Here is a 288358-nt window from a genome sequence, read left to right on the forward strand (position 1 = left end):
TTTCTTTCCCCTATTAAAACTATATAAGTAGGGCCAGAGAACCTCGGGATCAGAGGCCAAATGTGGCCCTCATATCTGGCTCTTAGGACAGGTTGTCCTCTGAAGCATTTTAAGGTGAAATAGTGAGAAGAAAGCAGGCTGTATTTTTCCAGGTCAGCTGACCTGCCCCTCCCACCCTCAACCAACAGTATTTCCATCTCATCTAGATTAAATCTTGTTTGTTGGACTCTGATCCACTGCTACCCTAAGTTCAGGACGTACAAGGCCTCCATTGGATTTGACAAAAATGAGTTACTCTTGGCTATCTATATTGGTGACCCCCCAAACCAAAAATTCTATACCACCTCTTCTAGCAATTTCATGAAGATCAGGAGTGAGGAATCTCTGGCCCTAAAGTTTTTGCTGGACTCCCCCTTCTACCATCCCTGAGCGTTGGCCATGCTGGCTGGGGCTGATGGGAATTATAATACAACAGTATCCAGTGACTCATCCAATGCCAATGGTGAAAAGCAACAGGCTCCATTCCATAGCCTACACACACCCAAGTGCTTGTCTGCAATGTGTATACACATGCAATGTTCTACATTGGGATGGGGAACCTAGATGTTGTGGAATCCAACTGTCATCAGCTTCACCTTGCATGGCCAGGTCAGGGATGATGGGAGCTATAGTCTGACCATAGGTTTCCTGCTCCTGATCTACCTGAAACCATTGGGTGACATTGCCCAGATCAACTGTACCATCAGTGCTTGGAGGAATCCATGTGAGGTCCTATGCCCAGCAGGTGCTCCTGATCAGCTGACCAGGAGTGACCAGCACAGCCTCCTGGCTTGGGCTGGGCAATATCTGGTTTTCAACATCACAATATATCACCAGCTAAATATCACGATATCTCGATATATCACAATATATGTCTGCGGCAGCGGAGGGCCTTGCTGGGCCTCCCCATGGCAGCAGTGGGTCCTGCCATACCTCCCTGCAGTAAACATCTGAGCTCAGGTTAACCTAGGTGTAACAAGAGATGAAGGTGCCTGGGCTAAGATATCAGTGAAGACTCCTATAAAGACAATTTTGGCCAGGGGACAGGGAATGTTTCACTGGCACCAGGCTCCAGTCAAGCAATCTTTCATTCCCTCTGCAACTTCATGCCGGACGGCGGACCTTAAGGTCCATAAATAGCAACACCCTAGTGGTCCCGGGCCCTAAGGAATTCAGATTAAGCTCAACCAGAGCCAGGGCCTTTTCAACACTGGTGGAACGCTCTGTTTCATGAGACCAGGGCTCTGCAGGATCTGATTTCTTTCCGCAGGGCCTGCAAGACAGAGTTGTTCCGCCTGGCCTTTGGCTTGGAATCAATTTGATTCCCTTCCCCTCTTTCCTGTCTCCTTTCTCCTTCTGTAATGGAACTCCCATTTGGGGACTTCCCTGGCTTTTTTCTGGCCCATGTAGGACCAGTCGGGAAAATTAGCCTTGGTGAAGACTTGACGTTTTCATCCCCAAAAAAGTTTTTGATTTGAGTTTCCATTGAAATGAGGGTGTATTTTAATGCTTTAATGTTTCAATGTTGTATTTTAATCTTGTTTTTAAGTTGCATTTCAATCAATTTGTTTTATATCGGGTGTTGTTATTATTATTATTATTATTATTATTATTATTATTATTATTATTATTACTACTACTACTACTACTACTACTACTATTATTATTATTATTATCCCACTGCTGGTGGGGCTGTAACAAGAGATGGACCCTTATACATTGATGATGGGAGCATAACAAGCTCCCTGGGCTTTGGCAAAGCCTTTTTAGAATCATAGAATCATAGAGTTGGAAGAGACCACAAGGGCCATCGAGTCCAACCCCCTGCCAAGCAGGAAACACCATCAGAGCACTCCTGACATATGGTTGTCAAGCCTCTGCTTAAAGACCTCCAAAGAAGGAGACTCCACCACACTCCTTGGCAGTAAATTCCACTGTTGAACAGCTCTTACTGTCAGGAAGTTCTTCCTAATGTTTTGATGTTGTAATATTATTGCTCAAACAATGAACCCCAAACCTACGCTGGTCACTTGTCACTAGATGCCAAATATATAAAGACCTAACTGTCATGCTGTTTACTGATACCTATTTAGAGATCATTTCCCATTTGAAAAACCTGCAAAGGTCCATCTCTAATGGGATGGCAAAGTAGAGTTTGGATCTGGCTAGTTGGTGGCCAAACTGAACATGATCTTTTTGATGAGGTATGTTCCCCATATATCGGTCATGTAAATACAAATGACATTAATGGTAAACCTGCAACCACTCATGCTTACTGATGGAGAGGCCATGTCATGGACAGTTAAAGCCATGGCAATGGATTCAATGATTCAGTTATCTGAGTGTCTCTACTCAGTTTTTCTTCTTACATGTGCCTGCAGCAAGCATGCAGCACTCTAAAAGCTTAGTTGGAATTGATCAATGCTATTTTACTAAGAAGTTAATATTACACTCTACATAAAAAAGTCCGAGCCACTCTTCTTTGCCTCCTCATTGGTTCAGTGGGCTTTGCACGGGAGAACATCTTGATGGAGCGTGTCCAAAATTCACCATCAAACAGCCATGCAAACCATCCAATATCAGCCTTTCACCTTGTAACAAGCTGGTTTTTATTACCATACATCTGTAAGAACCTTGCATATTGAATGTACTACTACTTCTTTTTGACTTTATATACCATAGATTAATGGACACCCCCTGAACGGTGGTCTGTTAACACACCTCATTAAGCTTCAAGGATACTGACTCCTTATTCGGAAATAATTGGGTTTATACAGCAGAAATATTATTACAAGGCATAGGTATTTATATATTTAATGGGATTCGGATTATAAACTCTTGTTCTTGAACCTAATCACTCCTTATATGGAGAAACAGATGGATTTCAGAAATAGACCCTGCAACTGGATAGATCTTCAAATTTCGATCTCACCCATATTATGATTCAACATTGAGCTGGGCTGAATCTTTCAATCCGTTATTTTTTTCAAGGCTTCATGGGGTGGAGCAACAAGAGAAGGCCCCAGAAGAATGGGGCTATGCAAAAGAACCCATCCCACTCCTTTTTGTGGTATTTAATGCATTGTGGCTTGCAGCTATTTTTATTGATCACGGTTTAGTAATTATTTATTGTAATTGTTAAGAGTGAATTTCTCTTTATTATTTCATAGAATCATATTTGCTGATGTTTTGAGAGTTAATTTGATTGTGTATTATATTCTTATAGATGATTGAATAGCACTTCATTTGATATAAGTCGTTCCATTTTAAAGTTATCTTTTATTATGACTTGTATTGGATCAGGTTATTGTAAGTAGTTCTCTGTTGTATATTTTGTTGCTGCAAACCACCTTTTGTTGTTGTTTAGTCATTTAGTCATGTCCGACTCTTCATGACCCCATGGACCAGAGCACGCCAGGCACTCCTGTCTTCCACTGCCTTCCGCAGTTTGGTCATGCTGGTAGCTTCAAAAACACTGTCCAACCATCTCGTCCTCTTTCATCCCCTTCTCCTTGTGCCCTCAATCTTTCCCAGCATCAGGATATTTTCCAGGGAGTCTTCTCTTCTCATGAGGTGGCCAAAGTCTTGGAGCCTCAGCTTCAGGATCTATCCTTCCAGTGAGCACACAGGGCTGATTTCTTTAAGAATGGAGAGGTCTGATCTTCTTGCAGTCCATGGGACTCTCAAGAGTCTCCTCCAGCACCATAAATCAAAAGCATCAATTCTTCGGCAATCAGCCTTCTTTTTACTCCAGCTTTCACTTCCATACATCACTACGTCTCTGCTTTTTAGGATGCTGTCTAGGTTTGCCATTGCTAAACCACCTTTAAAAAAGGTAAAGGGACCCCTGACCATTAGGTCCAGTCGTGACTGACTCTGGGGTTGTGGCACTCATCTCGCTTTACAGACCAAGGGAGCCGGCGTGCAGCTTCCGTGTCATGTGGCCAGCATGACTAAGCCACTTCTGGCGAACCAGAGCAGTGCACAGAAACGCCGTTTACCTTCCTGCCGGTAAAAGGTAAAGGTAAAGGTACCCCTGCCCATATGGGCCAGTCTTGACAGACTCTGGGGTTGTGCGCTCATCTCACTCTATAAGCCGGGAGCCAGCGCTGTCCGCAGACACTTCCGGGTCACGTGGCCAGCGTGACAAGCTGCATCTGGCGAGCCAGTGCAGCACACGGAACACCATTTACCTTCCTGCTGGTAAGCGGTCCCTATTTATCTACTTGCACTTTGACGTGCTTTCGAACTGCTAGGTTGGCAGGTGCTGGGACCGAGCAACGGGAGCTCACCCCATCAGTGGCGTAGCGTGGGGGGTGCAGGGGGGGCCGGCCGCACCAGGCGCAACATCTGGGGGTTAGGGTTAGGGGGCGCAAATCCACGGGTTAGGGGGTGCAAATTACTTGCCTTGCCCCGGGTGCTGACAACCCACGCTACGCCACTGCACCCCATCACGGGGATTCAAACTGCCGACCTTCTGATCGGCAAGTCCTAGGCTCTGTGGTTTAACCCACAGCACCACCCGCGTCCCTAAACCACCTTTACTATATATTAGTAAAGAAAAGCGGTATACAAATTAAGTGATTCAGCTTCTCATGTTTTCATGTTCTTTTCTTCTCATGTTCTTAAGCTTCCATAGAAGAGACTAGGTGAGCCCTCAATCTCTGGCTAGGAAAATGGGCTTTTGAAAACCTGGCTTTCCTCTGCCTTGTGGCTGTGAGAGCCATGCTCATCACCTAGGCAGCTTTGTGTTTGTTCAGGATGTGCTGTGTTTTGCAAGCTGTCAACACGCAAGTCAGCATTTCCCAAAGAATGATGCATGCAATATTTTAAACCCTTCCTCTCATGCTCTTGAAGCAGTGGATGATTACATTTATAAATTGCCTTCTGTGTCTCCATGTGTTGTTCTTGCTGCGGGCGAGAGATATTTTGAGGGTTTCCGGAGCACCCAGCGAAAAATGAATGATAACTCTTTTGTCCTTCTGGTAGAGTTCAGCATGTGTGGTTTCCCCCGTTTGTTAACATAAACCCTCCGTTAAAATCTCTCTCTTATATCCAGGTACTTTTCGTACACGAACGCTTCACCACCACCTTGAATTCTAAGGCCACGTGTCCAGAAATGTGCAGTTATGTTTAGCCACATGGATTAAGCAATATGGTCTTACTTTAAAGTGTCACCTGATGGGGCGCAGGGGTTTAAGAAGAGAATGTGAATGTTCCTTGACAGCTGGTGATGAGCAAGACCTGTAGAAGGCACATAACCAATGCTGGATTTACGTATAAGCTAAACAAGCTATAGCTTAGGGCCCCACTCTCTTGGGCCCCCCAAAAAAAATTAAAGGGAAAAAACTGGATGTACATTTCCAAAATATAAGATAAAAAAACAACCTAAATACAGCAGCAGTGTTTTGTGCTGTGTAGGCTCCTATGGTGTAAGTCATGGACCCCGCCTCCCTAAAATATTGTGCCCCCATCCCCTTCCATGTACAGTGGTGCCTCAGGTTACAGAAACTTCAGGTTACATGCGCTTCACGTTACAGACTCCGCTAACCCAAAAATAGTGCTTCAGGTTAAGAACTTTGCTTCAGGATGAGAACAGAAATCGTGCTCTGGTGGTGCGGCGGCAGCAGGAGGCCCCATTAGCTAAAGTGGTGCTTCAGGCTAAGAACAGTTTCAGGTTAAGAACAGACCTCTGGAACAAATTAATTAAGTACTTAACCCAAGGTACCACTGTATATGCGGTGCCGGGGTGCAAAAAACTGCCCAGCACCCCCATTTGTGGAGGGCAAGCCAAATTTGTTGAGCTTTCTTTTAGGGGGGGACAGCTCAGAGTTGAGGGGGGCACGGAACTCTCCCCCATGCAGAGGCTTGGGAGGGAACCTGTGCACCTTGTGTGAGCAGCACGTGTGCGCTGTGCCAATCCCAGGCACACAGGAGGATGGAGCCGGCTGCCTGTCTCAGTGCCTGCAGGAGGGCAGAGCCTGCGGAGCTCCGAAAGGCTCTACTCTGCTCGGCAGCGGCTGTCGGCTGGCCTGGCTCTTCAGTCCTTCAATTCAATCCTGAGAGATCTGCATTGGCTCCCAGTACATTTCCGAGCACAATTCAAAGTGTTGTTGCTGACCTTTAAAGCCCTAAACGGCCTCGGACCAGTATACCTGAAGGAGCGTCTCCGCCTCCATCGTTCAGCCCAGACACTGAGATCCAGCGCCGAGGGCCTTCTGGAAGTTCCCCCACTGTGAGAAGTGAGGTTACAGGGAACTGACAGAAGGCCTTCTCGGTAGTGGCACCCACCCTGTGGAACGCCCTCCCATCAGATGTCAAGGAAATAAGCAGCTATCTTATTTTTAAAAGACATCTTAAGGCAGCCCTGTTTAGGGAAGTTTTGAATATTTAATGCTGTATTGTTTTTAACACTCGATTGGGAGCCGCCGAGAGTGGCTGGGGAAACTCAGCCAGATGGGCGGGGTATAAATAAATTTTTATCATCATCATCATCATCATCATCATCCCCGGACTCCAAATCTAGGCCCCAGACTCTTGGCCTGGCGCCCCTGAGAACCCAGGGCCCGGGTTCCCCACACCCATAGTGCCTATGGGTAAGCCGGCCCTATCTACATGCACAGCCATGCATCCATCTCAGTCTTCCAGCTAAACAAGCAAGATGCATTATCAGAAGTCAAGGACATATTCCAGACAGGCAATAACACTTGAGGTGTGAAGGGCATGGGGAGTATTTGGCCCTAGGTCTGAGGTTCCCTACCCCAGTATAAATCACAGAGGGGGTGAAGTGTACATGGGTTTCTGTAAGGCGAGGCATACTGATTACAGCAAGGGACTTTATTGAACTAACAGAACAGAACAGTCAAACAGGGGCAAAGCAACTGCTTATATCTATTTCTGATGGCCTCGGCCACTCCCACTCTCAACGTGATTGGTTGTCTAAACCCCCCAAGCTGCGAATCGTAACTCAGAGCTTAAGAGCCTATGCCAGAAGCCCAAACCCTAACAATACTACGTGATTGGATATCATGCATTGAATCAAAATGCAGGGTTCAGAATCCTATTCCAAATTCAAGCTCAGGCAAACACAGACCACTGCACACATAACAGAGGGAACTAGGCAGAATGCTTTCTCGGTGGTGGCACCCGCCCTGTGGAACGCCCTCCCACCAGATGTCAAAGAGAAAAACAACTACCAGACTTTGAGAAGACATCTGAAGGCAGCCCTGTTTAGGGAAGCTTTTAATGTTTAATAGGTTATTGTATTTTAGTGTTCTGTTGGAAGCTGCCCAGAGTGGCTGGGGAAACCCAGCCAGATGGGCGGGGTATAAATAATAAATTGTTGTTGTTGTTGTTGTTGAAGAAGAACTATAATTCCCATCATCCCCTATCCAACATTTCTCCGATGAAAATAGGGACATTGTTATCATCATTTACTATTTATACCCTGCCCATCTGACTGGGTGACCCCAGCCACTCTGGGCAGCTTCCAACATATATAAAAACATAATAAAACATTAAACTTTTTTAAAGCTTCTCTATACAGGGCTGCCTTCAGATGTCTTCTAGAGGCTGTATAATTCCTTATCTTCTTGGCTCGGGGGTTGCATAACTCCACACCCTCCAGCATTTCTCCAATGAAAATAGGGACGTCCTAAGGAAAAGTGGGACATTCTGGGATCAAATCAGAAACCAGGATGGGTTTTGTAAATCTGGGACAGTCCCTGGAAAACAGGAACACTAGGAGGGTCTGTGATGAGAATTGGGACCACAGGTTCCTCATCCCTGATATACCTGAACAATGATTTCTAGTTTATGTATTAAAATTCTATCCCACCCTTGCTCCTAATGGAGCCCAGGGCAGCAAACACACAAATGAGAAAACCATTAAGACATCTAAAAACAATCCCAGTACAGATGAAGACCAGGAAAGTATTGTTGGAAGAGGAGGAAAGACAACTCCTTGCTGCCAAGGAGTGTGGTGGAGTCTCCTATTTTGGAGGTCTTTAAGCAGAGGCTTGACAACCATATGTCAGGAGTGCTCTGATGGTGTTTCCTGCTTGGCAGGGGGTTGGACTCGATGGCCCTTGTGGTCTCTTCCAACTGTATGATTCTATGATTCTATGAACAGGAATGGTGCCTGTCTGATATTTAATGGGCAGGAATTGCGAAGGGCAGGGGCCAACACACAAAAGGACCAATTGCCATGTTGCGCGGAAGAGACCTCCTGATATAATGGTATCTGCACTAACCTGAAGAGTGTGGCATATAAGGGATAAGAGTATCTTTCAGGTATTATGGCTCTCAACCGTCTGACAAAAATCTCTGGGGAGGCGGGGAAACAACAGGCTTCTTTCACCTGGGCATTGCTACCCCTCCATCCAAGGTCAGAGAAGTGAGAGAAGATTGTAGCTTTTAGACATAAAGCTGTTCAGCCCTCCGAAAGATGACTAACATTACGGAGTGCCTTTTATCGGCGCAGTACAGTTCCGCATAGTTAAAAGAATGATGAGAGCAGAAGTTATTAGGATTTTGTGGGCTGGCTATTCACACTTTGCGCTCCTTAAAAATCAGGTGGCGGGTGGTTTCCCCCCCCCCCTTAGTTCAGCATATTCTTAATTGATTCCACTGAGAAGCAGCAGGAGGAGGAGGAGGAGGAGAAAGAATCTACCCAAACTTCTCTTTCAAATCTAATAATTTAGGAGCAGCCTTGCTAGTTTAGACCAGAGGCCCAACTAATTCAGCTTCTTGTTCAGGCAGATGCTAATAATAATAATAATAATAATAATAATAATAATAATAATAATAATAGAATAGGACATCCCTATTTTCATCAGAGAAATGTTGGAGGGTATGCCCTTGAGGTATTCTCTCTGCTGCCACCTGCCTGCACACTTCAGTATCACAACTGTCTGGAACTTAGCCCTGGTTGAAATTACCGTATTTTCCACTCTATAAGACGCACCAGACCACAAGACGCACCTAGTTTTTGGAGGAGGAAAACAGGAAAAAAAAATATTCTGAATCTCAGAAGCCAGAACAGCAAGAGGGATCGCTGTGCAGTGAAAGCAGCAATCCCTCTTGCTGTTCTGGCTTCTGGGATAGCTGCGCAGCCTGCATTCGCTCCATAAGACGCACATACATTTCCCCTTACTTTTTAGGAGGGAAAAAGTGAGTCTTATAGAGCAAAAAATACGGTAACTGATGGCTCTGAGTCTTAAAAACCAGTATCAGTGATTATGGCATATACTCTCTCTCTCTCTCTCTCTCTCTCTCTCTCTCTCTCTGTGTGTGTGTGTGTGTGTATTCAAGCTCTCGGATGAGAATCGGTTTTCTTTCTTTCTTTTTTTGACTGGGTCCCTTAATGATCAGTGAGGTTGAAAAGTAGCGAGAATGCATAAAGTCCACCAAGCCAATTACAGAACAGCGATAAAGTCAGTGGAATACACGTTGCTGTTATCTTTCCCTGGCTGCATGATACCTCATTCTCTCTGGCAGAGAGGAACGGAGCAGGAAACGAACCCAGCATAAAGCCATTGTCACTGAAAGGTAATGGGAACCAGGATCGGTAACAAATGCCAGTCTATTGTTTCTTCCATATTCAAGGCAATGGGATGGGCACCTGGGTCATGGTTTGTCCACAGAAAGAGCTCATTAAAAAGGGACATTATGTAAGGTAAAAGGTAAGATAAAGGACCCCAGGACGGTTAAGTCCAGTCAAAGGTGACTATGGAATTGCGGTGCTCATCTCGCTTCAGGCCGAGGGAGCCGGCGTTTGTCAACTGACAGCTTTCTGGGTTGTATGGCAGCATGACTAAACCGCTTCTGGCGCATGGAACACCGTGACGGAAACCAGAATGCAAGGAAATGCCGTTTAGCTTCCCGCCGCAGTGGTACCTATTTATCTACTTGCACTGGTATGCTTTCAAACTGCTAGGTTGGCAGAAGCTGGGACAAGCATATGTCCCGTGGTGATACACGTTTAAAGAGGCTGCAAAAGGTAAACGTAAAGGTAAAGGACCCCTGGACGGTTAAGTCCAGTCAAAGGTGCGGCGCTCATCTCGCTTTCAGGCCGAGGGAGCTGGCGTTTGTCCACAGACAGCTTTCCAGGTCATGTGGCCAGGAGGACTCAATTGCTTCTGGCACAACAGAACACCGTGATGGAAACCAGAGTGCATGGTTTCAAACTGCTAGGTTGGCAGGAGCTGGGACAGAGCAATGGGAGCTCACCCCGTCACGGGGATTCGAACCACTGACCTTCTGATCGGCAAGCTCAAGAGGCTCAGTGGTTTAGACCACAGCAGCAGATCGGTATTGTTGTGTATTCCCCACCCACATTTCAGGTTGTGTTGTGGCTAATCCTCAGGCGAATGGATGGCTGGTACCCACAGATATAGATGACCATTAGTCACAGTGGTTATGCTCTGCCTTCACAGTTGGAGGCAGCAATGCTTCTGAATACACAGGAGGGGAGAGTGGGATCTTGTGAGAGCCAGTGTGGTGTAGTGGTTAAGAGCGGTGGACTCGTAATCTGGTGAACCGGGTTCGCTTCCCCGCTCCTCCACATGCAGCTGCTGGGTGACCTTGGGCTAGTTACACTTCTCTGAAGTCTCTCAGCCCCACTCACCTCACAGAGTGTTTGTTGTGGGGGAGGAAGGGAAAGGAGAATGTTAGCCGCTTTGAGACTCCTGAAGGGGAGTGAAAGGCAGGATATCAAATCCAAACTCTTCTTCTTCTTCTTGTGATCGGATCCTGCTTGTGGGTTTCCCACAGGCTGGCCGCTGTGAGAACAGGATAGTCTTATGTCCAACTCAGAGTCGTTCCAAGGAAGTCTACTTAACTCAATGGGCCAACTCTAAGTACAGCTTAGTTGGACAGCCACCAATATTTCTACCCAACTCAGCGTTCTACGCATGGCATTTTCTTTATTTTAGTTCAGGAAGAATCCTGGATATCTTAGAGATTTAGCGAGGAGGGAGAACGGGAAAGATTGCACCTTCTACCTTGGAAATGCACCCCACTCTCATGCAGGAAAAATGGGGGAGCAACTACAGTGGTACCTCTGGTTGTGAACGGGATCCGTTCTGGAGGCCTGTTTGCAACCTGAAAAGAAAACAACCCGCGTCTGTGCACGCGTGGGTCATGATTCGCCGCTTCTGCGCATGCACGTGCCATCATTTTGCGCGTCTGCGCATGCGCGAGCGGCAAAACCTGGAAGTAACCCGTTCCGGTACTTCCGTGTCACCACAAGACGCAACCTGAAAACGCTCAACCTGAAGCAAACGTAACATGAGGTATGACTGTATACTCTCCCTTTTTGCTACTCCCCATTGTGGCTGAAACTCTTGGGGTACCAAAAATTGATCCCTGTCCTGTTTTATACCGTTTGCCGTCATTCATTGCTGAATGAATCACCAAGAAGGTGGAATTAGGCTGCAACCGTACACATGCTTCCTTGGAAGTAAGTGTCATGCACTCATGTTCTGGATAGACATCCTTTGCTGGATGAATCTAACCATTTTGGATTTCTCTCAGTTCCTCATTTTTCCAATTCTTAAGTACAGCTGTGCACATTTCCACATGTTTGCATCTTTTTGGGGAATCGGGAGAGAGGCTTCTTGAAAATTCATCAGGATTTAGTGATTTTTTTCCCTAATACTGTATACACATTTTTGTATGCAATTTTGCCTAATATACACATTTTTGCACCTTTAGCCAAGTATGTACATTTTTGAACATGCTACTTGGTTGAAGAAATGTGCTGCAAAATTCAGAGACGCGAAATTCTGAAGGATGGCTGCATTTCAGTTTCCCAATGGTTTTGGAATGTGAAAATTTGGTAGGTTTCCCTTCAAATTGAACTGAATTGAATTTCTGCCCAAACCCTAGTTAGCAGGCATGCCTATTTGGTTTGTAATTATTTTTATTTAAGGTAAGGCAGGTCCTACATGATGGATTTCTGCTTTTTCTGTACAAAATTCGCCTAATCAATCAGAGGACAATTCATCACTTGCTGCTGCTGTTAGTAATTGTGATTTAGTGATTTGTTAAGAGTTGCTGTCCTGTTGTTTTAAGGGATTGCGCTATTTTCTGGATTTTATGCCTTCTTTCCATCTCAACTGATTTTGCCGCGAACCTCCTTGTGGCTTGTGCAATGGGTGGTGCGTATATCACCTAAAGAAATAAGCAGTGTTAAGTGTGTGATCCAGGGGGTACTGTCCGACAGGTGCTTGCGGGATTCAAGGCTGCTGTCACCCAACTCAGAGTGACGGTGCAAACCTCTGCATGCTTACCTTGGAGAGTAGTGGCTCACCCAGTGGGGTGGAACCGCCATGCTAGCTTCCAGTCCGGCTTTGGGGACACAGCCCCCCCTTTAGCCGTAGATAAGCAGGACTAAGCAAAAAGAGTCGCTTACCATTTAAAGAGTCTTTAATGATCACAGCAAAAGAACAAAGCAGCCATTCTCGAAATGAAGGTATTCCCAATTAAGGTTTCCACCCACTTCCCCCCTAGTCACTTCCATTCTTTGCAACCTGACCTCACAACCACTGTGCTTTTTGTGTAGCCAACTTATCTGCTCTATGTCTCCTTGCACTGATAGGCTGGAGACTTTACAGCGAGCGAGAGAGTGTCTGTTAGCTCTCTCTCTCTCCCAGTTCTTCTTCACTTTGCTGTTTACTCCCCAGTTCCTCCCAACTTTTGTCTTCAGAACTATTTGTTGTTGTTGTTTAGTCGTGTCCGACGCTTCGTGACCCCACGGACCAGAGCACACCAGGCACTCCTGTCTTCCACTGCCTCCCACAGTTTGGTCAAACTCATGTTCATAGCTTCAAGAACTCTGTCCAACCATCTCATCCTCTGTCGTCCCCTTCTCCTTGTGCCCTCCATCTTTCCCATCATCAGGGTCTTTTCCAGGGAGTCTTCGCTTCTCATGATGTACACAAAGTATTGGAGCCTTGGCTTCAGGATCTGTCCTTCCAGTGAGCACTCCGGGCTGATTTCCTTAAGAATGGATAGGTTTGAACTTCTTGCAGTCCATGGGACTCTCAAGAGTCTCCTCCAGCACCATAATTCAAAAGCATCAATTCTTCGGCGATCAGCCTTCTTTATGGTCCAGCTCTCACTTCCATACATCACTACTGGGAAAACCATAGCTTTCACTAGATGGACCTTTGTTGGCAAGGTGATGTCTCTGCTTTTTAAGATGCTATCTGGGTTTGTCATTGCTTTTCTCCCAAGAAGCAGGCATCTTTTAATTTTGTGACTGCTGTCACCATCTGCAGTGATCATGGAGCCTAAGAAACTAAACCCCTCTGCAATCCTCTGTTCCAAATCTATACTGCTCCACTGCTCCTGGGCAGCTTCATGATCCTAGCCAACAGGGGGAGGGGAAGGCTCCTACCATTCCTCATCAGAGCAGTACTCCTCAGCCTGGTCTCTGACACTTCCCGGAATATTGCTTCCTGGGGTGGAGATGGCAGGGAAGTTGGCGTGGTGCAGACGCGATTGGCAGCACCAGTCCTGGTAGTGTGTTTGCACCAAACCAACCTCCCTGCCGCCTCACCCAGCCTGATAAGCAACAGTGCCTCACCTTCTGGGAAGGTGACATAGCAGCTCCACCTCAACCGGTCTTCTGCTTCTGCTTGGGAATAAGCCTCACTGAATACAGTGGGACTCCCTTCTGAGTATCCCTTCATAAGCTTTGGCTGTCGATCCCCGTCGACAAAGGACCCTTGTTCTGCCGTTCCCCTGTGGCATTGCATATAAACCCCACTGAAAGCGCAGGAATAAAGTCATTGTTAAACAAGGAAGTGACAGATCCATCAAAGGAGGCCTTTTCGCTCCCTCCCCTCCTCCCCCCACACCCGCGTTCTTGATAGGTGTCAGTAGACTTTGATGAGTGCGGAGGCGAGGACTCTTCTCCAGAAGGATTTTAAAATCATCGTATTGACATTCTCTGAAGCAAGATGACTCTCTAAGTAAGGCTGCCAGAGGAGGCTTTTCTTGACAAAGGATAGGGAATTATGCCGTGCCTCTCAACAGCATTATTTACAGCTGTTCGGTGTGCAGTGAGCAATGCCACCAGGCCTTCGAGAATGTCAGGAACTGGGTGTTAAATATCAAAGAAGCCCCGGATTCGGGAAAGGAGCAGGACGTGTTTCCTTCTCCACGTTCATTTTTTTTTTAAGTACAAATCTGTCTGGAGGCCTTCTTCTCCCCCTTGACTGTGCCTCACTATGTCACAGAAACATAGGGAGCTGCCTTATACCGACCATTGCTCAGAACTGCCAACACTGACTGGCAGCTTTGTTTAATTGTGTCTGACTCTTCATGACCCCATGGACCAGAGCACGCCAGGCACTCCTGTCTTCCACTGCCTCCCGCACTTTAGTCAAACTCATGCTGGTAGCTTCGAGAACACTGTCCAGCCATCTCGTCCTCTGTCGTCCCCTTCTTCTTGTGTCCTCCATCTTTCCCAACATCAGGGTCTTTTCCAGGGAGTCTTCTCTTCTCATGATGTACACAAAGTATTGGAGCCTCAGCTTCAGGATCTGTCCTTCCAGTGAGCACTCCGGGCTGATTTCCTTCAGAATGGATAGGTTTGATCTTCTTGCAGTCCATGGGACTCTCAAGAGTCTCCTGCAGCACCATAATTCAAAAGCATCAATTCTTCGGCGATCAGCCTTCTTTATGGTCCAGCTCTCACTTCCATACATCACTACTGGGAAAACCATAGCTTTAACTATATGGACCTTTGTCGGCAAGGTGATGTCTCTGCTTTTTAAGATGCTGTCTACAGTGCTCCATAATTTTCTGGAGAGCTGCTAACAGGCACCATTTCCCCCATATGTATGCCAGATCCTGACATCCCCAGTCTACTAAAATTACTAAATATTACAGAAGCAGGAGTTGGTGAAATGCTGCCTTATCCCAAAGACTGGAATGACAGAGGTAGGGTGTACAAATCTGTTAATTTATATTTCTTTCTGTTTCCCAGTCTTACGTTCAGTTCTTCCAATCTGCCCATCCATTTATGATTTTCTAAAAATCCAGCCCATAGTTCCCATGCAGCTTCACAAGTACAGTGGTACCTCGGGATAAGAACTTAATTCATTCTGGAGGTCCGTTCTTAACCTGAAGTACCACTTTAGCTAATGGGGCCTCCCGCTGCTGCTGCACCACCGGAGCACGATTTCTGTTCTCATCCTGAAGCAAAGTTCTTAACTCGAGGTACTATTTCTGGGTTAGCGGAGTCTTTAACCTGAAGTGTCTGTAACCTGAAGCGTCTGTAACCCGAGGTACCACTGTATTTTATTTAAGATGCACATAGTTGGGGCAATTTTGTTGTATTTCTGCATACCTTACCAGATAATACAATGCATTTCTGTACATTGTTCTTTACCTAATGTGGTGCATATATCTACATTATTTTCAGTGACATTCCTGCATTGCAGGAAGTTGGCCAAATGACCCTCTGTAATTCTACGATTCTAACATATGCAGTTTTATGCACATTTTCCCCTTGTGTGTGCATTTTTGTAAGCTTTTTCTGTTGGGGGAAGGGGTGGATAACAGCATCACAAAATACAGAAAAGTACACATTTTAATGGGACGCGGGTGGCGCTGTGGGTTAAACCACAGAGCCTAGGACTTGCCGATCAGAAGGTCGGCAGTTCGAATCCCTGCGACGGGGTGAGCTCCCATTGCTCGGTCCCAGCTCCTACCAACCTAGCAGTTTGAAAGCACGTCAAAGTGCAAGTAGATAAATAGGTACCGCCATGGCAGGAAGGTAAACGGCGTTTCCATGCGCTGCTCTGGTTCGCCAGAAGTGGCTTAGTCAAGCTGGCCACATGACCCGGAAGCTGTACGCCGGCTTCCTTGGCCAATAAAGCGAGATGGGCGCCACAACCCCAGAGTCGGTCACGACTGGCCCTAATGGTCAGGAGTCCCTCTACCTTACACATTTTGAAGCACACATAGATGCATTCTGGTTTGTGTATTGGCTTGATGTGCCTGAGTCAAACTGAACCAGATGTGTCCCTCATCCTTACCTGCACCAGGGAGTCGAGGTTTCGCCCCCACTCCAAATGGAGACCCTGAATGTATTCTGGTACTTCATAGGTAGTCAATATGGTGCCTTCTTGAGGTTGATGGACTCCAACTCCCATCATTCTCAGCCATTGTGCCCAGTCACCGAGAAGCTGGGAGATGGAATTCAGCAACATCTGGTGGGCACTGCTTTGGCTACACCTGCTTTGATTATCCCTAGGCCTCATTCACAGCCTACATTGAAAGCACTACGATACTCCTTTAAACTGTCATGGCTTCCCACAAAGAATTATGGGAAACGAAGTTTGTTCAAGGTGCTGAGAGTTATTAGGAGATTCCCCCATTCCCCTATTCCCCTCACAGAGCGATAATTCCCAGAGCTCCCTGGGAACATTGGTGTCAACTCTATGGGACTGAGGACACCTCAGCCCTACTCCCAGTATGTGGAGATGGGGCTGAGCCCCCCAATCTTGAGGGGCTGGGCCTTATTGGGCTTCCCCACGGTGGCAGTGGGCCTCATTGGGTCTCGCAGCCTTTTCTGACACGTGTGATGTCATGTGTGTCATACGTGTGATGAGATCCTCCAATGTCAGGCAGAACTTGGCGCCTGTGCCTGGGAAGGGGGGTTGAATGTTAAATTGCAACTCTGTTAGGAGATAGGGGGCCTCCTGACAACTCTCTCCCTTTTAAATAAATTTTAAAACTGCTGGCAGTACTGAGCTAAGCACCATTCAAGCAAACAACGATCTGAGGTTTCTCCCATGTCAGACACATATATATATATTTCCTCTTTTTTTCTTCCAGGAGTCTACCAGTGATATTCATTTTATGGCAGAAGCAGCAGCTTGTTCCCCTTTGACAATAACTAGGCAAAGGAACCCTCCAGTGGTTCTGAAAGCAAGGGCAGTAAAACCAAAGCCGTTGTGGTGGTGTATGTTGCAACTAAAAAACCGTAAAATATTATGGAATCTCTAAAATTCAACTTCTGGAAGGGCGATGTGCAAGGTGACCTCAGAAGGTGCCGATTATACCTCAGTAAACTTGTCTAGCTTTCAGTTCCAGTGTTGGAGCTTCATCAGCAACCACAGACTAATTATTACTGCTGGAGAAAATAATATAGATCTGGAAATGCAACTTGGGTTTTTAACTTCCAAAAATCTAGCTGGCTTTTCAATTTTTTAAACTTCTGGCCACTTCAACCTGAAACAGAGGAAGAATTAGTTGCTATGAACCACAGGATTTAGTAGTATATATTAGGGGCATGCACAGACCCGAAGATTCATTTTGTACCCGTGTGCTTTTAAAAATGGAGGTCTATTTCTGAATGGGTCTGTGCTCTCTCTGCTTTGATGGGTAGTTTTGCTTCTGAGCCTCACCCCCTGAAACAGAGCTCTGTGTTTCTCCATTCATGATAAGGGGACATCTAAAAACTCATAACTCCCCCCCCCCTTTGGGCTAAAACAAATAAAAATTACAGGCACTTCTGAGTGGATTAAGCCTGCCAGATTGCAGACAAATAGGTTTGGGAGTTTTTAATTGGGGGGGGGGATAAAGTTGGGCACTTTCCTCCATAATCCCTTATGAGCAGGGCAGGGGCTTGTGTCTTAAACCTTAAAATAATTAAGCGGTAGCCGAGTTGTGTGTGCTCCTGCTTATTTATTTTCAAAAACATTTCGAAGCTCCACACTGGTTGTTCTTTCAGGTGGTTGTCTGCATACTTGAGAGGCCTTCCACTAAACAGTTACAGGTCTCCAATAGTTCTTACACTGAGAGGCTGTCAAGAAAGGCAGCTTAATCAATTATAGCTGATAAGTTGGTGGGGTTGTAGAATGAAGTCGTGTTTGTTCATTAGGTGGGAGCTACTTTCAGAGTGGGACGCGGGTGGCGCTGTGGGTTAAACCACAGAGCCTAGGACAGGGGTCTGCAACCCGCAGCTCCGGAGCTGCATGTGGCTCCTTTACACCTTTGCCGCGGCTCCGGGGCGGATACTAGCAAGGGGAGGAGGCGCATTGTGCGCCCCAACACTCCCCACTGTGGCGGGCGCTGTACTGGCTGTGACGTCGCATGGGGGTGGTGCGTGCGTTAGTCACGCACCGTCCCGACGTCACCTTCCCGCCCGCCCACCCGCTACATTCTAAGGGGCATGTACGCTGGTCACTGCATTGAAAGGGGGCATGTAAACTGGTCACTGTTTTGATGGGGAGTGAAGAACACACACACACACACACAAAGGTAACTTGTTAATTTAACGTTTATTTCTATGAGGAGGAGTAATTCTGAGGGGTCAAACAAAGAAATAATAAAAAGTGACAAAAAAGTTATTTTTATAATGACGAGTTTTGCGGCTCCCAGTTTTTTTTTCTTCAGAAACGGGTCCAAGTGGCTCTTTTTGTATTAAAGGTTGCAGACCCCTGGCCTAGGACTTGCCGATCTGAAGGTCGGCAGTTCGAATCCCCGCGACGGGGTGAGCTCCCATTGCTCAGTCCCTGCTCCTGCCAACCTAGCAGTTCGAAAGCACGTCAAAGTGCAAGTAGATAAATAGGTACCGCTCCGGCGGAAAGGTAAACGGCGTTTCCGTGCGCTGCTCTGGTTTGCCAGAAGTGGCTTAGTCATGCTGGCCACAGGACCCGGAAGCTGTACGCTGGCTCCCTCGGCCAGTAAAGCGAGATGAGTGCCGCAACCCCAGAGTCGGCCACGACTGGACCTAATGGTCAGGGGTCCCTTTACCTTTACCTTACTTTCAGCGCAGTCTTTAGCATATGCGCTGCTGGGGTGCAAAGATATCCCCGGTGCCCCCAAATTTATTTTAGCCCCCAAATTAAATTTTATGATGATGTAAGAGTTAATTTCGCATGCACGCGCCATTGTGAATGACAGGCACCACCGCTGGCGCGGCGCGTCTTTGGTAAATGAGCGCACAAAGTCGAAAGCCCTTTAGTGAAATAGTAGGTATACATTTCGGTAATACCTAGGTATATATGTACAGTGGTGCCCCGCAAGACGAATGCCTTGCAAGACGGAAAACTCGCTAGACGAAAGAGTTTTCTGTTTTGGAGGTGCTTCGCAAAACGAATCTCCTATGGGCTTGCTTCGCAAGACAAAAATGTCTTGCGAGTTCCTGTGGGTTTTTCCCCCCTCCACCCCCTTTTTCTAAGCTGCTAAGCCGCTTATCAGCTGATCCGATAAGCTGATAAGCCGCTAAAAGCCGCTAATAGCGCTAATAGCACTAATCCTCTAATCCGTCAATGGGGTTGCTTCGCAAGACAAAAAAACCGCTAGACGAAGAGAATTACAGAACGGATTCTTTTCGTCTTGCGAGGCACCACTGTATTTTGTTTTTCCAGCTTGATAAAAATTATTTATTCTTTCATAACAGGCAGATAAGAGCTTAAGCGGCTTCAGCGGCGGGCGCCCCCCCCCAATTTGGCGCCCGGGTGCCCTGCACCCCTTGCACCCCCAAGTAAAGACAGCCTTGGCTACTTTGTTCTCGGTGTGTTACTGTCATAAAATGTGGCAAATACAATATGAACAATAGCCATGCTTTTAAGTAGCAAGTGGTAGTGTTTATGTCACAACTCACAGCAAATTCAGCTTCACAAAGCCACCTTTGTTTCTTTATAAAAGTATATACCACCTGCTCATAAAATATTAGATTTCTGCTGAGTAATATAAAAACATTTATTCAAGAGATTCCTGAAAATCAGCAGTGTGGATGCCTGCTGATTTTTTGTGGGAAGCAAAAGATCAGGCAGTCCTTAAGGTATCCATAGGGAGAACTTGGATGCTTTGGGTGAGATTCCTTCCTTACAGGGGGTTGGACTAGATGACTTTGGGGGTACCTTCCCACCAAAGGGGAACGCGGGTGGCGCTGTGGGTTAAACCACAGAGCCTAGGACTTGCCGATCAGAAGGTTGGTGGTTTGAATCTCCACGATGGGGTGAGCTCCCGTTGCTCGGTCCCTGCTCCTGCCAACCTAGCAGTTTGAAAGCATGTCAAAGTGCAAGTAGATAAATAGGTACCACTCCAGCGGGAAGGTAAACGGTGTTTCCGTGTGCTGCTCTGGTTCGCCAGAAGCGGTTTAGTCATGCTGGCCACATGACCCGGAAGCTATACGCCGGCTCCCTCGGCCAATAAAGCGAGATGAGCACTGCAACCCCAGTCACGACTGGACCTAATGGTCAGGGGTCCCTTTACCTTTACCTTTCCTACCAAAGGATCTGGATCCAAGTTGTTCTGGGTGTTGTTTATAAACACAAGAGCCTTGAACTGGGCCCAATAACATATGAGCAACCAGGTTAAAGTGCTGATATTTCACTAACATACCTAATTTGCTCAGAAGTAGTGCATTAAGAGTTTGGAAACAGAACCCTGGACAGAATGGACTCTCCGCCTAAGCCATCAAGGAAACGGTGCATTCTTACTTGAAACAGCTTACTGGGTTGAGTGGTTTGACCACACTAGATTCCCAACAGGTGGATCATCTGTTTTTTAGTGGGAGGGAAGTACAGCATGTTGCTAACCAATTGGCAGGAGCGCCTGACTGGCTCTGCTGATGCCTTTGCACTGCACCAACCTCCCTGCCACCTGTCCTGGGAAGCAACAGTGACCCATCTGCTGGGAAACTAGCAGAGCATCTGCCCCACTCTGCAACCCTGTTCTGATTTTTTTCACTTTTACTTCCCCATCCCCAATCAAACTGTGACAGCTTTTTCTTGGACCAGCCAAGATTTGCGTGTCAATCATCCCTCTCCCCCCCCCCCCGTGCACAGGAATTAGTTACCCGGTCTATCTGTGGAAATTCTCCGTCGTAAGAGGCGAATCTTCACACATTGCGATCAGTTATCAGAATTGCCAAGTGACAAGATACATTAGCGGCAGTGTAATTTTAGGTCGTATGCTAATCTCCCATTGCCTTGGTAACAGAAAGATACATGGATGGTTTTTGTTGATGTATGAAGCTATTCCTCCCGGATAACGATGCGAGCTTGGAGATTCCTTCTCTCCCCCCCCCCGCCACCCCCAATTAAATTGCTGACATAACAGTGAGCCTGAAACTCTTAGGCCCTAGGTCATTCCTTGAATGTGTGGGATGAGTCGAATCTCACCCCTCCCGAGGTAAGCTGCAGCAGCTGGAAGGAAAGTGGAAGGCCACTGTGGGGGCTGATTGCAGATAATTAAGTGCTTCTCCAAAGTGCCATGTGTGTAGGAGTTTATGAGAAAAGGGAATGTAGATGAGAGTTGTCCTGGGAAGGTGCAATTATGGAAAGTTTGATTTCTGTAATGGAGCCGGAGTGGATAACCCCTATCACAGACTATCGTAGGCTTGTTTGGGGGGAATACTCTACTTGACTGTAAAGGACCCATCTACCATGGGAATTTCCCATCTTGTCTATCAAAACAAATGCAACTTCTCTGCAGCTCTAATTAAACAGTAATCACTTATTTTAACAGTGTCAATGGATAATCCACCTCCTGTCTGAAATTAGGGGAGTAGAAACGTCCTTAGGAAAAATTCTCCTTCCCTTATTCACCAGGAGTACCTAATTTTTCGGCCAGCTTCCTTGATCATGGAGTCACACATTTGTGTCTTTTTTCTTCTGTTATTTTATAATAATACTTCATAATAATAATAATAATAATAATAATAATTATTATTATTATTATTATTATTATTATTATTTATACCCCGCCCATCTGGCTGGGTTTCCCCAGCCACTCTGGGCGGCTTCCAACAAAACACTAAAATGCAATAATCTATTAAACATTAAAAGCTTCCCTAAACAGGGCTGCCTTCAGATGTCTTCTAAAAGTTTGGTTATTCTTCTTTTTGACATCTGGTGGCAGGGTGTTCCACAGGGAAGGCGCCACTACCGAGAAAGCCCTCTGTCTGGTTCCCTGTAACTTGGCTTCTCATAGTGAGGGACCTGCCAGAAGGCCCTCGGTGCTGGACCTCACTTTCTTCTGCCTGCCCTGTATCTTCCAACATTCAGCTTTGTCGGTGTTGGGAGTAAAGCAAAAATGCTTGCAATAAGTTGTCCAAACCAGTAGGGCGGCGATAGGCAGAAGGTCAACCTGTTCTTCCTCCTCTATGATTTCCTCTCTTTGCAGGAAGTACTTGTTGGTAATGTAGATTACTTCCTTTCAGGTTTTATTTCCTTCCTGCTTCTTCCTGGAATTCAGCCACTATGAGTTAGCAGGTGCTAGTATGAACTTGGCTCCATCTTGCCCACATTTAAAACTTATGCTTTGATTGCCACAAGCAATAAACATTGCATTTTCTTTATCCCTTCAACCAGCAGTTTTACCACACTGTTTCTATCTGCATTCTGCTACAATATATTAACTCCAACAACTCAATGGATTTTTAAAAAATTATATATTGTTGTTACCCACCTTGGACACAAAACACAGACACACAATATTCAAAGTTGCTTAATATATGAAATCATATAATTGTACAGTTGCAAAGGACCCTGAGGATCATCTAGTCCAACTCCTTGCAGTGTAGGAACCACAGCTGAAGCATCTGTGACAGGTGGCCATCAAACCTCCGCTTAGAAACCTCCAAGGAAGGAGAGTCCAAAACCTTCTGTGGAAGTCCGTTCCACTGTTGAACACCTCTTGCCATCAGAAAGTTCTTCCTGATGCTTAGTTGGAATCTCCTTCCTTGTAATTTGAACCCATTGGATTTGGTCCTAACCTCTGGAGCTGCAGAAGACGATGAATGAATGAATGAATGAATGAATGAATAGGATGGGGATGGTAAGAGATGCTCCCCAAACTGGCCATAATTATGAATCATAGAATCATAGAGTTGGAAGAGACCACAAGGGCCATCAAATCCAACCCCCTGCCAAGCAGGAAACACCATCAGAGCACTCCTGACATCTGGTCGTCAAGCCTCTGCTTAAAGACCTCCAAAGAAGGAGACACCACCACACTCCTTGGCAGCAAATTCCACTGTCGAACAGCTCTTACTGTCAGGAAGTTCTTCCTAATGTTTAGGTGGAATCTTCTTTCTTGTAGTTTGGATCCATTGCTCCGTGTCCGCTTCTCTGGAGCAGCAGAAAACAACCTTTCTCCCTCCTCTATGTGACATCCTTTTATATATTTGAACATGGCTATCATATCACCCCTTAACCTCCTCTTCTCCAGGCTAAACATGCCCAGCTCCCTTAGCCGTTCCTCATAAGGCATTGTTTCCAGGCCTTTGACCATTTTGGTTGCCCTCCTCTGGACATGTTCCAGTTTGTCAGTGTCCTTCTTGAACTGTGGTGCCCAGAACTGGACACAGTACTCCAGGTGTGGTCTGACCAGAGCAGAATACAGTGGCACTATTACTTCCCTTGATCTAGATGCTATACTCCTATTGATGCAGCCCAGAATTGCAGTGGCTTTTTTAGCTGCCGCGTCACACTGTTGGCTCATGTCAAGTTTGTGGTCAACCAAGACTCCTAGATCCTTTTCACATGTACTGCTCTCAAGCCAGGTGTCACCCATCTTGTATTTGTGCCTCTCATTTTTTTTGCCCAAGTGCAATACTTTACATTTCTCCCTGTTAAAGTTCATCTTGTTTGTTTTGGCCCAGTTCTCTAATCTGTCAAGGTTGTTTTGAAGTGTGATCCTGTCCTCTGGGGTGTTAGCCACCCCTCCCAGTTTGGTGTCATCTGCAAATTTGATCAGGATGCCCTTGGGTCCATCATCCAAGTCATTGATAAAGATGTTGAATAAGACCGGGCCCAAGACAGAACCCTGTGGCACCCCACTAGTCACTCTTCTCCAGGATGAAGAGGAACCATTGATGAGCACCCTTTGGGTTCGGTCAGTCAGCCAGTTACAAATCCACTGAGTGGTAGCATAGTCAAGACCGCATTTTACCAGCTTCTTTACAAGAATATCATGGGGCACCTTGTCAAATGCCTTGCTGAAATCAAGGTAGGCTACATCCACTGCGTTCCCTTCATCTACCAGGCTTGTAATTCTGTCAAAAAACGAGATCAGGTTAGTCTGACATGACTTATTTTTCAGAAATCTATGCTGACTATTGGTGATCACGGCATTCCTTTCTAGGTGCTCACAGACTGTTTGCTTAATGATCTGCTCCAGAATCTTCCCTGCTATTGATGTCAGACTGACTGGGCGATAATTATTTGGGTCCTCTCTTTTCCCCTTTTTGAAAATAGGGACAACATTTGCCCTCCTCCAGTCTGCCGGGACTTCGCCTGTTCTCCAGCAATTCTCAAAGATGACTGCCAGTGGTTCTGAGATCACATCTGCCAGTTCTTTTAATACTCTTGGATGCAGTTCGTCTGGCCCTGGATCGTTGGTTCATCACACTGTCAAGATTTTTTGGAGCCTAAGCTTGATCTTATGAGGCTAACAAAGGAGACCACAAGTAATTGGGCATCACAGTGACCCACAGACAGAACTCCTCCCTGAACAAGCACTTATCAAATTACAGAACCAGTCGCTGCCATTTTCTGTGAAGGGTCAGGCCCTTCCCTTGTCCCTGACAAAGAAGATGGCGACAGGTGCAATTGATGCCCCAGTTAACCAAACAGCTGGCTAATAGCAGGGTTTGTGGCCGACAAAGCTTTGGCTGAAGATAATGGAATGAAAGCTCCTTTCTCAGAGATCTTGTTCCTCTATGACTGTTTGTTTTCATTATGTTCAGCAGCTGGGTCTTGCTTGACACAGCTTTCCAGGCCCTCCCCATCTCCATTTCCAACACACTGTTGCATTAGAAGACATTGATTTCACACCCTCTGTTATTTTACAGATGAAAACAGGGCTACTCTTGGGCATTCATGTCTACAGTGGAGACAAGTTCTTTTCAGCTGCGCTCAGACCCACAAACAAACAAACTTTTCACAAAACCCTTCCCTGCCCCTCAACACCTGAAAAGAACATAAGCTTTAGATGGCTGAAAATAATTCTGTTTTCCAGAAATGCAGTTTGGTTTCCCGAATTTTGTTTTGAAAGCTGTAGTTTTGTTTTTGTTTTTAACCATGACAGTTCTACGTATATTTGTTTTGGGGACGTTGGCTATGCATCACCTTTCTGTTTTATTTGCATGCTGCCTGGAGGACTTTAAAAAACAAATCAAGCAGCTGGCAGAATCCGAGACCAGGGAGAAGAGTTGGTGGAAGAAGATTGGAGGAAGTTTAAAACTTATTTGCAGAAATATTGTAAAATTTTTGAATGCTGATGACATTGAAATGAATTGAAGGGGTTCTAGCAACAAGGTAAAATGTAAGATGGGATTAATAATAGATAAACTAATAGGACATGAATTTGCTGAACCAATTTCTAAAAGGGATACAAAAATGGGAGACGTGAGGAAGTCAGGAAAATAAGTTAACTAAAGATGAGAAACTAAGAAAGAGGGAATTTTTGTGGTTTTTTTATATGTGTTTTTTCTTTTTCTATCTTTGTGTTTAATGTCTGTATTTTTGTATTTTGTAATTTTGTATCTTTTTCGTTTTTTGTATTTTTCTAAACTTTTTTATTGATAAAACCTAATAAAATATTATAAAAAAACAAAAAACAAAAAACAAATCAAGCAGGTTATAAATTTTCTAAATAAATAAGAGGCCTGCTGGACCAGAATGAAGACTCACCTAGTTCAGCATCCTGATAGACCAGCCAGCTGCCTTATGTGAAGTGTACAAGCAGGACATGAGCACAATAGCAGAAGGTCCCAGGTTCTGTCCCTCACATCTCTAGGTAGAGGTGGGAATATCCCCCTGTCTATAACCCTGGAGAGAGCCACTGCCAGACAATACTGAGCTAGATGCACTAATGGTCTAAGGCAGGCATGGGCAAACTCGGCTCTCCAGATGTTTTGGGACTACAATTCCCATCATCCCTGACCACTGGCCCTGTTAGCTAGGGATCATGGGAGTTGTAGTCCCAAAACATCTGGAGGGCCGAGTTTGCCTATGCCTGGTCTAAGGTAGCTTTCCATGTTCCTATGTCCCAGCAATAGCAGGAATTTTGGGTCCAGGCAGTGTTTATGTTCCCCCCTCGCTCCAGTAACATTTAACAGAGGGGTCATGTCAGAGAGCAATTTGCTGATCTCTCCGAAGCACCTCCCACCCTCCTTTAAATGCTACCCTTCCACCAACAACTCATCTGGCCTGCCTGCTAACCATGACGCTTGCCTGACTGCTGGTCTGTTATCACGTTGCAGTGGCTGTAGCCACCTACTGGCGGCCATTGAAACTACAGTGTGATGCCTACAACAATATTATATCACACACACACACGTATGTATGTATGTATGTATGTGGCAAATTTATTTCAGTTCTTGGAAAAGCTGCATTAAAAAAAATCCTTTGAAAAGATTATGTCCATAACAGTAACTTAAGGTAAAGGTAAAGTTACCCCTGCCCGTACGGGCCAGTCTTGTCAGACTCTAGGGTTGTGTGCTCATCTCACTCTAGAGGCCGTGAGCCGGCGCCGTCCGCAGACACTTCCGGGTCACGTGGCCAGTGTGACATCGCTGCTCTGGCGAGCCAGCACCAGCGCAGCACATGGAATGCCGTTTACCTTCCCGCTATAAAGCGGTACCTATTTATCTACTTGCACTTTAAGGGTGCTTTTGAACTGCTAAGTGGGCAGGAGCTGGGACCGAAAGACGGGAGCTCACCCCACCACGGGGATTCGAACCGCCAACCATATGATCGGCAAGTCCTAGGCACTGTGGTTTTACCCACAACGCCACCCACGTCCCTCCAAGAGTAACTTAACTGAGCATAAATGTAAAGGTAAAGGGACCCCTGACCATTAGGTCCAGCCGTGGCTGACTCTGGGGTTGCGGTGCTCATCTCGCTTTATTGGCTGAGGGAACCGGCGTACAGCTTCCGGGTCATGTGGCCAGCATGACTAAGCCACTTCTGGCAAACCAGAGCAGCGCACGGAAACGCCGTTTGCATTCCCGCTGGAGCAGTACCTATTTATCTACCTGCATTTTGATGTGCTTTTGATGTGCTCCTGCTAGGTTGGCAACTGAGCAACGGGAGCTCACCCTGTCACAGGGATTCGAACTGCCAACCTTCTGATTGGCAAGTCCTAGGCTCTGTGGTTTAACCCACAGTGCCACCTGCGTCCCTTAACTGAGCATAGGTCTCATTGAAATCAGTAGGAGTAGTTAGCTATGACATGAACACAGGTCTCATGTAAATAAATACAAAGGAACTAGAACAAAATTAAGCTGGATGCAAACCCAATGTCTTTTGGACATTGCAGTCTGATCCTATAGGTCTGCTCAGAATTTAGCCCAACTGTCCAGTGGGGATTATTCACAGCTAAGTGTACATAGATATTTATTGTTGTTATTTGGTGCATGTGTATTCTTCTAAATAACTCAGAATACAGTGGTGCCTCGCAAGACAAAATTAATTCGTTCTGCGAGGTTTTTTGTCTTGCGAATTTTTTGTCTTGCGAAGCACGGTCAAGTCGCAACTGCACCTCTTCAAGCGGTTTTAAGAAAAAGGAAACAAACTTGCAAGACGTTTTCGTCTTGCAAAGCAAGCCCATAGGGAAATTCGTCTTGTGAAGCAACTCAAAAAACGAAAAACTCTTTCGTCTTGCGAGTTTTTCGTCTTCCGAGGCATTCGTCTTGCCAGGTACCACTGTATTATACAGTGGTACCTCAGGTTACATACGCTTCAGGTTACATACGCTTCCAGTTACAGACTCCACTAACCCAGAAATTGTGCTTCAGGTTAAGAACTTTGCTTCAGGATGAGAACGGAAATTGGGCTCCGGCGGCGCAGCAGCAGCAGGAGGCCCCATTAGGTAAAGTGGTGCTTCAGGTTAAGAACAGCTTCAGGTTAAGTACAGACCTCCGAAACAAATTAAGTACTTAACCTGAGATACCACTGTAGATGCAGTTCTTTTCTTTTACCCACAGAACAAACCTGAGCTGTGGATTAGGGTGCAAGATAGTAACTGGCCCAATGTCATCCAGTGAGGAGGGGCTTGAACACAAGTCTTCCCAGTACAATCTGTTTTGCCACACTGTTGTTAAACAGGTGGGTTGCAAGGCTTGTGGCATCATTAGAACTCCAGTTCCATAGAAGCTCGACTGATGCTAACTTTAGGCAAGGATAAAAATAAAAGCAAGGCCAGACCAGCTTACATAAAATAGTAAAAATAGGTGACAGTATGAATCATCTTTCTCTGTGTTATGAGGATTTTTCATTTTTTGCTCACTAACGGACATGTACAGATGAATATAGCACACAGCTTGAATGAACATAGGATGCACTGAAAGTTCTTGGGTCTGTCCCATTTTCTGTAACTAAAAAAAAAGATGAAAATTCACATTTAAAGGGTAGAAATTTCTAGGCTTTCTGTATGCTTTGCCATTCAGCACAGTGAGGTGAGAAATGGACAGAAGGATTTTGCTGGACTGGTCAGAAAGGTTTCTTTGTAAGACAGTGGCCTTAGCTGGCCACTTAAGTGTACTCATAGCATCCCAAAAGAATTGGCTAGGTTGCAAGAGCTACAACTAAGTGATGGTGCCCTCTGGGTAAATGGGTGGGACTTACCCCCCAACCCCCACCCCACCCCAGGATGGTGGTTGGAGGATTGATGGTGGCTAACAGATTGAGGTTGAATCCTGACAAGACAGAAGTACTGTTTTGGGGGGACAGGAGGCAGGCAGGTATGGAGGACTCCCTGGTCCTGAAAGGGGTAACTGTGCCCCTGAAGAACCAGGTGCGCAGCCTGGGAGTCATTTTGGACTCACAGCTGTCCATGGAGGTGCAGGTCACTTCTGTGTTCAGGGCAGCTGTTTATCAGCTCCATCTGGAACACAGGCTGAGACCCTTCCTGCCTGCAGACTGTCTCGCCAGAGTGGTGCATGTTCTAGTTATCTCCCGCTTGGACTACTGCAATGCGCTCTATGTGGGGTTACCTTTGAAGGTGATGTGGAAACTACAACTAATCCAGAATGCAGCAGCTAGACTGGTGACTGGGAGTGGCCGCCGGGACCACATAAGACCAGTCTTGAAAGACCTACATTGACTCCCAGTACGTTTCCGAGCACAATTCAAAGTGTTGGTGCTGACCTTTAAAGCCCTAAATGGCCTCGGTCCAGTATATCTGAAGGAGCGTCTCCTCAGTGCCGAAGGCCTTCTGGCGGTTCCCTCAGTGTGAGAAGCCAAGTTACAGGGAACCAGGCAGAGGGCCTTCTCGGTAGTGGCACCCGCCCTGTGGAATGCCCTCCTACCAGATGTCAAAGAGGAAAACAACTGCCAGACTTTTAGAAGGCATCTGAAGGCAGCCCTGTTTAGGGAAGCTTTTAATGTTTAATAGACTACTGTATTTTAATATTTTGTTGGAAGCTGCCCAGAGTGGCTGGGGAAACCCAGCCACATGGGTGCGGTATAAATAGTAAATTGTTGTTGTTGTTGTTATTTAGCTGTTAAGTAAAAGAACAATAGAGGCAGTGTTCCTATGTGAGCTGGGGAGGAAGCAGGCTGGAATCTGGAGACACCAAGCCATGACTGTTCTGTGCTGGAACCAAGATTGTGGCTAATGGAGAAGTTACATCTGTTGGGGTGTTGATGCTGTGAGCCATTCCATCTTATGTGTGTAAATACAAACACATGTCCTGAAGGCACCACAGTCTCCCTTGACCTTCATTCCAAGGAAACCAAATCCCAAGGAATTGCCTGGAACCCCTACATTCTCATAGCTTAGAGATTGCGGTTGTGTGCAACAGTTTGGACCATTGCAGGGGGTTGAACCAAACGGCTATTGGGGTCACTTCCTTCTCCCATGATTCTGTGGCATTGGAACCGGGAACATGCATAACTGCCAGTCGCTCTTCAGGGTTAACACAATGCAGACCAAAGCCTGGAGCTACACGGATGGTAATTGCCCTCTGAGCTCTCATTTTGCAAACGGTTTCCCTTAACAGCAGCCCCTTCCTTACCTATCAGCACTTGATCTTTGCTGGGTCACAGTCAGATTTACAGAGCAGAGCGAGAGCTCCCGCCTGTCTCGCAGTGCATAAAGAATTCTGAAAAGGGATTATATTGCAGATTTGGCCTTCTGTAGAGTCATAACATTTAAAATGCCATTAAACCTGCGCTTTCACTTCTCTGTGGGCTCCCGTGTCCCACGGCTTGCAAAATTTCAGTATCTGCAGGGGTCCCCATTGTACTCAGAGCTCTTTGCAAAGCGACATGGGCTTTTCCACAAAGCCATTACGGAGGGAAATGGGGGAACGGCGCAGGCCTCGATTTGTGTTCCTTTATAAGAATTTGGCGTGACACTTATTTATATACCTTATTATGCGTTGTAGTCCCCGGTGATCACTTTTCGCAGCGCCTTCGCTAGCTTTGTATTCTTAACCGCCTGACGTCCCAAAGCACGGCGGTTTCAAACTATTTAAAAAAATAGCAGGAAAATTAAATAAATCCTCACGTGGTTTTAAGGATTCCAGGACAGGTTTCGGAGGCTCTCTGAAGTAGTTAAAGCAGGGCTGCATTTCCTTCATTGCAGAAAATGGGTGGGGCAATGAATGCAAAATCCAGCTTTGTCCAGTAGTCTGGCTTTTATGTATACTCACATGCCCCTCTTGTTATCCTCTGCCCAGGTAAGCTTCTGTATCACTTTGGAACCCAGAAGTGGGAGTGTTCATTCAGAAACTGCATTCACATGGCAGACAATTCCATTTTTTGTGACGTTCCCTTCTTTCCAGCAACTGGTATTGTTGCCTGGTATGCCCCGCTGGGGACGCGGGTGGCACTGTGGGTTAAACCACAGAGCCTAGGACTTGTCGATCAGAAGGTCGGCAGTTCAAATCCCCATGACGGGGTGAGCTCCCATTGCTCGGTCCCTGCTCCTGCCAACCTAGCAGTTCGAAAGCACGTCAAAGTGCAAGTAGATAAATAGGTACCGCTCCGGTGGGAAGGTAAATGGCATTTCCGTGTGCTGCTCTGGTTCGCCAGAAGCAGCTTAGTCCTGCTGGCCACATGACCCGGAAGCTGTATGCCGGCTCCCTCGGCCAATAAAGCGAGATGAGTGCCGCAACCCCAGAGTCGGTCACGGCTGGACCTAGTGGTCAGGGGACCCTTTACCTTTATGCCCCACTGAGGACCTTAAGGTCCACAAATGACAACATTTTGGAGGTCCCAAGTCACAAGGTGGTTAGACTGGTCTCAACTAGGGCCAGGGCCTTTTCGGTACTGGCCCCAACTTGGTGGAATGCTCTGTCACAAGAGACTAGGGCCCTGCGGGACTTGACATCTTTCCGCAGGACCTGCAAGACAGAGCTGTTCTGCTTGGCCTTTGGTTTGGACTCAGTCTGACCCTTATGTTCCCTCCCCTTATGGTTTTGATCTATGGGCTACTTTTAAAATGAGGCTGCATTTTAAATTGCATTTTAACCTGTATTTTAAATTGTGGTGGTTTTTTCCCCTATTATGTTTTTACTGTAATTTTACTGGTGTTAGCTGCCCGGAGGGGAGGTGAGGGTATAAATAAAATTTATTTTTATTTTTATTTTTTATTATTTATTGCCTCCGAACATGGAGACAGAGCATAGTCATCATGGCTGGTAGCCATCGATAACCCTACCCTCCATGAATTTGTCGGATCCTCTTGACCACAAACTTGACATGAGCCAACAGTGTGACGCGGCACCTAAAAAAGCCAATGGAATTCTGGGCTGCATCAATAGGAGTATAGCATCTAGATCAAGGGAAGTAATAGTGCCACTGTATTCTGCTCTGGTCAGACCTCACCTGGAGTACTGTGTCCAGTTCTGGGCACCACAGTTCAAGAAGGACACTGACAAACTGGAACGTGTCCAGAGGAGGGCAACCAAAATGGTCAAAGGCCTGGAAACGATGCCTTATGAGGAACGGCTAAGGGAGCTGGGCATGTTTAGCCTGGAGAAGAGGAGGTTAAGGGGTGATATGATAGCCATGTTCAAATATATAAAAGGATGTCACATAGAGGAGGGAGAAAGGTTGTTTTCTGCTGCTCCAGAGAAGCGGACACGGAGCAATGGATCCAAACTACAAGAAAGAAGATTCCACCTAAACATTAGGAAGAACTTCCTGACAGTAAGAGCTGTTTGACAGTGGAATTTGCTGCCAAGGAGTGTGGTGGAGTCTCCTTCTTTGGAGGTCTTTAAGCAGAGGCTTGACAACCATATGTCAGGAGTGCTCTGATGGTGTTTCCTGCTTGGCAGGGGGTTGGACTCGATGGCCCTTGTGGTCTATTCCAACTTTATGATTCTATGATTCTATGATTTAAAGCCATCTGAGCTTGTGTCCAACACCACATCTAGTGGGAGTAAGTTCCATAGGTTAACGAGGCACAAAGGTATTTCTTTGGTCTGCCTGAATGTGCGAACATTCAGTTTCCCTTCCCGACTTCCAGGGACTTCCTGAACTTCCATGTCATTTTCTCATGGCGTTCTCTTTAACTTAGATCAGCATCCCGCACCCCTCTTTAAGAAACAAAACCCCAAAATGACTCTTTTGCATTGCTCTAGAAAACACACACACACAAAGAGCTACATAAATGCTTTATTCTCTTAGGAACAACACAGCAGACTCGCGCAGGGTTTCTCAAACTATTTACATTTCTCTCTGCGTGTCCCCAAATCACCCAGCCGCTGCAATGTCTCTTTTATTATTGCTTCTGGGAGCGATTTATGAGTTCTTAGAAGAAGAGGAAAATCTCGATCCTGTGTTTCCACTATTTAGGAACATAAATAGTGCGAGGAGACTAGGCCTGGCGTTATTAAGGCCTCGCCCGAGGCACCGAGTAAAACCTACGAGACGGCGAAGGGGGAAAAGAGAGGCAACAAATGGAAGTGGCTAGGAAACAAGGACTCTTTCTCACACATACCTGGGGAGACTGCTCAGGGAGAATGCTTTGTTCAAGGATCACACGGGAAATGCCCATGATAGAAAAGCTTTTGAGGAAGCCCAAGGATTTTTTTTTAATGAGGGGCTAATTGGGGGCCTCTCAACATTAGGGATGGAAAACCTTTCAGGGTCACATTCCCTTGTGGGCTGCTGAGGCAGAAATTCTGCAATATCCATTATCAGGAAAGCCAGCTTCATGAACGCTCGGGTACAGCAGGACCACAAAACTAGTAATAATGAGTTTTAAGAGGAGACTAATGCTGATTGCTGTAGGGAAAAACAACTAACAGGTAAAAACTACATGGCTTTTAGAAGACATCTGCAGACCCACCAAGTGTCCCTATTTTCCAAGGACAGTCCCAGATTTACAGAAGCCGTCCTGGTTTCTGATTTGATCCTGGAATATCTTGCTTTTCCTTAGCACATCCTTATTTTCATCAGAGAAATGTTGGAGGGGAGGGAGTTAGGCAACCCAGAACCAAGGAGATAAGGAACTATACTGTATAATGTTTAATGTTTTATTATGTTTTTTATATGTTGGGAGCTGCCCAGAGTGTCTGGGGCAACCCAGTCAGGTGGATGGGGCAACATTATTATTATTATTATTATTATTATTATTATTATTATTATTATTATTAAATAGGATGTCCCTATTTTCATCGGAGAAATGTTGGAGGGTATGCGTATGAAGGCAGTCCTGTACAGATAAGATTTTAATATTGGTCTTACTGGGCTTTTATGTTTTGTTGGAAGCTGCCCAGAGTGGCTGCTGCAACCCAGTAAGATGGACAAGGTACATATAATGAAACGACTACTAATGAGGCCTCTATGCACAGCAAAAACTCGGGTTCAACCAGTGTTTTCAAAGATTGTGGTTGCATGAGGAGGTGATGAGGCGCTGAGGTGTCAGGAGGTATCAGGCTGGAGAATAAGCAGCTGAGAGGACATGTTTTTCCTGTGCTGAATGAAAAGGCTGACTATCTAAGAATCTGGTTTAAGCCTCTGCACTGAAGCCACGGAGGGAATTTTCCCCCATATGGCAGTGATGGGCGGGGCAAGAGGCAAAAGTGGGTGGAGCAAGGGGTGGGGCTCACTTACAGCCATGCAGAAGTTGGACCAATCACAGTCTCCTGCCAGCCTTCTTTCTTCAAACTAGTCCTGGAATTGGCAGCAGATGGCTTTCTGCTTCTTCCCCCTCAGCCTTAGTGCTGCCCTTGGAGAACTCTGCAGGGAGGAGGATGGAGACAAAACCAGAATAGGCTCTGGCGCCACCTACAGTTGGGCTCCCTGCCTTTTGCCCTACTAGTCTCAATGGGCATCAGCCACCAGTGAGTGGAATTGCTTCCTGGTAGCAATGACAAACCTAGACAGCATCTTAGAAAGCACCTTACAGTGAGAGCTGGACCATAAAGAAGGCTGATCGCCAAAGAATTGATGCTTTTGATTTATGGTGCTGGAGGAGACTCTAGAGAGTCCCATGGACTGCAAGAAGATCAAACCTATCCATTCTTAAGGAAATCAGTCCTGAGTGCTCACTGGAAGGACAGATCCTGAAGCTGAGGCTCATGAGGCCACCTCATGAGAAGAGAAGACTCCCTGGAAAAGACCCAGACGTTGGGAAAGATGGAGGGCGCAAGGAGAAGGGGACGACAGAGGACGAGATGGTTGGACAGTGTCCTCGAAGCTACCAGCATGAGTTTGACCAAGCTGCGGGAGGCAGTGGAAGACAGGAGTGCCTGGCGTGCTCTGGTCCCTGGGGTCACGAAGAGTCAGACATGACTAAATGACTAAACACCACCAACAAAACCACCTTACAGGGAAAAGGCCGGAAGGTTGGCCCTTAAGCATCTAAGTTCTTCACATGGGGTAGGAGAATGGGAGAGGTAGGCTAAGGCCAAACTTTGAAAAGGCTCTGTTGCTTCCCACCATTGCTGCAGCAAATCCCACACCTGGAGCTATCCGTTGTCCTGAAACGCCTGTCCTAACTTTCCCCCATGGGCTTTGGGATAGTGGAGGGCACTTTGCAGGGAGGCTACACAAATGACTTATGCACACACAGAGAATTTGCCCAGCTCTAACATTAAGTGAATTCTCACGCAGACGATTACGAATGAGCGGCGCTGGAAGCGGAATGAAGACAAAGCTGCCTTCTCTTTCAAACATTCACTGTTTGCTTTCCTCCCCATCAGATCAGTTTGTCTTAGACTATCAGAAGGCCTATCAGAAAGAAAGAAAAGGTGGAAACCCAAATGTGTGTGTGCGCGCGCAAGCTCTTCCCTTTGCACGGCTGCCGACTCGGTTCGCGTGGCATTAAAAGGTGTCATGTCGCATCAGGCCGTACATCAGCGATATGATAATGCAATAAGACGTGCCAGATGTAGATAGCAGGAATCCAATCTGAATTCATTTGCATACCCTGATCAGAGATATTAAATGGCTGGGAGTGCAGCACAAATCCAGGGTGAGCCATTTGGAGAACAAGGCCATCGCTAGGAGAGAAGAAGTAAGTGGAAGTCACTCTGCGAAGTAAAACGACAGGTTGTGGGGAGCGGTGAACACAAAAGCAAAGGAGGAGAATGAAGGGGAGTGCTAAGGTAGTACTTTACAACTTTAGAATAGAAAAGAATAGAATCATATACCATTAGTTGGAAGAGATGCTGAGGATCATCTCGTCCAGGCATCCCCAAACTCAGCCCTCCAGCTGTTTTAGGACTACAATTCCTATCATCCCTGACCACTGGTCCTGTTAGCTAGGGATGATGGGAGTTGTAGTCCCAAAACAGCTGGAGGGCTGAGTTTGGGGTTGCCTGATCAACTCTTTGAAAGGAAGGCGTATGCAGCTGTCCAGGATCGAACCTGCAACCTTGGCATTATGTAACCAACCATTCTGTAACCAACTGAGCTATCCAGCTTATACAGTTATGCTCTACTTTTTAGAATGAGTTGGAGAACCTCTGGCCCACGAGCTAATAATAATAATAATAATATACGGTAAAGTACCCCTGGGCAGTTAAGTCCCGTACAGTGGTACCTCGGGTTAAGTACTTAATTCGTTCTGGAGGTCTGTTCTTAACCTGAAACTGTTCTTAACCTGAAGCACCACTTTAGGTAATGGGGCCTCCTGCTGCTGCCTTGCCGCCACTGCACGATTTCTGTTCTCATCCTGAAGCACTATTTCTGGGTTAGCGGAGTCTGAACCTGAAGTGTATGTAACCTGAAGCGTATGTAACCTGAAGTACCACTGTACTTTTTTCTGCAGGGGTATGCATACTCCTAAACATTTTGTGAATCTAACGGGAGAAGAAACTTAGGGGGGGGGAGTTTATTCTCTAGCACAGTGAATCTGTCAGTTCCATTGCTACCCCCGATGGTGACCCCATTTCCTAGCATGGTGTTTCCTGAGTCTCAGACAGAAGCAAGTGTTCAATGTGTGAAGTAGGAGTTGGAATCTAGCACGGTGACTGGTCAGTTTTGTTGTTACCACCTCTAATGGCAGTTTCCTTTCCTTTCCCGGTGTTTCCTGAGTCTCAGACAGAAGCGTGCGTTTAATGTGTGAAACAGTGTGGAATGTGGATGTGTGATAATATGAGGTAATGAATGCTCTTTGTACTTTTGTCCATTTACTGTCTTTATTTTCCCCAATTTGAACTATAATATGGTGATTTTATTGAGTCAAAATGAGAGTACCCCCTAAACATTTTTTTAAAAGAAAAAAAGCACTGGTTAAGTCCAGTCAAAAGTGACTATGGGTTGCGGCACTCATCTCGCTTCACAGTAAAACATTAAACATAATAAAACTATCCTGTACAGGGCTGCCTTCAGATGTCTTCTAAAAGTCAGATAGTTTTTTATTCCCTTGAAATCTGACAGGAGGCATTTCACAGGGTGTGCATAACTACCAAGAAGGCCCTCTGCCTGCAAGAAGACCCTCTACCCATCTTGGCTCACCAGGGTTTCCCCCCAAACCACAACCACTAACCCATTAGCTGACATCTTGCATTGGTTGCACCTGGGAACAGGGCCGCACAGCCCGGGGAGCAGGATTTAATCCTCTTTTCACCGTGCCCACCCAGATAACCGCAAGCAGGAAGTAAGTGGAAAATCGGAAGAACAATGTCAATCAACATTTGATGATCTCCTTCTACCGGTCAACAATAGAAAGTGTCCTTTCAAACTGCATCACGGTATGGTACGGTGGTTTGGCATCATCTGATAGGCAGTGCCTACAGAGGGTGGTGAATACAGCACCAGATATTATGGGCTGTCCCGTGAATCCACTGGATGAAATAGCAGAAGAATCATAGAATCATAGAGTTGGAAGAGACCACAAGGGCCATCGAGTCCAACCCCCTGTTGCCTCAGGAGAGTGAGGAAAATCCTCAGGGATGATTCACACCCAGGCTAGCACTTTCTTGATCTCCTGCCCTTGGGCAGAAGATATAGAAGCATGACTAGTCGCACCAACAGGGTAAAGAACAGCTTCTATCTGTGGGCTCTTAGGCTGCTGAATGAAAAGATAACAACAGGGCAATTGACTTTCAGGTTTGGTGGGTCAGTAAACGATGGGAATTAAGACTAAGAGAGCTGAGTGGGGGGTGTGCTCATGTAATCTCACTGTATACAAGTTGCACAAGTGACAATAAAGTATTTCAATTTCAACCCACAATTCCCATCCATGGGTGTTCAGGGACATGCTTCCTTTGATTTAAACAGCAGTCACCAAATGCATCTGGACACTCAGGAGAAAAGCTTTCCCTAAGTACACAGGAAGAGTGTGCTGGATCAGGCCATGGCCCATCTATTCCAGCATCCTGTTCTCACAAGGTCCAGAAAGATGCCAGTTGGGAACCCTCTGGCAGGATCTGGGCACAGAAGCTCTTTTCCCTTCTGTGGTACCCAGCGACTGGCATTCAGAAGCATCACTGCCTCCAGCTGTGGAGCTGTTATGACGGCTTTCTCTTGTGGTTTGTCTTCAGCTGCTGGTCATCAGAGGTGTGCTACGTATCAAAATGGAGGTTCAATTTAGCTATCGTTGCTTAAGGCCATCGAAAACGCCTAACCCCTTCTGCATGGATGAAACCATTTCAAAAACATCACCTAAGCTGGTTCCCAGATTTTACGTTAGAAAATCCTGTCCATTAAATTATGTGCCGCATGAAGCAGTATTTCCCCCCTTTTTCTTTTGCCGCCAGTATTATGAGAACAGGAGGGTGTGTGGTGGATCCATCTCTCAACACCATAAATAGTTTTATAAACACAGGCCTTCCCTGGGCCCCATCACTTTCTGCTGAAATAAAACATCCCCAAACACTTCAGCGCTTTTCTTTTTTCCGTGAGGGAAAGGTGAGGCAGCCCCTTGATCATTTTACCAGTATAATCACACTCACAAATATTTATATATCATATAGATCAGACTCCCCTTGTAATTGCCAGATCTGACAAACTCTTAATGTGAATGGTGCTGTGCTTTGATTTGACTTCCATGGTGTACATTCACAATAGGTGCATTTGAAATGCCTCCCCCCCCCATCTGCCATCCCCATGGAATTTTTTTATTTTATTCTTCCATTTAGGCTGAGGTCTTTTTCTCACAAACCTTGGAATCAGTGCTACTGAACTTCGTGGGTCTTCTGAGTAGGTGTACAATGGTTAAATAGCTGTTAATTATTTAATATTCATTCATTTATTTAACAAGATTTATAGACCGCTTAATCAAAAATAACAGCCTCCAATCCGTATGCATGAAATAGTAGTTTGAATGCAAGCTATTGTGGAACACATGAAATTGCTAACGTCCATAACGCATACCTCCTTTGCATGCAAAAGGTCTCTAGTTCACAATCAAGAAAGACATCAGACTAAAGGTAGGTGGATTGGGAGGGAGGAGGAAATAAGCAAGGTCAGACGTGAGTTGATAGTTACATCAGGCTTCCTCAACCTCAGCCCTCCAGATCTTTTTGGCCTACAACTCCCATGATCCCTAGCTAGCAGGGCCAGTGGTCAGGGATGATGGGAATTGTAGTCTCAAAACATCTGGAGGAAGCCTGAGTTACATCTTTTGAACTACTATATTCCATCCCCCAGAGACATCACCTTGCCAACAAAGGTCCGTATAGTAAAAGCTATGGTTTTCCCAGTAATGATGTATGGAAGTGAAAGCTGGACCATAAAGAAAGCTGATTGCCGAAGAATTGATGCTTTTGAATTATGGTGCTGGAGGAGACTCTTGAAAGTCCCATGGACTTCAAGAAGATCAAACCTATTCATTCTGAAGGAAATCAGCCCTGAGTGCTCACTGGAAGGACAGATCCTGAAGCTGAGGCTCCAATACTTTGGCCACCTCATGAGAAGAGAAGACTCGCTGGAAAAGACCCTGATGTTGGGAAAGATGGAGGGCACAAGGAGAAGGGGACGAGAGAGGACGAGATGGTTGGACAGTGTTCTCGAAGCTACCAGCATGAGTTTGACCAAACTGCGGGAGGCAGTGGAAGACAGGAGTGCCTGGCGTGCTCTGGTCCATGGGGTCACGAAGAGTCGGACACGACTAAACGACTAAACAATAAGAACATTCCATCCCCCTCCCTGATCATTTTCCATTTCCCTGCCACCAATTTTGCACACATCCTCCACACAAGTTGGCATTTCGTTGACCACTGAGCAAGCCTGGACATCATTGGGCTGTCTGGGAATATTCCTCCCGCCTCACAGGCATTTAATTTGTGTACTTGCATACTGACCAGCCTCCAAGCACACAATGCTGCGATTGCAGAAGTTAAATGTGCGCCAGTTATGCGCCGACTGTATGCATATAAAATAGAAGCGCATCTATGCTTCTGTACCATTCCAATTGGGGGTCATGGTGTGCCTTTTCCCACCATGAGGAATTGTTTTGCCAGCTGCTGCAGGCCCTGAGTCAAAGTTTACACTGGAGGCAGGAAGGGCGGCACCAGGGCTCATCATCCCACTTGCACAACTTGCACCGTGACTCACGAGCTTGCACGCCCGTCTTTGAGGGACAGCGTCAAATCAGTTCAGCTGCTAATTTGTCAGAACCAATCACCCTTCTGAGTCATAATGAAAACTCGTTTTATTTTTAGTCTAATTTAATCAAACACGGCAGCCAGGTCTGGGGGCGTTGCATGCGTGCCGGAGTTTCAAAGAATACACAGCGCTCCTGTGTGGGCAGAGAGAAAATGTGCCCCCCCAAAAAATGTACACAAAACTCTCCTGTGTCTAAACGGGCTTCTCACATTTATTTCAGAACTGTACCCCTGTACCTGGTTTATATTAGCCAGCTTATGTGCAGAGAAGCATTGTCATTTCAAGAAAATAGACCTTGAAAGTATATCATTGCAAGATCTTGTGATGGTTTTATTTTTTGTTCCCAAAGCCACCTGCAATCTACAAAAAACCTTAATCATAGCCCAGAGGCTCAAACTCTGGACAGCTTGCTTTTCTTAATGCAGTGTTGTGTCTGTACCAGTCAGTGGAGCAGATAGACTACGCATCCCATAAGGGGGAAACACATTCCACAAGACTAAAGCTGCAGTCATACATGGAGCGAAGCATATTAAAGCCCATTGAAATCAGTGGGCTGCCTCATGTTTAGCTCAGTTTTGGATTGTGGCCAACATAACGATGTACGACGAAATGCTTATTATAGCATACGCAGATTGGAGAACGTTCATGTGAAATCATGCATCTGCTGCAATTTATGCCTTCTCAGTAATAACAGCAACAACAATAATTACTACTATGGTCTGTCACTCTCAAAAAGTTGGAATGGTCAGCTGATAAGTGCCTACTAAGTTTTTTTAAAAAATATATTTTGTTGAATTTTACAATTTTCTAGTGAACATAGTTGTCAGCATCACAAGAAGAAATATGTAAATCCAAATCTCTCTCCTCCCTTGACTTCCCTCAATTTCCTCTTCTGGTTTGTTTTGACATTAGCTTCTCCTTCTTATTTTATATTACCTTAACTCTGAAATCTTTTACCTAAATGTTCTTATATTCTTACACCATATCTTTTCAAATTGCATCTTACACTTTTTATTTTATTTTCCCTGTTATTGCTCCTTAACTTTAACATTAGTTTTCTTAATTGTAAGTCTTTACTCAAACGCTGCTGGTGAGTTCACTTCTCTACAGTATTTTTGTAAGTACATCATAAAAAATTCCCAGTCTTTTTTAAAGTCTCGGTTGTCCTTGTCTCTGAGTTTTCCCATAAGCTTCGCCATTTCGGCGTGTGCCTACTAAGTTTTCTAACCAGTTCCACTCCAGTACCAAGGGCTGGTGAACAAACTTTTAATCTACCAGTCCTCCATATAATAATCAGATAAAAGGCTGGTGTATCACTCCATGGACGCAAAAGGATAATTATTTCAAAATGGGTTGGTGCACCATGCACTCAGCAATATGCTTCTAACATTCTCTCACATAACCCTCCCCATGAAAACCCACCAGCCTTTTAGTGCAAATTTCTACCCATGTATAAAAGGTAAAGGGACCCCTGACCATTAGGTCCAGTCGTGACCGACTCTGGGGTTGCGGCGCTCATCTCGCTTTATTGGCCGAGGGAGTCGGCGTACAGCTTCCAGGTCATGTGGCCAGCATGACTAAGCTGCTTCTGGCGAACCAGAGCAGCACACGGAAACACCGTTTATCTTCCCGCCAGAGTGGTTCCTAATTATCTACTTGGACTTGTGACATGCTTTCAAACTGCTAGGTTTGAACTGCTAGGGACCGAGCAACGGGAGCTTACCCCGTCGTGGGGGTTCAAACCACCGACCTTCTGATCAGCAAGTCCTAGGCTCTGTGGTTTAACCCACAGCACCACCTGTGTCCCTTCTGCCCATATATACACAATTTTAAATGCAATTTTGCCTAATACCTGATTGATGCAATTTTGCAAAGGAGAATAGAATGTATTTTTGTATGCATGCACATTGCTTGGCCAGAGCAGTGTGAATTGTGAAATTAAGGGAACTGTGAATTTTGAAGGACGGCTGTGTTTCAGTTTCTATATTGTTTTGAAAAATTCCAGTTAGGTATGTTCACTTGTTAAAGGCAAACTGAACTGATTTTTCTTCCAGCCCCTACTCAGAAGTTAAGTCCCAGTGTCTTCAACACATCTTACTCCCAAGTAAGTGTGTGAGGATTTCAGCCTCAGATTAAACATTACGCAAAATAACATTCTTGTCCCACAGGGATAGCCTTTGATTGCTTAACTCGGATAGAAGTCCTGCTGTATTCAATGGGACTTAACTCCACTTCTTCTTCTGTGATGCCATGCTATGTTGAAGGAAGATAAAATGAGGCCGCCCGCCTTCTCATTTTCTTCCCTACGTCTCTCTGGGCCCCCCCCAAAGTCCACGCCGGCCTGCTGTGCAGAGATTAAAAGAAGCAAATATCTCCTAATAGCAAGAACGGAGAGTTGGGGGTTGGGGTTGGAATAATATATGCTGCAGCACAAATGTGCCAGAGGCTTTTATACATATATATATATATAAAAAGAACTACCAAGGGCATCTCAGAACGTGATAATTAGTGATCTTTACAGCGCACATTAACCGACTTTGCAGAGAAATGTGTGACAGAGAAGTTAACACTTTAGCCCCGAAAACATCAGTTCAGGTTTGAGCATGACTGTTTTCTGAGAAGGTGGGACAGTGACAAACATCCCTGAGAAGGTGATGCAGTGACAAACAAGTCTTAGACGTGCTGGAGTTGTACAGGCAAAAACCAATTCAGGTAGTGAAGCAAATTCCGTTTGATGATGATGATGATGTTCTCATGATAAACAGTCATTGACAGCCCTAAGAACAATGGTGATGATATCCCATTGAGCTCTGTAAATCTGGAACCATCTTCTTCTTCATCATCATCATCATCATCATGATCATAATTTTTTATTTATACCCCGCCTATCTGGCTGGGTTTCCCCAGCCACTCTGGGCGGCACCAAATAGAATATTAAAAACACGATAAATACATAATAAAAAATTCCTTCCAGTAGCACCTTAGAGATCAACTAAGTTTGTTATTGCTATGAGCTTTTGTGTGCATGCACACTTCTTCAGATATGATAAATACACGGAACATTAAAAAATTCCCTAAACAGGGCTACCTGCAGATGTCTTCTAAAAGTCAGATAATTCCTTGACATCTGAAGAGAGGGTGTTCCACAGGGCGGGCGCCACTACTGAGAAGGCCCTCTGCCTGGTTCCCTGTAACCTCACTTCTCATTGTGAGGGAACCGCCAGAAGGCCCTCAGAGCTGGACCTCAGTGTCCGGGCTGAACGATGCGGGTGGAGACGCTCCTTTAGGTATACTGGGCCGAGGCCGTTTAGGGCTTTCAAGGTCAGCACCAACACTTTGAATTGTGATCGGAAACGTACTGGGAGCCAATGTAGGTCTTTCAGGACCGGTGTTATGTGGTCTCAGTGGCCGCTGCCAATCACCAGTCTAGCTGCCATATTCTGGTTTCACAAAAAGCAGGTGCTGCACCTCTGAGCAAGGCTTTGTCCAGCAATACAGATTTACAGTCTGATCCAATCCATGTGTACTCACTGAGCCTCTTGGGCTTGCTGATCGGAAGGTTGGCAGTTCGAATCCGCATGACAGGGTGAGCTCCCATTGCTCTGTCCCAGCTCCTGCCAACCTAGCAGTTCAAAAGCACACCAGTGCAAGTAGATAAATAGGTACCGCTGCGGCGGGAAGGTAAACGGCGTTTCCGTGCACCCTGGCACTCGTCACGGTCCTCCGTGTGCCAGTAGTGGTTCAGTCATGCTGGCCACATGACCCAGAAAACTGTCTGTGGACAAACGCTGGCTCCCTGAGGCTGATAAGTGAGATGAGCACCACAACCCCATAGTCACTTTTGACTGGACTTAACCATCCAGGGGTCCTTTACCTTTTACCTTTTTACTCGGGAGTCCTACAGAGTCACCTTGGAACAGTCATCAAAGAAAGGGGGGGGGGAATGTCATCTCTTTTTCATGTAAAATGAGAGCCATCATAGTGATCCATAGTTAAAAGTAAAAGGTAAAGGGATCCCTGAACATTAGGACCAGTTGCAGACAACTCTGGGGTTGTGGCGCTCATCTTGCTTTATTGGCCGAGGGAACCGGCATACAGCTTCCGGGTCATGTGGCCAGCAGTAGAAGTCGGCAAATGTGTTCTGTTTTCTGCTCTTCAAAATATGGCAACCCTAGAAAACGTTAATGTTTTCATATAGCCTTTAACTCCCCCTGCCCCATCCTTAAGGGAAAGGACTCCTGTATCAGCTTCCACTATGATCAAAATGGATGGGGAACGGATGTCCAATGAAATGTAGCAACCAATGAAATGTGGGTACATTTAAGGGGCTGTGTGTATGGTGGTAATAATAATAATAATAATAATAATAATAATAATAATAATAATAATAATGTTATTATTTTTACCTCACACATCTGGCTGGGTATCCCAGGCAACTCTGGGTGACTTCTACCATATATGAAAACATAATAAAACATAATAAAACTTCCCAATACATGGCTGCCTTCAGATGTCTTCTAAAAGTTGTCTACAGTCATACCTTGGGTTACAGATGCTTCAGGTTGCGTTTTTTTGGGTTACAGACTGCCGAAACCCGGAAGTACCGGAAGGGGTTACTTCTGGGTTTTGGCGGTCGTGCATGCGCAGAAGTGCTAAAACATGCTTTGTGCATGCAAGAAGCACCGAATCACAACCCACTCGTGCACAGACGTGCAGACGCGGGTTGCGAGTGCTGCGGGTTGTGAACGTGCATCCCTCACAGATCACGTTTGCAACCCGAGCGTCCACTGTAGTTCTTTATCAAACAGGAACTGCAGTATATTTTTGAGGGGATATATATATTGAAACCTTCCACAGGTCTCGTCGGAAGTATTGGTGGGCAGAGTGTTGAGGTGGGCACCACCTTGGCGACCCATGTTGTACTAGCTCAGGCACCCCCAAACCCGGCCCTCCAGATGTTTTGGGACTACAACTCCCATCATCCCTGACCACTGGTCCTCTTAGCTAGGGATGATGGGAGTTGTAGTCCCAAAACATCTGGAGGGCCGAGTTTGGGGATGCCTATACTAGCTAAAGGAGTAATGCAACTCATATTAATGCACTTTTTAAAAAAGCAACTACTGCTCTCTCTCTCTCTCTCCATTAATATTCTGGAATATTTATCAATTGAATATGCATGGAATGTGTTTCCTAATGTGTTGAGTCTATTAACTCGCTCTTTGATAAAGAAAGAAGAAGAAAATCAGTGCTATCTCTCAAGGAAAAAACACACATGTATTTGCAACTCAGCCAGCCTATTAAAAGAAGCATTTTGATTTCCGCAAACCCTTCTGCAACACGGAAAAGCGAAGCGGGGTTATCTGATCGTGCATTCATGTCTGAAAAGATCAGTTCTTGCTTTACCGCGACCGGCTGTCTTTGTAGTAAACGGTGTTTTCGTAGTTTTACATCACTTCATACTCCACGCTCTTTTGATTTACTTTCAAAGCAGCCTTAATAAGGTAAAGGAAGCTGATGGTTTTGCAGTAGCTCTGAACGTTCGCTGAGGATGAGAGGGAAGAACAGATAAATACACCCCCTCCCCACTTCTTAAAAAGGTAAAGGTACCCCTGCCCGTACGGGCCAGTCTTGACAGACTCTAGGGTTGTGCGCTCATCTCACTCTAGAGGCCGGGAGCCAGCACTGTCCGCAGACACTTCCGGGTCACGTGGCTAGCGTGGCGACGCTGCTCCGGCGAACTGGCACCAGAGCAGCACATGGAAACGCCGTTTACCTTCCCGCTATAAAGCGGTACCTATTTATCTACTTGCACTTAGGGGTGCTTTCGAACTGCTAGGTGGGCAGGAGCTGGGACTGAATGACGGGAGCTCACCCCGCCGCGGGGATTCGAACCGCCGACCATGCGATCGGCAAGTCCTAGGCGCAGAGGTTTTACCCACAGCCCCACTTCTTAGTACTGTGCAAAAAACAAAAAGCTAGTTGTAAGTGCTGCCCCCCTGACCCTCATTCCACTCCAGTTGGCTGGGCATTGCAGAGGCAGGCAAAACTCGACACACAGTGATGTCATGATGATGTCATACCACACAGTAAGTTTGAGGGAGAGAGCGTGGACCTCATCTCAGCCATACTGCTAAGCTTCAGCCAGGGAGAGAAGGGATTGGGGCTCAGCCAACACCATCAGAAAAAGGCAACCAAAAAATGATCAATAAGATAAAGTGACTTTCCTGTTAAGAAAGATTGCAGCATTTAGTTTAGAGAAGCGATGAGAAGTGTCCGATCTTTATAAAACTCTGCATGGCTCCCGCTCCCACAACGCCAGAATTCACTGGCATATCTGATTATTGTTTTAGACAGAATAAGCTCTCTCCCACATACATATGCTTAGGAATTTGTGGTTTTTTGTGTATTTTTGTGAATTTGAATTTTGGTCTTATATGCCCCCACCAGACTAGTGTGCAGATGAGGACTTAGTTATTTCTCCTGTTTCACACTTCCTGAAGGGACGCAGGTGGCGCTGTGGGTTGAACCACAGAGCCTAGGGCTTGCCGATTGGAAGGTCGCGGTTTCAATCCCAGTGACGGGGTGAGCTCCTGTTGCTCGGTCCCTGCTCCTGCCAACCTAGCAGTTCGAAAGCATGTCAAGCGCAAGTAGATAAATAGGTACCACTCTGGTGGGAAGGTAAACAGTGTTTCCATGCGCTGCTCTGGTTCGCAGAAGCGGCTTAGTCATGCTGGCCACATGACCTGAAAGCTGTACGCCGGCTCCCTTGGCCAATAAAGCGAGATGAGCGCCGCAACCCCAGAGTCGGTCACGACTGGACCTAATGGTCAGGGGACCCTTTACTTTACACTTCCTGAAAGCTTTTTTCTTTCTTTTTAAAGCAGAGAGTGAGATGTGGAAAGAAGACACATTTTCAACTCTGTATTTAACTACATATTTATCAGCAAATTTCCATGCAGAATTCATCTATTCATTTATTTTTGCAGTTTGAGGTTGAAAAAGGACCTTTGTGAGCATGTGTGAAAGGGAGGCAGACTAGAAACAGACTGATTTCGTTCAACCCTACCTTTTTTGTGGCTATAACTACAATTTAGAGAGAGATGGAAAATGTGCATCCGTGTTTACTCTTGTGACTCTTCCCTTTGTCCTTTTGAGGAAACGATTTCTGGGCAAGTTTCTCCTCCAGAAAAGATTTAACTGCTTCCTACAAGTTCGTTTTAGGAACAAAATGATGGATTTCCTAGAGTGCTTTGCCTCCCATAAATAATCTTCTGTTCCATAGACAGAAATTATTAGCTGGGCACATTTGATTTACAGAGCTATTAAAAAACACAACCTCTGTGCTAGGTAGAAGACAGAAGAGTCTATGTGTTGCAGGGGACAGAATACTGGAGCTGGGTGTTACAGATATATGCCAATAGCCCCTGTTCAACAGAAACGCCATGGATTTCCTGATAGCGTTGTACGTTTGTTTTGGTAAGAAAGAAAGAAACTTAACCAAAGTTGCCAAAGGTGCCGTTGTTCTTCATTCTGGAAGTCATGTCCAGAGCAATAAATGTGTAGAAATGAGATTACATAACCGAGTACCAGTGAAATTGGCATGGAATGGAATTAAGGTGGTCCATACATCTTTATCTGCTGATGGGATGAGCCATGGAACTCCTTGCCACAAGGAAAATGCAGCAGCAAATAATTTAGGCAATTCCATAGATGGATTAGAAAGTGATGTCAGGACTTGCCAGCTGATTATGCCAAACTCCACTCCATCTGCTGCCATTTTGTGGCTGGTTCTGCCCCTGTTCCCCCCATTTTACTGTTGGTGGGCCTGAGTAATTCTCAACCATCTCAAGTACGCATAAGGAGTGGAAAGTCTGAAAACCCCAGCTCTATAGGATGTCCGTAAGAAAGATAGGAATGCAAAGATCAGCTGAAGCTCAATTCTCTGTCAGTTTCACTAGGCATCGATCTATTCCAACTTGATTTTGGCAGGTTTCCACAGGACAAATTTCCATGCAAACTGTATCCATTTTGTGTACACCGTTTCCATAAAAGAGGCATTTTTTAATGCTTTTCAAGGCAAGGGAAGCTTCCACAAGACCCGACAGATAAAGTGCCACAAGAACATTCAACAGCCTTTTTCACGTGCTGTAATTAGAATCTCATATACTATAATTTCTTTCTGGTGAGCTATGAAATGCTTCGCCACCTCCTCCTGAGGGAATTTCTGAATATGTATATTGCTCTTGCGAGCCAAAAAGAAGAAGAGAAGAAATAGTAACATATAATGGTTTTCTCAACCTCTGATCTAACAACGTGAATCTGAACATTTCTGGGTATTTTTTTTTTTTAGAAAGGCTTTCATTGCATTTTGAGAGTTTAGCGACATTATAACTGAACGTGCACTCAAATAAGAAACCTTTGCTCCTGTTGGTATTTCTCTCCCTCTGTGTTCCACTCGTCAAAGCCTTCCTTAAATCTGGCTGGATTTATACACAAAATCCTATTTCCGTGACTTACTGGGTGATCTTGTCTATCATAATTGAACTCGTGTGATGCTCTCGGTTCCGTGGCAGCACTTGGGGGAAGGAAAAGGAAGCCAAGCCACCTTCTCTTACGACTGGACAATGATAAGAAACATAGGGCTAAACTAGGTGTCACACGGAAGATGTGCAAACAGCCTCCTGACCAGTGGAGGTCAGCCTGTGGGGGAAATGGGGGCATTGCCCTAACAACTACAGCCTGCCTTGATCACCCAGCCTTCTTTCTTGCAACCTGTTTGGGGTGTGGGGGAGCACTGCCTGTCAGCTTGTCCCTTCTTAAGTTTCCATGTTGCCTCAGCAAGGAGAAGGATGGGGTCAAAACTGGAATTAATTGGTTTCACCAGTCATGGGCTCTGTTTCAGTCTGTCGGTGGCTCTGGCGCCACCTAATGGTGGGCTCCCTGCCTCCTGTGTGAAGATGTGCTTCCTTTTATCTGTCTTGAATCTTCCGCTGTTCAACAAGGATGGAGGCTGACCTGACCTGAGAACACCATTCACACAAACAAATTTCAAATATCTGGAATTCTAACTGTATAGGTCCAAATTCCCTTTTTGGATCAGGGTGGTCAACTTCCCTCAATTTCTACCACAAGAGCTATATCTGCAAAAGGAAAATAAGGGGAGGAAGCCACTTGACAAATGTCAACAAGAAATGAAATAACAATGGAACTTTTCAGAGAAACTCCTGTTTGACAGGCTCTAGGATGTTTCCCAGTCAAGCGAAAGTACAGAGTATGTTCACTGATTTTTAAACTATTACCCCAATAAAATGTAATTATAGTGATTAATTGCATAATGATGACTGTAATCACAGCCTATTCTTAGTTGATTAAGAAAGACAGAAGAAGCTTGTTAAAGAAAAGGGAAAAAAAGCCTTCCAGGAAAAAAGACCTGTCTATTTTTATGTTATTCGACATTTGCAATTATTAAGTCTCTCCTGAAGATCTTTTTTAAAGTGTGTGCTTGAAAGGTGAAGGTACAACACTCTCTCTTCGTTGTTCCCAATGATGGCTGAAATATGAGTCCATCCGGATATATATTTATTTTAAATAGAAAGAGAGGGAGCTGTCTTGGACCAAGCCACACCATTTAGCTAGCTCAGAATTATCTACACTGGTGATGGAGAAAGTTTGGTCTGCCATATGTTGCTGGACTCTAGCACTCATCATTCCCAACCAGCATTTCTATTGGACAGGGATGGGTCAATGTTGTCATCCTACAACATCTAGAGCAGGGGTCGGCAAACTACGGGCTGCGGGCCAGATCTGGCCCAATTGCCCTGTGGATCCGACCCAGGAACAGTTCCGCAGTCACCACTTGGATCAGCACAATCGCCATTTTTTTTCTGGTGCCATTTTTTGCAATTTCCCCCTGCAGACTACATCTCCCAGCATGCTCCAAGGTTGCTCAGACCTGGCCAATCTGAAGCCTTAGCAGCCTCAGGCCTCCCCTCCATTGGCCGGTTTGACGCAAGCTGGCGGCCAATGGCGACCCTTCCTGAGATCCGCTGCTCCAATTGCCTTGTTGGGCGCCTGGTTGACGTCTAGCTCCAAGAAGGGAGGAGGGGAAGCAAAGAAGTGAGAAGCAGAGAGTGGGAGCCGAGAGCCTGCAAGGAGGAGGAGGAGGAAGAGGAGAAGGACTCTTCTGTGCTGATTGGTGGTGGCACATTAGCAGCACGGTCATGGGAACCCCGGGGTAGAGGCCCTTCCCAGCAGGGTGGCTGCAGCCCCTCCGCGCAAGCAGAGACCCAGCACTGGCGGGAAACCCCTCCCCAGCCCAGCCCAGCCCACTCCATCTGAACGCAGTGAGTGGAGGTATCTCAGCCACTCTGTCTCTGAGGGAAGGAGGAACACGTGTGTGCGTGCGGTCAGGCCCACCACAAGTTCTAAGGGACAGTGAACAAGCACCCTGCAGAAAAAGTTTGCTGACCCCTGATCTAGAGCAGGATATGGGTAAAAGCAATGCCTATAATCAGTGCAAGTAAGAAAAAGAATAATTTTAATTTTTATCATCTACAATACTGTCTTATTTATTTTATAGTACAGCACATAATAATAATAATAATAATAATAATAATAATAATAATAATAATAATAATTTATTATTTATACCCCGCCCATCTGGCTGGGCCTCCCCAGCCACTCTGGGCGGCTTCCATAAAAACCAAAAATACAATAAAATATCACACGTTAAAAACTTCCCTGAACAGGGCTGCCTTAAGATGTCTCCTGAATGTCAGGTAGTTGTTTATCGCCTTGACATCTGCTGGAAGGGTGTTCCACAGGGCGGGCGCCACTACCGAGAAGGCCCTCTGCCTGGTTCCCTGTAGCTTTGCTTCTCGCAATGAGGGAACCGCCAGAAGGCCCTCGGCGCTGGACCTCAGCGTCCGGGCAGAATGATGGGGGTGGAGACGCTCCTTCAGGTATACTGAAGTACATTGATTATTGCTTTCATTTTATGGATCAGTGGTCTTGTTAGATAGTAAAATTCATGTTAGATAGTAAGATTCATGTTAAATTGCTGTTTCAGGGGTTGTTTTTAAAAGTCTGGAACGGATTAATCCGTTTTGCATTACTTTCTATGGGAAAGCGTGCCTTGGTTATGGAATGCTTTGGTTTTGGAATGGACTTCCGGAACGGATTAAGTTTGACAACCAAGGCACCACTGTATTATATAGGAAATTCTCTGTCCAAAATTCAGGAGGAGGAGGAGGAGGAGGAGGAGAAGAAGAGGAGGAGGAGGAGGAGGAGGAGAAGAAGAAGAAGAAGAAGAAGAAGAAGAAGAAGAAGAAGAAGAGGAGGAGGAGGAGGAGCTTTGGTTCCACTTTGGAAACAACCAACACTCCCCCAAAATGCCTGAAACATGGAGAGAAATTCGAGTGAGGATACAGAAAAAGTCGAAGTTTTGGAGGAACGACCTGCAGGAGAAAAGGCTTACATGCATTCATGTCCAGGAAGTGAGCTTCCCTATGTGAAATAATGCTTTGCACAAATAAAGATTGAGTAGCAGTGCCTTCTCTACATTATGCTGTTTTATAGGCCCCTTGAGTTAAGAGCAAATACAATTATTGCAGCAGTAGCTGCTTGTTATTATAAACGCGCACAAGCATTAGAGATGAGCAATTCTCCGACTCTCTAAGTCCCGTTCCCCCCCACTTTTTCTTCCTTTCCCTCTCTCTCTCTCTCTCTTCCCCAGCTGAAGACCTTCAGTTTACTCCCTTTTACTTATGATCCTGCCAAATATATCCTTTCGTAGGAAGGATATATTGAACCTGTCAACTTTATTTAAAGTAAAGCTAAAGCGGCAAAAAATGCAGAAGTGTGTCAGCCAGCCCAGGTACATGGTAAGGAATTTCAGAAGAGGCCGTGCTCCACTTAGCCGTCTACAAATCCTGCAGATGTCGAGGAAGGCACCGGGGGGGGGGGGAGGAGAGAGAGAGGCAGATGATGTATGGCAAGCGAGAAACGATGCAATGATAGATGAGGCTTGCAAAAGGCAGCCTGCGAGCCCCTTCCCTTGTTTCCCACGACTGCTTTGGAATTGCAAAGTGCTATTTATATAATCAAAACTGCCAGCAGTCTGTCAACGTGGAAGGGTGGCCTTATATCAGAGGTCAGCAAACTTTTTCAGCAGGGGGCCGGTCCACTGTCCCTCAGACCTTGTGGGGGGCCAGACTATATTTTCAAAGAAGAAGAGGAACGTATTCCTATGTCCTACAAATAACCCAGAGATGCGTTTTAAATAAAAGTACAGTGGTACCTCGGGTTACAGACGCTTCAGGTTACAGATGCTTCAGGTTACAGACTCCGCTAACCCAGAAATAGTACCTCGGGTTAAGAACATTGCTTCAGGGTGAGAATAGAAATTGTGCAGCGGCGGCGCAATAGCAGCAGGAGGCCCCATTAGCTAAAGTGGTGCTTCAGGTTAAGAACAGACCTCCAGAACGAATTAAGTTCTTAACCCGAGGTACCACTGTACTTTGATCGCTGGTGTAACACTTTTCAGGGAATGGGGCCCAGGGAGATAGGCAGACAGAGAAGCATTTAATTTTATTTGAGCTTTCCCCCCACCCCTGTTGAGGTGAGCCATTGCCATAGCTATTTTACCTATACAGTGGTACCTCGGGTTACAGACGCTTCAGGTTACAGACTCCACTAACCCAGAAATAGTACCTCGGGTTAAGAACATTGCTTCAGGATGAGAACAGAAATCGTGCAGCGGCGGTGCAGTGGCAATGGGAGGCCCCATTAGCTAAAGTGGTACCTCAGGTTAAGAACAGTTTCAGGTTAAGAACGGACCTCCAGAACGAATTAAGTTCTTAACCCGAGGTACCACTGTATACATTCTACTTATTTAAAAACACCAGGCAGGCCCCACAAATAACCCAGAGATGCATTTTCAATAAAAGGACACATTCTACTCATGTAAAAACACACTGATTCTGTGTGCTCTGGTTTCTGTCATAGTGTCCCGTTGCGCCAGAAGCGGGTTTAGTCCTGCTGGCCACATGACCCGGATAGCTGTCTGTGGACAAATCCCGGCTCCCTCGGCCTGAAAGCGAGATGAGCACTGCAGCCTCATAGTTGCCTTTGACTGGACTTAACCATCCAGTGGTCCTTTACCTTTTACCTTTATTGTGCTAAAGGTAAAGGGACCCCTGACCATTAGGTCCAGTTGTGACTGACTCTGGGGTTGCAGCGCTCATCTCGCTTTATTGGCCGAGGGAGCCGGCGTACAGCTTCCAGGTCATGTGGCCAGCATGACCAAGCCGCTTCTGGCAAACCAGAGCAGCACACAGGAACTCTGTTTACCTTCTCGCTGAAGTGGTACCTATTTATCTACTTGCACTTTGACGTGCTTTCAAACTGCTAGGTTGGCAGGAGCAGGGACCAAGCAACTGGAGCTCACCCTGTTGCGGGGATTCGAACCGCCGACCTTCTGATCGGCAAGTCGTAGGCTCTGTGGTTTAACCTACAGCGCCACCCGTGTCCCAGGTGGTATGTATTATTGTGCTATGTATGTGATAAAGCGGAACCACACTGGGGTGAAGGCACTACTCTTGTGTAGGAACAGATTCATGCATGAAGCAAGCAAGCATTGGGTGTGTGCATCAGGCACAAATAGCAAGACATGAAAACGCATTGATTTACATAGCATCTGCTTCATAAGTGCTGATAATAGGAAACACACATCTTCGTAAGTGCTCCTTTTGATTGGCAAGAGACTCATAACCTGGTTCTGAATAAGTCATTACAGTGCTCGGGCGAGGCTCAACATTTCCCACTTACAGCGATTGGATCAAAAGACTCGGTGAAACGAGCGACAGCTCGACGCAACACTTTGTTTCGAAACCGTGTATCATGTAATCACTAATGCAACGAGGAAAGGAGTACTGAAGAATGTGAAAGAAAGCCATGAGCTAAAAATTATAGTGTTCTGTCTCTGATGATTACAGCCTCTTCTGAATACATTGACGAAAGCTCCATTGTACTGAGACATCGCCGACCACTTTGGGCTGGGGCAATCACAAACGCTAAGAAAGAGCGCCGCGAAACTGCTATTTGTCTTGAAGATGGGGACAAAAGAAGCAGTTTTGTACGGCATCAGACCACTGGTCCATTGCACCTGGTGGAGTCAACATGGACCAGCTGTGGGCTCTCTCAACTTCACGTGGAGACACCTGAGATTGAAACTCTGATGTTCTGCATGCGAGACTTTTGCTCTATTGCTAAGCTATGGCCTTTCCCTATTGGGAGTATAATACGGGATCAGGAATATTTTAGTTTAGTTTAGTTTATGAATCTCTTCCTACGAGGCATCTCGAAGCGATTTCACAGTACAAAAAAAAGCACACTTAAAACAAGGGCATCCATACAAGCCCCTTAAAACCATAGTATATCTAAAAACGATTCCAATGATTGCGTGAAATAAGAAAATTGCATAAACTAAGGCAATCCTTGAGGTTTTGTGGTCCTGAGCCACTGAAGGCTTTATAGGACAAAACCAGCACTCTGAATTGGTCCCAGAAACTAACTGGCAGCCAGCGGTTGAGGGCGACAATACCTCAAGGACCACCTCTCCCCATATGAACCCAATTCAAAGTGCTGGTTTTGACCTATAAAGCCTTAAACAGCTCAGGACCACAATACCTCAAGAACTGTCTCTTTCCATATGACCCTACCCTGAGATCATCTTCTGAGGCCCTTCTTTATGTGCCTCCTCCAGGATAGGTCCAGAAGGTGGAGACATTAGAATGGGGCCTTCTCTGCAGTGGCTCCCCATCTGTGGAATGATCTCCTCAGAGAAGTTCGCCTGGCGCCTTCATCATACACTTTTAGGCACCAGGCAAAAACGTTCCTTTTTAACCAAGCCTTTGGTTGATCTGATATATAACCTATGCGCTTTTAAAATGTGAGTTTTTTTAGAGAGGGGGGGCTTTTGGGTTGTTGTTTTTATTATTATCGTGTATTTTATTTATATCTTGATTTTATTCTGTGAACCACCCTGAGACCCCCGGGTATAGGGCGGTACATAAATTTAATAAATAATAATAACTGAGACGCGCCCCTTCCGTGGACGGTCCAGAGGGTGTCAACACAAGAAGAGGCCTTTTCGGTGGTGGCTCCCCACTTGAGGAATACTCTCTCTAAGGAGGTGCACCTGGCGTCATGATTGCATATCTTTAGGTGCCAGGTGAAAACATTTTATTTTTGCCTGACCTTTGGCTTTTAATTATCTGTGGGGTGGAATGTTTTAATTCTGCCTTTTAAAAAGAGTATGAATGTGTTTTAGATTTTTCTATGCTTTGATGTCTGGTTTTTTTAAAAATTATTGCTGTAAATCTCTTTGGGTTGCACTGGTAGGGGAAAAATTAATAACAACAACAACAACAACAACAACAACAATAATAATAATAATAATAATTTATTTGTACTCCGCCCATCTGGCCGGGTTTCCCCAGCCACTCTGGGTGGCTTCCAACACAAATAAATGTACATTTTCCCTTGCATAACATTGTGGCTTGGATCAGGGTGGGACTTATTCAAGAGACTTCCCCAGTGTGTGGATTCTCTTCTGGGGCCTGCCCCCTTCCTCTCTTCTGCACGGGTCTTTTTCTGATGACTTATTTAGCCTTCTCTTACCCCTTGATTTCTCATCTTTGGGGAAATGGGGCCTCCCAAAGATAGCTTTTTGAATAGCTCGCTGGAAGAAAAGGAAAAACGAGAAAAGGGGAGGGGGAATTTGAACAACCCTCTGTAGGCTTGGCCCGTCTGCCATTTTTAAAGCTTAGGACGTGTGTCTGAGCTACAGTAGCAATTCTCCTCTCCCCACGTTTCCTTGGCGGTAATTTATTCACAATTGTAGGATGAAGAAAAGGGGCTGGAATGCTTGGAGAGACTGCCTCTCAAACACACACAAACACACGCACACACACACACACACACTACTTATACCACTACCATCACCACTTGCTACATTTGTTTGTGTTTATGTAAGCAAAAAAAAAAAAAGCATGCATTATCTTTTTATGAGCCTTGCGATTTATTCTGTTTTTGTTGTCAGACCTCTGGGAATGCATCCTATAAACTTTATTGAGACAAGATATCTAGAGGCGTTTGCATATATGTGAGCTCAGCACAATATTACTTTTTAATGCACTTTCGACTTTGCAAGGAGGTAATACCGGTTTCTCCCCTCTCTTTCTTTTTTCAAAGCAGAGAGAGGAGTAAAATGGTAATATTTGATTATTTTTAGCATCTCTATTCATTTTGCTTCCCTAGTCTTTTTTTAAAAAAAAACACATCACACAAAAAATAATGACAGAAATGTTGCCGTATTAAGCTAATAAACATTAAAACGGATCACCGTAATGCCAAGGTGTAGCATTTGAGAGGTTTTCTGTACAGTTTAAAGTACTTCCATACTGAGCGCAGGCTAAGTTTGGATCATTGGATCATTGTAGACTTCAACACCCAAGTCAACATGGCCAATGGTCACAGATGATGGAAACTGGTCCAGCAACATTTGGAGGGCTGCAAGTTCCCCATCCCTGGAATAAACTGTGTGCGTGCACATGTGTGTATCAAGGATGAGAAACTGTGACCCTCCAGATATTGTTTGACTCCAATACCCATCTACCTCTGCTAGCATAGCCAGTGACCAGGGATGATGGGGGTTGTAGTCCAACAGCATTTGGAGGGCATCAGGTTGTGAAAATGGCTGATCTAGCTCATGTTACAGACTGGTCTGATCCAGCAGGTTCTTTCTATATCATCTATCTATCTATCTATCTATCTATCTATCTATCTATCCATCTATCCATCTATCTATCATCTATCTATCTATCATCTATCTATCTATCTATCTATCTATCTATCTATCTATCTATCATCTATCTATCATCTATCTATCTATCTATCTATCTATCTATCTATCTATCATCTATCTATCTATCATCTATCTATCTATATCTATCTATTGTGGTACCTTGGGTTACAGATGCTTCAGGTTACAGACGCTTCAGGTTACAGACTCCACTAACCCAGAACTAGTACCTCGGGTTAAGAACTATGCTTCAGGATGAGAACAGAAATCGTGTGGCAGCAGCGGGAGGCCCCATTAGCTAAAGTGGTATCTCAGGTTAACAGTTTCAGGTTAAGAACGGACCTCCAGAATGAATTAATTTCTTAACCCCAGGTACCACTCTATCTATCTATATCTATCTATCTATCTATCTATCTATCTATCTATCTATCTATCTATCATCTATCTATCATCTATCTATCATCTATCTATCTATATCATCTATCTATATCATCTATCTATCAATCTATCATCTATCTATCTATCATCTATCTATCTATCTATCTAATCTATCTATCATCTATCTATCATCTATCATCTATCTATCATCTATCTAAAATGTCCCTTTTATAGAAGAGTTTGGATTTGATATCCCGCTTTATCACTACCCGAAGGAGTTTCAAAGCAGCTAACACTCCCGTTTCCCTTCCTCCCCCACAACAAACACTCCGTGAGGTGAGTGAGGCTGAGAGACTACAGAGAAGTGTGACTAGCCCAAGGTCACCCAGCAGCTGCATGTGGAGGAGCGGGGAAGCAAACCCGGTTCCCCAGATTATGAGTCCACCGCTCTTAACCACTACACCACACTGGCTCTTATGTTTCTGGTACAACAGATTGTTAGTGTTTGTTGTTGTTTAGTCGTTTAGGCGTGTCCGACTCTTCGTGACCCCATGGACCAGAGCACACCAGGCACTCCTGTCTTCCACTGCCTCCCAAAGTTTGGTCAACTCATGTTGGTAGCTTCGAGAACACTGTCCAACCATCTCGTCCTCTGTCGTCCCCTTCTCCTTGTGCCCTCCATCTTTCCCAACATCAGGGACTTTTCCAGGGAGTCTTCTCTTCTTATAAGGTGGCCAAAGTATTGGAGCTTCAGCTTCAGGATCTGTCCTTCCAGTGAGCACTCAGGGCTGATTTCCTTCAGAATGGATGGGTTTGATCTTCTCGCAGTCCATGGGATTGTTACTTATGTGCTATATGCGGGGCTGCCTCTGAAAAGGGTTCAGTTGGTGCAAAATGCAATGGTCAGACTGCTCACCAGAACAAGACAGTTTGAGCACATTGTAACACCCATCCTGGCACAACCACATCGGCTGCTGATTAATGTTCGGACCCAATTCAAAGTGCTGGCGTTGACCTATAAAGCCTTACATGGCTCAGGACTGAATTACCTTAAGGATTGCCTCTCCCCATATGTACACCGGCCTGGGATCTTTTTATAGAGGGCAGTACATAAATTGAAATCATCATCGTTATCATCATCACTTCACATGTAAGAATATAATTCTTTGTTTTGGAAAAAGATTACCGTATTTTTCGCTCTATAACACGCACCAGCCCATAACACGCACGTAGTTTTTAGAGGAGGAAAACAAGAAAAAAAATATTCTAAACGAAATAGTGGATATATGATTTTTGTGGTTCATGCTGTGGCCACAGACATGTGATCTGACAGTGAGTTTGGAGTAGCCCAATGCAAAAATCCTGAGGATCCATGTGGATCCATGCTTTGTAACCACAGAGGAGGGAAGGAAGGGGAACCATGGATCCTCTCTTCACGACTGCAGCAGATCCCCCCTGCAACCCGCAGGCATTCACTCCATAATACGTACAGATATTTCCCCTTACTTTCTAGGAGGAAAAAAGTGAGTGTTATGGTGCAAAAAATACGGTATATTTTAAAATGAAACTTATGCCTCCATGATCTCTACTGGAGTTCTCTCCCCATTTTCTTCCTGCTCTGTTCCACAAACCTGTGCAACGTAGACTGCAAAGCACAGTTTGTGATCCTTGGTATCTCTTGGGCTGCCATACGTCCAGATTATCTCGGACATTATTAGGATTTCAAAGACAGAAGTGATGTCCAGGGGAATTTACAGAAGGCAATTGTTTGCCAACGATTTGGGGTTTGCCTAAGAAAAGCTCAACAACTTTCGGGGTGTCCTGGTTTTTACTTTTTGAAATATGGCAACCCAAAGTTTCTCTGATGTAACTTCATTTGCGAGCAGACAGCCTTGCGTACAAGCACATGCGTTTCGGCTCAGGATTCCAATGGAGAAAAACTGCTCAGAATTCCACCTGTTGGGTAACAGATGGAGCACCAGGCAGAGGACTCCACAACAACTGTGAGCAAGCAATCTGGGGGAAATACAATTCACGAGCCTCTTCAGGAGGATGGCAAGATGAAATTACAGCCCACAGATAGCCTGGCACACTCAGGAGTAACATGGCTCTGAGTCAACTAAGAGGATGCCCACCCCTTGTAACTTCTCCACATGTTCTCTGTAGGTGGGACTGCTCAATCGTCTCAGCAAACGCGAGGACTTGGCAGCTTACCGAATCTGATGGAAGGGTGCTGCGGCTTGTGGAATGAGACAATTGATTTTCTTGGAAACAGCATCCCAATTATTCATTTCAATGCTCATTTCTACATCTTGCTGTAGACTCAGTGTGGCATAGGTTGACTCACCTTCCTTGGTGGGCAGTGATGTGGCCAGGACTCAGAACATGCAGGTGATCCAGCAAATGGCAGGCCAGATGAACCTATTGCCATCTAATTGGCCTATGCCAGCAGGCTTTGCTTGGGTATTCCCCTGGCGGCAAGCCCAACCAACCAATCGGGACGTTTGGGACCACCCCCAGGGGTCATTAAGTTGCAACCTGTCCAGCACTCTGCCCTGTTTCCCCACCCAACAGATGACTATATATTACCTCAGGTATTAGAGACAGGGTGTCTCTGAATTCTAGTTGTTAAGAAACACAAGGAGGAGAGTTTGTGGACTGGTTGGCCACTGTGAGAATACAAATTAGAACTAGGCAGCTCTTTGGTCTATGAAAACAAGTTCTGGGTCACTTGCATGTCCCTAAGAAAGGCTTCCCTCTCCTCAGTCGGTGAGTGGGTGAGCTAAGGGGGCAGGTCCTGTCTGCAAAGCCATTATGGTTGCTTGATGCCATCATGCTTTGTTCGGCTGCTGAGTCTGTGCTGCTGCCTCGGCCTTGGAGAGGAGGAGAAGGTGAAGCAATGGGACGGTGGAAGGATGGCCAAAGCTCTGGGACCACCAGACTTCCAAGCTCTCAACCCTGCGAGAGAAAGTGGTTGTGCTGGAGATGGAGTTGGGTTTTTGTCAGAGCCATCTGGAGTGGAAGAAGAAGCTGTGCCTCAAAGCCCAGGCCAGTGTCCCTGTTTTTATCTGAGGAATGTTGGAGGGTGTGCAACAGGGATTAAGAACTTGTGGTCTACCAGGTGTTGCTGGACTGCAAATCCCATCAACCTTCACCACTGCCTGGCTTTGTCTGATGGGAGCTGGAGTTCCACCACATCTGGAGGGTCACAGGTTCCCCACTCCTGCGCAAGAGAGACACAGCCACTTTGTGTAGGCCGCGCTGAGGTAGAGGAACCAGGACTCAATATGAGGCAACTTCTTACGTTGCTAACCTTCCTTGTGCGAACTATGGGGCCAGGCAGAGATATGTTGTCCTTGTCCATTGCCTGGCTTGCAGTAGAATTCTGCTGGCAAATTAAGCATTCAGGGTGCTATGTTTGAAATATTTGTAGAGATTAGATTAGCGTTTATTTATTGAAAACACTCTTCCCGTCTCTCGCAAGCCATTGCGATATAATCTGGATAATGAAATTTACAGCTTCCAGTTCCACTTGTAGGAAGCCTGCTTACCAGCCAGGAGTGTGTGTGTGTGTGTGTGTGTGTGTGTGTGTGAATCAATTGATATTGAAAGGAACCTCTTCTCTCACATTTCACTCGAGAAATTGGCAGGCAAAACGAAGCCACTGGATGCACCAGGCCTGGAATGAATAAAAGCATTCTGGCTCCCTCCCTCCCTTTGCTTGGTCTACAGAGCAGTAATATTCAGACTTCTGTGCTTCAGACTCCAGATCTTCTTCATCTTCTGATGATGGCATCAAGTAAGTGACCTCAGTGGTCCATTTCCCCCATTCAGAAAGGCTACAGCTTGGAAAGAGAGATGTTGCTTGTTCTCAGCTAGGCCCTCATCCACAAGAGCCTCATTTCAGTGGGGTTAGCCCTGAATCTCATGCCTGGCTTGCTCTTCTTCTCTGCTCCTGTGGCTTTGGGGGAGTTGAGTAGGGTCTTGACAGCCAGCCAGGAGCCCAAGCAGCAGTGTAGGAGAGACTCCAGTGCTAGATCTATGGATCCAACATCTCTTTGAAGATGTGGTGATCTGCTTGGACCTCCTCCTCCTCTCTCTGCTCATCCTCCAAGGAGACCTCAAATTCCAGATATTGCCAGGGCTGAGCCCTGACACCAGGGGCTCTGTGTTGACAAGGAGGAGGCACCCTTGTTCAGTTGAACATGTGATGGCCTGGGACTCAGGCTCAGACTTGGAACCAGAGGAGTCTCAGTCTGCACCGGATTCTTTGCCTCAGGCATCATCTGAACCAAGTCTGGAGCCTGGTCCTGAAGAGTCCCAGTCTGCACAGGTTCCCCTGCAACAAGCACCAGTTGGGCTGAATCAGGGGCCTGAGCCTGCCCTGGCTCCAGATGCAGGGATCACCTCGTTGCCTTCAGCCGGGCCATCACTTACAGCTGCTCCACTACCGGTTTGGTCAGGGGAGGCTGAGGCGGCCCCTGGGTCTAGTAACCCACTGACGTCTCCCGAGCTGCAGAGAATGAGGTCTGAGAGAAGGAGAGACCTGAGTACTTGCAGGTCGAGTGCTCGACTTTGGGCGAAACAGGGAAGTGAGTCGCCGGGGAATCAGGACCGGCCATTACCCCAACAAAGATAAAAGGCTATCGGACCCTGTCCCAGGTTGTGGGAGCAACATTGCTGTATGGCAGATCATGTACCTGTCCTTGCCTGGTTTCCTGCCTCGTGTCCTGCCTTGGCCCTGTCGGACTGACTCCTAGTGGAACCTTTGGATTCTGGACTGGACCTTGACCGCGGTTCTTGGGTTACTCACGGGCCCAGCACAGTACAATACATGTTTTGTCTATAGATAGTCTCATATTCAATCTCTGGCATTTCGAATTTAACAGATTATGGGAAGCAAGTGATGGTAAGGACCTCTGTTTGAGATTCCAGGGGGACACTGCCGGTCATGGCAGGCTGTCTTGGGACAAGTGGATCAATGTTCCAACTGGCCATAAGGTAGCTTTATATGCTTCAAAGCAAGCCCTTGAGTTCCCAGCTGGAATGCAATTGCACCTAATGCAAGGTGGTCATGACTAGTGATGGGTGACGATCAAGGTGTCTCCCCTGCCAGGTAAGTATGTTTAAAATAACCTTTGTCAAAAAACCAGAAGCTTTCCTGTTAGGTATTACAGGAATGGAGTTACCAAGTTCGCAAAATAACTTGCTTATATACGCAACCATGGCTGCACGAATATTATTAGCGCAACATTGGAAAGAAGGAAGTGTCCCAGCTAAAGAAGATTGGCAAGTTAAATTAACAGAATATGCTGAAATGGCAAAATTGAAAATGAAATTAAGAGGAGATGACAATGAATTTAAGGAAGAATGGAAGGACTTCATTACATACATACAGAAGCAATGTACATTGGAAGGGTTTTAAGAAAATAATAATAATAATAATAATAATAATAATAATAATAATAATAATAGCAATAATAATAATAATAATAATAATAATAATAATAATAATTTATTATTTATACCCCGCCCATCTGGCTGGGTTTCCCCAGCCACTCTGGGCGGCTTCCAAAAGAATATTAAAATACTATGATACATCAAACATTAAAAGCTTCCCTAAACAGGGCTGCCTTCAGATGTCTTCTAAAAGTCTGGTAGTTGTTGTTCTCTTTGACATCTGGTGGGAGGGCGTTCCACAGGGAGGGCGCCACTACCGAGAAGGCCCTCTGCCTGGTTCCCTGTAGCTTGCTTCTCGCAATGAGGGAACCACCAGAAGGCCCTCGGTGCTGGACCTCAGTGTCCGGGTAGAACGATGGAGGTGGAGACGCTCCTTCAGGTATACTGGACCGAGGCCGTTTAGGGCTTTAAAGGTCAGCACCAACACTTTGAATTGTGCTCGGAAACGTACTGGGAGCCAATGTAGGTCTTTCAAGACCGGTGTTATATGGTCTCGGCGGCCGTTCCCAGTCACCAGTCTGGCTGCTGCATTCTGGATTAGTTGTAGTTTCCGGGTCACCTTCAAAGGTAGCCCCACGTAGAGCACATTGCAGTAGTCCAAGCGGGAGATAACCAGAGCATGCAGGGTTTTAAGAAAACTTTTAATTTTATTATGAATGGACAATAAGCAATTCAAAAGGTTAGAACTTTATAATGGATATGTAGTACATTGACATACAATGGAACCAAGGAAGGGAATAGGGGGAAGTCAATCTGTTTTGCTTTGTTTTTCTTTCTTATCTTTATTGTTGTTTGCTTTGTTTTTGTTATTGTTGGAAAATTAATAAAACATTAGGTAAAGGGACCCCTGACCGTTAGGTCCAGTCGCGGACAACTCTGGGGTTGCAGCACTCATCTCACTTTACTGGCCGAGGGAGCTGGCGTACAGCTTCCAGGTCATGTGGCCAGCATGACTAAGCTGCTTCTGGCGAACCAGAGCAGCACACAGAAACGCTATTTACCTTCCCACCAGAGCAGTACCTATTTATCTACTTGTACTTTGTGCTTTTAAACTGCTACATTGGCAGGAGCAGGGACTGAACAACGGGAGCTCACCCTGTCACGGGGATTCAAACCACCAACCTTCTGATCGGCAAGTCCTAGGCTCTGTGGTTTAACCCACAGCACCACCCACATCCCTTACAATAAAATGTTATGGGGGAATAAAAGACTAGTGATGGGTGAACTGGCACTGGAGTAGCTCAGAAATTTGCCACACCGCCCAGATCAGGAAATAGCTTGGCTCTTTGCCAAGGGAACCCAAAATTTGAATAATGGCACCATTCTCCGAGCCCCCTTCTTGATAAGCAGGGAGAAGGGAAGTCTCTCCCCTACCCAGCTCATAGTGCGCCAGTGCATTGACTAAGCCACAAATGATCCCTGGGAAAGCTTGTGAAGGAATGGATAATGTTAGGTGCTCCCTCAACACTTCTGCTGCCCTCCTACAATGGACATGATAAAGAGGACATCCCATCTGGAAGATGTCCCTCCATGCTTAAGTTTGGAACTAGAGGCATTGCAGAAATTCAGTTCACATTTTAGTGCAAACGTGCTGCTATGTATTATATGAACTATTGCCTTTGGGTAGTTATTGGTTTTTTTTAATTATTTCTTTGTTTTCACAATTTTAATTGTGCCTTTATATTCTGTAACCCAGAACCCGAGAACCTTCTGGTGATAAACAGTAACGCTCTGCAGTTCCTGATACGATTCACAAATGGAAACTCAAACCCTTCAAAAAAATTGCATTTCTCTGATTTTTTGCAGCGCAACCCCCCCTCCAATTAGAGGAAACTGCATAAAAATGCAGATATTAGTGAAAATAACATACTGCAATGGATTATAATAAGAGAAAACTGCTTGCAAAAAAGAGAGAGGAGAGCATTAGGAGACAAGCGGGCTAAAATGCTGACGAGGTTTCATGAGGGCCTTTAAAAAAATTGCAGACTGATGTGGAAATGGGTGGAAGTGAGCTTAAGAATGGGGAAAAGGAGAAACAGAGAGAAATGGAGATTTGCAGATTCACTCGTACCCTTCTTGGAGCAACAGCATAGCGTTCAGCGCCACAGGTGGAGCTACTAGGCAACTTTGGTAAGAATGAGACCCAAAGAAAGATTCATGGAATCAGAGAGTTGGAAGGGACCACAAGGGTCATCCAGTTCAACCCCCCCCCTGCAATGCAGGAAATGTTTACCCAGCATGAGATTCGAACACATGGCCCTGTGATTAAAAGTTTCATGCTGATGCTCTTTGGGCCTGCTGGGGGCAGAGGCAGGGAGCCCAACCACAGGTGATGCCACAGCCAACAGAGGGCAGAGCCAACTAATTCCAATTTTGTCTTGACCTTCCTAGGCGCTGAGTGTGGGAATGCTCAGGGATGCAGGAGAGCATATATTGTTTGATTATAGCCTTTCCAACTTGTGTTAACAAGTTCCACAATTTAGCAGAGTAACATTCCCCCTTTTAAACTCACAGTGGATGTGTTTGCTCAGGCTCACTAAAGCCTCTATAATAACTGTTCTGGTATTTCCCCCTTATTCCCTCATAAAAGATAAGACACGACACAGTCTTCTACAAAAGTATAAAAAGAGTTTACTCACATATCATTCTGTTCATAATCAGATCCCAGAAGGCAGACTTAGCTTAGAAAAGTAACATATACCTAGAAACTATCTCATAAGAAGACAGTCCCTTTGTCTTCTCTTGGGCTAAGCAGATGTTGCTTCTTCAATGCATGTAGTCAGAAAGAGAGAGATGGCTGCCCTGCCCTGTGCTTTTGTCGTTACCTGCACAGGTGAGGCCACGCCCCACCTCTAGTCACATGCAGAGGAAGTCCATCCCAGCCCAGAAGGAAACAGGAAGTTTACCTGCTGGCTGGACAAACATTCCCCATGTGTAAACATGTTCACTCTAGGAATGTTGCTCTTGTGTTTCACATCCCACACTGAGTTCTACAGTGGTGATGCAGAGGCGAAAGAGGAGGAATCTGGCTTCAAGATCCATTCCCTGGATGTTTCCCACCACCCCAGGTGTCTTGTTTTAAGCAGAAATGTTTTCAGGGGGAGATAAGCACAAATGATGCTATTTTGGGTGACAGCCCATATAGGAAATCAGAGGAAGGGCAATAGCTCAGGGGTTAACCAGCTGCCTTACATGGAAAAGACTCCAGGTTCAATCTCTGGCCTTTTTAGGGAGCTGTAGGATAGGGACGAAGATCAAACCTATCCATTCTTAAGGAAATCAGCCCTGAGTGCTCACTGGAAGGACAGATCATGAAGCTGAGGCGCCAATACTTTGGCCACCTCATGAGAAGAGAAGACTCCCTGGAAAAGACCCTGAAGTTGGGAAAGATGGAGGGCACAAGGAGAAGGGGACGACAGAGGACGAGATGGTTGGACAGTGTTCTTGAAGCTACCAGCATGAGTTTGACCAAACTGCAGGAGGCAGTGGAAGACAGGAGTGCCTGGCGTGCTCTGGTTCATGGGGTCATGAAGAGTCGGACACGACTAAACGACTAAACAACAACAACAGGATAGGGATGGATCCTTCTCTGAAACCCTGCAGAGGAACCAATTTAACTGAGCCCCTTCCTTTAGAGAGCACCAGTCACAATGGTTAATGCAGCCTTGCCTGGTACGTCTGCTTCCGATTGCCTGAGTTCATTTTCAAATGCAAAAACAGAGAGCCGAAGCAGAAGGTTACATTTACTTAGCTGCTAATTTAAATAAACCCTAGCGGGTAAAATCCCTTCCTGTTGACTTTTAACTCAAATCCTTGTAGTGTCAGCAGCCAGCTGTGGGGCTGATTTATTCGGAATAGTTCCCCCCCCTAATTCCATTTGAAAAATGAGCTGCACGTTTCTAAATCTCTATTTTTAATGATTATTTATTGGCTAATACCTGCTTGACAGGGACTGGTGGTTACGATCAGAACAGGGCCATTTTGCATTGTTTAAAACCCTGCAATTCTCTGGGACAAAGCGAGCATTGTGTTAAGTGTCTCATTTCCGTCAATAGTGGGGAAGGTAATGTCTGAGCAAAAGGTTAGATAATCAGGCCTCCTGGGCAATCTTCCTTGCCAGCTGAAATCTAGATTATTTTATGCAGGCCTTGGAACTGCTGAGATCATCTCTTTTTTCATTTACAAAGTTCATTAAACTTTAAGCAATCTGTTAGGCATTCTAATCATTGAACGTAGAAGGAACCGATATTGTAGGAAAAGCAACCAGGCAAGATCTCATGGATAGATTCCCAGACACAACATTTTTTGTCTTCTCCTTCTCCTCCTCTTTTATATCCTACTTTCCCCCCAGACTGGGACTCAAGGCAGTTTACACAAATTTAAATAAAACAGATACAGCAGTACCTTGGTTCTCAAATGCCTTGGTTCTCAAACACCGAAAACCTAGAAGTAAGTGTTCTGGTTTTTGAATGTTTTTTGGAAGCTGAACGTCCAGTGCGGTTGTCGGCTATTTTTTCCGGGGCACCTGCACCAATCAAAAGCCGCACCTTGGTTTTCGAACAGATTAATCTGGAACGTATTAAGTTTGGCTCTTTTGTTTTTGCTATTTATTTTGCGTTTTTGTTTTTGAGGCTTTTTCAGTTCATTTGTTTTTGTGACTGTGTGGAACCCAGTTCAGCTACTGATTGATTGATTGTGTGACTGTGGAAATAGGTAAAAGCCCCCCATCCAAACAATGATTATCATCAGTGCAGGTAAGGAGATTTTTAAAAATAATTTTTATCATCTACAATACTGTCTTAGAATCATAGAATCATAGAGTTGGAAGAGACCACAAGGGCCATCGAGTCCAACCCCCTGCCAAGCAGGAAACACCATCAGAGCACTCCTGACATATGGTTGTCAAGCCTCTGCTTAAAGACCTCCAAAGTAGGAGACTCCACCACACTCCTTGGCAGCAAATTCCACTGTCAAACAGCTCTTACTGTCAGGAAGTTCTTCCTAATGTTTAGGTGGAATCTTCTTTCTTGTAGTTTGGATCCATTGCTCCGTGTCCGCTTCTCTGGAGCAGCAGAAAACAACCTTTCTCCCTCCTCTATGTGACATCCTTTTATATATTTGAACATGGCTATCATATCACCCCTTAACCTCCTCTTCTCCAGGCTAAACATGCCCAGCTCCCTTAGCCGTTCCTCATAAGGCATCGTTTCCAGGCCTTTGACCATTTTGGTTGCCCTCCTCTGGACACGTTCCAGTTTGTCAGTGTCCTTCTTGAACTGTGGTGCCCAGAACTGGACACAGTACTCCAGGTGAGGTCTGACCAGAGCAGAATACAGTGGCACTATTACTTCCCTTGATCTAGATGCTATACTCCTATTGATGCAGCCCAGAATTGCATTGGCTTTTTTAGCTGCCACGTCACACTGTTGGCTCATGTCAATTTTATGGTCAACCAAGACTCCTAGATCCTTTTCACGTGTACTGCTCTCAAGCCAGGTGTCACCCATCTTGTATTTGTGCCTCTCATTTTTTTTGCCCAGTCTTATTTCTTTTATACTACAGTACATTGATTATTGCTTTCATTTTATGGATCAGTGGTCTCGTTAAATAGTAAAATTCATGTTTTTAAAAGTCTGGAATGGATTAATTCATTTTGCATTATTTTCTATGGGAAAGCAAGCCTTGGTTTTGGAACACTTTGGTTTTGGAACAGACTCCCAGAACGGATTAAGTTTGAGAACCAAGGTACCACTGTGCAATACAATTTACATGCAACACTTGTTAAGAGTTACATGCAACTGTTTTGTTTTTTGTTTTTTGAAGTGTTAAGTAGATTAATGGCATGAGACACAATTTTAACTTGTATACAAACAGAAATTATCATGCTAAAAGCATAATTATTAAATAGATGGCTAATAGTTAAAAAGTAATTAAACTATAATGGAATTAAAACAATATAAAAACCAATCTATGGAAATACAGATCGTAGAGACAGCACAGCACGATTAAAAATGCTTTCCTTAAAAGCACACACACACACACACACACACACACACACACACACACAACCCAAATCAGTTCCCCACAGCCTGTTGGAATAAAACATTCTTCACCTGTCAGTGCAAGTTTGACAACAGGAAGCCATTCGGGCTTCTCTAGGGAGGGAGTTCCAAAGTCTGGGAGCCACCACCAAGAAGACCCTCTCTTGCATCTCCACGAAGCATGCTTGTGGGGTGACAGGACTGAGAGAAGGGCCTCCCTTGAAGATTTCAGAGGCCAAGCAGGTTCGGATGGAAGAATATGGGCCTTCAGACTGCATTGGGCTTTGAATATTCTTGCAGTTTATAAAACTCCCAGAAAATGATCTCCCGCTCTAAATGATCTACCTTATTCTGAGTCAGACCACTGGGTCATCTGACGTAGCATACCCTCCAACATTCCTCCAATGAAAATAGAGATGTCTAGAGATGTCACATATTATTATTATTATTATTATTATTATTATTATTATTATTATTATTATACCCTGCCCATCTGAGTGGGTTGCCCCAGCCACTCTGAGCGGCTTCCAACATATATAAAAAATATTATTTATTTATTTAAAAAAACTTCCCTATACAGAGCTGCCTTCTAAAGATTGTATAATTATTTATCCCCTTGGCTCGGGTATTTGTGTGTCACATAACTCCATACACTCCAACTTTTCTCTGATGAAAATAGGGACATCCTACCATACCCCAACATTTCTCCAACAAAAATCGTGATTTTCTAAGGAAAAGTAAGGCTTTCTGGGATCAAATCAGAAACCAGGATGGCTTCTGTAAATCTGGGACTGTCCCTGGAAAACAGGGACACTTGGGCTATATCTAGACATATCAAAGAAGTGTTTCAGTGAAATACGTTGTAAACTTCGTAAAGGGAAATCGCATGGACGAAATATGGGGCTCCACAGCGCTATCTGGTGTCACGGCATCATAACGCATTTAAAGCGCTTTATCTTTAAGAATGTAGCTGAGTCCTTGGAGGGTCTGGGCTTAGCAGTGGAACTGAGCCTGGGAACTACCACTGAGCAGTGCAGAAGAGCTCTGCCTTTCCTTGATGCAATGTGCTCAACGGCAGAAAAGGCGGATTATAACAAGCAGTATGTTACAACAGCTGTGAAGGCGGATGAAGGCAGATAAGAATCTACCAGTCGTCGTGACTACTCATGCTATCAGAACAGAGACTTACTGCGAAGACTGTGCATTGATCAGCGTGCATTGATCTACACACATAAAACAAATTCACGCATGGGCATCTTCCAAAAACCCATGCCAAACCCCCTAAAGTCCCATGGAGATTGGCAAATGGTAACAGGGGCAGGATTGTGAAATCTGGAAGCCCCTAGTCATGAACCAGCACATGGGCGGTGGATACAGATTCAATCATTCTGACTCAAGGAACGAGGCAGTTGAGCAGCTCAGCAGCTGTATCCATGACTGAGCAGCCCTTTTTAGGATCCACTCTGCTCACCCCGAAAAGGGGGAGGGGCTAGAAAAGGTGCCCTAAACATAGTCTGCCTCCCTTTCCCCCTGACTGGATTACTACGCCCAGTGGGGCCACCACCCATAGGTCGTAGAAGACAATTGAGCTTTGGAACATGGTGTGGTGATCACACAGGGTCCCTGGACATTTCACCGTCTATTGATCCCTGTGCCACCACTTTATTTCTCGCTGCCACCACCCAGGCCCTGCCTGGTACAATACTGAGTCCAGTCAGGGTTAAATTGGAACATAAACTTCTGTTTATTTATTGCAGTTTAACAAGCGTGCGGTTTCATAAACGGTATCGGTCAATTACAATCATGGGGTGCCTATCCAGACCTATAACTTCCGCTACCTGCTCTCACTCACTAAACCACCTCTCAGATATTGACTTGTCTTCCTAGCTCCTAACTGTTCCTGACTCAGCTTATTTCGCTACACTAACTCAACCTACCTACATACTCTATCCCAGTTCACTCCCACTCCACCCAACTCCCAACGAACTCTTCCCTTCGCCCCTCCCAGAGCTGGTTTTATAGTCCCTCTGACTCCACCCCCTCGGGTTCTGATTGGGTAACCTGTTTAACTATTTCACCTCCAGCACTCTCATATGTTGACGTCACACATGGAATCCACACCGTGATCAACCCCCACCCAGAAGCCAATGTCCCCACTGTGGAAGGACATTTGGATCCAGAACTGGCCTCCACAGTCACTTACGGACTCATTGTTAAAACAGCATTTATAGAAGACCATCTATGAGTGATCGCCAAAGAAGAAGAAGGAAACTGCTGAGCTCCAGACCTCCCATGCTGATTCATCCCGGCTCTTCACTGCAGGCAGGTTCCTCAGAACCAATGCCGAATTGTGGCAGATCCCGTTGACTGCTCTTCATTGCCGCAAAAACAGCTGAATAAATAAGGGGCGTGGGGAGAGAATATAATTCTACATAGGGGCTAAATGGGTTGTAACTCTTCCTAAATAGAATAATGCATCTTCATTGCCTTTCTTTCGGATCTGTTGGATGATTAAACTTCCAGCAGGACTAGTAAATCTAAAACACATCTTTCTCCTTTCTTTGTGAAACCTGGAAGCTTTGCACAATAGAAAGGCATAAAGCGTGTTCTCACTAAAAGAGAGCACGTGTTGCGGATGGGGCCGAACAAAACTCCACTTGGTTGCCAGGCAGTATTAGATTCAAGGGGCCTGGAGCAGATTGGAGGATGGTGTTACTGGGGTAAATTTGATGTTGCCAATTTAGGGGTGGGATCAGTGGTTATTTAAGCAAGGTCCACAGCTTTCTCTTTCTCTTTCGCTGTGGACATCGGATCACATGGAGCACTTGGACTGTCTGGAGGACAGTGATGCAAACTTCTCATTGTCTGGTTACATTTCTTTATTTCCCCCTTCTTTTAATCCTCTTTAGTCCCTTAAATAATTTAATTCCCCTTTTTCCTGTTCAATTTCCCACCCCACCCCTTACCCTGCCCTGTGGGAAGATTCTCCCTGTATCTGTGGCTTGCCTTTCTTTCGCAAAAAGGTTTCCCCCATTTCTCCTGTTGTAAATTGTGGGGCTAGTCAGGGCTGTTCCCAGCTTAGCTGGAATCACTTTCGTTTATAGCACCCCGAAGGTTGGCTTTATTTGAGTGTGTGCAGCGCTGTTGGCCAAATTTTAATCTAGCCTTGGGCGGGAGCACTATTTTGAGTTCCTTTAATATTGCTATGAGACTAAGATTCTCAAGAGCAGAGGCATGGAGCCCTATTCGGCCTGGGCATAACTTCCGAGCCTAAGTATGCTACAGGTAGCAGTTAATTGTTAAGTCTCTGACCTCTCTATAAGAATGTACCTGCTTGCAGGCTCAGTTGCTGCTAATGTATATCAGAGGGCGGCAGAGGCTCTCTGTGCCTCCAATGACTATGAGCACTCTGTATATGCTCTTGAACTATGCTGTTTCTGAACAAGTTTATTTTCTTTAAGTTTGTTTTGCCCTGATAGTGGCGACTGCCATTTTAGAGGCGAGCCATTGTGGTTTAGTGGCTAAAGTGTAGGACTAGGACCTGGGAGACAGGGTTCATATCCCCCTCTTAGCCATTGTTATAACAAAACAAAACAAACTGCTCCTTTTGGGCTATTCTGTTGCTGGGTAGTTCGGTCCATAAAAGAACTTTGGGTTTCTTGAAGGGGTGCTTCCCTCTAAAAGGGCAAGCAGGGGTACCTGAACAAGCTGTGGGCTGCTTCAACTCTGCTATTTCACTGGAAACATTTATGCCTGGCCTGGCAGGTGATCCTAGGGCTTTGCCCTAGAATTCGATGGCCTGGAAGCGTTTCCGGCCTGAATAGTGTCCCCATGTGGTCCAGGAAGCATTGGTTTCACCAGTTCCTTACATTGTTTAGTTTTTGCGGACTATGACTGGGCTTTTGCAAATGCCTCAAGAGCTTGCCTCTCCTGCAGGGGATGACTTGTGGACGCCCCAGGTGTCTTCTTCCAGAAGAAAGCATCTTCGAAGGCTGCAATCCAGGAGGAGGGCAAAGAGGAGCAGGGATCATGATTCAGACATCACCTTGGACCTCTACAGGGGTCAGGGTGAGGCTGTCCCGGGTCTTTAGGGATCATCCTGGATAACTCAGCTGGTCAGCGCATAGTGCCGGTAATGCCTAGGTTGCAGGATTGGTCCCTATATGGGACAGCTGCATGCTCCCCCATTGCTCTACCTGGACACTTAGGTCCAGTGTCGAGGGCCTTTTGGTGGTTCCCTCACTGCGAGGGATGTAACAGGCGCCACGTTTGCAATATGCAAGCGGGAGAAAGCACCTTTGTGTGCCCGCACTGCAGTTTGCTCTGTGCGTTACAGGGCACAGCGCTGCACGGGCTGCATTTGCATTGCATTGCGTGAGAGATTTGCATTTGCATTGCACAGAGGTTGTGCGCATTGCACAGAGGGTGTGAGTGCATTGCACAGAGGGTGTGTGTGCATTGCACAGAGTGTGTATGCATTGCACGGAGGGTGTAGTGGCATTTGCACAGAGTGTGTGTGGTTTGGTGGTTTTTTTTTGCATTGCACAGAGAGTGCATTGCACGGAGTGTGTAGTTGCATTGAACAGAGGGTGTGTGCAGTGCACGGAGTGTGTAGTTGCATTGCATGGAGGGTAGTTGCATTGCACAGAGTGGGTAGTTGCATTGCATGGAGGGTAGTTGCATTGCATGGAGTGCGTTTTTGCATTGCACGGAGTGCGTTTTTGCATTGCACGGAGTGTGTAGTTGCATTGAACGGAGTGTGTAGTTGCATTGCATGAAGTGTGTAGTTGCATTGCATGGAGTGTGTAGTTGCATTGCACAGAGTGGGTAGTTGCATTGCATGGAGGGTAGTTGCATTGCATGGAGTGCGTTTTTGCATTGCACGGAGTGTTTTTTTGCACTGAGTGTGTAGTTGCATTGAACGGAGTGTGTAGCTGCATCGCACGGAGTATAGTTGCATTGCATGGATTGTGTGAGCACCGCACGGAGTGTGTTTTTGCATTGCACAGTGTGTGTCTGAAAAGGAAGCTGGCACGGCGGCAGTTTTGTCGGGACTTTTTTAGCGGTTCTGGCCAGCGTCGGCCCTGTAAATTTTCGTATTATGATGGCAGCACAAGATGCCCCCTGCCCAAGCAGGGCTGGAAGCTGGCAAGCAATACCTCAATACTTTTTGCCCATATTCCCATTTTATTTAGGGATCCAGTTGGATATCATTGCTAAAACATACCACTTGCCTATGGAGAAGCTGTCTGCCTTGAAGGAAGTTATTTTGTAATACTTCCTCTGTAGCAAGTGATGCTTCATCAGATCCGATCTTGCTGGGTCACTTAATTAATCTTGCATGCAGAGTGGTTGCCCCAGGCCGCCCCTTCCCTTCCCACTAGGCCAGGCTGCCTGCGGCCTGAGGTCCCCTTACCTTTCTCATGCAATGGGATCTCATGCAATGGTTGCAATTCCTATATGTATGCAATAGTAGTTGGCCATGGCAGGATACTTGCACAGGGATTTTTCAGGTTCATGCTGATGCTGCTGGATCTTTGCCCTTTGGTTTTTTATTTCAGGGGCTGCTGGTGTGCAAAGCCATGGCCTCAAGCCCGGTATGGTGAGGCAATCATGTGACCTAACTTTTGAGTTTTCCCCATTGTAGTAGCAGTTCACATGTGGCCCGAGGAGTTCAGTGACCATCGGATCTGCTTTTGGTCTGATAACCAGGTAGTGGTGAGCGTCTTGGCTAAACAGTTCTCACGCTCCAGCAGAGTCTCCGCCCCTCCGCTCATGCTTTTGAGCTGCACCGCTTAAGGTTTACTATTGTGCTTTCTGCTCTCCTGATTACGGGATCCTCTAATGATGTCTCTGACACTCTATCCCATTTTCAGATGGAGCGCTTCAGATCCTGGGCTCCAGACTCAGCTATTGCCAGACTTTTCCAGACCACCTGTGGCATTTTGACAACAATTAGTAATTACAGAGAGCAGCAGCTTCCATTTCCCCTTCTGCTTTTAGCTCTTATGGGAAGGCCTGGATGGATTTCTTAGCCTTAAGCTGGCAGTCCTCGGCCATTCAGATGAACTGGCCCCCATCCTCTGAGCAGATCCTGCAGTATTTGGTCCACCTGCCGCAGATTGGGCGTCCTGTTATAACTATAAGAATTCAGTCCGCTGCAATGTCTGTTATACTGAAGCTTTATTTTTCAGAGACCCTTGCATAAAGTTTGTAATGTGCAGGGCCTTGGAAGGTTGGAATAGGCTCCAACCTCATAGGACAGTGGGCAGGAAGTCGGTCAATTTTACCTAGGCAGGATCTGCAACAAGTTAAAACTTGTCTGCTGGTAAAAGATCAAGGCGAGACTCCTTTCAGTATTCCATTGCATTTTGGGCACTGAGGGTTGGGGAAATGGTTGTTGGAGCCAGCACAGGGCTGAGAGTCTGGAGGCTTATTGCTTCAGGACTTTTCCTTATCTGCTTTGGAGCTTGTCATTAGAGTTGGGAACTCTAAAACAGAGTTAGTGGGCAGGAGTGCCACAATCAGGCTTCCCATTACAGATGAGGAGGGCCCTTGCACGGTTATGGATACCAGAAAAAATTGGCTTTTCATTCCCCTGGGGGCTGGCCCACTCCTAGTGCATGAAAATGGGTTCCCGTTAGCCAGGCATTAATGTGCTTACGCCGTGCACCAGTTATTACAGCCTGCGGCTTGCTTACCGCTGAACACTCCTCATTCCTTCCGAATAGGGCTGCTGCAAAGGCTGCACACTGGGGGCCTGTCAGTAGACAGGATTGTGAATACGGGTCATTGGAAGTCTGACGCTGACAAGGGTTATATCAGGAAGTGTCACAATGATGTCTGTGCTGATGCTTGTCTGTTATTTCCTTTTCTCATAGGAGCAGTGGTGCACATTTGGGCCACAGCATTGTACACTGGGCTGGCAAGCGCGCTGACAAGTCTGGACTGGGGCGCCATCTCAGTCTTCCTGCCCATGTGGACATATACTGGATGTCCAGATGGGGAATGCTTTGGGAGGAGGTCCTTCCTTTGGTGCGGTCGAGTGTGACCTGTGCAGGTCCTCCCGCAGGGCTGGTGGTACAGCTGGGCAAGAATGATTTGCTGTCTTCCTCCAGCATAAGTTTGCATTCCTGCATGCAAGAGGGCTTGGATTGAGTTGATGGCAGCTCTCCCTGGACTCAAAATAATTTAAGGCATTTGGTTCAAGGTGGTCTGGAGGGGGGGTTGGAGCACCTGTCCCCTCCAATGCGCAAAGATATTCCATTAAAGGAAACCAAGGATTTGCCATGCTTTGTCAACCCCTTTCGAGGGGTAGGGCCACGCAAGAGTCCCTGGGAGCATTTGGGGTGAGCTTGAGTCTGATCCTGGTTCATTGCTCCCCCACGCTGTTTACTTGTACTGACGATATGGTGGGGCCCAGTCGTCAGTGCTGCCCTGCTGAGGTCAGGTGCAGCTAGTCGGGAACCAATGCCTAGACAAACTACCACCGAGCAGGCCAGAAAGCATGTTAATATGGCGGTGGAAAATAAAATAAATAAAGTAAATCAAATAAAATAAAATAACATATAAAATAAAATAACAAATAAAATAAAATAGGTCCTTGCTTTAGGTGGTTCTGTGATATTGCACCCTGCTATTTTCTTCAAGACTGTTCCCCTCTTTGGGGCAGATGGGGGGTGCATCTTTCCCCTATGGGGAACGACACCTGGCGGGATGCGATTGCCTTGGGATTCATTGCTCCCCCACAATGTTGCTGGTACTGACGATATGGTGGGGCCCAGTCGTCAGTGCTGCCCTGCTGAGGTCAGGTGCAGCTAATCAGGAACCAGTGCCTAGACAAACTACCACCAAAGAGGCCGGGAAGCATGTTAATAAGGAAGTGTAATATAAAATAAAATAAAATAAAATAAAATAATAATTAAAATAATAAAGTAAAATAGGCTTTGCTTCAGGTGGTTCCATGATTTTGCACCCTGTGATTACCTTCAAGGCTGCTGCCAGCTTTAGGGTGAATATTTCCCCTATAGGGAACGACACCTGGTTGGCTATGGTTGCTTTGGGATTGAAGGATGGGTTGCATTTGTGAGTGGTTTGGCGGTGAGCTAAGGCTCTGTGGCGGTTAGGCATTGGTTAAATTGGTTGGTGGAGGGGTATGGATTGGCTGTGCCTGCCCCTCCAATGCTGCTGCTGCTGGGAATTCCGTTAAAGGAATTCTGGGGCTTACCATCCCTTCGTCCAAACCCTTGGAGCAGGGTGCGGGCCGTGTAAGTTCCCAAGGAACAAGCAGGGAATAGCTGAGGGTCTGTGTCGCAGTCCCAGCTGTCCCTGGTCTTGTTCCTCCACACGCTGACTCACGGGAGTCAGCGCTGTCCCCAAGGCGGGGGGGACAGATAGTCATAACCAATGCCTAAGCAACCACTCTCAATTTGTATGAAAATAAAGTTGTGGCCAAAAGTATGCCAAAAACCTTAAACAAAAATTATGTGTGATGTGTGAGTTATTGGGGTAGGGGTTTTGGGGGACCTCAGCACGCAAAGCGTGTTCTCACTAAAAGAGAGCACGTGTTGCGGATGGGGCCGAACAAAACTCCACTTGGTTGCCAGGCAGTATTAGATTCAAGGGGCCTGGAGCAGATTGGAGGATGGTGTTACTGGGGTAAATTTGATGTTGCCAATTTAGGGGTGGGATCAGTGGTTATTTAAGCAAGGTCCACAGCTTTCTCTTTCTCTTTCGCTGTGGACATCGGATCTCCCGCCCGCCCTCCCTTGCTTGGGCTTGCGCCTTGACCTTGCTCTGCCTGTCATGGGGTCGTTCGCCTTGGTGCGGGGGCCCAGTAGGAATTTTTCCAATTGGCTGATTAGTGTGTGCCTTTTGGGTTTTGCCTACTGCTTAGCAAATCGTCACAACTTGTAAGGTTGGCGGTTAGGCATTGGTTAAATTGGTTGGTGGAGGGGTATGGATTGGCTGTGCCTGCCCCTCCAATGCTGCTGCTGCTGGGAATTCCGTTAAAGGAATTCTGGGGCTTACCATCCCTTCGTCCAAACCCTTGGAGCAGGGTGCGGGCCGTGTAAGTTCCCAAGGAACAAGCAGGGAATAGCTGAGGGTCTGTGTCGCAGTCCCAGCTGTCCCTGGTCTTGTTCCTCCACACGCTGACTCACGGGAGTCAGCGCTGTCCCCAAGGCGGGGGGGACAGATAGTCATAACCAATGCCTAAGCAACCACTCTCAATTTGTATGAAAATAAAGTTGTGGCCAAAAGTATGCCAAAAACCTTAAACAAAAATTATGTGTGATGTGTGAGTTATTGGGGTAGGGGTTTTGGGGGACCTCAGCACGCAAATAAGTTAAATTATTTCTGTTTGAAGCAAGAAATTATGTTACCTCGAGGGGAGGGGGGTGGGAGCCTACAGGAAAAAGAACTTGCCAGCAATAAATCTCATTGAAAGAAGCCGGCACTGTCAAGTTAGAAGAAAAGACAATTCTGTTCATGCCAGTCGGAAATCAAGGCGTTTTTAAAATGTAATTATTGCACGTGCCACTCCATCCTGATCAACCGACTTGCTCAAATGAGCTTTATTTGATATTAATCAAATTTGCCTCCTCTAAATTTAATGATCACATCCTGCTGAGCAAATCAGATGTCATTCAGATTTGCTCGGAAGATGGATACATGTCTTTTTGAGTTATGATTAACGCACAGAGCAGAAAGGAGTTTCTCCCTGAAATTAAAATATATATATAATTGTGATGACTTAAAATGGGTTATTAGAATGCAAGACAGCTCGCATCAATAAAACAATGGTACCACCTAGATTCCTGTGGGTCTTTATTTAGAAAATATGTCACTGTTTTTTGAAAGTAAACCATAGTGGTTTGGTGGTTGCTAGATCTGATTTTGTAATGCACCACAATTTGCTTGCTTGCTTGTTTATTTAAAATATTTCTAGATCTCGCTTTCATAAAAATACAGCAGGGCACTTTGAAACACACAAACAAAACTAAGAGAAAATGTTTTCTTTTTTTAAACCCCCAATAAGCACTGGTTGAGAAAAAGGAATGCATATTTCAAAGGCTTGTCTGAATCACACATTTTTCAGAAGATGTCTAAAAGAAAGGAGGAATGATTCCTGCTCAACCTCTAGCACAGGGAGTTCCACAGGGCAGGGCCTGCCACATTAAAATACTAAAAGGTTGTCAAAGTATTCCACACTGGGGTACAAAGAACCACAAAACAAGGCTTGGGATCCTGGAATTGCAGCATGTACTGTATTTCAGAAGCAACAGCCAACCCAGCCCCACTTAATTACTGTATTTTTCGCCCTATAAGATGCACTTTTTCCCCTCCAAAAATGAAGGGGGAAAGTGTGTGCGTCTTATGGGGCGAATGCAGGCTTTTGCTGAAGCCTGTAGAGTGAGGGGGGTCGGTACGCACCGACCCCTCTCGCTCTCCAGGCTTCAGGAAGTTATCCGCTAGCTGTGGGAGACCCAGCTCTCCCAGGGCTAGCAGAGAGCTTGCCTGCACCCAGAAGCTTGGGGCGCGCTGAGCTCCGCACGCCCCAAACTTCGGGATTAGCGCAGTGCTCCGCTAGCCGTGGGAGAGCCGCGCGGCTCTCCCAGGGCTAGCGGACTGCTTGCCGGCACCCAGAAGCTTGGGGCGCGCTGAACTCTGCACGCCCCAAGCTTTGGGATTAGCGCAGCGCACCTGGGGGGAAATAAAAAAATTTTTCCCTTTATTTCCCCCCAAAAAAACTAGGTGTGTCCTATGGGCCGGTGCGTCTTATGGGGCGACAAATACGGTACTAAAACAGAATTCCCAAACACTGATTTTGCTCTGTAAGTTGGACATGTAGCCAATTCCACTATGGAAGAGCAATGGGTGGACATGCCAATTTCAGTTTCTCTTCCTTTTTCATTTTGCCGTCTTAAATTCAGTTCTCCACATTTCTGCAGCAATTTGCATATTATTTTTTTTAAAAAAATCCTCATTAAAATTCACCAGCATTTTGGGTAGAATTTCTCCTAATGCACCCCCCCCCCATTTTCAACCCGTGTACACATTTTCATAAATAAATTCCCCCTGATATAATCTATCTCTGCCAGCTATGGTTGTGAATATATTCATTTTGAAGCACACTTTCCTCTAATGTATGCATTGATGGGGGGGTCTACAGTGTGAAATTCAGAGAAGTGTGAATTTCAAAGAACGGCTGTGCTTTCGAGCTCGTTCTGTTTCAGAAAGTGAAAATTTGATAAATTCACCTTTGACTGTCAACTGAAGAAAGTTTCTCACCCATCTCTAGTAGGCAGTATCAACATCTTGGGCTCTGTTGCCAAGAAGGCCCTTCCTTTCTTGAATTCCTATCAAAACAACCCAGCTATCTTCCACTAGTCTTACTTCAATGTCTCCTTCGCCGAGGAAAAACAGAGGCCCAAATAATTTTTTTCTTGTAGTCGAAGGAGAGCAACGCAAAAGACTTGGTTTTTGACAGGGCCTTGTCAAAATTTGAGGGGGACCTTGTCCATCGTTCCGAGTCCGCACTAATAAAATTTGGCTCATTAGCTCGACTGTCTGAAAGGTGACGATGAGCGGGTTTGACGTTAATGTCCTGCCTTTCTTGTCCTTGCCTCAAAGCGGTCTCTGGCCCCTTCAGAACCCAGCCGAGTAGAGAATCATCAAGGGAGAGAGATACTCAAGCTAATCAGTCTGTCAGCTTGCATTGTTTTGGTGCCTGCCCAAATGAAAAGCGAGCCAGACATGTACTAGAACAAGGGAGACATGCTTTCCCCTGTAATAAAGATGCAATCCAATAAGAATCTACTGAATGTCATCTCCTCTTGTGGTCAGAGTGACATCTCTATTCTGCACACTTTTAATCCAGCAGAAAATGTCAAGCTGGTGCTAATTCAAAAAAGGCCCTGGAGGTGAGACTGTTTCTGACAGCCTCTCGCAGCCAAGCGAGTAAAGAAAGCAAACTCCCTTCTCTACGTTGCTTCCTTGGAACAGCAAGCGTGCCAAGGAGAGAGAGAGAGAGAGAGAGAGAGAGAGAGGTGTTTAGGGAAGTTTTTAATGTTTAATGCTGTATTGTGTTTTTAATATTCGGTTTGGAGCCGCCCAGAGTGGCTGGAGACTGGGGAAACCCAGCCAGATGGGCAGGGTATAAATAATAAATTATTATCAAGAGAGAGAGAGAGAGAGATTGCTTTTTTCTATAAAAATATTTTGGGGTGCCCTCATTTTCCTACTCATATTGAAATATTGCCCCTCAATGAGGCCAAACTTAGATTCACAAAATCTTTAGGGGTATGCATCCCCCTGCATCCCCCCAGAACAAAAGCACTGGATAGATAGATAGATATAGATAGATGATAGATAGATATAGATATAGATATAGATATAGATATAGATATAGATATAGATATAGATATAGATATAGATATAGATATAGATGATATAGATATAGATATAGATATAGATATAGATATAGATATAGATATAGATATAGATATAGATATAGATATAGATAGATAATAGATAGATAGATGATAGATAGATAATAGATAGATAGATAGATGTATCTATCTATCTGTATATATACGCTTTTATTCTTCTTTGCATTTGTGCAAAACCTTTGAGAGTTGTGCATATATTATCCCAGTAATAGCAGAGGGTGTGACACAATATATGTCTATACCTAACATCATATTTAAACAAAACGAATTAAAACAGTATAGAAGAGTATAGAAATAAAAAAGATCTAATACAGATTCTCATAACATCAGTTATTGTCTACTCATGTCACTGCTGTATTTCTGGTTTGGTTGCTTCTCTTTTCGAATGTTGTTTGGGTTTTTTTGTTTAATTTTCAGTTATAGTTTAAAAAATGCAGTTGTATTAGGCATCTGTGTATATAACTATAGGGGCACCACACCTATTTAGAAGCATAGCGGCTCTGAGAGTGGAGGTAGTTCCTTGACCTTCCTATATTGAGCTGGGATGATCTGAACAGAGCTCATATCTGTTCTTAGAATCATAGAGTTGGAAGAGACCACAAGGGCCATCGAGTCCAACCCCCTGCCAAGCAGGAAACACCATCAGAGCACTCCTGACATATGGTTGTCAAGCCTCTGCTTAAAGACCTCCAAAGTAGGAGACTCCACCACACTCCTTGGCAGCAAATTCCACTGTCGAACAGCTCTTACTGTCAGGAAGTTCTTCCTAATGTTTAGGTGGAATCTTCTTTCTTGTAGTTTGGATCCATTGCTCCGTGTCCGCTTCTCCGGAGCAGCAGAAAACAACCTTTCTCCCTCCTCTATGTGACATCCTTTTATATATTTGAACATGGCTATCATATCACGCTTGAGCAACCTTGCTTTATCAGAGTTCCCAACTGGGCAGAGCAGTGTTCTTCAATCTCACATCGCCATATGTTGTCGGATTACAACTCCCATCATCCGTGACTAGCGACTCAGCTGACTGTGGACGATGGGAGTTGTAGTCTAACAACCTTTGCGCACCCAAGGTTGAGAAGCACTGGTGGTCTACTTGCGTTCAAGCACACTGAATTTAAGGGTGGAAGAAATGAGCATTTTTGGAGGGGGACGACGACTCGGGATTCCCCCATCTCTAGCTGTGGTTGGAAGAAGTGGCCTTTGAAAGTCAGAGCACATGCAGAAACGTATCCCATGGTGCTTTGCATCTCACCTTCGTGCAAGTCCCTGCAAGATCCTTAAGGGGAAAACTTTCCTTACCGCCTCCGTTCCTCAGAAGGAGAAGGGATGAAGCAAGTGCTGGAAATAATTGTGTATGCTAATTCAGCGCACTTAATTAGCATAATTAGTACAGCGATTTGCATAGAATGGAAATCACGCTGCTCAAGATTGTGGGAAGGGAGGCGGAGGGTTTAGTGACACTGTGCAGCTCCTGTTGCTGTGCCACATGCAACACAACAGCCTAGGAGCTCGTTGTAATAACTTACCTAAATGTAATTTGCTATCATACCCCCCTCTATTAGAATGTGCAGAACTTGCAACTTTAGTAAAGGGAAAAAAACCCAATTATATTTCTCAGGGATTCATTCCATATAACATTAACCGTTATGACGAGCTATTTTGGTGGGAACGTGGCTGCCGTATATGTCTTTGGGCTTCTGGGACTCAAGTTAACATTCTGTTACAATAAAGCATCGCTGGATTTTATTTCCCTTTAAAGCTTCAAAGTCCTCACATTAAACTCCACTTGAAGAAGTCGCCGTTTCTGAAGAAAGCTCCATCGTTGAGCAAAATCAGCACAACTTCCAAAGGAATTTGCTTGAGTTTGCATGTTGTGGAGGGTGAATTTGCATCTACTGGGGCTTTACATGGGCACCAAGATTCACCTTGTATTTGCACCTGGACATTTTTTGAAATGCTGATTTGTTTCCAAGTCACTCTGTGCTCTCTCTGCTTTGATTTGCATTGACCTGAGCCTATCTGCATAAAATGAAGGTCTGCGTGCCCCATTCAGTACAATGGGAAATCTAAAAACAGCTAACATTTCCCCCTTTTGTCCAAAGTGGATGAAATTTGCAGGCAGAAGAGTCCCTTCTAGGCGAGTTAAGCCTGTCGAACTGCAGAGAAATAGGTTCAGGGGCCTTTTCATTTTAGCACCCATCCTGTTCTCCTGACTGCAATCTACATAGCTTCATCCTTATTTCAAACATTGTGATGTATCAGTATATTGCGATGTTTAGCTGGTGACATAGGTTGATGTTGAAAACCAGATATCGCCCAGCCCTACTCCAAGTCACCTGAGTTTCCAGTGTCAAATCCAGGATCCCTATCCTTGTTGTCTTGTTCCCTGGCCAGGAAGGGACATCATATTTTGGTGGAAAGGAGCTGCAGGACTGGATCACACCCGTGCACCTGGTTCTGAGTGGCAAGCGTTTTCAGTGTGGCATGGAAGGAAGCCACTGGAAACATGACACCCTCTCTGCAAAGGCGAAATGTGAATCGCACCTCCTAGTTGATAGCGTTCTTGCCTTCTTCATCTATTCCTCTGCAGCTAGAACTGAACTTCTTTGAGAGTTTAAAACTTTCCCTCTTTGTTCCCCAAGCTACATTACTTAGTGTAACCTTATACTCCCATAACCTACATAAGTTTCCCCCCTCTAGTGTATTTTCAGATTGCAACTCTATTCCCTCCTCAAATTCAAATTCTGTAATATATTTTGGTTTTGGTTTTTTAGGTCTACCATGTGTGAATGTGTGTGTTTATCTCATGAGAAAGCTAATCAGATTCCTTTGATACCCTCCAGTAAGGATTTAAGAGTTTTACCATGTAGAAAACTATTACAGCAAATAATTAATTATCCCCACTCTTTATTATAACACATATCCCCAGATATTTTAAGCTTTGCTTTGAGGGCTTTCATTTCAGGTTTTTTATAATAAAAAAATCTGTGTCAATAATACTATTCTGGAGGCAACAGATTTAAGCTGCAATACAGATTTAGGCATAATGTTACAGAAGAATTCTTCTAAGTATAATAACGGTTTAGCAACTGAACAAATGGTCCAGTTGAGAATTGCATCCCCCAACACGAGCTTCTGTTGCACCACAGAATTTAAATCCGTTCCAGGATTTAAGCCCAAAGGGTACAATCCAACAAAAAGTTAGATGTTGCTGGTATTTGTTTATTATTTAAAGAATTTTGATGGCATTTGTCAGCCTCCAAAGGCTCCCAGAACAGCTTTGAGCAATAAGGAAGCTCTTCTCCTCATGATAACAATCTAAAATACACCACATGAAAAGTTAAGGAGTAGGAGGGAAGAGGAAGAAAGCAGACACCAGCAACAATTCTTAGTTGCAAGGTTATTGCAAGTCTTCTTTCAAGCAGTGATGTCGGCTCCTTGTAGCTGATCCTTCTCTGGTTGATGCACAGTGGTACCTCAGGTTACATATGCTTCAGGTTACATACGCTTCAGGTTACAGACTCCGCTAACCCAGAAATAGTACCTCGGGTTAAGAACTTTGCTTCGGGATGAGAACAGAAATCGTGCTCCAGCGGCGCGGCAGCAGCAGGAGGCTGTTGGGATTCGCAGGATACTGGATAAGTCTGCAGGCTTCAATAGGATGATGCAATACTCTGCTGGGTCAGAGTGACTCAGCAGGAGTGTGATTAGTGTAATTGGCTATCACCTGTTTTAAAAAGGAAAGCCTGTTTAACAGGGGGTGTGGTGGTTGTGCTGTAGTGTGGTGGTGCTGTGGTGGAGAGTATTCGTTTGTAAGTACTCTGTATGGACTGTTTCTTTTGTATATAGCCTGTATATAGCTCACATTAAAAAAGGACTGCACAGAAAAAACCTGGAACTCTTAGTGTTTTGCTGAAAACGCCACGTGGAATACGCGACAGGGTTATGGGCCCAGCACGCTTCCGCTGCGCAAGAGTACAGGTGGCAGTTATCTAGCCGTGGGTGCTGGAGAGGTGAGCTACAGGGATGGAGCAGTCCAGAACTGGTGTGTTGCTGGAGAAGCTGACGGCCACGAACTACAGCATCTGGTCGGTCCGCATGCAACACTTCCTCAAGCGTGAGGGCCTGTGGAAAGTGGTGGAAGAGCCACCGCAGCCCCCTGAGGAGGATGAGGACGACGACGATGAAAAGCTGGCACTAGCAGAGGCCCAGCTTGAAAAGGATGAGAAAGCTTTGGCTACGATCATCCTTGGAGTGGACGACAGCCAGCTAGTCTACGTAGCTGATAAGGTGACGGCAAGTGAGGCGTGGAATGCGCTCAAGGCTGTCCATGTGCGAGAGACAGCTGGCTCACTGATAACATTGACCAGGAGACTGTACCGGTGTCGGAAGAAACCGGGGGACTCCCTGGTAAACCACCTAAAATTCCTAACAGGCTGGTTCCAGGAGCTAGCCTTAAGAGGGAGGCCTGTGGGGGAAGAGGACAAAGTCTTTATAGTCCTGAGTTCCCTTGATGACAGCTATGATATGCTGGTCAACTTCCTCGAGTCTGTAGAGACTGATAAGCTGACTCTGGAATACGTGACCGGAAGGTTGTATGCAGAGGAGGACAGGCGTGCAGAGCGAAAGATGACCTCAGCCCAGCTGTTGGAGCATCCCAGAGGGAACAACAGCCGGGAAGAGCAGAGGTGTCGGGAGCCGGAGAAACAGCCAGGAGGAGCTGCTGCAGACCAGCCGGTGGTCAACAAAGTAAAAAGGTGTTTTTGCTGCAAGTCCAGTGGACATCTGCTGCGGGACTGCCCGAGAAAGCAACAAAAACAGCGGAAGCACAAGGGGCAGCAGAGGGAGTCTACTGCTTGGGTGTCTGCAGATGGTCAAGAAAATGAGGAGCTGTGGGTTCTGGACAGTGGAGCTTCTCAAACCTTTTGTAAAAGAAAAGGATTGCTAACTGATGCTAGGGCTTCAAACAAAAAACATGTAAGTCTTGCTACGGGCCAGAAAGCTAATGTGGTTTGTGAGGGGGAGGTTGTGTTCCCACAGCTGGGACACACATTCAGGAATGTGTTGTGTGTGCCTAGTTTGCAAAACAATCTCCTGAGCATTCCTGATTTGGCAAAAGCAGGCTTTGAAGTAAATTTTGTGGGAGACCAGTGCCAGATAAAGCAAAATGGTGCAGTGGTGGCAAATGCTAACCTTAGAACTAATATGTATGTACTGCAGTGTGAATCTAAGGTTGCAAATGTGCAAAATGTCCCGACCCATGATATGTGTATTCATCTCCTGCGCAGGCGTCTGGCTCATACTAGCTATAAGGTGCTAAACAAAACATTGGAGTTGTGTGGGGGGATGAAAAACATAAAAAGTTGTGATAATTACTTGGACTGTAATATTTGCAAAGAGGTTAAAAGCAGGGCTTGCCCAGTAGCAAGAGCAAGCCAGAGAGAAACCAAAAAACCACTGGAGTTGATCCATGCTGATGTAACTGGTCCTTTTCCACCTAGTGTCTCCCACAACAAGTATTGTTTGATCCTAGTGGATGATTTTTCTAGATTTGGCTGGGTCTATCCATTAAAGCAAAAGTCTAATGTTGCCCAAACTTTGAAGTTCTGGGTAAGAAGGGTAGAAAGGCAACTTGGTGAAAAGGTGTCCTCTATTCAATCAGACAGGGGAGGGGAGTTTATGGCAAGCTCCCTAAGAAACTGGTTGCGTACCCAAGGGATTAAACATAGGCTTACCAATGTGGCCACGCCTCAGGAGAACGGAGTAGCAGAGCGTAGGGGAGGTGTCTTGCAGACACAAATGAAAGCATTGTTAGCAGATGCAAATCTTCCAATTAAGTACTGGGCTGAAAGTATTAAGACTGCGAACTATATTGGGAATCGCTTGTGGTCAAGGGTACTAGATGACATACCCTATAAAATTCTCTATAACAAAAGTCCCAGTTTGCAACATTTAAGAATCTTTGGGACAAAGGCATGGGTTGACATACCTGTGAAAAACCGAAGAAAAGGTGGGAAAAGGGCACAGCAGTTGCTATTTCTTGGGTATGAAAGTGGTACAAAAGCCTACAGGTTTGAAGATGATAAAAACCTTTTGAGTTATAGTTGATCAGCCAACTTTAATGAGCAAAGAAATTGGCCCAAGGTACATGCAAACCTGCTGCCAGAAAAAGTTTTACTGCCGAGCATACCTGATAAGGCAGCTGAAACAAAGCTAAGAATTGGCAGCTCTCCCAGAGAAACTGAAAGGGAGGAAGTAAAGGTTGAGCATTTTTCTCCAGCTGCTAGCATGGAGCAGGGGAGAGAAGAAAGTGCAACAGGGACAGGAGGAGGTAGATCTCCAGAGTCAATCCACCCCAAAAGCAGTCCTGAAGGTAGCCCAGGGGGTGAGATTAATGAACCAAGGAGGTCTGCAAGAAGTAATAAAGGTCAACCTCCAGACCGTTATGGGTTCCCAGCCACCATAAACCAGGTTTGTATAACTGAGCCAGAAAACTTTGAAGAAGTGCAAGAGTTACCTACTCTAGAGAAAGAGGCGTGGTTAAAAGCAATGCAGGCAGAGTATAACTCTCTGCTAAACAACAATGTGTTTGTACCCACAGAATTGCCTGAAGGTAAAAAGCCCATAAGCTGTAAGTGGGTTTTTAAAGTGAAAAAGCTGGCTGATGGTAGTTGTCAGAGGAAAGCCAGGTTGGTTGCACGGGGCTTTACACAGAGGAAAATGATACATTATGATGAAGTGTTTGCCCCAACAGCAAAGGCTGAAACAGTAAAATCAGTTTTAGCAATGGCAAGTCTGAGAGGGTTAAAAGTTAATCATTTTGATGTTGCCTCAGCATATTTAAATGCTCCTATTGACGCCGAGGTATATTTACAGCAAATACCAGGTTATGAGCTAGAAAAAGACAGCATGGTGTTAAAGCTGCAAAGGGCACTATACGGTTTACACCAAAGTGCACGTCTATGGCATGAATGCATAGACACAACTTTGAAAAAGATGGGATTCAAACAAAGCCTGGCTGATTCCTGTTTATATTCAGCAATGGTGCAAGGAAGTGCTTGTTATTTACTTTTGTATGTTGATGATATTTGTCTAATAACAACTGCACAAAAGCAAGTGTCTTGGTTTATAAACAGCCTAGGTAACAAATACAAACTGAAGTATTTGGGAGAGATTCAGAATTACTTAGGAGTAGAGGTTCAGAGAAATGAAGAGGGTGTTTATTCTCTGAGTCAGAAGGAAAAAATTGAAAAGTTACTGAAGACATATGGAATGGAGAGGGCAAATGAGGTTGACACTCCCATAACTACCCAGTACAAAAATGAACCAGAAGGGCAAAAATGTGAGAATGCAACAGCGTTTCATTCTCTGTTGGGTTCTCTGTTATATTTAAGTTGTTGGACAAGACCCGACATAACATTGGCAGTGCACATGTTAAGCCAAAGAAGTGCAGACCCAGCTCAGAGAGATTGGGTAGCACTTAAAAGAATCCTAAGGTATCTGAAAGGCACAAAAGATTACAAACTGGTGCTGGATACAGGACATGATCAGCAAGTGTATGCATACACTGATGCCAGCTGGGGAGACAGAGAAAATGGAAAGTCTACCACTGGCTATGCCATATATATTGGAAATGCCCTGGTTCAGTGGAAATCCCAGAAACAAACATTTGTTGCCACAAGTACTTGTGAAGCAGAGTACTCAGCCATAAGCGAATGTGTATCACAAATAGAGTGGTTTGCTTGCCTAACAAAAGAGCTTGGAATACCTTCTGAAATGCCAATCACTGTGCTAAGTGACAACATGGCTGCACAACAGCTTGCCAACCAACAGAACTTTAAGAGCAAGAGTAAACATATTGTGATAAGATACGGAAATGTGAAAAATGCTTTGGAAAGAAATGTGTTAAAGGTACAGCACTGTAACACAAAATGTAATGTGGCAGATTTGTATACAAAATGTTTGGATGCTCCTAAATTTTGAGACTTAAGAGAATTACTGGGTCTCAAGCCTTTGACTTAAGGAGGAGTGTTGGGATTCGCAGGATACTGGATAAGTCTGCAGGCTTCAACAGGATGATGCAATACTCTGCTGGGTCAGAGTGACTCAGCAGGAGTGTGATTACTGTAATTGGCTATCACCTGTTTTAAAAAGGAAAGCCTGTTTAACAGGGGGTGTGGTGGTTGTGCTGTAGTGTGGTGGTGCTGTGGTGGAGAGTATTCGTTTGTAAGTACTCTGTATGGACTGTTTCTTTTGTATATAGCCTGTATATAGCTCACATTAAAAAAGGACTGCACAGAAAAAACCTGGAACTCTTAGTATTTTGCTGAAAACGCCGCGTGGAATACGCGACAGAGGCCCCATTAGCTAAAGTGGTGCTTCAGGTTAAGAACAGTTTCAGGTTAAGAACGGACCTCTGGAACGAATTAAGTACGTAACCAGAGGTACCACTGTATAGGGTCAGGTTGTGTCCGGCCATTATGTTCTTCCTTATAGGCAGGGGGAGTAGACTCCCAGTAGCCTTTGCCTCATGGCAGGAATGGTGGTGGGGATAGACCCAGGCAGCATGTCTCCACACTGCCGCCTGGGATTCCACCCCCTGCAGGAACTGAATCCTCAAATATGGCTCATATCACCATTCAAAAGTGGCCACCATAGAAGTCCTATCTACTTGCTCCCCTTTTATATTATTTTATTGCATATGCTTGCACTCATGCCTTTTATATATATTTTTATTTAAATTTTATTAACATATAAAACACATACATAAACATTTACACAACACACATATACAACACACTACCTTATTTTCATAACATAAAACATACCTACATTGCTCTATATAATACCTACCTATACTGTACATATTAACACACCTACACATAGAATCATAGAATCATAGAGTTGGAAGAGACCACAAGGGCCATCGATGGTGTTTCCTGCTTGGCAGGGGGTTGGACTCGATGGCCCTTGTGGTCTCTTCCAACTCTATGATTCTATGATTCTATGAGTCCAACCCCCTGCCAAGCAGGAAACACCATCAGAGCACTCCTGACATATGGTTGTCAAGCCTCTGCTTAAAGACCTCCAAAAAAGGAGACTCCACCACACTCCTTGGCAGCAAATTCCACTGCCGAACAGCTCTTACTGGCAGGAAGTTCTTCCGAATGTTTAGGTGGAATCTTCTTTCTTGTAGTTTGGATCCATTGCTCCGTGTCCACTTCTCTGGAGCAGCAGAAATAACCCTTTCCCCTCCTCTATGTGACATCCTTTTATATATTTGAACATGGCTATCATATCACCACTTAACCTCCTCTTCTCCAGGCTAAACATGCCCAGCTTAGCCATTCCTCATAAGGCATCGTTTCCAGGCCTTTGACCATTTTGGTTGCCCTCCTCTGGACATGTTCCAGTTTGTCAGTGTCCTTCTTGAACTGTGGTGCCCAGAACTGGACACAGTACTCCAGGTGAGGTCTGACCAGAGCAGAATACAGTGGCACTATTACTTCCCTTGATCTAGATGCTATACTCCTATTGATGCAGCCCAGAATTGCATTGGCCAGGTGTCACCCATCTTGTATTTGTGCCTCTCATTTTTTTTGCCCAAGTGCAATACACCTACCGCACATGTACACCCACCAAGTGAATTGACTTCCAGCCATTCTTGTTACACTACTTTATTTTTCCAACTAGCTTAAACACATTTCATTATTTCTTTAATCTCTTCTTCTATCTTGACTTTACCCTCCTTTCACTCTAATCATTTTCTGGATTCACTCAATATCTGTCAGAAATTCTACTTTTTCCACATAAATTTTGATGTATTCCTTAATGATAGCCCACTCCTTATTCACTTTTTGTACCATATCTCACCTTATCCTCCCTGTTGGTCTGGCAATATGGAAGTATTCCATCATTTAGATAACCAGTCTGTTTTAGTTGGGACGCTGCTGCTTTTCGCATTTTTGGCAATCAATAACCTTGCCGCTGTAGTTGCAAACATAAATACTGGACCAATATTTATGCTTGCACTCATGTCTTAGTGATGCCTACGGTTTGGTCATGTCCACAGAATGGAAGATGGCAGGATCCCGAAGGATGTACTCTATGGGGAGCTGGCTTCTGGCACCAGGCCCATTGGAAGACCAACAAAGATGTCTACAAACATGACATGAAGGCTGGCAAGACCAACCCTGTCATGTGGGAATCCCTTGCAGAGAACCACAGTGCCTGGAGACCAACAGTCAGATTGTGTACCCAGATCAGGGACCAGAAGAGGAATGCCTGCTGAGGGGAGCTCAAGAGAGAAGAAACATGATGCTTCATCTGCAGCAGCACAACCAGATGCCTTCATCTGCCCCAGCTGCAACAAAACATGTCTCTCCCGTATCAGTCTCTACAGCCACAGCAGGCGCTGTAAGCCTCCAATGGTTTGACTTCACCCCAAAATACACACTCTTCCATTGTTTCCCAAGACAGAAAAATGCCAACCGTTGCCTATGAAGGGAGAGGGAGACTTCAGGCCCAGGGGCCAAAGGCCTCTCTATGTGGCCCTCAGAATTCTCTGCAGGCTATACTCGTCACCACAGCCCCTCTCCCCAGGCCACACCCCTCGCCATCTTTAAGGGGTATAATTGTACAGTAGTACCTCAGGTTAAGTACAGTGGTGCCCCGCAAGACGAATGCCTCGCAAGACGGAAAACCCGCTAGACAAAAGGGTTTTCCGTTTTGGAGGTGCTTCGCAAAACAAATTTCCTATGGGCTTGCTTCGCAAGACGAAAATGTCTTGCGAGTTCCTGCGGTTTTTTCCCCCTTCCCCCCCCTTTTCTAAGCCGCTAAGCCACTTATCAGCTGATCCGATAAGCTGATAAGCCGCTAAAAGCTGCTAAAAGCCACTAATAGCGCTAATAGCGCTAATCCTCTAATCCGTCAATGGGCTTGCTTCGCAAGACAAAAAAACCACTAGACGAAGAGAATCACAGAACGGATTCTTTTCGTCTTGCGAGGCACCACTTACTTAATTCGTTCTGGAGGTCCGTTCTTAACCTGAAACTGTTCTCAACCTGAAGCACCACTTTGGCTAATGGGGCCTCCCACTGCCACCACACCACCGCAGCATAATTTCTGTTCTCATCCTGAAGCAAAGTTCTTAACCTGAGGTTCTATTTCTGCATTAGTGGAGTCTGTAACCTGAAGCGTATGTAACCCAAGGTACCACTGTTTAGAGAACATTAAACCCAGTTGCTAGATTAGGAAAACGGCCCACCTAGTCTGGGATCCTCATCTCAAAGTGGCCCCCAGATGCCCCAATAGGAAGTCCACAAGCAGGACTTGAGTGCAGCCTGTGACTTGTCTCCACCTGTGATTCCCAGCCACTGGTGTTCAGAAGCAGGGCTGGATTTAGGTTTCATGAGGCCCTAAGCTACTGAAGGTAATGGGGCCCTTTATATGTCCAGCTGTCCTTTGTCAACAACAAATTGTCCCTGTTTTTTGTGTTGAATATATGCTATATGGTAATTTATGGACCTAGTTGGTATCTCAAGCCATTTGCATATAAGAAAATATGTATTTAAGCAAAGTAATTGCTGAATGTGCAACCAGTCCATGCAGAACATAGGCACCCTACTGTATATTTAGAAATGAGCCAACCAGTGATGTTTTAGGGAGCAGGCTAGCAGGCAGCACATTACTTACATTATAGAAGCCTACGCAATAATAATAATAATAATAATAATTTATTATTTATACCCCGCCCATCTGGCTGGGTCTCCCCAGCCACTCTGGGCGGCTTCCACAGAAACCAAAAAACACTAAAATATCATACATTAAAAGCTTCCCTGAATAGGGCCGCCTTAAGATGTTTTCTGAATGTCAGGTAGTTTTCCATCACCTTGACATCCGATGGGAGGGCATTCCACAGGGCGGGCGCCACCACCGAAAAGGCCCTCTGCCTGGTTCCCTGTAGCTTCGCTTCTCGCAATGAGGGAACCGCCAGAAGGCCCTCGGCGCTGGACCTCAGTGTCCGGGCAGAACACTGTTGCTGTATGTAGGTTTTATTTTATTTCTTTTACCTTATATTTTGGAAATGTACATCCAGTTTTTTTCTTTAATTTTTTGGGGGGCCCCCAAGAGAGTGGGGCCCTAAGCTATAGCTTGTTTAGCTTATACATAAATCTGGCACTGTCAGAAGCATGCTGCCTCCAGGAGTCGAGGCAGAACATAGCAATCATGGTTGACAGACACCGATGCCCTCGTCTTTCACAAATCCTCTCTGAAAGTCTTCAAAGTTGGCTGCCATTGCTACAAATTCCAGCTATGGCTCCCTTTTTGCAGAACAGACTATCGAAATGATACAACAATTCCTTGTGACTTTAAAAATGAAACCAGCACAGGAGATACCTGCAGGGACCCCCTGTTTCTTTTGCTCCAAAGTAGGGGTGAAAGCTATGGTTTTCCCAGTAGTGATGTATGGAAGTGAGAGTTGGACCATAAAGAAGGCTGATCGCCGAAGAATTGATGCTTTTGAATTCTGGTGCTGGAGGAGACTCTTGAGAGTCCCATGGACTGCAAGAAGATCAAACCGATCCATTCCTAAGGAAATCAGCCCCGAGTGCTCACTGGAAGGACAGATCCTGAAGCTGAGGCTCCAATACTTTGGCCACCTCATGAGAAGAGAAGACTCCCTGGAAAAGACTGTGATGTTGGGAAAGATGGAAGGCACAAGGAGAAGGGGGTGACGGAGGACGAGATGGTTGGATAGTGTTCTTGATGCTACGAACATGAGTTTGACCAAACTGTGGGAGGCAGTGGAAGACAGGAGTGCCTGGCGTGCTCTGGTCCATGGGGTCACGAAGGGTCGGACACGACTAAATGACTAAACAACAACAGGGGTGGGAGACACACCATTTCATTCCCCCTTCAAAGTGAGGGTCTACAAAGATGTATTCCTTCTGCACCTTTTTATTCTTGAAAAAAATCAGGGAGGCCACACTATATATCAAAACCACATTCAAGGAAATATACATTCCCAAGACTGACAAGGGCTTTTGTATAATTATGGGATATCTGACATGCCAGCATTTACATGCAGTTTAACTCCCATTTTAACTGCCAGTACCATAAAATTATTTGATTGAGTGCCATTCTTGAATTTCAGTGGGGAATGGAATCCCTCGGGACTGTGACCGCTTATGAAATATTCTTCACAGAACTGAAGGAATCAAATGTCATGCTCTACCTGGAATCCTAATTCCTTGACAACATGGAGCCAAGGGGGTTGTTATTCATTGCGCGCACACGGAGAGAGGGGGGGGCTGGGGAAGAGAATCTCCTGGATTGGATGTTTGCCTGAATATTATTATTTTTTAAGACTTTTTTTTAAAAAGACATTAAGACATTCTGGGAGATGATTTATAATGAAATGAAAAAGGTATTTAAATATACCTTCCTGAAGAAACCAGAGGCCTTTCTCCTGGGCATGGTCGGCCAATTGGTGTTAAAGAAGGATAGAACTTTTTTTATGTATGCAACAACAGCAGCAAGAACACTCATCGCGAAGTATTGGAAGACACAAGATTTGCCCACCCGGGAAGAATGGCAGATGAAGTTGATGGACTACATGGAACTGGCGGAAATGACTGGCAGAATCCAAGACCAGGGAGAAGAGTCGGTGGAAGAAGATTGGAAAAAGTTTAAAGACTATCTACAGAAATATTGTAAAATTAATGAATGCTAGAAAAATGTTGGAATGAAGTTATATGGCTTTAGTAGAAATATTATAAGGAATTAAGTACAGATAGGTTAATAGAGCATTAAAGGAAAAAATAAGGTTAGAATGAGTTAAGATAATTATAGGATAGAAAACAGAGGAAGATGGAAAGGAATTGCTGAAATAATTAACAGAAGTGGAATACAAAAAGGGAGGTGTGAGGAGGTCGTGGAAATAAGTGAATGAAAGATGGGATAATGAAATTGTTTGATTTATCTTATTGTCTTTGTCTTGTTTTGTTAATTTGATGTGTTGTATTGTATTGTTTTTTTTCTTTTTAGTGTTTAAGTTTTTGGGAAAATAATAAATATTATTTAAAAAATAAAAAAAGAAAGCTCACTTAAAAAAATAAAAATAAAATACTCCTCCTGATAAGTATGTTTGTGCTGAAACTTTTAATACCAAGGGGATGGCACGATTCGAAAAACTGCCTGTTTACAAACAGCTTGGATTTCCTGTCTCTTTTACTTTATGAATGACGTCCTATCCTCCATCATCTGCAAGCTTTACCTGCTTTGTGATGCTGGAATGAACTGTGGTGAGATGGAGGCATTGCCGAGTTATAGTTACGGATAGCCGGGTAAATGTATTTCTGGTTCATGTGAATTTCACATGAGTTCATTCGCTAGTGCAGCTCCATATATATATTGAAAAGGTAAAGGCAAAGGATCCCTGGATGGTTAAGTCCAGTCAAAGCGACTACGAGGGTGTGGCGCTCATCTTGCTTTCAGGCCAAGGGAGCTGGCATTTGTCCACAGACAGCTTCCCGGGTAATGTGGCCAGCATTCCGTGCGCTCTGGTTTCCGTCACAGTGTTCCATTGCGCCAGAAGTGGTTTGGACAATTTATATTTACATAGAGGAGGGGGACACACAGACAGACAGAGCCAAAGTATTTTTTTTTAAAAAAACTGATGTTATTAAAGATTTTCATAGGCTACAAAAGTACATACAGTGGAACCTCGGTTTTCGAGTGTGTCAGAAGCCGAACGTTTTGGTTTTCAAATGGCGAAAACTTGGAACTGGATGCTTCCATTTTTTTTAAATGTGCCTTGGAAGTCAAACGCCTTTTGAGGCGTGTTTCTCCATTTTCTCGATGGAATTTGCCGCCCATTGCGCCTCAGTTTTTGAACATTTCAGAAATCAAATGGTCTTCTGGAATGGATTACGTTCAACAACCAAGGTACTACTGTACATCGTTTCTGTTTTCAGTTCATAAAGTCCTTTCTACATAAAGCCAGTTCTATTCTGTGTGAGATTTTGATGTATAAGGTTGAGGGGAGAACACAGGTGGGGAGGGAGAGAAGGGGGATAGTAAACTTTCATTCTCTTGCACCGTGTATGTGAAAGTTTTTTTGTGTCAGCGTCATGTGGGAAGGTTCTCTTTCTATTCATTTATTCATTTTCCCTGGCAGTGAGAGAGATTGTGGGGCAGTAGGGCATGGAAGGTTGCCTATAGTTGACTGCAGTGAATTTTCTTTGTGTGGGGGGAGGCGTGTGTGTGGGTCACTTAGTCAATTTAGCCATACTGATTTGTATGCTGTTGGTGGGTTCTTACCAACCTGTATGGGAAACAGCCTAACTAGAAAAGCTAACCAACAAATTGAAACTAGCAGGGGACAAATAAAAAGACGATGCCTTCACCCCGGTGTGGCTCCCCTTTATTACACCCACAACCCAACAAGACAATAACAAGAGTATTTGTAAGGGAAGTTGCGATGAATAGCAGATCTTAGGACAGCCCACTCCAGGTCCAGGTTCAAGACAAGGCAAATCAGGACCATGGTCAGCTCCCAGTGGGCCCTGATTCCTGAGTTTGGGAAGACGTCTCACCAATTACAGTGGTGCCCCGCAAGACGAACGCCTCGCAAGACGGAAAACCCGCAAGACGAAAGGGTTTTCTGTTTTGGAGGCGCTTCGCAAGACGAATTTCCCTATAGGCTTGCTTCGCAAGACGAAAGCCCATAGGGAAATCTCTGGGGACCTGTTTTAAATTGCTGGCGGTCGGGAGCAAAGACTTTGGCCACAGCCGGCCTTCAGAAGAGGTTCTGGACCTCTTCTGAAGGCCGGCGGGGGGCGAAAGTCTTTTCTCCCCCCCCCTGCCTGCCTTCCCGGGACAGCGGAGACTTCTCTGCTGTCCCGGGGAGATTTTAAAATGCTGGGGGTCGGCAGCGAACGCTTCGCTCCCGCCCGCCAGCATTTTAAGATCGCCCGGGGCAGCGGAGACTTCTCTGCTGTCCCGGGCGATCTTAAAATGCTGGCGGGCGGGAGCGAAGCGTTCGCTGCCGACCCCCAGCATTTTAAAATCTCCCCGGGACAGCGGAGGCTTCGCTCCCGCCCGCCAGCATTTTAAAATCGCCCAGGGACAGCAGGGGCTTTTAAAATGCTGGCGGTCGGCAGCAAAGCCCTCCTGTCCCCAGAGCTTGCGGGGCGGGAGGTGGGAAGAAGGGCTTTTTTTCCCACCGCCAGCCTTCAGAACAGCCTTCTGAAGGCTGGCAGTGGGAAGAAAAGCCCTTGTTCCCCCCCCTCCAGCCTTCAGAAGAGGTCGGGGGACAGACTGTCTGGACCTGGTCTGAAGGCAGTTTCTCTAGGAACGCATTAATTGATTTTCAATGCATTCCTATGGGAAACCGTGCTTCGCAAGACGAAAAACTCGCAAGAAGAAAAAACTTGCGGAATGAATTAATTTCGTCTTGCGAGGCACCACTGTACTGTGCATGCTTAGTATGATTGCAAATTCAGTGAAGGTCCTCACATTTCCAAGTCACAACGCAACATTAGCAAGATATTTTGAGATGGTAAGGAACTTTTGAAGGAGCTTCCAAATCAAGCTTCTGGTACCGAATTAAAAGTCCTCTAAAATTAATTCCCTGCGCAACCACCACAAAACCTCCCTCTCTCAACCTCATTGGATTGCTCTGCTCAAACAGTAATCAGAAACAACATAACCATGACAATTATTGCCACCGCAAGGAAGAGGCAAGCATTGGGTTCAAAAGGCGTCCTAAAAAGTTCGTCCTATGGAAAGTCATTACAGAGAGCGTTATATAACACTGAAAAAGTCCAGTTGTTTCTGTGATTTTCCTGTGATCATGCCCCCTCTGCCCCAAATCTAGTTCTATTTTGACCTCAAAAAATAGCTCCATTGAAATTATTGTTTGTCCTTTAATTTACTTTTTGAATTTTGTTTCGGTATTAGGTTCCAAACCACATTTTTTGCTGGATGCAAATCACATTTGCATGCAACAAGGGAACATTTCCTTCCTTCTGAGTCTGCCTTAATATATTTTCTCTTAAATATTATTCTATTCATTATATATGAGCTCTTATACAAACTTCCACACTCAGTGTCTCTTTCTATAGCAACATGTAAAACAATTATTTCTAACTCATAAAGAGATGCATGCTTTTTTTCTACCCTCCGTTGACAAAGTTTTCCTCCCTATTTGCATAATGCAAGGGGCCTTGTGAATTCAAACAATGTTTCAAGTAAATAAATGATACACACTGAAAAGAATATATAACTTAACATCAGCAATTTGGGGAAATCCTTAATGTTGCAATGGGAAATATTAAAAGCATGGCGAAATCCCTACCCCAGTCCCCCAAAAATCAAAGGAATTTGCTTTTTTATGTAATTACAAGTGGGTCCTGCAACAAAATGTTCAGGATTCCAGTCTCCCGTGTTTTCAACCACCACCCTGCTCACTTTTGCTGAGAACCAGGGAGAGAACTTTTAAATACATTCGTACCTTGGAAGCTGAATGGAATCCGTTCCAGAAGTCCGTTTGACTTCCAAAACACCCGGAAACCAAATTTGGGCTTCTGATTGGCTGCAGGAAGCCCCACCAAACGTTCGGGTTCCAAAGAACGTTTGCAAACCAGAGCAATCACTTCCGGGTTTGCGGCGTTCGGGAGCCAAAACGTCTGAGTACCAAGGCATTTGGGATCCAAGGTACGACTGTATATGCTTGCATACAATGGCCACAGCAGCAGAAATAGTGGCAAAGCCCTCTCCTGATTTATTTACATGTGTCAGGGACTGGGCAGAGGAGAAATGGTGGAGACTGACTCCCCATCCTGACCCTTCCAGGGAGGAGGAAGAGGAAGATAGTTTTGATTTCCAACAGGGCCTTGAGGGAGGTCGCAGCTCAGAGACAGATGAGGCGGAAAGTTGGGAAATCATGGGAGAGCCAGAGCAACACCTGGCTGACACGTTGTCATTAGAAAGCATTCCAGACCCTCCATCTCCCAGTACCTGGCGGGTCTTAAAAGTAGGAGAGCAAAGAGCTCAAAGACAGAGGGCATGTAGGAACACCCATGACAAATAAGGAAGTGGGAGAGATGGTGGGTGGAGATTCACTTGGGACAACGACATTATCCAAGAGGCTGGGTTCTATAGCCTCTCTCTGTAATTACTGAATGAAAAAAAAGGACCGTAAGAATCCTTCCCTTGTCTTTATACTTTCCTGGGCCACCCGCTAGGAGCTGCTGCCAGCTTCCTGACAACATGAGCTATATAAGCTTAAACCAATGACTAACAATACACAGCAAAATTGTACCTGGGCGTTAGTGTTCCAGCAATCTCTCATAGGGGGCCGACATTCCCTGCACATAGATGACTATCATGCCAGGGAGAAAGCTAGGTGATAAATGTTCTCCCTGGCATTTTCTCTGTTTTTTTCAATGTGGAAGGATCAGAAGGGTGGCGTGGTACAGACTCAGCAACAGAGTCAACCTCTTGCTGGTGAGCCCGTACCACACTGAACTTTTCCCTGCCTCCTCCTTCAACTTCTTCCCTCCAGTAAGCAGCAGCGACACCACAGCTGGCAAGTAAACATTGCAGGTCCATCCTACTGGGCAAGCCTCATCTGGGAAGGTTAACGTGCACCTCCTTGTGGTCTGAAGAAGTACAGTCTGGGAATTTATAATCTAGAGACACATGCTAACAATTCACCTCAAATGGCTGGAAAAGGTACATTGGTCTATTTGCAAAGTCTACGCCACATTCTGAATCTGTAGCAAATGAAGCTGTATCAGTTTCTGTCCAGCTGAGTGGACCTTTTCAAGGTGTAGTGCAAGGTTTTGTCTATGTAGTTCACACACAATCTTGATCTATCACTTTTTTTGCCCCTAAAAAAGCGCTTACAGTGGTACCTTGGGTTAAGAACTTAATTCGTTCTGGAGGTCCATTCTTAACCTGAAATTGTTCTTAACCTGAGGTACCACTTTAGCTAATGGGGCCTCCCACTGCCACCATGCCGCCGCCATGCAATTTCTGTTCTCATCCTGAAGCAAAGTTCTTAACCCGAGGTACTATTTCTGGGTTAGCGGAGTCTGTAACCTAAAGCGTCTGTAACTCGAGGTACCACTGTATTGAGTAACTGGTTTCATTCTGAAAATAGAAGCTCATTTGAGATTGATTCTTCATTACCCCACAGTGTGCCCATTTGAAAACGAATGTAGACTGGGGAACTCAGCAGATGGGCAGGATATCATCATCATCACCACCACCACCACCACCACCATCATAGATGCCAACTTCCTGGGGCACTGCATGCACAAGCACCCACAAAATTCCCCATGAAGGGACTGGGCACGCACAAATTTTGGTGCCAGGGCTGCATGGCACCTATGGCCCCAGGCACCCACAGTCACAGGGCCAAGTTGCCACTCCTGATTATTCTTATTCTTATTATTAGGCAATCTTGACAATAAGGGGCGTATTCACACCTGCTCCCACATTGTGGGAGGGTGTATACCAAGACCTCAGCCACCACTTCCTTCTTCACCCCCCTGGGTCATGTGCCAGGATGAAAAGGCACGGATAACCTAATCAAAGGGAGGGCTTTCCAATGCATCTCAAGAAACCACACCTACCTGTGCGGATGGCAGGATCTCGAACCAATCTAGACTGAAAGCAGCATGTTGAAGATGAGCATGAGCATTGCAGGACAAGGACAACCGTGACTTTAAGGAAGAATGGGAGCTTCTTACAAATTATCTAAAAAGACAACAAAATGAACTGGACTCCTTGGCAGGTTTTGAATAAACATGCACAGATTTATTGGCTGATAACATGGTAGACAGATAATGTATGTGCTGAGAAATCAGAGAGAGGAGCTGAGCGAAGTCTCTGAGGGAGTTTGGGGGGGGGGAGGGAAAAAAATAATGAATATGATATGCTGAAATTTTCCCAGTAGTGATGTATGGAAGTGAGAGCTGGACCATAAAGAAGGCTGATCACCAAAGAATTGATGCTTTTGATTTATGGTGCTGGAGGAGACTCTTGAGAGTCCCATGGACTGCAAGAAGATCAAACCGATCCATTCCTAAGGAAATCAGCCCTGAGTGCTCACTGGAAGGACAGATCCTGAAGCTGAGGCTCCAATACTTTGGCCACCTCATGAGAAGAGAAGACTCCCTGGAAAAGACCCTGATGTTAGGAAAGATGGAGGGCACAAGGAGAAGGGGACGACAGAGGATGAGATGGTTGGACAGTGTTCTCGAAGCTACCAGCATGAGTTTGACCAAACTGCGGGAGGAAGTGGAAGACAGGAGTGCCTGGTGTGCTCTGGTCCATGAGGTCACGAAGAGTCGACATGACTAAATGACTAAACAACAACAATGCTGAAATTGCTAATAAAAACCTTTAAAAAAGAAGATGAGCATGAGCAATCCTGGAACGAGAAAGTGTACATCTTTGTGCTACAAATGGGTCAGTGTGTACGCAGCCCTTGTGTGCTTCCCGAAGCAAATGTCACAGTGAATGCTACTGCTGCATAATAACATGAAGCAGGGGAAAGAGAGATGTGAGATTACGGTAGGTGCCAGGAACATTAATTCACCATATAAGCCTCTGTGCACGTTACTGATGTCAATAACTTTGTGCTGCTCATCTGAGATTTCTTGAACTAGCAGGACATCATTTGAAGTGAATGGTACACAAGACTACCAGCTGTGAAGAGTGATTACTTGAAGGCAACCACAGCTGGATCTGGACCCTCGTGTGTATGCAGACTAACAGCTGGCTCTTTAACACAGTCTAATAGCACCCATACATTTAACTGCTTTGGAGCTGCTATTTTCTGTCGCTTGGTGCTCTCCATCTGAAGATCTATTGTAATACGCAGCTATTATCATTTAAATATATCTGCTGAAACTTTCTTGCTAAAATTATAGCACTAGCCAGTTTCCAAAGGGTAATTACTCGACAGTAGGTTTTTTTAAAAAATGATATTACAGAAAGTAGGCTTATGAAACATTTGGGATTAACAGCCTGGAAGATCACCCAGTAAAAATGAGCCAAGGTATGAAAAGAATGTTTGGAGTTGTGTCAAGCGATATCGTCTGCCACACAGCAAACTCGGAGATGTGCATGTTTGAGGGCAAGGACTTCCCCTGACATTCAGAAGCTGCTTTTTCATATTTAGATGACATAAATGCTACATAACACCACAGATACTAAAATGGTGTAGATCAGGGGTCAGCAAACGCTTTCAGCAGGGGGCCGGTCCACTGTCCCTCAGACCTTGTGGGGGGCCAGACTTTATTTTGAAAAAAAAATATGAACAAATTCCTATGCCCCGCAAATAACCCAGAGATGCATTTTAAATAAAAGGACACATTCTACTCACGTAAAAACACACTGATTCCTGGACTGTCCATGGGCTGGATTTAGAAGCCAATTGGGCCGGATCCGGCCCCCAGGCCTTAGTTTGCCTACCTATGGTGTAAGGTAAAGGTAAAGGGACCCCTGACCGTTAGGTCCAGTCATGACCAACTCTGGGGTTGCAGCGCTCATCTCGCTTTATTGGCCGAGGGAACCGGCGTACAGCTTCCGGGTCATGTGGCCAGCATGACTAAGCCACTTATGGCGAACCAGAGCCGCACACGGAAATGCCATTTACCTTTCCGCCAGAGCGGTACCTATTTATCTACTTGCACTTTGATGTGCTTTCGAACTGCTAGGTTGGCAGGAGCAGGGACCGAGCAATGGGAGCTCACCCCGTAGCGGGGATTCAAACCGCCAACCTTCTGATCAGCAAGTCTGTGGTTTAACCCACAGCGTCACCCACGTCCCATGGTGTAGATGTTCCAAAATGCCAGTGCATTTTAGAAGTGTCATGGGAATAAATTCACAGGCAAAACAGGGTGAAGCAGGACACAGATGAAGTTTTCTGAAGCGCTGTGTTTAGCTTCCCCCACCCTCCTCTCTGAACCATCTAGCTCAAGGATGGGGAAATTGTGGCCCTCCAGATGTTGTTAGACTACAACTCCCATCATCCCTGACCATTGGTCATGCTAGCCAGAGCTGATCTTCCAGCAAATGGGCACCGGCTCCTCATTCCTGACCCAACGTATCCCATGCCCAAAGTCACCAAGATGACACCCCTAACTAGGATTAGACAGACATCTGACATGCAGAATTCACTTCCCACTGGAACTCCAAGATCCGAAAACCAAAGCCAGATGCAAAAGACAGACTGATTGCAACTGCTTTTCTTTTTGGCAGTTTTCCTTTTTGCTAAAAAAAGGGGGGGCATTTAAATTCCATTGGGAAACTTAAACAAACAGAATTGCAGCTTGAGATAATGCTATCTGAATTAGACTCAGTGGCGTAGCGTGGGTTGTCAGCACCCGGGGCAAGGCAAGTAACTTGTGCCCCCTAACCCATGGATTTGCGCCCCCTAACCCTAACCCCCAGATGTTGTGCCCGGTGCAGCCGGCCCCCCCTGCACCCCCCACGCTACGCCACTGATTAGACTCCATTTTTGTAACCTCTAACCCATCGAGAGAATCGGTTTTGCAAGATCTGAAACCTTTCTCTTCCCTAGGTTAACCGCCATGCACTCTGGGAAGGAAAAAAATAAAGTCCTGCAAAAAGGCACTTGAAAACCAATTTCCCTTTTAAAATACATTAAAAATCAGCTTTTGTTGACCATTGTTATCCCTAATGCTTACTTCTATATTCATGCTCCATTTGCTAGGACTTGTTCTCTTTATGTTATACATCTGATCCTAATTAAAATTCCAGGGAAGTGGGAAAGACGTCTACCATCACCTAGCAAGATCAACTTACCATGTAATGACAGGTAAATTTTAGCTAGCTCTGCCTGTTGAATTCACCTGCCACCTGTGAGTATAAATCAGTGGTGTCCGGTGCCCAATGTGACTGTTTGGGCAGAGAGCGGGGAGCTGAACAGCAGGGGGAGCCAGAGGCAATGACAGACAGAGCCAATGCATTATTAATGTGTGGTTTTTTTAAAAAAATACCACCATATTTTATGGCTATATGGTTATAGGAACCATTCCTTAACTCTATTTTTAAACATTAAAAGCCATGAATTTAGAGCCACCCAGGTTCTGCTATGGGGCTGTTTGGGAGCTTCCCTGGTATTGGGTGGGGGGACAAATCAGGGGTCTATTAGCCACCGAGTTACTGTATTTTTCCATGCTTTTTTGCTAAAAAAAAAAGGCAAAAATTGGGTGTCGTCTTATACACGGATAGTGAATGCAGAGGGAGGACGTGTGATTAATGACAGCAGCAAGCAGGAGATTGGCAGCGGTGATTGGTGGCTGTGGCAAGGTCTGCTGGTGATTGGCTGTGGCTGCGGCAAGTGGGCGGGTGGGCTGTTGGTGGCGGCGAGAGGGCAGACAATTGGCGGCTGTGGCAAGGTGTGTGATTGGCTGTGGCAAGCGATCGGCAGTGGTGGGCAGGCGGGTGAGCGAATGGCGGAAGTGACCTTCCCCACCCCCTCAAAAAAGCTAAACAACTTAATTTCTGAATTTTGGACAGAGGGGCATCATACACATAAAATCCACACAGAAACACATCCTGTTACCTCAACTCGCTTGTGGAAACAACTCAGAGGCAGTGAGAGAAGGAAAACAACAGGAAGATTTAAAGGAACTATTAGAAATGACTATCAAAATCAGTAGAGATATGAGATGATCAAAGCCCCATCCGAACTTGAAGCATGGGAAGTCCCAACAAAAAATTCATAATTCGGCAGAATATTTGATATGTATGATTTGGAATATTTAGCGTGATTTTATTGGATTGTTAAAATAGAAAACTTAATAAAAATGATTTTTTTAAAAAATCTGAATTTTGGGTTAAAAAAAAATAGGGGTCGTCTTATACATGGGGGCATCTTATACAGGGGAAAATATGGTAGTTTTGAGGTATTGTCACTGACATAGCAAGGTCTTTTAATTTACATATAAAGCCCTAAACAACTCTAGACCAACACCTCCTCCATCGTCCAAAAAGTAGAACCTGGTTCGTCTTTCTATGTGGTAATGGAGTGGAGGGCTTTTTTACTGGTGGCACCAGGGTTATATAGAATGCTCTCGCTGCTGAAATATGAGGTGTCCCACCTGCATGCTGCTGACTCTGGAAGACTCGGGTATTCTTTTTGAAAGCAGGATGCTGGATTCAATAAGCCATCGGCCTCATTCAGCAAGACACTGCTTAGGTTCTTAAGAAACCTATTCTTCCCCATTCACTTTTCAAGGCAGCAGACACGGGTAGCTGCCACAAACTCGCTGGATTTGGGTGGAATCAAACCTGGTTTACTAAAACAAATATGCCGAGAGGCCTTTAACCAGAGCAGCAAGATCGGGTGCAGTTCTAATATTAATGAGGCTTGGGAATTGATGATTTTACAATCCCTGCCCTCCCAGCTTCAATCCATTAGTAGGTATAGATTTGGCGGTAGTTAGCACAGTTGGTCAAAACTGCCTGAGTGGAAAATTGATCTCGGGGAAAAGTGCTAGCAGGGTGGGTTGATGAGTTTTTAGTGCTTTGAACTTCGGCTTTCCAGGAAGGGGAGTTCGACTTCCTCCATCCTTTGGGGAAGTTAAACTCGCAAGACTCACAGCGAGATATCGGCGAGGCCGCTGCTTAATTTTAATTCATTCTAATTAAAACAGATACATTGCAATGAGTGACAACATTACAATAATCACCATTTCCTTCTCACTGTTCAGATATGATACAGTTTTCCCCCCATCGTTCAACTACGGAGAGTTGGGAGGTGATTTAATGTCCATCAAGTTCAGTCTTCCGTCCTCTGACTGCTGCCACTGTCCACCTTGTGTATCTGAAACATGCGGTGCTATAAGCATGCTGATGTCGCGAAGACACGACCACAGATATAAATAAAGTAGCTCAATTGTGCTTTGTGTTCTCATCCTATTGCCATGTGGTGTGGAAAAGTGGACGAAGGGAATTCTCCCTCCCTCATATCACTAAAACCCATGGTTGCCTGTTGAAATTGACTAGCAGTAGACAGAGCCAGGACAGAAGAAAGGGCTTAGGTAAAGGTAAAGGGACCCCTGACCATTAGGTCCAGTCGTGACCGACTCTGGGGTTGTGGCGCTCATCTTGCTTTATTGGCCGAGGGAGCCGGCGTACAGCTTCTGGGTCATGTGGCCAGCATGACTAAGCCGCTTCTGGCAAACCAGAGCAGCACACAGAAACACCGTTTACCTTCCCACCAAAGCGGTACCTATTTATCTACTTGCACTTTGACGTGCTTTCGAACTGCTAGGTTGGCAGGAGCAGGGACTGAGCAACGGGAGCTCATGCCATCGCAGGGATTCGAACCGCCGACCTTCTGATCAGCAAGTCCTACGCTCTGTGGTTTAACCCACAGTTCATGGAGACTATCAACGTATTATGCTTCATTTTGATTCAGTTTGATGAACATTATAAACAGTTAGGCCTGGTGAGCATTTAAGGTCGCCATCCCTAATTTGCGGGTTGCCATCTGATTAGATATCCTGCTTTATCACTACCCGAAGGAGTCTCAAAGCGGCTAACATTCTCCTTTCCATTCCTTCCCCACAACAAACACTCTTTGAGGTGAGTGGGGCTGAGAGACTTCAAAGAAGTGTGACTAGCCCAAGGTCACCCAGCAGCTGCATGTGGAGGAGCGGGGAAGCGAACCCAGTTCACCAGATTACGAGTCTACCGCTCTTAATCACTACACCACATAACGATCCCTGCAGAGGCTTAGGATGGAAGCTGCGCCCCGCCAACTATATGGCTAGCGGGCACGCAGCTTCCCTCCCAAGCCTCTGCGGGGATTGTTCTCCACAGTGGCATGGGGGAGAGTTTCGCACCCCCCACTATCTGTTGTAATTTGGGGGTGCTGGGCGGATATTTGCACCCTGGTGCCGCATCTGCTAAAGGCGGCCCTGGTTTCAGGTGAATGGCCAGACTGTCCGTCTGTCAGCCATTTTCTTTATTCAAATAAACCCTGGGTCTTCTCAGAATGAGCATCGTCGTCTCTTAAAACGGAACAGTGATCCATTGAGAAAGTGGTCAATGAACCCAGGTTCTGTTGTCCTGCTTCAAGCTAATGTGGCATATTAACGCTCTCCTTTCGACCAAGCATCTGACAACGTCTTCTGCGTTTGCTGCACCTGGCAAATAAGTACTTCGCCCGACCTGTTAATTTTATTGACAGCCTTAAGCAGTAGAAAACACACTGCTGTTCTGATAGTTGCAGCGCTCCCAGGACAACCAACAGCAAATGGCTAGGAGCTTACGTGGGAAGACAGGTTTGCAAGAAATCAGAGAAAGCCACAAACGCTCGATACCAGGCTGGAAAGTGGAGAGCTAAGAGCTTTGAGAAATCAGGTAATTAATCTGAAATTCTCTGCTGTCAGTTGGCGGGCGGGCGGGGAGCCTTATGATGACAAGATACTTTGCTACAAGCTGAGATGCTCTCGCACCCCAAAGTGTCAAGGCGGAGAGAAAACAAACTTCTCAAAGAAGCCAAGGAGCAGGACCTGACAAGACAAGCCCGTTTGCTTGGTGTAGAGCCAAGCAGCTCTGTAAATAAAGATATGTCCACAAAGCAATTGATTATTTGGATGCAGGATATAATTTGTGATGCCGATAAAACTCGAAACAGATGGAGCTGCTTCATAGCTAGTCAATCCACTGGTCTATCTAGCTCAGCATTGCGCACAATGACTGTCAACAGCTTTCTGGGGTTTCGTACAGTCAGGATTTTAAGAGACCATGAGGGTCATTGTGATGGCCTGGGAATCTGATTCAGAGGCTGAACCTGAGGAATCCCAGCCTGCACAGGAGTCCCAGCCTCCAGGGCCGGCTGAGCAGGGCTGGGGCATGAGCCTGAAGGGTCCTCACCTGTGCTGGATCCTCAGTTGCAGGCATCAGCTGAATCTGCTCTGGCTCCGGAGGTGATGGAGGACCCATTGCCTGCAGGTGCTCCTCTCTCAGCTCTGTCAGGGGAAGGTGAGGCTGCCTCTGTGTCCAGTAACCCTCCAGCTTCTCCTGAGCTGCAGAGGCTCAGGGCAGAGAGGCGGAGGGAACTAAGTTCCTGCAGGAGGAGTGCTCACCTCCAGGCCAGGAAAGGTGAGTCACCTGTGGACCGGGGCTGCCCTATGCCTCAGAGGAGATAAAGGCCAGGCCGCCCAGTCCCAGGTTGCGGGAGCAACATTGTTGGTTACCTGTTCCTGCCGGCACCCTGTCCTGCTTTCTGCCAGAGTTCCTGACCATGCCTGACTCCCTGCCTTGGACCCCCCTTCAGCCTCAGACCGGACACGGACCACGCCGCACAGTACCCCCCTCCCCGGGACCAGCACAGTCATCTGCAGGAATCTTTTGCCAATGTGGGGCTCGGACCCACAACCCTGAGATTAAGAGTCTCATACTCATGCCCCTTAGGTGTCATTGGACTCCAAGTCCCATCATCCCTGAGCATTAGTCACACTGGCTTCAGTTGATGGGAGTTAGAGTCCACATCTGGGCAGAGGCCCACAGCCACCCTCCCTGACACTGCTATAGCTGATGCTTACCAGGAATGGGGCCAGGGCAGCAGTGACTGAGTAGACACACCGGTAGGACCAATGTATTGGCTCCACCGGTACATCCTTGTAGTCTTGACCTCATTGCTGCCCTCCCCTTTCCCAGCAGCTCTACTTCTGAATGGGATGTGGCCCCACAGGTCTACCCCACCACACTGACTGCATACTGGCAGTAGCATCTGCAGGGGTACTCTGGAGGTTCCTCATCCCTGTGTGAGGAATCCACAGGCTTGACCCATGGTAGATTAATGGAGCTTTCATGCACAGCCCCTCTGAAGGCTTTCATGCTCTGCTTGCAGACTTTCTCAAGACAACTGGCTGCAAATTGCCATAGGCTGGCTTGACCCTTAGCCTATTCCAGCAGGAGCCTTTGCACATTCTTGTGACTGGGTTCAACGTACATCACCTCTGCCATGTTGGCCTTCAGAGAAGCCAGGCCTAATGAGCTACTCCAGAGCATCAGGGTATTTAATTGCAACTTAAGCTTTGTGTTACAAAGAAGAAGAAAAGATAGATCCAGGGAAAAACCTGCTTGCAGATATTCTGGGTGTTGTGTATAATGGCACCGTCTTTGGGTGTTTTGTTGTTATTCTTGATCATTTGTCATGAAGCACTCCCAGATGCCATCAGAAGATATGTGAATGGATGAAGCTGCTAACAAGTGAAAGCACGCCTCTAGGACAAGTGAAGTCGGTTACAATAACCAGACCAGGCAAGGAAAAGTGTTGCCTCAGATTAATTGGGGGGTTCAAGGTGTAGGAGTTGATTACCTTCCCAGACTGAATGGGGAAGGTTATAAGTCAGCAAAGAGAGGGAGTCGGGGATCAGGAGGTTACAAAAGAGGCAGGGTGTCAATTAGGTCCCCCAAAGACAGAGGGAAATAGTTTCCCAGGGAAATAAAGGAAAAGGAAAATCTCACGGCATAAAGACCATATAATGTAAGCTCACCGCAGGCAGGAAATGTCTGGAGACCTATAAATTACAAGCTTAAAAATGGGCTTTTCTGGGGAAGCTGGAAAACCTCCAAGAGGAATTCTCCCCCGAAATATAGTTGCTTGGCTGAGAACAGTCGATTTCTGCTGGGATCACCGGATTTTCGGTGGTTCCTTTCGCCGCACTAGCAAGTCCTCGCTTTGATTACAGCCCCTTTGTTGTGTGTGGGTTGCTCAGTGTCACAGAACACCATGTGTTTTGCAGTCTTAAAATAGCTGTTAGTTTTGGGATGTCACACAGCATCATGGGCTTTGAAGTCTTGAGACGGTGTAAATAATGGTTATTGTGCATGCAGAGTATGTTCTGGATGCACTCGCAGTGCATTTCACAAAGGGAATGCAAATTTTCTGTTTGGCCTCCCCATATATTAAAAAAATTTCTATTTTGAGTGGGATTATTATTTGACACAACTCCACGCTAGTCTCCCTCTTGTTTTTGGGGAATGGAGAACAGAGGCTATTTTTACATTTCTACCCTAGTTTCTTTGTCTTCACAATTTTCAGCCTCACAGCAACTTTGTGTATTGATTAGCCCAATAAATCAACCCGGTGCTCTCCATCTGTTATGGACAACTCCGAACAGCCTCAACTTCATGGGGATTTGAGTACAGCTTGTTCAGACCCAAACCCAGCACTCATGGTGCAATGTCACAGCGCCCCCCTCCAGATATGTCCATGATCAAAGGTGAGCCTGAATTTGGGTTTAATCCAGTAGGCTATTTTCTGTGTCCCACTGGCTCTGAAGCAACATTATCAGTCCAGTAAAGGCCATTTTCACTTGCCCTCTATTGATCTCATTTCTTTTTGCAGGTGAAGTTGAGAAGTTCCTTCAGGGAACAAAGTGGTTTGAACTTCCTCGTCAAACGTGTTCAGTGAACATAATCAAGAAGACAAATGTTTTCTTCTTAATTGGACAGTATGGATTCTCCCCACCACCCCCGAGTCCTTATCACTGTTACTGGAAAGCGCCATGAGTAGATTTTCCAGAATGGTGCTATAAAAAATAAAGATGATTGATTAATTCAATACACCTAGAGGTAGGAAACATCTTCCAGGAATGTTTAGAGGAAATGTACAGCATTCTACAAATAGATGCAGTTTACTATATGCATATTAAGCTTTCTGGGATGCTGAAGATTTCCGTTCTCCCGGTTTCAGCTTTGGCAGAATGGCTGGCATTTATTTTATTTTAATTCTCCTTTTTTATTCCCCCTTTTCAGTATGCGAGGATCCCTCAAAGCAACAATCAACAATCATAAAACGCAGAGAAAATTCATAAAAACATTCCAAAGAAATTAAAACACATTAACCATACTTAGCATTTCTGAGTGTTCTTCCCATACATTATCTTGCAGTGTGATATCGAAATGGCCCTGAATGGTGGGCCAATATTACCATCTTCATCTTGCAGGAGGGCTGAAGCAGAGAGAATGGAGCTTTGTCTAGTGCAGGGATGTCCCAAGTGTTTAAGGCAGGGCTTGGAAGCCAAATGTGATCTCTCCATGGAGGAACACACAGAATAGGGAGAGATTTTTCTAGGCTTGCAATGCTGTTTAATAGATGGAGTATTGTAGTTCCCTTGCTGGCTTTTGCAGGTGAGTCAGAAGAAGAATATGCAGAAGAAGAAAGTGATTTAGCAAAGACTCAGAGTCCCAACTGCTATTTTCAGTTTACTGTGCTGCAGTGAAGATAACTGATAGCCCATTTACTCAATCTATGGCCATCGCTAACTTTAATCTCCTAATTTAAATGGGTCTACTCTAAGTTGAAGTCGAGAGCAATCCAGACTGGTGATAATTCAGATGGAAATTCCCAGGTGTCAAAAAAGGCTATTTATGTATGCAGCTACTGCGGCTCGTGTTTCTTTCACCCCAAAATGGAAAATGAGCGAAGTCCCAACCAAAGAAGTATGGCAACTTAAAGTGATGGAATATGCACAGCTTGCAGATCAAACATTCAGAATAACAGAACAAGAAGAACATTCATTTAAAGAAGATTAGAAAATGTTTACTGAATAAATGGGGGGCTGAATTGTGTACACTTGAAAACATTGGCAGCATTAAGATAAATTGAACAGTGGAAATAAGTTTTGATGGAAGTAATAATGGGATACTAAATGGCTTAGTTTATATAAAATATACAGGGATTTATGCTATATATTTAAAAATTTTATGTATGGATGTTTTATGATGGCCTACATTTGCAATGCCTAATAAAGGTTTGGCAAAGTAAGTAAGCAAGCAAGCAATCCTATATTTTTCTTGTCCTATTTTTTCTGGGAGCCACCCTCAACATAACTCACTAGTCTAAGAGTCAGCCTCATACAATGCGCTGACCCATTTATCCCTAGATTTCCCCACGCGATAGGACACATGAGAGATGGAGCAGGTCCCTTTGGAGGCAATCAGGACCCCGTTTAGATCTCTTGGTTAAAAAGAAAATAATTATTTGCCATGAAGGGCAATTCCCCCCTCCCCGCTTGGAGCCTTAAGAGCAAGTTCCCCAAATCAGTTCCTCTTATGTTCATTAAATTCAGGCCTCAGGAGCAATCTCGATTGACATACTAAAAATGTGCTTTCTCTCAACACACTGAAATTGTCCCATGTGATGTTTATTGATAAAGGGGAATAAGTGCAACAGCTAACATTTCTGTTTGGGTTTCATGGTTAGTTAGCGAGATGATGGACGTGCTCATAATATACACCGCCACCTTTAAAAAATAAAAAAGCCCGTGCAATCAATCTTGCGCGTGGTGTAACATTTCATTTTCAATCTTGATCAACGGATTGTTTGCCTTTTGCATATTGCTCGGGTTTCATTCTCGACTGCTCTGCAGATTGATGGGGGGAGAAAAGGGAGGCGAGGGGATTGCAAAGCCAGAGGGGCTGTGGCTCGGTGGGCAGAACATCTGCTTTGCATGCAGAAGGTGGCAGGTTCAGTGCTTGGCATCTCCAGACAGGGCTGGGAATTACTTCTGCTTGGAACCTGCTCACCAATACAGATAATATTGAACCAGATAGACCATTGGTCTGGCTCTGTATATGGCAGCTTCCTATGGTCCTGTGTCCCCTGATTGGACTGTGTTTCAAGCTGTGTTCAAATTAGGGCAGGGGACTGACCTGACTGGCCTGGATTGCTCAGTTGGTTAGAGCATGGTGCTGATAACGCCAAGGTTGCAGGTTCAATTCCCGTAAGGGTCAGCTGTGTATTCCTCCATTGCAGGGGGCTGGATGAGATGACCCTCAAGGTCCCTTCCAACTCTACAATTCTATGATTCTAAGGCAGCTTCACTTGCTCCTACAAAGGACTCCAAAAAATGAGAGGCAAAATCCTCTCTGAACTGATCATAGAGTGAAATATGATCCTGAGAGTTCTGCATTGGCTCCCAGTATGTTTCTGAGCACAATTCAAGGTGTTGGTGCTGACCTTGAAAGCCCTAAACGGCCTCCACCCAGTATACCTGAAGGAGAGTCTCCACCCGCATCGTTCAGCCCAGACACTGAGGTCCAGCTCTGAGGGCCTTCTGGCGGTTCCCTCACTGCGAGAAGGGAGGTTGCAGGGAACCAGGCAGAGGGCCTTCTCGGTGGTGGCACCTGCCCTGTGGAACGCCCTCCCATCAGATGTCAAGGAAATAAGCAACTATCCTACTTTTAAAAGACATGTGAAGGCAGCCATGTTTAGGGAAGTTTTTAATGTTTGATGTTTTATTGTGTTTAATGCTGTATTGTGTTTTTAATATTCAATTGGGACCCACCCAGTGGGGAAACTCAGCCAGATGGGCGGGGTAAAAATAAATTGTTGTTGTTGTTGTTGTTGTTATATTTGACGTCCTTGTTGTGGGACTCCTGTTGGGGACTTAACTCAAAGCTAAGCTTATACCTTATCTATTTCAAAATTACCTCTCTCTATATTTCTCTTTCTTTCTTTCTTTCTTTCTTTCTGCTCATGGCAATCAAGACACTGCTTCAAAGCGTAAAGAAATCCAGGAATCAAAGAGCTGAATCACAGATGACCTTTGAAGAGACAGGCAAGCATTACCGCAGAAGGAGCAGTATTTATGGGCAGCATCAAAACCAATGTCTCCCTTTAATGGCAGGCATCACCTTCCCGTGTCACTTTACAGTGACACGAAGAAACAAATAAGCCTTGAAAAAGCTGATATTCTATCAGGTGGTAATAGCCTTAGCACCCGCCCTGCTAAAGCATCAGACTCAGTGCCTGCCCCTACCGCTTTTGAAGATGCTTCTTATCCATGCTGAAGTCCTCCTGGCTTCTGTCATTCCTTTCCCAGGAGGGAGATATCAGGAGCTGCCTTATGCCGAATCAGGGCCAGATTTACGTATAAGCTAAACAAGCTATAGCTTAGGGCCCCACTCTCTTGGGGGCCCCCAAAAAAAGTTTAAAGGGGAAAAACCTGGATGTACATTTCCAAAATATAAGATAAAAAACAAATAAATTAAAGCTACATACAGCAACAGTGTTTTGTGCTGTGTAGGCTCCTATGATGTAAGTAATGGGCCCCGCCTGCTCGCCTGCTCCCTAAAATATCACTGTTTCACTCATTTCTATATATAGGGTGCCTACATTCTGCATAGGCTGGTTGCATCAGCAACGTCTAGGGAACACGATGACCATGTACATGAAATCTTTAGTCTCAAAAGTCTCTGAAAATCGAATGAATGTATGTAAATGAAAATATCAAATGCTGTGGAACAGTGCTCATGTAACAACGTACGAAAAATATTTTATTTTATTTTTTATCATCTACAATACTGTCTTATTTATTTTATAGTACTGTACATTTATTATTGCTTTCATTTTATGGATCAATGGGTTGTTTTTAAAAGTCCGGAACAGATTAATCCATTTTGCATTGCTTCCTGTGGGAAAGCGTGCCTTGGTTTTGGAACGCTTTGGTTTTGGAATGGACTTACGAAATGGATCAAGTTTGAGAACCAAGGTACCACTGTAATGACCAGGTTCCTTTTTCCAGCCAGAGTGTGCCAGAGCGCATCTCCAGCACATCTTCAGTGGACAGGAAGTCCTCAGGCTGAGCTTCCTGCCTCAACTCAAACAGCTGAAGAGCAGAGAAGCACGGCAGCAGAGAAAGGCTCTGTGACCATTTTGAGCCAAGTGCCAGGACACGTACCGTATTTTTCGCCCTATAAGACGCACTTTTCCCCCTCCAAAAATGAAGGGGAAATCTGGGTGCGTCCTATGGGGCGAATGCAGGCTTTCACTGAAGCCTGGAGAGTGAGAGGGGTCCGTGCGCACCAACCCCTCTCGCTCTCCAGGCTTCAGGAAGCTATCCCAAGTCTTGCAAGCCCGGCGGGATGTCCCGCGGGCTCGCAAGGCTTGCGGGCAGCAGCCTGCACCCAAAAGCTGGGGACAGCGGGGAGGCGCAGAGCCGCCACCCCGCTATTCCCTGACCTGAACTGGAGGCTGGCGGCCTGCTTCTCCCCCCGCCAGCCCCACAAGCTTGCGGGATAGGGGGATGGCGAAGCGCTGCCATCCCCCTATTCCCCGACCTGATCTGGAGGCTGGCGGGGGGAGAAGCAAGCCTGCTCCTCCCCCCCCCGGCCAGCCCCACAACCTCCAGATCAGGTCGGGGAATAGCGGGATGGCGGTGCTCCGCCATCCCCCTATTCCCGGACCTGATCTGGAGGCTGGCGGGGGGAGAAGCAAGCCTGCTTCTCCCCCCGCCAGCCCCACAAGCTCGGGGGATAGCAGGCCAAGCTGTCCCTGAAGGCAGAAGAGGGAGACGGAGCACTCCATCTCCCTCTTCTAGCTTGGGGATGGCTGCGCAAACCTGGGGGGAAATCAATTTTTTTCCTTTGATTTCCCCCCTCAAAAAATAGTTGCGTCCTATGGGCCGGTGCGTCCTATAGGGCGAAAAATACGGTAAGTGTTTTGAAAGCTTTTATTCCTTTCTGCCTTAACAGTTGAGTACTTGTGAGAGAGGCTGTGGCGTTTGCCCTCCTATGTGTGTGACATCATTCTGGGTTCATAGGGAAAGGGTTAACTAATTGTAAAATGACTAACCAATGGGAACCCAGGGGGCAGATTTAACTGTGTATAAGGTTTAAGCACAGAGGTTTTTTAGGGAGTTAGAGTTGTTGAGAAGACAGTCTGGAGTTAGAGAGAGAAGATAAGTCTGTGGCTTGGGCTAGTCTGGTGTGAGAGAGTGAGAGAACTGGTTAAGAGGAGTCAGTCAAACAGTTGAGATAATCTGTCAGAAGGTATTAGGAAGGTATAGGCTGGCAAAGAAACTAAAGTTAAGATGCTGACAGGAATATAATCTGAGAAACCATAAACTTGCTAATGTTTGTAAAATAAACTTTTTGTTGTTGTTGTACACTTTTAACAACTGTCTGGACTCAGTGTTTTACCAGAGTGTAACTGGTTGGTAGCAGCAGGGAAGCGAACACAGTGGGGGCACAGGGATCAATAAACCGTTAAACGTCCGGGGACCCTGTGTGATCGCCACAGAGGCAAAGGGAGTTTCCTGGGAGTGTAGCTTCTCTAGGAGCCTAACTCACACCAGAGAAGCCGGGAACAGCACGACTGAACTCTGTGGCCTCAGCATGGCTCCCGCTTCCCAGCTGATTCTCGCAGCAGCGCAGAAGCAGAAAGGGCTCTCTCATGCCCTTCTAGAGGAAACTGACTCTCTTGGAGGAATGGAGTGGAAATACTCCTGACTTGAGGAAACTGAAGTGACACTACACTCCCCCCATGGGAGCATTTGCGAGGAGTGTTATTTCACAGAGGGAAGGATGTGGTCAGGGCACACTTTACATAACTTGACCAACTCCCTTAAACTGGCATGCCAGCCAAGATGGCAGACCAGAAGTGGCCTCTTGCCCTTCTTCCTACTTCAGAGGTAGAATGACATATTGGATGTAATAAGAAGAGGGGGGAAATTTCTTTGTGTAGCGTTCTGTTAGTTTAGTAGGTTAGGAACAGGAGGGGGTAAAGACTTTTCTGCCTCCTAGGAAAGTTTTTTTTTTTTTAATGGTCTGGTTAAAACTTTTGAAGGGTGCTAGGAGGACAGCAGCGATGAATGAGGTCAAGAAGACAAGCAATCTGTGACTTATCATTAATAATGAGAATGAGGCCACGGAAGGTCATGGAACCTCAAGTGCATTGCAAGTGTAATTGGGACTTATCCACCACTTCCCCCAATCTTCCACATTCAGCAGTTCTGACAGTGATTTGGATGTGCGGCCATTAGTGAAGAATGGAGTCTTCGTCCTGAAATATGCCTTTGTCATGGAGGAGAAAAGCAATGGGGAATAACTGTGGCAAAGGGCAGAGTATATAATAGAACTATCCATTCCTTGAGTTCAGGATGTTTCAGGTCAGAGGGATGTCAGCTATCAGGGTAGCGATACAGTTGAGGTGGCCAAATGGCTTTTGGCTATCCTCACATGCTGACCATACTGGAGATGCTAATAGATGGATCACTCGTTATGTCCATTGTTAGGAATCACAAGTGGGAAGAGATCCTGTGTCACTCAGGTCATGCTTGTGGGCTTCTAGTTAACCACTGTGAGGACAGAATGCTGGCAACAGGGGTGCTTTCTTGATCCAGCAGTGCTCTTCAGACATTTGGATGAAATTGTGGCATAAAGACAAAGGAATGTGCTATGCTGGACAGATAAAAGAAACCAGTTCTTCACACAGTGCATAGTCAACTATGAAACTCACACAGAGCAGGCTGTGATGGCCGCTGACTTGGAAACCAAGCCTTATGAGGAGCGGTTGAAGGAGCTGGGTATGCTGAGTCTGGAAAAGAGGAGACTGAGAGGAGACAGCCATCTATACCTGAAGGAGCGTCTCCGCCCTCATCATTCAGCCCGGACACTGAGGTCCAGCTCCGAGGGTCTTCTGCTGGTTCCCTCACTGCGAGAAGCAGAGTTACAGGGAACCAGGTAGAAGGCTTTCTCGGTAGTGACACCCTCCCTGTGGAATGCCCTCCCTTCAGATGTCAAGGAGATAAAGAAATACATAAATTTTAGAAGACATCTGAAGGCAGCTCTGTATCAGGAAGTTTTTAATGTTTGATATTTTACTGTGCTGTAATCTGTCCAGAGTGGCTGGGGAAACCCAGACAGATGGGTGAGGTATAAATAAAACAACAACAACCATAACAATCATCATCATCATCATCTTCAAATATCTCAAAGGCTCTCACCTGGAAGATGGAGCAAGCTTGTTTTCTCCTCCTCTGGAGGGTAGGACCTGAACCAATGGCTTTGAGTTACAAGTAAGGAGATTCTGATGAAACATCAGGAATAACTTTCTGACAGCAAGAGCTGTTTGACAGTAGAATTGCCTCCCTTGGGAGGTTGTAGACTTCATTGGAGGTTTTTAAGCAGAGGTTGGATGGCCATCTGTCATGGAGGGTTTAGCTGAGATTCCTGCATTGCAGGCGGTTGGACTAGATGACCCTTGGCATCCCTTCCAACTCTACAATTCTATGAACTATTACCATTCTATGACTGGGTGGCTTTAAAAGAGGATTTGGCAAATTAACGGAGGTGAAGGCTATCATTGCCTACTAGCCATGTTGGTCGTGTTCAGCCTCTACAGTCAGAGGCAGTAATGTGTCTGAAAACCAGCTGCTGGAGGGGTGGAGTTAGGGAATCCAAAGGGTACATAATTATAATTTGTTTTGTTTTTATTTTGTTTTGTTATTTGTATGAAAATTGGGAAATTCATGGAAGGGAATTTGGATCGACTTTAGAAAAAATGTTTTAAGAATGAGTATTGATGTATAAGTATTGATGTTTAAGTTTGGATAAAGTAATATTGGTTTTTTAAAATGAACTAAATTAAATGAAAATAAGGTTAGCGAAAATAAATTGAGGAAATGGATGAAAGAGAAAAAGTAAAATAATAATATGTTAAATTAAATTATTAAGTTAAAGTTGAGAAATAAGTAATAAGGATTTGCTGAGCTAATAATTTGAATTGGAAGACAAGAAGGGAAGGTGTGAGGAGGTCTGAGAAACAAGTTAAAAGAAATAAGCAATTGAAACTTTATGTGTTTTTAATTGTTTTTAAGTTTTATATTTTTGTATGTTTGTTATATTTTTTTCCTTTTTGTGGTTGTTTATTTTTGTTTTTGTTTCATTATAGAAAATGCTAATAAATATATATTAAAAAAAAGAAAGAAAACCAGTTGCTGGAAACCATGGGAAGGGAGAATGCTCTTCTGCCTAGGTTTTGCTTGCTGGTTTCCCACAGGCATCGGTTTGGCCGCTGTGAGAACAGGATCCTGAACTAGATAGGCCATTGACCTGGTCCAGCAAGTTCTTCTTATGTTCTTATGCTAATTGCTAAAGCCTTCAGGAGAGTCACTGTGAGTGGTCCTCAACTGGCTTGGATGAGTGACTCATATCCACTAGGAGCTGTGTATTCAGTATTTTTGGGCCCAATTTTTATGGAACTCATTTTCAGTTTAGATCAGATAGGACCCCTCCTTGGAGAACTTCTGCCACTTCAATTCCAGCAGGCTTTTCAATTGAATTCTGGTTTTATAATTTTAACTCATTTTTGGTCTTATTCTATTGAGTTCACCATGTAGAGACGAGAGTGATTAAATGGTACACTCATTGTTGAAATGAAATAAATAAATATTATTTATTCATTTATTTACTGCAAGATCTCAAGGCGGTCACAAGATCTCAGGGTAGTGTGTGTGTGTGTGTGTGTGTGTGTGTGTGTGTGTGACCTTGTTCAGATTGAGGACCACATTCTCTTTGGGAGCACCCTACCCTTGGGATATAATCATTTGAACTGTAGAATTGGAAGGGACTCCAAGGGTTATCTAGTCCAAACCCCTGCAATTCAGAAATCACCACTAAAGAAACTCTAACAGATGGTCATGAGATGTGTTGGATGGCTTTACAAAAGGGAAATTCATGGCAGAAAGGGCTATCAATGGCTACTAGCCACAATATTTCAATGCCAGGCCAAGATCAGCCAGCCCTTATGGAAGGAAGAAGCCTCGGCCAAGGAAGATAAAGAAGAGGAAAAGAAGAATATTGGCAAAACAAATTACTGAACTATGCAGGACATACTATTACAAAAAGGACAATTGCTCAATGCCTATTTTTTAAGCTTTGTCTATAGACTTTTACATTAGTATAACTTCTAAAAGTCACTTGTAATAAGATGAAGAAGGTTTTAAAATTGGATTGTTAAGTGTATAAGGTTTTATGGACACGCATAAACAAGTATACTATAAGGGAACCAAGAGGGGGAGTGGAGGGAAGACAACCAAGTAAAAGAAAAAAATTATGGTTTAATATGTTTATGATATTTTTTCTGTTTTGTTGTTGTTATTTTTGAAAAATCAATAAATTGTTATCAAAACAATAACAATATTCCAATGCCAGTTGCAGGGAACTGCAAGTGGGACAAATACTACTGCATATATTAAAGGCGCATTGCATGTGCCTCAACCTACCAACGAACTGCAGTGTTACAGCAGGTTCTATCTCATTTGCATTGGTTAATGCAATCAGATATAAAGTTTACAATCACATAACAATAAAAATCACATATTCATTCTGCTTCAAAAGCTGAATCTCATAGCTTTATCCTACCCCCACACCCTCTGGGCTATTTAAGCTTTGCACGATTGTACAGGAATTAAAAGTTCAGTAGATGAGCCCTGATATTTCCCTTCTTGGAAGATGCAAAGCTGCAAAGGTGCTCGCTACATGTGCTTCCAACACACACATTCACAATTATGCCATTATCCACAGAGCTTCCGAACGTGGATCTAGGAAATGGAAGAAAACATTCATGGGGACACATCTCTATCATTTATCTTAGTTGCACAAGAATAATTCAATATGTGTGGTACATAACAAGGAGCTCAGAATAAAGCAGAAGAAGTGCCCTGAAACTGGATATTCCTTCCCACAGGAGCTAAGCAGATGCCCACAGAAAACCTACATGGAGCCAGTGAAGGCATGGGTGCCAACTCCTAGAGGCCCAGCTCATTTGGTCCCCCCAATAATGTTTTGGGGGTCCAGATTCCCCCCACATGTTCAATAAAATCGGGGGCGGAGGAGGCCAAGAGAGGAGCCAAGTGAGATGCTGTTTCAGTGACTGGCTCCTTTTCCTGCCACAGAGGGGATGGAGGGGGGAAGCAGCCCCAGCTAGTGGTGGTGGAAGGAGGAGGAAGAGGCCAAGTGTCAGAGAGAAGGAGCTGCTGGCCATTGAAGCCACATTGCCCCCATGTTCTGCTCCACCCCTGGCTCCTCCTGATGTCCTGACATCACGACGCAATGTTGTGCATCACGTGCTGACATCATGCGTGACTTTGGCCGACCCAGTCTCCTTTACAAGTTGGCACTTCTGAGTGAAGGTTAGTCTATTCAGGTAAATGGGGCCTCACTAATCTCGGTCTGGTGGCAGACCCCAACCTGCCTGCCTACTTACAGACATCCAGCCCAGAGAGTGGCAATAGGCAATTGTCAGGGAACGTGCTGAGGAGGGCTGCACCAATGAGGAATGGTGGGCGCCTCTCCCTGCTCCTGCTCAGGATCCTGAATCTTCCCAGGAGCAGTGGGACAGTATAGATTTGGAACAGCGGTTCGCAGAGGGACACACTTCAGAAGACTGAAGTTGGGAAGAACTGGGTGGGGAACAGCTTGGAGGAGAAGACCTGGGAGAGATAGAATTAACAGACTCACTTTCGCTGGAAAGCATCTATTCACTCAGCCCAAGGTCAAAGAGAGCAGATAAGGTGACTGCACAGAAAGCCCAATGGTTGTGAGATCAGGTTGCAAGATGCAGAAGTGATAGAAGTGATGTGGTTGACTAGGTGGGAAATGGGTGGAATCCTGAATTGGGAGCACCTTCATTCCTAGAATTGGATTCTTTGTTCTCTCGCTATGATCATAAAATTTCTAACTGGTAAGAGACAACTTTCGCTTTGTTTTGCTTATCTACTGCCAAAGGGGTGGGGGAGGAAGCCGGGTCTCTGAAGCCCAGCATGTATATTCACTCACTCACTCACTCACTCACTCACTCACTCACTCATAAAGACAGTCAGTTACTCAATCTTAATTGCTTCACCATAGGTCACCGTGGAAAACAGTAAGTAGAATGAAACTCCCTGCCTTTTTCTGCATAGTTTTTGGTGCCTGCTAAAATTTGTTTCTTTGAGGAAGCCCACCCAGATAAATCTGGCAGGTATTTTAATATGTAATCTTATTTTATAATGTGTGTGTGTGTGTGTGTGTGTGTGTGTGTGTGTGTGGATGGTTGGTTTTATTTTGGGGAGAAAATTAGACTTAACTTGCTTTTAATATCTTGGTTTATAGGCAACATTGATGTTTAGAGGTTTTTGATGATTAAGTGGTATATAAATCCCTTTAAACAAGCCAGCTGTTCTCAACCTGTAGGTCCTCAGATGTTGTTGGACCACAACTCCCATCATCGCTGAGCTCTGGCCTTACTAGCTAGGGGTGATGGGAGTTGTAGTTCAACAACATCTGTGGGACCCAAAGGTTGAGAAAGGCTGCCCTAGGCTCTGTGGTTTAGACCACAGTGCCACCCGCGTCACAGATAGATAGATAGATAGATGATAGATAGATAGATAGATAGATAGATAGATAGATGAATGCAAAGTCCAATGCTGGCTGGCATCCAATGAGAAAAGGCAATCTTTAATGGGTTGTACTTTGTAGCTTTCAATACCAAGGACTAAATAAATACTCGAACTGTTAAAAATAATGCAAGGAGGTTCTGAGTGGTGCCTGGGAGGTGAGAAGACAAAAAGAAAATCCTGTAAGCAAGTAACAGCAGGAAAAGCAACAATCAACTGTACCTCTTGCTGCCAAAGTGAAAATTGAATCTCTCCAAGTCCTAGAAATCCACATGTCTAACCCATAGCCAGAAAAGCCACAACTGCTGTCACACTGCAGGCATATCTGTATCCGAGACTTAAAACAGGCTTGAAGTGCATTAGCCAAGCCTACAGAATCCTGGAGACCATAGATCTGGAAAGGGGTCTGTGTCAGAATTTATCAGTAGCCCTCCCCCTTTCATTCCTCTGACGAGCAGAATGGACAATGTTTTGAGCCAGAAATGGGGGGAACACCTCTCAGCTAAGAGATGGAAATTGCAAGACTGGAAGGATAAACATCCCCCATCTACTATGCCTTAGTGCGAACATCTCACAACCCTTTCTAACGTTTGAATGCATGGTTTATATATACTGTATATGCATCAATCTCATTTCAATATCTATTTGGACATGCGTTTTATTTATCATTTGTTGAATTTGTATCCTGCACAAGGGGGACAAACAGATGCACAATTTAAAAGCAGAAACAGTGCAAGTAAATATTCTAAAATAGCAATAATAGCTGGAAAAGAATTGCCGTTAAAAGCACCCAGAAGCAGTTATGGTTAAAAACATTTCCCCATCCAATGATCTCAGGTTTGCTAGGAACAGGATCCTTCAGCCAAGTGCCTAAGTAAACAGGAAAGTTATCAAATTCCTCCTAAAAGTTTGTAATGATGGAGCTAGGCGACCCTCCCTAGGGGCGGCATTCCACAACCAGAGACTGCTTACATTAACCTATGCATCTATATTAGGGTTTTATTGTCAATACCAGCTGGTGCTGTTTTCATTCTCCCCATCTTTCTTCCTCTTTTTTTTTGTTATATTTGCAAATAAAATATATTTTAAAAAAAAGCAATGAGAGAAAATGATCCAAAATAAAATGTTTCAATTCAAAATTAGCTAGGTATCCTCAGTGAGATGTTTGGGGGGATGAGGGGGAAACAAACACCTCACCGGTTTTCCAGATGTTTCTCTCCTGGTGCACACTGTTAGCGCACACCCAGTGATGGAGCTGCATGCTTTATTTATTTCATTTTTTAACAATACGTGTTTGGTATAGGCACAAAAAGCACAACCCAAACTGCTGCCAACCAACCAAAGCTTAAAATAACAACTGCAAATAGCAAAATAGGCTGTCAAATGAACAAAAAGGCCATCGATCAAGCTAAGCAGTTAAAGAGAATGGGACAGATTAGCGGAGAAACGCTTTGCAAAGTTCAGGAATGGTAAGAAAGGTCAGCTCCAGTCGTTCCCCCTAAGTCAGAGGAGGGGTACCATTTCTCGGCCCAAAATGACCCTTCCGGGGAACTGCATGCAGAGGGGAAATTAAGGCAGCCATACTGGCTCCCTCACACTGGGGCTGAGCCAAGGATTGTGCAGCAGGGCACCACAAGAAGAAGAGAGTTGGGATTTGATATCCCGCTTTATCACTACCCGAAGGAGTCTCAAAGCGGCTAACATTCTCATTTCCCTTCCTCTCCCACAACAAACACTCTGTGAGGTGAGTGAGGCTGAGAGACTTCAGAGAGCAGTGTGACTAGCCCAAGGTCACCCAGCAGCTGCATGTGGAGGAGCGGGGAAGCGAACCCGGTTCCCCAGATTACGAGTCTACCGCTCTTAACCACTACACCACAATAATTATGTAGTGCAGGGCTCAGCAACCTTTTTCAGTTGTGGGCCAGTCCACTGTCCCTAAGACCTTGCGAGGGGCCGGACTATCTATCTATCTATCTATCTATCTATCTATCTATCTATCTATCTATCTATGGGGGGGGGGAATGAATGAATTCCTATGCCCCACAAATAACCCAGAGATGCATTCTAAATAAAAGCACACATTCTGCTCATGTAAAAACACCAGACAAGCCCCACAAATAACCCAGAGATGTATTTCGAATAAAAGGACACATTCTATTCATGTAAAAACACACTGATTCTCGGACCGTCCGCGGGCCAGATTTAGAAGGCGATTGGGCCACATCCGCCCCCTGGACCTTAGGTTGCCTACCTCTGATGTAGCGCATGTGCAGAATGGAAGGCGAGAAGTGCCCCAATTTTGGGCTCTCACAGGGCGCCACTGAAATTTGGAAGACCCAAGTCCACCCCTGTTGCAGGTGTCACCTGGAGCGATATTAGCACCAACCTGAAGCATCCTTGACCTTGCCCCGCCGCCACCAGAAAGATGCTCCCCACCATCTGATCTCACTCGCTCTGCATCACTGCAAAGGAGGTTTATGATAGAAGACAACCACCTCTCACAATGTTTGCAAGAAACCACCACAAGACTCAGCACGGACAACACACTCAGCAAAGAAATCAAGGCAGTCTCCTGGGTTCCGAGAAGCCGAGCGCAGAAACACTTCCAAAAAGCACGAAGTCACAGGACGGTGGCATTTTTAGAAAAACAAGTTAATCATTCCAGTACCTTAATTAGCACCTTCCTTCAACATCCACGAAGAAGTGAGGAAACTGTTTTGCAGAGAAATAAAGGGTATCCATCCTAGAAATGAAACAGCATTAAAACAGTTATTAGAATTCCGAAGGATTCAGTTCATTTTGCACAATATTAAAGTTAAAATGCCAAGACAAATGACTCATTCCTCCTCATAAGGAAAAAAAAATGTCGGAAAGTTTTAAGATTTTATTGTCTTCATAATTGCACATTTCCATATATTACTGAAAGCTTTCTTTCTCCCCTGGTCCAAGCATCTTGCTGCCAACAGATTACACGGTCAGCAGATTCAAACGCTAAAGTTTGTCTATGGATTCTGCCACCGTAGGCTGCAGATAGGAGATTAATTATTGGAAGACTTCCCCTTGTCGGGGGGAAACTCTCCACATGGAGAAAAATAGCCTGTGAGGAGAAAATCGTATGTGGCACCCTGCTAGAAAGTGAAAAATATGGGCAGGCTGTTCGGTTTCCATATAGCCAGAACCCTTCTCCCTACTATTTAGAAACATACAATCTAAAGCAATTAGTTTTATTTAGATTATTTGTATGCCATCCTTTGCACAAGCCACAAGGATGTTTGCAGCTGACAGATTAAAATCTATGAAAGCCATGAAATAATACAATCTTTTTTAAAGAAGCAGATAACATATCACTAAATAAAGGTAACCAATAGCAGCTGCATAAGTGATCAGGTTTCCTGCTGCTGAAAAACCAGTTTCTTAACTAACCACCTAAAACTGTAGAGAGATGGGGCCAGACACATCTCAGTAGGGAGGGAGAGCCACATGTAAGGGGCCACCACTGAAAAGGCCCTTTCCTGGGACCCTACACCACATACAGTCGTACCTTGGTTTAATCCCTTCCGGGAGTCGGTTCGACTCCTGAAATGGTTTGACAACCAAGGCACAGCTTCCGATTGGCTGCAGGAGCTTCCTGCAGCCGATTGAAAACCGCGTCAGATGTTCGGCTTCCAAAAAAACATTTGCAAACTGGAACTCACTTCCGGGTTTGCAATGTTCAGTAGCTGATTTGTTCAACAGCTAAGGCGTTCGACTACCAAGGTACCACTTTGTTTCGCAGTGAGAAGGGTGCACCCGGAGGGCAACATCTGCTGATCTTAGGGCACAGGGAAGTTGGACATAACAGAACTTGCTGCATGTAATGGAAAATTACATAATGCAATGGAACTTGTTTCCTAATAATAATAAAATTTTATTTATACCTCACCCTCCTGGGCCAGAGCCATGCTCAGGGCGGCTAACACCAGTAAAATTACAATAAAAACATAATTGGGGGGGGCAATTTAAAATACAGGTTAAAATACAATTTAAAAAGCAGACACATTTTAATAATAGCCCATAGATCAAACTGTAAGAGGAGGGAAACATAAGGATCAGACTGAGTCCAAACCAAAGGCCCGGCGGAACAGCTCTGTCTTGCAGGCCCTGTGGAAAGATGTCAAGTCCCGCAGGGCCCTAGTCTCTTGTGACAGAGCATTCCACCAAGTCGGGGCCAGTACTGAAAAGGCCCCGGCCCTAGTTGAGACCAATCTAACCACCTTGTGACTTGGGACCTCCAAAATGTTGTCATCTGTGGACCTTAAGGTCCTCTGTGGGGCATACCAGGAGAGGCGATCCCGTAGGTACATGGGTCCTAGGCCGCATAGGGGTTTAAAGTTCAAAACCAGCACCTTAAACTTGACCCTGTACTCCACTGGGAGCCCGTGCAGTTGGTAAAGCACTGGATGAATGTGATCCCGCTGCGAGGACCCCATAAGAAGCCTCGCTGCGGCATTCTGCAGCCACTGGTGTTTCTGGGTCAGCTTCAAGGGCAGCTAGAAAGGGTTTTTAGAATCATAGAATCATAGAATCATAGAATCATAGAGTTGGAAGAGACCACAAGGGCCATCGAGTCCAACCCCCTGCCAAGCAGGAAACACCATCAGAGCACTCCTGACATATGGTTGTCAAGCCTCTGCTTAAAGACCTCCAAAGTAGGAGACTCCACCACACTCCTTGGCAGCAAATTCCACTGTCAAACAGCTCTTACTGTCAGGAAGTTCTTCCTAATGTTTAGGTGGAATCTTCTTTCTTGTAGTTTGGATCCATTGCTCCGTGTCCGCTTCTTCTGGAGCAACAGAAAACAACCTTTCTCCCTCCTCTATGTGACATCCTTTTATATATTTGAACATGGCTATCATATCACCCCTTAACCTCCTCTTCTCCAGGCTAAACATGCCCAGCTCCCTTAGCCGTTCCTCATAAGGCATCGTTTCCAGGCCTTTGACCATTTTGGTTGCCCTCCTCTGGACACGTTCCAGTTTGTCAGTGTCCTTCTTGAACTGTGGTGCCCAGAACTGGACACAGTACTCCAGGTGAGGTCTGACCAGAGCAGAATACAGTGGCACTATTACTTCCCTTGATCTAGATGCTATACTCCTATTGATGCATCCCAGAATTGCATTGGCTTTTTTAGCTGCCGCGTCACACTGTTGGCTCATGTCAAGTTTGTGGTCAACCAAGACTCCTAGATCCTTTTCACATGTACTGCTCTCAAGCCAGGTGTCTCCCATCTTGTATTTGTGCCTCTCATTTTTTTTGCCCAAGTGCAATATTTTACATTTCTCCCTGTTAAAATTCATCTTGTTTGTTTTGGCCCAGTTCTCTAATTTGTCAAGATCGTTTTGAAGTGTGATCCTGTCCTCTGGGGTGTTAGCCACCCCTCCCAGTTTGGTGTCATCTGCAAATTTGATCAGGATGCCCTTGAGTCCATCATCCAAGTCGTTGATAAAGATGTTGAATAAGACCGGGCCCAAGACAGAACCCTGTGGCACCCCACTAGTCACTCTTCTCCAGGATGAAGAGGAACCATTGATGAGCACCCTTTGGGTTCGGTCAGTCAGCCAGTTACAAATCCACTGAGTGGTAGCATAGTCAAGACCACATTTTACCAGCTTCTTTACAAGAATATCATGGGGCACCTTGTCAAATGCCTTGCTGAAATCAAGGTAGGCTACATCCACTGCGTTCCCTTCATCTACCAGGCTTGTAATTCTGTCAAAAAACGAGATCAGGTTAGTCTGACATGACTTATTTTTCAGAAATCCATGCTGACTATTGGTGATCACAGCATTCCTTTCTAGGTGCTCACAGACTGTTTGCTTAATGATCTGCTCCAGAATCTTCCCTGGTATTGATGTCAGACTGACTGGGCAGTAATTATTTGGGTCCTCTCTTTTCCCCTTTTTGAAAATAGGGACAACATTTGCCCTCCTCCAGTCTGCCGGGACTTCGCCTGTTCTCCAGGAATTCTCAAAGATGACTGCCAGTGGTTCTGAGATCACATCTGCCAGTTCATCTGGCCCTGGAGACTTGAATACATCTAAACTAGCCAAGTATTCTTGTACTATCTCCTTAGTTATTCTGGGCTGTGTTTCCTTTGCTGAATCATTTGCTCCAAATTCTTCAGGTCGGGCATTGTTTTCTTTATCGGAGAAGACTGAGGCAAAGAAGGCATTGAGGAGTTCAGCCCTCTCTGTGTCCCCTGTTTGCATTTCACCATCTTCTCCTCTGAGTGACCCCACTGTTTCTTTGTTCTTCCTTTTGCTACGAATATACCCATAAAAGCCTTTTTTGTTGCTTTTAACCTCTCTAGCAAGCCTGAGTTCATTCTGTGCTTTAGCTTTTCTGACTTTGTGTCTACACGTGCTGGCTATTTGTTTGAATTCCTCTTTGGTGGTTTCCCCCCTTTTCCATTTTTTGTACACATCCTTTTTTAATCTTAATTCAGTTAAAAGTTCTTTAGATAGCCACCCTGGCTTCTTTAGGCACCTTCCATGTTTCCGTCTCATTGGTATTGCCTGACGTTGTGCTTTTACTATCTCCCTCTTAACAAACTCCCAGCCATCATGAACTCCCTTTCCTTTTAGTATTGCTGTCCATGGGATCTCACACAGCACTTCCCTAAGTTTTATGAAGTCGGCTTTCTTAAAGTCAAGAAATTGAGTCCTAGTATGCTTGGCTGCTCCTTTCCGCTGTATAGTAAACTTCAGAAGAGCATGATCACTCGCGCCTAATGATCCTTCCACATCTACCCCACTAACCAGGTCATCGACATTGGTTAGGACCAGATCTAAAATGGCTGTTCCTCTTGTTGCTTCTCCCACTTTCTGGACAATGAAGTTGTCTGCAAGGCCAGTGAGGAATCTGTTTGACCTTATGCTCTTGGCTGAGTTTGACGTCCAACAAATATCCGGGTAATTGAAGTCCCCCATCACTACTATCTCCCTTCCTTTTGCATGCTTGGCCATCTGTTCCAGGAAGGCATCATCTATGTCCTCCGTTTGGCTTGGGGATCTATAGTAAACTCCCACAATGAGGTCTCTGTTATTCTTCTCTCCCTTAATTTTGACCCAAATGCTCTCACTTTGGCTTTGAGGTTCTAAATCTTGGATCTCTTCACAGGTATACACATCCCTGACATATAACGCCACTCCTCCTCCTTTCTTGTCTGGTCTGTTTCTCTGAAATAGATTGTATCCCCCCATTTTTACATTCCAATCGTGGGACTTATCCCACCAGGTTTCAGTGATGCCTATTATGTCATATTTAGTTTGCTGTACCAAGAGCTCAAGCTCATCTTGTTTATTTCCCATGCTTTGTGCATTAGTGTACAGACATTGAAGTCCATTAATCATTCCCCCGTGTCTCTTATTTAAGGATTTTTTCCTCCCACCACTAGGTCCGCGTGCTGTTTGCTCCATTTGGTCTATGACATCTGGATGATCATCTTCATTAATTGATAAACTCCTACCTTCAGGAGCACTGTCTCCCTCCCCCACATTAGTCAGTTTAAAGCCCTCCTGAGCTTTAGCTATGCCTTTGCTACGATGGCTGCTGCAAGCAAATTTCATGCCTAAGATCTCCTTGAGGCCCTTCTATGAGACCCTCACCTAGGCTGGAAGCATAGCTAGTAGGACAAAAAGGAGGGAGTTACACCCCGATTATGCAGCACCATGCCCTGCTAAGTGGAACATTGCTAGCTGCCCTTCTGCTGTAGCAGGAGCTGTATTTATGGGCAGCATCGTAACTAATGTCTCCCTTTAATGGCAGGCATCACCTTCTCCTGTCACTTTGCAGAGACACAGGGAAACAAATAAGCCTTGGGAAAAAAGCTGATATTCTATCAGGTGGTAATAGGCTTAAGCGTTCGCCCTTCCAGAGCCTCGGACTCGGTGCCTGCCCCCGTCGCTCCTAAAAATGCTTTGATCAGTGCTAAAGTCTTTCCAGAGATTGCAGTTCCTTCTGCAGAGCATATTTGAAGATGCTGGGGACTGAAATTAGAATCTTCTGCAGAAGTGGTGCTTCAGGTTAAGAACAGTTTCAGGTTAAGAACGGACCTCCGGAACCAATTAAGTACTTAACCCGAGGTACCACTGTAGTTTGGTCGGAAGGCAAGTCCCAGTCCTTTGGTTGACAGCCACAAGTCCTCTTCACTGCCATCGCTCCGCAATCTTCCCTTTAGCTCCTCACGCAATGCACAGGAGGCACGTAGCCCCGCGTCCTAAAGTGTGAAGGACAAACTGCAAAGCTACAGTGACAAACGTCACCATTGCAAATTGCAGCCGGTGATTCTTTCAGACAGTTTGTCATTCCTTTGCCATTGTTAGTGCTGGTGTGCCGTTTTCCTGCTGTATAATGTACAAGGGAGATGGGACCCATGATAAGCTCATGAGTTGCACTCACAGCCTTTGCTATGGTTGAGAGCCAGTGTGGTGTAGTGGTTAAGAGCGGTAGTCTCGTAATCTGGGAAACCGGGTTCGCGTCTCCTCTCCTCCACATGCAGCTGCTGGGTGACCTTGGGCCAGTCACACTTCTCTGAAGTCTCTCAGCCCCACTCGCCTCACAGAGTGTTTGTTGTGGGGGAGGAAGGGAAAGGAGAATGTTAGCCGCTTTGAGACTCCTTCGGGTAGTGATAAAGCGGGATATCAAACCCAAACTCTTCTTCTTTAGTTGACTGCAGCGAGTGTTGTTTGCTACCTCAGTTGTCAGAGGCAATATGCCTCTAATTCCCCTTTGCTGGGAAACACAAGTAGGGAGAGGGCTGTTTTTCTCAGGTCCTGTTTGTGGGCTTCCTGTAGGCCAGTGGTTTTCAACCAGTGTGCCGTGGCACCCTCGGGTGCCTTGAATGATGGTTGGGGGTGCCGCAAGCAACATTGGCCTCTGTCCCCCTTTCCTTCCCTCCCTCCTATGAAGCCCTCTCTCGTCTCTGCCTCCCAAAGGCTTGCACAGCTGTTTGCTGCAGTAGCCCTGACTGCAAGCTCCCCAGATGAATGCTGCCTCTGGGGCTGGCCAGGGGGTGCTGGTTGCCAGGAGCTGAGGTGGACTCAGGGTAAACAAACAAGTGGGTTATAGATGCCAGGCAGGCCCTGGCCTTCCTTGTGCTTGCTGTGTGCAAGGTCTGCCTAGGAGCAGGTCTGAAGGGGAGCCTTCCGGCTGCCACCACCTACCAAGGTAAAGTGCTGGCCTCACATTCACCGTTGGTCAGTCTCCCTTGGGCCACTAAGGCTGGGGGCATCCTCTTCCCAGGCCCTTGTGGGGCAGTGTGAGGAGGCACCTCTCTTTGGGACGGGTGGCGGTGGCTCAGAGGCCAGGGTGGCAGCAGCGGCTGCCCAGACGACTCCCAAGGAGAGGAGAGGAGGCTGAGGGAACACTCCACCAGGGAGCGTGTTCGAAAAAGGGTGAGAGGCTGCCAGCTCTGCAGGCAAGGGGTGACGTTACTTTGCTCCTGAGCCCCACAGGGGTGTCAAAGAAAGAATGTAGTTGGTCAAGGGAGCCATGGAATCAAAAAGCTTGAAAACCTCTGCCAGAGGTACCTGGTTGGCCTCTGTGAGAGCAGAATGCTAGTCTAAGATGGGCCACTGGAATGATCCAGCAGCCCATTCTTATATACAGTGGACCCTCGGGTTGCGAACGTGATCTGTGCAGGAGGTACGTTCGCAACCTGCAGCATTTGCAACCCGCAACCCGCGCGTTGGCGCACGCCCGGGTCACGATTCAGCGCTTCTGCACATGCGCAAGCACCAAAACCTGGAATAATAAATAAATATCTTTTTATTTATACCCCACCCTCCCCAGCCAAGACCGGGCTCAGGGCAGCTAGCAACCAATAATAAAAACAAGTTGATTAAAATGTAATTTAAAAGATTAAGATACAACATTAAAACATTAGGATGCAGCCTCTTCACAGGAGGAGAAAGAAAAAAGAAAGAGGGGGAGGGAATCAAACTGATTCTAAGCCAAAGGCCAGGCAGAACATCTCTGTCTTACAGGCCCTGAGGAAAGAAATCAGATCCTGCAGGGCCCTGGTCTCATGAGACAGAGCGTCCCACCAGGGTTGAAAAGGCACCGGCTCTGGTTGAAGCTAATCTAACTTCCTTAGGGCCTGAGACCTCTAGGGTGTTGCTATTTATGGACCTTAAGGTCCTCTGTGGGGCATACTGAGAGAGGCGGTCCCGTAGGAATGAGGGTCCTAGGCCATGAAGGGCTTTAAAGGTCAAAACCAGCACCTTAAATCTGACCCTGTACTCCACCAGGAGCCAGTGCAACTGGAAAAGCACTGGGTGAATCTGCTCCCATGGCAGGGACCCTGTGAGGAGCCTCGCTGCAGCATTCTGCACCCGCTGGAGTTTCTGGGACAGCTTCAAGGGCAGCCCCATGTAGAGCGAATTACAGTAGTCAAGCCTGGAGGTGACCACCGCATGGATCACTGTGGCCAGGTCGGGGCGGTACTTCCAGGTTTGGTACAGTGCACAACCCGAAATTGTGCATTCCGAAGCATCTGTAATCCAAGGTATGACTGTGTACACACACACACACACACACACACACATATATATTATATATTTTATATATATATATATATATATATATATATATATATATATATATATATGCAGGTTTTGGTGTCTTCGGGTGTCTTCCCGTGTAAGAGTCGGGGTGTCTGGGCGACGTTTCGACGAGGTCTCACTCGTCATCTTCAGGCTGGTGCTTTCGGCTTCTTGTTACTGGAACAGAGCCGTAACAAGAAGCCGAAAGCACCAGCCTGAAGATGACGAGTGAGACCTCGTCGAAACGTCGCCCAGACACCCCGACTCTTACACGGGAAGACACCCGAAGACACCAAAACCTGCATTCCTGTACCCGTGAAAATCTACGAAAGCATATATATATATATATATATATATATTTGTGAGAAATGCTACACACATTCCATAACTGGGTCTGGTACAACAGATGCCTTGGGTCATTCCAATTCCCTTATCACAACTATGCCTTATGTTAAATGAATATTCTCCTATTCTATATAAATTATAAAAGGTACAAGTACATTTTTCTTTTGGTAATATTAATATGCCACACAACTGCAAGCTTCTCCCCTCTTTCCTTTCCTTTCCTTTTTATTTTTTAGGAACTGAGCAATTTATGACTGTGTTGCGAGTGGAACATGACTGGGCTACTAGCAATTCCCCCATCAAAAATTAGAGATGACTGCAATTTGGTAGTGATTCAAGGAAAAAATTCCCCTGAATGGCTAGACAGCTACTTGGATTCTGATCAGCTAATCAATTATCTATCATGTATACGGATAGTGAACTCAGGTGCTGAGCTATGACGGCTGGCTTGCCAAAAGAGGGCTACTGAGAAAGAAAAGGTGGGTATTAGCAGGTTCAGAGGAAGCTCATGTTTTGCAGAAATACAAAAACCTTAGGAGAAAAGAACCACAAATAAGAGGGGCAGAAATAAAAGCAGATCATTGCGGACTGAGCATGACCAGTGGTCAGGAGATTGCTGTGTGTCTGTTGCAGGAAGGAATGAAATGGAAAAACAGGGCAGGGAATGGACTGGAGTATCCTGGAGACAGGCACGACTAGCTGGCTGGAACAGAATGCATCCTTGTTATGTACTGAGTGAATAGGATTCAAACTGCAGCAGTCTGATTGGTTCTAGAACAAAAGGATCCAAATTGCAGCAGTCTGATTGGTCCTAGAACAATAGGATTCAGAATGCAGCAGTCTGATTGGTCCAAGAACAATGCAGCAGTATGATTGGTTGGCAGGAACCACCCAATCATGCTCCAGATATAAGTGAATCCACAACCTGATTGGCTTACAGTAGAATTCCAGAATTAACCAATCATGTGCAGCCCATTGTGTAAATAATGTATATAAAGCAGATACTTTGAGGGGACTTTCATTCATTCCTCCTCACCACTATGAGCTGAATAAAGAGCATGAAATCACTTTGCGACTCTGAGTATATTTCAATCCTATTCTGCAACATTCTGTGGCAGTTCCCACTTGTGTGGAATTATAAAGAGAGCACAAGAAGATCAGACCAAACTCCTGATCTTTCCAGAGAGGCAGAAAATAGAAGAAAAGTGGGGGATGGATTGGAGTATGCAAAATCGATGCTTTCATTGAGGGTAAACCTATCAATGGGTACTAGTTGCTCAGCCATGAAGTTCATTGGGTGATCTAACCTATCTAACCTGGATTGTTGGGAGAATATCACAGAGAAGGGAAGAACAATACACCACCTTGAACTCCTGGGAGTTTTTGTTTTTTTAAGGCTTGCAATGTGTAATTGATTAACTTTTTAATAAACTAAAAGGGTGCCCAGGCATTGATTAGGCAGCAGATTTAAAGGTTAATTTGGTATAAGTAGTCCCTTTAAACAATGCATATCGGAAGCACTATCTAAGAAAATGCAGCTCTTTTCTGTTACATGAGAGGGAATGTTCTTTCTAAGAAGACAATTGCTACAAGTCAGAACAGATGTGCACATCATCTAAAAACAAAGATAGTTTTTTTCTTTCTTTTCCATGATTGTTTTTATGCATATGCAGTCATCATTTACAAACAATGGAACTTGGAAGATTTTATTTTATTTCAATTTCTTCTGTTTTTCTGCTGCTGAACGATTGTTTTTATCTATATACTATTTTATATGCTAATTTTATGGATTGATCAATCAACTAGAATCATACAATATATATTGAAAGTATCAAGGAAAATCCCCGCTAGATATAGTCATCTTAAGAGAGAAAAGACATGTTATGTTGCCATCATTTTCTAAAAATTTCCAAATAACAGACAAAGTTCAGTTTTTTTCTGCTTGGCTTTTAAGATTCTTTATAAACGTAAAGGTAAAGGGACCCCTGACCATTAGGTCCAGTCGTGACCGACTCTGGGGTTGCAGCACTCATCTTGCTTTAGTGGCTGAGGGAGCTGGCGTACAGCTTCTGGGTCATGTGGCCAGCATGACTAAGCCACTTCTGAGGAACCAGAGCTGTGCACAGAAACACCGTTTACCTTCCCGCCGGAGCGGTACCTATTTATCTACTTGCACTTTGATGTGCTTTCAAACTGCTAGGTTGGCAAGAGCAGGGACTGAGCAACGAGAGCTCACCCCGTCACAGGGATTCGAACCACCGACCTTTTGATCAGCAAGTCCTAGGCTCTGTGGTTTAACCCACAGCGCCACCCGCGTCCCCTAAAATTCTTTATAGATTGCAACATATCTATTCTTGGATGGAAGAAATCTTAACTGCATTTGAAGATGACATTGCAGCCCCCTACTTCAAATGTTTGCTGGTTGTTTAGTCTCACTGAGTTCTCCTAAATCCAAATATCCCAGTTTCATTGGCTCTTGGGTGATGATCAACCTACATGAGATATCAGGAGATCCATAATGGTACCTGTGTGGCCCTTTTTATGTTCCCACACCCAAAAGCATGTCCACGAGATGAATTGGTTGTCAGTTTGCATTTCTTAGTACAAAAAGTATTTATCTGATGTGTAGAGAACTTTCCTATTCTACTTAATTCAAGAGAGGTCTGGAAGCTTCTGGAAGCTTCTCTGTGAGAAAGAAACAAGCAGAAGGTTCATGATGTTTGGGTTATGTGCCAAATGGTTGACAAGCAGGTTGTCACACCCGCTTGTCAAAGTCAGTCTGTGTGAGAGGTGGGAGTAATAATAGTAGTAGTAATAATAATAATAATAATAATATAATAATAATAATATACATACCCATTATGTAATTATTATTACATAATAATAATTTATTATTTATACCCCACCCATCTGGCTGGGCTTCCCCAGCCATTCTGGGTGGCTTTCAACAAAATATTAAAATACAGTAATAGATCAAACATTAAAAGATTCCCTAAACAGGGCTGCCTTCAGAGGTCTTCTAAAAGTCTGGTAGTTGTTGTTCTCTTTGACATCTGGTGGGAGGGCGTTCCACAGGGCGGGCGCCACTGCTGAGAAGGCCCTCTGCCTGGTTCCCTGTAACCTAGCTTCTCGCAATGAGGGAACTGCCAGAAGGCCCTCAGAGCTGGACCTTAGTGACTGGGTAGAATGGTGGGGGTGGAGTATTGAGATAAGGATCTGACCTGCCAGGACAGAAAGGTTTTATTAGCCTTCAGCCTGAGACCTGCACAAGGACTAGCTCCGGGTGGGCTGCGAGCATGCCATCTGCTCCAGCCAGCAGGGCCAGTGATCAAGGATGATGATGGGAGTTGTGGCTGAAAACATCTGGAGAACATCACAATTGGCTGCCCCTGCTGAAATATGTGTGTATGTGGTCGCCACCTAGTGGCCGAATGGCTACAGCGTTTTCTTGAGAAGAAGGTTGGAACTGAGCATCATTCAGACCCATGTTAGAATCAGAGAACTGTAGAACTGGAACTGGAACCCAGGGTCAACTAAACCCCTGCAATGCAGGAATCTCAGCTAAAGCATCCATGACAGATGACCTTCCAACCTCTGCCTCCAAGGAAGGAAAGTCCATTACATCCCAAGGGAGACTGTTACGCTTTCAAGTCAGAAAGTTCTTCCTGATGATTAGCTGGAATCTCCTTTCTTCTTGAATCCATTGATTTGAGTCCTACCCTCCAGATCAGGGGAAAACTAGCTCCCCCCCCTCTTCTATGTGACAGCCCTTGAGATATTTGAAGATGGCTATCATATCTTCTCTCAGTCTCCTGTTTTCCAGGCTAGACACCCCCAGCTCCTTCAACCATTCCTCATAAGGCTTGGTTTTCAGACCTTTGATCATCTTGGTTGCCCTTCTCTGCTCACATTCCAGCTTGTCAACATCCTTCATAAATTGTGGTGCCCAGAATTGGACACAGTATTCCAAGTGTGGTCTCACCAAGGCAGAATAGAGCGGTACTATTACAGTGGTACCTCAGGTTAAGAACTTAATTCGTTCTGGAGGTCTGTTCTTAACCTGAAACTGTTCTTAACCTGAAGCACCACTTTAGCTAATGGGGCCTCTCACTGCCGCCACGCTGCCGCCCTGCAATTTCTGTTCACATCCTGAAGCAAAGTTCTTAACCCGAGGTACTATTTCTGGGTTAGCGGAATCTGTAACCTGAAGCGTATGTAACCTGAAGCATCTGTAACCCGAGGTACCACTGTACTTGCCTTGGGAGTGGTTCCAAGATGGACGCCAGACTAAATGATGTGTAACAGAAATTTAAAAAATTAAAAGCAGTTACTGTTCACCTTGCCAGTGTATCCTACATTTCTTATATCTGCAGTAGACAATGCTTGGCTGGAAGGACCAATGGTTTGACCTAGGATCGCGCAGCTTTTTCTTTTTGCCAGCCAGTCAAAATTTCAAACTGATGGTTGGACTCCCCAGGGAGATCCCACATTCTCGGTCAGGGAAGAAGACGGCAAGATGTCATTCTTCCATTCAGCTTGCTACAGGTCTGGCTTCCACACCCTGCAAAACCTTTGAAAAATTAGCTGCGTTAAAAGTTTGGATAAACCCCAGATTCCGCTATCGAATGCGAGGGGAAGATATTTCCTTGGCAATTCTGTCAGGGAAATGGCCTAAACACTGCTTTATCTACCTGTCACACGCCTTGAAAGGGCAGATTACGTTTTTTCTCTCTCTCAAACTTGGCACATCCAATTAAGGTAGACTCACAAGCCAGGCAGGTGTGTAAAGTGCAAGGCAGCGCTTGTTCGCGTTTGTAATTATCAATGGGGAGAAGGGGGGAAAAGTTAAGTGCCTGGGCCTGTCGCAACTGTTACCGTGACAACCGTTAATACTCCGAGGCTCTGCTGAGGCAAACATGACAGTCTGACACCTTTCCCCATATTATTCTGCTCCTCAACTGTCCCCTCCCTTCCCAGAATCCCATCTCTTCACTATTTTCTGTGATGTTTCCCTGGTGTTCCTAGCCGTGACTGTGCCTCCTATAACTTTAATATCGAAACCAGAGTAAGCTGACAGTGGATGCAGCGCCTGTTACCCTCTTGGGGAGTCCACCAGAGTTCTCATCAGGCATGTCCACAAACATTGTTGCCACCTGCAGGGCCCAGTTTGCTTGGCCTGACCAGTATTTTAATCTCAGATTCGGTGTTTTGCCTGATTTTGAGCCAGGGGTTTTAAATGAATGATTTTAGAGTGTTGTTTATGCTATACTTTTATACTGTTTTATTGTTGTTAGCCGCCCTGAGCCCGGCTTCGGCTGGGGAGGGCGGGATATAAATAAAATGTATTATTATTATTATTATTATTATTATTATTATTATTATTATTATTATTTCCCTTATGCATCCCAAGCCTTGGTCCACCCTCTGATTTGCTACATCTCAGGCTCTGTTCCTTTTCTCATCCCTCTACCTCCACACGTTCCTATTTTCACTGGAGAAATGTTGGAGGGTATGAAAAAGGATGTCTCTATTTTCATCCGAGAAATGTTGGAAGGGACGTCTCTATATTCACTGGAGAAATGTTGGAGGGCATGGAATAAAAGGTAAAGGGACCCCTGATCATTAGGTCCAGTCGTGGCCGACTCTGGGGTTGCGGTGCTCATCTCGCTTTATTGGCCAAGGGAGCCGGCTTACAGCCTCCGGGTCATGTGACCAGCATGACTAAGCTGCTTCTGGTGAACCAGAGCAGCGCACGGAAACACCGTTTACCTTCCCGCCGGAGCGGTACCTATTTATCTACTTGCACTTTGACATGCTTTCAAACTACTAGGTTGGCAGGAGCAGGGACCGAACAATGGGAGCTCACCCTGTCGCGGGGATTCGAACCGCCAACCTTCTAATCGGCAAGCCCTAGGCTCTGTGGTTTTAACTCACAGCACCACCCGCGTCCCAGGGCATGGAATAGGATGTCCCTATTTTCACCAGAGAAATGTTGGAAGGGACGTCTCTATTTTCACCAGAGAAATGCTGGAGGGTATGGAATAGGATGTCCCTATTTTCACTAGAGAAATGTTGGAGGGGACTTCTCTATTTTCATCAGAGAAATATTGGAAGGTATGGAATATGGTGCCTCTATTTTCACCAGAGAAATGTGAGAGGGCATGCATTGACTGCCTGTAGGCTTGCTCTTAAGCGGTGCACCCAGCACACACTTGTAGGGCTAGATTTAGCTCCAGAATCTCCAGTTGCTGTCCCCCAATGTAGGCTTTATGCAGCCTGCATAGGGACTTGGTTTAATTTTTCTGCAAAAGTGGAACCCCCTGATTTCCGCCAAAGCCCACAAGACTCCCCTGTACTCAGATGCTGATGTGGTTTGAAACCTAGAGGGCCTGTGTGTGATCACCACCGTCAATAAGAGAGAAGCTGTCATAAAAATTGAAGGGGGGAAGGGGGGAGAGGAAAAAACCCAAGATAATTTGTACACTTTATGGTGTGATTTTATTAAATATACAAATGAAACAACACATGGACGAGAAATACTTACAACAAGCATTGCAATAAGGCATAGATAAGCAGGCACTGTCTATTAGCTCTCACCTATTACTCTGTATTTTCTAAGTTGCCTTACTGAAGAACTGCTTTTCTGTAATTATCTCTTCATTACAGACTGTAAAATACCGTATTTTTCGCTCTATAATACGCACCAGACCACAAGACGCACCTAGTTTTTGGAGGAGGAAAACAAGAAAAAAAAATTCTGAATCTCAGAAGCCAGAACAGCAAGAGGGATCGCTGCGCAGTGAAAGCAGCAATCCCTCTCGCTGTTCTGGCTTCTGGGATAGCTGCGCAGCCTGCATTTGCTCCATAAGATGCACACACATTTCCCCTTACTTTTTAGGAGGGAAAAAGTGAGTCTCATAGAGCAAAAAATACGGTAATACTTTTCGTATCCCCCCCCCGTGACCCTTTTTTTGTTAGTCATGTCATGTTTTGTGATTTATTTGTGTACAATTTTGTAACAAGACGAAAAGGGGGGAAACTGGAAAAAAGCAGAAGTGTGGGGAGGAACATGCTCTCAAATCAAAATCACACACAACACAACTTAGAAGACAGAAGGGTCAGCAACAACTGCCTTCCCTGGGAGAATTGGTTTATACATTAGAAAGCATTGGGGGAGTTTTCAATATGCACACATAATGCACAGATCACCGTCACCAGAGCCATAATGCACTGCATCTCAAAAGGTTTAACTACAGGCGCAGCCATCAGATTGCAAATCATGCAGACATTTAAACTAGAAATAAATATTAGTAATAAATAATGTGCTCCATTAGGGAGAGAACTTTTATGCCATTTTTCTAAAATGCCACTTATCTTTTTCCCAGCACAGGAGATAAGGACAGGATCGTTGCATTGCAAATTCCTAGCAGTCAATCTTTCCTTCATGACATTTTTGCCATTCCTCTAATTCCAAGCACCTTCTTGGGAAGGTAGCAATAAAACTGCACCCAGCCCCTTTTGCATCCATCAGCTGCTGATTCAGATTTTAGCTTGCCGCTAGTTCCTTGCCCATATCTCATGTCTGTGAAGGAGGCGCAAGCCGTGAGTTAAAATCTGAAGCAGATGTTAGGAACATAGAAATCTCCCTTGTACTGAGTCAGACCACTAGTCCATCTTGATGCGTATAGTCTACAGTGACTGGCAGTGACTTCCCAGGGTTTCAGGCTGGGAGATTACCCACTCCTACCAAGAGACATCAGGACACAGGTGTCACTGTGGGTTAAACCACAGAGCCTAGGACTTGCCGATCAGAAGGTCGGCGGTTCGAATCCCCGCGACGGGGTGAGCTCCCGTTGCTCAGTCCCAGCTCCTGCCAACCTAGGAGTTTGAAAGCACACCAAAAAGTGCAAGTAGATAAATAGGTACCGCTCAGGTGGGAAGGTAAATGGCATTTCCGTGTGCTGCTCTGGTTTGCCAGAAGCGGCTTAGTCATGCTGGCCACATGACTCGGAAGCTGTATGCTGGCTCCCTCGGCCAGTAAAGTGAGATGAGCACCGCAACCCCAGAGTCATCCGCAACTGGACCTAAGGGCCAGAGGTCCCTTTACCTTTTACCAAGAGACATCAGGGATTGAAACTGGGATCTCTTGCATGCAAAGCTGAGGCTCAACCACTGAGCTATGGTCCACTCTTCTATGTTGATGGAGGTTTGGGAAATTGTGATCCATGAAAATGAATTCAACACTAGGGGAGGACGAATCAGTCTATTCCAGTTCCACTTTCCCTGTGTTTGTTCAGACTTAAGATTCTGCATTAATCTCTTTTTATTATTTAAAACACTCAAGAAAATTCATATTTAAATATAGATTTAAGCACATATTTTATATCAATGAATGTACTTCTAAATGGAGTTTACCATAAAATACATATTTGTATTAAGAACTGTACTGTAAAATATGGACAAGGACAAAATCTGAAGGATAGAGACACTCCAAAACATATATTAGACTGAGAGGTGTGAATTTGGACAATTTGCTTTAAATTTCAGACTAAACAAAATTATTTTCTACTCCAATTTCGTAAACAAATTTCACATGAAAATTGTTCGGTTTGTGGAGCTTTGCTATGTGCACGTACATTGTTCTAAACAACACAATATGGTTGGGCAAATCTTCATATCAAAATATCAGTATTTGTGGAGCTTTGCAATGAGATTCCATAACTGCAAATATCAATAAGAAAGGGCTTCAGAACAGCAGGGCCAGAGGCAGATGAACCAACTATTGGAGGAAAACAAATGCATTTACTTCTCTTAAGCTTCTAGTTAATGCATATGTTGCTTTAAACCACTGTCTGTATAGCAATCTAGCCAACACCTGCTTGCCTCTTTATCTAAGTTAACTCCACCCCTAAAAGCGGAGCCATTTTTGTTTGTTGTTCTCTTCCAACTTGTTGAGACAAGGTGTTTGCTATTTTCTCCTCTTAGCTTTACTCTTCCTGTCAAAAGTTCCTGCATGAATAAAGTCTTTGAACTCCAGAAGCTTTAAGTGATTAGTCAATCGAATTCACCAAAGCTGCAAGGCCTGCTAACCCCAAGTGGATCATATTATTTTTACAGCCCTATGGTTATTTGATTCTTACTTTAAATGGATTTTGTAGTAGGTATATGAACTATAGTAGGGGTGACCACCGATCCCTACATCTGCCCCGTGCCCCAAATCAGCCAAATTCACCCCGTGCCACCTTGGGAGTCAGCACTCTGCCGGAGATCCATCCCTGAAGCAATTTCATGTAGAAGGCCCCAATTTGAATCTCCAGCATCTCCAGGTGGGCCTGGAATTTACCTCTGCCTGAAATCCTGGAGAGCCACTGCCAGCCTGTGTAGGCAGTACTGAGCTCGATGGGCCAAGGGTCTGATTCAGAATTAGGTAGCATCCTAAATTCCTAACAATATCCCACCCAGCATTCTCCAAAGGGGTTTTAGGTGGCACACATAGGATCTCTCACTGTATTGCCCTAACAGGTTGAAAGTGGGGTAGGTGCCATCATCTCAATCCATCCTACTAGAAAAACAGTGTGGGTCATGATTGCTTCCCATCACAACACCCTCCTCTTTTGGGGTGGAGTAACAACAACAACAACAACAACAACAACAACAATTTATTATTTATACCCCACCCATCTGGCTGGGTTTCCCCAGACACTCTGGGCAGCTTCCAACAAAATATTAAAATACAGTAATGCATCAAACATTAAAAGCTTCCCTAAACAGGGCTGCCTTCAGATGTCTTCTAAAAGTCTGGTAGTTGTTGTTCTCTTTGACATCTGGTGGGAGGGCATTCCACAGGGTGGGTGCCACTACCGAGAAGGCCCTCTGCCTGGTTCCCTGTAACTTGGCTTCTCGCAGTGAGGGAACCACCAGAAGGCCCTCGGTGCTGGACCTCAGTGTCTGGGCAGAACGATGGGGGTGGAAATGCTCCTTCAGATAACTAAGTGAGAAGCAATGTTGTCATTGGTCTGTTCTCAATAATCTCACTGGATCCATAAACATATGGAACCAGGCACAATGGAACCACACTACCATTAATATGAGAACCCTCTCTTATTGTAGCTGCTCAGAACTACCATTCTCAGAATGCACTGGAAGAAGCATTAGCAATGAAGTCATCTTGAGGTCTACAACTGCTCTGTGGACGGCTTTCACCATATTTAATGCTCCCTTATGGTCTGCCTTCCTCCACTTCCTCAGAGTATCATAAAAAATCTTTGCCAAAGGCGTTTTCCTAGGCCTTTCCCCCCTCAAAATTTCCCTCAGAATTATGAGACGGAATTCATTTGAGAACTGATGCTCCGTCAATTTCAAATAGCTCTAATTGCCTCATTAGCAACTCTGGTGCAATAGACATGCCTTTTAACATTTCGGTTTTCCTCCAGAAAAAAATGTATCATGGGCACTTGGGAATGTTACTGTGCCTTCTGACTGTTTGCCTATATGGAGAAATTGCTTAATGCCCTCAGAGATGGCAATTTAGTCTTTCACTGATTTTTCAACTGTGCCCTTCAAAGGTTCTTCCTAGTCACTCTTAGTTGGATTTTATATCCCGCTTTATCACTACCTGAAGGAGTCTCAAAGTGGCTAACATTCTCCTTTTCCTTCCTCCCCCACAGCAAACACTCTGTGAGGTGAGTGGGGCTGAGAGACTTCAGAGAAGTGTGACTAGCCCAAGGTCACCCAGCAGCTGCATGTGGAAGAGCAGAGACGTGAACCTGGTTCCCCAGATTACGAATCTACCACTCTTAACCACTACACCACACTGGCTCTCATCAAACCTAAATCCAGCCCTGCTGATGAACAAGGAGTAGATCAAACTCACAGTGAAGGAACTTGTGGCCCTTCAGATATGGTCGGAGGACCACAGGTTCCCCTCAACAGGTCTACCTGAAATGGTATCAAACCTCTCTGTTCCTGCCTGATCTTTGCTTGAACAATTGGTTTATAGATGAAATCCAGGTCAAGCCCGGGTCACACAAAAACACAGGAGCATTTGTCGAATTGCATTGGGGACATGCACATTCCTCATAGAAAGCCTCCTTTCAGATCTTGTAGGTGTTTTGGAACAAGAAGATAACTTCTTACTCTCTGTGATTGCTGAGTGCTTCCAGCAGGCAGCGTCACAGAGAAAATGTTAGAAAAGAGCTCTCTACAAACAGATTTAGCTGCTGCAGTCACATCGAGGCTTCTGATCATGTGAATCCTACTAGCAGGTCTCCTTTAGCTGTTAATTTTAGCTACTGCTAAAATTAAAGATTTGCTCCTGCTGTATAATCATTAAATTATTCCTTACAACTATTTCCTGAGGTATGAAGAACCAAGCGATGAGTGTATTTCTTCTTACCCATGAATGTAACAACACCAATTTCCTTTACTAGCAGAAAAGGCAGCAGAGAATATTTATTATAATAATCTCATCAACCCAAGAAGAAGAAAACAAAGAAGGTGACTTGGGTGGAATCTAGGTAGAGTATTTTTTTAAATGGAGGAAAGGACTTTCCCCATTTCCAAAGTATTGTCCCAATGCCAGGTGATTCCCCTAATTATTCCAATACAAGAGCAGGATCCAAATATGCGTTGCTTTGTTTATGTGGATGGGGTTCCTCCACTGAAAAAAATGCAGGTCTGCTTGTGCCAGGGATCTGAACAATCCATCTCTATTTAATTGGTGGGATTCTTGCCACTGACTTCTACAGGAGATGGATGAAACCCATTATGCAGTGGCCGACTTTGGGCTCTCAGATTTCAGTGGCACTTTTTGCAATGCTAAAATTCAGCAAAAACAAAACAAAACAAAACACCCCTTGCTCTGTTCTAAGCACTGTTGTGACTCCCCCTGCAGTGTGGCAAGCAGCGAGGCCAAATCGGTTGTGCCACCCTAAAACCACCTCTGTATTATGCCAAAGAATTCAGGTACTAATTTTGCATCTATTGACTGCAGCCAGAATGGCATTTGCAACATTCTGGCAATGTAGAAATAGGTAGGGGTGTGTTTGTGTTTATGTGTGTGACAGAGAGGGGGCAGGGGAATGAGGTTTTTTTTTATAAAAAAAATGTTTGGGCCTTGTTATCACTGGTTAGCTGGTCCACTTATCTAAAGGAAGACGACAAATATAAACAATTGTGTGATTCTTCAGTGTCCTGCAACAGAATATTTATCTTGCCTCAAGATTAATGTGGACTACTGAAGTTTTTTGTGAGCTTCTCCTAAACGCACTGCTATATTTTGCGAAGTGTGCTGTGTAGTATTTAAAACATAAGGAACATGGGTCCTGAGTTTATGTTTCCAAATGAATCGCAATGTTTATACTAGAAGAATTTGTGCTGGAAATATAGATGTCCATCTAGAAAACGACGCTATATGTAGCATTCAAGTTTCGCCTGCCAAAATTCAGTAACGTGACCACCTTAATTTCAACGGGTGTGCTCTGAATAAAACTTAGTTGAATTATTCCCTATTTTTCTGAATTTGGATTTTAGTTGCAAAATCAGCACCAGCTCCTGGCTGTGGGGTGAGGGGGCTGTGTTCCCTTGTCCCTCCCAGCCCCCTTTCAGTGACTCCCCCCCCCCAACAACAAAACTGCCATTGTTAGCAACTTTAATCATAATAATAATAAAATTTTATTTATATCCCACTCTCCTCAGCCGAAGCCGGGCTCAGAGCGGCTAACAACAGTAAAATAATACAGCATTCTAAAATCAATTCATTCTAAAATCAATTCAAATCAAATTAATGACAACCATTGGGCTAGAGTTCTGTGAGGATTACCAAAGGAGGGAATCAGGCTGTGCCCTGGCCAAAAGCCTGGTGGAACAGCTCTGTCTTGCAGGCCCTGCAGAAAGATGTCAAGTCCCGCAGGGCCCTGGTCTCTTGTGACAGAGCGTTCCACCAGATTGGGGCCACAGCCAAAAAAAGCCCTGGCTCTGGTTGTGGCCTGGGACCTCCAAGGTGTTTTTGTTAATGTTGCCATTTGTTGATTAACAGCCAGAAATGTTAAAACTCCCTCCATGAGGCGTTGAGCTTCCTCTTTTCGCCCCGTGCATCGGATTGCCTGTCCCCCCCTCCCTATATTTAGGGTTCCAGTTACAGATAGGTAGCCGTGTTGGTCTGCCATAGTCAAAATAAAAAAATTCCTTCCAGTAGCACCTTAAAGACCAACTAAGTTAGTTCTTGGTATGAGCTTTCGTGTGCATGCACACTTCTTCAGAAGTGTATCTGAAGAAGTGTGCATGCACACGAAAGCTCATACCAAGAACTAACTTAGTTAGTCTTTAAGGTGCTACTGGAAGGAATTTTTTTTTATATTTAGGGTTGTTCGCTTTGACCTTGCTATGCCTCTCATGGGGTCGTCTGCTCTTGGGGCAGGGGCCCGGTAGGAATTTTGTCCATCTGGCTGATTGGCTGGGGCCATTTGGTTTTTGCTTACTGCGTAGCAAATCGTCACAACTTGTAAGGTTGCGGTTAGGCATTGGTTTATGGTTTGGTTGGTTGAGGGGCATGGATTGGCTGTGCCTGCCCCTCTAATGCTGCTGCAAGGGTTTTCCGTTAAAGGAATACAGGGGCTCACTATTGCATTAGTGCAGCATTAGAGGGGCAGGCACAGCCAATCCATGCCCCTCAACCACCCGGTCAAGGGGCTCGGGCCGTGCAAGAGCCCCTGGTTGCATTTGGGGAGGGCTGAGGGCAGGTTCCCTGCTCTGTCGCTACCCCCAGATGTATTCCCCTTTTCTGACTTTCACAGGTGTGCGGAATGTCAGTCTGTCCCCCATGGGGGGGGGCAGATAGTCGCAACCAATGCCTAAGCAACCACTCACATTTATGTATTTTAATAAAGTTGTGGCCAAAATGATGCCAAAAACCTTAAACAAAAATTTCTGTTTGATGTGTGAGTTATTGGGGTGGACCTGGGGACCTCAACACGCAAAAGAAAGTTCTTGGTTATAACCAGGATTATGAACCGAAATCCCATTCTCCTCTTCCCAATTCTGTGTGACGTCCATCTAAAGTATCACTTGGAATCCAGCAGGTGCTGGTGGGACTTCTTTTGTTAATATCCCCCCTTTTTTTGGTATGGGGGACACATGCCACTGGTGGATGGGGTCAGAAGAAAAGTAGACAGGAAGCTACACCTGTTTCCATTTTGATTGTTGTTGGAATTCTCCAACATCCTTGCTCCAGAGTAAACTAGATAAGAATGAAACCGAGAAGCCTTTCAACCGTTCAAAAACTGATGGCAAAATATATTTTCAGAATGAAACATCCTCCAACCTATTGTCCAGGAAGGGGAAAAAAAGAGGATTTGAAAAATATTAAGGAAGGGTGAAGGGGGAAAAATCCTTAAAGCTGTTGGCTCAGTTTAAACTGCAGAGCAAAGGCAGTTGGGATACAGGTTATCTGCAGGGAGCTCTGGCAAAATCAATGAAAACTGTGGCTCAGCTACAGTTACGATGCAATACGAGGCAGTCGATAAACCCAGGCTTTAGCGCTTCATCCAATTTCAGTCACCTCAACACAGAAAGACAGAGAGGAGACTCTGAACAAAGCACCCAAAATGCAAGACATGAAATAAGGTATTATTTGCAACCTCTCTTCCTTCCAACGGGGTTTGGGAAAGGGAAAGTAAAGTGAGATTTAGTGATTGGCCGTTGATGAGAAAGGAGGCAAAGTGTTTACATGCGCGCTGGGGGAGTGGAATCGAATAAGACCACCGGGTCCTGCAAGGACTCAAAGCTAACTAGTGATTGGTATGGCTATGTGCAATTTGGCAGCAGTGGTGAAACCAAGGAGATAATGGACTTATCTGTACTTAAGTTTCCTCTGCTCTTTCCAGATACGGTCTGTGTCCGTGTGCCTTTTTCTTTTCTTTTCTTTTCTTTTTTGCTCTGGAGCTCTCCCCGTGAAAGCCCAAATTGTTGTTTGCTCCAACTAAGCGCTAAAGAGCATGTTTTCGTGCAGAAAGCTGCAGGGGAAACCAAACAGCACTTGGGCACAGAGTTTTAAAGTGCCAACTTGTGCCTGGAAAGAGTGGAGCAAAAGGTAAGTTTGCATAAGCTTAACGGCTGTCTGCAAAACCGTTGCAGCATAGTACCTAGAGGGCTGAGCTGTGGATTCAAAAAGACCCCACTTAGAATTTTTTCTCTGATAGAATTGGACTACTGCAATGAGCTCTATGTGTGGCTACCTTTGAAGGTGACCTGGAAACTACAACTAATCCAGAATGCGGCAGCTAGACTGGTGACTTGGAGTGGCCATTGAGCCCATATAACACCGATCCCGAAAGACTTACATTGGCTCCCAGTACGCTTCTGAGCACATTTCAAAGTGTTGGTGCTGACCTTTAAAGCCCTTTAGCCTCAGCCCAGTATACCTGAAGGAGCGTCTCCACCCCCATCGTTCTGCATGGACACTGAGGTCCAGCATTGAGGACCTTCTGATGGTTCCCGCACTGCAAGAAGTGAGTCTACAGGGAACCAGGCAGAGGGCCTTCTCGGTGGTGGTGCCCACCCTGTGGAACGCCCTCCCATCAGATGTCAAGGAAATAAACAACCGTCTGACTTTTAGAAGGCAGCCCCTTTTAGGGAAGTTTTTAACGTTTGATGTTTTATTCTGTTTTAAATCTGTCCCAGAGTGGCTGGGGAAACCCAGACAGATGGGCGGTGTATGGATGTATGGATGTATGTAAAGTAAAGGTAAAGGGATCCCTGACCATTAGGTCCAGTCGTGGCCGACTCTGGGATTGCGGCGCTCATCTTGCTTTACTGGCTGAGGGAGCCGGCGTACAGCTTCCAGGTCATGTGGCCAGCATGACTAAGCCACTTCTGGCGAACCAGAGCAGCGCACGGAAACGGCGTTTACCTTCCTGCTGGAGCGGTACCTATTTATCTACTTGCACTTTGACGTGCTTTGGAACTGCTAGGTTTGCAGGATCAGGGACTGAGCAACGGGAGCTCACCCCGTCGCAGGGCTTTGAACCACTGACCTTCTGATCGGCAAGTCCTAGGCTCTGTGGTTTAACCCACAGCGCCACCCGCATCCCATATGTATGTATGTATAAATTATTGTTATTATTATTAGTGTTTTGAGAGAAGATATATTTTAAAACTATATTTAAATAGTATTTAAATGCATTTTTTTCTCAGAATTCTTTTTTAAAAAAATCCAAATTAATGTCAAAATTTGACTGAATTGTCATTTGGGTATACAAGCATTTGCCTATCTCTGCTCATGGCCTCTCGAGATCTGTTGATTCTCCTTCAACTAACTTGAGCATCCAATATACCCCCTGAGGATGCAGAGGCCAGAGTGAGTATCCGGGCATTATCCCTGGATAACTGAAAGTGTCAAAGGGTCTGTCCATCATCGCCCTGTGTCTGAAGCATGGCTCTGCCTGCACCTTTCAAATCTCTTCTGCAGATGCTGCTCACGCCAAGGGTAATATTCCAACTTAATGACCTTTTCCTTCCTTACAGTTGCAGAACAGTCACGCAGGAGTGCAAGAAAGGTGACTCTTCAGGTTCATGTAATTCAGATCCAAAATGAGTTAATCTACTTTCCCGAATGCAAACGTAGCCACTGGTGACCTAAAAATGCTGAACACTGTGGGGCTTTCGTGTCTCGGCTTTCAGACTTGGTGACCTTTGGCGCTTCTCTCTTCTTTGAGAGATAATACTGTTGCATAGGCATAATGCTGATATAACCTTAAGAAATTTGATGACACCCGGTGGACCCATACTTTCCCCATCTACATTGCTAAGAAGCAGATTTTATATATCACTATGTCCAATGTTTTTTTTATTTTTTTAAGGGCCATGAGCATAAAGGCCCAGAATTTCCTTGCAAAATAAACTTCCTTGCAAAATAAACTTAAGCCTTGGCAGTTCTGTCATGCACACAGCCCAGCGGAGGAGAGGGACAGCAGCTCTCTGCTGCCAACTCTTCATTCTGCCCCTGGGACTACACGCTGGAGCCAGGCCTGTGAGGGAGCTGCCTTTTGCTCCCTCCAAATTTTGGGAACCTCCAAAAAATGCACCTGGAGCAATGGCCCTCTCTGCCTCCACCATGCTATGCCATTGGCTTACACGCCTGCATCCTGACACTCTCCTCTTATGTGAAAGGAACTGCTTTGTATGGAAGAAAAATACAGATCATATTATTATCTTCCATATGCCTATTAAGCATGTATTGCTAACCTATTTATTTGACTTAAGAACGTTATATCTAGGTAAAGGGTAAAGGTAAAGGACGACTATGGGGTTGTGGCGCTCATCTCACTTTCAGGCCAAGGGAGCCGGCGTTTGTCCACAGACAGCTTTCTGGGTCATGTGGCTAGCAGGACTAAACCGCTTCTGGCACAACGGGACACCGTGATGGAAGCCAGAGCGCATGGAAATGCTGTTTACCTTCCCACCGAAGTGGTACCTATTTATCTACTTGCACTGGTGTGCTTTTGAACTGCTAGGTTGGCAGGAGTTGGGACAGAGCAACGGGAATCGCGTGGATTCGAACCGCCGACCTTCTGATCGGCAAGCCCAAGAGGCTCAGTAGTTTAGACCACAGCGCCACCCGCATCCTCATATCTACATCATGCATCATTGTATATACTCATGAATATCCAGTAATCACTAGCCTCCATAATCTTACATTCAGACATTACCTGAAATATCTCTCGCCAACATATATGTGCATTTTATACCCAGTTATTTATTAATCTGGCATATCACGTGAGAATCATCAACCCCTGTACAAAAGGCTCCCCTCCCTAGTATCATGTCCCTAACTTGCTCATAGCATTAATGGTTTTCCTGGCGGCTGGTTGTTTTTTTTTAACAGCCATTTTGGGGCGATGCATAGCCCAGCCAGAGATTTGCCACTTAAATAAGAACTAGGTCTCTAGTTTGGTGTCTCAATACTATCTTCTTAGTTTTTTGTGTTGTTTTTTTAAGAGAGAAAAAAACTAATCCATATTGAGACATCTTGTGGGATTAAACAGCAATAGCACAATTAGATTGCTTCGTGTCTCAAGGGGAAGGCAGACCATTCGGAGCAAAGAACCAGTGGGACGAAAGATAATTTAACTGGGGGTGTCTATGTAACTGATGCATGGACTTTTTCCTCCCAAAGGACCCACTCAGATTATTAAGGCAAAATGATATCTTTGACTCTTAATAGCACATCTCAATGTTATTAAAAGAGCCCAGGCTTTTGTTTTGTTTTGGGGGTTTTTTTGTTCAGCTGTTTCGATCTCCGAGCCTGGCTTATTATTTATTTATTTAATTCCGTTTAGGAATTGCTCCCTAGCAAACACTCATCAGCAAAAATAAAATAAAAATAAATAAATAGAAATGGCTAAAACAATTTCAGGTATGGCAGCAATTAAAACCATTTCAGATGTGAAAACAATGTCACAATCGAAGACGGATACAGACTGGTGTGAAAAATCAAGACTTACAAGGCTTCTTCAAAAAGGAATCATAGAATCATAGCGTTGAAAGGGATCCTGAGGATCGTCTACGCCAACCTCCTGAAATGCAGGAATACGCAGCTGTCCCAAATGGGGTTTGAACCTGCAACCCTGGCATTATCAGCTTCACACACTAACTAACTGAGCTACCCAGAGTGGAAAGTGGAGAACTGAGTAATAATAAGAATTTATTATTTATACCCCGCCCATCTGGCTGGGTTTCCGCAGCCACTCTGGGTTGTTCCCAACCGAATATTAAAAACAATACAGCATCAGACATTAACAGCTTCCCTAAACAGGGCCACCTTCAGTTGTCTTTTAAAAGTAAAATAGTTGTTTATTGCATTGACATCTGCTGGGAGGGCATTCCACAGGGCAGGCGCCACTACCAAGAAGGCCCTCTGCCTGGTTCCCTGTAATCTCACTTCTCGCAGGGAGGGAACCGCCAGAAGGCCCTCAGAGCTGGACCTCAGTGTCCGGGCTGAGCTGAGCGATGGGGGTGGAGACGCTCCTTCAGGTCTACTGGACTGACACTTTGAATTGTGCTCGGAAATGTACTGGGAGCCAATGTAGGTCTTTCAGGACCGGTGCTATATGGTATTGGCGGCCACTCCGAGTCACCAGTCTAGCTGCCACATTCTGAATTAATTGCAGTTTCTGAGTCACCTTCAAAGGTAGCCCCAAGTATCTATGGTCAGATTAAGCCCGGCAAACACATTTACAACACTTTCAAGAGATTCTGATATTCTGATTTTGCTGAGGGCTCACAGCTAAGGAAAGGAGTTATTCATTGAAAATGTCATTTTGGTCCCAGAACATGAGGTTTTCATGCCAAACTTAACCTGTAATGTCATTCATATCAGTTATTCTTGCTCATAATTGCAGAGTGGATACTCTTCCCAGTAACTCCATTTCACATTTGATGTTTGTGAAAAGTAAAGTCGTTGACTACAAAACCCATGATGCAGAGAAGCAATGTTTTAAAGAAGCATGCATATAAATCACAGGGACTGCAATCTCTGCACCTGAGAACCACAGAACACAACAAAACGTAAGCCCAAATAAGCATGCATAAGGTTGTGATGTAAATGTTAATGTCATCTTATTTATTTGTAAAATATTTATAGGGCCACCTTTATGAGCAGAACTCCCTCAAGGCGCCTTGCACAAAAATAAAAATGCAGCTTCGAATATGGAAAAGATAAAATACAACGCAGAGAGATAGAAATCAAACATAACCACAACTTTAATAAACATTAATAAAACCGGCAATAATATCCCAGACCAGAAATAAAACATAGTTTGTAACAAATCTATCAGCCAAAAGCGACATGAACAGTGAGTTGGAACAGAAGAACAAAGGCAGCTGCATTATAATAGGTCATCTAACTAAGTATTGTCTTCACTGACAGTCAGAAGCTGTCCCAGGGCAGGGCACAGAGAAATGGTGGCTGGATATACCAGTGACTGTGAAAACAGAATACTGGACTAGATGGGCCATTGGCCTCATCCTGCAAGCTGTCATGAACTGGCAAGACTATAGGAAGGAGGAAGAAGATCTCAGCGAGGGATGTTGCCAGGACTCGGACATACAGGGGCAAGTTGGGGAAGGGGAAGGAGTGGTTGGTGTAAGTAGTACTCATGGACTACTGAGATGCACTCTACGTGGGGCTACCTTTGAAGGTGACCTGGAAACTACAACTAATCCAGAATGCAGCAGCTAGACTGGGGGCAGCCACCGAGACCACATAACACCAGTCTTGAAAGACCTACATTGGTTCTCAGTACGTTTCCAAGCACAATTCAAAGTGTTGGTGCTGACCTTTAAAGCCCTAAACAGCCTCGGCTCAATATACCTGAAGGAGCGTCTCCACCCCCATCATTCTGCCCAGACAGTGAGGTCCAGCACCAAGGGCCTTCTGGCGGTTCCCTCACTGTGAGAAGCATAGCTACAGGGAATCAGGCAGAGGGCCTTCTAGGTAGTGGCACCCACCCTGTGGAACGCCCTCCCATCAGATGTCAAAGAGATAAACAACTGTCTGACCTTTAGAAGACATCTGAAGGCAGGGAAGTTTTTAATGTGTGACATTTTAATGTATTTTTAATCTTTGTTGGAAGCCGCCCAGAGTGGCTGGGGAGACCCAGCCAGATGTGTGGGGTACAAATAATAAATTATTATTGTTGTTGCTGTTATTATTGTTATTTATTATTATTAGGTGATATAGGATGAGGAGGAGACGGGGGCCAGTACACAGGCAGCAGAGCAGCAGAACCCCTCACCAGAGCTGGAGGAGGGCTCCTGAGTCATAGGGAACAGCTGGCAGGGCACTCCAGGATACAGAGGCAGGCCAGGAGGGGCAGGCCAGTTCATCTAGCTGGCCACGTGGAGAAGGAGGCATGTGAGTCCTCAGCTGTGGTAGGCTGAGAGCAGGTGAGGGTCAAGGTCATCAAGCCCAGATGCTGCAATGAGCAGGCACAGTATAAGAGGGCAGCAGAGCTGAGATGCTGTGTCTGCTCAACTGCCCATGTTGAGTTACCTTGTTGTGGATATTCCTGGACCTCCACTAGACTATACTTCAGGCTTAATGCTGGTTTGCATTCCGACTTTGGACCTGAATTGACCCTGAACATCTTTTACTGACCCAAGGAGTAGTATACCGAGGGTCTTGGAGAGGATCCACGAATTTGGTCAGGTAGCAGGTTTCAAATTAAACAAAAATAAAATGAAAGTCTTAGCAAAAAATGTGACAGAGCAATATAAAAAGGATTTAAAATGAACCACGGAATTACCAATGGGGCAAAAAAGCTAAGTACTTAGGTGTATGGTTGACAGCTAAGAACATAAATATTTTTAAAGACAAATACACAACTACTTAGAAATAAATAAAGAAGAACTTAGAGATTTGGGGAAGGATGAGCTTATCGTTATGGGGAAGGATATCAGTAATAAAAACAAATGTATTGCCAAGAACATTATTTCTATTTCAGTCGGTACCTGTGATCAACAGCGCAAGACACTTCAAAGAATGGCAAAAAGATATTTCTAGATTTATCTGGTGGGGTAGAAACCAAGAATAAAATACAACTTATTAACAGATGCTAAGGAGTGAGGTGACTTCTCCTTGACAGATTTAAAATTATATTATGAGGTGTCCTGTCTTGGTTGGCTCCAGGAATGGACAACATTGAAAAATGCAGACATCTTAGATTTGAAAGGACATGATAACAGATTTGTCTGGCATGCATGTTTATGGTATGAAAAAGCAAAAGTACAGAAAGGTTTTCAGAATCATCTAGTAAGAAAATAATTTTTTACAGCCTTTGGATTTCAAACTTGGGACTTTGCTGGTGCTGATGGACCCTTGGATTTTGAGCCTTGGTCTCGTCAAACCGCCTGGCTGCCAGGTAGGCCAGAGGATCAGGATACTAGCTCTTATTGTGCTCTTATGACATGCCCAGCAATACCTGGAGATTCTGGGGTCTAAACCTGGGACCATCTGCATGCCACCGAGCTACAAGATGGATTATCACCAGAACCACACCTGAAATGTGGCAACTTTATGGAGCACAGCCAAAACAAAGTGAGTTCCAGAGTTGTGGCATCTCCACAGGGAAAGAAGAAGAAGAAGAAGAAGAAGAAGAAGAAGAAGAGGAGGAGGAGGAGGAGGAGTTTGGATTTGATATCCCGCCTTTCACTCCCCTTCAGGAGTCTCAAAGCGGCTAACAATCTCCTTTCCCTTCCTCCTCCACAACAAACACTCTGTGAAGTGAGTGGGGCTGAGAGACTTCAAAGAAGTGTGACTGGCCCAAGGTCACCCAGCAGCTGCATGTGGAGGAACATAGACGCGAACCCGGTTACCCAGATTACGTGACTACCGCTCTTAACCACTACACCACACTGGCTCTTGCTCATTTCCACTGGTTCTGGTGGCCTGCAATGGAGATAGGCCTCTCTTTCTTATCTCCTGGGAGACAGTCAGAAAACTTTTTAAAGGACAAAACAATTGTGTGGTATGAGCAGCACTGGAAACAAGTGTAACCCCAATATCCAAAGTATAGATCAGGGTAAGGATGGAACAAACATATCAACATGTATTTTATTAATCCCCATACTGTATCTTAAACTCAACAAGAAGCAAGCCATTTTTTCACTGGTACCACAAAAAATGCAACCATGTCTTCTATTGTATATGCATTACTATGCTAATTGTTATAATATTATACGCATATATCCTCCATATTTCTTAAATTAACCAGGACATTAATAGATGCCCATAGCTGTATAAAATGCTTATGTAATCATACTAATAAAATTGTGCTGGAGAAATGTAGTCTTGCATGGGGCTTGACTCTTGTATGTACTATATGGATGGTACAGTGGTGCCTCGCAAGACGAAATTAATTCGTTCCGCAAGTTTTTTCTTCTTGCAAGTTTTTCGTCTTGCGAAGCACGGTTTCCCATAGGAATGCATTGAAAATCAATCAATGCGTTCCTATGGAGACCGTCCGGGGACAGAGGGGAAGCGCCGCTCTGTCCCCTCTTTTGAAGCAAGGGGCTGCGGGGAGAAGATAGCTTCTCCGCGCCGCCCCTTGCTTCAAAAGAGGTCCGGGGACAGCGGAAAGCGCTTCCTGCTGTCCCCAGACCTGGGGCTGCGGGGAGAAGATCACTTCTCCCAGCCGCCCCTTGCTTCAAAAGAGGTCCGGGGACAGCGGGGAAGACGCGCTGTCCTCGGAGCTTGCGGGGCAAGCTTCGTTTTGCGAAGCAAGCCCATAGGGAAATTCGTCTTGCGAGGCAACTCGAAAACGAAAAAACCTTTCGTTTTGCGAGTTTTTCGTCTCGCGAGGCGTTCGTCTTGCGGGGCACCAGTGTATACATATTTTTCCAAGTAATTTTGCACGTATTCCAGCTTTTTTAAGCAACAGCAATGCTGGAATTTTGCACGTATTCCAGCTTTTTTAAGCAACAGCAATGCGCGAGTGCCTTCTGCATAAATGGGTGTTTGATGCAAGAGCTGGCCCAATACGGGCAACGCTTGATCAGTTCTGAACCAAAATCCATATATAAATCAAAATCCATATATAAATCTGTTTAAAAAGAGATTGCTCCTCAGTCCTTAGCTCAAGAAACATGGGATGCTGCCTTGTTCATTCAGACAGTATTGATTGGCAGCAGCTCCCCAGGATTTCAGACCAGAAGTTTCTCCCAGCCCTGATTGGAGATGCAAGGGATCTGTCAGGAGTCCAGGTTCCCAGCTTGAAAACACAGTAAGCGTAGCTAATTAAAAAGGTGGATTGATTGCAAAAATGAACAGATACTGTAGCTCCGGCCAGCTCTAACAAAGCCTCTGGTGCCATTAGTCAATATGACCCTTCTGAAGACTCCTTATGATGTCGACAGAAGATACTGAGCTTACGAACCTTAGGTCTTTTGTTTGCTTTCTGTCTTGGAGCCCTCCCATTCTCCAAGACCTCAGACTTAGTGGTTCAGCTCCCACCTCTTCCCCATTAACTCTTTCCTGCCTGTTTGTGCTTCCGGAGAGCTTTGACTGTGTCCTAGCCTGCTCTCTGCTAATGTCAAGTTTGCATGTCAAGGTCAGGAGCAGCCAGAATACAGTGGTACCTCAGGTTAAGTACTTAATTTGTTTCGGAGGTCCGTACTACTACTGAGGTATGCCCCTTCCCCAATTACTCCAACTTCCATCAGATCCAGCCGGCATCTCCGGTGGTGAAGGACAATAGGGCTTGTAGTATGGAGTCTGGAAGGTCACAAACACATGAAAAAGCAGTGAACAATTAGAGAGCAGGCAATTTTATATTCAGCCAATGGAATCTCCATGGCTCCAGATTGGGAAAGCTGACTTGGCAATGGGATTCCTCTTGTGACTTTTCTACAGCACACGTGCAAAGATAGCCCTTGTGTTTCCTTGGCAAATTATCTGATTTCCACCCCCACCCGCCTTTTAAATGGAGCCAAAGAGCTTAACGGCAAATCACCTCGTTTAAACAAAGATCACGAACTTAAGATCACTGACTTAATTATGGTGATCTTTTGGATATTCTCCAGCAAATAACAGTTGTGGTGGGAGGGATTTGGCAGCTGATGTATATTGAAAGAGAGTGATCACTGCTGTAAAGGCTGTGAAGACGACCATCAAAAGGAGGGGTGAGAAAAGCATTTCCAGCGGTGGAAAAATTATAGGAGAATCTAGTAGGATGTTAATGGAAGAGGCAGCTTTTTTGTTTTTGGAATCCATTTAATTTGCTGGACTTAAATTAAAACAATTTTTCATTCTTCCTTTGCTGTCTCCTTGTCTAAAAGATTATTTGCAACCCTGTGTATGTTCAACACTTAGTATTGCTACCCTGCTTATTAAACCTTGAATGATTTAAGCATTTTCCTTTATAGTTCCCTCGTTGGTCCAGTCTGTTCTCCTAAGGGGGAGCTGAAATCCAATTGTAGCATTATTACTAGGTTAGTTAAGAGATTTTCTTTGCTACAAATTAAAGAGACATGGAAAGCTTATTTACAAAATCCTTTTCCTCCTCCTTTATGTCAGGGGACAGAGGGAAGGGACAAACGGGAAAATATTCAGAGGTTGAGACAGAAATTAAGGTGGGCATGTTTCTGAAATTCTCAGCAACTCAGATTTGTACAACTATGTGCAATGCACACAATCACACACATATATTTATCAAAATGGATGGAAGTACAAGGGCAACCGGAAAGATCAAAGGGGTGGATAAACTCCCATGTAAGGAAAGCTTAGGGACACGGGTGGCGCTGTGGGTTAAACCACAGAGCCTAGGACTTGCCAATCAGAAGGTCGGCGGTTTGAATCCCCGCGACGGGGTGAGCTCCTGTTGCTTGGTCCCTGCTCCTGCCAACTTAGCAGTTCAAAAGCCCGTCAAAATGCAAGTAGATAAATAGGTACCGCTCTAGCGGGAAGGTAAATGGCGTTCCCATGTGCTGCTCTGGTTTGCCAGAAGCGGCTTAGTCATGCTGGCCACATGACCCGGAAGCTGTATGCCAGCTCCCTCAGCCAATAAAGCGAGATGAGGGTTGCAACCCCAGAGTTGGTCACGACTGGACCTAATGGTCAGGGGTCCCTTTACCTTAAGGAAAGCTTGCAGCATTTGGGACTTTTTAGTTTGCAGAAAAGGTAAGGTGAGACAAGACAGAAGTTTATAAAATTATGCATGGTGGCAGCTCTACGTGGGGCTACCTTTTAAGGTGACTTGGAAACTACAACTAATCCAGAACACGGCAGTTAGACTAGTGACTGGAAGCAGCTGCTGGGATCATATGATACCAGTCCTAAAGTATCACAGGCTCCTAGTACATTTCCGAGCACAATTCAAAGTGTTGGTGCTGCTCTTTAAAGCCCTAAACGGCCTCAGCTCTGCATACCTGACAGAGCATCTTCACCCCTGTCATTCAGCCCGGACACTGAGGTCCGGCTCCGAGGGCCTTCTGGTGGTTCCCTCATTGCAAGAAGTGAAGTTACAGGGAACCAGGCAGAGGGCCTTCTCAGTAGTGGTGCTTGCCCTGTGGAACGCCCTCCCATCAGATGTCAAGGAAATAAACAACTACCTGACTTTTAGAAGACATCTGAAGACAACCCTGTTTAGGGAAGTTTTTAATGTTTGATGTTTTATTGTGTTTTTAATCTGTTGGGAGCCACCCAGAGTGGCTGGGGAAACCTAGCTAGATGGGCAGGGTATTAAAAAAAGTAGTTGTCAGAGCTGCTACCAGGTCCCAGCTCACATAGGACCACGCCACACAGCGTCCACTTTAAAAGAGTCTTTATTGAGTTATAGGTTTCATTTCCGAACTGCAGCGTGCAGCTCTACACCTTCTGCTCTAGGTCGGCGAAGACCCGTCTGAGTCCCCGCCTCTTGCACACCAGCTTAATACCCTAGCCTTGCTCCACCTCCTTCGCCTCTCCCTACGTCTCTGGGTCCTTCTGCCCCCCTGGGCCTCCTCCCTTCTACTCTCCTCTGACGCTGACCCCCCTGATCCTTCTGCCTCCTTGCGGCGGGCTTTAGGACCTGGCTCACTCTCCGGGCTGCTTACTGCTCCAGCTTCCGCTGCATTTGAACTTGGCGCGCGCGCCCAACTCTCTACTTTCCTCTTAACCGTTGCCTCGCTCTCTGAGGAGGGCGTGACCACCCCTGACTCGTGCCCTCCCTCCTGCTGACAGCCTCCGGAACCCGATGCCTGGCTACCTTCCTCCCTGCTGCTCTCAGTCTTGAGCGTGGGTCCCGACTTCCAGCTGCTGCCGCCCTCAGTTATGAGCGTGGGTCCCGACTTCCAGCTGCTGCTCTCTGAATCTCCTCTGTTCCCTTCCTCCTGGGGTGTCCCCCCGGATCCCCCCCTTGCTCTGCTCACTGGGGCTCCCTTTTGGGAGTCCTCTGACTCACTGCTTAGGCTTGGAGATCTCGGGTCGTCATCATCACTCATTCTCCCTTCGGCTTCCTCCCCCTCGCTCTCTGTTTCCACCCTTCTCTGCGTCTCTGCTTCTGAACCCCTGACATCCATCCCCCCCTCGAAGCCCCCCCTTCCCCCCTCCCCGCTGTCAGGTGTGGGTGCTGGGCGCTCCATCATCATGGGAGGGAATGCTGGATACAGGTCGCTCCCCGTGGGTGGCCGCCAACTGAAGACCTCCGAGTCTTCCCCCTCGCGGTCGTCGACGTGGACTTGTTGCTCTTCCATCTCTGTACCGCCGTGCTCGAACCCGAGGTCCTCCCCGAACACGTCCATGTCAGTCTCTGCGTCGGTCGCTCGACCTGGCATCTCCAGCCACTTCCTGCGCCATCGCTCCTCTGGTCGATCGTCCCACCAATACGAGTTGCCTGATGCCGAACCTGCCGGTGAACCTTCTGGGGAACGGGTGCTCCGTGCGGGTTCCCCTTCTGAGTCGAATCCATGGAACGTGCTGGAAGAAAGTGTGGGTGTGAACAACCAGTCGTCGAAGAAGCTCGCTGGCATGGGTTTGTGTGGGAAGAGGGCATGAAACTCGTCCTTGAGCAGGGGTTCCTCCAAAGCGTAGTCTGGTACCCAGCTATTGGCGCTGGCCCGGGTGCCCTCTCTGGCTAAGAGGTATTCGACTCCCTCTTCCCCCCATCTGGAGTCCAAAATCTCCGTGACCTCGTTGATGTGGTCCTGGTGCTTCACCTCCCGCGTCTCCGTCCGTTCCCGGAGCGGACTTGGCGCCGTCCCTGGCTCCTGGAACCTGTGAGGTGCCTTGTAGGGAGTGAGCACCGACCTGTGGAACACCGGATGCATTCTGGAACCCTCCGGCAGCGCCAGTCGGAAGGCTACCGGGTTGATCTGCGCTTCGACTTGGTACGGACCGATCTGCTTGTGCCCCAACTTCTTCTTGGCAAGCGACCTGGTCGGCACTGCGTGGGCTGCCAACCAGACCCAGTCTCCCACTTGGATCACTTCGCCAACCCGCCTGTGCTTGTCAGCTTGCACCTTGTAGGCGTGCTTAGCTAGCTCCAGCTGCCGTCTGAGTTGATCGTGGACCGCCTGCAGCTCTGACGCGAACGCGTCCGCCGTCTGTGGTTCTCCTTCCCCCACTCTCTCCAGTCCCGGGAAGGTTCTGGGATTCCTCCCATTGTTGGCAAAGAACGGCGTCACTCCTGTGGACACGTGCTTCGTGTTGTTGTAAGCGAACTCGGCTAGCGGCAGGTAATCCACCCACGTCGCAGGCTGTTGATTGGCATAGCATCTCAGGTACTGCTGCATGATGGCATTGACCCTCTCTGCTTGCCCGTTGGTCTGCGGGTGTCTTGCTGATGCCAGATTGACCTTGACATTTAGAAAACCCATCAGCTTCTGCCAGAAAGACGAGATGAACTGGCGTCCGCGGTCGGACAGGATAGACCGTGGCAGGCCATGCACTTTGAACACGTGATCTATGAACAGTTTGGCGGTTTGTTCCGCCGTGGCCACCTTCGCACACGGAATGAAATGTGCCATCTTGGTGAACAAGTCCACCACCACTAGCACAGCTGTCTTGCCTCTCGAGCTGGGTAAATCCGTCACAAAGTCCAGGGCCACCCTCTCCCACGGTTCAAACGGTGTTTGCAGCGGTTCTAACAGTCCCGCCGGTGGTCTGTGTACCGGCTTGGCCCTCTGGCAGGTGTCGCACCTCGCGACGTAGTCCGCGACCTCTCCTCTCAGCCTGGGCCACCAGAAGTCTCTCGCGACTAATTCCATCGTTTTCTCTGTGCCAAAGTGACCGGCCGTGGGTGCGTCGTGCAACTGTTGCAGTACCTTGGCGCGAAGGTCGTCTCCTGGTACATAGACAGCCCCTTTGCGTAGGAGCAAGCCGTCCCGCACCTGGAACTCGTCCGTGGTAGCCGTGCCTCTGAGCAGTTCCGCCATCTTGTCTTGCGCGAATGAGTCGTCCCGCAATGCACGTCGCACCGCATCCAGGTCTACTGTAGCTGAGGCACACGCCCACGCCGTCGGTGCGAAGATGTGCATGGCCGCCGCTGGCGTCACCTCTTCTAGGTATTGCGGTTTTCGGGACAGTGCATCCGCCATGATGTTGGTGTCGCCTGGGACGTACTCTATTCGGAAATTGAAGTCAGCAAAGAACTCCGCCCAACGTATCTGCCTCTGGTTCAGGAACTGAGCCGTGCGCCAGTGCTCCAGATTCTTGTGGTCCGTGCAGACCTGCACCGTGTGCTTGGCGCCGATTAGGAAGTGCCTCCACGCCTTGAAAGCTGCATGAATGGCCAGCAACTCCCTGTCCCAGATGGTGTAGTTCTGCTCCGACTTGCTGAGCTTTCTGGAGTAGAACGCTCCCGGCCGCCACACCCCCTGCGGGTCTCGCTGCAGCAGGACAGCTCCCACGGCTCTGTCTGACGCGTCTGTCTCCACCCTCAACGGTTTACTGGGGTCGATATGCAGCAGTTGCTTCTCCGATGCGAAGAGATGCTTGAGCGCTTGAAAGGACTGTTCCGCCTGCTCCGTCCAGATGAATTTCTTTTTTTTGGAGCTGAGCGTGTCCGTAATTGCTGCCGTCTGCATCGCGAACCCCTTGATAAACTTGCGATAGAAGTTGGCGAAGCCGACAAACCGCTGGACCTCCTTCCGGTTGCGCGGGCTTTTCCAATCCAATACCGCACGAACCTTGGTGCTGTCCATGGCTATCCCCTTGTCCGACAACTTGTATCCCAGGAAATCCACCTCCGTCGTGTCGAACTGGCACTTCTCCAGCTTGGCGTACAGTCTATGTTGTTGCAACCTGCTGAGCACCTCCCTCACGTCTCGGTCGTGAGCTTGCTGCGAGTCAGAGAAAATCAGGATGTCATCCAGGAAGCAGACGCATGTCTTGTAGAGGAGTCCCTCCAACACGTGATGCATAAAAGCTTGAAAACAGTGAGAGCCATTTTGTAATCCAAAAGGGCATAACTCTGTATTCGTAGGTGCCCAGCGGTGTGAACATGGCCGTCTTCCACTCATCGCCCTCCCGCATGCGGATGAGATTGTACGCCCCTCGCAGGTCCAACTTGGTGAACACGCGTCCCTTGCGCACCGTCGCGAGGAGGTCGTCAATCCTGGGCATGGGGTAATCAGACGGTTTGGTCATCTGGTTCAAAAGGCGGTAGTCCACAACTAGTCTTTTTTGGGGCGTGTCTTTCTTTTTCACGAAGAAAACGGGACTGCCCCCCACTGCCTTGGACTCTCTGATGAAGCCACGCTCCAGATTATGCTCGATGAACTGTTTGAGTTCCTGCATTTCATCTTCAGACATGGAGTATAGCCGCCCCTTCGGCAGCGTCGCCCCCGGTAGGAGGTCAATCTTGCAGTCATATGGCCGGTGAGGGGGTAGCTTGTCCGCCTCCTTCTCGCAGAAGACCTCCAAAAAGCTCGCGTATTTGTGGGGGACCGCTTGCAACGTTCCCAACTGCAGTTGTGATTCCTCCTCCTCTCCCTCCCGTCGGGGCAGGATGCAGTGTTCTGCGCAATAAGAGGAGCCGAAGATCAGTTGTCTCTGGTACCAAGCCAGTGTCGGACTGTGCCTGTCCAGCCAACTCATGCCCAACACAATGGGCGTGTCCGACAGTTGGGTGACATTAAAACTGATGACTTCCCTGTGGTTGCCAAGGCGCATCACCATCGGTGGCGTCTGCTTCACCACCTGCCCCCCTAGCAACTCTCTGCCATCCACTGTGACGACTTGCAGGGGCAGAGTGGCAGGCAATAGCTGTATAGCGTGCTGCTCCACAAAGCTCTGCGCTATAAAGTCTGCGTTGCTTCCAGAATCCACAGAAAGCGGCACTTCGATAGTGACGCCGTCGGGTAGCTGGAGAGATGCTGTGAGCTGCACTACTGGTTTGGGTGGGAGGGGATCCGTGGGTTGCAAGATTGCTGGGGACTGCTTCACAGATGCGTCTGGCTGGGCCCCAGTGCCTCCGTCTCCAGCCAGACATCGTCGTTTCCCTGCTGTGGTTCTCCTTGCTGCGTTCCTGCAGTCACCATTGCTGAGGCTGCAGTGTGCTTGTGGAGCCTCCGGGGACACTCCTTCGCCAAATGGCCTGGATCCTCGCAGATGTAACACTTCCTGTTCCCTCTAGGAGGCTTCGCTTTCCCTGCTGCCGGTGCTAGGGCTCTGGCTGCTGACTGAGCCCTTGCACCTCCAACCTCCATCGGTTCCCCTCCCCCTCCTGGCGGAGGTGTGGATTGCGCACGCGCTGCTTCCCTCGGAACGAAAGAGAAACTTCTCGCTGCTTCGCGCCCTCCACGTCCTTCATCTCTGCACCATGGACGTTCTTCCAGCCTCACCCCCACAGTCAGCGCCCTTTGGACCACCTCCTGCGTGCTTCGGGGCCTCTCCCCCCTTGCAATTTCATCCTTAACCGCTGAACTTAGACCCTCCCAGAAGAGGTCTCTGACAGGGGGCGAATCCCGATCCCATTCTAAAGCACTGACCAGCGCAAAAAATCGGGCGTGATACTGCCGGACGCTCGCCCTCCCTTGTTTTAGTCCATGAATCTCCCGTCTGGCAAGATCCACATCAATAGTAGACAAAAAACACGCATCCATCGCTTTGATAAAGGCATCTGCATTCTGAAGCGCCGGATCTTTATCCCTCCACAAATTGCGCAGCCAGGCTTTGGCATCCCCATGCAAATGGGACAATATGAACCCCACCTTCTCTTCCTCATCTCTAAAGTCTTTTGCCAGCAGTTGCAGTGCGCACATTACGTCTGCTCTAAAATTAGGGTACTGTTGCAAAGTCCCATCGAAGTGAGCCACAAGCCCTCCTGCTCTCCGTGCCAATCCCACGCCCTCCGGTCTGGGTCCCGGTTGCCCTTGCTTAACAAGCATTTCAAACCTGGCGTGTAGGTCTCTGTAGGCGGCTGTAGTCTCCTCCTCCCGTTTCTTGGAAGCCAATACCTCTGAGGACAACTGGGTCACTGCCTCTTGCAGCGCGGAGATCCTCTGTTCTTCCGTCATCTTGCTAACCTTTGTGAGCTCGCTTACAGACACCCCTCTTCCTCCCCTAGCGGCTTCTGCTCCCGCTGCGAGGTTTCAGGTTTCTGAAGCTTTGAAGAGACGGGTCTTACTGTCAGAGCTGCTACCAGGTCCCAGCTCACATAGGACCACGCCACACAGCGTCCACTTTAAAAGAGTCTTTATTGAGTTATAGGTTTCATTTCCGAACTGCAGCGTGCAGCTCTACACCTTCTGCTCTAGGTCGGCGAAGACCCGTCTGAGTCCCCGCCTCTTGCACACCAGCTTAATACCCTAGCCTTGCTCCACCTCCTTCGCCTCTCCCTACGTCTCTGGGTCCTTCTGCCCCCCTGGGCCTCCTCCCTTCTACTCTCCTCTGACGCTGACCCCCCTGATCCTTCTGCCTCCTTGCGGCGGGCTTTAGGACCTGGCTCACTCTCCGGGCTGCTTACTGCTCCAGCTTCCGCTGCATTTGAACTTGGCGCGCGCGCCCAACTCTCTACTTTCCTCTTAACCGTTGCCTCGCTCTCTGAGGAGGGCGTGACCACCCCTGACTCGTGCCCTCCCTCCTGCTGACAGCCTCCGGAACCCGATGCCTGGCTACCTTCCTCCCTGCTGCTCTCAGTCTTGAGCGTGGGTCCCGACTTCCAGCTGCTGCCGCCCTCAGTTATGAGCGTGGGTCCCGACTTCCAGCTGCTGCTCTCTGAATCTCCTCTGTTCCCTTCCTCCTGGGGTGTCCCCCCGGATCCCCCCCTTGCTCTGCTCACTGGGGCTCCCTTTTGGGAGTCCTCTGACTCACTGCTTAGGCTTGGAGATCTCGGGTCGTCATCATCACTCATTCTCCCTTCGGCTTCCTCCCCCTCGCTCTCTGTTTCCACCCTTCTCTGCGTCTCTGCTTCTGAACCCCTGACAGTAGTATTAGTAGGTAGTAGAATCATAGAATCATAGAGTTGGAAGAGACCACAAGGGCCATCGAGTCCAACCCCCTGCCAAGCAGGAAACACCATCAGAGCACTCCTGACATATGGTTGTCAAGCCTCTGCTTAAAGACCTCCAAAGAAGGAGAATCCACCACACTCCTTGGCAGCAAATTCCACTCTCGAACAGCTCTTACTGTCAGGAAGTTCTTCCTAATGTTTAGGTGGAATCTTCTTTCTTGTAGTTTGGATCCACTGCTCCTTGTCCGCTTCTCTGGAGCAGCAGAAAACAACCTTTCTCCCTCCTCTATGTGACATCCTTTTATATATTTGAACATGGCTATCATATCACCCCTTAACCTCCTCTTCTCCAGGCTAAACATGCCCAGCTCCCTTAGCCGTTCCTCATAAGGCATCGTTTTGCAGCATCTCCTGTGGTTCCTTCACGACGTGGCATACAGTGGGGATGAACCAGTTGCACTTATATTGTTTTGCCAATATCATTCCAATAACAGCCTCCTTATAACAATGCCAATTTTATCCAATTAATACAATTATTAAAACCAATTATTTATATGCCAAATTATGCAATTCAGTTAAAGTGGCCTCCTCGCGTGCTAGTTTTTATGGCTTCCTCTTTGTTTTCCACATTCAAAAATCTTAATAATTTCAATTACATTCCCTTCATGACAATAATCCCTTATACCACAGCTACAACCTTATGGTTTCAATTTGTGTTAATGAAGTTTATAAAGTTTCAAGTGAGGTACTCAGTCTGTAATCATTGTTCTTTCCTGTGTGTGGCAATTCCCACCCCCTTCATGAGTCCACCACCTCTCGTGGGAGTCTGTTCCACTGCTGAAGAAGTCTTACTGTCAGAAAGTTTTTCTGAATGTTTATTCGGAATCTCCTTTCTTGCAACTTAAAGCCATGGGTTCGAGTCCTACCCTCCAGAGCAGGAGAAAACATGTATGCTCCCTCTTCCATGTGACAGATATTTGAAGATGGCTGTCATATCTCCTCTCAGTCTCCTCTTTTCCAGGCTAAACATACCCATCTCTTGTTGGAAGTTCTCTATGAAGGGAGAACTTGTTCCAGTTGCTTTCATATACAGTGGTACCTCGGGTTAAGTACTTAATTTGTTCCGGAGGTCCGTTCTTAACCTGAAATTGTTCTTAACCTGAAGCACCACTTTAGCTAATGGGGCCTCCCGCTGCTGCAGTGCTGCCACCATGCGATTTCTGTTCTCAGCCTGAAGCAAAGTTCTTAACCTGAGGTACTATTTCTGGGTTAGCAGAGTCTGTAAGCTGAAGCGTCTGTGACCCGAAGCATCTGTAACCCGAGGTACCACTGTATAAAACTGTGATTATTTTTTATTGGTGGTGCTATTATTGCCAATCACTATGATGTGGTTCATGGGAAGCCATTCCTAACTGCAATTGAATACATAAGTGTACCTGAAGAGGAAGCACATTTTCAAATTCAGGATTTGTGTACAGTCCAAACTCGGCTTTTATTGGGCCATTTGCACCACTGGTTTGTGGAGTCAAGAGTCTAGCTGCCAGCCAGCCAGCCAGCCCTTTTCTGGAAGCCTGTTTTGGATTATCTGTGCCACTCCCTTCCTTTCCGCCACCCACCTCAAATACAATCATCGCTCGATAGTCGGTTAAAATGTGATTCAGCTTTACAGCCACAGAGGATTTTGTTGTGGGGAGAATCACACAGAAGATAGAAAATTGGATCCACCAGGACCCAGCCGGCAGCTGCTTCCCTTATTGGAAACATCTCAGTTATTGTCTGAGTCTTCTTATCATTAATCTGACAGCTGTCTAAGCCACAAGAGGCCCTGCCAATGTGAAATGCATTTACAGACAAGTGCCTCGGCTGCTCCTCAACGCTGCTTTGCAACTACATGCTCCTTTGACCTGCCTTCCCTGCAATTCTTGTGGCTCCTTGGAATTACGAGTCTTTTTTTATATATATAAGAGTGATGCCTTTGACAAATGTGCCGAACTCAAGCCTTTAGCATCACTAAAAAGACATGCTTCCGACATGGAAGTAATAGAATTGCTTTATTAACAGCAGATTAGACTGAGGCTCAGAGGCCACTACCTTCAGTTTCAGATGCAGAAAGAAAGAAAGAAAGAAAGAAAGAAAGAAAGAAAGAAAGAAAGAAAGAAAGAGCAACAGTGATTCTTATGGCATCAAATACCTTGCAGGTCATCTTCTTCAAATCCCCCACTCAATGGATATTATTATTGTTGTTATAGTTTAATCTCTTAATGTTTCTCCCAAGTCGGGATTCAAGATGGCTTGCGGCATTTAAGAACATTATAAAACACAAAGTAATGAAAACTGAATTAGTATCTGAAATGCATCAGAACACATTTAGAATCAGTGATTAAAATAAAGTTTGCCCTGATTAGCACTGTCCACACCTTAGTTTTCAAAGTTCTGTTTGAATAGGAAGAACTTAGCCTGTGAGTGGAAGAATAACAAAGAGGGAGCCAATCTAACCTCTCCTGATATTTGAGTTTCAAATTATTATTTTATTTTATTTTATTTTAATTTAATTTTACACAGACACACACACTGGGCTGCTCCCAACAGACTAAAAACAGAACAAAACATCAAACATTAAAAACTTCCCTAAACAGGACTGCCTTCAGATGTCTTCTAAGAGTCAGATAGCTGTTTATTTCTTGGACATCTGATGGGAGGGTGTTCCACAGGGCAGGCGCCACCACCAAGAAGGCACTCTACCTTGTTCCCTATTACCTCTCTTCTCACAGTGAGGGAACCACCAGAAGGCCCTCGGAGCTGGACCTCAGTGTCTGGGCAGAACGATGTGGGTGGAGACGCTCCTTCAGGTATACTGGGCCAAAGCCATTTAGGGAGAAACCACAGAAAAGGCTGTCTCACACGTCATTACCAACCATGCTTCTGATGTTGATGATCCTCACCCAAGTATCATAGTACTTGCTCAGGTTTGTATAGGGAGATAGGATCTTTCAGGTAGCCTGGGTGCAATGCTGGCTCTAAAAATGCAGGATGCAATATTAGCATCCTTGGCAGATGGCCCTCCAGCTGTGCTTAAATACCTCCAGTGAAGAATAGTCCAGCATCTTCTGATGCAGACTGTTCCACAATTGAATAGAAGAAGAGGAGGAGTTTGGATTTGATATCCCGCTTTATCACTACCCGAAGGAGTCTCAAAGCAGCTAACATTCTCCTTTCCCTTCCTCCCCCGCAACAAAGACTCTGTGAGGTGAGTGGGGCTGAGAGACTTCAAAGAAGTGTGACTGGCCCAAGGTCACCCAGCAGCTACATGTGGAGGAGCGGAGACACAAACCCGGTTCCCCAGATTACGAGTCCACCGTTCTTAACCACTACACCACACTGGCTCTTACTGTTGCAAAGTGTATCCTAATATTTACCTGATTTCCTTCCATTTCTACCCATTCTTTCTAGCTATGCCCTGCAGTAATGGTTACAACCTCCCCAGTGATACCCAAGTTCCAGAAGAACACAATAGATAATTTTTGGTTTAGGGTTTGTTTGATTTTCTTGCATTGCATGTGATTAATTATAGCTCCAGCACCAGATTAAAAAATGGCCGCCCCCCTGCTCATCTAGATATCCTGGCTTGTAGCTGAGCTCCACTCCACATACGCTATGTTCAAAAATAAGGCAAACAAATTGTTGCGAGTGAAATGAAAACAATTAAATGAGAGCCGTATCCACACAGTAACTGATTACTAATGATGGGCTATCACATCATTCCGAAAATGAAGTAATTCCAAAACTAACAAGCATCCAGTGCAATAAATAAATAAGAAAGGGATGTTGTGTTCAAAGGATTAATAATGCGATCAAAATGGAGCGGCGGGATAATTAACAAACGAGATGGCAAAACTTGCAAACATTAATAGTGAATTACCAGGCAGTAAATCAAATCTAAAGATCACAAATACGAGGTATTTTAACAACTGCGGCTAATTGGATAAGGGACCCAAAAGGTATTCGTTTATTTATTGAGATATTTTGTTTTTTGCATAACCCCACATGCACACAAATGCCCAAATCCAGCTGCACATCCCACACCAACACACCACCTTGCAGCCTGTGAGTTCCCTCAGGCCTGGGAAGAGGAGAGAAACACTCACTGGTACTTATTTCTACCCTCTTTTTATTCTCTATTTTTGCTCTATGGATCAGGGACAGGGCAGAATTTATTGCTGTGGGTGCCTGTGGCCACCAATGCATCCCCCTCAAGGTGGGAGCCCTGACCTGGGATAGCTCAGTCGGTAGAGCATGAGACTCTTAATCTCAGGGCTGTGGGTTCGAGCCCCACATTGGGTAAAAGATTCCCGCATTGCAGGGGGTTGGACTAGATGACTCTTGTGGTCCCTTCCAACTCTACAATTCTATAAAGGAGAATTCTATAAAGGAGGGCTGGATATTTTTATTTCTATTACTGCATTCATTACAGTAAGTCACAGGTCCCAGGGCAGGTGACAAAGCGTGTTCTCCTTCATGAAGAGCACGTGTTGCGGTGGGGGCCGACAGGACACTCCAAAGTGTGGGGCGGGCTAATTGATCGTTGGCCACTGTTGTGATTGGGCTTCCCTTGTTGTTGGGAAGAAGTTAATGTTGCCATTTGTTGATTGACGGCCAGAAATGCTAAAACTCCCTCCATGAGGCGTTGAGCTTCCTCTTTTCGCCCCGTGCATCGGATTGCCCGTCCCCCCTCCCTATATTTAGGGTTGTTCGCTTTGAACTTGCTATGCCTGTCATGGGGTCGTCTGCTCTTGGGGCAGGGGCCCAGTAGGAATTTTGTCCATCTGGCTGATTGGCTGGGGCCATTTGGTTTTTGCCTACTGCGTAGCAAATCGTCACAACTTGTAAGGTTGCGGTTAGGCATTGGTTTATGGTTTGGTTGGTTGAGGGGCATGGATTGGCTGTGCCTGCCCCTCTAATGCTGCTGCTGCAAGGGATTCCGTTAAAGGAATCAGGGGCTCACCACTGCTTTTGTCTGAACCCTGTCACGGGGCTAGGGCCATGCAAGAGTCCCTGGTTGCATTTGGGGAGGGCTGAGGGCAGGTTCCCTGCTCTGTCGCCACCCCCAGATGTACTCCCCTTTTCTGACTTCCGCAGGCTTGCGGAATATCAGTCTGCCCCCCACTGGGGGGCAGATAGTCGCAACCAATGCCAAAGCAAGTATTCACATTTTTGTATTTTAATAAAGTTGTGGCCAAAATTATGCCAAAAACCTTAAACAAAATTTCAGTGTGATGTGTGAGTTATTTGGGGTGGCCCTGGGGACCTCGACACGCAACTTAAAATTCAAAAGGTTTAAATCTGAGTACGGTCACAGGAAGAGGAGGAACCACAACTCATGTGTCAAAGGTGTAAAGAAATGTGTCTTCATTGATGAAACTAGATATCCCTTTGTGGGGAGGGAATTCCACAACGTAGGGGGTGCTACAGAAAATTCCCTCTTCAAGGCCACTCCCCAACTTCTGAAGGAGGCAGAACTACCAAGATTTTAATACTTAGGAGGTGGTATTTCAGAAATTTGGAACCTAAGTAATTTAGGGTTTGAAACTCTAACATGAGCACCTCCAGAAATAAACTGGCTGCCAGTAGCTGGGGTGAAAGGCATAGGGGCCAACTCCTAGGGACAGAGGCAGTTCCGCTCCCCAAATTATTATTTTTTGAGGGGGCTGTCTTACGTTTGTTTTTTACCTCGTTATTTGGTGGACTTGGACATTTTAATTGAACAAGTTTTGCTTGTTTACCTTGTGACATAATTGTTCATTTGTTGTTTATTGGGCCAGCTTATATTATTTTATTTTTGCAACTCACTACTTCGAGACTAGGGTGCATGTGGCAGTAAATTCATTTAAACTGCCGAAGAAAACTTTGGAGTAAGCATGTGTAGGTCTGGGCCGTAAGTTGTATATCCTTCCCGTTTCATGTAAGTCATTTCCCATTGGGCTTATTTCGGCAAAGAGCCAATTTCATATGAGCAAAGAGAATCAAAATATTTCCTCTACCAAAAGATAGCACTTCAATTATTTTCTCTTCTGCTTTCCTTCATCAGTAAAAGTCCCTCGTTGAAAATATTTCTGCTGGGAACGGAATGCTGTCGAGTTGCATGTTCATAAATATTTGGAAATAAAAGAAAGGGATTTGCCTGTTTAAGTTCTCGGATGGTGCCGATAGGCTGAAAACTCATGGGACGTTCTTGAAAAGAGGGAGCGAGGGAGGGAACATCCTGGGAGTGAATCTACAAGTATCCTTAAAAATATGTCTGCACCTACTTTGTAACTATATACGGTAAGCCTGAAACATACGCAGAGGTTACATTCTGGAGATCATGCCTAAATCCAAAATCGTGTCTAGTCAAAACACATTGTGTGCAATGGCGAATGGGATTGCCAAAGACTGTTTAATTCTTTTATAAAAAATAGTGCCGAACACATACAGGTGAATGTGCACAAGTTAAACATGTATAATTTTTTATCTTTCTGTAGTGCATTTATTAAAGGTAAAGGTAAAGGGACCCCTGACCATTAGGTCCAGTCGTGGCCGACTCTAGGGTTGCAGCACTCATCTCGCTTTATTGGCCGAGGGAGCCGATGTACAGCTTCCGGGTCATGTGGCCAGCATGACTAAGCCGCTTCTGGCGAACCAGAGCAGCGCACGGAAACGCCGTTTACCTTCCCGCCGGAGCAGTACCTATTTATCTACTTGCACTTTGATGTGCTTTTGAACTGCTAGGTTGGCAGGAGCAGGGACTGAGCAATGGGAGCTCACCCCATCACGGGGATTCGAACCGCCGACCTTCTGATTGGCAAGTCCTAGGCTCTGTGGTTTAACCCACAGCGCCACCCGCGTGCACAAGTTAAACATGCATAAATTTTTATCTTACTGTAGTGCATTTCTTGCTTCATACCAAATCTTCCCCTCTCTCTGTGAGTCCCCGTATTTGGAATCATATCTGAATTTTAAAATTTGCAGATTTTCAAATTCCCAGGAAGTGCGAGTGACGTTTTGTTTCCACCCCCTCTGAGGTGTAAGAGAGAATTCTTAGGGAAAGGGGAAAGGGAACTTGCCCCTATTTGTCTCTGTCAAGTTCTCTCCAGCTTCTGAAGCAAACCTGCCCTGCGGCATGGTCAGACATTACACTGAACGCAGGTCGAAGCTGTGCCTACACAGGTTCACAAGTTTGTAGGAAAGTGTGTCACTACACAAACTTGGATTGGGGTGTTCACAAATTACAGAGTAGTTGTGTTTGGGTTAGTGCATTGTTTTGGCAAGTGGAAATTAGGGAGTTCACCCCACCTCATCTATAATGGTAGAGAACCTGCTTTGCCATCAAAAGTTTGAAAGTTCAATTCCTGGCAACAAGCCAGATGTGGCTGGGACAAGAAGTCTGCATGGAACCCTAGACTAGTATTCTCAATTGGTATAGTGCAGCTTCCTAAGTATGAGTGGTATCCAGCATCTTAAAAAGCAGAGACATCACCTTGCCAACAAAGGTCCAGATAGTTAAAGTTATGGTTTTCCCAGTAGTGATGTATGGAAGTGAGAGCTGGACCATAAAGAAGGCTGATCACCAAAGAATTGATGCTTTTGAATTATGGTGCTGGAGGAGACTCTTGAGAGTCCCATGGACTGCAAGAAGATCAAACCTATCCATTCTGAAGGAAATCAGCCCTGAATGCTCACTGGAAGGACAGATCCTGAAGCTGAGACTCCAATACTTTGGCCACCTCATGAGAAGAGAAGACTCCCTGGAAAAGACCCTGATGTTGGAAAGATGGAGGGCACAAGGAGAAGGGGACGACAGAGGACGAGATGGTTAGACAGTGTTCTCGAAGCTACCAGCATGAGTTTGACCAAACTGCTGGAGGCACTGGAAGACAGGGATGCCTGGCATGCTCTGGTCTATGGGGTCATGAAGAGTTGGATATGACTAAAAGACTAAACAACAACAAACTAGGAAAATGTAAGAGCCTGTTGGATCAGGCTGATGTCCCATCTAGCCCACCATAGTGGCCACGCAAATGCCCATCGGAAACCCTCAAAGAGGACCCAAGTACAAAAGTCATCTCCTTTCATGTGGTTTCCAGTGTCTGATATTGAGAAGCATTATTGCCTCTTAGCACTTCTGGCGCAATGGGACACTGTGACGGAAACCAGAGTGCACAGAAATTCCGTTTACCTTCCCGCTGCCACAGTACCTATTTATCTGCTGGTGTGCTTTCAAACTGATAGGTTGGCAGGAGCTGGGACAGAGCAACGGGCACTCACCCCGTTGTGGGGATTCGAACCGCCGACCTTCTCATCAGCAAGCCCAAGAGGCTCAGTGGATGGCTGCTGTGGGAGCTAGCTCCATAGTTTAACTCTGTGCTGTGTAAATAAATACCTTTCTCGCTTTCTTTCCCTTCCCCCCAATAGTTTTCCCCAACCCTCCAGAGTAGGGCAAACACATGGGGAAAAGAGAGGAGTAGAGTTGTGCTTATTGCGTTTACATCCCATCTTTTTCTCCAAAGTGCTCAATGTTGCACAAATGGAAATCCCTGCACTGACAGAACGAGTTAGTTGGATCCTGCCCTATAGAACATGTTATGTACTGAGCTGAATCCTAGAACAATAGGATCCAGAATGCAGCAGTCTGATTGGTCCGCAGGAGCCACCCAATTTAGGTGGAAGTGAATCAGCAACTTGATTGGCCTGCAAGAGCAGCTAATCAGGCTCCTTGATGAAGTGAATCAATAACCTGATTGGCCTAAAGGAGCAGCCCGGAATTAACCAATGACGCAGGGCCCATTGTGTAAATAATGTATACATAGGTAAAGGTAAAGGGACCCCTGACCATTAGGTCCAGTCATAGCCGAGTCTGGGGTTGCGGTGCTCATCTCACTTTATTGGCCGAGGGAGCCAGCGTACAGCTGGTCATGTGGCCAGCATGTCTAAGCCGCTTCTGGCGAACCAGAGCAGCATATGGAAACACTGTTTACCTTCCCCCCGGAGTGGTACCTATTTATCTACTTGCACTTTGACGTGCTTTCGAACTGCTAGGTTGGCAGGAGCAGGGACCGAGCAATGGGAGCTCACCCCGTTGTGGGGATTCGAACCGCCGACCTTCTGATCGGCAAGTACTAGGGCTCTGCGGTTTAACCCACGTCCCTAATGTACATATAGCTAGACATTTTGGGGAAAGTTTCATTCATTGTTACTATGAGCTGAATAAAGAGCATGAAATTCACACTCGACTCCGAGTATATTTCAGAACAGTTCTGTTTTTCTTGTCTATCTATAACCAAAACACCAAGAAACACTCCGGCATTTCGTCTTTCCAATCGGTAAAGGGCATGGTACTGCAGAGGAAGTGAAGTGGATCAGAGCCTTTAACAACCTATAATGATGGGGAAAATTGCCCTTGGCGTGAGACTACGGGTGTTCCAGGCACGTCCTGAATGCGGATCAGGGTGTTCCGAGCACGTCTCCTTATTTTCATCTGCAAAACGTTGGGAGGTAAAGATATGCGGCTGCACTTCTAACAAGACAGGCCTGACTCTCTCAGGAAGCGTGATATGGGGAAAGGGAACCCTTTCGTCTGCTCCCAGCCCAGGACCACATGCCTCATCCTTCTTGCTTGTCTCACAGTTTCCCATCTGGTATTTATCTTTTTTAAGAGCAGCTACAACAGTCAGCATGTGGTTCCATTTTGCACATATTCCTTAACATCTCTGTTTACACCATGTCACAAGAAAGAGCCGTGGTTCTCTTCGGGAAAGGGTTTTGAAGGGAGGGGGGGAAAGTCTGCACTTTTGCATAGCAGATTCCAGAGGGTTTCCCCTTAAGGCAACTGTGGTGGCCTCAAGCTTTTTTTTTTGGGGGGGGGGGCTGCTGGAAGCAGGAAAGCTCTCAAAGGAACAAGCCCAGCTGGCCAAGGCCTGGTGTCGGTGCAGTAGGTGGGCTGCCTGAGGGGACGTTGCAATCTCTGTGTGTATATGGTGGGGGAGAGTAGCTATTAGGAACATGGATGGTCTAAAGACTATCTTTGGGTGTACAGCTGGCGAGGTCTCACAACCATCTATTTAATGGGCGTGAAGCACTGATTCATTTTATACCAGCTTTTAAAAGAGGATTGTTGTTTAGTCGTTTAGTCGCGTCCGACTCTTCATGACCCCATGGACCAGAGCACGCCAGGCACTCCTGTCTTCCACTGCCTCCTGCAGTTTGGTCAGACTCATGTTCGTAGCTTTGAGAACACTGTCCAACCATCTCATGCTCTGTCGTCCCTTTCTCCTTGTGCCCTCCATCTTTCCCAACATTAGGGTCTTTTCCTGGGAGTCTTCTCTTCTCATGAGGTGGCCAAAGTATTGGAGCCTCAGCTTCAGGATCTGTCCTTCCAGTGAGCACTCAGGGCTGATTAAGAATGGATAGGTTTGATCTTCTTGCAGTCCATGGGACTCTCAAGAATCTCCTCCAGCGCCAGAATTCAAAAGCATCAATTCTTCGGCGATCAGCCTTCTTGATGGTCCAGCTCTCACTTCCATACATCACCATGGGAAAACTACTGGGTGGATTTTGAGAATACAAATACAGTCGTACCTCGGGTTAAATATGCTTCTGTTTACGTTTTCAGGTTACGTTCCACGGTGACCCAGAAGTAACGGGACACGTTACTTCTGGGTTTCACCACTCACGCATGCACAGATGCTCAAAATGACATCACGCGCATGCGCAGATGTGACGAATTGTGATCCACGTATGTACAGACATGGGTTGCGTTCGCTTCAGGATGCGAACGGGGCTCTGGAACGGATCCCATTCGCATCCAGAGGTACCACTGTATCCCCATTTCAGTTTCCTGTTTTTCCAGTCTAATCTTCAGCTTTCTACATTTTCACATCAGTTTGTTAACTTTTTGAATTATAATATTTAATTAAATCTGTTCACGCACCCTATAGCCGCAGGTCTCAAGGCGGTTCACAGAATAAAATCACAATATAAAAACAAAAAACACATAATCAAAATAAAAGCAACAACAACCCACTAACCCCCCATAAGACGTTTTAAAAGGGCATCAAATGTCAATCAACCAAATCTTTTTTTAAAAAAAGCTTTTAAAAAGTCCTGATGAAAATTCATCACATTTTTGTACGCAAATTCTCTCTGCACACATATTTTTGCAAGAACAGGGGTGGGGAAATCTATGCTGCCCGCTGGATGCCGTTGGACCGTAACTCCCATCAGCCCCACTCAGCATGGCCAATGGACTGGAATGATGGGAGTTGTAGTGCAGAAACACCTGACATGTCACAGGTTCCCCACCCCAGCGTTGAGTCTTCTTCTGCAGATGCTCTACATACTATCTCAAGATCTGTCAAAAGTAGTTAAATGACACATCTGTGCTTCCATGACCATTTGTATCCCTAATACATTTGTATCCCTAATACATTTAAATGGTTGCTGTTATTTCCTGCACATGAAGAGTGAACCTGAACTGGCTGGGATCCCCATTCGCCAGATTCCCTTCTGGGTAACCATCTAGGGAGGAGATACCAGTGGTAATCAGGACCACGAGCAAAGTCAGGCACAACACAATGTTAATTTTACCTTTTTACAGTAGGCTAGTTTCTACCTACAGGGACGCGGGTGGCGCTGTGGGTTAAACCACAGAGCCTAGGACTTGCCGATCAGAAGGTCGGTGGTTCGAATCCCCGCGAGGGGGTGAGCTCCCGTTGCTCGGTCCCTGCTCCTGCCAACCTAGCAGTTCAAAAGCACATCAAAGTGCAAGCAGATAAATAGGTATCGCTCTGTCGGGAAGGTAAACGGCGTTTCCATGGGCTGCTCTGGTTCACCAGAAGCGGCTTAGTCATGCTGGCCACATGACCCAGAAGCTGTACGCTGGCTCCCTCGGCCAATAAAGCGAGATGAATGTCGCAACCCCAGAGCCAGTCACGACTGGATCTAATGGTCAGGGGTCCCTTTACCTTTAGTTTCTACCTACATCTCTGTCTTCTATCCAGGCATAATACAACTATATAGGGCTGCCTTCAGATGTCTTCAAAAGGTTAGCTACTTATCAGAGGTCGCAGAACTCCTTACCGTCCAACATTTCTCTGATAAAAATAGGGACGTTCTAAGGAAAAGCGGGATATTCCAGCGTCAAATAAAAAACTGGGATGGCTTCTGTAAATATAGGACTGTCTGTCAGGGTGAATCAAATGCCTGGGAAGAGTCTGACTCTGGAGACCAGGGAATGCAGTCACAGACAGAGCATGAGTGGGTTAGTTCAGCCCCCGCCCTTCATCAAGAATTCCCAGACTCACAGCAGCAGACTTGGAAAGCTCACAGGCAGAGGGAGGGGAGGAGATAGACGGCATTGAGGGGGTTGCTATGCAACCAGGAGGGAGACAGCATTTGGAGGGCTCTTCATTTGAAAGGGGGGGGGGGAGTTAATCCACCTTCTCCCTGAACCAGAAGAGGTGAAAGGGTTCAAATGTCATGGAAGTACAAGAGAGGAAGAACTGGACTTTGGCGCCCTTCGTGCTGTGAAAGGGGTGGAGAACCAGAAGAGGTGAAAGGGTTCAAATACCATGGAAGTACAAGAGAGGAAGAACTGGACTTTGGCGCCCTTCGTGCTGGATGTTAATTGTAAATAAACGTACGATAAAACTGCCAGAGACTCATTAACTCTAATCGGAGCTTGGTTTCCTGCCTGAGATCATTACAGTGTCCTTGGAAAATAGGGACACTTGAAGGGTCTATTTATATCACTGTTCTTCAACCTTGGGTCCCCGCATGTTGATGGGCTACAACTCCCATGATCCCCAGCCAGATTATCTTATGTCCAGGGCTGATGGGAATTGTAGTCTAACAACACCAAAGGTTGAAGAACACTGCCCTATGTACATAGGCAGGCATAGGGCCACACTTCACATGGGGCCACATCACTATCATGAAGCCCGTGGGGGGCTGCGGCCACAGGATATGACTCTGCTCCCCCATCCTATCAAAGCTCAGCAGAAACAAAAGGACAAGACTCATTGGCTCCGGTGAATCCTTGGGGACAAATCAGAAATTGAAAGGGGGTCAGAGGAGCAGAGAGGCAACCACAAACAACGGCTGCCTCATAACCCAAGCCAAAAAAAAATGCATGAACCTTTTGGTTATCTTCCAAACCCCCAATGGGGGATCGTACAGTATGTCTGGATTGCAGAGAAGAAAGCAGTTGTCTAAGTGCCGTGCTCTGTTCCAGGCTAGTTGGAGAGTCAATCTTTTGTTTTCCCCATTGTTTTCCAACCTTTATTTATACAAATGTAATTAGCCAGATTACAAGATGTCACGTGTCTCTTTAAAGTTGCCGAAAATGTACTGTGCTGCTTTATTAGGCAAACAGTGTTTGATTGGGCTGCTGTAATGAAGCATAATTAATGCAGATCAGGTGACCCTCTTCCTGTTGCCCTTGCTTGATCTTAGATTGCTGGATGCTGCAGTCCACAAGCCATATTCTGGTGCTATTATTATTATTATTATTATTATTATTATTATTATTATTATTATCATCATCATCATTATTCCTTCATCCGAGGATCACAGGAGGGTTTGTAAGAAAAAAGACAAAAATGAATGTTCGCCTTTTGAATATACACCTGCACCTCCTTGATCTAATCATTCTCAACTGAAACTTTTACAGGCAAACTCAATCGTCTTAGTCTAATTTAAGTTAATGGGATCTTGTTAAAACAGAAACAGTGGTACTTGGAGAGCGGTTTAAAATACCCCCTCCTAACAATCTGATTTTTGGGGGGGTAAAGTGCTCTTGGAATGGTCTCTGGTACTGGTTTCATTCTGATGGGTTTACTCAGAGATTAGCCTGTAAAAGAGGAGACTGAGAGGAGATACGATAGCCATCTTCAAATATCTCAAAGGCTGTCTCATGGAAGGGGGAGCAAGCTTTTCCCCACCCCCCTGCTCTGGAGGGCAGGAATCGAATCCAAGGCTTCAAGTTACAAGAAAGGAGATTCCGACTAAACATTAGGAAAAACTTTCTGATAGTAAGAGCTGTTTGACAGTGGAATGGACTCCCTCAGGAGGTGGTGGACTCTTCTACCTTGGAGGTTATTAAGCAGAGGTTGGATGGTGTAATAAGAATTTTAAGGTCTAAGATATATAATAAATGCTCATAAATGTATCAAGCAAACACGTGCATAAGTATATAAACCACACATCTGAAGCAGCACAGGAGGACAGTCCTGAAACCATTTTGACTCCCAAGCTGACCAAATATTTCTCTGCAAGGAGGGAGGAGGTGGAAAAAAAACCTTCCTTGTTACAGGAATTTAGTAATCACCATTTCAAAGGGTGACAGACTACCAGGAAAAGACTACCAGGAAAGGCAATCAGATAAGGCATTATCAGATAACCGGGCAGACGGGAAAAACAACAGCATTCAAATTTCTGTTGTAGACCACCTTTTCTGTGCTGTAGGTATGATGTTTGTGGGGCGGTGGTCTTGGGTTACACCCCTTCTGTGATGTATGTATGATGTATGGAGGGGTGGTCTTGAGCTCCAGGGCAGGGAATTTAAAATGTCTATAAAAGGCAGCCTTTCTCAAACTGCGAGTCCCCAGATGTTGTTGAACTACAACTCCCACCACCCCTACCTAGAAGGCCAGAGCTCAGGGATGATGGGAGTTGTAGCCCAACAACATCTGGAGACCCACAGGTTGAGAACCACTGATATAAGGCCTTGCGCGCCATTGTTCGAGCTCCTCCTCCTTTCCTGCGGGTGAGGGGAGCACCCTGTTGCAACAGATCAATAAAGATCAGGCTTACTAGCTGCTTTGCATCTCAATATTCTCTGGTTGGCCTCTGTTATTTTCTCCTACCAATAGGGAACCTACGTAAGGACTCTATGTGGGCTCTTGGATACCCCATAAGGGAAAAAGGGCAGATTTTGTTTACAACAGAGGCCATCTGTCATGGATGATCTAGATGAGATTCCTGTATTACAGGGGATTGGATTAGATGACCTTTGGGACCCTTCCAACTCTATGATTCCTCTTTTTCTCCCATAAACAAGGTACGGGGAAGAAACATTCTTTTTTCCCTTTAGAGAAGCAACATTCACTTTCCCCCATCAGTTCCACTTTGTTTTCTTCCGACTCTCCTGCTGGAATGAAAATCTGGCTGGGAAGAAAAGCGATGGTTCTCTGTGCCAAACACTGCATTTCCCCCCTCCCTTTATTGAAAAAGTAGGCACTGGGGCTCTGGCATGTGTGCGCTTGCAGATAATTATTTTACCGTGGATTAACTATTATTAAATGCTACACTGGGTTAACGTTCTTCTCCTCCTGCCAAAGACAGAATGTGCCGTACTACATTATACTGCGTTCAATGGGTTTCCTTTCCTGCTGGCTTCTCTCCTCATTAACAGGTAAACCTTAACCATAGAAACTGGCAGAAAGACAGATAGCCTAGATGTTAAAGTAAGGAGGGAAATAGCAGATTAAAGAATACGGGTAAGAGTCCAAGCAACAAATGGCTTGGCTGTGCTAAATTAATTGGAGATGATAGAAGGACTCTGGGCAAATCTGTCGGTTTCAGTTTCTCACAGCCCCTCATTTTCCTAACCTTAAATTTCATTCTCTACACTGCCATAGCAATTTGCGAATTTCACTCCTCTTCACCAGAATTTTCGTACGAATTTCTCCCAAAGCGCACGTTTTTTGGCAAGAATTTCCCCCCATCTTTTCATGTTATTTCCACTAATGTTAGCAATTTTGGGAGCACACTTTCCTGTTAATATATGCTTTTCTGTGCACACTGCTTGGCAGGAGAACTGCACTGAAAAATTCAGAGAAAATGTGAATCACGAAAGATAACGGATGCTTTTTTCGGTTCGTGCATTTATTTACTTATTTGTCTATCCCACCTTTTCCTCAAGGTGGGATAGAAACAGGGAACAGGAGAGATCTATCAGTGGCTTAGTGCAGCCGCAGATGCTGGGGAATTTTGGGAAGAAGAAATCTGAATTTACCCAGCACCGACAAAAGCAACCCTGTTTTTCTTTTTAATGCCCCTCCTTCATAAAATCTCTGGCACATAAAAGATGTTGACATGATAGCTTTCCATAGACAAGGGAGCATTGACATGGGGGACGATTCATACATCTAATTCATCATCTGCTTGCTCTATTTCAAGGCCAGAAAGGCCTTGCCATGTGAAAGGCATTCTGGATATATAGTTCAGCTCTTAATGAGCCTGTGGCTGAGGCAATCTGCAGTCCCTCCCCATGTCAACAAGAGGTGTTGCTGCTGGACAGCGATCTGGAGCCAACAGTCTGTCGAATAAATCTTGGGTGTCCAGGCATTGATCTGAGGAGGACATGAGCCGAGGAAGTCTGTAGCTCAATCAGAGGCCCCCAGCCCCACCCTTTCATGCGAGCAAGAAGATCTGTGCTGCATCAAGCTGTTAGAAATGTAATTGGAGCGGATTTAGCCCATCTGCTAAATCGGTGAACATTTCAACTTTCCGAAGAAGGAAGCTTTTAAAAGCAGCTACCTTAAGAGACTAAATTGCCTAGGAATAATAATTACTAAGAATCTTTAAAGTGCAATCAAATCCAGCTTTGATCTGATTTAGACTAGTGCGAAGTGCGAGGCAGTTAGGAAGGAGCAATTAAATGCACTCTATGGGGCAAAGCTGACTGAACTGACAAAATAGCCTCTTATCTTAACTCGTGCTCCCCTTAAAATTGCCTTCAACATTTCTCAGGAAATATACACTAGCATTTATTTGGAATCCTGACCCTCCTGTCCTTCAGGTGTGCTTTTTGCTCCCTCCTGCCTCCTCCTCCTCCTCTTTAAAGACAGAAGACGGTATACAGAAGACACAGGGAGGAATGAGACGGAAGGAAATGACCTCCCTTTCCTGCAGGTCCTGCTCAGATGAAAACCCCATCCCCTTTCACTTCACCTTTGGGGCTTCTTCACCCTTCACTTTTTGTGGATTGAACCTCTTCACTGAGAAGCCTTGTCTATGCAAACTCCCTGCTGCAGACTTTCAGTCTCCAACACAACAGGGCAGGAGATGGAGATGCTATGGAGGGGGAATGATCAACAATATTTTAATTATTCCAATTGCATGGGAGGGCGAGTGATTGGCTAACGGGGGCCTGCTGATGGGGAGAAATTCATAATTAAGTGTGGATCTAATGTACTTTTAATCTTTGTTGGAACCCACCCAGAGTGGCTGACGAAACCCAGCCAGATGGGTGGGGTATTAACAACAACAACAACAACAACAACAACAACAACAACATAATCTGCACTTTCTGAAACAATACACTAACCAGAACACAGCCATCCTTCGAGAGTCAGACTTCCCCAAATTTTGCAATGCAGTTCTCCGGCCAAGTAATGTGTAGATAAATGCATATTCTAGGGTAAATTGTGCATAAAAATGCATATATTTGTGAAGCTAACATACAGAATGATTTATATGAATGGGAAAATGTGTATATTGGTCAAAATCACACACAAAAGTTCATGCTAAAACGCTAATGGATTTTCATTGCAAACCGATGTGGGAAAGTGGAGGGCTGGAACCTAATGTTGCAGAAATGAAAAACAAACTGACAGATTTCCCCATCCCCTAATGAGGGCTGTAGATTATCCGATCGCATTGTTGCATATTTCATGCAACACAAGCAAAAGATCTCCAAGAAAGTGGTGTCTTTGATGGAAGATAATTTATGGTATGTGTGTGTGTGTGTGTGTGTTTTCCTGTGGAACGAAAAAGAATGGGGGAATTTTATGTGCTCAGGAGACGAAAGGTGAGCCTGCTTTTGAAGCAGGCAGCTAGAAGGCTGATAATACATAGCACATCTAAAGGGATACATTTCCTGACCTCTTTTATTGAGCGTGTTGATTGAAAAGTGGTTAGCCTTGTGCTAAAAGCATTTTACCTTGCTCATATTTTCAGGATGGTGACTCACTGATTGCGGTATGTAGCTTACACAAGTATCTCCTCCGACCCGCAGCTAGCCTGCCTGTAAAACTCTCAGCGCAATCCTACCTACGTCTACTCAGAAGACAGCCTCATTGTGTTCAATGGGACTTACTCCCAGGTTAGTATGCAAAGGAGTGTAGCCTTAGAATGCTTTTCATGGACTTTTGGGGGCATGTGTGTGTGTTTGCATGTTCATCAGTTGGCCATTAAAGTACCGTGTCAGTCTTCAGACAAAGTAGATCTGAAGCCTTGGATGTAATCGGCTGGTGGATCACCGGAACACATCTAAACTCAGCACCAAATTAAGAGGGTCAATGCTATATGTCAGGAATACGGATTGAGGAGACCATGTTTACAAGCTCCACTTTTCAATTCCTCATGTTGTTGTTTAGTCGTTTAGTTGTGTCCGACTCTTCATGACCCCATGGACCAGAGCACGCCACTGCCTCCCACAGTTTGGTCAAACTCATGCTGGTAGCTTCAAGAACACTGTCCAACCATCTCGTCCTCTGTCGTCCCCTTCTCCTTGTGTCCTCCATCTTTCCCAACATCAGGTTCTTTTCCAGGGAGTCTTCTCTTCTCATGAGGTGGCCAAAGTATTGGAGCCTCAGCTTCAGGATCTGTCCTTCCAGTGAGCACTCAGGGCTGATTTCCTTCAGAATTGATGGGTTTGATCTTCTTGCAGTCCATGGGACTCTCAAGAGTCTCCTCCAGTGCCATAATTCAAAAGCATCAATTCTTTGGTGATCAGCCTTCTTTATGGCCCAGCTCTCACTTCCATACATCACTACCATGCATCTTGATCAAATTTGCAGATGACACCAAATTGGGAGGGGTGGCTAACACCCCAGAGGACAGGATCACACTTCAAAACGACCTTGACAGATTAGAGAACTGGGCAAAAACAAACAAGATGAATTTTAACAGGGAGAAATGTAAAGTATTGCACTTGGGCAAAAAAAATGAGAGGCACAAATACAAGATGGGGGACACCTGGCTTGAGAGCAGTACATGTGAAAAGGATCTAGGAGTCTTGGTTGACCACAAACTTGACATGAGCCAACAGTGTGACGCGGCAGCTAAAAAAGCCAATGCAATTCTGGGCTGCATCAATAGGAGTATGGCATCTAGATCAAGGGAAGTAATAGTGCCACTGTATTCTGCTCTGGTCAGACCTCACCTGGAGTACTGTGTCCAGTTCTGGGCACCACAATTCAAGAAGGACACTGACAAACTGGAACGTGTCCAGAGGAGGGCAACCAAAATGGTCAAAGGCCTGGAAACGATGCCTTATGAGGAACGGCTAAGGGAGCTGGGCATGTTTAGCCTGGAGAAGAGGAGGTTAAGGGGTGATATGATAGCCATGTTCAAATATATAAAAGGATGTCACATGGAGGAGGGAGAAAGGTTGTTTTCTGCTGCTCCAGAGAAGCGGACACGGAGCAATGGATCCAAACTACAAGAAAGAAGATTCCACCTAAACATGAGGAATAACTTCCTGACAGTAAGAGCTGTTCGACAGTGGAATTTGCTGCCAAGGAGTGTGGTGGAGTCTCCTACTTTGGAGGTCTTTAAGCAGAGGCTTGACAACCATATGTCAAGAGTGCTCTGATGGTGTTTCCTGCTTGGCAGGGGGTTGGACTCGATGGCCCTTGTGGTCTCTTCCAACTCTATGATTCTATGATTCTATGATTCTACTGGGGAAACCATAGCTTTAACTATACGGATCTTTGTTGGCAAGGTGATGTCTCTGCTTTTTAAGATGCTGTCTAGGTCCTCATAACATCCCTTAATTCTTGGGTACCAATATGCTGCCATGATGCCATGAGTTGGCGCCATGATGTGGCTCCCTCCAGAAAAGAACAATTGATGTTGCTGGTGAAGTTGGTCATGGGTGGTGAAATGCAATAGCCTCAGATTACAGTGAATGCTAACTAATACACAAGAAGAGTCCTGCTGGGTCTAAATGCCCATCGAGTCCAGGGTCCTGTTCTCACAGCGGCCAACCAGATGTCTCTAGGGAAGCCATCGCCATGAGTATGGCAGCACCGCCCCCACTTGTGAAACACTTTGGGATCCAGATGGTTCTTGGGTTTGGTTCAAAGAATGCTGACTAAGGTGAGCATTCAGAAGGTCACCAGTTTGAGGTCAACCATGGCTGGTGGCCAGGATAGTTTATGGTCTCCTGCTACACACACACACACACACACACACACACACACACACACACACACAACTTTACAGGATTGCAACATGAGTTACATTTACCCAGTTTGTGGCCTGTACCTACTCAAGGGCTTTGAGGAAATATATATTAAAACAAGCCCATTAAAACAGAGTAGGCAACTTAGACAGATATTAATCCTTGACCCTCACACCAGGATTTTATAAGAAATGCTTTCAAATGTTTCAGGAAGGCAGGTGTAAGAAGACATTTTCTCAAACGTTATTTCTGTTATCTATTGCAGACCTGCACTTCAAATTAGTCACAAATATCCGGGGCTAATTGGACAAGCAACAGGGTATTGGATATAAACAAACTCTATTATGGTAGGGGAAAGATCTTTTTAATTCCTCTTCTTTTAGAAACGCACGACAGGGACAAAATCTGCTACTGTCATTCCCTTCCATGGAGATACTAGATTAGACTTTTGTGAGTCTTGAACTAGAACTGTATCCCCAGGCAACCAAACCTATTAACCTTTTTTCTTTCTTTCTAGCAGCTGGAAAAACAGAAAAGAAAGAAGTGGAGGGGGGAGGAAATCCCCTCAGCTGCTTCCATTTATAAATTTTGTTTAGTCCTGGGTGAACCAGAGACAAAATGAGGGGGGGGGAGTAAAATCATGCAGAATATCAACCCCAGGAAGAAACTGTGTTGAAGCAGCAGCCTCCTTGATTCTGCATTGCACGTGTTCCAAAATGGACAGGAATTTGGATGTGTTAAGTCTGCAGGGCCATGAAAAGGAGAAAAAGAATGGATATCTCCAATCCTTGGAGAAAGTTGGTTTTGAATACACACACACAATTTCTCTGCCCCCAAATAAGGGGAATAATTTTGAGAGGTTATTTGCACATGGCTCCATAACATCTGGGGCAAAATGCTGTGGCCAGCCTGCTGCTGAGTACAGGCTGCCGCCAGCACATTATGTGTGAACAGCAGAGATCATTCAGTGTGCAGCTTAAGGGTTAATTCTGTTCTCTGTGTTAGTCAATTCTGCAAGAGGGAGTGGTGAAAGAGTTGCTTAGCAACTAGCCAAGAGTGGCATGATGTGCTGTGCCCTGATTGGCTGTGTAGTTCTGAGGGAGTTCTGCTCTGTGGGATTGGTTGAGTACTTAACCTTTCATGAACAAGGCCTGAAGTAAGAAACTACTCTGCTCCTTCTAAAACTGTACACTGGTTTTTTCAACAAAGTAGCATCAAGACTTATCTCTGGACTCCTTCCGCATTATTTAAGTGATTTTGTCATCAAGTAACATCAGTGCTTAAGAGCATGCATGGGCTGCCCATATGTTACCAGGTCAGGTTCAAGGTTCTTGTATTAATTTACAAGGTCCTTAATCATTTTGGGTTTGGGATATCTTAAGGATCGCCTTATACCCATGCCTGATCACTGAAGTCTTTGAGTGGTCCCCTGTAGTGTTCAGCTTCACAGATCATGCATTCAGTGTTGTGGGTCTAAGCCTGAAGAACCCCAGCTCAGATGAATGGGTCTACTCTTGAGTGAAACATTGAGTGAAATCTACTTATTGCTGCAGACTGTCACATGCCAGACATTGTCAGTTGTTGACTGCTACATCTACCAGAAATAGGTAGTTACCTATTCAGTTACTACCTGCAAGACGTTAATGCTGTAAAATGGTGAACTCTACTGCAACATCTTTGGATGTCCAATGTTGAGGTTGGCAAAGCAATAAACAGATTAGGGAGGCTGCCGACAGAAGGCATGTAAAACATCTGCGCTGCCAGAGAATTTTATTGGGAAACATTCACCATCAGAATATATGAAGGAGATTTTCTGGTGCAAACGTCGTTCCAGCTTTAGATTTCCTCTGTTTCCTTTCCTTAAGATGCTTTAAAAAAAACACCCCTTTGCAAGTGTTGCCGCCGCCGCCTTCTTAGTGCGAAAAATACAGCCCTGATTTGGTGTTTTGTATGTACAGAATGAACTCCTTTGTTGACTCCTATTTGGTCCTGTCTGCTAATGAGAGTGCAACTGAAAGAGAATTAGCATATTCATTGCTTATTTTTACAAGAACCAAGGAAGCAAAACACTAAAGGAAGGGAAAAAAATTCTGCTCCTACAATTCTAGCTGCAAGGCCAACACATTTAATTCTAAATCCAGAAAGCGGCACACACATTAAAGCTCACTGTATTTGATTGGGGAGAGACTCATACAGATGGCTGGCGGTATCATTCTGAGAAATAGGAAGAAAACCTTTTTTCTACCACACTTCAGGTGTGAATATGTGGCAGAAGGTGAGATGCAATAGTCCGTGCAGGCTGTAACATCTTATTGAGCTCTCCCATTGTGTGCAGCAACGGCAAAGGATGTGACTGAAAAGGTGGCTCTCTTCTTTAGGTAATTTCCCTAGATAATAGTTAAGGGATTCGGCAGTAATTGAAAATTAAACTATGTGAAGTTTCATTTTTGCTTTGGAATCTGTTAGACACGCTTGCAAGGGAATTGATGAAAGGATGTACAAGAGTTTTCTGAGAGGCTTAGCGAGGGCAGTAAACCAGGAAGAGGACAACCCAGCAACTTCTTGTTGGTGCTGTGCTTGCAGCCTGATGCAACAAAGCATAGCCATCTACTGGATTGTGCTCCCCAGTGGAGGAGAAAAATCATGTGACACTGGCTTACTGATGCTGACTGGAAAGCAGCAGGCAAGAAGATTTGGGCAGGGCCAAAGTCAAGGTCAGCAGAGACAGTTTTCAGAGTCAGAGAACTTGGGGTTTCATCAGCAATACGCTTAGAGGTCCACATCAGGAACCTCTGTGTTTTTGTTTATGGGTATACTCTTGAGAGTCCCATGGACTGCAAGAAGATCAAACCGACCCATTCCGAAGGAAATCAGCCCTGAGTGCTCACTGGAAGGACAGATCCTGAAGCTGAGGCTCCAGGACTTTGGCCACCTCATGAGAAGAGAAGACTCCCTGGAAAAGACCCTGATGTTGGGAAAGATGGAGGGCACAAGGAGAAGGGGACGACAGAGGACGAGATGGTTGGACAGTGTTATCGAAGCGACTAACATGAGTTTGACCAAACTGCGGGAGGCAGTGGAAGACAGGAGTGCCTGGCGTGCTCTGGTCCAGGGGGTTATGAAGAGTCGGACACGACTAAATGACTAAACAACAACAACAACAATGTATATACACACAAATACATATATGTTTGAATTCTGAATTTATTGTTATTCCTGTTTTATACTGTATTTTATGCTCTTTTTTGTTGCATCAATTAAGTGTTTTAAATTTGTTGTTAGCCGCCCTGAGCCCGGTTTTCTGAACCGGGAAGGGCGAGGTATAAATACAAAATTGTTGTTGTTGTTGTTGCTGTTGTTGTCTTACCCCCCAGTATATGCATTTTTTTCTACACCTTACTTAGCTGGAGAACTGCACAGCGAAATTTCTAAGGATGTTTGGGTTTCACTTTGCATATAGTTTCGGAAGGTGCAAATATAGGTGGGTTCGCCTTCGAATGCGGACTGAATTGGTCTCAACCACCCCTATTCCTGATCAGGGGCCATGTTGGCTGGGGGTGATGGGAATTAGCGTCCAACAATATCTGGAACCGCCAGAGATTCTCCACCCCTCTTCTACAGGGATCGATCCAGAAGTGACCCTTGATTTATTCTGCTATATGTCATCTTGCGAAATTTATTGATATTTAATTTGTTCGAAACCAAGGTCCTGTGTGAGGGTGTTAAGTGGGATGCATCGAGTGATCAGAATGCAGAAATTACTAATTACAGAACTGTAGGTTGCATTCAGGTTACCCGGGCCTTGCTGGAATTGAAGATACTGTGTTGAGCCCGAGTGTACCAGGGCTGAGGGCTAGGAACTTAACACATCTGTGAAATGTGACAGGAATCTGAAAATCCCACAGAAGAGGAAAGCGGTAATTAAAAGATGCTGGAAACTTTGAAAAGGCACATTTAACAGCATAATTTTGACAGCCATTCTTCAAAACTATAAAAGCAACTGAGGTTTTTTTTCTTTTCCTTCCCTTGGAAATTAAAAAAAAAATCATTTCCAATTATTGTACATCATTAATTACTACTGCCTACATTTCCATCTCAAAAGGCATTCAAATAATCTTAATACAGGGTTGCCAATTGTAAATGTTAAAGGAAAAATTGACTTGGAGCCCAGATTGTTTTAAGAATGAGATTACAAAGTGCATTATTGTGGTTGCTTGAACCGAACCCGTAGGATGCAATGTAGGCATGGAACAGCAGTCAAAGAGCTGACAGGGCCTGACATTTAGCAGACTGCCGTGTTTTCCAGGTTCCCTTTAGAATAACAGAAATTAGAATTTCCTTTAGGGAAAAAGTAACCGAGGAATGAAGAGTTTCCAACAGAGGGACTTCGTTAAAAAATAATAATCCTGTTAGGTTAAGGCCTACAAGACTGGCCACCCACCAAAGCAGAACTACAAACAGGCTTCCTTCGAGCTCCAAATTTGCCAAGTAAGGCTATCACAGAAATGAATGGAAAAAAGGGTGGAGACAGTGTGGTGGATACAGGACTAAGATCGGGGAGACCTGGGTTCAAATCTCCACTCAGCCATGAAGTTCACTGGGCGACTTTGGAGCAATCCTTGCCTCTCAGCCTGGACTACCCTCTCCCGGTTGTGGTGAGGATAAAATGAGAAGCGGGATAGCCAAGTATGCCACCTTGAGCTCTTTGGAGGGAAGGGGTAGTATAATTGTAATAAATAAACAAATATTAGTGAACCTGAAAAGTGACAGATTCTTCTCTAATTGTGTTGCCAATCCCATACGTTGGCCTGTTTGTTTGTTTGTTTTGACAGGCCACCATGCTGGTCCAAAGGTCCGTATAGTTAAAGCTATGGTTTTCCCAGTAGTGATGTATGGAAGTGAGAGCTGAACCATAAAGAAGGCTGATCGCCGAAGAATTGATGCTTTTGAATTATGGTGCTGGAGGAGACTCTTGAGGGTCCCATGGACTGCAAGAAGATCAAACCTATCCATTCTGAAGGAAATCAGCCCTGAGTGCTCACTGGAAGGACAGATCCTGATGCTGAGACTCCAATACTTTGGCCACCTCATGACAAGAGAAGACTCCCTGGAAAAGACCCTGATGTTGGAAAGATGGAGGGCACAAGGAGAAGGGGATGACAGAGGATGAGATGGTTGGACAGTGTTCTTGAAGCTACCAGCATTAGTTTGACCAAACTGCGGGAGGCAGTGGAAGACAGGAGTGCCTGGTGTGCTCTGGTCCACGGGGTCAGACACGACTAAACGACTAAACAACAACATGCTGGTCCATTGCAGTAACAACAACAGTGAGCTTTATCACAGTGGTTTACAGCACCTTAAAGATCAAGGCCACATTTGTGCCATGCATTTAAAGCACTATGCTACAGCCATGGCTTCCCCCAGAGAATTATGGGAACTGTAGTTTGTTAAGGGTGCTGAGAGTTCTTAGGGGACCACTATTCCCAGCATAGACCAACAGTTCCCAGAGTAGCTGAGCAATTAGTCCCTCTTCGCAGGGAAATTATAGCTCTGTGAGGGGAACAAGGGTCTTCTGGGAACTCTCAGCACCGTTAGCAGCTCCCAGAATTCTCTGGGTGGAAGCCATGGCTGTTCAAAGAAGTATCATAGTGCTTTAAATGTGTGACTTTGGCCCTATTGCGGCATAAGCCTTTGTGGGATGTCAGGTGCATGAGGTGTTAACCTCATCTGGCAAGTATTAAAGAAGTGGGAGAACATTTTTGTCTCCCACGGCACTCCGCTGCTGGCCTGAAAGCTGACATTTTCCAACTCAAGGAGAGGTCCCAGAGTGAAATGGCTCAATCTGAATTTATCAGAAAATTTGATTCTATTTAGTTTGGCCTAAAGCAAGACAGTGGTTCCCTCTCCCAGTACAAGTGCTGATCAACATAGCAAATTTATGGCTGTTGTGGTCACAATGATTACTAGTTCATGTCACACATCATCGCCATGGACCCAAATTTTACTAATATCTCCTGGAAAAATGAACTGGCATACACACACCTTTTCTCTTTCTGTCTCTCTGAGGGATGGGTCAATAGGAGGGAGGGGGGAAGTGACCAGAGGCGGTGGTGTCTTCAGTCCTCGCCCAAAAATCAAAATGTACCCACAGGTTTTAAAAAGGTTGCTGAGCCCTGATATAAGGTCTGCTTTGGCCGTTCACATTTCAAATGCAAATGGAGATGAGTGCTGAAGCCACAAATAGAAAAGAACAGAGCCCACTAAGGAGAGAGAGAGAGAGAGAGAGAGAGAGAGAGAGAGATTATTGCTCCACATTGCAGTGGCAGAAAGAATTACTTATGCTAAGCATTGTAAAAGAAGACAGATTTCAAAGCTAATAGCATGGTATATTAAGTTGTGGGACTTGGCTGTACTGAGAAAATCATCCCTGGGGCATTTGAGCTAATCAACCAAAATGTACAGTAAATAAGTTTGATGCTAAAAGGGAGTGACCTTCCATAGCTCGGTGGCATGGAATTGGACAGAAGGCTCCAGGTTCATTCTTGATGCTTTCTGTTTAAAATGGTCTCAGATAGATTAGAAACGCCTTTCTCTGCTTATGTCCCTGGAGAACTGCTGACAGTAAAAGAAGACAGTATGTCATAGAATCTTAGAGTTGGGAGGGACCCAAAGGTCATCTGGTCCACCTAAACATTAGGAAGAACTTCCTGACAGTAAGAGCTGTTCGACAGTGGAATTTGCTGCCAAGGAGTGTGGTGGAGTCTCCTTCTTTGGAGGTCTTTAAGCAGAGGCTTGACAACCATATGTTAGGAGTGCTCTGATGGTGTTTCCTGCTTGGCAGGGGGTTGGACTCGATGGCCCTTGTGGTCTCTTCCAACTCTGTGATTCTATGATTCTATGATTCTATGGTCCAACCCCCCTGCAATGCTGGAATCTCAGCTAAAGCATCCATGGCAGAGGGCCATCCAACCTTTGCTTGAAAACCTCCAAGGAAGGAGAGTCCACCACCTCTTGTGGGAGTCTGTTCCACTGACAATCAGCTGTCAGAATGTTCCCCCCCCCCCGAATGTTAAGTCAGAATCTACTTTTTTGGAACTTGAAGCCATGGGTTCGAGTCCTACCCTCCAGAGCAGGAGAAAACAAGCTTGCTCCATCCTCCATGTGACAGCCCTTCAAATATTTGAAGATGGCTATCACACCTCCTCTCAGTCTCCTCTTTTCCAGGCTAGATGGACACTCAGAAGAGAGGCAGCTACCTAAAATTACTAGAAATTGATTGATTGATTGATTGATTGATTAAATTTATATACTGCCCTATACCCAGAGGTCTCAGGGCAGTTCACAGAATAAAATCAAAATATAAAACCACAAAATAGATAATCAAAATAAAAACTACAACCCAATAGCGCCCCCCCCAAAAAAATGAATCCATTTGTGGGAGAGGACAATGGCAAATGAAATCTGATGATGGGGCAACCTTTTGCTTCCTTGCACATTCTGTCTGAAATGTGCTTGCCTTTGTACGCTTTTCATTGTTGCAATCTTTGTGGGATAACCAGTCTCATATACCTAGCATGCTCAAGTCTAATTAATGCATGAAGGGGTTAATACCACAGAGTAAGCTGTCCTGATAGGCTTAGCGCAGGAGTCAGCAAACTTTTTCAGCAGGGGGCCAGTCCACCGTCCCTCAGACCTTGTGGGGGGCCGGACTATATTTTGAAAAAAAATATTAATGAACAAATTCCTATGCCCCACAAATAACCCAGAGATGCATTTTAAATAAAAGGGCACATTCTACTCATGTAAAAACACGCTGATTCCCAGACCGTCCGTGGGCCAGATTGAGAAGGCGATTGGGCCGGATCCGACCCCTGGGCCTTAGTTTGCCTACCCATGGCTTAGAGATTAGGCACATCCACTTCCCCTCACCTTGGCTTTGGAAAGTGCAAGTTTGACAGATCTGGCTTTAAATGCAACCTGGTCAAATTTCTTCCCCATATCTAGTGAAGACACACAGCTTCAGCTGGACAGTTGCCAACAAACAGAAGAAGAGAAAAGAGAAGAAGAGAAAGAGAAGCAGTCCAGCATTTTCCATGGGAATATGTTCAACTAGAAACAGGGCCAGCTTTACCATTAGAAAGATTGAGGTGGCAGGCCAAGAGTTGGAGACCAGAGCAGTGTGTGCAAGATGGGTGGTGTCTGCAGGTGAAGTAGAAGAAGGCACTGCTTGCAGCTCAGGAGCCAACAAACACTCAGCATCTGGGGAGATTTTAGGGGAGAAGGAATGAAAAACTATGGGAGGAGAATGGAAAAATGAAACTGAGTAGATTGAAAGGATTCCTGGCTGACTAACTGGAACATGAATGCTCCACACTGTGACATCATCATCATTTTGTAGATCTCTGTTGGCCTGTGAAGTTCAGATCCCTCTGGCACATCAGTGACTGGCATTAGGTCTCCAAGCTTCCAGGCAGTGGACATCTGCAGCCTTGCATGGACCTTCTGTGTTATATATTGACGTTCTCACCCTGGCCACCAGAAGTATCCTGTATATAGTTTTCACTCAGGTCCACGTCAGTTAATTTAGGCAGGAAGCCCTGGGTTGTTGTTGTTGTTACAATGCTGACAGTCAGCTGCCTATACAAGCAGGCCGGCTGAGCTGTTTGCTGCTCAGTTCAGTTCCAGCTTACTTATAAAGAACTACTTGGAGAAATCTTTGTGTCATCTGCTGTGTCCACCCACTATTTAATATTCCAGTTACAGATAGGTAGCCATGTTGGTCTGCCATAGTCAAAATAAAAAAAAATTCCTTCCAGTAGCACCTTAAAAACCAACTAAGTTAGTTCTTGGTATGAGCTTTCGTGTGCATGCACACTTCTTCAGATACACTGAAATAGACTGGAAAGAGAAGCTGCTGAATTGCAACTCATTACCAAACTTAAAACCATGGAGAGACCTGGTTTGAACAAAGACATTGGATTCTTATCTCATTATACATGACTAAGCCATTCTTCACCTTCTCACCCCTTGCCTTTTCCTGTAAGACCTATTGCAGTCGTTAAGAGTCGTCAACAGGCTCATCTCAGCTATCTGCCAATCTCCCATTCCCACCACCCTTCTGAGTAATACCCCTCCCCACCTTCTCACTATATAGAAGGATCTGGCAACTTCTGTTTCAGTGTATCTGAAGAAGTGTGCATGCACACGAAAGCTCATACCAAGAACTAACTTAGTTGGTCTTTAAGGTGCTACTGGAAGGAATTTTTTTATTTAATATTCTGCATGCAAGGCAGATACAGACCTCCACTGATTCCTATCTCCCCCAATTCCCAGGCCAATCTTCCAGTGGGATTCAGCATTCTGTAACCACTGAGAATGCTCAGTTCTTATGGGGCTGCTTTGTGTGCTGGAGTAGGTAACTATGCCTGCGCTGCCCAGGGCAGGTGCACTCCTGAGGGGCACGCTCCTGAGGGGGCTGAAGCGTGCTCCTGAGGGGGGTGGAGTGTGCTTCCGAGGGGTGTGGGGTATGGAGGGTGCCCTCCCATGTGCGGGATAGCCGCTCGAGTGCACGGAGCGGCGCGCCTGCCCTGCAGCCAAGAGCAGAGCAAGCCACCCATGGGTGGAGTGACCCGCCAATGGCGGACATTGGGCATGCCACCCGCCCACAACTCCCAAGCCTCCCCCGAGCTGTCAAAACGAAGGCGGAAGGGGGGAATGCCGCCGGCAAAACGGCGCAACTCCCCCCTTCCCCCAACGGCTCAGGGTAGGCTTGGGAGTCGTGGTTGGGGGCGCGTGCCAAATGTCACCCCCCTCAGCGAAGACACCCGGGGTGCGCCGCCCCCACCGCCCCCCCTTTCTCCGCCCCTGGGTAACTCCACTGCTGGAGGTGGTATGTTTCTAAATACCAATTGCTAGGAATAAGAAGTTTGGAGAGGAGGGCACTCTTGCATTCAGACTTCCTGTGGGCATCTGAGATAAAAGAGTCTTGGAATAGATTGGCCTTTGGTCTGATCCTGCAAGTGTAAGGAGCACTGTGAGTTTTTGCAAGAGCCAGGCCCTGAACGCTGTGAGGTGTTGCAGGAGCCAGGCCCTGGCTGTGCTGATCTTATATGAATCAGGTGCAGGCCAGCAATCATGATCTCCCACCACCCCTACATTATTATTTTTTTCTATTTAGGCAGATCTTGGAATTCTCCTAATATCCACCTTACAACTCAGCCCCTAAGTTCACTGTATTTTTGTGCGTGTGTGTGTGTGCGTGTGACATGATAGTATATTTAGCGACTCGTACAAACACCTTTTGAAAAGTCACCCCCCCCCCCAAATTTCACCCAAGGACAAAGCAGAAGCAATGCCATATATATATATATATATATATATATATATATATATATATATATGCAGGTTTTGGTGTCTTCGGGTGTCTTCCCGTGTAAGAGTCGGGGTGTCACGGGAAGACACCCGAAGACACCAAAACCTGCATTCCTATACCCGTGAAAATCTACGAAAGCATATATATATATATATATATATGGGTTGTCTGTGATAGAAAGCATGTGTTGGAATTCAGAGTGGTACCAGTCCAAGAAGCGATATATTCCAGTATTTGGAGTGCAGCAGCCTTTACTCACAGAGTAAGCTATTCCTGTTTGCAGCCAAGTTGACAGAATGTAGACTTTTATGACCCAACGACAAGCAAAGCGAGTCAATTTTCTCTGTAAACATCATATAACTTTGAGACTTGCTTATGAAGTAGCTGTCACTGTCCATTCCGCGGAAAGAGACTCACTCCACATTTCATTTTGCGTTTTGCCTCAAGGTCATTCTATTATCAGAGAAGTGCATCAACATCTCTTACAGGAAATCTAACTCCCTGCTATCCAGAGAAAATGGTTCCAACTCCCTCTGAACGCAGGAGGTCAAGCAGCTAAGATCACAGGACTAGCACCGTGGATTCCAATTAGCAAACAGAAAAAAAATCTAAGTGTTTCTTCTTTGCATTAAAAACAAACAGACCAACAAACCACAAGGCCACAAAATTGCATGTCTCAATCAGACCTAAAGGCTGTTCCATCCATCTTTCTTTTTCCCAACAGCAGCCTGCCAGGTATATCTGAATGCTCATGAGCGAGGCATCAAGATGGCAGCCTTTGCTTCTAGAAATTGGTACTCAAAGGAGGTATACTCCTCCATGAAAGTTACATGTAGCTAGCCTTTATCCCTAATAATAATACATTTTATTTATACCCCACCCTTCCCGGTTCAAAAACTGGGCTCAGGGTGGCTAACAACAAATTTAAAACACTTAATTGTAAAAGCAGCATAAAATACAGTATAAAACCATGAATAAGAATAAAATTCAAAATTTAGGGGAAATAAGCTTTAGATAATCCCCAGGGCTAGCTGGCTGAATTGGTCCTACTTGGGCCAGCGAGGAGGCCAGGGGAGAATTAGCTGTGGGGTCTCAGAGTGGGTGATCTTCATAAAAGGGGAGGGGAGAGAAGGGAAATGAAAGATCAGGCTGAATTCAAATTAAAGGCCGGGGGAATAGCTTTGTCTTACAGGCCCGACGGAAGGAGGTTAAATCCTGAAGGGCCCTAGTCTCATGGGACAGAGCATTACACTGGGTTGGAGCCATCACTGAAAAGGCCCTGGCCCTCGTGGCCATTAAGATAAAAAAGAAATGGAACTCGTTTAGTTTTGCCATGGCCTGATGATTAGCATCAGGTCACACAGAGTGGGGCTTTTTCATTGATGGCCCTAGTGTTGTGGAATGTTCTCCCTACTGAAATACAAGATGCGGGGGCAGCATCTTGCCCACAACATGGAGGTGCGACATCACATGCGCCCGCCCGCCCGTAGTATGTGTGATGCATTGTGGCATTGTGGCGGCTGGTGGCCATGACTCCTCTTCTTCCTCCTATCTGCAGCCAGCAAGGCACCCTTTTCCATGTGGAGGGGCTCAGGCTCGAAGGCAGAGAGACTGCCGCCCTAAATGGCTTTGGTCCAGTATACCTGAAGGAGCATCTCCACCCCCATTGTTCAGCCTGGACACCAGCGTCAAGGGCCTTCTGGCAATTCCCTCCCTGTGAGAAGCCAAGTTACAGGGAACCAGGCAGAGGGCCTTCTCGGTAGTGGCGCCCTCCCTGTGGAACACCCTCCCACCAGATGCCAAGGAGATAAACAACTACCTGACTTTTAGAAGGCATCTGAAGGCAGCCCCAGTTAGGGAAGTTTTTAATTTTTGATGTTTTATCGTGTTTTTAATATACTATTGGGAGCTGCCCAGGGTGGCTGGGGAAACCCAACCAGATGGGCAGGGTATAAACAAACAAACAAACAAACAAACAAATATTATAGCCTCACCCCCCCCCCCCGCTCAGTGGCTACAGAAGGCGGAGCTGAACAGCTTCTCTCTCAGAGTCAGCACCGCTGCCACCTGTCAGCATTTTTCATTGACTTTGTGGGTGCCCAGCCCCCATAATTATACTGTTATGGGTACCCAAGTACCCACAGCCCCACTGGAGTTGACTTTATGAAAAGAGGTCCCATCAGTAGTGGCATCCCATCGGCTTTCAAGGACACACCTGTTTAGAAGACCATTCCCCCAATCTTCTGACTTAGGCTGCAGTTCTAACCATGTACAGTGGTACCTCGGGTTACATATGCTTCAGGTTACAGACTCCGCTAACCCAGAAATAGTACCTCGGGTTAAGAACTTTGCTTCAGGATGAGAACCGAAATCGGGCTCCGGTGGCGCGGCAGCAGCGGGAGGCCCCATTAGCTAAAGTGGTGCTTCAGGTTAAGAACAGTTTCAGGTTAAGAACGGACCTCCGGAATGAATTAAGTACTTAACCTGAGGTACCACTGTATACTCAGAAGTAAGTCTCACTAAATTAAATAGTACTAACTCCTAGGTTGATGGTGTCAGGTTTGCAGCCTTGAATCTCCTGCTCCAATTGTTTTCATTGCTGAATTTGATTGTTGTGCTCTTTTAATCGGCTTGTTTCATTATACATTTTCAGTGCGGATGTTTATTTTAATATTTTATGAAAATAGTTTTGTTCTCTGAAATTTGGGGTTTTGTTGCCGGTTTTATACTTGTAAACCGCTTGGCAGCCACCTTGGCCAATTAAGCAGTATAAAAATGTAATAATTATAAACAACAGTATATTTTTCTTAATTATTATTGTCGTTAGGATTTGTATGTAGACAAAATGTGTGCAATCAGTTCTTGTTAAGTGATGGAGAATGAGGATGGAGCAAAACACTGTCCATGCAAAAAGAAAAAAGAAAAAGAAAACTGAGGTATCAGCAGGCTTGTGGGAAACCCCATAGTTTGCAGAAGTACAAAAATCTTTAGGACAAGATGAGTGGGAACAGACCTTCACTGGGAGCCCCTGCAGCTATAATTCTGAAATCTGGCAGCCTGCATAGGCTTAGACCATGCCTGCAAAGTGAATCCAATTCTGACAGAAAATAAAAAAGTTATAGAGTTTTCCTTTGTGTTAAAAAAATAAAATGCTAACAGTATCCTGCGCAGAAATGCCTGGCTACCATTTGGTAGACTTAATCCCCTCTGGAGGGGCTCCTATGACTGTGACCATCACCTACTTTGGTCCAAAGGGGAAAATGCTAAAAAAAAATTACATTCCCCATTATACTGAATGGAGAACAACGAGCTACATTTTGCTATCTGCTATGGCCCAAACTGATGCAATTAATCACATAATTAATTTCGATGCATTTCTGTGGAAGGAAAACATCACAAACAGTACAGAAAATAGCTTAATTGTTCACACAATGCTTGTGGACTAAGAAAGGAAGAGAAATACCTCTCATATTTCCTTGCTGACCTCGGATGAACCTGAAAATTGCACCAATTTCCACTCCCACTTTCCGACTGATTTCTCCAGCATCCCAACTTTGAGATTTAATTTCTAAGTACTTATGGGAAGGACTGCTCTGCCACATCACTTTAGCACCATTTAACAAGGAATTCCCAAAAGATGGGCGAGTTTGGGGGGCGAGAATAAAGGATAAAAATGGACAGGGATTCACTATGAACAACAGAAAAGAGGTGTTATTGCTAAACAGGGAGAGGTAGTGCGTATGCACTCACGCCCCCCGCTGGTCTCCCTTTCCCTAAACTTCCCCCCTCCCCCTGCACCCGGACAGAGTTTCAGCTTTCCTTGCAGAGACGGCGCTTGCCAAGAACGCGAAAGTATTTATAGCTACTTTATTTTAGCTGCTGAGGCCTTTTTTGCATTCAGCTGATATTGCAATAGGAAAATGACATTCTTGGCAGAAATATTTCCTAGAAGGAGGCAAAGCACTCAAAGCTACCCAACGCTCGCTGCTCGTATAATGGTAAAACGCACAAACTGGGGCTGTTTGCAATTTTAAGAGCGGGGATGTTGTAAAACAGAGCTTCTGGGTTTCTTCGAGACTCTGGCGTTAGGAAAAGGAAGCTTCTAGGTCTTTTGGCACCCACAAAGCCTCTGAACACCATCACTACTTGCTGCCCCTTAAAGGGTGGTTATTTATTTATTTATTCATTCAATTTATATACAGTGGTGCCTTGGGTTACATACGCTTCAGGTTACATACACTTCAGGTTACAGACTCCGCTAAACCCAGTGCTTCAGATTAAGAACTTTGCTTCAGGATGAGAACAGAAATCGGGCTCCGGCGGCAGCAGGAGACCCCATTAGCTAAAGTGGTGCTTTAGGTTAAGAACAGTTTCAGGTTAAGAACAGACCTCTGGAACGAATTAAGTACTTAACCCGAGGTACCACTGTTCCGCCCTATACCTGGAGGTCTCAGGGAAGTTCACAGAAAAGATCACAATATATAAAAATCAAAATAAGAACAACAATCCAGTAACACCCCCCCCCCAAAAAAAGAGCCACATTTTAAAGGGTATAGGATGTCAATCAGGTCAACCTGCTTAAAAAGGAACATTTTTGCCTGGCGCCTAAAGGTGTGTAATGAAGGCGCCAGGCGAACTTCCCTGGGGAGAGCATTCAACAGACAGGGAGCCGTGAAGGCCCTGTTCTCCTCTTGCCATCCTCCGGACATCTTACGGAGGAGGCACAAGAAGAAGGGCCTTAGAAGATGATCTCAGGGTCCAGGTAGGTTCATATGGAAAGAGACAGTCCTTGAGGTATTGCGGTCCTGAGCTTTTTAGGTCAAAACCAACACTTTGAATTGGGCCTGGAAACAGTCAGATCTGGATCAGTGAAATATGCTCAAAATGTCTTGCTCCAGTGAGCAACCTGGTCGCTGAATTCTGTACCAGCTGAAGTTTCCGAACCATTTTCAGAGGCAGCCCTACACATTGGAGTAATTTAATCTTGAAGTTACCAGAGCATAGACAACAGTAGTTAAGCTATCCCTGTCCAGATAGGGGCACAGCTGGGCCACCAACCGAAGCTGATGGAAGGCACTCCGGGTCACTGAGGCCACCTGAGCCTTGAGTGACAGCAAAAGATCCAGGAGTACTCCCAAGCTATGAACCTGCTCCTTCAGGGGAAGTGTAACCCCATCAAGAGCAGGTGACCTCCCACCCATCTGGTCTATGGTCTTTCTCTCTCTTGAAAAATACAGAGAGCTGGAGGAGGAAGTCCAGAGAGTGCAGTTCCTGCCTTTGGTAGGGATAGGTTTGCCTCACCCCCTCCAGGAGAAAAGAAGACGAGGTTATCTTCTCCTCTGACGGTGGCCATGAGGCCTATTGGCCATGAGGCCTATTGGAGGGGGTGAACTGGCCTCCTTTGCGACCAGTTCCAGTCAGGCTGGCAGACAGCAGTCCTGAACACTCTTCAGAAATTATAGACACCGAGAGACAAGAGGACTGCTTAAGGTCTACAAAATCGTAGAAATCGTGAGAGATATAGCTGCACCAGCAGCATGTCTCTTTTTTCTTGTATCCAAAAATGCAAGAAGGGCTTTTACACTTGCCAGAAGCTCGGCTCTGCCCTCACCATTTTTGGAAGGATCCTTTAAAAAAGTCCCATATGACCAGAGAATTTGCGCCTGACCATTGGGGTATATAGGAAGCCATGAACACATATTTTTTAGATGTCCCTTTTTACGATGGGGCATGTAGAGAAACTATTGACCCCCTGCTGGTGAGGCTTGCTGTCCTCCTGGTAAAGCAAAAATTTGATCTTCTCCTGTTAGGCAAAGATCACAAAACGACCCGAATTGTCGCCAGATTCTGCGCACAGATCTGTAGGTGCAGACCATCCCCCGATTCAATCTAGTTTGTTAAGAAAATTCCCAAACTCGGATCCACGCGTGACTCTGGGTCATTTCTCTAAGGTGTTGTTGTTTAGTCGTGTCTGACTCTTCGTGACGCCATGGACCAGAGCACGCCAGGCACTCCTGTCTTCCACTGCCTCCCGCAGTTTGGTCAAACTCATGTTTGTAGCTTCGAGAACACTGTCCAACCATCTCGTACTCTGTCGTCCCCTTCTCCTTGCGCCCTCCATCTTTCCAACATCAGGGTCTTTTCCAGGGAGTCTTTTCTTCTCATGAGGTGGCCAAAGTATTGGAGCCTCAGCTTCAGGATCTGTCCTTCCAGTGAGCACTCAGGGCTGATTTCCTTCAGAATGGATACGTTTGATCTTCTTGCAGTCCATGGGACCCTCAAGAGTCTCCTCCAGCACCATAATTCATTTCTCTAAGGTAGTCTATCTTAAAGTTTTTATGTGTTTATATGCCTATCGCATTTTTAAACTTAAAATCCATTGTTGCATATTGTTTAAAATGTTTGTTTTGCAATTGGGATTGTAGTTCCATTTGTGTTTCTCAAGCTGGTCTCTGACCGTAATAAATTTCAAGTCATGATTTGGCATTTGGTGTGGGCAGGTGCGGAAAGGTAAGATGTGAACTTGCTGCCACCCAAAGGCATTATGGGGGTGCAGGTGCTCCCATAATGCAATGGAGACTTGGGGCCTGGCCTATGCATCATGATGAACGTTGGAAAGTGGGACCAGGGTGCATAGGATGGGGTGGTTTGCTTACCCAAGGCTCAAGGAGGGAGATTTTTCTCCTCATCCTTGGCTGGGCAGCACAAATCCTGCAGTATGTGGAAGAAGGTAGGCATTGTACAGTGGTGCCCCACAAGACGAATGCCTCACAAGACCGAAAACTCGCTAGACAAAAGAGTTTTCCGTTTTGGAGGTGCTTCGCAAAACGAATTTCCTATGGGCTTGCTTCGCAAGACAACAATGTTCCTGCTGGTTTTTCCCCCCTTCCCCCCCTTTTTCTAAGCCGCTAAGCCGCTTATCAGCTGATCCGATCAGCAGATAAGCCGCTAAAAGCCGCTAATAGCGCTAATCCGCTAATCCGTCAATGGGCTTGCTTCGCAAGACGGAAAAACCGCTAGACGAAGAGAATCACAGAACGGATTCTTTTCGTCTTGCGAGGCACCACTGTATGTCATTGGGGAAAGGTGACGGCTTCAAAATCTCTTCTGAATTTGAGGTTTCTGTATTCTAGCATCATAGAAGGTTTGAGAGGAGAAGAAGCTACAGTATTCCCCCCCCCTGTATTTTCCTTTTTAAGCAAGGAACTAATTTCTGCTCAGGCTCTGCACATGCATATATATGACTTCTAATTTCCCCTGCTTTGTTTGCCTATAATAAATTTTCAATTAGAGAAACGGGAAGAAAGCTTCTGTTTGCACTCAAGTAGCCTTGGTAATTAGCACGGAACAGCATATAGGAAGGATTTTCCTCCCCTTGTACTTTCTGTGTTTTTTTTTATAAAAAAAGCAAATTGCTTTTATATTTCACATTCATTGCCCTGAATGTGGTGGAGGTGTGTTCAGTAAATATGCTAAAGGGGAAACCATGAAGAAATCGTTGGCATGGGAGAGCTTTGGATGTTATTCAGGATGAACAATGGCAAATATCCCACACTGCACTTCTTGAACCAGAGTTCTCTCCTTGCCGTTTAAATGAGGAAATGGAAAATCCTCTATATGGCACCCAAAATGGCACATCTGATTTTATGATTACTTAAACTCTCTGCGAAATCAGGCTAATGCATTCATTTTGTTTAAATGCTATGGAAATGGCAATATATTGCAGGGATTTGTCTGGCAGCTGTGTCTATGCACACACGTCAATTTTAGATAGTAGGGTACTCAGCACCCAGGGACTGGTGTCCTTACTTCCTCAAGGAAGTAAGAAGGGTGGGTACAAAATTCTTCTTCTTCTTCTTCTTCTTCTTCTTCTTCTTCTTCTTCTTCTTCTTCTTCTTCTTCTTCTTCGCTGGGTCAGCTGATCTGGGAAGCATTTAGAAGCTCAACTGGCTTTGTAGAAAGTTGTTTCAGGATTTGTTCCACCTGTCCTAGCATTTGTGATTGCACACATTCTAGAGACCTTTCTCTGAAACCAATTCACAGTCTTTTGAACCCGATGATCAGTCTGACCTGGGTATGTACGTGTTTTCAGTAGCATCTTCCTTTTCTGATTTGTTTGCTCTTCATGATCTGGACTGAACACCAGAGGAGTTGTGCTGGACCAGATCAAAGGCTGATCTAGTTCATTCATTCATTTATTGAAATTATATACTGCCCTGTACCAAGAGGTCTCAGGGTGGTTCACAGAAAAGATCACAATATATAAAATAAAAATAAAAACAATAACCCAATAACAACCCTCCCCAAAAAGAGCCACATTTTAAAGGGTATAGAATATTGATTAGGCCAGCCAAAGGCTTGGTTAAAAAGGAACATTTTTGCCTGGTGTCTAAAGGTGTATAATGAAGGTGCCAGGTGAACCTCCCTGGGGAGAGCATACCACAGACAGGGAGCCACTGCAGAGAAGGCCCCGTTCTCGTGTTACCACCCTCTGGTCCTCTCGAGGAGGAGTCACACGAAGGAGGGCCTCAGAAGATGATCTCAGGGTCCAGGTAGGTTCACCATTCTCTTCTCGCAGCGGCCAAGGACATGCCCATGGGCAGGCCGGATTTAGGTTTGATGAGGCCCTAAGCTACTGAAGGCAACAGGGCCCTTTATATGTCCAGCTGTCCTTTGTCAGCAACCAATTGTCACTGATTTTTTGTGTTGAATATACACTATATGGTAATTTATGGACCTAATAGGTATCTATAACCATTTGCACATAACAAAATACATATTTTATCAAAGTAATTGCTGAACTGAAATATAATTAAGAAGAAGTATATTAATAGTGAAATACAATTAAGAAGTAGTATATTGGGGGGCGGCAAGAGAGTGAGGCCCTAAAATATAGCTTTTTTAGCTTATACAGTGATACCTTTGGTTACAGACACTTCAGGTTACAGATGCTTCAGGTTACAGACTCCACTAACCCAGAAATAGTACCTCGGGTTAAGAACTTTGCTTCAGAATGAGAACAGAAATCGTGCGGCGGCAGCGGGAGGCCCCATTAGCTAAAGTGGTGCTTCAGGTTAAGAACAGTTTCAGGTTAACAATGGACCTCCAGAACAAATTAAGTTCTTAACCCGAGGTACCACTGTATATACCACTGCGGGAAGCCTCTAGGAGGGCAGAATTCTTCTGTAACAGCGTTCACCTGCTCATGATCTGGAGCAACTAGCATACTGCCTCCAATTCTGGAGGCAATACAGCCATCAAGACCAGCAGCCTCTGGCCCATCAAACTGGTGGCTTTCAGGATGACCCCCTCCCACAGGACATGCATTGTGTCCCAAGGTGACGTTTATTTTCATTTCCCCTCCGAATACCTTGTCCTGCTCACTCCTGTAAGAGAAAATTAATGGATATCCTCAGGAACACCATCAGGGTAGATATATTCCAATGTTTCAATAGGGGCTGGAAAGCAGCTTTTCAAAGAAAGCTTATTCATTACAGAAGAGGTAGAAGAGGGTTAGGCAAATCACAGCAAGCTTCCTTTCACCTGCTCTGGAGGGTAGGACATGAATTGAATTGATGCCTTCAAGCTACCAGAAAGGAGACCCGGACTAAACATCAGGAAGAACTTAACAACAACAACAACAACAACAACAACAACAACAACAACAACAACAACTTATTATTATTTGTACCCCGCACATCTGGCTGAGTTTCCCCAGCCACTCTGGACAGCTTCCAACAAGGATTAAAAATACATCAAAATGTCACACATTAAAAACTTCCCTGAACAGTGCTGCCTTCTGATGTCTTCTAAATGTCAGGTAGTTGTCTATCTCTTTGACATCTGGTGGGAGGGCGTTCCACAGGGAGGGTGCCACTACTGAGAAGGCCCTCTGCCTGGTTCTCTGTAGCTTTGCTTCTCGCAGTGAGGGAACCGCCAGAATGCCCTCAGTGCCGGACCTCAGTGTCCGGGCAGAACGATGGGGGTGGAGACGCTCCTTCAGGTCTACTGGGCCGAGGCTGTTTAGGGCTTTAAAGGTCAGCATCAACACTTTGAATTGTGCTCGGAAACGTACTGGGAGGCAATGTAGGTCTTTCAAGACCGGTGTTATGTGGTCTCGGCGGCTGCCCCCAGTCACCAGTCTAGCTGCAGCATTCTGGATTAGTTGTAGTTTCCGGGTCACCTTCAAAGGTAGCCCCATGGAGAGTGCATTGCAGTAGTCCAAGCAGGAGATAACTACAGCATGCACCACTCTGGCGAGACAGTCTGCAGGCAGGTAGGGTCTCAGCCTGCATCCCAGATGGAGCTGGTAGACAGCTGCCCTGGATACAGAATTGACCTGCACCTCCATGGGCAGCTGTGAGTCCAAAATGACTCCCAGGCTGCACACCTGGTCCTTATGGTGGTAAGAGCTGTTCTACAGTGGAACAGTTTCCCTTGGGAGGTTGAGGATTCTCCTGCCTTGGAGATTTTCAAGCAGAGATTGGATACCCATCTGTCATGGATGCTTTAGCTGAGATTCCTGCATTACAGGGGATTGAGCTATATAATTTCTTGGCTTCTAATAGAAATATGAAACATCCATGAAAAGAAAATCCCTCTCAGGAGACCTCAAAACACTTAAACTTAATCATTATTATCTTCGTTGAATGTTAACTTTCATTGATATTATGATATTATCTTTGCCTCATTTTTTTTGTTTACTTCTTTTGTGCTCAAACATTTACTTTATTATCAAGCCCAACATAAATCAAAATGATTTATGTTTCATTAAAATATTCATGAATATTTCCATATTATATTGTCACATTAGCATATGTCCGCAGCGTGCATGGATGGATTATGCAATTGATATTTATTTAATTGTCTGTTTATGTTGTACTCTTTTTTTTTAAAGCTTTCTTTAAAAAGAAAAATATACTTCGCATTCCAATCAGCAGCCAACTCCTCCTGAGACAATTTTGGATGCCAATGCGGTTGCTGAATAAGTTTCCCTGAGGTAGAAGTTGGGACTTTAATTTACCATGACTTTCGCCACACCTGCAAACCCAGAAAAAAAATCTACAAAATAAAAGGAAGCACACAAATTTTCTCACATATGTTATAATATAGCTTTCTTTGCTGCAGAGTATTGCACCCCGTGTCAGTTTGCATTTCTTAGTACAGAAAGTATTGATCTGATGTGTAGAGATCTTTCCTATTCTACTTAATTCAAGAGGGTTCTGGAAGCTTCTGGAAGCTTCTCTGTGTGAGGTAAACCAGCAGAAGGTTCATGATGTTTGGGTTATACCCAGTGGCGTAGCGTGGGGGGTGCCAGGGGTGCGCAACATCTGGGGGGGCGCGAGTCCAGAGGGAAGGGACAAGTTCCTTCCTCCACCGGGCTCCCCGCCGCCACCGCCAGCCTTGCGCCCTAGCGCGTGCGCGCCCCCCCGCCGCTGCTGCGGCTGTGCTCCACTCACTGCTCGCAGGAGGAGCAGCCACTGCAGCAGCGCCGACGCCGCCACCGACGCCTGGCCGGGCACAGGCAGCCTCTGCACCCCGACGCCACCGCCATCCCCTCGGCCCAGCCACAGGCGGTGGCTGCTTCTGTCGACTGGGAGGGAGGAGAGCTCCGAGGGGCCTCGCCGCGCCCTGCGCTCCCCAAAACCCTCTGAGAGGAAGCCAGCAGGTGGGTGAGGGTCTCCCGGCAGAAGGGGGCGCCGCTGGCTCTGGCTCTCAGCACAAGTCTCAGCCGCGGGGGGGGGAGGCGAGGACGGAGCACGGCTGGAAGCCCCCGGACCCGGCCGGGAGGAGGAGAGGCGCTTGCCAAGCCCGGATCTGGAGCTCCACCTACAGCCCAAGGAGAGGAGGGGGCGGGGAGGCGCCCGAGGGGAGGGGGCTTCGGCTGCCTCGGCCCGCGGGGGCTCCGCAAATAATAAATTTAATAAATTCCTGCTGAGCCTTTGGGGGGGGTCCTTGGTTCCTTCACCCGCCCCCAGCCCCAGTGGCGTAGCGTGGGGGGTGCAGGGGGGCCGGGCGCAACATCGGGGGGGGACGCGCTCGCACTCGAGTGCTAAAATCCACGGGTTAGGGGGCACAAATTACTTGCCTTGCCCCGGGTGCTGACAACCCACGCTACGCCACTGGTTATACCTTCAGAGAAGCTGAGTACAGCTGGCTTAAACTGGTTCTCTTGTCTCTTTCTGTCAAGGTCATGCAGACTATAAAAATAGGTCAAAAGGAGCCTGGGTTTCACTTCCTATCCCTTTTCCTTTTAGTATGATGTTCTGTACATAGTTTGCTTAGTATTAAGGTTTAGACTAGTTATTGTAAGCAAGTTAAGTCTGCTGCAACTGGATTTCTTATGCACAGTGCCAATCCTGAATGTATTGGATTTGTGACCATTATGCTCATTTGCCTTCAGTAGCAGCAAAGCTCTGCTGGATGAAATACAATTGCCTCTGGTCTATTTGGGGGCAGGGGAATCCTGCAACATGTCTAAGTTATTACTCTGTTAACTTTACATTGGAATCCACTCTGGATTGACATTGAATAGAATTCCATGACACCCCATACATTTTTACCTATTAATAATCCATTTTTCATATTCCCTTATAGTATTACAGCTGAAAACCACTTAATTTAATCTTCTTCCACCGACTCTTCTCCCTGGTCTCGGATTCTGCCAGTCATTTCCGCCAGTTCCATATAGTCCATCACCTTCATCTGCCATTCTTCCAGGGTGGGTAGATCTTGTGTCTTCCAATACTTTGCAATGAGTATTCTTGCTGCTGTTGTGGCATACATAAAAAAAGTTCTGCCCTTCTTTGGCACCAATTGGCCGACTATGCCTAGGAGAAAGGCCTCTGGTTTCTTCAAGAAGGTATATTTAAATACCTTTTTCAATTCATTATATATCATCTCCCAGAAAGCCTTAATCCTTGGGTGAAAGAATGTACCTTCAGTTTCTTTACATTTCCAACATTTATTATCGGGCAGATGATAGATTTTTGCAAGCTTGACTGGGGTCATGTACCACCTGTATACCATTTTCATAATATTCTCTCTTAAGGCGCCTTCAACCACAATTCTGTGGGGAGGGTGGAACAGGTGGGAACCAAGGATACCTACACCGCAAATTCTCAAGGAAATAGGAGAAATGGATCTGGACCATATTTCAAAGTGAATCAACTGATTTGGCGCCCACTTTGTATGAGCATCAGAAAGGTATCAGTCAGAAGATGTGCTTCACAGAGTGTTGCAGCTCAGTTTCAGTTCAAAATATGCAGGCAAAAATGGGTATTATAGGAGGGAATGCATAGAAAAGTTTGCTAAAAATGTGTATTTTAGAGGAAACGTGTGTTCTGAGCTCCACAGTTCTGTTGGGACACAGGAGGAGGAAGAAATTGGGTTGGGGGCTGATTAGGAGGGATCCTTCAGGGCTTGCTATGTAAATCCCACCCAGAGTGGCTATGTGATAGCCCAAGAAATAAGGACAGGCTAAAAAAATCAATTCAGTTCCCATTTAAAGGCAAACCTCCCCATCCTTTGAAATTTGCATTTCTCCAAATTTCCAGTGCATCTTTCCAGTCCAGTTATGTGTACAAAGCTACATTCACTGGAGCAAAACCTTTATAAATATGCATATGTTGGAGAAAGGAACATACAGAAATGCATATGATTTGGGGAAATTGCTTTGCCCAAAACATGGGCACCAGGGAAGATTGCAAAGAAATGTGTGTCTTGAGAGAAACTTGCACTAAAATGATTATTAATTCTCATGAGGGCTTTTTGCTGATGTGGCCGTGTGAAGAACAGAATGTAAGACTGCAAAAATGAGAAACCGAAATGGACAGATTTATCCAACCCTACCTACAAATCGGAACCAAAGTTATTGGTTCAAATTTTGCCTCTGCTGCAAACCCGATAGATGGCTTCTGTCAGGCCACTTCCTCTTGACTTTGGTCACCTCCCTCATATCCAATTTGGGAACAATATTGCTGGTCAACCTTGCAGGGCTGTTGTTAGGACCCATGACTTGTAACAACCAACTCTTAATTCAATTTTGCATCAATGTTTGCACCAGACAATTGAAAGGATTGGTTGCCTTCACATTTCCCAGCTCCTCCTGCTGCCGCCATATGATGAAACCCGCAGCATCACTTTAGCTTTTCTTAATTGCCTTTTCCCCCAATCCCTAAATTGACTCTTTATAAACAGATCCAGGACTCAGACGATGCAGCCCCATGCTGGGCTGATCTGCTACCTGTTTATTATATGCAATTAGAGAATGCAACGGTGACTTTGAAGTGCCAAAGAAGCCTGAGGAATGCAGATATATTGTTCCCAACTCATTTTCAACATACCTACACACCGAGGCCTGTAATTTACTTAATCTTCTTAGACCTTCTTGCTTCTCTCTCTACAACCTATTATTATTATTCTCCCACAGAATTAGATAACACTTGCTCTCCCCCCCTCCCCAAACTAACTCTTGGTTATATGTTGCTGGAGAACAGAGAGAAATGAAAAGGCAACAGCGTGGGTAAGACTCTGCATTGGTGGGATGTTTTAAATGCCTTTGATTTTTTTTAGTTACTTTTTATTATTATTAAACAAATGTCACAATTCCTCCAGAGGCTTTTATGGAGAAAAACCTTTCCAATCAGCTCTATCATGCTCTCCAGCATTTCTCTGATGAAAATAGGGATGTCCTATTTAACAACAACAACAACAAGCCTCTTCTTCTTTGGCAATCCCTTGTAGCCAAATAAGATTGTCTTCCATGAACACAGTCTAAACAGTGAGTCCGTAAGTCACTGTGGAGGCCAGTTCTGGATCCACACATCCTTCCACAGTGGGGACATAGGTTTCCAGGCAGGAGTTGATAACAGTGAGGGTTTGCCAAGCGTGCCTTCCTCTTCGCACGTTTCTCCCTTGCGTCCTGAGTTTTAGCATCTTCAAAACTCATAGCACCTTTGGTAAAGGCTGTTCTCCAATTGGAGTGATCACAGGCCAGTGTTTCCCAGGCGTCGGTGTTTATACTACATATTTAGATTTGCCTTGAGAGAGTCTTTCAACCCTTTTGTTGACCACCACCACCACTTTCCATTCTTGAGTTAGGAATAGAATAGTTGCTTTGGAAGACGATAATCAGGCATCTGAACAACATGACTAGTCCAACGAAGTTGATGCTGAAGAATAATAACAGCACACTGCCCATCTGACTGAATAGCCCCAGCCACATAATAAAACATTACACATTAAAAAAACTTCCCTAAATAGGATTGCCATCAGATATCTTCTAATAGTCAGATAGTTGTTTATTTCCTTGACATCTGATGGGAGGGCGTTCCACAGGGCGGGCGCCACCACCAAGAAGGCCCTCTGTCTGGTTCCCTGTAACCTCACTTCTCACGGGGAGGGAACTGCCAGAAGGCCCTCGGAGCTGGACCTCAGTGTCCGGGCAGAACAATGGGGGTGGAGATGCTCCTTCAGGTATACTGGGCCGAGGCTTTGAATTGTGCTTGGAAACGTACTGGGAGCCAATGTAGGTCTTTCAGGACCGGTGTTATTTGGGCTCAGTGGCCACTCCCAGTCATCAGTCTAGCTGCCGCATTCTGGGGAAGGGAAGTATAATGGAGAAGTAAGTGGGGCTGGAAACCCTTCCTGGGCTCTGATTTTGATCCAAGCCGTAGAAGAATTCAGGACTTCTACTCCTCGCTCCTCATATGAGTGGGCTTTTGTGAACAATTTAAGTTCATTCCTGAGACTGGCAGCAGAGACCCACCCCCCACAAACCGCCCAGTTTTGCAATAACTCAGCGAGCGGTAGGTGACTGCAATTTCTCCCATATCAAACGATCAAAACCTCCCAGAGATTTGGCATTCAAAATAGCCACCAATGCAGAACATCTCAAATTTGCCAAACATGGCTGATCTCATTTTGGACCATTCAGTGAAAGCCTATTAAATATACATTTTTGCAGTGTCCATTAATCATGGAAAGACCTGCTTTGAGTTACTCAATCATCTGACATAATGTATTCTCCTCCTGCACCTTGGGTGAGCAATCAAAGGGAGATTGACTTTCTTCATTTAGTCAAATAGATTTATCTGAGCCATGTTTCAAATGACTAGATTAAGTGGGGTAATGCTTATTCTTTTTGTCAGTAGGGGGGAGGGGGGAAGAATCCATTCAGTACAAATATTCCTTTGATTTCAGACTAAGAATCACCATTAAAAGTATTAGGGTCCTTTTTCTGTTGTTCTCATTGTATCGCCTTGTACTGCAAACGAGTGACTATTCATCACGTATGCCAACTTTGCAAAGGAGAACAAGCAGACTCTGGACCAAAGGAACACCTTGAAGGTTGCTAGCAAATGCATCACTGGAACGAGAGGTATTTGGAAGAACAGGCTAGGGGAGGCCAGTCTTTAGCAGAATCAGCACTAGGGTGAAATCAGATTTGGGATGCTGTCAAGTGAAGCTGGGGCTTTAAAATGCTCAGTTGTGGGGTGCCGCGGATGGAGGAAATAATAATAATTTCATAATATTATTTCCCGGTAGTGATGTATGGAAGTGAGAGCTGGACCATAAAGAAGGCTGATCACTGAAGAATTGATGCTTTTGAATTCTGGTGCTGGAGGAGACTCTTGAGAGTCCCATGGATTGCAAGAAGATCAAACCTCTCCATTCTGAAGGAAATCAGCCCTGAGTGCTCACTGGAAGGACAGATCCTGAAGCTGAGGCTCCAATACTTTGTGTACATCATGAGAAGAGAAGACTCCCTGGAAAAGACCCTGATGTTGGGAAAGTTGGAGGGCACACAGAGAAGGGGACGACAGAGGACAAGATGGTTGGATACTGTTCTCGAAGCTACCAGCATGAGTTTGACCAAACTGTGGGAGGCAGTGGAAGACAGGAGTGCCTGGCGTGCTCTGGTTCATGGGGTCACGAAGAGTCGGACATGAGTAAATGACTAAACAACAACAACAACAATACTATTTCATTTTTATTATTCCCTTTTCTTCTGAGCCTATAGCCTGCTAAACCGAAAAGCCCTTTGTCTGTCTTGTAAAGTATAGAACTACAGTAGTTGTTTTCAGATACTGCATGCCGCAAATGTTCGTTCCAAAACATCGAAAAGAATAAACTGTTACAATCTATGGTGTCCATTTGTTTTCACAAAAGAAAATTGGCTAGGCATGGCAATTGTGATTAATCTTGGATTGCTTCGTAGACAGACGAAAGCAGATATTGGGAGACATTTAATGAATGAGAAAATTAGTCAAAGTCTTAATAAGGAAAGACATTTAAAAAATGATTATAGTGGTACCTTGGTTTACGAACCTAATGCGTTCCGGAAGTCTGTTCTTAAACCAAAACCATTCTTAAACCCCTTGGAACACCCTTCCATCAGATGTCAAGGAAATAAACAACTACCAAACTTCTAGATGTTTAATAGACTATTGTATTTTAATATTCTGTTGGAAGCCGCTCAGAGTGGCTAGGGAAACCCAGCCAGATGGGCGGAGTATAAATAATAATAATAATAATAATAATAATAATAATAATAATAATAATCACTTGGAATCGGTATCCTTTTCTTTTGGGGTTCTTCAAGGGATGCCTCCAGTCTGGAAACACCTTTCAAATTTCTCCAGTGAAGAACAATTCCCTGGCCTTTAATGATCTCCAAACATCTGTCCCTTGAGGGGATCGTCCCACCCTGCCTCACTGTAGGGAAAGCACTTTTTGACAAATGAGTGCTAGAGATGCCGTTTGAAGCTGCGTGAGTGAGTGTTTAATGGCCGGAATATGATTGTGGGAAGGAAACTTTTGCCAAGAATTGATTTCCTACAAACAACCAAGAGAACGCAACTTGTTTTAGGCATTCATAACTCCATTAGTCCCAGTGATCTCTGCAGGTGACGAGTGCAATTAGGCTGCTTTGGGAAGCCTGGTTATTTCAGCATGTCATTTAAATAATAGCATGGATTGAAAAATATGGCGTATGACTTGAGCTCCTGTTCAAGGTTCCTGCCAACCTGCCTTACAGCTCCCTGTTTTTTTCCTTCTGCAAATGACACACTACATTCCAGTCATAACCTCAGTTCCTAATATTTCCACATCAGTTAGTTTGTGATTTCTTTTTAAAGTCCGCCTGAAATTTTCCCAAATTTCCTCTGAATATACACTTATTTGTGCATTTATTTTTGCATAGCAGTTTTGCATGCTCTTTTCAGTAATATATATGCATACATGTACCGGTATACATTTTACCTGGGTATATGCACTTTTGTACTGCTCTGCAAAATTTGGAGACGTACTACGTTGAAAAAATGGCTGTGTTTCAGTTTGTGTTTTGTTTCATAAAGAGCAAATTAGGAAAGTTTGCCTTTAAATGTGAACCTGATCAAATTTCTCCCCACGTTTCAATAACTGGCCTTCTCAGGGAGGTCAGAGGGCTGAATGTGAAACACCCACATTTTGCATAAAGGTAAAGGGACCCCTGACCATTAGGTCCAGTTGTGACCGACTCTGGGGTTGCGGCACTCATCTCGCTTTACTGGCCGAAGGAGCTGGCGTACAGCTTCCGGGTCATGTGGCCAGCATGACTAAGCCGCTTCCTGTGAACCAGAGCACGGAAACGCCATTTACCTTCTCGCCAGAGCAGTACCTATTTATCTACTTTCACTTTGACATGCTTTTGAACTGCTTGGTGGGCAGGAGCAGGGACTGAGCAACGGGAGCTCACCCCGTCGTGGGGATTCGAACCGCCGACCTTCTGATCAGCGAGTCCTAGGCTCTGTGGTTTAACCCACAACACCACCCGCGTCCCATACATTCTGCATAGTGAATGCTTAAAGCCAAATGAATCAGAGCAAACCCCAAAGACGTTGATGAGACTTAGAGATTCCAGACCCTTTTATTTGTTTCTTTTCTGGTTTCATTGCACTTTAAAATAAAATTAAATGGGGCTATTTAGGAGCTAGTTTAACGGCCTCTGCAATAGTATACTTCCCAGCACCCGGTCATAGTCAAAAACTTTTCCTAAACTGTGTGTATATCACCCAGTAAAACTTTTGTGTACTTGAATACAATACAGAGATCATTTCAATGAATGTAACTGCTGAGGGTGCAGCGTTAATTACAAAATTGCATGGGATGCGGGTGGCGCTGTGTTTTAAACCACTGAGTCTCTTGGGCTTGCCAATCAGAAGGTTGGCGGTTCAAATCCTGGCAACGGGGTGAGCTTCTGTTGCTCTGTCCCAGCTCCTGCCGACCTAGCAGTTCAAAAGCACACCAATGCAAGTAGATAAATAGGTACTGCTGCGGCAGGAAGGTAAACGGCGTTCCTGTGTGCTCTGGCTTCCGTCACGGTGTCCCATTGCACCAGAAGCGGTTTAGTCCTGCTGGTGGCATAACCCGGAAAGCTGTCTATGGATAAACGCCAGCTCCCTTGGGCTGAAAGTGAGATGAGCGCTGCAACCCCATAGTCGCCTTTGACTAGACTTAACCGTCCAGGGGTCCTTTACTTTTTTTTACTAATTACAAAATGTTATTGGCTTCTTCTTCTTTTTTATGAAATATTTTTTATTGGATTTACAAATACAAAATGCAAATAAACACAAACTGTAAAAACAAATGTATAGAAAGAGATTCTCCAAATCTCAAGACTTCCCCTCCTCCCCTCTGTGGGATCTCATTTTAAACATCTACAACTGCATATTCATCCAATTTTTATATCAAACCATATTATCATTAATAATTTTTACACTACAAGTGAGTCAAAATCTTGCTTTTGTTTCCATCTGTTTACAGTGGCCACCTAAATAACTTATAAATTGTTCCCAATCTTTTATAAAGTTATTATCCTCTGGCTCTTCTTTTGCTTTTGGAAGAAAAAGAAGAAGAGTAAAAAGAACAAAATCACTTGGACAAAGAGATGAAAGGTGTGTGGGCCAGATGTAAATAAAAGGAGGTTACATTGTCTCTGTGATTCACAATCCATTACAAAGACTCTGCCCTATTATCCCTTGGCTGAGGAGGTCACCATCAAGAATGCTGACACAATGCACTAAATCATGAGGAATCATATTAAGGGGAAAGACGCTTTAATGGACAAAGCAGTTCTTTGGATCAAGAGTAAATTCTGCTTTTGCACGTCTTTGCAAAGTGTTTTGTGCAGATGCATACAGGTTGAATTTAAGTGGCGTAAAAACAACCACTTTTCTGGTGTGTGTGTATTTGTGTGTGATGAATTTTATTGTCCAGGTCAAAAACATGACTCTGCTTTCAGTCTGCCCTCTGTGGGGCAGGGGGAGGTCGTGGCTCACGGCCAGAGCATCTGCCCTGCATGCAGAATGTCCCAGGTTCAAGCCTTGGTATCTCCAGGTAATGGCTGGGAGCGATTTCTGCCCAAAATCCCAGAGTGCTCTTGCCTGTTAATGTAGACAATACTACTCAAGCCAGATTAATGCCCTGACTCAGCATAAGGCAGCTTCCTTTGTCTCTCGCCCTTACCGCACTGTTTGCAAAACTATTTGGTTATTTCCTTGCATTTCTCACTCACACAGTTGCCCTCATTTCTGAGCACAATCAAAGTGTTGGTGCTGACATTTAAAGCCATAAACAGCCTAGGCCCAGTAGACCTGAAGGAGCATCTCCACCTCCATCATTCTGCCCGGACACTGAGGTCCAGTGCTGAGGGCCTTCTGGCAGTTCCCTCACTGTGAGAAGCCAAGTTACAGGGAACCAGGCAGAGGGCCTTCTTGGTGGTGGCACCCGCCCTGTGGAACGCCCTCCTACCAGATGTCAAAAAGAAGAACAACTACCAGCCTTTTTTTTAGAAGACATCAGAAGGCAGCCCTGTTTAGAGAGGCTTTTAATGTTTAACAGACCACTGTATTTTAATACTTTGTTGGAAGCCGCCCAGAGTGGCTGGGGAAACCCAACCAGATGGGCGGGGTAGAAATAAATTATTATTATTATTATTATTATTATTATTATTATTATTATTATTATTATCATCATCTGCAACATCCCCATGCAACCATCATCTGATTGGCTATACAGTCACAACAGGATCCCTGATTGAGTAGGAATACTTAGGGGTAGCCATGGGGAAAATAAGGGCACTAGCTGTAACTGTAGCTGTAGCTGTAGCTGTAGCTGTGGTGGGGGCACTATTGCCATTCTAAGAGAACAAGGAAGGTGTTCACGGTGATTTCTCGCACTTCTTTTTCTAGAAAAGTAGCACTATCCGATTCTATTACAGATTAAGTGTGAACTGTCAGTGTTCGCAAAAGAAAAGGTACTGACCTCCTTTTCACTCCTTTGCCTAGTCCTCAGACCTTAGTTGGCACAAAAGAGTCTTTGAGAAAGAATATTCTTGCAGAGTATTGCTGCTTTTATTCATAAAAAGTCTTCTTCTCCAAACACGACCGACAGCTTTTACACACACCAAACGCAACCGGCTTTCTACCATCCAACCAACCCACACTCAACAGTAACATTGACCACTCTGTATATACAGGTACAATTTGGTGAAAGGTTGCATGAGTCATTGTAGGCCGCTGACTAGTGTTGACTTAGTTGTTTTAGCATTAAAGAAACAGCGGCCAATTTTTAGCCGTGACATGAACTGGCTCTAGATTTACCACATGTCAACTGTAAACACCTGTGTGAAAGGAAACAAGTGCACAGTGCAGAGATTAATGAGGCCCTTTTCCTCCTGTGTATGCGCTTGCTACTGTATTCTTCTAGATGCACTTCCATACTTAAAAGGTAAAGGTAAAGGACCCCTGACAGTTAAGTCCAGTCGTGAACGACTCTGGGGTTGTGGTGCTCATCTCGCTTTACTGGCCGAGGGAGCCGGCGTTTGTCCGCAGACAGTTTTTCCGGGTCATGTGGCCAGCATGACTAAGCCACTTCTGGTGAAACCAGAGCAGTGCATGGAAATGCCATTTACCTTTGTGCCAGAGTGGTACCTATTTATCTACTTGTACTTTGACGTGCTTTCGAACTGCTGGGTTGGCAGGAGCTGGGACCAAGCAACGGGAGCTCACCCTGTCACAGGGATTAGAACCGCCGACCTTCCGACTGGCAAGCCCTAGGCTCAGTGGTTTAGACCACAGCGCCACTTGAGTCCCATACTTCCATACTTACTTCACATCAAAGATTGGGAACCTCAGGCCTGGATGCAGCCCCCCCCCCGGGCCCTCACTAGGTCCCACATCCTCTCTCCCCAGGCCACTAGCACTGCTTTGAAACCTCCTCAAATGTTTTTCTGGTCTGAGCTCTGACAATACTTCCTCCTTGCCTGTAAGACCTATTGCAGTCGTTAAGAGTCGTCAACAGGCTCATCTCAGCTATCTGCCAATCTCCCATTCCCACCACCCTTCTGAGTAATACCCCTCCCCACCTTCTCACTATATAGAAGGATCTGGCAACTTCTGTTTCAGTGCATCTGAAGAAGTGTGCATGCACACGAAAGCTCATACCAAGAACTAACTTAGTTGGTCTTTAAGGTGCTATTGGAAGGAATTTTTTTATTCCTCCTTGCCTTGATAGAGGATGGAGAAGGATGCAGGTGTATAGCCTAAAATTAGGATTAATTGCTCTGCCCACGTTGACTCCTGGTCCTACCCACCACTGGAAAGTACCCCAGAAAACTATGCAGCCCTCACATTTAAAATGCTTCCCCATTGCCTAACCGACACAGGACAGGCAAGGCTACAGGTTAGAAAACTCCAGGCAGCTTTGCTGTTCAAATGTAGGGGAAGCAGAACTTTAGAAAAGTTCTCTTCTCGACGCATCTCCTGTGCGACCTCTCAGTCATCCTTAGGGAAGCTGGTTCTTAATTTGCTTGACTTTTAGTTAAAGAGCAACTCAACTTGGCAATCAATTCCTGCCCTTTGGGGATTGCTTGCGGTAGGTTTCCCTGTGCCTTTAATTTGTGCTATTTCTATAAAGACAACTTCAGGAAATTAGCACCAAGTAGATCCCGGGCATTAAATCACGGAGGATGAGAATCAGAATAGGGCTATGGAGACTTGTCTAAATTCTCTGTTCGTTATGCTGCAGAGTTATCCCGTTCAGTCATTTCTACTGGGTAATAAGAGATTGACATCAGGTGGATGGGTAGAATATTGTTATATTATCTATTGCTTGTTATTGTTTTAATTAATTCACTGTTATACTCGGTTGGATCCATGCTGTGCTCCTACTAGTGGGAAGGTCAGCTGAGAGAAATTCTTGCTGCTGGTATCTGGAAATAATGCTATTGCCAATTTCCCCATTCCCATCTAACATCTAGGGCCACTTCTCACAGTGTGAGACTAAAGCTGGGAACTGAAAAGTGAGGAGGAAATTGCCAAGTGTTGTGTGAAACTGCGCCCCCCACAGCAGCCATTTTGCAGCTGACACCCACAGCAATTCCTAAACATTCAAAATATTGCCACTGACTCCTCCACAGTTGGCACCCCCTGCCTTTGACCACCACCTTATCTTATACCAATCTCCTCCTCCCCCACTACAGATCACCCCTGAAATGTGGGAGCAAATTGGTTTAAAATTATATATTGGGGATTGCCTGAACCCTTATATCCCAGCTAGATAATTGAGATCTGCAGGAGTGTCTCTGGCCATTCCCTGAGCTGGTGAGGCTCATTTGACAACAAAGAGAAACCAAGCCTTTCGTGTCATTGGTCTAATCCTGTGGAACACCCTGCCACTAGATATTCGGTGGGCGCTTCCTATGCTAACTTTTAAATGCCTGGTGGATTTTTTCCCCTATTCCACCAGGCTTATGCAGGCAATTAAGCGTACATCCCCCACAATGGTCTACTGGTGTTTAATTTTAATTTTTTATATGTATATAGTTTTACTGTTTATATATTGTTGTGAACTGCTGTGATATATATTCATGATACAGCGGTATATGCATATTTTTATGAATGAATAATGGATTGCGCAGATTTATGAAGAAATGCTCTCTATGCACAAGAGCAGCTGGTCAAAGGAATATGCTCTGTGGAATCTTCTTCCTTAGAGAGTTCAAGGGATGGAGTTGTGTAACAGCTCTTGGTCTTGCTCCAGGGATTGGCGGGGTGCTAACTTAGGGTAGCTGTTTGAACCGTATAATTTGTCAGATCTCTTCTAAGTAATTATTTGCTGAGTTCCTCTCCCCTATCTCATGTTGCAATTAAGTATTTAAATCATTAAAGTAATTCGAGCATTTACCTTTTGATTTCCGAGCAACACAGCCATTTATAAAAATATTACCTGGGATAGGAATAAAACCTGACAAAAAAGCAATTAAATTTGCTTCTAAAAGAGACGAATTAGCCACTTAAAAGTTATATGAAAAATGACTCCCCACCTCATCCCTGCTGAATAATTTTAAGGTGCAAAATGAAATGAAAATCAAGCGCTCAACGTATCTCTAAAAACAGAGCCTCGGGCCCAGGGGCCAAATGCGGCCCTCAAAACTGTTCTGTCTGGGCTTCAGGACTCTCCCCAAGTCACATCCAAGCCACATCTTTCACCAGCCCTGCTTTGCACATTCCTTGAGTGTTTTGCTTTGGTTGAAATATGTCCTAGAATTCCGAAAATTGCCTGCCGGGTTGCTTGGATGGAGGATGGTGAGGGACAAAGTTCAAGTTCATTGCTCCATCCACTTTCGCCACTGGCCCTGCCCAGAATTGGCATGTAGACCCCATAAGTCTCTGGACCTGGCTGGTTGGGAAAGAGTGGTGGGTGCCGCCCACCCAAGGATGACTCAGATGAAGAAGACTTAGACCCAGGAGAACAGTGGTGGGATACTGGAGGAAGGAGGGAACAAGCTGGGAGGTGGTAGAAGCAGGAAGCATGTGTGATTATGGGGAGTCAGAAGGCAAAAGTCTTTCAAGGACAGGTGAGATGGGGTGCCGAGGTTTTTAGTGTGAGGTCAGACTCTGAAAGCCAGACAGAGAGGAGGAGGAGGAGGAGGAGTTTGGACTTGATAGCCCGCCTTTCACTCCCCTTAAGGAGTCTCAAAGCGGCCAACAATCTCCTTTCCCTTCCTCCCCCACAACGAACACTCTGTGAGGTGAGTGAGGCTGAGAGACTTCAAAGAAGCATGACTAGCCCAAGGTCACCCAGCAGCTGCATGTGGAGGAGCGGGGAAGTGAACCCAGTTCACCAGATTACGAGTCCACCGCTTTTAACCACTACACCACTCTCTACAAGACACTGTTTCAGCTTCACATCAGTCCAAAGTGAGCTTTCCTGCGTCCTTCACGCCGAGAACACAAAGAGCATTGCATTTTGCTGAGCAATGGGCCAGACAGGCCCAGAGGGGAGGTTCCTCCTCATCGCCATAGCTTACATCTGCTTGGGAGGAGTCCAGAGGAAGAGGGCTAGAGAACGAAGGAGAGGTCAAACATCAGTCCCAGCAAAATCTTCTCCTAGGGCAGTTTTGTTGTGAGCCCCTGGTCATACACAATGTTTTTCCATTCACGCTGTTATTGAAATGACATGCTGAAATAACTATACAGTGGTACCTTGGGTTACAGATGCTTCAGGTACCAGACGCTTCAGGATACAGACGCCGCTAACCCAGAAATAGTACCTTGGGTTAAGAACTTTGCTTCAGGATGAGAACAGAAATTGTGCAGCAGCGGCATGGCAGCAGCTGGAGGCCCCATTAGCTAAAGTGTTGCTTCAGGTTAAGAACAGTTTCAGGTTAAGAACGGACCTCCAGAACGAATTAGGTTCCTAACCCGAGGTACCACGGTATAGTAAAATGAAAGTACGTGTGTTTATCTCTCTTTTTTTGTTTTTTTTGTTGGTGGGGTAACTGTTACAATATAGAAGCAATGCGGCCGCGAGCTGCTGCTAGCTTGGAAGCAAAACATAATGGGATGTTGGGACTGTTCCGTGGGAAACAGAGGGACAGTCTTTTCACAGTGCGAAGCACCGGAATTAGCTCACAGTGTAATATGAGCTGTACAGGAAGTACAGGAGGAGTTTGTCTCTCTGCTGTTGGGAGTTTGAAGAGAGCAGACGTGTTTCTCTGTAACTCTGCAAAGACAGAAATAAAGGCATGTAAATATGTTTCTGTCTATCTCTTTCCCCTGCCCGGGGGGGCAGGAAAGGGGGGGGGTGTTCTTCTCACGCTGAGAAGGATCGCCGATCACGACCTAGCCTGTATCCTGCCGGGGAATGCAGACAGGGAGGTCAACCGGAGAATCAAGCCGGGTGCCTGGAGAGTTGCCAGTTTCTCCTGAAGGCAGGCTTGAATCCCAACAGTAACAGCAGAAGAACGACTTGGAAGGCTGAGGACTTCCTGATCCACCTTGTTAAAGGGATAGTCCAGCTCTGGACTTTCTGAGTCTATTTGTTTCATTATGCAGGGTGACCGCAGCGGTGATGAATGCCCCTGGAATGCCATTGGAACTCCAGGTACACTTTGCTAAGATGTTGCAACAAAGAACAGTGTAGTAACTGCAGCAATCAGGAACATAGAGGAGATATTGATGGAAGACCTAATTACTTATGAACATGCCAGAATGGAAATGCTAACAAGTCATTACTGGAGGAACTGTAATTACAATGCATTGGTTCAAGTACCCAAAACCTGATTTTCATTTTCTTTGGGGAACAAAGGTCTCCGTAATGGATAATCGGTTAAAAACCCTCAAAAGGAAATTGATGCCATCAGTGGCTTTATTAATGCCGACAATTGCATTCAGGTCATGATGCCTGTGGAGTCCATAAATGTGTGTGTGTGCCTGCTTGTTTGCATATTGAAGGGTGCAATCCTGTATACACTTACCTGGGAGTAAGCAACAGTAAGAAGCCTGTACTGTTAAAGGCCCCATGCAACGAGTGGTGTTCCTATAAATGTCTACTCAGAAGTTTCTTCCACTTTGTTCGGTGTGATGTCTACTCTAGTGAGTCTGCATAGGATTGTATGACATATTTAATGGCGGGGAGACCTGCTCAAATCTGATTCACCATTATAATATAATAATAATAATAATAATAATAATAATAATAACAACAATAATAAATTTTATTTATATCCCGCCCTCCCCAGCCGAAGCCGGGCTCAGGGCGGCTAACAACAATCAAATAATCAATCAAATGATCACAAAATCTAAAAATATTTCATTATAAAAATTAATTAAATCAAATTGATGGCAACCAGTTAAGCAAAATTCTGTGCAGGTTGCCAGAGGAGGGAGTCAGGCTGCGCCCTGACCAAAGGCCTGGCGGAACAACTCTGTCTTGCAGGCCCTGCGGAAAGATGTCAGGTCCCGCAGGGCCCTAGTCTCTTGTGACAGAGCATTCCACCAGGTTGAGGCCGCAGCCGAGAAGGCCCTGGCTCTAGTTGAGGCCAGCCTAACTTCTCTGAGGCCTGGGACCTTGAGGATGTTATTATTTGCAGACCGTAGGTTTCTCTGTGGGGCATACCAGGAGAGGCGGTCCCGTAGGTACGAGGGTCCTAGGCCGTATAGGGCTTTAAAGGTTAAAACCAGCACCTTAAACCTGATCCTGTACTCCACCGGGAGCCAGTGCAGCTGGTATAATACCGGATGAATGTGCTCTCGCAGCGAAGACCCCATAAGGAGTCTCGCCGCGGCATTCTGCACCCGCTGGAGTTTCTGGGTCAGTCTCAAGGGCAGCCCCACGTAGAGCGAGTTACAATAATCCAGTCTGGAGGTGACCGTCGCATGGATCACAGTGGCTAGGTCAGGACGAGAGAGATAAGGGGCCAACTGCTTAGCTTGGCGGAGATGAAAAAATGCCGCCTTTGTTATAGCTGTAATCTGCGCCTCCATAGAGAGGGAGGTATCGAAGATTACACCCAAACTCTTAACGGCCGGTGCTGGCACTAATTGCACCCCCGCAAGAGATGGGAGTTGCCCCCTCGATCCCATATCGTCCCGCCCCAGCCAGAGGACCTCTGTCTTCGAAGGATTTAACTTTAACCGGCTCCCACGTAACCATCCAGCCACAGCTTCCAGACATCTGGTCAGTGTGTCTGGGGCCGAGTCAGGATGGCCATCCATCAACAGATAGAGTTGGGTGTCATCAGCATACTGATGGCAACCCAGCCCAAAACTCCGGACAAGCTGGGCGAGGGGGCGCATAAAGATGTTAAAAAGCATCGGGGAGAGAATTGCACCCTGAGGCACTCCACACACCAAGGAGTGGCGTGATGACAATTCCCCCCCAAGCGCCACCCTCTGTCCCCGACCAGAGAGAAACGAGCGCAGCCATTGAAGGACTGTGCCCTGGATCCCCACGTCGGCAAGGCGGTGGTCCAGGAGTTCATGATCGACCATGTCAAAGGCTGCTGACAGATCTAGAAGAATCAGCAGCCCCGACCCGCCTCGATCCAGCTGCCTGCGGAGATCATCTGTTAGGGCGACCAGAGCCGTCTCGGTCCCATGACCAGCGCGGAAGCCGGACTGGAATGGATCCAGAGCAGATGTTTCATCCAGAAACCTACCAAGCTGTTCAGCAACCGCTCTCTCAATCACCTTACCCAGGAATGGAAGATTCGAGACCGGGCGGTAATTGGATAGATCTGAGGGATCTAATGATGTTTTCTTTAAGAGCGGACGCACCACCGCCTCCTTCAGTTCCCCTGGGAATATCCCGGTGCCAAGGGACAAATTGATGATATCCCCCAGGGGGCCCCGCACCTCGTCTGGACACGCTCTAATCAGCCATGACGGGCACGGGTCAAGAGGACAGGTGGTGGGCTTTCCAGCTTGGAGGAATCTGTCCACATCGGCTGGAGATATCCGGTCAAAGTGGTCCAATACTGGACCCGAGGACAGTCGAGGGGCCTCCAGTTCCTTTATTGTATCCAAATTGGCAGGGAGGTCATGGCGGAGCAACAGGACCTTCTCCGCAAAAAAGCTCGCAAATGCCTCACAGCTGTGTGTCAAATTGTTATTTAAATTTGGCTGTCCTTCAAGGGACGTTAAAGACCGAATTATACTAAATAATTGTGCCGGGCGAGAGCTAGCGGATGCAATGGAGGCCGAGAAGTAAGACTTCTTAGCGGCCTTCACTGCCATCTCATAGGTTTTCATAAAAACCCTATAAGATGTTCTTGAGGCTCTGTCACGGGCACCCCGCCATACTCGCTCTAGCCGTCTGAGGTCCCGCTTCATTTTCCGAAGCTCCTCGGTAAACCAGGGAGCCCGGTTTCTGCGGGGTCGCAGAGGGCGCTTAGGTGCGATCTCATCGATGGCTGCCAGGAGCTGGGTATTCCAGCCCTCAACAAGCTCAGTCAATGAGTCGCCAGGGGGAGTAAGGTCCCGCAAGGCTTGACGGAATCTATCCGGGTCCATCAGCCTCTGCGGGCGAGCCCAAATCGGCTCACCACCTAAGCAGGGTGGGGGTGGAAAGTCAATCCTGGCTTTCAGAGCGTAGTGATCAGACCATGGCACCTTCATTGAAGGAGACATGATCACATCTATACCGGCGCCAAAGATCAAATCCAGCGTGTGGCCTGCTTGATGTGTGGGGCCCGAAACAAACTGGGAGAGCCCTAGTGTCGCCATGGAAGACACCAGGTCCAGAGCCTGTGAGGAGGGAGTGGCATCAGCATGGAAGTTGAAGTCTCCCAATACCAATAGGTTAGGGAACTCCAAGGCCCAGCCGGCCACCGCCTCCAGCAGGCCTGACAGGGTGGCTGCTGGTGCGCTAGGTGGCCAGTACACCAGCCAGACAGCCAAGCTCTCCTCGGAGCCCCACACTAGGCCAACACATTCAATGCCGGGGATCGATGGCGATGGTAGAGCCCTGAAAGAACAATCTTCCCGGATTAATACTGCCACCCCTCCCCCCCCCGGCCCACAGTCCGTGACTGGTGGAGGACGGAGAAACCCGGGGGCGCCATCTCTCGTAAGGTAACAGTAACCCCTTCGCGCACCCAGGTCTCCGTCACACAAGCCAGGTCGACTCCCTGTGAGATAAAGAAATCTCGCAGGGTAGCGGTTTTGTTGCCTATAGACCTGGCATTGCACAACACCAGTGAAGGAGGTGAGTAATCCTTGCTCACCCTACCCTTGTCTCTCGGGATGGGGCGCAGATTGGAAGGGGTACGAGCATATCCGTATCTCGATCCCCTTCGCCTATAACATCTGCCCCCACCGCCATACCTCCCTCGCCCCTCCACGGTAGCAATCCCAGGCCTCATACTAACCTCCATTTACAAATAGAAAACAAAACAACCAAAAACAATTATGCCCAAACAAAACCAATCCCCACCCCACTCAATATTCAACCCCAAAAACAAAACAAGATGGCACAAACAAAAATACATAGATAAAAACCACCATTCACGGTGGTACAACAAAGTAAACAATAAAAGCACCTTTAAAACACCTTAAAATATATATAAACATCTTTAACATTTGCAGCAGATAATGAAATAATATAATATTATAATAATATAATAATAATAATAATAAATTTTATTTATATCCCGCCCTCCCCAGCCGGAGCCGGGCTCAGGGCGGCTAACAACAATAAAACAATACAAAAATACAACATAAAAAACATTCTAAAATCATTCATTATAAAAATTAATTAATTCAAGCCACTAGCAACCATTGGGCCAGAGCTCTGCGAAGATTGCCGAGGGAGGGAGTCAGGCTGTGCCCTGGCCAAAGGCCTGGTGGAACAGCTCTGTCTTGCAGGCCCTGCGGAAGGATGTCAAGTCCCGCAGGGCCCTGGTCTCTTGTGACAGAGTGTTCCACCAGATCGGAGCCACAGCCGAAAAAGCCCTGGCTCTAGTTGAGGCCAGCCTAACTTCTCTGTGGCCTGGGACCTTCAAGATGTTTTTATTTGAAGACCGTAGGTTTCTCTGTGGGGCATACCAGGAGAGGCGGTCCCGTAGGTACGAGGGTCCTAGGCCATATAGGGCTTTAAAGGTTAAAACCAGCACCTTAAACCTGATCCTGTACTCCACCGGGAGCCAGTGCAGCTGGTATAGCACCGGGTGAATGTGATCTCGCAGCGAAGACCTCGTAAGGAGTCTCGCTGCAGCATTCTGCACCCGCTGGAGTTTCTGGGTCAGTCTCAAGGGCAGCCCCACGTAGAGCGAGTTACAATAATCCAGTCTGGAGGTGACCGTCGCGTGGATCACAGTGGCTAGGTCAGGGCGAGAGAGGTAAGGAGCCAACTGCTTAGCTTGGCGGAGATGGAAAAATGCCGCCTTTGTTATAGCTGCAATCTGCGCCTCCATAGAAAGGGAGGTGTCGAAGATTACACCCAAACTCTTAACGGACGGTGCTGGCACTAATTGCGCCCCCGCAAGAGATGGGAGTTGCCCCCCCAATCTCATATCGCCCCGTCCCAGCCACAGGACCTCTGTCTTCGAAGGATTTAGCTTCAACCGGCTCCCACGTAACCATCCAGCCACAGCTTCCAAACATCTGGTCAGTGTGTCTGGGTGTCATCGGCATACTGAGGACAACCCAGCCCAAAACTCCGAACAAGCTGGGCGAGGGGGCGCATAAAGATGTTGAAAAGCATCGGGGAGAGTATCGCGCCCTGAGGTACTCCACACACCAAGGAGTGGCGCGATGACAATTCCCCCCCAAGCGCCACCCTCTGTCCCTGACCAGAGAGAAACGAGCGCAGCCATTGAAGGACTGTGCCCTGGATCCCCACGTCGGTAAGGCGGTGGTCCAAAAGTTCGTGATCGACCATGTCGAAAGCTGCTGATAGATCTAGAAGAATCAGCAGCCCCGACCCGCCTCGATCCAGCTGTCTACGAAGATCATCTGTTAGGGCGACCAGAGCCGTCTCGGTCCCATGACCAGCGCGGAAGCCGGACTGGAATGGATCCAGAGCCAATGTTTCATCCAGAAACCCACCAAGCTGTTCAGCAACCGCTCTCTCAATCACCTTACCCAGGAACGGGAGATTCGAAACCGGGCGGTAATTGGATAGATCTAAAGGATCTAATGATGTTTTCTTTAAGAGCGGGCGCACCACTGCCTCCTTCAGTTCCCCTGGGAATGTCCCCGTGCCAAGGGACAAATTGATGATATCCCCCAGGAGGGCCCGCACCTCGTCACCTGTGATCTTTAGGTATCTGGAACAACAATTTGGAGTCCACATTGGGTTCTGAACAGATCAGGCCTCTAAACCAGGGCACTATGTTCAGAACTTGGAAAGTTAATATTGGAAATGAACTAGTTGTACTTTCAACATGTCTGGAGAGGACGTTGGTCAGCTAATTGGAGAGGCTGGACAGCAGGGTGAAGCCTTGTCACTAGAAGCAAGTACTTGTTTACATACATAGTACTTGTTTACATACCCTCCAACATTTCTCTGATGAAAATAGGGATGTCCTATTCAACAACAAACAACAACAACAATTCTACTGTTTATACTCTGTCCATCTGACTGGGTTGCTTCAGCCACTCTGTGCGGGTTCCAACATATATAAAAATATATAAAAATATAATAAAACGCCAAACATTTTTTAAAAAACCTTCCATATGGCTTCCTTCAGATGGCTGGGGGACGGGGGTGTCACATAACTCCATAGCCTCCAGGTAAAGGTAAAGGGACCCCTGACCATTAGGTCCAGTCGTGACCGACTCTGGGGTTGGGGTGTTCATCTCGCTTTACTGGCCGAGGGAGCCGGCGTACAGCTTCCGGGTCATGTGGCCAGCATGACTAAGCCACTTCTGGTGAACCAAAGCAGCACACGGAAACGCCGTTTACCTTCCCGCCGGAGCGGTACCTATTTATCTACTTGCACTTTGACATGCTTTCAAACTGGTAGGTTGGAAGGAGCAGGGACCAAGCAACAGGAGCTCACCCCGTCGTGGGGATTCGAACCGCCAACCTTCTGATCAGCAAGTCCTAGGCTCTGTGGTTTAACCCAAAGCGCCACCCACATCCCTTCCATAGCCTCCAACATTTCTCTAATAAAAACAGGGATGTCCTAAGGAAAAGCGGAACATTCTGGGATCAAATCAGTAACCGGGATGGCTTCTGTAAATTCAGGACTGTCCCTGGAAAATAGGGACACTTGGAGGTTCTGTGCTTAAGGTGGTACAACACTTACTTAAATGTGCAGTGCAGATGGGACCTGGCATTGACGCTCCAAGATTCCTGACAGGAATCTTCCCCAGCCTTACCTGACAGAAACTAAGACCTTCTGCATGCAATGCATATGATCTTCCACCACATTATAGCTTTCCCCCATAGGGATTTATGGAACACCCTGGCAAATCTAGCTTAATCAAATCTCTTTTCACTGCCCATGAAATTCCTTAAATGCTTCGCCTGAGGAGAAAACTGCCATAAACTTTTGCTTTATGTGAAATTTGGGGACAAGTCAGGACAGCGTTTTAACACGCAGCTCCTTTGTGTTCTTTTAAAAATATTGCCTAATATACATTTATATTTAAAATGAAAACCCTATCCAACCATCTTAAGCTTTAGACAAACACAGTTCTTTAATTTTGATGCCTGCGAAAACAATTGTACAGTTTGAAAACGACAGAGCTGGAAAGCGGCTGGCGCAACATAACTACAAATGTGCTTTGTTTAAACACAGCCATCTTATCAGACAAGTACTCAATTATCATCTCCATTTGAAAATATCTGAGCCTTATTTGCTCGGAGCAAATATTAATTTCAGCACGCATAATGGACCAAGCTGAGGATTCTGAAGTCCTGTTTTTAAAAAGGTTTAGAATCTTTCAGACAATCAAGCTGGTAATTCTGATTATTAAAATGGCTTCCTGCGATGATTACCGAGAAAGACGTGAGGCTAAGATCGCTCAGCAACTCTTGCCTATTTCTTAATCTGTAATTACTATAGTTCACACTGAGTTTCCTTAACATCTGATGCTAATGCGGAGGGTCCTGCACAGGCAAGACGCCTGTGGAAGTGTTAAGAGAAGTTAATTTTTGTATATATGAGAATATTTTCAGATGGCTATCGTTTTCCCAGTAGTGATGTATGGAAGTGAGAGCTGGACCAAAAAGAAGGCTGATCGCTGAAGAATGGATGCTTTTGAATTATGGTGCTGGAGGAGACTCTTGAGAGTCCCATGGACTGCAAGAATATCAAACGTATCCATTCTTAAGGAAATCAGCCCTGAGTGCTCACTGGAAGGACAGATCCTGAAGCTGAGGCTCCAAGACTTTGGCCACCTCATGAGAAGAGAAGACTCCATGGAAAAGACCCTAAAGATGTTGGGAAAGATGGAGGGCACAAGGAGAATAGGACGACGGAGCACGAGATGGTTGGATAGTGTTCTTGAAGCTACCAGCATGAGTTTGACCAAACTGCGAGAGGCAGTGGAAGACAGGAGTGCCTGGCGTGCTCTGCTCCATGGGGTCACGAAGATTCGGACATGACTAAACGACTAAACGACAACATTTTCAGATAGATTTTCAGTGTGTTAGAATCCAGAGAAATGGGGTCTCGCAGAGCTAGAAAAATGCAGAAAAGAAAAACCAGAATAATTAAGAGGGAGGAATGACTCATTCCTCTAGCAAAGAATTGTTACAATGCCTGGGGCAAAAGAAGAAAATGCAAGTGATGGGAGACAGGAGAAAGGTGTATACAATCAGGGCCGTCTTTACCAGGGGGTGCAAGGGGTGCAGTGCACCCAGGTGCTAAATTCTGGGGGGTGCCCACTGCTGAAGCTCTTAACCACAATCCCTGGGTGATTGAGGTTGATGGGTGATTTGTCAGTGTTTTTGAAAAAAAAAGGAAAAAGGTCCTGACCTCCTTTGCCTGGTCCAGAGACCCTAGTCAGCACAAAGAGTCCTTGAGAACGAGTACTTTGCAGAGTGCTGCTTTTATTCTAAAAATAATCTTCTCCTCCAATTACGATCAACAGCTTTTATACCTATACGGCCTAGGACCCTCGTACCTATGGGACCGCCTCTCCTGGTATGTCCCACAGAGGAACTTACGGTCTTCAAACAAAAACATCCTGAAGGTCCCAGGCCACAGAGACGTTAGGCTGGCCTCAACTAGAGCCAGGGCTTTTTCGGCTGTGGCTCCAACCTGGTGGAACGCTCTGTCACAAGAGACTAGGGCCCTGCGGGACTTGACTTCTTTCTGCAGGGCCTGCAAGACAGAGCTGTTCCATCAGGCACAGCCTGACTCCCTCCTTTGGCAATCTTCACAGAACTCTAGCCTAATGGTTGCCATCAATTTGAGTTGAATTAATTTTATAATGAAATGATTTTAGAATGTTGTACTATTTTATTGTTGTTAGCCACCCTGAGCCCTGGGGAGGGCGGGATATAAATAAAAAATATTATTATTATTATTATTATTATTATTATTATTATTATTATTAAATATCAAACACATGACATCATTTTCGTTGTCTTTTGCGGAAGAGCTGCAGAATCAATGTACCCGACGGCACCCCCTAGTGGTGTATTTCATTTTCTCATGATCTCCAGATGTTTTGAGACTACAATTCCCATCATCCCTGACCACTGGTCATGGATCATGGGATCATGGGATCATGGGAGTTGTAGTTCCAAAACATCTGGAGGGCCAAGTTTGGGGATGCCTATACTAGCTAAAGGAGTAATGCAACAAAGGGACTATCTCCTTATGGGATATATTCCGCATGTATATACTTTTGCAACCTAAGTCTGTCTTCAGGGATCCACCTGTGAACTGAATGTGTGTGAGTAAACTTGTTTTATACTTTTTACACAACTTTGTGTCATGTCTATTCTTTTTAAGAGGGAGTAAAGGGAATTACCGGGACATGAGTGGTGCTGTGGGTTAAACCACAGAGCCTAGGACTTGCCGATCAGAAGGTCGGCGGTTCGAAACCTTTGACGGGGTGAGCTCCCGTTGCTCAGTCCCAGCTCCTGCCAACCTAGCAGTTTGAAAGCACGTCAAAGTGCAAGTAGATAAATAGGTACCACTCCGGTGGAAAGGTAAACAGCGTTTCCATGCTCTGGTACACCAGAAGCGGCTTAGTCATGCTGGCCACATGACCCGGAAGCTGTACGCCGGCTCCTTTGGCCAATAAAGCGAAATGAGAGCCACAACCCCAGAGTCGGCCACGACTGGACCTAATGGTCAGGGGTCCCTTTACATTTTTAAAGGGAATTACCAGGAATCCTATATTTAGAAGCTTAAACAACCTTGCAACAAGCTAACCACTGTGCGTTTAAAGGGGAATGTTTAAAACTCTAAGTTATAGAACTTACTAATGCAAGTTAGGAAAGGATAATAATAAAGAATATATCCTCTCCTGCCTCCCTGAACATTCCCACTGGGAGGAGGCACTTCAGAGAGTAGTTTGCCAAACCGCTCTCTGAAGCACCTTCCTCACTTGCCTTGAAAAGCTCACCTAAGCCACTGCCCCTCCTTACTGCTTGCTCACTCACTTGCTTGTCTTCTGGCAGTCATGCAAACTCCAGTGTGACAACAGCCTTACAATTCTATGTATATAGGAAGATCATGTATGTGTCATTTTAAACAACTATCGCACATGCATACTTGTCCAGAGTTGATATTTAAATACTGCATTGACCAATCTGGTGCTCTCCCCCCCCCAAAAGGGGGGGTTGCAGTATCCACAAAAAAGTATACATTTCCTACAAAGAGACACAAAAATTTGATTCCCAAGTATGCTAAAACTATACAAGTGCTGGCGAAGGCAGCAATATAGGTATATTTCTAATCATATGATGATATATGTTGCTGTGTATTTAAGATGAATAGAAACTGGTCAGTGACCTCTGGAAGTTGGGAAAGGTCCAGTTCAGCTGACTGTTGTACATATACTTGCTTATTAGTAATATATTTCTTCTAAATTATTACATTAATTCTGGAACTTCATGGTACCAGGAATGAATTATGGTGTTGGGGGAGACTCTTGAGAGTCCCATGGACTGTAAGAAGATCAAACCGATCCATTCTTAAGGAAATCAGCCCTGAGTGCTCACTGGAAGGACAGATCCTGAAGCGGAGGCTCCAAGACTTTGGCCACCTCATGAGAAGAGAAGACTCCCTGGGAAAGACCCTGATGTTGGGAAAGATGGAGGGCACAAGGAGAAGGGGGCGACAGAGGACAAGATGGTTAGACAGTGCTCTCGAAGCTACCAGCATGAGTTTGACCAAACTGCGGGGGGCAGTAGAAGACAGGAGTGCCTGGCGTGCTCTGGTCCATGGGGTTACGAAGAGTCGGACATGACTAAACGACTAAACAACAACAACACCAGGAATGAAATACTCTGTGTGAAGGTATGATGGGCCATTTGGAGACTCCCCAGCTGACTGGGGTTGATGGGAACTATAGTTCAAAACGCCTGGAGGGTGTTAGGTGGGTAAAGGCTGTACTATAATCCCCTTCAAGTGAACATCTTTATGTGCTGTTCTGTTAGCCCTCACCGGCTAAATCTGAGATTTGCATGTAATGATCCACACAAGATTAGCAGTAAGTTGATCCACCCTTCTTTCTGGCTGATTGATTGATTGCCATAATTCTAGAGTATGGGTGGTTATGAATTATTCGTCCCCTCAGGGAAAGCGAAGTAGAAAGGGCTATAAAAACAGTGCCCCAAACCGTAATGCAATCTCTCCTAAGTGTGCGTATGTGTGTACACTAAGTGGTATTACCGAGAGAAAGCAGGTCACGGCAAAGGAAATGTATGTCCATTAATAACACAAGATAACAGCAAGGTTAAGACAACCCAGCAGAGGTGAACTTCTGAGCTTCAGAAAATATCCTGAAAAATAATGAACTCATCATTGGAAAGTGCCATTTCTCGGACAAGACATTATTCCCCCTTTTTGCTGGCAGAGTGGTGGTGCTTTTTTCAGCCTGAGGACCATAATGCCCTCGGGCGCACCCTACCCATGAGATATAATCAAAGAATTGTAGAATTGGAAGGAATGCCAAGGGTCATGTAGTCCAACCCCCTAAAATTCAGGAACCCTGACAAATGGCCTAAAAACTTCCAATGAATGAGGTAGTCTGTTGCACATATGAGTAGCTCTTACCACCAGATGTCTACCTCCAACACCCCTCTCCTTTCATAACTTTCTAATGCTGTTCCTATTCTCATAAATGGATGGACTGATATACCTTAATATCAGCAAGACAAAGGAGATGGTGTTGGACTTTCAGAGGAAAAGAGGAGAACTAGTCCCGCTGTACATTGGGGAGGGCTGTGTGGAGAGAGTCTCTTCCTTTAAATTCCTAGGAGTTTATCTCAGCGAAGACCTTACTTGGAAAATAAATACAACCCAGGTGGTTAAGAAAGCCCAGCAGAGACTCCATCTCCTCAGAGTATTGCAAAAGAACTATGTCAATCAACATTTGATGATCTCCTTCTACCGGTCAACAACAGAAAGTGTCCTTTCATACTGCATCACGGTGTGGTACGGTGGTTTGACATCAACTGATAGGAAGCACCTACGGAGGGTGGTGAATACAGCACAAGATATTATGGGCTGTCCCATGAATCCGCTGGATGAAATAACGGAAGAATGTTGCCTCAGGAAAGTGAGGAAAATTCTCAGAGATGATTCACACCCTGGCCAGCACTTTCTTGATATCCTGCCCTCGGGCAGAAGAAATAGAAGCATGACTAGTCGCACCAACAGGGTAAAGAACAGCTTCTATCCTTGGGCTGTTAGGCTGCTGAATGAAAAGATAACAACAGGGCAACTGACTTTCGGGTTTGGTGGGTGTGCATCACTAAATGAGGGGAATTAAGACTAAGAGAGCTGAGTGGGGGGGTGCTCGTGTAATCTACTGTATGCAGGTTGTACAAGTGACAATAAAGTATTTCAGTTTCAAGAAAATGCAGGAATAATGCTCATCACAGCAGTAGCAAATTCAGAAGTAAGTCTCATCAGTCAGAGTTTTACATCCAAGGAAGTGGGAATGAAATTGCCACGTCGAGCCCTGAAACAGCACACAAGCATAGAGCCCAAGTAAGAGAACCACAAGAGCTTAAGGAATTTGAGCAGCCCCATTGAATACTTTCTCCATGGCAGACAGGGGCTGCCTGCTCTCTTTCAAAGACAAACTTATAAGCTAAAAGAGAGAAAGAGAAATCAATGGCAAGTTGAATTTGTGCCTTGAGTTCTCTGACATATCACCCATTTAATGAAAGGATTTGACCGGTCAGAGCCACACGCAATAAATACACCACGGTTTACATGCTCCCATTTAACAAGGTCATTTTGAAATGATCCATCAAGCACGTCGTGCAGGTGCTTTAGGAAGATGGAAGGAAATGGAACATTTCACGCAATGTTCCTTGACCAACAAAAATGTAGGAAATTGCCTCGGGGGAAGAATGAAGGAGAGCCTTAATCTGGACGGCATTGGGCATAGAATGGGAGACCTTCCTTTTCAAGAGGAGTGGGGAAGCTATTTCAGCCTGAATGCCATTTCCCCCTTCTGGGTAGCTTTCTTGGAGCTATGGGCCATTGGTGGCCAGAGACAGAGGCCGAAGTGGGCACAGCGATGGGTGAAAATGTTAAAGGTAAAGGTAAAGGGACCCCTGACCAGTAGGTCCAGTCATGGCCGACTCTGGGGTTGCGGTGCTCATCTCGCTTTATTGGCCAACGTAGGCGCCGTACAGCTTCCGGGTCATGTGGCCAGCATGACTAAGCCACTTCTGGTGAACCAGAGCAGCACACGGAAACGCCGTTTACCTTCCCGCTGGAGCGGTCCCTATTTATTTACTTGCATTTTGACGTGCTTTCGAACTGCTAGGTTGGCAGGAGCAGGGACCGAGCAACGGGAGCTCACCCCGTCACGGGATTCGAACCACTGACCTTCTGATCGGCAAGTCCTAGGCTCTGTGGTTTAACCCACAGCGCCACCCGCATCCTCTGTTGCGCAATAGGCTAGCTCCAACTCTCTCCCTCTCTAGCCTTCATCCAGGCAAGCAAGAAGCAATATCAGAGTTCAAGGACACACCCCAACCAGGTTAAAACAAACAAACAAACAAACAAACAAACAAACAAACCCTCAAGCACGGAACAAAAGGAGGCAGGTAAGGAGAGTCACAAGGAACACGTATGGCACTGTGGTCTAAACCAGTGTTTCCCAACATTTTGGGCAAAGGCACACTTGTTTCATGAAAAAAATCTCGAGGCACACCACCATGCCAGATGGGGAAAGGTCACTTTTTACTTATGTAAAAAAAAATAAAAAAATAGTAACAGCATAGAAGGTAATGGTTAGGCTAGCATCCCTCTTCCAAATATGCTAGGTTTTTATTTGCAGGGACTGTTCTACATGGGAAGGGGAAAGGAAAGTTAATAGAAGGAATAATAATAATAATAATAATAATAATAATAATAATAATAATAATAATAATAATTTATTATTTGTACCCCGCCCATCTGGCTGGGTTTCCCCAGCCACTCTGGGCGGCTTCCACAGAAACCAAAAAACACTAAAATATCATACATTAAAAGCTTCCCTGAATAGGGCCGCCTTAAGATGTCTTCTGAATGTCAGGTAGTTGTCCATCACCTTGACATCCGATGGGAGGGCATTCCACAGGGCGGGCGCCACCACCGAAAAGGCCCTCTGCCTGGTTCCCTGTAGCTTCGCTTCTCGCAATGAGGGAACCGCCAGAAGGCCCTCGGCGCTGGACCTCAGTGTCCGGGCAGAATGATGGGGGTGGAGACGCTCCTTCAGGTATACTGGGCCGAAGCCGTTTAGGGCTTTAAAGGTCAACACCAGCACTTTGAATTGTGCTCGGAAACGTACTGGGAGCCAATGTAGGTCTTTCAAGACCGGTGTTATGTGGTCTCGGCGGCCGCCCCCAGTCACCAGTCTAGCTGCCGCATTCTGGATTAGCTGTAGTTTCCGAGTCACCTTCAAAGGTAGCCCCACGTAGAGCGCATTGCAGTAGTCCAAGCGGGAGATAACTAGAGCATGCACCACTCTGGCCAGACAGTCAGCGGGCAGGTAGGGTCTCAGCCTGCGTACCAGGTGGAGTTGGTAGACAGCTGCCCTGGAAACAGAATTGACCTGTGCCTCCATGGACAGCTGTGAGTCCAAAATGACTCCCAGGCTACGCACCTGGTCCTTCAGGGGCACAGTTACCCTATTCAGGACCAGGGAGTCCTCCACACCAGCCCGCCCCCTGTCCCCCAAAAACAGTACTTCTGTCTTGTCAGGATTCAACTTCAATCCATTAGCCGCCATCCATCCTCCAACCGCCTCCAGGCACTCACACAGGACCTTCACCGCCTTCACTGGTTTTGATTTGAAAGAAAGGTAGAGCTGGGTATCATCTGCATATTGATGGACACCCAGTCCAAACCCCCTGATGATCTCTCCCAGCGGCTTCATACAGATGTTAAAAAGCATGGGGGAGAGGACAGAACCCTGAGGCACCCCACAAGTGCGGGTGGGAGAGAAAGAGAAAGAAAGAGGGAAGGAAGGGGGGAAGAGAAGTGGAAAGGAGGGAGACCGAGGCGGGGGAGAAGCGTCTGGAGAGTTGCTCCGAAGTTTGGGGGGCCGCGGGGGTGGGCGCGCGTCCCAGGAGGCGGAGGCCAGCCCGGGCTGGGAGCCGCGCCGCGGCCCAGGGGCGGAAGGCGGACCGCGGCTCCTAGGATGTGGAAAGGGGACGGTGGCGCAGGGGGAGGAGACCCGCACGGCTAGGGCAGCGCGCAGGGGGAGGGGAGCGGGCCAGAGGCGGGCGAGGGGGGCCGCGATCCCGCGTGCCGCGAACATGGCCTCCTTCCCCGCGGGCCCGCCGAGCCCCTCGGCCGGGGAGGCCGGTGCACCCCCGCCGCCAGAGGAGAGCAGAGGCAGGAGGAGGAGGACGAAGGCGCTGCCGAGGAGGCGCGCCAACTTCTGCCAACTTCGGCGCCCGCCCCGTCGCCGCAGGCTCCTCCCGGCCGAGAGCCAGAGGACGGCGGCGGAGCAGGAGGAGGAGGATCGGGTTTGGCGACGGCTGCTGCGTCCTCTCCAAGCGCGGGGCTGGCCTCCGCCGCGCCCGATCCTCCGCGCTCGCCGCGCTTCTCGGCGGAGCAGGTCTCGTGCATGTGCGAGGTGCTGCGGCCGGCTGGGCTGCTTCCTGGGCTCGCTGCCGCCCGACGCCGAAGCACCGTGCCTGGAGGCGCAGGCGGGCGAGAGCCTGGCCAAGGCGCGCGCGCTGCTGGCCTTCCAGCGCGGCGACTTCGCCGAGCTCTACCGCCTGGTGCAGAGCCGGCGATGGGATGTGGGAGGGAGCTCGCCGCCCCGCCTCTCACCGCCCGACTCGCCCGCCTCCCTCCCACGGAACACAAGGCAACGTTCCACGGCACACTAGTGTGCCACGGAACACCGGTTGGGAAACACTGGTCTAAACCACTGAGCCTCTTGGGCTTGCCGATCAGAATGTCGGCGGTTCGAATCCCTGCGAGAGGGTGAGCTCCCATTGCTCGGTCCCTGCTCCTGCCAACCTAGCAGTTCGAAATCATGCCAAAAAGTGCAAGTAGATAAATAGGTACCGCTGTGGCGGGAAGGTAAACAGCGTTTCCGTGCGCTGCTCTGGTTTCACCAGAAGCGGCTTAGTCATTCTGGCCACATGACCCGGGAAAACTGTCTGTGGACAAATGCCAGCTCCCTCAGCCTGTAAAGTGCGCCGCAACCCTAGAGTCATCTGCGACTGGACTTAACTGTCAGGGGTCCTTTACCTTTTTAAAGGAGAGTCACAGGGGTTACATATAAAAGCCCAGGATGGCTCATTTGGGCTCCATGCCTGTGGTCCTCATCCCTGGTTTAATCCATTTGCATTGCCTGATACCACATTCTGATTTCTAGATCACATGAGAAAGAACTGTAAAGGGACACACATACAAACACACATGGAAACACACACACACTGCTCTGAAGTGCAATAAAAGGCTAATGAACAATTAAATAGGAAACAGCGATGCCATTTCCACGGGCTGTTGCATTGATTTCCAGGGCACCGCTTTACCAGAAGTGTGCTGATAAGTGGCATGGATTTCAGAGAATGAGGACTAAGGTGAGCAAATGATGGAAAACATTTACGTAAGAGGGGATGCAAGTGAGGCTGATAGGAGCCAAGCTAGCATATGGGACTCTTATGGGGTGCATTCAACAGGCCAGCTGAATCTGTGCATAGCCTCATTTTAGGGGTGGGAGCAAGTTATTTGGTTAAACATGAAGAACTCTGGTTTACATATCTAGAAACTGCCAGAATGTTATGATCAGCTCTCTTTGGAAGCAGTAAGAAACTACAAATTGTCAAAAATGTACAAATCAAATTCAAACATATGCTGGAGGTGCAAACAGGCTGAGGGAACAATGTACCATATGTGGTGGGGGTGTACAAAAAATAAATAAATTGGTATATCATTTATGAGAATTTTTTTAAAAGTTACTTTTCCCCCCTTTTTTGCAAAATAAACCCCAGATGCCTTTCTTCTAGGCATTTTGACAACAGATATCCCAATTGATAAAAGAAGGGTATTCCTATATGCAACAACAGCAGCGAGAATGTTGATTCCTGAGGACTGGAAGGCAGAGAAAACTCCAACGAGAGAAGAATAGCGGATAAAACTCTTAGAGCATTTGGAACTTGCAAAGATGACAGAAATAATCAGGAATCAAACAAACCAAAAGTTTATAAAGGAGTGGGAGTGCTATAGAGGGTACTTAAAAAAACATTGCTCCCAAATAAAATCTTTAGTGTGATTAATTTTCGCAAATTGCATGAAAGATGGATTATGCATTTTGTATAATATTGATGATTGATAAGGTGAAAAAAGGTCAAGTTAAAAAAGGAAGAAAAGACCCACAGTGAGGTAGATGGAAGTCACATTAGAAAAGTAGAAGATCATTTATTTATGATTTAAAGTTATGAAGAAATATGGTGTTGAATATTTTTATTAAGTATGGGTGTTTTTCATGATTTTTTCTTTTCTGTACTCTATAATATTCTGATGATGAATGGAATAGATATAATATCTAATGAAACCAATAAAGAGCAATGCCAAAAGAAAAAAGAAAGAAAAGAAAGAAACTACTGGCAGGTGGGAGTTTCATGTTTGGAGTTCCTTGATTGTGTCATCTTATATTTTCCATTTCATGTTCAGGCTAAGTAGTTTCCTACCCTCTACCAATGCCCTACTCCAGTTCCCTTGCCCTTTCCTATCCTTAAAAACTCCATCTAGCTTCATCTGATGGGTGAGTATGCAGAGATAACTTGCATACAGGTGTTTGCATCCCGCTCCAGCAAATGGATGTTAACGTTTAATTGAACAGATATGCCACCCCTTCCCCTTGCTTCCACACTCTGTTACTAGGCAACAGGGCCTACCTGGCCACTTTAGACATTGACCCAAAGGTCAGAAACTGAGAAATTCTACCTCTGCTAGCTGGTTTCCTCAGTATAATTTTCCTCCAGGGCTCTGAGAGAGAAACCATTGGGAGGATTCTATTGGAAAAACCTATTGGTCTTTCGCAACTTTCTGACTAGTTGCAGGACCTTAGCCAGACCTAGCAGAGTTAACGCAGAATCTACGGAAGCAATTGGCAACTTGGCTGCAGACAGGATAGACGAAGCAGGAACCAGGAACTTGTAGTTAGGTGTTTATTACATACAGTGGACTATTTACAGGAACAGAACATGGATCATTTGCTAGCACTCTCTGACACGACTCACAACTCCTACACTGACACAGAACTCTGAACACAAACACTGAACCAACACATTCCAGTTAGGAGGCCATTAATTATCACTCCCTTGAGAGAGCTTGACCAATCAGGGAGCGGCCTCCATGTCTCTGTTATCACTAGGCAGACTTACTCCTTCAGATTGCCTTCTGGCTGGCTGCCAAACCTTAATTGACTCTGTGTGAGTAGCTGCACGTACACAGTTTCCCAACTGGTTTGCATGTGACTTTTCATCCAGGAATGGAGAACCTGTGGAATGCTAGATGTTACTGGACTACAACTCCCATCATCCTTGACTGTTGACCAGGATTGATTAGAGTTGTGCCCCAACAACATCTTGAGGGCCATAGGTTCCCCATCCCTGATTTAACCCTTCAATGAAATGGTTAGCTTCTCACCTTGGATTCATTCCCACAGCAGTGGACATTGCGCAGCTCCTGCAATATGTGGGACTGAACCAACTCTGCATCACTGTATTTCCTCAACCAACAAGCCCATTCCCTTGTCTTTGAACAGCCTTGTAGCACATATAAATCCCAGCATTTGGGAAACAAGCACACCTTTGCCATACATGTGTCATACCCAGGGGATCCCAGTCAACCCAGTTTCCAAGAACCTAGATTTTGTAATGGTTCTTGCAGAAGGGCCATAGCTCCATGGTAGATCAATTGATTTGCATGCAGAAGGTCCCAGTCCAATTGCTGACAAGTCCAGGTAGGGTTGGGAGAGAACCCAGTCTGAAATCCTAGGCAGCTTCTGCCCATCAAGGCAGACAATACAGTGGTACCTCAGGTTAACCTGAAGTGTATGTAACCCAAGGTACCACTGTACTGAGATGGATGGACCAATGTTGTGACCTGGTGTAAGAGTGCTTCCTTTGTTACTATCCAATGGTTGCTTGGAAAAGTAAAGGTGAAAGCTACTACAGTGGTACCTCGGGTTACATACACTTCAGGTTACAGACTCCGCTAACCCAGAAATAGTACCTCGGATTAAGAACTTTGCTTCAGGATGAGAACAGAAATTGTGCTCTGGTGGTGCGGCGGCAGCAGGAGGCCCCATTAGCTAAAGTGGTGCTTCAGGTTAAGAACAGTTTCAGGATAAGAACGGACCTCCAGAACGAATTAAGTACTTAACCCGAGGTACCACTGCACTACGGGAAAATGGAATGAGTACAGAATGAGTACAGAAATGGGGCTCAGCCTTCAAAAGCTTCTGGGAGTTCACAAGTTACAAGAGGGGAGATTCTGACTAAACATCAGGAAGAACTTTCTGACAATAAAAGCTGTTTGACAGTGGAGTGCATACCCTCCAACATTTCTCTGATGAAAATAGGGGTGTCCTATTCAATAATAATAATTTTACTCTTTATACCCTGCCCATCTGTCTGCATTGCCCCAGACACTCTCGGCTGCTTTCAACTTTTTAAAAAACATAATAAAACATTAAAAAACCCAACCCTTCCTTATACAGGACTGCCTTCAGATGACTTGGGGGGTCAGATGAATGTATACTCTTCAACATTTCTCCAATGAAAATAAGGACATCTTATTCAAAAATACAGTAAAGGTTTGTTATCTATGCTAGCATCCGATTGACGTTGGAGAGAGACCGAGTTGAGAAATAAGACCAAGGGTACATATTGATATAGGAATGTATTAGATAAAATGTAAAGAAATATACAATAATAAGAGTATATTCATTTGAAAAAAATGAATATACAACGGGATAGACAGGAAGTCCAAAGTGTTGGTATATATATGATTTTGGAATAGTTTTTTGCCCTTGTTTTTTTTTCTTTCAGTATATAAACTTTGTATACATGTTGAAAATTATAATAAGCCTTGTGATGTAATATGATAATGTTTACTGATGTAACACAAAAACTTTAATAAATAAATAAATTTCGAAAAAGAAAAGAAAAAGAAAATAAGGACATCCTACCATACCCTTCAACATTTCTCCAATGAAGACACGGACTTCCTAAGGAAAAGCGAGACATTCCCGGATCAATTCAGAAACCGGGATGACTTCTATAAATCCAGGACGGTCCCTGGAAAATAGGGACCCTGGGAGGGGCAGGTTGTGGTCTCCCTTTCCTTGGAGGTCTTTAAGCCGATGTTAGACGATCATCTGTCATGGATGCTTTAGCTGAGATTCATGCATTGCAAGGGGTTGGACTAAATGACCCTTGGGGTCCCTTCATAGCTGTCAACTTTCCCCTTTTTAAAAAGGAAATTCCCTTATTCCGAATAGGATTCCTCGCAAGAAAAGGAAAAAGTTGACAGCTATGGGTCCCTTCCAACTCTACAATTCTATGATTCTAAACATTAGGAAGTATTTTCCAATGGTAAAGGGCTGTTTGACAGTAGAATAAGCTATATTGGGAAGGCGATGGACTCTCCTCCATTTTAGGTTTCTAGACAGAGGTTGGATGAGGATCTGTCAGGGATCCATTAGCTGTGATTCCTGCATTAAAGGGGGTTGGATTAGATTACCCTTAGCAGAGGAGGAATTAGGGGAGTGCAGTTGGCTCACCTGCACTGGGTGCCGAGCCCAGAGGTTGCTTCAGGGAATGCCACAATAATGATGAACAACAGAAGGTGAGAGGCAGGGAGCGCCAAATTTTGGCATTGCACAGGGCACTGATGAAATTTTAAAGCCTAAAGTCCGCCAGTCCTCTTGGCATCCCTTCCAGCGCTTCAATTCTAGGACTGTATGACTTCCATATAAGCTGAACTTGTGCTGATTTCCTGACCTTGCAGATGTTAAAATAACCGTGTGACTGTTAATGGTTGATAAATGTTTTAAATAAACAAGCAGAAGCTGTTTAGAACTTTCTGTTTTCACCATTAAAATCCGATTTTGCCTTCATTCTGAAAACTATATGAAGGCACGCTAATTGACTCATTGCATCACCAGGTGATAATGTATAAAAATCTATTTGTTAACTGACATCTCAGCTGTGAAATGAATCAGATCTAGGCTGCGAGAAGGATTTCAGAATTTTAACTAGAGCCTAGCCAAATTTTCACAGGTTTTAATTTTCGTCTTGAAACAGGCACGTTCGATGAGGGGAAGGGATCCGAATCACACAAAACTGAGGAAGTGTTTCTTTGCTGCTGATTAGTCCTGAATACTAATCACAGCTCAGAGAGGGCTCAGGTGGGCTTTAAATACTTCAAGGCACTGCATAGTCCAGAATTATGATGACACCTCCAGATAGGATCCTGCAGATCTTGCTGGATTCTAATGGTCAGATCCATTGGGGCACCCACTTTAGGATGCAGCAGATCTCTGATTCACCTACCAGATTCCTGGCACAGCTGGGCTCAGCCAGTCCCTGTTAGTATTTGTACTGGTGCTGCCTTTCATAGAATCATAGAATCATAGAATCATAGAATCATAGAGTTGGAAGAGACCACAAGGGCCATCGAGTCCAACCCCCTGCCAAGCAGGAAACACCATCAGAGCACTCCTGACATATGGTTGTCAAGCCTCTGCTTAAAGACCTCCAAAGGAGGAGACTCCACCACACTCCTTGGCAGCAAATTCCACTGTCAAACAGCTCTTACTGTCAGGAAGTTCTTCCTAATGTTTAGGTGGAATCTTTTTTCTTGTAGTTTGGATCCATTGCTCCGTGTCCGCTTCTCTGGAGCAGCAGAAAAACAACCTTTCTCCCTCCTCTATGTGACATCCTTTTATATATTTGAACATGGCTATCATATCACCCCTTAACCTCCTCTTCTCCAGGCTAAACATGCCCAGCTCCCTTAGCCGTTCCTCATAAGGCATCGTTTCCAGGCCTTTGACCATTTTGGTTGCCCTCCTCTGGACACGTTCCAGTTTGTCAGTGTCCTTCTTGAATTGTGGTGCCCAGAATTGGACACAGTACTCCAGGTGAGGTCTGACCAGAGCAGAATACAGTGGCACTATTACTTCCCTTGATCTAGATGCTATACTCCTATTGATGCAGCCCAGAATTGCATTGGCTTTTTTAGCTGCCGCGTCACACTGTTGGCTCATGTCAAGTTTGTGGTCAACCAAGGCTCCTAGAGCCTTTGTTAGGAAATGTATTTTACAAATAATAAATTGTACTGGTGTGTGTGTGTGGGGGGGGAGAAAACCTATGTAACAGCTGCAGAATCTTGTGACTCCAATTAAGGTCACAGGGATGTTAAATCATTGCCTTGTTAATTTGTTAACTCCCTTTAAAAGTTAGTGAGTGTGTGTCTTAGACAGAAGGGGTGCAGGTAAAGGTTGGCTGGTTGTTACTGTGTCCAGGAGAGTTTGTGGAGACAGAGAAGCTATGGGCTGATAAGATATGCACTGTACAAATGAGTTCTGGAAGCAAGAAGGAAGAAAACCCTCTCTTGGGCTCAAGGGAGATCAGCACATTGTACAGTCATACCTCATGTTACCTTTGCTTCATGTTATGTTCTTTCAGGTCCCACGGCGACCCGGAAGTGCAGGAAAGGGTTACTTCTGGGTTTCACCACTCGTGCATGAGCAGAAGCACAAGATGGCGTCACACACATGCACAGAATCGGTGAATTGCAACCCGTGCGTGCACAGATGCGCCGCTGTGGGTTGCGCTCTTTTCATGTTGTGAACAGGCCTCCGGAACGGATCTTGTTTGCAACCAGAGGTACCTCTGTATTGGACTCGATGTGCATAAACACTACTGCTTGTTAATAGTTGCCATCCTGTAAGTAAAGAGTCATCTTCAAGGTCTTGTGTGCGGACTCTGCTTCACCACTAAGGCTTCAAGGGTGAAGACATGACTCAGAAAAATAGCTAACAGGCCCCCAATCTCAGGTTAGCCAAAGACAAGTCAGCATAACTTTATCATCCCAGCTGAGCCAATGCTGACTGAGGCTGGTGTAATTTCCTCCAAAAGAATGTGGAGAGGAGGATGTACTTAGGCTGGACCCAAAGCCCTTTCAGCTCAGTCATATGACCTGGCAATCAAGGATATCCAAACACTATCTTAAAGACTTGTTTCCCTTCTGTCAGGCTTAAGCTTAGCAGCAACAGCAGCAAGCCCATCACTGAACAGGGTTTGGATCAGGCATCACCTTACCCTTAACTTACATCGCCATGCTTTATGCCAGCTTTGGGTGCAGAGGATTGCTTCCTAAATCCCATAATTCCTGGTCACTGGTCATGCTGCCTGGGGCTGATGAGAGTTGGATTCGAACAATGTCTGAAGAGTCATTTTTATGCTTCCTTATGCTACCACACGGGACGCGGGTGGTGCTGTGGGTTAAACCACAGAGCCTAGGTGCCAGGGGCTCAGGGACAGAGGCACAGGGGAGAGAGGAGATGGAGAGCGAAGGGGAGGGATCTGAGGGCAGCATAGGGGAGTATGACAGTGACCCGAGAGATTCCATGAGCTTCTCCAGCGAATCAGAAGATTCCCAGAAGGAGGCGCCGATGGTCAGGGCGAGGGGGGTCCCAGGGGGGACACACCAGAGACAGGGGGCCAGCGGGGACTCCCAAAGCATCAGCTGGAAATCAGGACCAGCTTCCCCACCAGAGCAGAGTGGGGGGAAGAGTCCCAGGTGTCAGGTCCAGCTAGCCACCCCAAAGGGGGAAGCAGTGACAGGAGCAGTGAAACGGTCAGGAGGAAGGTTACCGGCTGGGCGCGCGCGCCAAGTTCAAATGTACAGGCGAGCGGGACAGCAGAAAGCCCAGATTGGGAACCAGGTCCTAAAGCCCGCCGGAGGCAGGGGGAGGACTCAGGGGATTCAGCGTCAGAAGAGTCTAGAAAGGGCGAGACTCCAGCTGACAGGCGGACCCAGCGGAGGAAAGAGCAAAGGAAGAGGTGGAGCAAGGCTAGGGTCTTAAACTGGTGTCTGGGGGGAGGAGACTCAGACGGAGCTTCGGCGGTCTAGAGTCTCAGACGTAGAGCTGCACGCTGCTGATGTGAAAGGGAAACTGAACTTCAATAAAGACTTTTGTATATAACAACGGACTGGCGTTGGTCCTTTGTGAGCTGGGACCTCGGGCAGCTCTGACACTAGGGCTTGTCAATCAGAAGGTCGGCGGTTCGAATCCCTGTGACGGGGTGAGCTCCCGTTGCTCAGTCCCTGCTCCTGCCAACCTAGCAGTTCAAAAGCACCTCAAAGTGCAAGTAGATAAATAGGTACCACTCCAGCGGAAAGGTAAATGGCGTTTCCGTGTGCTGCTCTGGTTCACCAGAAGCAGCTTAGTCATGCTGGCCACATGACCCGGAAGCTGTACACTGGCTTCCTTGGCCAATAAAGCGAGATGAGCACCGCAACCCCAGAGTCGTCCACAACTGGACCTAATGGTCAGGGGTCCCTTTACCTTTACCTTATGCTACCACACAGAGAACTAGAGGACCGAACTAAAGGACAGAACATTTGTAACACAACTTCCTTTTCTTGGAGGTCTCTGATTTAGTCAAATGATTATTATTTTATTACCAATTACTTAGAAATGTCCTATAAACAGTGGCTCCTTCTTGGCCATTGTTCACATGTGGAGGTGAAGCTTGTTTTAGCCTACGGATTTCCAATCCACATAGCAATGAAACACAGCTAGTCTTCTTTTCGAATGGCATATCGGGTACAGTTTAGAGAAGCATTCTCGTAGTCAGTCAAGCCATCATATTACACTGTCAGTATCAGCATCCCAGAGGGAATGGGCTCCCTCTCTCCAGTCTTCATCTGGACATACCCCTTTTATCCAAAACAGTTGTTTCCCACGGTCTAAGCCGGAATGCAAGATAATACAAATGTATGATTGGCCTAGTGCCATCTTTGTCCATCATAGATAACCATTTAACGTTACTTGTCCACGCCACTTGCATTTGACTAGCCAACTTCACTTGAAATTTAGAAATGGACTAACTTTCCTCTTTTATTCTTTAATTTACACCCAAGGTGTACCAGCACTAACAAGAAAAGACATGCCCACACATGTGATGATAACTTCTCATTTCTTGCTTATTGACAAATGCCATGTTCTTTTCTCTTGCTCCATTCAACTGTGACCTTTAAAAGCTCATGCCAAGCTTTTCAATCAAATTAAATATTTTCAAGCAATCACCGCATCCTGCTGATCGAACACAGCAAATTATGCTCAATGTGGAGAAAGCAGATGGAGATTTCTTTCTCGCGTAAACTTTCTCTTAACACCCAGAACTCCAGCAACTAGAATTCAGAACCAACTCCTGGGACCCAGGTCCCTTCACCCCCCACCCAAGAAAATAATTGATGGGCACTACCATTCATATGGTGTTCATGCACCAAATCTTGTGATTGAATATGCAGAGCAGGGCTTACCTGCCCCCTCCAATATTTTATTCCATTTGGCACCCCTGTTCAGAAACACTGCTGCCTCCAATTCTTCCAACAAGACTTTGAGGTTTCAACCTTTCCAAGTTCGTATCCCTATTTTAATTGTTTTTAAGAAGTTTTTAGGAAGGTTGAATCATTTTATTACTTGCTGCTGTTTGCCACCCTAGGCTCCTTTGGAAGAAAGGGCAATATATAGATTGAATAAATAAAATAACACGGTGAATTAGGAACTGACCGGCTTATAAACATTTCATTCAAAGGCTCTCTTTTTTATTAGATCACCTCTAGTCTTACAATTTCCTGCTAACAAACTAAAGAATGATTGACTTTTGCGGGCGCAATTACTTCCAGTGGCACAATGAGATAATTTGAAACTCTGGAAAGAAGAAGAAGAAGAAGAAGAAGAAGAAGAAGAAGAAGAAGAAGAAGAGGAGGAGGAGTTTGGATTTGATATCCCACCTTTCACTCCCTTTAAGGAGTCTCAAAGCGGCTAACATTCTCCTTTCCCTTCCTCCCCCACAACAAACACTCTGTGAGGTGAGTGGGGCTGAGAGACTTCAAAGAAGTCTGACTGGCCCAAGTTCACCCAGCAGCTGCATGTGGAGGAGCGGAGACGCAAACCCGGTTCCCCAGATTACGAGACTACCGCTCTTAACCACTACACCACACTGGCTGTCAAGAAATGGTCTGAAGTGGTGTGCCACCACACTAGCTTCCCGGCAGGTGGGTTGTTGTTGTCAGAAAAGAAGTGGGGAAGATACCATGCTGTGGGGAAGTCAGCAGGGCACAAACACGCCATCGGGGGGAGGTGCCCCTTCCTGCTTGGTTAAGCAGCAGCAGTCCACCTGCCAGGAGACTTGTATAATGGTTCCGTCTCCACCTGGCAAGCTGCTTCTGGGAGTGAGGCTTTAGATGGGCTTGTGTGTAGCACACAAACAACATTTCTCTTCTCTTCAGCTCCACCATTCCATGCTCTGCAGCTTCTTCTATGTCCCTGAACTGATCTGTCAAGCAGTTGTTATGTTCTTACATCACATTTGTCCTTTGACAGCTACTACATAGTGAGACCAGTCAACAGCACAGATAAGGAGTGAGGAATCATTGACCCTCTGATGTTGTTGGACTTCAGATCCCATAAGCCCAATTCCAGAATAGCTCAAAGGCCAGTGACAATCAGAGTTGTAGTCCAATAAAATTTGGAAGGCCCTATGTTCTCCATCCCTTATGCAGATCATTTTGCCTTGTAAAGAATGCATTCGCCCTCAAGCTTTTAGGAGTGATCCTCATGGAATCATCCTCACACGAGCATCTGCTTAGAATGGAAATAAATGAAAAGCAATTGAAAGAACGCCTTGACTCCTCAGTACTTGGCCTTGGAAAAGAATGTGGGTTGCTGCTAAAGTGAAATCTCAACCTCTCCCATTGTGTACAAGCACAAACACAGAGAACACATTGCTGCCATTCCCCCTCTTTGAAAGGCAGGCTGGAACGGAGAGAGACGGTGGATGCTTCCATTAGAGATGTCTTGTCGAAATCATCAAAGTACATATTTGCCATTCATTGTAGCGGCGTTTGCTCTAACGTGTTCTATAAATAGAGTATGTTTACAAGGAAGCACTCAGAAGCAAGGTCTGTTCGGCCATTATGGGTAACAGGTTGCAATCCAAGGGAAGAACAGCAAAAAAAAAATCATACAGGGGACTTTTCTTATAGTAATATTTCACCAAAGTACGGGAACGTGTGCAGTGCTTTTAGCCTGACCTTGAAGGAGTCCATGGCAGAGCCCACCAAGATTATTTGTTCAACAAATGGGCCTCAGAACTACTTCTGTCTGAAACCCTGGAGAGAGACACTTGCCAGTCAATGTGGACAGGACTGGTTGGACCAATAGTCTGACTTCATATATAGAGCATCTTCCTATGAAATCATCCTGAGCTGCCTTCTGCTCGGATGAAAAATTGTTCCGTGGATCTGAAGGGTGAAGCAAGGGTGAAGTGAGATGGAACAGGCCAGAGTAATGGAATATTCCACTAAATTTTACTCAGATTAAATTGATTGAAATCAATCCCAGTACATTTCCGAGCACAATTCAAAGTGTTGGTGCTGACCTTTAAAACCCTAAACGGCCTCGGTCCAGTATATCTGAAGAAGCATCTCCACCCCCATCGTTCAGCCCGGACACTGAGGTCCAGCGCCGAGGGCCTTCTGGCAGTTCCCTCACTGCGAGAAGCCAAGTTACAGGGAAGCAGGCAGAGGGCCTTCTCGGTAGTGGCACCCGTCCTGTGGAATGCCCTCCCATCAGATGTCAAAGAGATGAACAACTACCAGACTTTGAGAAGACACCTGAAGGCAGCCCTGTTTAGGGAAGCTTTTAATGTTTAACAGACCACTGTATTTTAATGCTCTGTTGGAAGCCACCCAGAGTGGCTGGGGAAACCCAGCCAGATGGGCGGGGTATAAATAATAAATTATTATTATTATTAGTAGTAGTAGCAGTAGTAGTAGTGGTAGTAGTAGTAGTGACTTAGGAGCAGGACTATAACAGGTGCTGGTGAAAGTCAGTATACACTCGCAGAAGGTACATTCCCCTTCAGCATCAGCTGCTCTGCCTAATTTTAACAAATTAACAACAAATTTAATTCAAATTTAAAAACTGACTTTCCACTCCACTACCTTGGCGACTTCCCACCCTTATTTGCAGCTCAATATTGCATACGTTTCCAAATTAAATTTCGAAAATGTAAAATATTTTAGCTTTTTGTCATTTACAATAGTGTTCTGTGCCAGTTTGCCAGGGCACATGACTGAGCTGAATAGGCTTAGGATCCAGCCTAAATCTCCCTGGTCCAGCCCTAGCCATGCCCGTACCAAGCCCCTTTGGGGAAAAATTACATTGGCTTCAGTTCAAGCCCTCTTTAGAGTATTGTTTTCATGACTGGATTGTGTTCTTGAACTCTTGACAATGGAAATTCTAGAGAGGAACAAAAGTAGGCGGTGTTATACTTAAGTGAGCCCAGCCGTGTTGTAGATTGTACTTTACTGCCCCTGTCTCTGAGGTTGCTTTCCACCTGGTAAGCTGCATCTCTTTTTAGAAATACCATCTTTGAAACCTCTTGCATTCAGTTAGAAAGGTGGTTAGCATTCTCCACGACTGGCTAAGCTGACATCAGACTCCTTTAAAGCCTTTGATCGAGTTAAGTGGCTCTTCTAGGCTGATGGATATCTAAATTTTGCTCCCAGATTTGTAGGGGCAATATAGCAACTTAACTCTTTAAAAAAAAATCTTACTACCCTATATAAAAAGACTTGTACATGGGAGCTTGTTAGTGGGCTGTTGGTTTGTTAGTGTGGTCAGAGGACGCAACTGATATTGCTCTGCGACTTGGAAATGTGTTGTAAGTTTTTCTACTTTGGCGTATGTTATAAATAAAAATGTATATGTGTGTAGTGCATTGAATAACACCACAACAGTGATTACAGTGGTACCTCAGGTTACATACACTTCAGGTTACATTCGCTTCAGTTTACAGACTCCTCTAACCCAGAAATAGTATCTTGGGTTAAGAACTTTGCTTCAGGATGAGAACAGAAATTGTGCTCTGGCGGCGCGGCGGCAGCTGGAGGCCCCATTAGCTAAAGTGGTGCTTCAGGTTAAGAACAGTTTCAGGTTAAGAACGGACCTCCGGAACAAATTAAGTACTTAACCCGAGGTACCACTGTATACCTATATTTCATCTATCTTCTATCCATCCATCCATCCATCTACTGTATCTACCTAGATTCCTTTCCTGCAGTCTCCTTGGGACACAGGATCCTATTCAGTGAAAGTCCCAATGCAAACCGAACCACTGAGATCAATGGGTACAGCTAACCTACTTTCATTGATTTCAATATGCTTACACTCCATGGAAGAACAAACACTGGATGCAACCCCTGATCTCCAACTCTCTAAGGACCATTATATTTTTCTGTGCACTTTGTAAGATCACAATACATGTATTTGTCTCTTTCTCTCTCTTGCTCTCACCAGGCAGCCATCTGACATGGTTACAAATTTATGCATCCCAGAAATATCATTTCCTGCCATATTTATAGTAATTATGTCAAATGGCAAATTTAAAGCATTTGATTTGATTACTGCTGGTTTGGGAAAACACACGGTTTGATCTAGTCACAAGCTGTAATTACTGTATGTGGAATGCAATCACGTGGAATATTATTATAATAAAAAGGTTGGGAAAGTGATATATATAAATGGTGTGAATTCGATGGCAGAGGAAGAAAAAGAGCCTTAAAATTTTCCCAATTGGTTTTGGCTAGGTGATGCCATCAAAATATTGTCTTATATTGTGTTATTGTTTTTTTTTTCTTCCCCATGCAACAGTAATTTGTCATTCAGGGCTGGTGGGGGATTCATTCATCCCAATTCAGCAAGGGATTATGTGAGCAATGTAGTAGATTTCCACAGAATGGTGTGTGCCATGCAAAAAGGTCGTTGCACATGGTCTGCTCCTTCCAGATCTAGCAGCTGGAGCTCTGCGCACATAGCCCTTTGAACAATGCTGGAGCCCCAGTGATTGGCCGTTTGAGACGATGAGTGACAGCGGGCTCAGTTCCACCATCCCTGCTCCTTTTTTGAGACTTAAAGGTAAAGGGACCCCTGACCATTAGGTCCAGTCATGACCAATTCTGGGGTTGCGACACTCATCTCGCTTTAGTGGCCGAGGGAGCCGGCATACAGCTTCTGGGTCATGTGGCCAGAATGACTAAGCCTCTTCCGGTGAACCAGAGCAGCGCACGGAAATGCTGTTTACCTTCCCGCTGGAGCCGTACCTATTTATCTACTTACACGTTGACGTGCTTTCGAAATGCTAGGTTGGCAGGAGCAGGGACCGAGCAATGGGAGCTCACCCCATCACGGGGATTCGAACCGCTGACCTTTCGTGTGTGTTTTTTAAGAATTTTTTTTATTAACTGACCAATCACATCAAATCAAACCAAATTACATAAATTCCAAATTACACAGCCAAATTTTAAATTTTTGTTGGGGGTACCCATATTTCAAGTTCTGAAGGGGATCCAATCAACTTCTTGCTTCTTACTGCTGTTTTAATGTCCACAAATCTAACCTTATGATGTTCACAGTACTATCCAGTCCTTTCTTCTTGTTTTTCCACATCTCTTGTTATTTTCCTATATTTTTCCTTTCTCTTTGTGACCTCTGATAGTCTCCACAAGCTGGTTAGACAGTTTGTAATCCTGCGTGGATATTATTATTTTTTATCCAATAGCCATATCCAGACGTTTTCCATGTAACATCACTTCCATACATCAAAACAGTCTTAGCGTCATTAATCTTCACCAATCTGCCTCCTTTCTCAAAACCTCTGAGGAGATTCACCAGGAATGCAGTCTGAAAGCAAGTCCGTTCCTTCTCTCGGCCATAAATCCTTTGGCAAGATGGCGACTCCGAATTAATTGCTGCGCCATTCCAAAAGCTCTTATTGCTTCTCTGTCTCCATAAAGCATACTTTTGGTTAAAGTTTATCTCCACACAGACCTTAATCATCCTGCTTGGGTCAGTTCAACCGACGATTCTAATGAGGAGGGGTTCTTGTAAATCACATAGAAAGAAAGTAAAAAAGGTCCCCCCCCATTCAGTCCCGTTGTCAACATACCCAGCCTTTGGTGTATCTTCATCATAAAATATTCCTGTTTCTCCAACCCGTCGTCTTCTTTCGCAGAGGTCACTTAAATTAGCAGACTTCACTCCCCTTCTTCACTTGAAATATGTGCATTTGCTTCTTTTGTAATTAATTATTCCAAATTGCTGCAGCTAGTGCGCGATCAGAGACAGTGTCCAGGAGAGCCGAGGTCCTCCTGGGGGGCATTCTGCCTAGGGCCCTCACCCCCTTCTTTCGAATTAGGGGGTGATTTATGGGCACAGCAGGCAAGGGCAGTGTTCCCCATTTCCTTGGGGCAACAAGGGAGGCTGCCTACTCCCAGCACAGCCTCTTAATTACCCCGTGTGGGTCAGAGAGATGGTATTGTCGGCCATCTTCCAATGCGCCCCCTAGTGGCCACCCCGAACCGCTGACCTTTCGATCGGCAAGTCCTAGGCTGTGTGGTTTAACCCACAACACCACCTGTGTCAATTTTGAGACTTACACCAGTGTAAATTATATCAGCTTAGGCTATGCTGACTGAGCTCTGACTGAGCCACTAAAGCCCGAGACCTGATGAATCCAAAATCTCTCATCCCAGCATATCTTGGGTTTGGATCATGTTGCTAGTCTCTTTTCACACTGTTACAAAAACTTCCCCAAGGGAGAATTTGAACCTGAAACTCCCCAGTTCTACCCTTAAAGCACTGCCCCGACTCTCTTAGATTGGACTGGAATAATCAGCAGTCAAATTCGAGTTTATTAACAGGGCAACTAAGTACAGGCTAGACAGCATCTTAAAAAGCAGAGACATCACCTTGCCAACAAAGGCCCGTATAGTTAAAGCTATGGTTTTCCCAGTAGTGATGGATGGAAGTGAGAGCTGGACCATAAAGAAGGCTGATCGCCGAAGAATTGATGCTTTTGAATTATGGAGCTGGGGGAGACTCTTGAGAGTCCCATGGCCTGCAAGAAGATCAAACCTATCCATTCTGAAGGAGATCAGCCCTGAGTGCCCACTGGAAGGACAGATCCTGAAGCTGAGGCTCCAATACTTTGGCCACCTCATGAGAAGAGAAGACTCCCTGGAAAAGACCCTGATGTTGGGAAAGATGGAGGGCACAAAGAGAAGGGAACAATAGAGGACAAGATGGTTGGATAGTGTTCTCAAAGCTACGAACATGAGTTTGACCAAACTACAGGAGGCAGTGGAAGACAGGAGTGCCTGGCGTGGTCCATGGGGTCACGAAGAGTCGGACACGACTAAATGACTAAACAACAAAGTACAGGCTGCAGCCAAACAGGAACATCGGAACGTAAAGTACATTTTCATACAGTTTTGTTTTTGTTTTGTTTTTTACCTTTTAAGTAAAACAAACACAACCACCACACAAACTGCCACAGAAATGAGCTGAGCTGAACCTGAGATTGGAGAAATAGGAAACTGAGAGAAACTGGAATTGGCAGATCCATCCATCTCTAAATTAAAAGAAAAGAAAGGCGAAATGAGAGCCTTTTCCTTGGGGTTGATATATGTAAAAGTAACCACCAGGTAAGCCCATTACTGGAGAGCTGTGAGCTTCCTCATCTAACTTCAACACTGGCCGAAACCTAAACAGGATTATTAAAGCATTTTGCTCTCCATTCTCCACTTCCCTCTTCTATTATGATGATGAATTCTTGCCCATAAAAACATAACACAAATTGGAGATCAGTGCAGCCACAATCTGTCTGGATTATATGAGGTGCCCTAAAGGTCATATTTCTACCTATATAAAAAAAAAATGAGGTGGATTTTCATTACCTCCCAAGTACACATCAGTCAGTGATACGGCATTAAAAGATTCCGCCATGGAGAACGCTAGAATGGTACAGACAAGTGTCAAGGCAAAATTAAAATTGAATAGCCACCTGGAGAGGCTAGATGGCTTCCTTCTCTAAAAGTAACCTTTTACAGGACGCCTCGCCTTGTAATCAAGGGACGGAAGCAATGGCCTTTCGCATACAAAAAGAGCCTACTTATCTGGACATTTTTATATTAAAAAAATGTGTTCCATTGACCTTTCAAAATCAGCAGGTCAAATCCTATCAATTGTTGGAGCTCAATCACTCATTATATTTTTAACTTCAGATTGACAAAGATAATTTGGCATGCAGACAGGTTTTAGAAGAGGAGAAGAAAAAAAATGCATGAATAATAGGGTAGGGGATACTCTCGGGTGAGGGGAAAGTGAGGGGGGGACTGGGGGAATGGACCCTGAACTGGATCTAATGGTGTGCAGATATAAAGGATTGGTTTCTCACCAGTGGATGGTGGAAGCTGGCCTATTAGGGCAAATGGGGTACTGCTTCACCAACCTTAGTCTGCCCTCAGCCAGCTTCCTCCTGCCTGCCTTCTTGCACCCAGTCCAGAATGGCTCCAAGCACACCAACTCCAGGGGGGCTAGGTGTTTTTGGACCTTCAAAATCTCTGTGCAAGGGACCAGGTCTCCTCAATGTTGAGGGAGCGGAGAATGCTCCTGACATTCAGCCTTTTGACCATTGACCTCCTCCACCAGCCCAGAGAACCAGCGATGGACAAGAAGGCATGCTGAGCTCAACTGCAGGGTCACACAAGATTTCTGAAGGACCAGCACTCTGGACTGACCCTTTGAGGAGCCCAGTGCACTGACGCCACATGTTTGTGATGTAACACATGTGTGATGTCAACCACATAATATGCACCCCCCCTCAATGTTGGGTGCAACTGAGTACCTCTGAGTGGCTCTGACTGTCATTGGCTGTAGCTTTACCTAAAGTTGGGTCACATTCACACCATACATTCAAAGCACTACAACACCACTTTAAACCCTTATGGCTTCTCCCAAAGAATTCTGGGAGCTGTAGTTTGTTTATGGTGGTGAGAGTTGTCAGGAGACCTCCCTATTCCCTATTTTCTAGGGACATCCCTGATTTAGAGAAGACGTCTTGGTTTCTGATTTGATCCCAGAATGTCCCACTTTTCCTTAGGATGTACCTATTTTCATTGGAGAAATGTTGGCAGGTATGGTGTTATCAGACCCCCCCTAGCCGGCTGAAGGCAATCCTGTATAGGGAAGTTTTTTAAAAAATAAATAAATCTACATGGTTCTTAGAGAATAACTTGCACCTAAATATTAGCAAGACAAAGGAGATGGTGTTGGACTTTTGGAGGAAGAGAGGGAAACTAGCCCCGTTGTCTATCGGGGCGGGGGGTTGTGTGGAGAGAGTCTCTTCCTTTAAGTTCCTGGGAGTTTACCTTAGTGAAGACCTCACTTGGAAAAACAATATAACTCAGGTGGTTAGGAAGGCCCAACAGAAACTCCATTTTCTCAGGGTCTTGTGAAAGAACAATGTTAAACAACAATTGATGACCTCCTTCTATCGGTCCTCTCATATTGTATCACAGTGTGGTACGTTGGCTTGATAGCCACGGACAGAAAGCCTTTACAGAGGGTGGTGAACACAGCACATGATATCATGAGCAGTCCCCTGAGCCCAACAGATGACATCGCAAGGGATCGCTGCCTTAGGAGAGTGAGAAAAATTCTCAGGGATGATTCACACCCTGGCCAGCACCACTTTAATTTTCTACCCTCGGGCAGGAGATATAGAAGTATAGTCAGTCATACTAACAGGCTAAAAAACAGCTTCTATCCATGGGCTGTTAGGCTGCTGAACAGAAAATAATATAGTGCAACTGACTTTTGGGGTTGGTGTGTTGTGCGACAAGCACACAGAGTGCAATGAGATTGAGTGTTTGGGGGGGGAAGGCTCGGTTAATTTCATTGTACACAGGTTGTACATTGACAATAAAAGTATTATTATTATGTTTTGTTATGTTTTTATATATGTTGTAAGCTGCCCAGAGCGGCTGGGGCAACCCAGTAAGATGTGTGGAGTATAAATAGTAAAATTATCATTATGGAATGGGACATTCCTATTTTCATCGGAGAAATGTTGGAAGGTGTGTATTCCCCTCACAGAGCTACAGTTCTCAGACTGTCCAAATTCCCGGGGAACTCTGGGAACTGTAGCTTTCTGGGGGAAATCGGGGTCTTCTGACACCTCTCAGCTGCCATAACAGACTGCAGCTCCCATAATTTTGGTGGGGAAAGCTGTGGTTGTATCATGGTGCTTTAAGTGTATGATGTCAATATGGCATTGGTCTCTGTGCCTTCTCCCCAACCATCACTAGCAGGCACCAGCCACCACTGCTGTTAAATTTGGATGCTACTGTGCTGCAATTCGGACATGGGTGTCACTGTGGGTTAAACCACAGAGCCTAGGACTTGCCGAACAGAAGGTCGGCGGTTCAAATCCCCACGACGGGGTGAGCTCCCGTTGCTCGGTCCCTGCTCCTGCCAACCTAGCAGTTCCAAAGCACATCAAAGTGCAAGTAGATAAATAGGTACCGCTCCAGTGGGAAGGTAAACAGCGTTTCCGTGCACTGCTCTGGTTCGCCAGAAGCGGCTTAGTCATGCTGGCCACATGACCCGGAAGTTGTACGCCGGCTCCCTCGGCCAATAAAGCAAGATGAGCGCCACAACCCCAGAGTCGGCCATGACTGTACCTAATGGTCAGAGTTCCCTTTACCCTGTGCTACAATGCCTGAAGATTGAGAGTTGGCAGGAATGGGATATTATTTAGTGAAGGTTCTGGGGCTGGTAGGGAGTGCACATGGACACTGTTTTGGCTACATAAGGACAAGCACTCAGAGAACTTGAATATGTTGATCGTTTTAGGTAAACGTTGTAAACTGCTTGGCCAAAAGGCAGGATATCTATCTGTCTTTCTGTGTGTCTGTTATCAATATCCATATTTCAATAAACGAAAAAAGGAAGAGCCCTAGCTTTAGAATCATAGAATTGTTGAGTTGGAAGGGACCCCGAACGTCATCTGGTTCAACTCTCTGCAGTGCAGGAATTTCAGCTAATGCATCCATGACAGATGGCCACCCAACCTTGACTTTGAAACTTCTGCTTTACATGCAAAACATCCAATTACTGTCATCTCCAGGTAAGGCTGGCAAAGACTCCTGTCTGAAACCTTTGGGAGCTGTTGCCCATCAGGGTAGGACAGGGATAGTCAACATGCTGCCTTGCAGATGTTCCTAGACCACGATGCCCAACTTTCCTGAAAAAGGGCCATGCTGTAAAGAACTGATGGAAGGTGTAGCCTCCTGAGAATATATGGACAGTATCCCATTGGCTACCACTGGTGTACAATGGAATGATGGCCTGGCTTTGTGTAAGATAGCTCTCTCTATGTTCCCAAAGTTGCAGACAGATGCATAGTGCATTCCAACTACTATCAAGGTAGTTTCAAAGATAAGGAGAATTTGTTGGATCAGGTCGGTGGCTCACCCATCTAGTCCAGCATCCTGTTCCCGCAGTGACCAACCAGATACCTATGGGACATCAGTAAACAGGACCCAAGTGCAACAGCGCTGACTCCACTTGAGGTTCCCACCAACTGGTAGACAGAGGTATACAATATTGGAGGTAGTACAGAGACAATGGCTGGTAAGTACTGATAGTCTTATCTGCCGTGGTTCTCCCTCAACCCACCACATGGCTCTGCCCACTGGTCAAAGACATGCTTATCCTTATTATCCATCATCACTGAGGTTCTTCTAAAGTGAATTGTCATGGTAAACTTGGAAGGATTGTTGAGAAGAACAGAAAGTGGCTAGCACTCTTTCTCATGAGTATTCAAGGCACCCCTTGAAAAGGCAGCAATAAGTAGATGGCAAACTATTCCTCTCCACATCTAACACTTGGGAAGTTCTGAACATTTATTTCTAGATAGATATAGATAGATAGATAGATAGATAGATAGATAGATAGATGATAGATAGAGATAGATAGATAGATAGATAGATAGATAGATAGATAGATGATAGATAGATAGATAGATAGATAGATAGATAGATAGATAGATAGATAGATAGATAGATATAGATATAGATATATTAATTACACACACATACTTGTTTAAAGTTTAGTGACATCTTTGTTTCCTTCCCCTTTCAACCCTAATTGGTTATGTCTTTGGTATAATTCATTAATTATGAGAAACCTTTCCAATTAATTAAGAGGTGCTGTTAGCACAGTATGCAACGCTGTAGCTAAATTAATTCATTAATTCTGGGAGCGAGAGAGGAGGGGGGGAAAGGTTTTTTTGGTTTTTTTAAAAAGCCCAAATGTGACCCTCCTGGAGCTCTCCTTAATGTTCCACACCAAGTACTGTAAAATGTAACTAATTAGGCAAAAATGGTGCATCCCATCCATTATTGTGGAGTCAGCTTGTCAGGGAAGCCATCTGTCCTGATCAACCTATCTGGGATCACAGGTTCTGTTCTCTCCATCATTGACAACAAAGGCATGTGTTCAGCAAACTACCTTGGGTTTTTCCAAAAGCTAACATGGTAGACCCAGCTCCTGAACACTTGGGATGCCTGATAATTGCTTCAGAAATGGCACAGGGAGAGGAAATTTCTGCAACTTGCATGTTCAGGGTTAGGAATAGAAATCGCACCACTTGATATGAGTGGTATTCACAGGTATTTTTTAGTTCGCAAACATTGAATTTATGTTGGACTTCTGACATCCCCCCCCCCAACGAAATGCATTGAAACTTATTAAGTAATTAATTGCATAAGTTTTGGCCACAGCAGACAGCGAGATAACATAATGTAGGTTTTGGCAGAAGCAGAACCATAGCAGAAGGGAAACAGTGTTGATAGTGTTGATGAACCCAGGAAATCACTTCTTCCTTACTTCTTTACTGAAGATAAGGGGAGGAAAATAAAGTCAATCAGCAAGAGTTGGAAGAGGGTTTCAAAGCCATCTAGTCACAATATACTTGTGAAATATATTTCATAGATATATACCCTGCATTCCCACGATACAGGTCAGGTGTGGGGGACTGTTTCCAGCGTGAGGTTCACATTCCCTCAAGTCACATTCGCAGGTCACCATGCCAGTGCTGCTGGAGTCACAGTGGGAAGAGGAATTGATGTAACTCGTATCATTGTAAGAGACGCTGCATTCCAGATATCCAGAAATCATAGGTTTCAATGCACTCGTCTCTTTATTCAGGTAAGCAAGAGACATTATCAGAGTCCAAGGACACATTTCAGCCAAGTGAAAAGCCCAACCAACAAACAAAAAACCCCGCCACACATTCAAAAAGGGTGTAGAGTAGGCTTCCTCAACCTTGCCCCTCCAGATGTTTTTGGCCTACAACTCCCATGATCCCTAGCTAGCAGGACCAGTGGTAAGGGATGGTGGGAATTGTAGTCTCAAACATCTGGAGTTTGAGGAAGCCTGGTGTAGAGCAAGGCTGGTGAGGGGGTGGTACAGGGAGAAGGGAGGCTTTGGCAGAATCCTGAGCATCACACAGAGAGGCCTCTCTTGGTCTTTGTGAGGAACAAAGAACACATCATCCCCGGAAGTCCTTGCTGCCCCTAGAAATAACCCTGGCTATCAAATTCAGTAGCACAGCAGAGAGCAATGTCCAGGTCAGGTCCAGAGAATGACATCTGCCACACAGTTTTCAGTAAGCCCCTGGTTACAAGTTACTGGGAATCACAAGTGCTGAGAGTGTCTGTTGTGCTCAGGTCCTCCTTACAGGCTACCCAGAGGCATCTGGTGGTTGGTCACCGTGAGAACAGGATTCTGGACTAGAAGGGCCACTGGCCTGATCCTGCAAACTCCTCTGACGTTCTCAACTGCCTTGATGGTACAGTGGACACTCGGGTTGCAAACGTGATCCGTGTGGGATGCAACCCGCAGCATTCGCAACCCGCGTCTGTCTGCGCACGCGCGGGTTGCAATTCAGTGCTTCTGTGCATGCACAAAGTGTGATTTAGCGCTTCTGCGTATGCGTGAACACTGAAACCTGGAAGTAACTCGTTCCAGTACTTCCGGGTTTAGGCAGTCCACAACCCGAAAAGACACAACCTGAAGCGGCTATAACCTGAGGTATGACTGTAGTTGGAATGCACTTTGCATGATATGTTGTTGTTGTTGCTGCTGCTGCTGTTGCTGCTGCTGTTGTTGTTATTTATTGAATTTACTGTATTTTTTGCTCTATAAGACTCACTTTTTCCCTCCTAAAAAGTAAGGGGAAATGTGTGTGCGTCTTATGGAGTGAATGCAGGCTGCACAGCTATCCCAGAAGCCAGAACAGCAAGAAGGATTGCTGCTTTCACTGCACAGCGATCCCTCTTGCTGTTCTGGCTTCTGAGATTCAGAATATCCCCCCCCCTTGTTTTCCTCCTCCAAAAACTAGGTGCGTCTTGTGGTCTGGTGCGTCTTATAGAGCGAGAAATACGATATATACCACCCTATTTGTGGAGTTAACTGGGTTAGGAATTTTCCCAGAGCTTGGTTAAGCAAACATCTTGGAGCATTGGGCTTGCATGCCAATCCATGAAATACTTTATTTTATTTTAAATCCCATCTGGGGTTGTTTGTTCAGCCAGGACACAATTGAAAAATGGGTGAGATGTTAAGCTAATTGAATGTGGTGCGATCAACACCTACCAGCTAATTTAGATCAATCTTTTCCCTGAACATTCTCAAGGAATACTCTTAAGTGTTAACCTATTTCCAAATCAAATTTGCTCATCACAAGTTCACGTGCACTTCTATTTAAATGTTACCCATTAATTAATTAATTAATTGGTGAAAAGGCAGGTGGTGGGTCAACTCAGGCTGCAATCGAAAACCCCTTCATGACCTGGCTGGGGAGAGTTTGGACTGGGCAAAGGGCAAGAGCGGCAGGGCTGAGCATGTTGCAGTGTCCTGTCCCCCCCCCCTCCTCAGATGCATTCAGCCCAGCTGGATTGTCGTGTAATAATAATAATAATAATAATAATAATAATAATAATAATAATAATTTATTTATACCCCACCCATCTGGCTGGGCTTCCCCAGCCACTCTGGGTGGCTTCCAACAAAATATTAAAATACACTAATGCATCAAACATTAAAAGCTTCCCTAAACAGGGCTGCCTTCAGATGTCTTCTAAAAGTCTGGTAGTTGTTGTTCTCTTTGACATCTGGTGAGTGGGTGTTCCACAGGGCGGGTGCCACTACTGAGAAGGCCCTCTGCCTGGTGTAAGATCCTTTAATCCACAATTTATGACTCACCAAGCTTGTTGTGGATATTAATGGGGATGGGGAGAAGGAAATGTGTGTGAGTGTGGTTGTGTGTGTGTTTAAATTCCAACAGATTCATTGAGTCTATTTAAATTGTTGAAAGTTTCACCTAGAAACCAGATGACTTAAAAAATAAATAAATCTTACATTCAAAGGCGCCAAGTTGCTCCCAAGATTTTGGGGGCCCAGCACATGTCACATGTGTGTGATGTCATGTGAGTGATGTGGTGTGATGTCGTTGTTAGAGTTCCTGATCTATGATTGCAGTCATAGGATTGTTGTCTATCACGTGGCGGTGTATGTTTTGACTCCACAGAGTGGGGAGTGACGGAGACAGGATGTTTGTGTTACTGTGTTCCGTGAAGTGGGACTATTGTCCTTTGTCCTTTTTCTCTTTGCTGCCTGATGCTAGAGAGAGAGGGAGCCATATTGCAGTGCTCCATGTGTGTTTATATGTAAATAAAGTAGATTAGCCAAAATGCTGAGTTGCTGAGGTCTGTTACGCAACTGCGCAAACTCTTTGGATCCCTAAGTGTGTTGATGTCGGTTGGCATCGGTTGCTGTGATGTTCGGGCAGAAGAAAGCTTTTGAAGCTCCTGAACGATCGACCAGGAGGGAGGGAACATGCCAGTTGGGCATGTGTCTCTGCCAGGGTCCTACTCGAGTGTGGGCCGAACTCCTGACAGTCGTGACCTCTGAAGAAGGCCAAGCCCTCTGGAGGAGTTAGCCACTGAAGCTGTACTGTGGTGACTTCCTCCACCCACTCAACACTGAGGGGGGGGGCCAGGCCCCTTCCAACAAATACTTAAGAGGCCAAAGACACCTTGGCCCCCTAGAGTTGGCACGCCTGCTTACTTTTATATCCAATTCATGGAATCCAAGGCAGGCTACACGTGGAAGGATCCCAAACCACCACCCATTCAGACATTGACCAGATCATACCTGCTTAGCTTCACCATGCTGGTGGCCTCACAAATGCTCACAGGACTGTTCTTGAAGTGATCTCTTTATTTTTATTTAAGCCCCCATCAAACAAGATTAAAGGTTCCCATCCGCCATCTTTATCATTGCCCCTTTTGGAATGATTCAGATGAACAGAACCAGATCTTTGAGGAGAACAAAATCAGCAAAGGTGTTAGCTAATTAACAGAGAGGAGGGAGGATTATTTCTGAAGGTCACGCAGGCTAATATTATAATTTCAGAAGCAAGGGAAGTAAATATTATCCTTGGATTACAAACTGAAACTTCGTTCATTTTGCCGTGGTTTCCCTAGTTGAAAATGCTGCTGGGGTGAATTTCTAAAGTTAGCAATCTCGGTCTGATCCTGAGAAAATGAAATAATGATTTTAAAAAGTGAGATCACAGAAGGTATGTTGCAGAAGGGAGACAACTGCTTTACATCTACAGCAGAGCTACATGTAAGAGTGGCTGGGAAAACCCAGCCAGAAGGGCTGGGTATATATAAAATCATTATTATTATTATTATTATTATTATTATTATTATTAGGTTTAAGACTTACTTTTTTAATCATCTTGTTTATTTGCACTGTATTCTGCATAGCTCTTTAGGGGACTGAGTTGTGTGCTTGCTTTGCTTTCTATGTTGTTCTGCCTTCAACAACCTGATGCCTGTCAACCCAGAGCTACAATGCTGTACACCAGTTAGGCAAAAGCTGAGCTAGTGTAATAGATTGCTTGCATTCTTCTAAGTCCCAAATTTTGGTCCCTGGACTGCCAGTGGTCCACAAGCTCCATTCAGGTGTTTCATGGAACACTGATAAAAACAGACAGGAGCAGCAGGTGTGAATGAAGGATGCAGCGTATATTCTGTCATTCTTAGAACCTGCCCAGAAGGTTGAGTGGAGAGAAATACACACTTGAGAGGAGTGGGGGAAATAAGGAGTAAAGTTAATGACAGGCTAGGATTAAGGAGACATTTAATCTTGATTCAATTAGAAATCATGTAGCACCTAGCACAGAACATTGCAGTTGCTACTAAAAGGCAGAAAAAACATTAGGCGGTTCACCAAGACCCTCAGCAATCTTCACTTTAAAGGTTTGCCCAAGATACCGATGACTGCTTCATTGTTAAGCACAGTGGTAGCTCGGTCTACGAACAGTCCTGTTAATGAACTATTCGGGCAACGAACTCCGCAAAACCGGAAGTAGGTGTTCCGGTTAGCGAACTTTGTCTCGGAAGACGAGTGGTGGAAGGTCACGAGCGGCGGGAGGCCTCAATAGGGAAAGCGTGCCTTGGTTTAATAAAGCTTTGGTTTAAGAATGGACTTCCGGAATGAATTAAGTTCGTAAACAGAGGTAACACTGTATAATGGGTTAAATCACACAGAAACGAAAACAATGTTTATGTATTAAAGAAGGTTTGAAATAGAAAATAGCTAAATGTGTGTTGCTGGCACTGGGGTTTTTCCACTAGTTAATGATTGCCTGTTGATTGTTTCTCTGCTCTGTAGGGAGTAGTGAACCTTTGATCATGTGATGAATGTATTGAGTTGCAAACTCGCCATCTAGAAAGGGTGGTGGCTGTTAGTCTTTCTCTGAACATGACATAGAACAAAGCATGCAATAATGGCTCTCCCGAAGGGAGTGCAAACAGCCAGGAGGATGGAAAGCAGGCTGCAGAGAGAGAGACCTTTGTGTATACGTCTGATTGGATTATTTCATATTTTGTAAGATGCTGAGCCTGTGCTGGGTAGCACAAGACATTGTATGGATTTTTTTGATGTACACTTGATGTTTTAATTCTGTTATTTAATTCTGTTGAGCCAGTGTGGTGTAGTGGTTAAGAGCGGTAGTCATGTAATCTGGGTAACCGGGTTCGCGTCTCCGCTCCTCCACATGCAGCTGCTGGGTGACCTTGGGCCAGTCACACTTCTTTGAAGTCTCTCAGCCCCACTCACCTCACAGAGTGTTTGTTGTGGGGGAGGAAGGGAAAGGAGATTGTTAGCCGCTTTGAGACTCCTGAAGGGGAGTGAAAGGTGGGATATCAAATCCAAACTCTTCTTCTTCTTCTTCTTGTTATGAAGAAACTTCTGCTAGTGAAATTTGAACAATATTTACATGGGATGGGACACTGTTTCATTTCCAAAGGAGTCAGTTCTTAGACTTCCAGTCGCTTCAAACTGCACAATATCTAATATCCGCAACATCACCCACCAGCAATAGACAGCTTCAGATGGGGTGAGGCTGTCAGGGCTTCAGAACAGCTCCCTTACTATACTAAAGGGTTTGCCAACCACCAACCTGATAGCCTAATTAAGCCCACTAGGCCTTCCCATTTGGCCCACAAAGACATTTTGGCCAAACCATGCCTGCCTTCCCTACATCCGATATCATATATGACAACAGCTGTGGTGCATGTAAAGATGTGGCTGGTCTGAAAATCGTGTCTGCAGGTACCACTGATCACTTTTAAATAACCATTATTGCAATAAATAAAGGCCAAGCAGTACTGTAATGTGTTTGATTCAAAGCCCGTTTGAGATTCTTTTGGGCAGGAAATTTCCATAAGGATCCATTTTTTATTTTTTTTAAAAAAATATTTAATCATTTTTTTCAATACAAACAACAACCCCAAAAGACACATACACCAAAAAGCATAATAACACTAATAACAGAATTTGACAATTCAGATTTGAATACACTGATATACCCATGACTACACCTTTTTAACAATATTTCCCCACCTCCCCCTACTTCCCACCACTATCCACCTTATCGCTTAATTATTCCTTCCAGATTTCTTCATATTTAATTTGCGTCGACATGCAATTCATTCGTATGTAGCTAATCTGTCCATATTATCAATCCATGCACTCAATGGAATCTTTTTGCGGCTCTTCCAATTCATCAAAACAAGTTTATTTGCTTCTAATATAGCACGGTACATCCATTAATTTTTTGACCCCTTGTAATCTCCCACGTTTCCGGAATATAATTTAGAATTAAATCCAATTCCCCTATATAACAATTTCTTTTTATTACTCTTGCTATAAATATCCTCACCTCACACCAAAATGATCTTATCATCGGGCAGTTAATCGCCATATGTACTAAGTTTGCATTTTTACTCCCACATCTCCAGCAATTCCATAAGGATCCATGAGCGAAAGGGTTGGGAATAAAACTGGGCCGTATCGTAACACCTTTTTACAAAGCTATGGTGAGCCTGCACTTGGGAAATGGTGTACAGCTCTAGACACCTCACGCCTCCAAAGGAGGCGAGTTTATAGTTTTAAAACTATAAATTTATGCATGGCACAGAGGAAGTGCATAGAGATTTTTTTCCCCTCCTCCTTTCGTAACACTAGAAGTTGAAATAAAAAAATTCCTTCCAGTAGCACCTTAAAGACCAACTAAGTTAGTTCTTGGTATGAGCTTTCGTGTGCATGCACACTTCTTCAGATACCAGTGTATCTGAAGAAGTGTGCATGCACACGAAAGCTCATACCAAGAACTAACTTAGTTGGTCTTTAAGGTGCTACTGGAAGGAATTTTTTTATTTTGACTATGGCAGACCAACACGGCTACCTATCTGTAACTAGAAGTTGAGTGTTGGAAATTCAGGACAGATAAAAGAAAGTACATCTTTGTGCAGTGCACAGTTAAACTATGGAACTCAGGGCACAGTGATAGGCACCAACTTGGATGGTTTTAAAAGCTGATTAGACGAATTCACAAAGAAGGAGGTGGTCAATGGCTACAAACCCTGATGGCTTTGCTCTGCCGCTACGGTTGGAGGCAGCAGATCTTCTGAATACCAGTTGTGTGTCAAGACCACAAAGCCACCCCCTCACTGAGAAATAACACACACAAAGATATGGATACAGTATTAAGTTAATGTTATTGGGCAAATTTGGCCACAACTTTATCCATTACAGAATGTGAGCTGTATATTGGCTTAGGCTTCAATGGACCCAACTATATCTGACTCCTGCCCGATGCGCAGGAAGTCCGGTAAGGGTAAACTACCAGAAGGGGGGGCCCTGTCAATGCAAACCAATTGAGCTCCCTGTGGTGTTCCCGTCGGGGTCGTGTCATGGCCCTAGCCCCTGACCTGGGCTTTGGACAAGATCAACAGCCCCGGATTCCTGTAACAGAATACCCTTAAGCTTGGAGGGGCAGGTGATGGCCACACCTCCCCTCCCCCATCACAAGGTCAAACAATGCCTTACTACAACCCTAACAAAGTTGTGACAATTGCTACGAGGTACGCAGGTGGTGCTGTGGGTTAAACCACAGAGCCTAGAACTTGTCGATCAGAAGGTCGGTGGTTCGAATCCCCGCGACAGGGTGAGCTCCCGTTGCTCGGTCCCTGCTCCTGCCAACCTAGCAGTTCGAAAGCATGGCAAAGTACAAGTAGATAAGTAGGTACCACTCCGGCGGGAAGGTAAACAGCGTTTCCATGCATTGCTCTGGTTCACCAGAAGCAGCTTAGTCATGTTGGCCACATGACCCGGAAGCTGTACACTGGCTCCCTTGGCCAATAAAGCAAGATGAGCGCCGCAACCCCAGAGTCAGCCACGACTGGACCTCATGGTCAGGGGTCCCTTTACCTAGGTGAAAACCACATGGCCAGTGCCAATTTGCCAAGTGTAAAAATTCCTACTAATTTGCCAAGTGTAAAAATTCCAAGGGTGACCAACCGAGTTCCATAGCAAGAAGCCCTCCAGCTCGCACCTCTGTTTAAATGGTCCCAGCCACCACCACCACCACCCCCTGCCAGCGGATTGGCTGGCTGGGCTCTGATGTGGCCGGGTCCCCCGGGCAACGGGGGACTAAGTCCTCTGCCCCCGGTGAGGAGTGGGTGGCCACGCAGTCCACCGCAACTCCTCCCCACTGGGAAGTGGAGCGGATTTGCTGGAAACTGCAGGAGGGAACAGTGCTTAGGGTCCTTCTTGGGGGTTTCCCACAGGATCCTGAAGGAGATGAGCCACTAGCCATCTGCTCGTATGTTCTTATGCCTAGCTGTGCATTCATGCCCCCAAAGTACTGACCCACCTTTGTGTCTGAGTGATTGGGGGTGGGGTGGGAGTAAGAAGCATTAGCAGAGCAGGAAGATTCTGCAGTCCCTGGCTACCCAGACATTTCTCCGTCTTCTCCAGGAGTCCTTGCTGCCCGCGTCCAGCCACAAAATTCAGTTGCTGTTTGCTGGACCAGTCTGCATATTCTGTGTGGCTTTGCTCTCCTTGCAGACTATTTGGGACTCCTCACAGCATCTGGCCCCTGTACAAATTACTCATGTTTCCTGTAAGAGCTGACCCGAATATGCTTCACTGGTCAAGTTCAACCATCAAATTAATTGCTTCACCCTCTCGACTCACGAAAACTCCCCCATCAGCTCATGCCATCATCCCCAAGTCTCAAATTCTTAATTGATTTTGCACACTTGCATACACCCAAGGGGACGTCCAGGATTTGCAAAATGAGCATTGTGCGCACCAAGTATGCTTACTTCGGTGATCACGGCCAGATAGGAGGAAATTTATCCAGAGGAAATTCTAGATGCCTAAAGAGGGAGATATGTGGGTTAGACCCATATGAATGCATCAAAATTGGGTTAAACCTTATACACCGGTGATGGTCATTCCAGATGTGGAGTTTTGCCCCTCTTTACTTGTTTCTGAAGTGGATAAAAAGAGATTACTAACATTTGCTTCAATATTAATCTTCTGGCCCTTAATAATGTCCAGCAGATGTGGCTTGACTGCATATTACGTCGTAAATGGAATAAGAAAATCAACACAGATTGATGGCGCCTTTGTTCTAAGCATTTTGTGGCATGATTAAGAGAGTTGGTTGTTTGAAATACAATGGGGATGCAACTTGAGAATGTAGGGCACCGAGAAAGATGGGGGAGGGTGCCCTACTGTTCATTACATCATGTACAGAAAGTGGGATTATTTGTAGTATTTGATTTGATGTGACAATGTTATCCGGTGCCTAGTGCTGTAGAAAATCTTTGTAACGTTTTATTCAGATGCCTAAAACAAACAAAAAAGCATGTCAGCTGTATTACACATGGCGAATTGTAAAACTTGAAAGCCTCGTTATCACCTCATTCACTTGCCCAAGCAAGGACGAGCCATCATTTGCCCTGGTGCTGTGGCAATTGATGTCATCAGCCCTGCACTCCTAGGAAAAGTAAAAGAGATCCACCAATCTCTTACTAGGCACTGTTTCCTTGTTTTGATGCTTGCTTGCAGCCATTGTTCTCAGTATGCTGTTGTTTTTTTGGCATAATTTCACCTTCTCCGCAAACACTGTCTGCTGTCTTTTAGGCTGGGTGCTGTTAGGGTGTGTGCATGCTAATGAAGCATATTAAAATGTTAACGAACAGCATTTGTGGATGCACATAAAAATTTGGCCTGTCTTTTTGGCAGTTTTTTTTTTTTAAAAAAAAAATCCCATGCTGTTTTGTAATGCACATGGAGTCTATTTATATTTCCTCTGAGCATTAAAATAACCGCCGTGCATAAACCCAGGCAGGACGCAGGTGGCGCTGTGGGTTAAACCACAGAGCCTAGGGCTTGTTGATCAAAAGGTCGGCGGTTTGAATCCCCACAATGGGGTCCCTGCTCCTGCCAACCTAGCAGTTTGAAAGCACCTCAAAGTGCAAGTAGATAAATAGGTACCATACCGGCGGGAAGGTAAATGGTGTTTCTGTGCGCTGCTCTGCTTTGCCAGAAGTGGCTTAGTCATGCTGCAGATGATTGTGTAGGTGAAAACTGGAAGTCTCTTGCACTGGTGCCCAGACTGAGTCCTGGGGGCCTGATTGGCAGGCCTGGAGGGCCGTATCTGACTCCTGACTCCTTGCGGTTCGCCAGCCTGGTCTTAGGATCTGTCCATTTTCTAATGCTCCATCCCAAATCCATTCCCAAGCACTCAGCATTGTTCATGCTCAATATCATGTGCATATTTTTAGGGGGGGGGAGAGAACGGAGCAGTTCCTATGGGCGGACTAAAGCAAAATGCAAAGCAACTCCTATTGCTCATGCTTGCTTTGCAGCCCCTGTCTTCGAAGCATCATCTAACGTGCTGCTTTTCTCCTCCCGATACTTATGACAATAGCAAGCTAATAGACTCGTGTCTCAACAACGCTGACCTTTCGTTGGTCTTGATCCTTTTGTCAGGGAAAAGGTGCAGTGCGTCGCCGTGCCATATAATTTCGTCAGTGCCTGACAGTCTGAGCTGCCTCCGGACGAGGGAGAGCTTATGCCTATGTCCCTGCATTCTTGCCCTTTGATTAACTTCTGACTTTTGGAGGCACTTTCTAAAACAAATCCTTCCCAGGGAAAATTGCTGGGTGAAAAAACTTGTGCAGCAAAACGCTATGAAAGCTGCCAGCAAGGAGCCCATTGTTCGAAGACTTAGTGCAAAGAGATGGAAAGGGAGTATATTCTCTCCTCTCTTCAACCCTCTCTCAGATTCAGCTAGTGAGTCCCATCAGCAGAAGCCCCATGCAAGGATTTCTGTTTGGGCAATGGAGTTTCCTCATCTTCTCCCCCTATGCCCACAGTTTTTTTTCTCTCTCTCTAATAATAATAATAATTTTTTATTTATACCCCGCCCTCGCCAGCCGAGGCCGGGCTTAGGGCGGCTAACAAGCAATAATAAAAACAAGTTGAATGATTACAACATAAAAACAAAATTAAAATACAACATTAAAATATTGAAACATTAAAATATTAAAATGTAGCCTCATCGCAGGAGGAGAAGGAAAAGAAAAAAGAAAGAGAGGGAGGGAATCAAATTGGCTCCAAACCAAAGGCCAGGCGGAACAGCTCTGTCTTACAGGCCCTGCGGAAAGAAATCAGATCCTGCAGGGCCCTGGTCTCATGAGGCAGAGCGTTCCACCAGGCAGGAGCCAGAGTTGAAAAGGCCCTGGGCTCTGGTTGAAGCTAATCTAACTTCCTGCCCAGGACCACTAGGGTGTTGCTATTTATGGACCTTGAGGTTCTCCGTGGGGCATACCAGGAGAGGCGGTCCCATAGGTACGAGGGTCCTAGGCCGTGAAGGGCTTTAAAGGTCAAAAGCAGCACCTCAAATCTGACCCTGTACTCCACCGGGAGCCAGTGCAGTTGGAAAAGCACTGGGTGAATATGCTCCCATGGCAGAGACCCCATGAGGAGCCTCGCTGCAGCATTCTGCACCCTCTGGAGTTTCTGGGACAGCTTCAAGGGCAGCCCCGCGTAGAGTGAGTTACCCAGTAGTCAAGCCTGGAGGTGACCATCGCATGGATCACTGTGGCCAGGTCGGGGCGGGAAAGGTAAGGGACCAATTGCTTGATGCGGCAAAGGTGGAAAAATGTCACCTTGGCTGTTGCTGTAACCTGCGCCTCCATGGAAAGGTAGGGTCATGAAAACCCCCAAAACATATAGCCACTACAATTAATGATGAGTAGCTTCTTGATCATTAGAAGAGCTTGCTGGTTCAGGCCAGTGGCCAAGTTAATCCATGTGGTGAGAATTTAGTTCTACACCAATGTGTTTGTTACCCAGGTGAGGGACCACCTCTTAAATAAAACACAGAACCAAGGAAATCAATTCAAGTGCAGCATCCAGGAGGGACCCAGTGTTTATAGGAGCTATTGCAATAGGGCAAAGCACTTTCAGCGTCAGATAGGGTTTCTTGTTTATGGCCTAGAAAGCATAAGGTTGTAAAATGCAGGCCCACAGGAAACTCACTTTCCCCTTCATGCATTCTATTTAAGAGGTTAAATGCAATTAAAAAGTGATCTATCTATCTATCATCTATCCATCAGTCTATCTTTCTTTCTTCTTTGGCGATCACTCATAGCCAAGTAAGATCGTCTTCCATAAACACTGTTTTAACAGAAAGTCTGTAAGTGACTGTGGAGGTCAATTCTGGATCCACACGTCCTTCCACATTGTGGTTTCCGGGCGGGAGTTGATCACAGTGTGGATTTGTCAAGCGTGCCTTCCTCCTAGCGTGTTTCTCCCTTGCGTCCTGAGTTCGAGTGTCTTCAAAGCCCATGACACCTTTGGTAAAGGCTGTTTTCCAATTGGAGCACTCGCAGGCCAGTGTTTCCCATTTGTCAGTGTTTATACTACTTTTTTTTTTTTTAATTTGCCTTGAGACAGTCTCCAAACCTCTTTTGTTGACCACCAGCGTTACACTTTCCATTTTTAAGTTTGTAATAGAGTAGTTGCTCTGGAAGACGAAAACACACTTTCATCTCCATGCATTCTATTTAAGAGGTTAAAGGTAAAGGTAAAGGTACCCCTGCCCGAATGGGCCAGTCTTGACAGACTCTGGGGTTTGTGCGCCCATCTCACATCTATTGGCCGGGGGCCAGCGCTGTCCGAAGACACTTCCGGGTCACGTGGCCAGCGTGACAACGCTGCTCTGGCGAGCCAGAGCCGCACACGGAACGCCGTTTACCTTCCCGCTGGTAAGCGGTACCTATTTATCTACTTGCCCCCGGGGGTGCTTTCGAACTGCTAGGTGGGCAGGCGCTGGGACCGAGCAGCGGGAGCGCACCCCGCCGCGGGGATTCGAACCGCCGACCTTTCGATTGGCAAGCCCTAGGCGCTGAGGCTTTAGCCCACAGCGCCACCCGCGTCCCTATTTAAGAGGTTAAATGCAATTAAAAAGTGATACCTTGGGTCTCTAATTCTTATATCACCCAGCATCTTGTTCTCATACGGACAAGCCAAGTGCCTGTGGGAAGCCTTCAAGCCCAAGCTGAGTCCAACACCATTCTCCCAGCATGGAGCCAGCGTGGTTTAGTAGTTAAGAGTAGTGGCCTCATAATCTGGTGAACCTAGTTCGCTTCCCTGCTCCTCCACATGCAGCTGCTGGGTGACCTTGGGCCAGTCACACTTCTCTGAAGTCTCTCAGCCCCACTCACCTCACAGAGTGTTTGTTGTGGGGGAGGAAGGGAAAGGAGAATGTTAGCCGCTTTGAGACTCCTTCGGGTAGTTATAAAGCGGGATATCAAATCCAAACTCTTCTTCCCCTCTTGCAGCTTGCAGACACTGGTATTCAAAAGCATTGCTTCCTCTTGACAGTCACCAGGGTTAGTAGCCATTGTTAGCCTTTGGCTCCATCACAGTTGGTAGCCATCACTTCTTCTTGGGGAATCAAATCTCATTGTTTAACTCTGTACTGTGTGAAGAAGTCCTTCTTTTTGTCTGTGCTGAATCTTCCGACACTCAGCCTCATTGGATGTCCTGGTGTTGAAGGAGAGATCCTTCATGATTTCCCCCCTGATCTCCTTTCCAAAAGGAGATCTAAGCCAATGGCCACCATTTCTTCCTTTCTTTGTAAGACTTGTGAGGAGATCCAAGGAGCCCTTCTGAAGCAGCCATTGTCCTGTCTAGCATGGCATCCTACTTCTGAGAGTGGCCACCAACATGCTTAGGTAAATAAGACATGAATCATAGAACCATGGAAGTCAAGAGCTGGAAAGGCCATCTTTTCGAACCCCTACAATGCAGGAATCTTTGGCTGCAGCAGCACTCTCTGTCTCAAGATCTCCTGTAATTGGAATATTATTTCTGATACTGTTGGTAAAATACCGTCATCAATGACTTTACTGTCCACTCCTTTGTCTAATCCCCTTTTAAGCTGATGGCTATGTGGTGATCGCACAGGGTCCCCGAGCGTTTAACGGTCTCTTGATCCCTGTGCCACCACTGTGCTCGCTTCCTGGCTGCCACCAACCAGTTACTCTCTGGTAAAACACAGAGTCCAATCAGTTGTTAAAAGTGAACCAAAAAAAAAGTTTATTTTACAAACATTAACAAGTTTATGGTTTCTCAGATAATATTCCTGTCAGTATCTTAACTTTAGTTTCTTTACTGGCCTATACCTTCCTAATACCTTCTGACTGATTATCTCAACTGTTTGACTGACTCCTCTTAACAAATTCTCTCTCACACACAAACCAGACTAGCCCAACCCATAGACTTATCTTCCCTCTCTCATCTAACTCCAGACTGTCTTCTCAACCACTCTAACTCTAACTCCTCTTAACAAATTCTCTCTGTGCTTAAACCTTATACACAGTTAACGCTGCCCCTTGGGTTCCCATTGGTTAGTCATTTTACAATTAGTTAACCCTTTCCCTATGAACCCAGTATGATGTCACACACATAGGAGGGCAAACGCCACAGGCTATTTCACTACATGCTGTCCTAGCACATGGAATTCCATATTTTTGAACTAGGACCTAGATGGCTGACTTTTATTATTTTCATTATTTTTTTATTGAAGTTCTACACTGCTCTTCATTGAGGATCGCAGGGCGGTTTATGATATAAAAACACAAAACTACATCTTGGCTGCGATTATGCATTGTGATACCATATGCTTTGTTGGAGGCTGTTGTTAATTTAATCTTTTGCTGCTAGTTCAATATGATGTGTTAGGCTTCCTACTGCAAACTGCTAAATAAATTGCTTAATGTGGGCTATGAAGTTGATATTATTGGCACTGGATATTGCTAACTGACCTATTGGTATGTTTCATGCACATTTGCACTCTTGACGAGTTTTAAATGAATTGTAAGTGTTGCAATGTCAATGGTGTTTTGTAATGTATTGTTTTTATTATGATTTGCATTGTACTTAAATTGTCTTCTGTGAATCACTTTGAGTGCAATGTATTTATGAGAAATGCAATATATAAATTAGCTGACGGTGTCAGAATATCTTTTTGGTGTCCAGCGTGCATATTAATTTGTGGCGAATGCTGACTCTAGATACTTTGTTGAATATTCTTATCATTCCACCCATTTATGTTTTCAATTTTTATTTCATTTCGACCCAGTAAACATTTCTATTTAGTAAAAAGAGCAGAAAGTAATCAAAGTAGAATTAAAGACTCCCCCCACTCCAATAAAACAAACAAACAAACTCTGGGGTCCAGAATAAACCAGTTAGGAGAAAGACAGCAATAAAATGACAACAACAGTCTTAAAATGCTTTCCCCTGAAAGCTCAGGACAATAAATAGTCTCAAAATTACAATTTAAAAGAGTAAAAGCAGCAGTCAGGTGGTAACTTTACAAACAAGCTTGTCAATGCAGCATAAAGTGCTGCAGCCATCAAATGAAGGACTAACAACCTGGACAAAATGAAATGTCTTGGTTCAGTGTCATCAAAGCAGGCACCAGGTGAGCATCCTTGGGTAGAGAATTCCAAGGATGGGGTACCATAACAGAAAAAGGCTCTTCCCCCTCTTTGTCATCCACCCAGTTGCCATCCACCTGGAAGAAGAGTCTTTGCTGGCCATCATAATATATCTGGTCAAAAGAATGTAGGAGCAAGTGGTCGTGAGCAGGGCTGGGTTTAGGTTTGATGAGGTCCTAAGCTATTGAAGGTAATGGGGCCCTTTATATGTCCAGCCGTCCTTTGTCAACAACAAGCTGTCGCTGTTTTTTGTGCTGAATATATGCTATATGGCAATTTATGGACCTAATAGGTATCTCAAGCCATTTGCACATATTTTATCAAAGTAATTGTTGAACTGAAATACAATTAAGAAGAAATAAAAAAATTCCTTCCTGTAGCACCTTAAAGACCAACTAAGTTAGTTCTTGGTATAAGCTTTCGTGTGCATGCACACTTCTTCAGATACACTTCAGATGCACTTCTTTCGTGCATGCACACGAAAGCTTATACCAAGAACTAACTTAGTTGGTCTTTAAGGTGCTACAGGAAGGAATTTTTTTATTTTGACTATGGCAGACCAACACGGCTACCCATCTGTAATTAAGAAGAAGTATATCAATAGTGAAATAATTATTAAGCTCTAACTTAAAATGATTTTTTTATTCGTAACAAACTTAATAATGCAAACACATTGGCATTTTGCAATAGCAAAGGTTCCTTTAGAAACACAATTTGCAAAGACTCATAATCTAGCCTCTAGAAACTTGCTGTAACATGAAATAATAATGGGTGTAAATATACAATGCAAACTACTAATAATTATAAATAGCCGAATAGAGGCGCCCTATATATAGAAAGGAGCAAACCAGTGATATTTTAGGGAGCAGGCTAGCAGTCAGGACTCATTACTTATATCATAGGAGCCTACACAACACTGTTGTAGGTTTTATTTTATTTGCTTTTTATCTTTTATTTTGGAAATGTATATCCAGGTTTTTTTCCTTTAATTTTTTTGGGGGCCCCCAAGAGAGTGGGGCCCTAAGCTATAGCTTTTTTAGCTTATACGTAAATCCGGCATTGGGACACGGATGGCGCTGTGGGTTAAACCACAGAGCTTAGGACTTGCTGAACAGAAGGTCGGCGGTTCGAATCCCCACAATGGGGTGAGGTCCCGTCGCTCGGTCCATGCTCCTGTCAACCTAGCAGTTCAAAAGCACGCCAGTGCAAGTAGATAAATAGGTACGGCTCCGGCGGGAAGGTAAACGGCATTTCCGTATGCTGCTCTGGTTCACCAGACTGTACGCCGGCTCCCTCGGCCAGTAAAGCGAGATGAGCGCCGCAACCCCAGAGTCAGCCACAACTGGACCTCATGGTCACGGGTCCCTTTACCTTTACCTAAATCCGGCATTGGTCGTGAGACACTATACTTGCCTAAGAAACCTCACATCAGTGTGTAGCTGACAACCTTCTGCATATTCATCTCCTTTTTCAACCAGCCTGTTTGATGGATACCTGGCGGAAGCCTAATTGCAGGAAGGGGAGCACAAAACGGATTTACAGGAGCTAACAGGCCACTGTCTTACCTCTGACACATTTCAATTAAAGTATTACATGCAGCTTAGTCCCTAATTGGTATTTCAGCAAAAGTGCTGACAACCCAAATGCTGCCTTTAGGATTGCTAGGACGTCTCCGGTTCCCCCCCAGTTCCTTTCCTCCTCAGCAGCTGTCTTTCAGGCCATAAAATACAAAACGTCACACACTGCACCACAAATGTCCCTTTAAAAACCCACCCAGACCCCCAAGGATCTGTTTGTTGTGCCCATTCCCCATTTTTGGTGATAGCTTTTGATCGTACGCAAGCTAGAGATGGAAACAAGTCTTCTCAATTTCTTGGATCAGGCAGCCAAATAATCTGTCCTGCTCTTCTTAAAATAATATAGCATTCAACAAACCAATCTCTTGGCTTTCGATGGTGGAAAGATAATTCTTTTCATTTTATGAAATAGAAAGGGGGGGTGAGATATGGTGTTGAAGGTTCTTCCTCTTCCTAATAAGTGCTACCAATAGGCAACAGCTTTGTAAATAATGTTGTGAGGTCAGGGGGGGGGGGTCAGGCTACATGATGCCCTGAGCTCCTTCTAATTCTTGGGTTCCTGTAAAGATTCTGCTTTATTTAGCAAGGATTATCTCCTCTCCCCACATATGAAAGTTACTGCTTCATTCATGATCACAAAGGAACCTCTCAAATGTCAAATATTTTTGTTTTGATTTAACACTTCATCCTGAAAAGATGGATTGTTTTCAATTGCACGGAATCACAATTGTCAGCCAGCTCCAATCAATATGTAGAGGCAAATTATTATTATTACTACCACATGAATTACTAATTTGCTATATTTTCTATTCACAAGAAGTGCTCATAATTTGCTGGCAGAGTCAACCAATGGAGAAAAACAGCCTAAATCTCATCAGGAGACAAAGGGCTCCAAGTATCAGCAATGGCAAATAGCCTATAAATGGTGCTTATTTTAAGAAAGCTTTTATTATCTATTTACATGGGTGTACTGGCAATATAGAGGATGGGGAGCAAAAAGAGGAATGAATAGGGATATTTTGAGGCAATCAATCTTTGTGTATTCTGATACAAATGGACCTGATCACCACCTCCCAGAATAATGTGGGGATCAAAACATAATTGTGTTTTGGATTTTGCATTTCTGCAAATTTTGCAAGGTAGTTCTTGCTGAGTAGAAGTAGGGTTGCCATATTTCAGGAAGTGAAATTCCGGAAACAAAAGTTGTTGTGCTTTTTTCAGTCTGGCCCAAAGTTGTAGAACTTTTTGGGCAAACTCACAGATTTTCGCCTGGACACTGTTTCCGATTGTAGTGTTTCATGTAAGTCCGGGAAATTCTAGATGCAAGGCAACCCTAGTATAAGCAACTTTGTGTGCCTGCAGTCAGTGGAGCAAAGCATTGAGATCATACACTTTGTGGTTTCTAACTAAACACCTAAGCTCTGCACCTTCCTCTTGCTCGCCCTCTCATCTTCCTCTCTCTTGCGTGAGGATGTCATGAAACTAGCTCCAGTCATATAGCTTAGAATCCCAAGCCATCCTTGTGAATAAGAGGAACTGTAAGTACAGAACATTTTTTAAAAAACCAATGGGACCTTTGAGATTTTAACTTTCCCTTTTAAGCAATGCTAGTAGTGTGTGAAAAGAAACAGAACAGGTGGTGTGAGACTGAGTAACTCAGGGCAGATCAAGCTTCAGTGGAACTAAGTAACTTAGCCTCATTGGTTTCAGTCTCAGTATAACTTAGTTGGACAGCACCTACAAATCTGAATATGAATTTTTATGCATTCTTTCTTTAAAATGCAGATTAATGCATAAGCAGGGAAATATGGGCATAAGGACATGGGTGGTGCTGTGGGTTAAACCACAGAGCCTAGGGCTTGCTGATCAGAAGGTCGGCATTTCAAATCCCCACGACGGGGTGAGCTCCCGTTCCTCGGTCCTTGCTCCTGCCAACCTAGCAGTTCGAAAGCATGTCAAAGTGCAAGTAGATAAATAGGTACCACTCCAGCGGGAAGGTAAACGGCATTTCCGTATGCTGCTCTGGTTCACCAGAAGCAGCTTATTCATGCTGGCCACATGACCCGGAAGCTGTACGCCAGTTCCCTCGACCAATAAAGCGAGATGAGCGCCGCAACCCCAGAGTCAGCCATGACTGGACCTAATGGTCAGGGGTCCCTTTACCTTTACCTATGGAAATAAGAATTAATGCATGTGAAAGTGTCATGGACTGGAAAATAAATGAACTATCTAGCTGTATGAACAAACCAAAGCAACTGAATGTGTGGTCAGAAATTCCAGGTTGAAAAAGGCAAAAGAAGGTTTGTAATACAGTGTTTCTGCCTGAGAAACTTGGCCGGGCAATCTGGAATCCCAACATCCAGGGAGAAGTTTGGGTTAGGAAAATTCAAGAAGCATTCCCTGATTATGGTTTAGTGATGATGGTGATTAGTGATGATGATGCTCTGATGGTGTTTCCTGCTTGGTAGGAGGTTGGACTCGATGGCCCTTGTGGTCTCTTCCAACTCTATGATTCTATGATTCTATGATTAACAGGGCAGGTGCCTCACAACACCTGATTCTTAAGTGCCTAAGCTTAATAATAAGGTTGGCCGCTGGACATGTAAAAGTAATGCATTTTTAGATGGGATCAGTTATGAACTGGTGCAACTTCTAGCTTTGCTGTATTCCCAATGATGCTCTCAAGAAAATGACCAGCCCTAAACACCTCATTACACTGTCGGAACATGCCTGGGGGGCACACGCAGCCCCTGGAATGAGACAAACCGCTCTGGGCATCTTCCTTATGAAGCGCAGCTCAATACGTCCATAAATCTTCAGTCCTGGCATGCTTCCAGCAACAGATATCAGAAGACTATGTGCACGTTCACTCATCAGAGATTAGCAGAAACAAAGTGGAACGTTGGTGTATGCACTCTAAGTATTTATTATGGTGTCTCTCCTTCTCCGAGAGAGAGAGAGAGAGAGAGAGAGAGAGAGAGAGAGAGAGAGAGAGAAAGGACAAAAGTACAGTAGAACGGAAGAGAAAAGACTAGCTTCCATTCTCACACTTTCCAAGCCTAGGAAGTAAACACAGACATGTGATATAACAATCACACATCCAGCAACAGAGGAGTGAAATGCTAACATACAGCTCATTCCCTTCCTGATCTGGATCCTCTCTGCAACATCATGCTTCTTCCAGCAAAGGTGAGTGAATCCTGGAGAAGACCACAATCAGGCTAGGAAAGGCTCAGTTTTCAAAAAGGTCACCATGACCTACAACTGATGGAAAGTGCAGTGCCAGAAAATGAATTGGATGAGGATGAGACCCGGGAAACCTCCTTGGTGGAACAACCACTCCCAGCCAAAGGACACAACCTTGTCACTCAAAGGAGTCACCCTGCAATTCTATTTTCTAAGTGGCCGTGCAGAGCCAAAGACTGCAAAATGAAACAAGGGCCCACACAGCCAACTTCCTCCAGAGAGGTGGTGCCAATCCCACTCCAAGTCTGACCTGCTAACAAAAGCTCAACAACTTAGACCTGTAGACCTGCCCCCCTAAAATAGGTTTGACCATTGTGAAGACGAAGAAGAAGAGGAGTTTGGATTTGATACCCCTCTTTATCACTACCCTGAGGAGTATCAAAGCGGCTCACAATCTCCTTTCCCTTCCTCCCCCACAACAAACACTGTGTGAGGTGAGTGAGGCTGAGAGACTTCAGAGGAGTATTCTGCTCTGGTCAGACCTCACCTGGAGTACTGTGTCCAGTTCTGGGCACCACAATTCAAGAAGGACACTGACAAACTGGAACGTGTCCAGAGGAGGGCAACCAAAATGGTCAAAGGCCTGGAAACGATGCCTTATGAGGAACGGCTAAGGGAGCTGGGCATGTTTAGCCTGGAGAAGAGGAGGTTAAGGGGTGATATGATAGCCATGTTCAAATATATAAAAGGATGTCACATAGAGGAGGGAGAAAGGTTGTTTTCTGCTGCTCCAGAGAAGAAGACATGGAGCAATGGATCCAAACTACAAGAAAGAAGATTCCACCTAAACATTAGGAAGAACTTCCTGACAGTAAGAGCTGTTCGACAGTGGAATTTGCTGCCCAGGAGTGTGGTGGAGTCTCCTTCTTTGGAGGTCTTTAAGCAGAGGCTTGACAACCATATGTCAGGAGTGCTCTGATGGTGTTTCCTGCTTGGCAGGGGGTTGGACTCGATGGCCCTTGTGGTCTCTTCCAACTCTATGATTCTATGATTCTATGAGTGTGACTAGCCCAAGGTCACCCAGCAGCTGCATGTGGAGGAGCGGAGACGCGAACCCGGTTCACCAGATTATGAATCTACCGCTCTTAACCACTACACCACACTGGCTCTCTCTGAACTTCCCCATCCCCCAGAAAATGGATAGATCACTGCCAGCATTTTTTTCTGGGAGTAGATCGCAGTCTCTTGGGAGTTGGACATCCCTGCTGTATCTGATTTAGCAGCAGGACCCCTGGGAGCTGTCCAGGGTCCTGTACACTCTCTCTGCTTGACTTGGGCTCTTGACTCTGTCGTGTGGGACTTGCTCTTAAGGAAATGTGCGGAGAACTGCAGCCTAAATATCTTGTTCCCCGCAAGGCAAACACACGGCATTGTCTTTTCAATGGACATTGTGCCTTTTCGTTGGGAGACAAATTGTTCAGGGCATTGTCAATTTTTACATGTAGCCTAATGTAGCTTGAATAATACTTCAGGGCTGCAGGAACTCACTGATCTATAAAATACCTTAAAATGGGTAATCATTTTCTAATGAATAGATGTTCTCCCCCCCCCCCAAAAAAAAGTGTGAAACAGAAATACATTACGGTAACGTTAGGGGGTACTGATTTAGTCACATTAAAGTAATGAAATTCTGATTTATGTCAAAGCATCCTTTGGAGGCAAGGTATTTTAAGGATGTGTGATGTTTAAAGTGACACTTGCTGAGTGAGTTATGCTTGCCCTCAAGAAAAGCCCCAGACACTTGGAACTGCCCTCAGCTTCAGATTTGATAAAATGGGGAGGGGGTGGCTAGGGACTATATGCCTCATGCTTCCGCTTTTTCATTCTTCCATCCTTTGTAATTTCAGAAGGTGAACAGGAGTTGAAAAGGTTGTGTGTGTGAAACTTCCCCTTCTTTTCTGCAGGAGCTCACCTTAAGGTACTTCAGTGGAGACTTCGGCCTATTGTTTCCCACCAAGTAAAGTGATTTTACAAGCAGGTAAAATAAGAATATAATAAAACAATAACATTACAAAAATAAAAATGTATTAAAAACAATTCAACAATATAATGCAATATTAATGGGGCTACCAAAATGCCCATTGAAGTGTTAAAAAAATCTCCCCCAGACAAGACCAGCTCTCAGAGCCCAAAAACTTTGTCTTTATGTAAATATCTGAAGGGCTTTCACATGGATGAAGGCACAAACTAGTCTTCTGCTGTTCCAAAGGGGAGGATGGATTTAAATTACAAGAAAGGAGATACTGGCTAAACATTGGAAGTACTTTATTTAGGTAAGAGTTGTTCAAGAGTGGAATGTGGCGGACTCTCCTTCAGTGGAATTTTTTTTAACAGAGGTTCCAGCTGGCCTTTCCTTCCCAGCACAGGACCATTCCACCACCAACTGCATTGTGGGAAGGATCCTAATGTCTTTTTATATATTGACATTGATGTTTGCTATAAATGTATTATAATATTTCTTATATTTCTTGTGACTTAGGGCCCTCATATCTATGGGACCGCCTCTCCTGGTATGTCCTGCAGAGGACCTTAAGGTCCATGAATAATCATAGTTTAGAGGTCCTGGGCCCTAAGGAAGTCAGATTATCCTCCACCACGGCCAGGGCCTTCTCAGTGATGGCTCCGACCTGGTGGAATGCTCTGTCCCATGAGACTAGAGCCCTTCAGGATTTAACTTCCTTCCACAGGGCCTGTAAGACAGAGCTATTCTGCCTGGCTTTCAATTTGAACTTAGCCTGATCTTTTATTTCCCTTCCTTCCCTCCCCCTCCCCTTTTTATGAAGATTACCCACTCTGGGATCCCACAGCTAATTCTCCCCTGGTCTCCTCGCTGGCCCAAATCGGACTAACTTAGTCAGCTAGCCCTGGTGATCATCTAATGTTTATTGGATGGATTTCCCCCCTAAATTTATTTTTGAATTCTAAATTTATTGTTTTTCACGTTTTATACTGTATTTTATGCTGTTTTTTGTTGCATCAATTAAGTGTTTTAAATTTGTTGTTAGCCGCCCTGAGCCCTGTTTTCTGAAACAGGAAGGGCGGGGTATAAATAAAAATATATTATTATTAAAAGCTGCTTTGGAAGCAGAGGTGGATTATGGGGAGTGTGGATTGATGACCTTGAGAACATAGTTGTGTTAAATAGGGGCAGATGGTGTGTTTTGTTGTTGTTCAAGGGCTGCATCTGAACAACGATCTGATTACCAGGGAGGAATCAACCTGAATCCACATCAGGGTACGACCCCATCCTCATCTTTTTGGCACCATGGCTGAAATCAGTGAGGTCTTCTTGGGACAGAGGCAAATAACAAGTGGCTTGTGTGGGAGAGATCATGCTTACCAAATGGGGCTTAGCCACCTCTGCCTTGCAGTGGCCAGAATCCATGCTTGACAGCCTCAATACAATAATATGGCCAATGCAATCTGAATCGGTTGAACATCCGGTATGTTTTTCAAAGGCATACTTACGTTGTTAAGCAAGAAAGGTTACAGACGGAAACACAAAAGGAGAAAAAGTGGGGCGGGGGGGGGAGTTATCAGATAACCCAGGCCAGGTTGTTAGGAGCAGCAATAAGATGTTTTAAAATGTTAATAAGATGTGGAAGCAAGGCTTTCAGTGGGGCTGCCCCTGCTTTGTGGAACAGCATCCCTCACAGGGATACTCACAGACAACCTCTATTTGTAGTTTCCAGGGAAAATGGAAGAGATGTTTGCTTCAAAAAGCTTTTCCAGCCGGATGATTTATTGTCTTTTCAAGGTCTCTGCCTTGGATGTGTGCGCTGCTTTTAAGCCTGTTGTTGCTCTTATTGTGCACTTGCAAATAGCTTGATACGAAAGATAATAATAATAACAACAAGAGCAACAACAATACTGGGAAACGACCATTCTCTCACTCTCACTTTTTAGCTGATATGTTCTGATTTTATTTCATTTGAAATAATAAAGGCAGCCCAACCGATTAGCCTTCCCTACGATCAAAGCAGATAATTGGAGGGGGGGCAGGTACCGTACAGAAATTTTTACAAGCTATCATGTATTAAATGCTGTTGCTTCTCCTGCCCAGGTATTCAAAGATCACAAGCTTCTTCAAAAGGACAGGTGCCCTGACACCGTTGGACAAGACCCTTGCTGGGAATGCACTCCCCTCCCCTCTAAGTTTTCTAAAGGCCTACCGAACTTCCCTTCACACTTAATTACTCTCAATTGAGCCCTCCCGCCTATGGAGAGGTTGCACTCTGTCGTTAGCATGCATGGTGGGATAAGATGTCACACTGTCGGCTTCCAGAACTAATTGGCGCCGTTGCCCCATGCAGCATCTAGCCAACCCACTCAGTGGAAGAGCTTGGATCTTGTACCATCACTGCTGATTTAGCCCACCCACCTCCCACACACCTCCCATAGCATTTTGACTTAAGCTTCGCCAGTAAAAGAAGAAAGAGAGAGGGAGAGAGCAATTTAAATCATTTTCAAAGTTATCATCAAATTATGAGGATGAAGAGGATGCAACTGGAGGGGAGCCATGTTAGGATCACCTAGATCCTTAGAAACCAGATTTAATAATACTTATTATTAATATTTTTTTTTTATTTATATCCCACCCATCTTGCCAGGTTTCCCCAGCCACTCTGGGTGGTTTACAACATATATAAAAACACAACAAAGCATCGAACATTAAAACAAAAACAAAATATCCTATACGAGCAACAAACCAACCAATAAAAGCCAATGATAACAGCAACAATAACAGCAATAATAAACAGTTTGCAGTTATACTGAAATTAAAATAACCACCAACCCCAACTAAACATTTATCCAACATCAACCTGACAAAAACAAAACAGAGGAACCAAAATTCGAACTATTAAAAACATTTAAAAACATTTTAGACAGTTGCCCCAACCCAAAAGTGCATGAATGAGAATGTGGGGGAATAATGTGAATAGATGTGAATAATGAATGACCTGACTTCTAGCTTTGATGATGTTGCATCTTGATGGCACATTGCAGCTTATATCATTGGAAGAATTGAATGCTCTAAGCTTTACATACAGTTGATACATTTCCCCCCATTACAAGAACTCTTCCCGCCCTGCAAAAAAACAAAACCTGAAGGCTGTGGGTTTTTGTCTGTAATGTATGTTCTTTCTCCCACTGCGGAAGGACCATTATCAATTCCATTCATACATAAAAGGCATTAACAAGAGTGTATAATGAACAAAGTGCACTCCTTTTCAGTAAATGGCCTATTGATTTCCAGCTTTTCATGTGAATCACACCACTTGAACAACACATCTTGCTCAAACTCGCTTCCTTTCCTTTTCTGACCATGCATATTGAAAAGAAATAGTTTCTCTTCTTTACGATACCCGCCAAGACAGAAAATAAATATTGACTGTCCTGTGTGCACCCATGGCTTTAAAAAACAAACGTGATCATGAGTCTACTGAAGCGAGAGCAGCAGTCGTGGGGAACAACACTGGGATAGCTTGATAGGGTATAGTCAACTCTAAGCCATCCCGAGACATCCCAAGACATCTAGGCCAAAGCGAAGAAGACAATATCCTGCATTCCACTGTACTAGGAGTTGAATCTTACTTCAGCACTGGTGATGGGACAGCAGGAGGAATGGGTGAATCTGCCATTTCCAGCTTCAATCTGTTGCACATTTTATGAAATTCCCTTTGCCAACATTTACACATCTCCACCCCTGTAAAAATCCTCATTAGTGCACATTTTCCCTCAATACACAATTACTCCCCCAAGCAGTTTCCCCTAATGTATATTGACATGTACAGTGGTACCTCGGGTTACAGACACTTCAGGTTACAAACACTTCAGGTTACAGACTCTGCTAACCCAGAAATAGTACCTCAGGTTAAGAACTTTGCCTCAGAATGAGAACAAAAATCGTGAGGAGGCAGTGCAGTGGCAGCAGGAGGCCTCATTAGCTAAAGTGGTACCTCAGGTTAAGAACAGTTTCAGGTTAAGAACAGACCTCCAGAACGAATTAAGTTCTTAACCCGAGGTACCACTGTATACTTACATGTTGTATGTTTGTCTATTTATTTATTAATTTCTGCCCTTTCACTCCAAGATCACGGGGTGGTTTACACTATAAAAACACACATGAAGATATATAATAACCAAACAGCAGAAGCAGCAGCAGCAGCACACACTCACACCCCACAACACATTTAAGAGGTTATAATTGTCTGGTTATAGTAACCTTCAGGTATACAGGACCAAGGCCGTTTAGGGCCTTAAACAACTCCTCTAAATAGTTAAATTAATGTTAATAGTCATAGAATTTCCCTCGCTTTGGCTAGTAAGACAATACTGTAGTTCCATGTTGATGCATGGACTTTCTCCTCGAAGCTGTAGCTAATTAAAGCACTTATCTAAGATGTATGAAATTAGTTCCCATCTATGAGCTCTGTTATGAGCAGTACCCAGAAGTGCCGCTTTCCAAGAAATGTCTCAAATTGAGCTGAACTGAATGTGTGGAGACGGGCAAGAGAGATAATATTGCTCAATTGCAGCTGAGCTTAATGTCTAGAATTGGGTCTTTGGGGAGGCTTTCGGAACATCTTCAGGC

Source organism: Podarcis vaucheri (genome assembly GCF_965113315.1).
Source record: "Podarcis vaucheri genome assembly, chromosome: 4".
In the NCBI taxonomy this organism is placed as follows: Eukaryota; Metazoa; Chordata; class Lepidosauria; order Squamata; family Lacertidae; genus Podarcis; species Podarcis vaucheri.